Source organism: Pinus tabuliformis, chromosome X (genome assembly GCF_031772625.1).
Source record: "Pinus tabuliformis cultivar Carrire ecotype Pingquan chromosome X, CPIR1, whole genome shotgun sequence".
In the NCBI taxonomy this organism is placed as follows: Eukaryota; Viridiplantae; Streptophyta; class Pinopsida; order Pinales; family Pinaceae; genus Pinus; species Pinus tabuliformis.
In genome coordinates this window covers 37,993,105-38,281,462 of record NC_142308.1, presented here as the reverse complement: position 1 = coordinate 38,281,462, position 288,358 = coordinate 37,993,105, and the positions used below count along the sequence as shown (strand labels likewise).

Below are 288,358 nucleotides of genomic sequence, written 5' to 3'. Positions count from 1 at the left end.
ATTAAGGAAGCATTTAAGTGGCAAACCTCTTAGCTAAAGTAGAAATATCATTAGATTGTCCAAAGATCTTTAATATGGATGGTGTATCATTAGATTGTCCAAAGATCTTTAATATGGGTGGTGCAAAAATACAAACAAGACTTAAGATTAATGTTGTAACATTGATTATAATCCATGACCTTTTCATATACACCCCATCACATGTCTCTACCTCATGTTGAAGCATTGTCTACAAAGTGTTTCCAATGCACTACCCATGCCAAATTGCACTTATGGCAATTAAATTCAATATCTAAAAAAAATCACTATGGCAACAAAACTATTTATAAAAATGTTTTTGGTAGGTTTTATGTTCACTAAACATGGCTTTAAAGGCTAGCCTTGCTATCATTGAGTTATAAATAACCACAGTTGCTAGCTCTATGGTGCCCACATGCCAATCCAAGGTTTGGGTTATGGTTCCCAATGAATATTGACATATATCGGTGAAAATAACAAGACTTCCAATATGCCACAGTTTCTTGGATTTCATCCAACTCTCTCTATCTTAAAATGATCCCATTTCATTCACATGCAAAATAACTTAGAATAACAATGAACATGAATCTCAAAAGCAAATTTTAAATTAGATGATGGCTTGCAATGAATATTGTCATATACTAGTAGTGAAAATGACAAAAGCTCCAATACACTGCAACTTCTTGGATTTGATCAAACTCTCTCTAGATCACAACAATCCCATTACATTCACATGTAAAATAGTTAGGAATAAAAATAAACATAGAATTTATGAATCTCAAAAGCAAATATGAAATTGGGAGATGGTTCCTAGTAAATATTGACATATAACAATGAAAATGGTAGGACCTCTAATACACCATAACTTCTTGGACTCGATCCAACTCTCTCTAATTAATGCTTCGGGATTTGAATGTGGAAGTTAACCTCCCACATGACCAAAGATTGCAAAGGAAAATGGTTAAGCAAATATCACTCAAAGCAACACTGCAAAGAAGTGATTGTAATGAATCTACATGTCACAAACTCCATAAGGTAAAAGATGTTCAAACCATTTCCTTAGAAAACTTGCACCTCCCACCTTGACTTTATGTAATCTTGTTAGTAGTTGGGCTTCTTTAATGCAATCCTAACATCAACTTTCAATGAGTGTATGCCATGCATAAGCAACATACCTCAACCTACCTCCACCCTATTGCTCTAGAATTCAATGTTGAAATCAAACCTCAACAACAATCAAAACGAGAACAATTCTATTTTTCACATAAAAACAAACAATATAAAAATCAACACCTAAACCAAACCATGAGCTTGGGCAAAAATTAAATCTATTATATAGTGACTTTTTTTTTTGTTGGTTGAACCACGTGGGTTTGAGCTTGAAATTTTATAGAACATCACACTTCATTATCAAGATGATCGTGAATTAAGCTACTCCCATGGGCTATTATATAGTGACATTAATAGACATAAGAAAAATTAATATATAAAATAAATGTTAAACATCTACTAATATATACCTATCAAATTAATTAGACCATCTTATTTATATAGAAAAAAAATGATGTAAATCATATTTAAAATAATTGTTATTTTCACACTGGTTATATTCTCCAAGCTTATATGTTGAATTTGAATTTTTAACTAGTATATATACTAATTTTACTTTAATATTAAATAAAAACTTATTTTAACACATTGGACCATATCAACAATTTTTTTTATTGTCACTAACATTAAGAATATATCTAACTTTGCAAAATAAATACACCAATAACTTATGATTTAGTAAGAGTCAAGATTGTGGTATATGTGGGGTGTCTATTTGATCAAATTTTCTCACTTCTGCTATAATTTAACTATGCACAACTTAAATATACCAACTTATAGTTTTAGAAATAGTCCAGAAGATTATGTGTGTGAGATGCCTACTCTTTAAACCTTATCACAAAAAGACATTCTTAATATCCCTTGTTATGGAAAGTAAAGAAAGTGAAAACAAATTTTGCAACTAACACCATCCTCATCCTCATGGGATGACCAAGTGGTTGGTATGATTTGAGAGTGAAAACAAATTTTGCAACTAACACCATCCTCATCCTCATGGGATGACCAAGTGGTTGGTATGATTGGATTTTTTTAGTGGTTGGTTACAAGTCCCAACGGATTACAAATAACACAATACCAATACAACATTTTTGAGTCGCGTTTCCAACCAGGAAGCGGTTAACCCAAAACCACATCAAAGAAATGAGTTGTATTTAGTGTGAGTTTTTGGACTTTACGGTGCCTAAATTTGGTGGAAAACTTTGAGGTTAAATCTTGATGTGTTATATTTAAACTAGTTTTTTTGACTGTATATATGGATTCAGCACCCTGGAAAACCTCCAGGGCACTTTGATTGCACACGATTACCCATCAAGCTTGTGATTTCAATAAATCCTGCGGGATTTTATAGAAATTTGACCGGGAAAACCCACCATAAAAACTTCCAAAAAATCGCACTAAAGACAACTCGCCAACTCGCCAAAGAAACTCATTTTTAATAAAACTAAAGAGCTCTGCGATGGTTTCAACAAAAGGGTCAACCCATATGGTATAAACGAAGTATGATGCGGTCGACTGGTTCCTGCATCGCGGTACTATGAAGAAGTTGAATGCCTACAAACTGTGGAAGAGGATAAAATATGAGAAAAACCCATTTCGGGCGCTCCAAATATTCAATGGTGCTTCTTCAGCCGACAAGCCATTCCGCCATAATCACCTCACTTACGATATCATCACCCACAAGCTTGGAAGCGCAAAGATGTTCGCAGAAATGGAGACGATCTTAGACCAATTGAAAGCAGAGAAAGGTTTTAAATGCAAGGAAGGGCTGCTGGGCAATGTCATCAAATTGTATGGGCGGGCTAGGAAGGCAGAAGCAGCCATGAAAACCTTCCAGAGGATGCCACTATTTGGGTACGAGAAACCCTCCACCAGGTCTTTCAATACTCTTCTCAATGCATTGCTCAGTGCTAAACGTTTTGATATACTTCAATCTTTGTATGATACATTACCCGTTTCGCCGGACTCTTGCACTTATAATATCCTCATCAAGGCGGCTTGCATTGATAATCGTTTAGAGGATGCATGGGATATGTTTGATGGAATGAGAGACCCTACTGTTGTAACCTATGGCACTCTCATATCAGCGCTATGTTCGAATATGAATATCAATCAGGCATTTAGGCTTATGAAAGAAATGACCCAAAGGCGATTACATCCCAATGAATTCATATATACTTCATTGATAGGAGGGCTATGCAATGTAGGGCTTGTGGACGAGGCCCTAAAGATAAAGATGGACATGTTGGGTAAGGGGTTAAATCCTGATACCGTCACTTACTCTACTCTTATTAATGGCCTCTGCAAAGTGGGTCGTTCAGCGGAGGTGTGGAAGTTGTTGCACGAGATGAGTGGCAACAGCTGTCCGTTGGATACTGCAACCTACAATGTTCTTATAACAGATCTTTGCAAACGGGCTGATTTTCAAGGTGCCCATGATTTGTTGGAGGCAATGAGGGGAAGCTCTTGCAAGCCAGATGTCATTAGCTACAATATATTGATAAGTGGCCTCTGCAGAGAAGGCCGGCTGGAGGAGGCTACCGATCTTTTCGAGGATATGCCGAGAAGAAGTTGCTTGCCAGATGTGGTCACTTTTAGGATTCTGTTTGATGGGCTCTGTGAGGTCGGGAGGTTTGTGGAGGCTACGATGATTATTGATGAAATGGTGTTCAAAGGGTTCGGACCTCATAGCTCAAGTGCGACCAAACTGATTTCTGGTCTTTGTGAGGAAGGTAAATTGGATTTGGTTTTCAAGGTCTTAAAGAACATGGAAAAGAAGTGCCTTATTGAGCTTTCAACTTGGGATGTATTGATCCCTCATGTTTGTCATAAAAGTGAGCAGGAAAAGGCCTCTGAACTCATATATCAAATTATTCAGCTACCCTGGAAAGAAATATCAGCAACTGCAGGCACACGAGTTTCTGTCTACCAGTGACATTTGCCGAAGGCACTATTGCTTATATTGTGTGAGAGTGATACAACTGAACGAGGTTTGATATTATGACAGCTGATTGGAGAATGACACTCATAACCCACCGGGCCAGATTTTTCATTTTGAATTGGCGAAGCTAAGGGCTTAATTGTAACTCCATGCTTATTAGGCACACGTCCTCACTAGGGCTTGGGAAGTCTGCACCGGTTGTGACCAAGCCTACTTCAGTTGAAGGTAATTACGCAAAGCTGACTCTGTTATTATTTTGCCTACAAAAAGCAGGACATCTTGACTGTAACGGACATTTGGAAAACAAGGTTCCTACGTGCGGAAAGCATGAGGTTGAAGTGCAAATGTTCTCCGTAACCAACACTATGATGCCAGGGCAATGCATAGTGGCTTGAGAATTCTGGCTAAACATTATTGACAAAATGCTTTTCAAGGAGAAAAGGTTGGGAAGAAAAGATGCACATGATTGAAAAGTGAGTGCTGTGTTGCAATAAAAACTATTATTCTATGCTCAAAGGGGACATCTGCATCTTGGCACACAGTTTTCCCGAAGACATCCAATGGACCTTTGCATTCATTCTTAGTATGGGGACTATTTTAATTTAGCCATCAATATTGGAGATGTTATGGGATTTGCCAAATAGTAAAAGTGAGGAGAAGGATGTAAGCTAGGTTTGCACCATGCAGATGACGATAAGTCCTTTCCATGGATTATGGTTAATACTGGAAGCAAAGCCAGAAGGTGGATTCTGTGGACAAGGAATGTTTTATGATGAAAAACGTGTTTATCCCATAAACGAGAACTTTCAATGGTCAAGCAGCGGTGGAAATACTAAACAACTACGAGGCAATAAACTAAGGAATATATGCTTCGTCAAAAATGGACTAGTGCTTTTGGCATATTGTTAGGAGATGTTTTCTGTAGTACATTAATGGAGTTTAAGAGTGACAACTGTGTCAGTCATAAACTTGGAGAGCATTCCCATGCCAGTGTATGGATCTGAAACCAACTAAGCCAGCAGATCTTGACCATATAGAGAAAACTTATACAAGAGTGACACAAGTTGACCATAAGGCATAGACTCTAGCATCTTGGGTTACATTGTTGCTTTATCATTTGCGGTTGCATCTCAGCTTCTTTTTGCATAGGATATAAACCTATCTCAAATAATAAGAGTAGTGGAATCGAACTTGAAACTGTATCATGCAGAAGTTGGTTCTACCCATTGGATTCATTCTTAATTGGAACGGATTTGCTGAACTGGGATTTTGATAATTTAGTGCAAATTATCATTATGTAAACTTTGGACTCTGTTTGCTCTCTAGAGTCTATTCTATTAATGTGACAAAGAACTTGGAAAAGCCTACCATGGTCAATGAGGCTCCCCTCTATTACACTGCAGTACTAAGTGGATATTACTATTGAGTTTTAATGATCCTGTATTCTGTTCCATCATACAATCTCATTATTTTATGTTATTCTGAGGCATTTATGATTGCTTTATGGCAGCCACTGCTGCTGTTTCACAAAGTTGATCTTCTCAGTGCAAAAAAGGTGGTCTACATGCCTATTGATGGAATTGAGCATTGTATGTTGGGGAAATTGAGAAGAACAAGCAATGGATAAATATCTGCAAATGCTAATTCCTTGTTGCTGTCTTTTGATGCTTAACCTGAAGATATCAGGGTTGCAACTTCATGTTCCCAAAGAAGAGATATTGCAAGCAGAGAGGGTAAAATTTGATTGAAATATCAGAAAACGCAATGGAAAAATGAGTTTTCTATATGTTATTTTAGCCAGTCAAAGTGGTGATGATATTTCGAGCTTTCATCCCTTAATTAGGTATTTCCGACAATACTTTTGGGTTATCCAAAGTTAATTTAACCTGCTTTAATGTTAAATTTTCCAATTTATGGAAATGAAGGCTGTTTGAAATCTTTACATGTTTTTCTCTTTCAATAACTTGTCCTGGATAATACTCGAAAGCAGTTTGCATATTGTGTGATTTCTGTGTCTTTCGTGAGTATTAATCAGATTGCTAGCTCTTTCTGCAAAACATTGTGATAACTCTTCTTTCCAAATAAATTGTTTCAAGGTTCAGTAACAGAGAAATTCATGGACCCTGGACATTTAGAATCATGTGAAGCGTGATATAAAGTAGTACATTGTCAGAATATAGTGTTATAATAATTTGTCACGGTCACGGTCACTGCGAAATCTAGCAGCCTAATGTAAAACCTCACTAGGTACTTTATGTTTAATCTAGCAGCCTAGTGTAAAGTCTCACTAGGTACTCTATGTTTAGGGCAACAATAAGATCAGCCACCACTGACACCTTAGTGGTTGTTCTCCTGTTGTTTTGTGGAAGGATGTTATCCCCACAAGGGAGACTTCCCCCATAGGCCTCAAAGATTAAGTAATCCATAGGCCTCAAAGATTAAGTAATCCAAAAAAATTCGTGCAAATACCCTCCTAGGAACCTATTTAATTTATACCCTAGAGTGATGTTCAATAAAGAAGGGTTCATAGTGGAAAAGAGGTACAAGTTCAAAGAACCTATGGCTAAGCCTAAAGGGCTAAGATAAGTCTTGAAGATGCTCAAATAGATTCCAAACACATGCCACCATTTAATTGGTTGTTAAATTAGGATTTTAGATGAAGACAATTTCACATCATGAAAATTTATGACAACAATGTGAAAACAACCCATTAAATATGACATTCAATAAACTTTCATAGGCTATTTTAAAGAGTAAACAAGGGATGAGGTTTTAACAACTTTCAATGGCTGAAAATGCACAAAACAATTAGCAAAACCTAAACGTCAACCCTAAACTTGTGGCTAAAAAATGCACACAAATGATATTTTTTCCTTTGCCATATGTAAACCCTAACCCTAGGACAACTCTTCCATGGTAAGGAAGAGTTGGAACAGTTTTTCCTTCATCTTAACAATCAATCTAGTTCCAGAAAGTTCACCATGGAATTTGAAAGTTATGGTAGTCTTCCCTTCCTTGACGTCCTCCTCTCAAGGAATGATGATGACTCTTTTTCTCATCAGGGATTTCGTAAGAAAACTCATACGGAACAATATCTTCATGCTAATTCTCTTGGTGTTCTCAACACCTTAGCGACTAGAGCTTTAAGAGTTTCTGATGACAACCATCTCAATGAAGAGAAAGCACATCTCCTAAGTGTTTTTTTTAATAATGGGTATAGTAAACACCAATGTACTAAGGCTTTCCTTAGAGCTCAGAAAGATAGGGCTAAGAAAGATACCAAGGATCGATTTTTTGGTGTTCATCTTCCTTTTATCCAAGGGACCACTGACAAGATTCTGAAGATCCTAAGGAAGTATAAGGTGGCTTCAACTTCTAGGCCTTTAAATACCATCTGGAGCTCCCTTAGATCTGTAAAAGACCCAGTGGACCCCAAGAATATGAAGGGTGTTTACGTTATCTCATGCTCTTGTGGGACTCCCTGCATTGGTGAGATTGGTCGCTCGATTAATCAAAGGATTCGTGAACATGTCGCTGACATCAAGCATGGCAGTGCCCTCTTCTCTGCTTTGGCAGAGCATGCAAATAAATCTAAGCATCACATCTGCAATGAGGAGGTCCAAGTCGTTGGTAAGGTTAGTCATTTCCATCATCGTAAATTAAGGGAGGCCCTAGAAATCAAAAAAAGGCTCAATAATTTGAATGATCGCTGGATTATTAGTAGAAGTTGGGTCCCTGTATTGTCCTCCTAGTTTTTTAGGTCTCTTTCTTTTTGGGTTTATTTTGTTTGTTTATTTATCTGTGTAGGTATTGGTGTCCTTTTTATAGTATTTGTTGTTGGTTTATTCTTCATTAGAGTTTATATTCTTGATCCTTCGTGTTTTCTTAAGTATTTTATTCGTTCTTAACTCCTTTTAGTATTTTCGTTATTTGTTTAATGGGCCTTAACCTTGTATTTTATTGTTGAATTTTTTTATATATAGATGTCTATATATATTTATTTATTTACTATATATATTTATTTACTTGTGTATATTTTTGTTTTATTTTATTTATTTTCCATTAATTATTTTTATTTGTTATATGATCTTATCTCGATTAGGGTCTTGACTCTTTTTTATAATTTTTGACTTCTCTCCTTGTTTGGAGTTTGACTTGATTTTTTTCTTGTTAGTTAGTTATACTTTTTTATTATTTCCCACTAATAGAATTTTTTAATAATATTTGATTTTAATAAATTAATTTAAACATTATTTTTCAAAAACTAGTCGGTTAGTATAACGTTACTTAATAATATTTGTTTTTAATAAATTAATATCATAATTTAAATATTATTGACTTTGATTGATTGATTTATTTATTCTTGTTATATTTTTCGATTATTTCCCATTAATAAAAAAAATTAATAATATTTGATTTTAATAAATTAATTTAAATATTATTTTAAAAAACTAGTCATTTAATATAGCCATTACTTAATAATATTTGTTAATATCATAATTTAAATATTATTTTTCAAAAAAAGCCGTTGTTTGAAATTTTGGTCTCTACATTGCTCTCTATTTAAGCCGTTGTCATTGTTGTAGCTCTGATACCAATTGTTGTAGCTCTGATACCAATGTTGTAGATCTAACCCAGAAATATTATAGATCTGATATAAAAGTATAAGACAATACAAAGAAACCCAGAAATAATATGAAATGATTCACTTTATTGATATCAAGACCCTTGAGGTAAGGCAACACCATACATTCACTCCTTAAGGAAGGAGAACACTCCACAAGCCATATGCATGTTCATACAATAATACTTCACTTCATCTTCATATGTGGAGTCTCTAGCCTTTATATAGGCCTCATACATACAATACCATGCATTATTACCATGGTTTCCTCATACCATCAACTAATACCATGGGCCCATTACATTATTATTAACTACTTGTGGTCCCTTACATGACATGGGTTAACCACCTTATTTATTACTATGGCCCATCCCATTATTACATTATTACCTTGGGTACCTCCCTTGGTACCCCATATTATCCCCCCTAGGTACATAACAGCCATGGTTTGCCTCTTCATCTGGTCCTAATGATAAACCACATTGGTTGGTTCGAAATGCATCAGCCAAAAAAATTCGTTATGTGATTTCTATCGAAAGAATTTTCGTAATTCATTATGGATCACTGATCCCTGAATTTGGAAAATAAAATTAGCTATTAAGTGTCGATTTTGCTAAACCCTAACCCTAATTTGACATGCAAAAGAGAGAAAGATAAAATTTTAAGGGATTGACACACAAAGGCTAATGCCTTATGCACCTTGGGTATATTGAGTCTAGAAGGGCGAGGTCAATAGTGAAGGAACTTGGTTGGAGTGACATAGAGAGAGTATACTATCAATCATTTCAATGAGATTTAAGATCAAGGAATGCAACTCTAGTTTTCTTGATGGATGCAATGTGATAAATTTTACAAAAGAGATTTTAGAGCCACAAAATAATCAACGTAATGTGAAAACTTCATAAAAACCCTAATTCTACAACTCTACAAAATGGAAAAAGATATTCACAATAAAACCACACAATTCATCATAACATCACTTCATCAATCAAAGAAAATCATTCCAAGCCAATTTTATTCTCTCCAAGACAAGTCACTATCATTTAGTGTCCATTGCATCCAAGAAGACAAGACTGCTAGTGTGCACTTGTAGCACACCCAACCCCCTAATATCCCATTAGGGTTGTGGGGCATAAATACACCCAACTTTCAAGGTTTATTTTAAAGATGGGGTTATCAAAATTTTCTCTTCCTTCGTCATGCCAAAACATGTTTTTGGATACCGCCATCGTCTTTTGCTCATCAAGAACCTTTCAACTATATAGATTTAATCTCATTCTAAGCTCTAGGCACAAAGCTATGCCCATTTGAAAAATTCACCCTTTGAGGCCACATCAACACCATACAAGCCACGCGTTGACCGTTGGCCACACTTCCCCATACACGCTCTCTGATAGCTTGTCATACTGGCGCCTCGCCATGTTGACGTTTTGCATAAAAAGTGGCTTGTCCAAATCCCCGAAGGTTTTGCTATATTGATACGTCGATATAACCTTGGTTGAAATCCTTCGCTGTGTCGATATGGTTAAAGCATTCGATAGGTTGTTATAGTATTAAATCCTTCGATATTGATGAATTCTCTATACCTACAAATCTTTGTAATTTACCGATAGGCTGGTGGTCAACTCAACATGCCACCTCATATATCTGTCATCCAATCACAACCTAACATGTGGTGAAAGTTGACATGTCCCCTACCATGTGGCATTGCTAACATGTGTAACGTGTCACTCATTTTTGCCTAGATAGCAAACCAAAAACACCAAATATGGGTGACATGTGTCCTCCCCTACCGTTGCCACATCATCAACTTTGATGTCATCATGACATTATTCTTCGCAAATTCTCAATACTCCAATACTCTGGTGTTGTTGGTGTTGTTTGTTAACGTGTCTGGAAACAATGTTATTGCCGTAAAGTGTCGACCCATCAACTGGAGTTGTGTGATATCAAGGGTTTCCATATAATGTGTATTTTCTAACTCTTTGGTAGCCCAATATTCAATAAGCCCTCTTTTGACTCGCTCTTGGTCATGGTGCCCTTCGGCCATGTGACTTGTGGCTAAGGTCCAGAGTCCAAAGTTCAAATTTCTAAGGAAACTCAGGAATTCTACCTAGTTTCACTTCCGATAATGCAGAGGTATTCAACAACTTTTGAATAAAACAATCCATTTCCTTTAACTAGGTAGCTTCAAGCCTCCTTATCTCTAGCGCTTATACCACAGAGAGGCCCAGTCATTGGGTTATCCCCAGAAACATACAGAACCTTAGGCTCCTACAAACATACTAGCTTCACTTCACCATTATGGTATACAATAATTCATCATGACCGCATTCATAATGGTAAGTAAACGCAACCATTACAACCAAGGTTAATTTCCCCATTCATGAACATACAACACACAATGATCTCAAGTAAAAGGCTTCCATTTCATACAACATTCATATATTTTATAAAAGGAATGCACTTCAACATTCAAACAACACATGTTAGTTATTCAACTCACTAATCATACTCATTCTACAAAGCAATACAACACCTTTCAACCTAACATTGCATACATACACAATAAATCCAGAATAGTATTTAAATACATTTACATTTCATTTACAGTGAAGGAATGTTGAGAAACCAAGTGCTATGTAGTTTAATGCTTGATTCCTTTTTCTCGATAATTGCTTGTGAATATCAGTTATCTTCTTATTACTTTTATGTTCTCTTCATCAAGCAATTATACAAATGTTCAAAGCATAAAAATCAAAGAAAAAAATAACACTAGAAATTAGGCTCCAAGCCAGGGCAAAACCCCACAAGGGGAAAACCCACCGATCCTTCTCTTATAGAAGTAGATCAAATGAGATATCCAAGATCAAACTGCCACAAATATTCCAAGTCAACCCTCCTCCAAGTCTCCTCCAACAAGTCAAAGTCAATGAAAGTCAATGTTGGTCAAACTTCCTTAAATATGGGCCAAAAAAAATAAATTTGAGTCTGCAGTAGAGGTTGAATTTCGGCCCTATAATTAATTTAGAAATGTCATAGAAATCTCACACGTGTGAGCAGAAATAAGGCAGAAAACTCGATCTTTCTCTCTCCTTTGACTTTGGTTCTCTTTCTTCTTGACTAGGGGCATAAATATATGGATGATGATGTGATGAATGGATGGTTCTCCAAGAGGTCAAGTTAAGTCTTATATATAGTTGTCCAGGAGGGTCGAATAGGTGCCAAATAGGTTGACTTGTCCATGGAAGGCCGACTTGGTCTTTGTATTGACTTTTGACTAAAAAAAATCAAATTATTTCTTACAAAAGTACAAATGGGACTTGACTCAAATACATTTTCTTTTGACTCATAATAAATTATTTTTCCCTTTTGACTCTATAAGCATGAAGAACATGCTTTGACCAATAATAAAATATAATAATGGATAAAATAATAAGTACATCAATGATATGTTTTCATTACATTATGAAGACCAATACTAGTTACAATTTCAACACTCCCTCTTAACTAGGAACGCATCATAATGACTCAACCGGATAGTCTCAATTTGAAATATTCATATAAGAAAGGATTCAGATTGATAAGCATCAATGATGATAGCATCATCATAACCAACATTGTCAAACTACCAAGGCCTTGACAAGTTTGCTCTATCACTCCACTAGATCAGAACACAACACTAGGAGGCATTCAATAGGACATCATACCACCTCTCTGAGGCACATACCCCACCTGGGTGTTCACCAAGTTATGTCTTCATTGTTGGACATTGGGTTCAACGCTCCCCGTGTGTTTTGTGACATAGAGTAAGTTATTATTCGCCTCTTGTGGATCCTAACTCTGGCGATTGTAGCAGAGACTAATACCTGCGGGTTTTGGTCCAACAACAATCATGATTCCAACAAGCAGTATCAGAGTGACAAGTCTCGAGTTCAAAACTCACCCAACTTGCACTAGGGAGAGATTGTTGGACATTGGGTTCAACGCTCCCCGTGCGTTTCACGACATGGATTAACCGCCTCTCATGGATCCTAACTCTGGCGATTGTAGCAGAGACTAATGCCTATGGGTTTTGGTCTAACGACAATCGTGATTCCAACACTCACAAGACCATTTCCTAATCCATTATCACAATACTTGACACAAGGAAATGTCAGCCCTCGAGACCATTCTTCTCTTAGATCAATGTACTTGACTTACGATTGTTAGTCCTGACCATAGTACATATCTCAAGAATGTCGGTCCCTGATGCCTATCCAATCCACCAATCTCTCTACCAGTGTTCATGCATTAGGCTTACGGTTGTTATGTTGGAAAATGTAACTAGTTTTGGTCTTAATAATTGTCATTGTACTCATGGCATTATGTATATCTTATGTAACAAGCAAAAGAAGAAAGAAAAATATTATTTTTATAGCATGGGTTTCATGCTCCTAGAATTTTCCATATCATAAGAATATTTGTCATGAGTCAAGAGTCTTTATCATTTGTATCAGACCCTATTGGTCAAGTTGTAACATAAAAAATAATTCATTTTTGTGTCAAAATTATGTAACTTGACCTCCAAGGCCAAGTCGGTCCTGCTTGTCAAAGTCGGCCTAGAGAGGCCTAATTCGACCTCATGAGAAGCATATATATATGAAGACTTTGTCTCACTTGAAAACACACATTCTCAAAAGTTCGATTTGCAATAGAACAAGATGGAAAACAAGATAGAAGACAAGAAAAAAACCCTAGCAAAAGAAAGAGGCTCAAATCTTAACTTTTCTGCTCACACATGTAAGGATTAGGGTTTTTGTTCTATTGCAGGGGGCTGAGAGTTGCATGTCGAAGTTTTTGAAGTCACTACAGGTTCGAAGTTCGGAAATTGGGGACTGAAATCCGAGTTTAGAGCAAGTTTGAACAAGGTTTGACTCTTGTTAACTAGAGTTGACTTTGACTTCATGGAAGGGCTTTGAAGGAGGGCTGACTTGGTACTTGGAGGGGGTCTTGGTCAAAGTGTTTGGGTCTTGGAATTCTCATTTGAACTGATTCTATAAGAAGAGAAGAGATTATTTCTAAGTTTTCCCCTTGGAGGGCCTTTGCCTTGGCTTGGAGCCTACTTCTTGTGTCTATTGTCTTTATTGTTTCTGCTCTTGATAATTGTTTGATGAAAAGATCTAATAAGTAACAATAAGAAGACAACTAAGTTCACAAGCAATTATTAATATAAGAAGAATTGGTTCAAATAGTTGCCCTACTAGATGTTAGGCCTCTGTTTTGTCTTGCTTTATATCACCTTTTACTCGAAATTCCTCATGCTTTTGTTTAGTTTGAATGGTTATTGTCGCAAGTATTTACTATTTCCCTTGTTTTAACGAATTTAAACATCATTAATAATAGTTTGTGTGTTTGCAGGTTTAAAATTGAGTTGATCATGTTTTTATACATATGCCAACATGCCTTGGTCCTGCATTCACCTTCCTGTACCATGCAACAGATTCCTGTATTGGGATTCCTGCACCATTTTACGATGACTTCCTGCACTTTGAATAATTTTGCACCACGCATTACACATCACGTATGATTTGAGCATAATCCACCTGAGAGATTGTAGTCTGCACAGATAGATCCATATCTAGCAGAAAAAGATATTTTTATTACGGAAACTGGATACTAGAATATGGTTGTGAAAAGCTACTTACGCAGGCTTGGTTGGAAGAGACAGAAGTTTTGAAACGTGATGGACATGAGGGCCAGCCTTGGCGAGTATGCTACAACACTGTTGGATCAACATCTCAACTGTTGGGTAGTGAATGTAGTTCCTGACAGTGAACCAAACATGTTGCATGTGATTTATTACCGTGGACTCCTTGCGGTTCTTCATGATTGATGATAAAGCGGAGTATGCAACACATCACAGTCCTGCACTACGCATCAAGTTCTTACACCATACTTACGTTCCTGCACTAGAGTCAAGGAGTGCGTAGACTACTCAAATATGGAGGACATTACTTGGCTGACAGTTTGAATCACAGGGAAGCAATTGATTGGTCAATATCGCACTTGGTCCACCAACAACCTCATACCAAGAAAAGAGGAACGATTTACCAAAACAATCCCTTATGTACCAGATTCAGCTCCTTTATTTGACATTCAATTGCAAATCCGATTTTATCCATGGAAAACTGTTATGATTTGTAATTTGTCCCTTCTATATTTTGATTGGCTTGTTAATAGCCCAATTTGTAATTCCAATATCTATATAAACTTTGAGATCGCCTGGAGAAAACATACATGCACGGAAGGAATGCGTAGAAGGAAGAGGGGAGGAGATGGTCCCAATGTAGCATTACACAAGCATCGTTAGTCTGTGGGTCGCTCCCTCCATTTGTTGAAGTCTAATCTTTGCCTGCACGATGTAAAGACTGCGATTTCAAAGATTAATCAAGGCATTTCAAGCTATGTTTTGTTTAATCATTTTATGTGTTTTATGATTTTAATCTATGTGTGAACTAGGTCGTTGATAGAGGGTGCGATATGGCTGGGTTGGTCGCCAGACCAACTCGACACCGCTCTAAATCTTTCAGGATTAGGTTGGATTGCATTTAAATTGTCATTTGTTGTGTGGGAAATGTGTGGAAGATCATATTATAATATTTAATTCTTTTCAGTCTCTTTCCTTCTTTAAAATTGATGTCATTTGATTTGCTGCGTGAATACGATATTGGAAGAATTGTTCTTGCAATTTAGAAAGGTTTTTTTGATATCGAATACTAGATCAGATTGCGTGTCATGATATGTCCCTCCAGTTGTTCTATATTCACAAGGTCAGCTTATGCGTTGATACCCTGCCTCTATGAGTTTTTAATGCACAATTTGAATTCTTTAAATTGGTCCAGATCCAACAGGTTCATGCTCCAGAATATGAGATCGATTTCCCCCTTTTTGAGTAATTATGGTTTTGGAGGTATCAAAGTATTTATTAAATCTTAAATGACTATGCTTACAGAGGCCGCATATTACTCAGAAGCAGAGACCACATATACATTTCTGTCATTCGAAATTGTGATTCCTGTATACTGCAGAGTCGACATTGATGAAAGGAAACTACATTATGTTTGAAATCGACAATGTTTCTTCCCCATTGTAGTTGCCTTTAGACTTCTGGTCAGCTTCCCAAGATTTATTTTTAGGGACAAAGAAGGCGAGAGAATTTATATTAAATCAATTTCTTTCATAGATTTGTTTACACAGTAAATTTACTTGCCAAGCTTTAATTTCTTGAAAAGGATTTCGTTACGCAGAGATAGATGAGGCAAAATTAGTACAGACTCGTTATGAGGTTTGCTTTGAATTGATCTTGAATTTATTCTAGCATTTACAATCTTTTCGATGTTGTTCAGGCATTGCTTGGTTTCTAGTTAGGATTTACCTTCTGTTTGCCCATAATTAGGATTTCCTTTCACAATTGCTAATAGTGCAGGATTGCCTTTTATTTTTCGCATGATTTCAATTGTCAGGATTGGTGTTTTCTCAAATTTCCTTTGAAGTGCAAGATTCCATTTAATTTGTTGAGATTAATGTGCAAGTTAGACTAGAATTTTCTTTGCAGGTTGTGAGGGGCTCTCTCTGGCATTTCCAGTGTTGCACCTCGAAGTTCACGAACTCCCGGATTGACAATTAAATGTTGGTCCATTAATATGCCCTATATTACACGCAACATTTTGGCACTGTTGTTGGGGAGGCGCTTACTTAACTTACCTTGGTGACCTGTTGCATTTGGCTTTTTCCTTCACCTAGTTTCTCTTGCAATTTTATGTTCTTTGAATTTATTTCTTTCCTGCATATCTTTGTTTCTTTAAGGTTTTTCATTTTTCTCTAGTGTTGTAAGAACCCCCCCTACATATATATATACACTATTCATGTGCTAACAAATGTACCAGTTGGCTTGTTAAAAACAAGAAAATGGTATTTTGAGGAATCATTCAATGAGGAGTTTTGATGCTGCTACAAAGACATACAACTCATCCAATGAAGAATTAACAAGTGTAGAATTTAATATTTTTCTTGAACATAAAAATAATATTATTAAATCTTTGATTTCAAAATTGGATGATTTGCAGGAAGAACAGAAGAAGGATGACGAACCACTGCTTATCTTTTGCACCAACTGTAGAAAGAAACACTTCCTTGGAAAGTGTCCACTTAGTAGCCTGAAAGTTTGCAAAATTTGTGAAGAGGATCATTCAACAAAACAGTTGCCCATCACTACCAGGATTACTAAAGGTACTCAGGAAATCAAGTAAGGAATCGAATAAACTACCAGGTATAACTCAAAACCCATCACCATTTGATACTTGGAATAATGTTTATTATCCTGAGCAAGTTCCTCAACATGTCTATAATCCTACAATTTCATGGAAAAATTTTAATCCTCCTCCAAATGAATATCTTACTTCATGGCCACAGTGGCCCTCTCCTTGGACCTCATCCTCGAGCCAGATATCCCCATGGCCTCAAGAATGGTTTGGATCCTTCTCTCTAGGGCAGTCTCTCATGCAAATTCAATTACATGAGCATCAACAACAACCACAATTTCTTTCCAATGCACTACCAAGTCATCCTCCTCCATGGTCCCAGCTGCATGTGCAACCTTACCCTGATCCATACCCTAGACCTAACCCTAGTCCATACCCTAATCCAAACCCTAATCCATACCCTAGACCTAACCCTAGCCCATACCCTAATCCAAAACCTAGACCTAACCCTAGTCCAAAGCCTAATCCTAATCCAAATCCAAATCTTAGTCCAAGCCTTAACCAAAACCCTAGCCCAAACCATATCCTAAACCCTAATCTAAACCATCAGGTTGCACAACAATTTGAAACACCTATTCTTCCCGTTGATTCCCCTATTGAACAAAATGTTACACCTTCCATGTTGGGAAAGGGAATGAATTTGGAAACTTCCCCCATTACCACAGAACATTCACCCTAGGAAGATATAATTCAAAGACCACCAGAGGAGCAATCTTTCATTGGAACCTGTTCTAAAAATGTTGTTGAAGCTCAAAACCCTAGAATCTCTCTCAACCATTCTTATCAATCTGAAAAGAAGATATTTGAGCCCGAGCTTGAGGGATTTATCTTTTGTCTTTCACCAGATCCCTTGTGCCTCCAGGAGAGTGACTATCAAACTGTGGAAGACTTGCATAAGTTGGAGAATCATAAATATGTGGATTTCATTGAATCCTGGTTTCAAGCAGTCATCAACACATCTTATTCCTTCATCATTCAGCAGCTCTTGGTACCATATCAATTAAAGCAACTGGTTTCTCATACTTTGGTACGTCTTGAAGTTTATTCTTTAAAACTAAGTGTGAGTAGATTCAGCATTTTGTTACGCACATGGCTACATTGGAAGTACGCCTACACTTAAAGGTGATATTTCTCTCTTTAAAAATAGGGTAGGGTAATACAAGAGTAATGAATAAAGATGTATAACAACACTCTTGAAACTGTGATTCCCTAAAAGCACAGCTTTTGAAATTTCTATTATTATGCACTCTCGTGGTGAGACTTGTCAGAAGAACTTCACACTTAATGCCTCATATTTTATAAAGTGACTTTGATTATTGATCAATATGTCAGTGAAGGGTATTGTTATAAGTTACATGTAATACTTTTCTCCTATTCTAACAAACTATCATCCAGGAAACCTTTTCAAGTCCCTCTTCGAAGGGATTGATGAGAAACCTCCTATGGTGGACCACGCCTACAAAACTCTAACAAGCTTTCATAAGAACCCCAGGCATGACCAACTTGAGGAATCTTTTTAGTCATTATCTGAGATTTTTTTAAAATAAGTCTTTAGGGTAGCACGACCAACCAGTAAAGAGTAGTAATTAAAAACTTTTCACGCCATCCTGCGCTCTTAAGGAGTAGATTTGCTTCCCCACCTATTAAGTAACCTATCTGAGGTTAATCATAATTAGAGTTTTTTTTTCTAAAAACATAAACAGATTAATTGAGGGATAGGAGGTCTCATTACGAGCCGACCTACTATGATCATGGGTCCTAAGGAGAATGACATTACCGCTACTGGTCACCAAGCCAGGGTAATGGCTTTCAGTTGAAAAAGCTGGAAGACAAGAGGTCTCATCACGAGCCGACTTGTTCATTCTTGTTAGCTCTTGTGAATGACACTTTTGTTAGTCGGTTACCAAGCCAGGACAACGACCTTCAATTAATTTCTAAAAAAAAAAGAGAGAAAAAAGTAAATGCTCTTAAATGACTCTGAATCTATATCTAATAGGTGGGACACAAGCATTTCATGGGGTTAAAAGGCATCCATGTCGAGGCTATAGATGCCTGCTAGCAGCAGGGCCATGCCTGTGGTATTAAAGTTAATTTTACACTATGATTTACTTGGTTGTTTTTGTCTTTCCCTGAATTCATTATCATATCTCTTTGAGAATGGCTTTAAAATCCTTCTGGTGTTATGCCTTGGAGTTCTACCTTTTTGGAATGATTTTTTATGGACGTGGGACCCTTAGTGCAGGTAATTCACTATGCCCAGACAAGAGGAGCTTCAACTATACATGGATAATGGTAAAATGGTCACTGTGGGAAGGTATTATTATGTCTACTTTTAACACCATGGCTTTCAAATCATGTCACTCATATTTACAATGAGGATATTAAAGTGAAACTTCTGATCAAGGATGCCTTCGAGATATTTTTGGAAATTTTTAAAAGTTGGCTATTTTATTCAAGTAATAACACCATCCTTGCAATTTAGTATTCCTATGGCATCCCTTGTGTTAGATCTTCTTGAAATCAGTCTAAACAAATAAAGAGTCCAGCAGACACTCTGTTTTTAGAACAAGCTCTATCTAGCGCAGGAAATGTTGATCACACAGAATTGCAGGAACATCATTACGAATGCCTATAAATGTTTTTAATTTTGTTTTTTTCAAGGGAGCGACAATACAACAATTGATTTCCTTGCATGAGGACATGCAAGATGGTCAACATGGGGGGATGTTAGGCCTCTGTTTTGTCTTGCTTTATATCACCTTTTACTTGAAATTCCTCATGATTTTGTTTAGTTTGAATGGTTATTGTCACAAGTATTTACTATTTCCCTTGTTTTAACGGAATTTAAACATCATTAATAATAGTTTGTGTGTTTGCAGGTTTAAAACTGAGTTGATCATGTTTTTATACATATGCCAACAGGCCTTGGTCCTGCATTCACCTTCCTGTACCATGCAACAGATTCCTGTATTGGGATTCCTGCACCATTTTACGATGGCTTCCTGCACTCTGAAGAATTCTTGCACCACGCACTGCACATCAAGTATGATCTGAGCATACTCCACCTGAGAGATTGGAGTTTGCACAGATAGATGCATATCTAGCAAAAAAAAGATATTTTTATTGCAGAAACTAGATACTGGAATATGGTTGTGAAAAGCTACTTACGCAGGCTTGGCTGGAAGAGACAGAAGTTTCGAAATGTGATGGACATGAGGGCCGGCCTTGGCAAGTATGCTACAACACTGTTGGATCAACATATCGACTGTTGGGTAATGAATGTAGTTCCTGTCAGTGAACCAAACATGTTGCCTGTGATTTATGATCGTGGACTCATTGGGGTTCTTCATGATTGGTGATAAAGCAGAGTATGCAATGCATCACAGTCCTGCACTACGCATCAAGTTCTTACACCATACTTACGTTCCTGCACTGGAGTCAAGGAGTGCGTAGACTACTCAAATCTGGAGGACATTACTTGGCTGACAGTTTGAATCACAAGGAAGAAATTGATTGGTCAATATCGCACTTGGTCCACCAACAACCTCATACCAAGAAAAGAGGAACGATTTACCAAAACAGTCCCTTATGTACCAGATTCAACTCCTTTATTCGACATTCAGTTGCAAATCCGATTTTATCCATGGAAAATTGTTATGATTTGTAATTTGTCCCTTCTGTATTTTGATTGGCTTGTTAATAGCCCAATTTTTAATTCCAATATCTATATAAACTCAGAGATCTCCTGGAGCAAACATACATGCACGGAAGGAATGCATAGAAGGAAGAGGGGAGGAGACGGTCCCAATGTAGCATTACGCAGGCATCGTTAGTCTGTGGGTCGCTCCCTCCATTTGTTGGAGTCTAATCTTTGCCTGCATGATGTAAAGACTGCGATTTCAAAGATTAATCAAGGCATTTCAAGCTATGTTATGTTTAATCATTTTATGTGTTTTATGATTTTAATCTCTGTGTGAACCAGGTCGTTGATAGAGGGTGCGAGCTAGCTGGGTTGGCCGCCAGACCAGCTCGACACCGCTCTGAATCTTTCAGGATTAGGTTGGATTGCGTTTAAATTGTCATTTGTTGTGTGGGAAATGTGTGGAAGATCATATTATAATATTTAATTATTTTCAGTGTCTTTCCTTGTTTAAAATTGATGGCATTTGATTTGTTGCGTGAATACGATATTGGAAGAATTGTTCTTGCAATTTAGAATTTTTTTTTTTTTTAATCGAATATTAGATCAAATTGTGCGTCATGATATGTCCCTCCTGTTGTTATGTATTCACAAGATCGGCTTATGCCTTGATACCATGCCTCTATGAGTTTTTAATGCGCAATTCGAATTCTTTAAATTGGTCCAGATGTAACAGGTTCATGCTCTATAATATGAGATCGATTTCCCCCTTTCTGAGTAATTATGGTTTTGGAGGTATCGAAGTATTTATTAAATCTTAAATGACTATGCTTACAGAGGCCGCATATTACTCAGAAGCAAAGACCGCATATACATTTTTGTCATTCGAAATTGTGATTGTTGTATGCTGCAGAGTCGACATTGATGAAAGGAAACTACATTATGTTTGAAATCGAAAATGTTTCTTCCTCGTTGTTGCCTTTAGACTTCTAGTCAGCGTCTCAAGATTTATTTTTAGGGACAAAGAAGGTGAGAGAATTTATATTAAATCAATTTCTTTCATAGATTTGTTTACACAGTAAATTTACTTGCCAAGCTTTAATTTCTTGAAAAGGATTTCATTATGCAGAGATAGATGAGGCATAATTAGTATAGACTCGTTATGAGGTTTACTTTGAATTGATCTTGAATTTATTCTAGCATTTACAGTCTTTTCGATGTTGTTCACGCATTGCTTGGTTCCTAGTTAGGATTTACCTTCTATTTGCCCATAATTAGGATTTCCTTTCGCAATTGCTAATAGTGTAGAATTGCCTTTTATTTTCCGCATGATTTCAATTGCCAGGATTGGTGTTTTCTCAAATTTCCTTTGAACTGCAGGATTCCATTTAATTTGTTGAGATTGATGCGCAAGTTAGACTAGAATTTGCTTTGCAGGTTATCAGGGGCCCTCTCTGGGATTTCCACTGTTGTGCCTCGAAGTTCACAAACTCCCAGATTGACAATTAAATGTTGGTCCATTAATATGCCCTATGTTGCATCCAACACTAGATTCTTCAACATGTTAGTCCTAGCTATAGTACGTGACACATGGAGAAAACGATGTCCATCCTCACTCGCTCTTAACCAGGGAGGAGATCCTCACTCCTTCTTAACCAGGGAGGAGATATCCACAAGCCTAAGCTTGTCTAAAAAATACTCATCCTTTTCCATGAAAAGGAACTTCATCAATGCATTGACTACTAGTTCGTCTTGTGGAGATCCATGGTAACTTCTCGGCGCCTATCTGCATCACATCATAATGAGCTTTGACCTTCTTAGTTTTCTAAAAATCTTCATATAACCTTGATCAATATCATAATCATATCCAACATGTCATCAAGTAGTCCATCAAACATCTCATGGAGTCAGGCTACTTCACAGTTGATTGTATCAACTTCCAAGTTTTTCTTCCTTCACTTGCTTCATACTCTATCAAGAAACCATACCCACTTCCAAGCATAATTGACCATCATTAGTATCTATGTTCATCATCAACATTGCCAACTCAATTAATGTGTCCTTAAATCGAATAAATAATCCAATTAGCTCAAGTAATGATGTATCCATCCAAGATCTTGCAAGTCCCTCTTTCCAACTGAGGTAAGTGAACTTCTTCCCTTTTATTAAGTCTAATTGACTTTTTTAATGCAATCTTCAAATTGTTCTCTCATTCTTTATTTACATCTTCTAGGAAAGTCTTCGTGCTTTGCTACATTATTTCATCAATTGTCAAAGCTTAGGCAATTATGCTTGCAGGTTTTATTAGAAGACTATGAAAGAACAAAAGCAAAGTGCATAGACAAAATAACATTAGTATTCAAAGAAAGGAGATGTAGAGTACTTATCTTTTCGAAGAAGGTCAACTCCCTCTTAAACTTGGACCTTTTCATCAACCTTGTCCTCACATTAGCATGATGTCATTTATGTCATCATCAAGAGCTAAATCTTCTTCTTTCAGTGGAAACAATTAGTTAGGGTCTAGGGTTTTCTAATTCAAACCTTAAGTGGGGTTCACAAACCCTAAATGCTTCAAGTTCCAAAGTCTTCAAGCCCTGCCATTCTTTTAAAAGTTGTGATTTCTACAAGTACACAACTTTGTTAGTTGCAAACCCTAGAAATATCATTGACAAGCCTTTTATATATGAGATGGAGTTCATTTCATTACTTTATCACAAAAGCCTAGTCTTTATATGTAGGGATAGACTTTGAATGCTAACATATCAATGATCTCTAATATAACTACACAAACCCTTTTTATAATATTTCACTATCTTTCAAGAGCGCATATGATCGTTTAGCTTATTGTACTTTTTAATCATGACCTATAAAACTTAGCATTATATGAAATATGATTGACATAGGTCACAAATGAGCAAAAAACTATGCGTACCTCTTTCAACCTTACCTATCTATCCTTGTAGAAATATGGTCTTGTTTCTTCAATTGACATGTATCAACTTCCTTTAATGGAGGTACCTTAGACCTTCAATCATCGAACTAGGATGTGAACCATAGAGAATTCTTTAGGTTGCTTATAAGGTTCTTTGTACATACATTGTCTATAGAGGATGGCTTCAATTTCTATTTAGTCCCTTTAGATATCTAATAGATGATCACATAGTTTCGGTCCCTTCCACTAAAAAACAAACTTCGATCCCTTCCACTATACCACAAACTTTTTTTCCAACAAAATGATATTCCAGAGAGAAAAAAGTCTCATAGGTCTATCTACTACTATAACAAGAACAACTTCAGAGATAAACATATACCCTTAGATAATTGTAACGAAGTCACCCTATATCCTTAAGTTTTCAAACTTTTGTCCTTTGCATATGTCAAGAAGTAACGTTCCTTAACTATAAACCAATGTTTGCATATAATCTCAGAATACATCATCATAGAATTCACATAATACTTTTCATAGGCTACCACAAAAATGAGCTAGGTATAGCTTATATCTCCAAAGACTTTGCATACCTTTGGTCCAGGATTACAATCCTTCTCACAATGAGGTATAACATTATTTTGTATAGGTTTTCAAGTTTGGAATTGATAATCCAACTCTTCTTTCACAGAGAAATATCTCATAGATAAACTTCGGTAATTCCACCATTTTACCATAGAGTCTCGATCCTTATTTAGAGATCATTTTTCAGCCTATTGATTCCATAGAGATTTAGTTCTTTTTACATAGGTATATATTTCCAAGGGATATGTCATAGATAACTTGTTCCATATAATGTTTCGCACTATTTTGTCATGTCTCAAAGCTATGCTTTGTATTTGTTGCAAGCTTTGGAGATATTCACTTCAAAGTAGCCTTGTCAACTATGTGTGGATGGACTCCATATAATTTTCTTTATAAGCAAATTAATGCTTCTTCTCATGGTTCAAAAAAAAAGAATAAAGATTGCTTCTACATTCTTTTTGTCTAGAAATTCAAATGCCTACTTTTTGATTTGTCATAGAGATATTCAGACTTGTTACCTTTCATGCTCAAACTAGTTCCTTTTTCTTTAAATTTGAATGACATTTAGAGATAAGGGTCTATATGATTTGTATTTCTACAAACTTCAGATCATAGTTCTTCTTTCAAGAGTATATGATACAGTATAGTCCACAGTGCCTAGGAGACTTCGCATATAGTGCCACGAGAGATTCAATTTAACTTCAGAGAATATCAAGTGCAAACTTTGGTCTTCTTATCCTCTTGAGCGAGGGCTAGTAGAGATCAATTATAACTTCTATTTTCATTCTTCAATAGTCCTTCTTCTTTGTTATTATTCTTCGTGTTGGATATAATATGGAGTGCTTCAGATATGTAAACTACGTTATGAACCTTAGAGAAGTGTCATAGAACTCGGATGTCATAGAGGTGCAATACCACAAAAAAATTGGATCCATTAGAGGTATGATTACAGAAGTATAATCCTTAACATGTTACAGAGAGAAGATGCCACTGAAATTCGCAGAACTCGCATGTCATATTTCAGAGGTATAGTGTCTTAGATTGCATGGTTCCACAGAGTTCCAATGTCTTCTTCTTCTTGTGTGTCCAAACAACTCTTTGTAGTTCTTCGATCTGGCTTATATAGGACTTGTCACAAAGATATCCACAGGTAGGATCTTTGAATCACAAATATATCTTTATATACAGGAAACTTTGGAAGTCACTTCTCTGCAATTCTTTCTAGCTCTGAAACCATGTTGGGAACCAAGTGCTATGTAGTTTAATGCTTGATTCCTCTTTCTTGATAATTACTTGTGAATATTAACTGTCTTCTTATTACTTTTATGTTCTCTTCATCAAGCAATTATACAAATGTTCAAAGCATAAAGATCACAAAGAGACAAAGAACACTAGAAATTAGGCTCCAAGCTAGGGCAAAACCCTACAAGAGGGAAAATACATTGATCCTTCTATTATAAAATTAGATCAAATGAGATATCCAAGACCAAAAATCAAGACCAAACGGCCATAAAGATTCCAAGTCAACCCTCCCCCAGGTTTCCTCCAACAAGTCAAAGTCAACAAAAGTCAATGTTGGTCAAACTTCCTGAAATCTAATAAAAAAACATAAAATTTCGGTCTTGTAATTACTTCATAAATGTCACAAAAATATCACACGTGTGAGCGGAAATAAGGTAGAAAAACTCTATATTTCTCTCTCCTTTGACTTTGGATCTCTTTCTTCTTGACTAGGCACACAAATAGATAGATGATGATGTGATGAATGGATGGTTCTCCAAGAGGTCGAGTTAACTCTTATATATAGTTTTCCAGGAGGGTCGAATATGTGACACATAGGTTGACTTGTCCGAGGAGGGTTGGCTTGATCTTTGTGTTGACTTTTTGACTCAAAAAAATGAAATTATTTTCTTACAAAAGTCCAAATGAGACTTGGCTCAAATACACTTTCTTTTGACTCATAATGAATTCTTTTTTACTCTTTGACTCTATAAGCATGAAGAACATGGTTTGACCAAAATAAAATATAATAATGAATAATATAATAAGTACATCAATGATATATTTTCATTACATTATGAAGACCGACACTAGTTACAATTTCAACAAGGAATACATATATCTACTCCACTTGAATTTGCTGGAAACTAAAGAAGGGATAACTACTCTCCACCCAACCATAGGCACAACTACATTGTAAGTTTCTTGTGGTTGGCCACCCTTGAGCCAGATCCAATCTCTGAAGGATGCTTCACTTAGGGGATTTTAACAAGGACTCAATTCAAGGTATAGAGTATGGAGGTCTTTCTCCTTCACTCGCAGGAAACAAGGATTCTATCTCCTCAGCAGTGGATTGGGCTATTCACATAACAAAATATGGCCACTGAAGACCTGCACAACCCAAACGGAAACCCCTTAACTACTTCTTACGGTCCCTAGATGATTCTCCTTCTTTTCGGTGCTTCATGTGCACAAAAATAACCAAATAATCGGGTTCCTCTCATTCTATCCAACTTAGTCTAAGAGCCCCCTCATTAGTTTCCTCAGCTAACACAATTCAACCACTTTGCGGTCCAACTTCCAAACACATGTTTACAAGTCACTTACACATTATGGTTTAGGGTTCACACTCAGTCTCCATTTTATAGCAGTATGTGACAACACTTCCTTTTCTCTAATGGCTACAATGGAATTCTCCTTCATCACGAGTGTTACCTCACATATGAGAGGTCTAAGGTCCCTTCTTGGGTTGTGGAGTCAATCAGGACCCTACCTTATGGTATGTAGCCCTTGCTTGGGCAATCTCCTATCTCCTCCCCCTTTTCTCTCGTAATTGCTTAGTAGTCGTAGATCAACTAGAACATCAAAGGTCATAAACATTAATTTCAGGAAAGATAGGAAACTTCCCAATCCCCCTTACAAGCTTCCTTAAGCAAACTATCATTTCATACCTTAGGTTCCATACAGTCTTATCCTCTTCTTTAACTTTAGAAATTTGTAATTAAATTTAATAATATACTTGCGTCAAATAGTTTTGGCATGATGTCCAAGTTGGCCCTCCAACATTATCATCCTTTAATTATATTTACAAAACTTGGGGATTAGAAAAGGGATACTACAACACTCTTTCACAAAAGGGAAGAAGAGTGTGTGTGATAATGATCCTCTCCAAATCGATTCCCCTCTATTTATATGGGGTAACCAAGTCGATTTGAGGCAAAATACACTAAAAACCTAAAATTATACTTTTAAGTGTTTACAAGTTAAGTAGGTCACAAGCCAACCTAAAAGATACCTCTCATAGTAAAACATAAGAAATAACCTCTTTTTACCCCACTTGTGTGAGTAAAAGGCTCTCCAAGCATGACATCATGCTCCAAAGGTGAAGATCTCCCTCAAACAAGGTGCTAGAAATGGTCAAAGAGTGCTCCTCACTCCAAGCCATCTCCTCAACATCAAAGATGCATCCTCAAGCCATATCTCTCCTCAACCACACATCATCATCAATAAGTCCCATGTCATCACTCTAAGCCATGCAAGGGTGACGTCACAAGCCTAGGGCATAACATCATCATCAAGAATAAGTGTATCATCCCTCCACAGAGATCACAAGTCAACATCATCATATCATCAAGGTTTAAGAACAAGGCAACATCCATTAAGAAGGTGCAAGGTTGGCTTGGGGGCATCATGGGGCCATTGGGGTATATCATCATTCCTAGTAACATCCTAGCTTGATTGTGCAATGTATCAACTTATGGAGAGGGATAAGGTGACAAACAACAGTGTTGGATCCATCCCAAAGTCAACGCTCATCTCAAGGTAGTCAACGTTGTGCCTTCAAGGTCTTGAAGTGTCATCACATTGGGCTAGATGTCCTCATCAAAGTATTGCAGAAGTATCAAGGCATTCCTAAAGGGAAGAAACATATGAAACATACCCTCAAATTCAAGTGAAATTATGATCATAAGGACAATGACCATAAAGATATCATAATGGACCATATCTAATGCAAAAGGCACAAGAGTACTTCACACAAGCATTGTCTTCAAATGTCTTTCTAACTAATGATTTGTAAACAAGTTACTATATGATATGGGAGGGTTATCCAAAGGCCCTGTTAGCTACTTCTAACCCAACTGGGAGGAATAGTTCCTAAGCCGACCTAATAATCAATAAGTGCATGTCAGAAGTGGACATGGAAGGGGTTAACTTCATGGAAGATTCCACGGTCTTGGTACCAAATTTTGGAGTTTCAACATCTTTATTGGAATGATGTGAAGAGGGAGCAATCATGGGACCTAATTTACCCCTTTCCTCAGCCTATTTTTACCACCCATATTGTGCTCCTTTTTCTTCAATGATTTTCTTTTTCTTTGCTTGGATTACAAGCTCATTTGATGCATTCAAATACCCTTCAAAGATGCAGTGGTTTATTGCTCTTTGGGGTTGGGACATTCAAAGTTCCTTTTATTTAGATAAATCATGATACACCATGAACTAGGTGAGGGCTAATGAGGGGGGTAGAGCTTAGGTTAGGCTTTTGTTTATGCACTATAAATTTATCCTAATTATCGTTTGCATTTTAACAATTTCATCCTTGTTAGGCCATATATGCTTTTAACTTTCTTTCAGGTGCATCAACCTCTTAAGGGAAAAAAATTTGGGCCCTTGTTTAAAGATGAGGATAAAACAAAGCCAATACTAGTTATAGATGTCAATCAATATGAAGAATGGAGGTGGATATAGGGGATATGTGGAAAGTGGTAATTATGGATTATCATGGCATGCTATATCAATCAGTGCCTCCTATTTGTGCCCCTCTAGAAATATTGGATAGAAAGGCCTCAAGGAAGGCCACACGACAAGGGGCAAGGGATAACCATCAAGGTGAAGTGTGGGAACAAGGATACAACCAAGCACAATCACTCATCCAACTCAATCTATGGTCCATACCATAATACAGTTAACATTAAATGAAAGCGCATGATTATAGAAAAGGTTGGTATACTTGATAATAGATGACACACCTTCAATGAAGAAGTAAGTTAGATGATGAAAAACATTGATTGGAGCATGGTCGTAGGGCTTTGAGGCATAGCTATTTGTGTATCATCATAGGGTTGTTGGATGGAAAGCTAAAAAAATAGGAGAAAAGTTTTCTCCTAAGGGTTATCACTTGGGTGGGTAACATGCACCATCTAATATAGTCATCCATAGCTATGAAAGTATAACAATGCTCAATACTATGACACAAGTACATTGGTTGAAATATAGAGCATAATTTCTAGAATTATTAAAATTGGGGAAATATATGGCATAATAATATCAATAGCACAAAATAGTCCATTTGGATAGTCTAAAGTGGGAATCCGCAATCAAGTCTATTATGGTAGAGATCCTTTGCATCTAACCTTCAGGTCAATTTCTACATAGTGATAGTGGCCTTTTATAATCTTATGATCTTATCTTATTTGCATTCCTTCATGATGCCTTGCATGGTTGTGCCATGTGCCTATAAACTCTTTAAAATTAGTTAAATATATGCCATAATAAGTTCAATAGATCAAAATCATCCATTTAGATAGTTTGAAGTGGAGATCCATAATCAAGTTCGTTATCCTAGAGATCACTTGCATTAGATCTTCAAGTCAATTTCAAAGTAGTATTGCAGTGTGATCTTATCTTATCGACATTTCTTCCTCTTGCTTTGCATAGTTGTGCCATATCTTTAGATTGCATCACAGTATGAGTAGTATGTTTGATTGCTTTTTGAAGAGTTTGGCTATGTCTAGGCTCCACATATTATCTTCTTTGCTTTAAATCTTTCTATTATAAGGAGTCAACACTTAGTGCATTTCGTCTTCTTGCTTGCTCCCTTAATAAGGGACATAGATGTCAACTAGTAGGCTTTTCTGTTTTCTTTCATAGAGGTGACAATTTAGAACATACATGTAGTTATATTCAAAACATGTCTTCTTACACAAACTATACAAGCCTCCCAATTCAATGAAATAACATTGTGAATTTAAAAAGTACAGAGTTACATAATTCATTGTCTTGGCCTTATTGCTTAAACATGTTCTCCATGGGCCTCCTCTAAGAAAATCCATGACTTTCACCATGGTGTTGTGTGGGTGTGTGTGTAAAACAAAGTTGGATATTCCTATCTCATGGGATCTTAGAAAAGCTTATGTGATCATTAAAATCTCCTCTCCATTTGTGTGTTATCCCACATTAGTTTTGAGCATTGGCTTGTGGCAACATATAAATCCCAACATGCCATAGTAGGATAATCCTTACACCAATGGGGCCAAGGAGTGGTGTCTCCAATTGACATAATGGTAGATTGGTTGTTGGGTGAGCATATTATTTCTCAACCTTTCCATTCTCCTCTCTGGGATTTGTTGTGGGGATGTGTATGTCTGAAACAACAATGAAGTACACCTATATTGCGATGTCTTGTGGAATAGATTTTACGACTATAAAATATTCTCTTCACTTGTGCATTATCTAACATTTTGTGAGGGTTGGTACACGACAACGTAGAAGTCCCAACATACCATGATATTTATGTCATTGGTGGCAACCATAAAAGAGTGGTTGTGTGGTGAGTATATTTGTTGCTCAACCTTCCCCTCCTCCTTCATGAGAAGTGTTATGTGGGTGTGAAACAATAGTTGTATATGCCTATCTTGTGGCATCTTGGAATAGCTTCTACAACTATAAAATGTCTTCTCCACTTGTGTATTATCCCACATTGATTGTGAGGGTTTGTTTGCAGCAGCGTATAAGTCCCAGCATATCGTGATCTTTATGCCAATTTGAGCAACCATAAGGGAATGGTGTCTTAGGCTAACCTGATGGTTGATTAGTTGTAGGGTGAGTATGATTGTTGCTTGTTGCCTGACCTCTCCTTATTTTCGGGATTTGTTTTGTGGGTGTGTGTGTGTGTAACCATAATCGGATAATGACTATCTTTTGGCAATCTTGGGTTGCTTCTCCTTCACTTGTGTGGTATCCCACATTGGTTATGGGGGTTGGTCTTTAACCACTAATGAAACTAGTAATTAGCCTCCTTCAATCATTGATTTTGTGATCATGATCCTCACAATTCAATCATTTCCTTGATATTCTTAGCCAATATTGACTCATTTACCATTCCAATACACTATGCATCTATGGTTGGATTGCTATACTAAATAAGATGGTTTTTACTAAGAAAAATATGAGAATGCGTGATGTGTGTATTTGGAATTGAAAACTTGTTTGAATGTAGGACTCAAAAAAAGTTGTTTTGTTTTTAATATCTGATCATTGCGGCATAATTTCTCATCAACATTAAGTACCATTACGAATTTATCAAATACTAAATAATTTCTCAACGACATAAGAACAAATTGTGGAAAGCGAGTATCATTGTAAAGTTTCTCGTCAACGACAATTTTGTTCTAAATAAGTATATATTGTTTTTACCATTATGTCAAAATTGCTAACTAGTCTGCCCCATAATGAATGCCATTCATAAAAATTCTCATAAACACATACACTTAGCCCAATTGGCTCAAGTGTAAAATGTGGCTTGTGTAATTAATGTAACCAGTTAAGACAATTGTTGAGGCCATGAGTTATCCTTTTTGAAGTGATTATCTTGTATTTCTCATCTATTTGAGGATAGATAATTAAATTAGTTTTCAATTAATTATTTTTTTGAATTTAAGTAATTGCTCAATTGTGGTGGTTATTTATATATAAAAGATAAAAATAATAACTCAAGGGGTTTTGTTAGTTATTACATCCTTAGTGGATATAAAATCTTGGTGGTGAAAGTTTTGGTTATCATTATTCATGATTTATTGAATGTTTACAAGTGGATCATCTAACAAACTCTAAAGCAAAGACTAGTATACAACTTTGGTGATCATATTTCACGAGTCTACAATTTTGGTGATCATATTTCTTTCTTTCAATTCAATGTTGTTTTTTCTCTTAAGAAAATGTATCTATTAACTTTGTTATTCTTTTCATATTTTGCAATTTAATTTAATAATCATCTTCATTTCCTCCAATTAATGAATCTCATGTATTTAGTTTAATTTAGGACATATTTAATCTTCCAGTTATTTGTTTTCTTGTCATGAAGCAACTAGGATTGGCTGAATTAGTTTTGAATACAGGGGATTGTAGGATGCAACAAGTTGAATCACTTCAATTAGTTGTTGTAATTATTTCCTTTAGCAAAAGTAAAATGGTGTATTTAATCAATGTAATTATTTCCTATAGCATAATTAGTTTAGTTGCTTAAATTTAATGTGTTATATAAATCTTCTACAACTAAGTTAAATTAGTTAATGCATATATTTTATGTAACAACCCATTCAGTTAATAATGTAAGTTTTCAAAATTAATGTAATTAACTTGATAATGTTATTTTCAAAATGTATAATAGTTTAGGAAGGATAAGAATCTTGTAAAATTCCCCCAAAAAAGAAATTGGTAGTTAGAAATAAACCAACTAAGTAAATTAAAAATCAAAATGTATATATATTGCACAACATTTTTGAAAGGTTTATGCTTCTAGATTGATAAAGTTGGCTCTTATGTTTATTGAAGTGTTAATTATATGTATAGTCTAAGCTTGTCACTCTTTGGTGTCATTTTTGGAGAAACACCAAATTTTAGAAAATTCTCTTTGAGAAATAATTCATTGAAGGTTGCATAGTTGAAATTTGATTTTTAATCATGTTCTTTTAGTGTACCTTTTGACTTCTTTTAATAAGTATGAATAAGGAGAAAGAGAAATAAGTTGGGAATGTTAATTCCTAAATCTCTTTCCATGTCTTGTTCTTTAGATTTACAAAAGCAAGAAGATTTTGTTTCAACCTCTCAACTCATAAAAGAAGGACCTACCATTAAAGTTGAACAAGAATTACTTAACTTTAATCTTTGAGGATTTTGAGATCATGAAAGAAAATCTAAATCTTTTGGTTGGGGGCTTGATATTTTATTCATCATGGGAGATAGGCAAGAAAGACATGAGGAACAATGTGAGGAGGTAAGACATGAAAAGCGTCAAGGCAAGGAAGGGGGATCTCCATTTCCTATTAGGCAGCCTAATGATGACGCTAAAATGAAGAATACCAATCCTTCAATTCTTCTAGTATTTTATGGATTACCTACAAAATAGTTAGACACATTTTGTTTGAATTTGAAATCTTATGTAGAACATATGACTATAAAACCAACTCCCAAAATTTAAGGCTATTTCCTTCAAATTTGAAAGACGTTGCATTAAGATGGTTTATGAAACAAGAAAGAGAAAGTATAGGTACTTGGGCAAAAATGAAGAATTGTTGCCTAACAAAGTATAACAATTATTGTAAAGCAAGGGAAATAAGAGATAAAATATTTTGTATGACTCAAAGCCCTAATAAAACATTAGAATATTGTGTTGAGTGATTTTAGTTTAATCATAAATGATCTACTAATTGCAAACTTGATGATGAATCTGTTGATATTGCTCAGGGGTGTAAGAGAAGACTTGATGGAATCTTTAAATTTAATTGTTGTTGGAGATATTTACTAGTTTCCTTATAATGACATAAGAGATCTATTTAAAATTACTAAAAAGTTAATGCGAGAAAATGAAGGGGATCAAGGAGTATGACACCTTCAACATCAAAGAACAACACTAGGAATATTAACACTATAATTGGAAATTTAATTGAGAACATGAAGGCATATTTTAAATTCATTATCCATACAATTAGATGTTGTGTTGTCAAAAAGGAAGCATGAGGAGAGTGATAAGGCTATAGGGATATTTTTTCAAAAATGCAGTAAGAAGCATCCTTGAAATGAATATTCATTTGTTGTTGTAAAAATTAGTTGTTGAACATAATGTTGAAGAAGCATTCTATATCAATTGACAAAGATTTGGACAACCTCAACCACAATTTCTAGCGAAGAACCAAAATCCTCAATATTTTATTCTATCTTGGCCAAATCAGTACCTAAATAAAAATTAGTATTCATCTCAATTTAATACTAGCCAACAATCATAATTTATGACTATCAACAGCCTTAGCAAGAACTTTTCCAACACCATGTTTTTTTATCAAAGGCATTATGGTTAGGAGTCATGCCCAACTCAAGTAACTCAAAAAACATATCCAACTCAAGGAACTCAATGCCCAAATCAACAACAATCTTACAAACCCTATCAGAATTAGCCATTGTAGCAACAACAATAGTTGTTACCACCATCCTATACAAGGTTCTAAGCAAGCCATAGTAAGGCCATCCCAATTACCTATCCAACCAAATCCAAATTCTAATATCAAAGTGGGGCAATACAATAAACCACTTTACACCAATGAAATGGGTGATTCTCAAACTTACACAATTGTTACATTAAATTGTCAAGCAAATTATCCCATGTTTGGTAAAATTTTAGAGGATATAAAACTCCCTGAGATTAAGGACATAAGTGATGAAAGAAAACATTTTGAAAAAGAAGCAGAGAAGTGATAGTCAAATTTCTCTAATTTCAGCCCGAAGTTCAACATTTAATAGAATATCAAGATAAGGTTCCACCTTTTCTAGAGAGACTTTAAAAGATTAAAACTTCATCACAACTAATATTTGTTATTTTTTAGGAATTGAAAATTTTGCATCAAAATTCCTTTGATTCAAGCTATTAACGATGTTCCATATACAGTAAAGTCATTAGATATTTGTGCATTAAAAAACTAGGAAGAAAAAAATAAGATCTTCCAACTATCCACATGATAAGGCAATGATCAAATTTTATGCTTGGACAAAATATTAACACAAAACATGAAGATCCATGTAATCTAGTTGTACAAGTTTGTATTGGAAAAACATCAATTCCAAATATTTTAATTGATATAGTTGCAACCATTAACATAATGAAAAAATAAGTCATTGAAATTTTGAACCTCCAAAATCTCATGAAACAAACAGTAATTGCTTTACAAAAGGCTAATAGGTCAACAATTAAACCTAAAGGTATTCTGAAAGATATCATCACTACAATAAACTCTTGGGAAGAACCCTACAAACTTTGTAATTTTTCATATCAAAACTAGTTTGGGAGGATTTCCTGTTAATTTTGGGATGACCATGGATAGCAATTGCATATGCTTATATTGAATGTCAGTGTGAGAACATGACAATTTCTCAAAGAGAATTAGTAAAAAAAAGCTTACATTGTATCCACTAGCTAATTTTGTTTCAATTTTAAAGGACTCAATATGGATTCCTCCAGATGATGGTAATGATTTATGTTGAATTATCTAAGCCCATTGTCATAGTAGAACAAGCTTTGATCTTAAAAGATCCAGATGACAGGATTATTTCAAATTTTATGTAGAACATTTATCCTTCAATAGTTCAAACTAAAGAATCTTGTTGTGAAATTAAGAAAGAAGAAGCAAGTTATAAAATAAAATCAAAGCCACTTAAGTTTTATAATCATTTCTACGATTTCACATTGACAAAATCCAATACCAATATTTAGATGAATACTTGGTTGCAAAAATCGTCAATTGTAAAATTAACACGTAGAATTTTTTCCAAAAAAATATTGAATACCAGCAATCAACTACAATAATTTTAGTAGTGATAACTGTCAGAGTTGCTGGAGAAAAAAACTTCAACACTTGCTTGGAATTATAAGGACGTGCTGAGAATAGATCCATTAATTCATATGCATCATATTTATATCCAAGATGGAGAAATTCCTATCGGCAACTACAACAACAAATAAACCTAGTATTTAAAGATATTGTAAAGGAAAAGCTTTGAAAACTAGAGTTTTCTACCATATTTCAGTTATTATGTGGGTTTCACTACTTGCAATGGTTCCAAAGAAGCAAGGTAAATAACACATTTATGCAGACTATAGGGAATTTGATAAAGCGACTAGAAATTATCACTTTTGGTTACCATTTATTAAGTTTGTATTCATTAGAAGGAAAATAATATTTTTCTATTTTGGATGGTTTTAGTGGTTACAATCAAATCCAAATTGCTTCGAAAGATTAAGACAAAACTACATGCGCATGCCCTTGGAAAACATTTGCTTATAGAGTTTTGCCTTTTGGATTGTGTAATGAACCAACAACATTTCAAAAAGTAACTTGAAGGTTGAGATGAAACTTTTGAAATTTACATTAATTGCATAATTCTTTAGTGTGCTTCTTCTTATAAACTAACTTTGTAAATGTTATTTATTCGTATTCAAAGGGAGTTTTTATGCAAAAAGGAAAATCTATTGTGCAAAGTGTTTGTTTGATTGATAATCACAATAGTCACCACAAGAACATGGCAAATATTAAACACCATGCACTAAGCCATTGATTGGCTTAATGCTTTTACATATTAGATATCACTTTATTCTCATTCAATGATCAAGATATAAAGGTAGTGAGCCAGTCATTGGCTTACATAACCCTTAAAATATTAGAAACAAGAACTGTCCCCTATAATAATTTCTTGTTCCGCAGTGACATTCACAATGGATACAACGTATTCTGGGGTGTGTTAATAAATCTGAGTGCAATGATAACCTTCTCATTGTACTGGTCGAAAATTTCTTCATTCTACTCATACACATCATGCATCACATGGTTGTGTTATCTACATGCGTTGTCATGCGTTGTCTCATTTCTCTACCTTCAAAATCGTCTTGAGCTCCTTCATTTGAGGTCGTTACTTATCACCTACCATGAACCTTTAAGGGTGCACTTTAATAACAAATGACCTAAGTTTGTCTTCAATAACATATTGTGCAAAAGAAAGAAGAGTTGGATGTGTCAAAATAACAAATGGTTTAGTAAATGGGGTATTCACTTGATAATGTGCCCTACAAATAGTAAAGAGATAAAGACTTTTGTTATAGATAAGTTCCACAAGCATACTTGGTATAATGAGCTAGGGAGAAAGAGAAAGTATCATATTAAAGAGTTTAATATCACTCGTAATCATCATCAAACAATGTACAAAGGAGGCAATATCTCATTGAGAACCATAAATCTCATTGCTCAGTCAACTCCGTTGTGAAACAGGGCGTTGGAAAAGACTAAAAGAAGTTTGGGGAGAAAGAGTGTATTTTTTGCACTGCCAGAAAAGTGGAAACAAGAAAACATTTCATTATAGAATGTGAGGTCTTCAAAGATAGCAAGGACGTTAAAATTTCTTCTTCTTCATCTTTATGGTTGAGGAATACATGTACCTTTCTTGATCACAATCTTGTTGCATCAAGCTCCCTTTCACTGGCTCTATCTTTCACCATTTTTCTCATCTCTGCAGCATAATCCACCTGTCTAGTGTGTTGCATCAAAGTTTAACACTAAAACATATGCACATCCATTCAGTGGCTTCAACCCAATAACACCATGTTGTTTTGCAAATTATATTGCAAGATCCATGTTTAGATAGGCCCTACAAGCACTCAACATCAGAGCCCTCACATTTATGTTGTGGGTTACATAAGCATTTAGTTGATGAATACCTGTGTTTCATCTAGTTTCCCAACACAACCAAGAATGTCAACGATGATTGAAAATTCCTCTATTATTGGTGCAATACCATGATCTCTACTAGGGACTCAGAGTAATGTCGACCTTCATCTACTTAGTCGGCATGGTTGCAAGCAGTTAAAATACTAGTGAAGGTGATACGGTTTGGCTTTATGATTGCCTGCTACATCTTTTGTAGGAAGTTGTGATGCTTCCTTAATAAGACCATGCTTTCCATATCTTGTAATCATCACATCCCATGAGACAACAGTTGATTTTTGGGTAGCATAGGATGTGCTCTAGCTCTGAAATTTTGTGGAGGGGCTAGAATACATAAGATCTCCAATACCCAGAAATCGTTTGGAGAAATTCCACCTGAATTGTGAGTTATTAAAATAGTTAATATTTTTAATGGGGTTCCTAAGTCTAAACTTAGGAAAATAAAAATATTAATGGGTATTAATACAAATATGGGTGAGAAGCTTCTAAGAGGTGAGGATCAAGTCAGTTTTAATCTTAGTCGTTGATTAGGGACTTAATCTTGGTCGTTGATTCATCACCAAGAAAATTATAAGAGGAGGCTTGAGGGTCAGTTGGAGATACACAAAGTGATGAGTCAGTTCGATTTTTTTGGGGCGAGGTTTGTTGAGAATGTCGAATGGGTGATTTGAGTTGCAGTAGAGGGGCAGGGATAGTTGGGGTGGAGGATCTTCTTCGAAACCCTGAATACTCAGCAAAGAGAGGTAGAGATACACCAAAGGAGGCATCACAGACCAAGGAGAACTGGCGTTGGGCCAGGAGGTCCCACACAGTGCTTGATGTAGTGCCAACGCGGAGGATCATTGACCTCCTGCAGAAGTCTAAACTCTGGCGAGGAGCAATAGGATCAGCTGAGAAGAATGATGTCAGAGCTCCAAGAGGCAGTGAGGCTCGCGCAAAACTGACATAGAGTCTCAAAGCACTCCACGCAGGCCCACGCAGCTACTGCGAAGGGGAAACATAGTTGTAGTCGGGGATAGTCAGTTCAGTTGCCGGATCAGAGGGATTTTTCCAGGTGAAGTGCTGTAATCTCACTTAGGTTTCTGCCAGTATATTTTATCTCTGTAACTGGATTGCCGAGAGGGCATCCACAATTGTATTCAGAACTACTGCTTAATAATAGAAAACCCTCAAAATTGTTGCACCAGTTTTCCCACATTGGGTTTTTTTGGGGATGTGTTGTCCAAAAATAATAGTGTCCCTTGTGTGCTTGTCTCATATTTGTTTCAGTTTATGATTTGTATGTTAGTGTAGTGATCCAGGTGGATCTATAGACACCATGGCATGAACGCTCAAAAATCAAAGAGATAATAATGATGTCGAACCAGGACCAGATCGAAGAACTCATCTTCCTGATCATGGAGGTGTGAACGGTTCGTCAATCCGATTCCGGATGACAAAGTTATCGCGAAAAGAAGGTCAACTTGATCCTTAAGAAAATGAGGTTTTTCCATAAAAATTGGACTTTAAGCCTTAAGAGGCAAATCGCAATCGGCATAGCCCAAAGGGCGGACTTAAGGTGGGTCTTTAGGACCCCGATCAGTGATCTCTAATATCGGAGTCAGGGGGCAGGCAATCAGCGATGTCGGAGAGTTGTCTATGCGATCGACGCTCGGCGTTGGCAAAACCCAAAGGTCGAGGATCGGGACCCCCGCGATTAGCGATCGACGATCGACGTCGACACATGCCAATATATCAACGAAGGACCCCGGGCCGATGCGACAGTGATATGCGATTTAATCTCATCCGTTAAATCAGGAAGTCGAACAACGGCCACAATTAAATCGGCGTCAGTGATCAGCGATCCCGACTTGCGATTAGGCGCGGACCCGACGGAATAATAGATCCGATTTTATAAAATTTGAGATCCGGGAATTCAGACTTTTTAGTGTATTCCCAGTTTCGGCCAAATCAGTTATGCGATGCGATAAGCGATTAAAGCAGACCTGATAAGGTTTGTAGGGCCGATTTAAACTGTTTTGAAGTCCGGCTTTAAAGGGATTTGTTGGATTTGTCAGTTTTCAGTGTATTTCTGTTTTAAAACAGAAAGAAGGCTATTTTCAAAGTTTTGTTGCAACGGTCGATGCTTCTAAGCAAATGGCTTCTATTCTGAACAGAAATAACCTCGATTTGTATGCGACCTTATCCCAAACATGTATAAAACACGATGGGTGATACAGAGCTGCAGAGAGCGCAGAAGGCTGCGTAGCAATGGTATGACAGAAAGCTCGAGGGCGGCGTGCCAAAGGAAGAGAGTCTGTACTAGAGATCCTGAGAGCCTATGTTGGGGAATGCTAGAGAGCCTAAGTGCCAGAGACCTCAATGAGGAGGTTGCGTCGATGGAGAGCTGTAGAACGAGAGGGCCAGGAATTGCACAGAGATAGCCAGAGCGCCGCAGAGAGCTATAGCGAAGCATGATCGCCGAGAGTGCTTGAAATTATGGCAGATTCCTAGAGAGGGATACAAACCCGACCGCTATATGGCCAGATAGCCATAGAGCTACAGAGCGAGAAGACCCGAATGATTCTTCTCTTTATGATCAGTTATATTTCTTTGAGATCGATTCTTTTTCTTCAATCGCTTATTCTTCTTGCATATTGACGTTGTGAGATCAGTTTTTCAGCGCAACGCTTCTTCACATGGCCATTCATAGTGATGTCGTGACAGATTGGTAGCAGACTGTGCCTGCGCATTGATAATGTGAACAAATGTTCACCATGGATTGATTTATCCACTTCTTCATTCATATCTTTAGATGGGTCGTGGTTGGTGTGAGGTATATGATTTATTCATATATTTCTTCTTTTACATTATGCTGCAGATCCTAGATTGATATTGATGCAGGATCTTCTTTATTTTCATGTTGTCATGATTCCTTGCTTCATGTTATGAGGAATCTTCATATGATGTACTTTATGCTTTGAGATCCCTTATTGTATGTTTCTGGGATACTCTTGTTGTCGTTGTGCATGTGTTTTGCTTTGACATCCCTTTTGTGCCTTGTTGGCGGGATGCGCACCATGCATGTTTTGTGTCATACTGATAGGAGTTTTGATTGAGAGTTCTAGTTGTGGAATATCTCTTAGAGCCACTCCTGCGTGAGGGCCTTCTTCCTTGTATGATCGAGACAGCAAACTCTTGTGTACATCACTTTTATTGACAACACCTAATGCAGCGGCCTACACCACCTTGATTGGGGCCCGGAGACGTAGTCCCTCCTGGACGAACTCCATTAACAACGGCTTATGTTTCCATGTGCTGATGATTATATTGTTCCTCTTCTTTTCCGCATGCACTTGTATTCCTTAATGTTCTTTTAAAAGGGAAATTTTAACACATCACGAAAGTAAAAGGTCTTGGTAAGGTCCTTCTTCACACCCGGACCTGGATCATGTAGTCTGCAATAGTGTTTTTCATAAATGTATATAAATTAAATAACTTGTTGAATGTAATAACAAGTAGGAGATGATAAACCAGTGATTGTAGTAGGATTTCTGATGTGTAGATTCCGAAATTTTCGCAACAACATCTTTGTTAGACAATCCATCAAACAACTGATGTGCATCTTCTATGCTAACTCATTTTGTATAAACATTAGTAAGGCAAGTCAATACCATGGTTGGTGACCCTAAATTGTTTGTTATTTCCTAGCTATGAACTTGTCGGCCCTATCCCATGGTTGCTAGATAAGCACAAGGCCTTTAAATTCCTTTAATTACAACTTCATCGATTTTAACCCAACTTCTGAAGCTTGCATCTCATAAGTATGTTGTGCATGTCTTGTAATTATAGAAGTCCTTGAAAGCACAATCATTTTTGTCATTTCAATGACACTTTATTTGCATCACTCTTCTGCATTTGTGTTGGAAATAATAAATTACTCCTTCGTGCACTGAAACCTATATTAAGAGTGTGAGTTAATTTGTGTTAGTGTGAGTTAGTTCTAGTTTAGTTCATATTTAGAAAAGTCTAATTTATTGTGAGTTTGCATGGAGAAGTTAGCCGAAGTTTAGACAAGTTAGTTAGAAATATCATGATTCCATAATTAGTAAGTTAGGGTTATATATATTTGTGGTTGGGTTATTGTGTGAATGTATGAGGCCAGAAAAGCCAAGAGCCGCAGCTCGGTAAATGTGTATGTGAGAAAATTTTTATTAATAGAAGTATTATTTTGTGTGCATATTTGTTTCCTTCTCTCTGCCTTTCCATCAAATTGGTATCAGAGTTGAGATTGAGTTGAAAAATATGAGGTTATGCTAAGTTTAACAAATACAATTTCCCTGAGAAGATAATTTTTTATTTTATTTTAGAGGCCCTGCAACAACGCACTCCAAAACTATTAAAATCGTGATATAATACTGGAGAGGCTCTGAATGGGTCGCGTTATATGTCTCAAACTTACACCCGCTACTAGAATGCAAGCGGTCTTCCAATGGACCGCGTTAGCAATAACGCATGATCTCCTTGCTTCAAGCGGCGTTAGTAACACAACCACTAGATATCATATGGCGCGTGAGTGTGGGTAAGTGGCCGTCGAAAGTTTCTTTTGACAAATTATTCAACGATTGTATTCAAAAGTCATTCAAAGTGTGATAGGTTTAAAGGAGTGTTTTTAAAAAGGAAACTTGAAATGTTTAAAGTCTTTAAAAAAATATTCGAAAGGTTCATTTGGAAGGGTTTATGAGATTTGCTTTTGTTAAAAAAGGTTTTTTTATTATTAAAAAGTGCATGGTATATAAAGGTTTTAAAGGGGTGTTTTAAAAATAAAAGTTAAACAAAAAAAGGTTTACAAAGATTATGAATGTTTAGATGGGAGATTTTTATAAAGTGATTGTTGATTTTTTGATAAATAAAAAAATAGAATGGTTTCAGTGGAACATGAATTTAGGGTTTTGTAAAGGTTTGTTGATCTACAAATGTTTCTTATTTTTCAAACATTACAGTGTTTTGGGTTTGGTAAAAAAAAATTGTGTATGTGAATTCAGTGAATATTATGCCTTAATGGGGCGTATATTGAAAATCATATTTATTTTCGAGGGTGATATGGAAGGAAGCCACATGCAATAAGGAAAGCAACCATAAGACAAAAGAAAGATAGCAATCATGGGTTGCAAAGCGAGACTAAAATGGATCAAAAGAAGAGGCTGAGGTTGTTGCCATGTTTAGAGAGGTTCAAGCCGCAGCCAAGGAACTAAGAATTATAGCAAAATACAAAAGAGAAATCGAGGTTGATTGGTGTAACATGGATCTGCAACTACATCCTATGTTTACTGGTAAAAAAAATTATTTTTGGGTTGTCAAAATGCAAACTTTTCTTCGAGGTAAAGAGTTAATTGAGTACCAGTCTAATGGCCCGTATGATGAAGTATGCAATGCTTTAGTATTGGATTCTATAAAACATGAAACAGATGAGGAGTTTTTGTGCAAGGTAGAAAAAGTTGCATCTTCCTAAGAAGCATGGAGGATCCTAGAAGCAGAATTTGGTATAAAGGAAAGTGTCATGTAGCAACAAGTTGTGTCACAATCTATTGAAGAATCAATAGAGAAGTCAACCACAAATATGAGAGTAGATGAACAAGACACTAGGAGGACAATAGAGCTTGGAGAAACCCACTCAAAAGTGGATGATGGTCATGAAGACTATAAAATTGAAAGCCATTATGCAGACATGCATATGGATGAAGATGACACAACAAAGATTGCAAAGAGAGAAGTTGAAGCCTCTTTGTGTGAAGTAGAGAAAGAGCATATTCACATGCATAGTGAAGATGATGGTGAATCCCCTTGTGACGAGACACATGTGGTTGATGACTACAAAGTGAGATGTGATTTGGTGAATCCAGCCGCATCTGAAGAATTTGGTGAAGTTGAAATTGTTAATGAGAACATCCATGCTCGGATATCCTGCCATAGGGTAGATGAACATTATGTTAATGACACTTGTGGCATATTTTTTAAAATAAGGACTAATCGTGGAAATATGGTAAGTGTCGATTTTGACGAAGAATTGAAGGTTGAAGTTGCCACTGTAGCAACAAGTTATGAAACAGTTGGAATTGTTGATGAAGCAATGTGTGATCTAGCAACAACTGATGATAAAAAAGAGCATAAAGTAATTCCAGAGTTTTTTATCAGAATATCCACTGACAACATAACAGTGGAAGATAACCTCCATGTAGCAGAAGAGAAGGCATAAAAAGAAGAGGAAGAGAAGGAAGCTATCATTGTAGAGCATAATGAAGATGTTTTTAACATTTTTTTTATGCATGTGTTCAAAATAGCATGGAAGTTGAAGTTGAAAACAAAGTTATTGATAAGTTTGACGCAGATTTGAAGCTCATTGAAGAATGGATTGAGAAGCCAATTAAACAATTTGATGATAGTATTAAAGCAACATTTGGAATAAAAGAATTAAATGAAATGGTGAACGAGAAAAAGGAGAATGATTATGATTTTGCATGTAATCATAACGATGGTCTTGAGTGTGTAGATTACAAACAAAAAACAATAGTACCTAATGATGAAAGTGAAGAGAAAGATATGGAAGTTTTTAAAGACAAAAAAGAAAGCATTGAAACAAATTTTTAGCAATGGAGTCAATAAGAAATCAAATTATGCTATCAAGAAGTATGGCAGAAAGAAGATAAGTAATATGAAGCGCAAGAAGTAGAGAAAAGAAGACAATTTGAAGATGAAGAGTTATGGAAACAGTCCATCAGTGAAAGAATTATTGAAGAGGAAGTTGTACAAGACATATTCATAACAAATACAAGTGAATTCAAAGAAAATTACAGTAGCAACAAGTGAAGAAATATTAAGCCTATAGCAAGAAAGCGCAACAGAGAATTGAGCAATTTTAAGGGTATAGAATTTGGAAGAAACGAAAAAGAAAATCCAAAATTGTAAAAGTTTTGAGTCATTGTAAGCCTAGCTGAGACTTAGACTAGCAGGCATGTTTTAAGTCATGTTTGAGTTATGTTGAGTCATATAGTCGTAATTAAGGGGGAATGTTAGAAATAGTAAATTACTCATGCATGCAATGCAGTCTATATTAAGAGTGTGAGTTAATTTGAGTTAGTGTGAGTTAGTTCTAGTTCAGTCCATATTTGGAAAAGTTTAATTTAGTGTGAGTTTGCATGGAGCAGTTCGCCAGAGTTGAGCCAAGTCAATTAGAAATAGCATGATTCCATATTTAGTAAGTTAGAGCTCTATATACCTATGGTTGGGTCATTGTGTGAATGTATGAGGCCAAAAGAGCCAAGAGGCGCAACTCAGTGATTGTGTGTGTGAGAAAAGTTTTATTGATAAAAGCATTGTTTTGTGTGCATATTTGTTTCCTTCTCTCTTCCTTTCCATCAATTTGGCCCATCTCACAATCATCCTTATAAAACATCTCTCTAAAATTTTTGTCAAATATAATGTATGTTGTTTTATCTCAATTCCATTGTAGATTTTAAAAATATTATGAAATCTTATGAATAATAAAAAATGTTAGTTATTTCACTTCAATTGTTAATCAAATTCCAAACTATTCTCAAAATATACAATCAAAATAAAGATTTAAAATCAAGGAATGCTATCAACAACAACTTGCTAGTCAATGGCAACAGGGCATTGATTTTATTGCACCAAGGTTTAAGTTTCTCCAATGATAGTATACATTGGTTAGTGTTTATGCTTGAATTAAATGCAAATAAACGTCGCAATCACAACCCTTAGGTTATGGAATGTTATGTATCCTATGAGACCTTTTACCACAATGTGTAATGGAATCATTCAAACTTAAAAAATACTTGTGATCCCAACCACTTGTCATGTTGTGGGTATGGACTTGTTAACCTTGTTGAGTCAAGAGGACCATTCTACAATCTAGTATGAGGGCAATGTGTAATTATGTATGTGTTCAATGTGGAGTTGGCACATATCCCTCTTAAACTAAAAAAAATGTATTCTCTAAATAAAAAAGCAATGTCGGCTAATATATATATATATATATAGAGAGAGAGAGAGAGAGAGAGAGTTAGTTGTCCATATGACATAATATAATTTTAGGTAAAGTAATTGGAAGTAAAAAAAAATGTGAGTAAGATTTTTAAACCTTATACTTTTCAAAAATATTTCACACCAGATTTAAATAAACGATTTGAAGATCTATGTTACTTAATTTATGTCAATATCAACTAAAAGAAATTATTTTAATTTTGTGTATAATAAAATATTCAATGTGAGTTATCAATAAAATATTTTATGACGAATTAATATTGATGTATACTTAAAAATATATTAATAACAATAAAACCATTTTAATGTGGGTTGATAAAATGTTTGGATGCACACGTTATGTAAAATATTTTAATGTCAATTATGTATATATTATTTATTGTTAAAAAAAAACATGTATATACCATATAAAGTTATTAAAAAAAAAAGAGTTTTATGGTTAAAACCCTTGAAGTGGTCTCAATACTTTAGAACTTTGGTCAATTTTTAGGTATATGTTTTTTTATTGAAATCCAACAAAAATCTTTTGGACTTACAAGTTTAAGTTATGTACTCTATATATCATTCAAAAATACAATTTAAACAATGAAAAATTACCCATCGTATGTTGCACTCTAAAAAAAGTTTGCACATGAAGAAATTTGATCCCTCTTAACTCACGTTAGATATGTGCTTAAGATAAATATATATATTGGTGGTAGAGCCTATGTGCAACCTACTTGTCATGATGTAGCCTTGGACTTGTTAAACTTGTTGTAGACACTGTGTGCTTGTGCACACTTGGAGAATGCTTATAAGCATAAGCAAATGAACTCTTAAACTTGTCTGTTGAGTCTCTCTAAAAATCTCTTTTGCCTTCTGTTAGTGTCAGTCTTTCCAACCTTCCTCCAGTGATCAAATATGCTCTTACAAAGTGATTTTGAAGTGTCAAGGTCAAATTTTGTCATTTCAGTGAATCTTCAAGCAAAATTTGGTCACTAGGCATTAGGTCTAGGGTTTTGCCTTAACTCCTTCTAAAGTTGTCAAAATGTTGGTCCATGTCACCATTCAGCTAAGTATATCATCATTCATAGGGTTTTCATTGTCATGTTAGTGTCTAAGGAGTCATTTTACATCTTGTTCATGCTTCAGTTGTGCCTTGGCAAGGTCATTTCCCTCTCCTAGGGTTTTGAAGGTCATTTCTCTTGGATGGTCAAATCATCGGCAAAACTTGTTTCCTGATGTTCATACACCTTCCCCTATCCTTAAAGTACCTTATCAAACACTTCCCATCCCTTAGATCCTCCAAATTCCTCATTTTTGCACAAACCCTAGTTTCTAGCTACAACCTGGCAATTTTCTAGGCTTGGCCTGTGTTTTGCCCTTTTGGACCCCTTCCCCTCACTCAATCTCTGAGATTCCACTTTCCCCTACTTCCTAACATCCCTCCCTACTCCCAAAAATTTCCCCAAGAATTTAGAAGCCCCCTATCCCCTTCATTTCGCTCCATTTCGACAAAATTCCTTGTTTCACACATCGGGACAAGTCGCACTCAAATGATGTTCTAGAGCAATAAAAGATGAATTTTGGAAAACTAAGAGAGGTTTTTGTCCACAACATGCCAAAGAAGAAAAACCTCCTTCACTTTTTGCACAGGCTACAGGGATTCCAAATGTTGGGGAGATATGAGAAAGTCCTTGATGAGCTATGGAGAATTCGTAGCGACCGAGTCTTGAACCGTAGAAGACCCGGTGATCCATTGCCTGCTGACCGAGAGTCAATGCTCATTCAGGAGAATGCCCACTTGAAGAGGCTGTTGGCTAAAGCCAACCAAGAGAAGAAGCTGCTGAGAAACATGAAGAATCACTATTGGGCAAGGATGCGTGTATGCAAGGCCAAAATGAAAATGTTCCAAAGGAGGTTGTCCGAGGCTCTTAAGCAGAGGAAGAAGACCAATCCACTCCGTATCTTGGCTGAGGTATCCCTCAAAGATCATGGCACTCACTAGCATCAACTACAGCACAAATCCCAAAATTTTTTGAGAATTTTGGGTAATTTTGGAATTTTTTGGAAATTTACAGGTTTTGGCTTCTCAACGGGTATCACCCCCGGTGAGACCCTTTGTCATCGTAGCTCCGTTTTGCAAAAACTCAACATTTCTAGATTTTTCATGCAAAGTTACACATGCCTATGGATGGACTTGAGTTTTTATGGGGATTTGGGAAGGTCAAAATACAGGCAAAATTTGACTTTCTGCCCCTTTTTTGAGTTGCAGAAGCAGTCTTGGGAGAATTGACTTTTGACTAGGAAAATGACCTCCAAATCCAAAAATTCCAGTTGGGTTGGAAAGTAGACTCAGAGACCTTTCCAACGAGCTATCCTGCACCTAATTCTAACACCGGTAAGGCCTCCAAACAGAGCTCCAAAGTGCGCAACCCGTTGAGGAAATGTGCGCGACCCGTTGAGTAGATTTTCCCAGATTGCATTGTACAGCCCAGAAAACGCAGATTTGACTCAGTTTGACTTTTTGGGGTTGAAGATGATTATCTTTGATGTAATTTTTGTAACTCTAAGACACTTTTACTCTTGTTTAACACTTCTAGAAGATTCATTCATGTCAAGGGTAAATATTTAATGAATGGATTGGTTTCCTAGCTTATAGAGGCAAGTTGTTTTGACTGCCTAGATTTTAGTGCTCAGTTTAGAATTAGTTGAAACAGCTCCTAGAAGGATGAGCTCGACCCCTAGAGGCAAGGGAAGAGGTTGGCTTGCCTATATTATGTATTTTTTTAATCATTTTCAGGGGTTGGAAGGTTGGACTTTTGAGGGAGAAGCTATCATTGTATTATTTCACTGTATCTCTGCAATTTTTGGCTAAGGAAGACCAGGGTTTTGCAGTCCTCTTTGGGATTCTTGTGGACTCATGTGTTGATGGTGTATTTCTTAATTTTCTTGTAAGTGTGTTTATGTGACTCATCTCCTTTCTTTCCTTCTGCATATTAAACAAATGAAGTGTTAAAGTAAGAATTCATGCTTGCCATGCTCTGCTTTTAAATTTGTTTAATTTCAATGTTTTCTACTGTCTAAAGGGAATTCAAAGTCATTGTTTGCTCTCTTTAGCTCCTCATATTTCTTTCCTGATCATCCATCTCAATTTAAGGCATCAATACTGTCTCCTACCTCGCCCCAAAAAACTCCCTGCAGAAATTGTGTCAAATCCCCGCACCCAAAATTGCAACTCCTCAATTTGCCACCAAAAACCCCAAAAACCCCCAAAATCAACCTTTATAACCAGTTTACTAGCCTAATATCAGTGTTACATTGTTGGTCATCTCATCCTATTGAAAATTTACCGAGATTGACCGGAGAGAGCCTTCTCCTGCCCCGTAGGGCTAGCTACGAGGCTGAATGGTTTGATGTAGCCTTGAGGTTTGCCTTTCTCAGCCTGAGGTGAAATTTCAAGCGCTAACACCTTCCTTCGACCCTTGATTTTTGTATATGGTACATGTGACCTCGTTTTGTTGAAAATTTTCATTAAACATTGGTGTCCATCCTCCAAACTTAGGCATTTTAAGTAGACAGTGATGAATTTTTGTTTACAATAACATCAGGCTGGAATCATGTTTCTTTCATGTGAACTTGGGCTCCCAGTGCCATGGATTTGGTTTTGATGCAAAATGATCCGAATGGAAATTGGCATCCACCCATGGTATTCATTGACCCATGGTATTTATCCACTCATGGAATATACTCATGGTATTGTAAGTGGCATCCACCCATGGTATTTGTTGTAGCTTATATTGTGTTTAAGCTTATTTATCACTTTTATCACAATGTGTGGTCTAAAAATCATTGCAGGGGTTCAACCTTAATGAAGCTCTCTTATTTTATTTACATCCGTAGAGTCTAAGGGAAATGAAGTATTTTGTTTATTATACATTGATATCGCAAACCGCAGTGGCAGTTATATGAAATCACCCCTAGCCGGACCCAAAAGGTTTATACATCATGGTTTAAAGTCTCGTCGAGTCTGCCATACCGCAGAACTATGGAAGTTGGGTTCCGCCGATTGCGACTTGCGATGGCGGACCCGAAATATATATATATTTTTGTAAAGTCTTGGAGGGTCCACTATATCGGAAAGCCCTTCATATACCTTATGGTTACGCATTTTTATATGTATTTCTATTTTAAAGGATTACAATAGAAATAAGCACTGAACAGGCCGGACCCGAAGGTATATATATTATGTTTTATAAGCCCCAGTGGGTCCGCGATCATCGCATAACACTTTATATATGTGTATATGGCTATGTCAATTGCGATTTGCGATTGCGGGCCAACCCGAAAGCATATTTATCGTGTTTTATAAAGTTCGGCGGGTCTGTAAAGCGCCTTATGTATATGTGTTGGCTCATTCCACCGATTACGATTTGCGATTGGGATTCTGGACCCGATATTATATATGCCATGTTTTATAGCTCCAGCGCGTCCGTCATATCGCGGTTTGTTAAGGATTGGGTCAATACAAAGATTTAAAGCGTCGATTTTGATTTGCGATATGAAGCGGATCCGATGGATTTATGAAGCAAAACTAATTATTTTTGAGTTCCATAATAATCAAAGGTTGCATTGATTTCGCTGTTTAAGGGAAAGAATCAGTGTTAAAGCCGAATCCGAAGAAAAGGCAATTGGTCGGGTTTCTTGGTGTTTTGGCCAATTAAAATGTATCTAATACATGCGTAAGCCCAGGTTTATACAAGTCAAACACAGTTCATTATGATTAAAGTGGATTAAGGCATATACAGAGGAACTCGGCAGCGGATTAACAAATCCGAAAATTCAGTAGTCTTAGTCATCTTCTATGTTCAATTATTTTCAGTTATTTTATGTTCTTTGATATGTCTTTACCCTCTCTGTAATATTTTGTAATAATTCTTACTTCAGATATTTAGAGAAACAGTTCTAGTAGTTTGACAGTTTCAGATATCAGCAACTGTTTCACAATGTATAAAAAGAGGAAAATTTACAGAGAAGTGGTTGGTGGTTCGAATTTTGGAGAACCCGGAGACTAGGCCACTGTATTCCTGATATAATTGTTGATTAATGAAAGAATTAGAAGTTTCCATGAATTGTTGGGTATAATTTTGTAACCCTCTCTGTTATGTGTCATCTTATGTTTTCTTCTTTCAAGTATAGTAATGAAGCTACAGGTATTTATTTGCTTACGTAGATAAAGTTAAAATTCCTTTAAAGAGCACTCCTATACTTGAAGTTTTCACCTTCCTTTCTAAGTTGTAGATAATAGTTTCTGTGAAAAACCGGCATATTATCTTTAACTTCTCCAAGAGTCACAGATAGTAGTTTCTGTGTTAAACAACATATTGTCTATGATTCAGTTCTCAGTTTCATAATTCTTCTAAGTTACAGATAGTAGTTTCTGTGAAAGATCAGCATATTATCTTTAACTTCTCCTTCAAGCATTCTTCATTCATCATTTATATCTAGCAACAAATGGCATTCTGAGATGTTCTGGTCATACAAGTATTAAGGGTTAAAGACCAAGTTCTCCAAGTCCTTCATTTGAGGACACAACAAACAATAAAGTGACAAAGAAGTGACAGTAAATAATATTTATTAATGTCTTAAGCAAAATTTCTCTACAGCCAGGAAATTTGTTTCTTAAGGTACAACATTAATTGGCGCCATTGCCTAGGAGAGAAGACAAGAACAATTTTCCCTGGGTTTTTAATATTTTCCTCTGGTTGTTCAGTGAGGAGGAAATACTTGGTTGTTTTGAATAAAAGTAATAAAAGGCGACTCCATTGTAACAAAGACCACAGACTGCAAAGCAATAGAATAAGAACACTTTTTCTTGAATTCATTAAGTTTGAAGCTAATTCTTGAGAGTGACAAGTTTCAGCAGTTGGTTGTACATTCACACCTGTGATTTTCACTTACAATATTGATTAGCGACTCCAATGCACTGTGAAGTTTTATTTTCTAGGTTTTAATGGCTCTCCCTGCATTCTTAGTCCATAAATTTGATCCATTTGATTTTACTGGGATCACTGGCTATCCTCGTGATATGCCTACATTTTATGAGCGGGATGAGTATCTTCCAAAATTTAGTAGAATTGAATATGAAGATACAAGTCAGCATCTCCAAGAGTTTCATGAATGCATGGAGCAACACGGCATCATTCATGAAGATGTGAAGATGAAGTTGTTTTTGTTTTCTTTGGACCGAGAAGCTAGGGTTTGGTTCAGGTCTCTGCCTCGTTCAAGCATTTCATCTTTGAAAGATTTCCATTCAATATTCAATTCTTCTTGTAGAATTTATTATCCACACAAGTTTCTTTCTGAAATTTGTTGTGAATATTATGATTATAAAGAAACTTTAAAAGCTCATGATAATCCTGTTGAAGAAAATGATGATCTTGTTGATAATATATCAAGCATTCAGAAATATTATAGCTAGATTAACTATGAACAAGTCTCTGAAAGCGAGGAACTATCATTTTCTCAAAATGATGCAGAGAAGTTTATAAAGCATTCCTCTTCAATAATCTCCCAAGTAGAGAATTAGTTGACTATGTTCCAAGCAGATCGAGCATAATTTTCTCAAAATGATGTGGAGAAGTTTATAAAACATTTCTCTCCAATAATCTCCCAAGCAGAGAATTGGTTGACTCTGTTCCAACCAAATCAAGAGAGTATTCAGATGGAGGAAAGTTCAAACATGCATCAAGAATCTATGCTCAGCAGTCGAGAAGAGGAAGAAATGATTAAGTTGCAAATAAATCCCTAGAGTTCCTATTTTGTTAAATTTGATGATCCTCCTATTTATAATGAAAATGGTTTAAATGGGGAACAGGACGAAGCTCTTCAAGTTCATTAGTTGGGTGTTGAACATATAGGAAGAAGTCAGCAAGTGGGATATGTTGGACAACAATATATTAAGCCATCTATCATAGCAAAAGAGGCTATCTTATGTAAAAAGAAAGCTGATAAAGAGATTGTATATCATTGCATTGAAGAACATAATGATGCTCATGGATCAGAGGTAAACAATCTATTTGAAGTTGATCATATGTCGTATAGTAATGAGAAAAAAATTCTTTTTCTTCCTGAGGTTAGAATTACAAATTATTTTCAATCAAGAGATGAAAAGTGGAGACATGAAAGTGACATAGATCATTTTCTTAAAGATATTGCTGATTATTCTGCTGAACATATTATCCCAACAAAAGGTTCAATTGAGTAGGAACCTTCATACATAGAGAATTTCTTTTTTGGAGCTGATCAAGAACAAATTTTTTCTTATACTTTTGAAGATCCTGTGGCAGATTACATGGAAGAATTTATCAGCAGTCTACACATATTATTTTGTGGATATACTCCTAATCTTTGTTGTGAGCTGCTTTTATGCATAATTTATTTTTTGTTCAAGATGAATTGTTTTTTAAAGATTCACTAGCAGAATGGTTCTAGATTAAGCACTCAAATGCTAACCTAGTACCATTGGAAGATTGACTTCACCTGATGGAGATCAATCATGTACATATGTAGGAACTTGTACATAAATAAGCTCATGTGTTGAGCATTTGGTTTCCAGTTGCAGTTCTTCAGTTTAATCATTAGTTGATGAATAAGGGTGACTTTCCCAGTTGGAAACTGGTTTGCAGAGGTGTCATACTTCAAGATTGATAGGTTTCAGTTGTCAAATTTCAGGGTTTTCACAGTTTTGGACTCCATGCCCAACTAAGGCTACTGATCTACAATTCTCAATATTTTGCTATCAAGGTACAAGCATCCTGTCACTGCAGAGATCAGTGTGGGTTCACTGTACAAAATTTTCACACAGCTAAGTTTGGCGAAGCAATATATGACTCCATGCCCAATGGATAAGGCACTAATCTACGGTTCTTAGTGCTTCTGTGGCAAAAGCACTATCCCCAGTCGGAGCCAGATGTTGTAGCTTATATTGTGTTTAAGCTTATTTATCACTTTTATCACAATGTGTGGTCTAAAAATCATTGCAGGGGTTCAACCTTAATGAAGCTCTCTTATTTTCTTTACATCCGCAGAGTCTAAGGGAAATGAAGTATTTTGTTTATTATACATTGAAATCGCAAACAGCAGCGGCAGTTATATGAAATCACCCCCGGCTGGACCTAAAAGGTATATACATCATGGTTTAAAGTCCCGTCGGGTCCGCCGCACCATAGAGCTATGTGTAGAAATTTTGAATAATTTAACACATATTCAATGGAGATTATCCTGATCATGTACTAATGCGGAAAACATACACAATACATAAGCTCCTCTACGTTGATCAAGAATATAGCAGCATCAATAACAATAAAACATCAAGAGCATTCACACATTAACACAGTATGTATCACGGGGAAAGCATCTCGCTAAAAACCCCACACTATCTGTATATTAATGATTGAGTCATGTAACATTACACAGCATAATACTTCTCACAAGTATCTCCACCTCTGTTACACACAATACAGCTCAGATCTGATCTCCAAATCTCTTCCACTGCTTGCCTGCCTCCACTGCTCAATACCTGCTCAAGAACTGATGAGAATTGCTTCCCAAACTCGATTTTCACCTGCAAAATAGTCACTCACTCTTTGTGGACGTGAGCAAAGGCTAAAATGCGGGCCAAATACGTGAGCAAACTCATTGGCATACTCAATCCTTTGATTGTGCAAGATCTGGTGCACAACTATAGTCACAACTGATAGCAATCTGATTCTCTACCACCTGTCCCTGTTGAACTGAACATGCACTGACATGCAACTGAGTTAACTGATGTATTCTTTAGTTGTATTATGAGTTAATAATTAGTTTAACAACTCATCATTAGTCTATCTGTAGTTAGACTAACTACAACCAGTTTAACTAAGTTAAACTGAACACAACTCCATCAACTGTACCTCCAGTCCACTAAACTCAACTCACTTGAGTTCTAACTGAAGTCATGCATGCAACAACTCAACTGACTCATAAGAAAAACGAATTTCCTTCTGACAGCTGCATGTGCCACTTCCGTAGCTCAAACTGAAGTGCTCCAAGAGAATAAGATTAAGTTTATAGTCCAAATATTATTGTGAGATAATAATATTTGACTTTTCTATTTTTGACAGCCAGTCTAAAAATAGACTTGATCACTCACACTGTGATCACTCACACTTTCATCAAAAATAGAAGTCCATCTATTTTCCCAACTTGATCAATCATCCATAAACATAGACATGATCCATATGTCTAAAAATAGACTTGCGCCAAAAATAGCCTGCGGGCCCACTTAGTGAAGGCGACTCTTTTCACTAAGCTCCATCATCTTGTTGCAATCTCAACACTATGGAAGTTAGGGTTCCGCCGATTGCGACTTGCGATGGCAGACCCGAAAGATATATATATATATTGTTGTAAAGTCCTGGCGGGTCCGCTATATCGGAAAGCCCTTCATATACCTTATGGTTATGCATTTTTATATGTATTTCTATTATAAAGGATTATAATAGAAATAAGCGTTGAACAGGCCGGACCCGAAGCGTATATATATTATGTTTTATAAGCCCTGGCGGGTCCGCGATCATCGCATAACACTTTATATATGTGTATATGGCTATGCCGATTGCGATTTGCAATTGTGGGCCGGACCCAAAAACATATTTATCGTGTTTTATAAAGTTCGGCAGGTCCGTAAAGCGCCTTATGTATATGTGTTGGCTCATTCCGCCAATTGCGATTTGCGATTGGGATTCCGGACCCGATATTATATATGCCATGTTTTATAGCTCCGACGCGTCCGTCATATCGCGGTTTGTTAAGGATTGGGTCAATACAAAGATTTAAAGCGCCGATTGCGATTTGCGATATGAAGCAGATCCGATGGATTTATGAAGCAGAACTAATTATTTTTTAGTTCCATAATAATCAAAGGTTGCGTTGATTTCGCTGTTTAAGGGAAAGAATCAGTGTTAAAGCCGAATCCGAAGAAAAGGCAATTGGTCGGGTTTCTTGGTGTTTTGGCCAATTAAAATGTATCTGATACATGCGTAAGCCCAAGTTTATACAAGTCAAACATAGTTCATTATGATTAAAGTGGATTAAGGCATATACAAAGGAACTCAGCAGCGGATTAACAGAGCCGAAAAGTCAGCAGTCATAGTCATCTTCTATGTTCAGTTATTTCCTATTATTTTATGTTCTTTGAGATGTCTTTACCCTCTTTGTAATATTTTGTAATAATTCTTACTTCAGATAGTTAGAAAAACAGTTTTAGTAGTTTCACAGTTTCAGAGATAAGCAACTGTTTCACAATGTATAAAAAGAGGAAAATTTACAGAGAAGTGGTTGGTGGTTCGAATTTTGGAGAACCCGGAGACTAGGCCACTGTATTCCTGATATAATTGTTGATTAATGAAAGAATCAGAAGTTTTCATGAATTGTTGGGTATAATTTTGTAACCCTCTCTGTTATGTGTCATCTTATGTTTTCTTCTTTCAAGTATAGTAATGAAGTTGCAGGTCTTTATTTGCTTATGTAGATAAAGTTAAAATTCCTTAAAAGAGCGCTCCTATACTTGAAGTTTTCACCTTCCTTTCTAAGTTATAGATAATAATTTCTGTGAAAGACCAACATATTATCTTTAACTTCTCCAAGAGTCACAGATAGTATTTTCTGTGTTAAACAGCATATTGTCTATAATTCAGTTCTCAGTTTCATAATTCTTCTAAGTTACAGATAGTAGTTTCTGTGAAAGATCAGCATATTATCTTTAACTTCTCCTTCAAGCATTCTTCATTCATCATTTGTATCTAGCAACAAATGGCATTCTGAGATGTTCTGGTCATACAAGTATTAAGGGTTAAAGAACAAGTTCTCCAGGTCCTTCATTTGAGGACACAACAAATAATAAAGTGACAAAGAAGTGACAGTAAATAATATTTATTAATGTCTTAAGCACAATTTCTCTATAGCCAGGAAATTGGTTTCTTAAGGTACAACAGTATTCATCCACCCAAGGTATTTATCCACCCATGGAATTTACCCATGGCATCCACCCATGGTATTCATCCATCCAAGGTATTTATCCTCCCATGGAATTTACCCATGGTATTTAATAAATAGAGAATAATTGTAAAAGCTACATTGTGGTGGACAATATGTCCTTTTACAAAATGTGACTTGTTACTTATAGTATTTTTTTAAGTTATAATGCCACAAGTAAATTCCATGGGTGGGTAGATACCATGGGTGGATCTCACTTACAATACCATGGGGAAATAAATACCATGGGTGGATGTCACTTACAATACCATGGGTAAATTCCATGGGTGGATGAATACCATGGGTGGATAAATACCTTGGGTGGATGAATACCATGGGTATATTCCATGATGGATAAATACCATGGGTGATGTCAATTTCCATTCGGATCATTGACATCTACCCATGGTATTCATCGACACATGGTATTTATCCACTCATGGAATATACCCATGGTATTGTAAGTGTCATCCACCCATCGTATTCATCCACCCAAGGTAATTATCCACCCATGAAATTTACCCATGGTATTGTAAGTGGCATCCACTCATGGTATTCATTCACCCATGGTATGTCAGTGAGATCCACCCATGGTATCTACCCACCCATGGAATTTACCTGTGGTATTATAACTAAAAAAAACTATAAGTAACAAGTCACATTTTGTAAAATGACATATTACCCACCACAATGTAGCTTTTACTGTTATTCTCTATTTTAATTAAAAAAAATTGGTGGTTTTGTTTAATGTGTGTTCTCCTATTTTCTTCTAGCATTTCAATTTTTTAGATCTTGGGGCATTTCAATTTTTTAGATCTTGGGGGCCTCCCCCCAAGAGCCATTTCAATTTTTTAGACCTTGGGGGCCTCCCCCCAACATCTGGATCAGTTGGTATCAGATTTAGGTTGTGACTCCATAGGAATGAGGGTTTGATGCATATTTTAGTTTCGAAGTTTTGCAGTGATCTTCAACAACTTCATGCACATGCTAAGACCTCCATAGAGCACTTACTTGGGCAAAGTGGGAAGAATTTTATTTTTTTCATTTTTTTTGCAAGAATTTTTTGAGCGGTGAGTTTGCAAATCAGGTCTAAAAATTTTGCTGCCAAAATTACAAAAACAAATAACATATCTGGATTCCTTGCGAAAAAATACCCAAATTCAAAAAAAAAAAAAAAAATCGACCGAATTAGATTCCAGATGAGGGAGATATCTCTAATTTAAAATCATGTATTGTAGAATTTTTTCTGACGACAATTTGTGGATGACAACTCTCCTATCATTTTTTTTGCAGTTTTTGTGTAGAATTTCAAAAAAAATGATTGCGGATCTGAGCTCCTCTTGAAAATTCACACAATTTAAAAAAAAATGGTCGAATCGGAGTTCGGATGAGGGAGATATAGTTGATTTAAAATTAGTGATTTTTCAAAACTTTTGTGACGGCGAGACAGTTGCAGCCTGAATCTCAGTTTCCAGAGTGTCCAGATAGGGATTTCAAACACATGGGAAGATGCACAATGGTAATTATATTTTCAAAAATACGTTATAATAAGTATTCTGAGCTATATTGACAGAGTTATGCCCATTTTAAATTAGTTTTTATATGTGGAGCAATATTAGGAGCGGGTTCCCTTTGGAGTTGTGCTCTCCCACCCTGCTTTAGTAGGCATCTATTTCACATTCATCAATTTCAACATAACAACATTCGGCTTGGGTTCTTTGGAAACATGCCCTCCCACCCCAAGATATGTAGGCACCTGCTACTTAATCAACAGTCAGCATCACGGTTATGGGTCCACCACACAAAATCCTTAGCATCGAAGTTGATTTGCTAGGCCGCACATTGTTAGTATCACAGTTGGTCACAAGAATTACAAGATATCTCTATCCTCAGATCTTCGTTTTTCATGGTTATGGGTCATCCACAAACCCACACTTCATCGAGGTCCATTTGCTAGGCCGCACACTGTCAGTATCACAGTTGGTCACAAGCATTACAAGGTATCTTTATCCTCAGATTTTCGTTCATCGCAGTTATGGGTTAACCACACAAAACTCTTCTCTTCAATGAATCTTCATATTCAACAAAGGCTTCTTAGGAGGGAACTTCACGCAATGCAGACCATTGCTTATTAAGGAGGGAGGAATCATCCAAATAGAAATTGGTATCCACCCATGGTATTCATCGACCCATAGTATTTATTCATTCATGGAATATAACCATGGTATTATAAGTGGCATCCACCCATGGTATTCATCCACCCAAGGTATTTATCCACCTATGGAATTTACCCATGGTATTGTAAGTGGCATCCACCCATGGTATTCATTCACCCATGGCATTGTAAGTAAGATCCACCCATGGTATTCAATCACCCACGGTATCTTCCCACCCATGGAATTTACCTGTGGTATTATAACTAAAAAAAATAATATAAGTAACAAGTCACATTTTGTAAAAGGACATATTGTCCACCACAATGTAGTTTTTACAATTATTCTCCATTTTAATAAAAAAAAGGTTTATTTGTGGTTTTATTTATTGTGTTTTTATTTTTATTTTTTTGGCATTTCAATTTTTCAAATCTTAGGGGCCTCCCCCCAAGATCCAAATCACAAAATGTAGTGGAGAGATATAGGTATGTGAATCGACAAAGTTCCAATGACTCCAATCACCGTTCTTTTGCGAGCGATGTAACATTTATTATGAGTGTGTGTATAACAAAATCCAGTCAAGCTTGACGAGCCAACTGTATCTAAAAAGAACCAAAGATTGTTTGGGAATAAATTATTTATGTATATGCTTCGAAATTAAACAGGAACGCAACAACTTACATATATAATCATAAACATAGAGATGCAGCAGAAAAATACTTCATTTCATTAATAGAAAAATATTGAACTATGCTTACAAATAGAATGGAAATAAGATAGCTCGGGTGATGGTAGCTTATCTCTGAGAAGAGATGTGGCGGCTACATGCCTCTAAACTGATTTACAATGAGGTTCAAGGACCTTTTTAATATTGAACAATAAGAGAAAACCCTAAACAACCAAAACCCTAACCCGAGGAGATGTAACACCAAGAGTTTATGGGCCCCGTTGGGGTTAGTTGGGCAGCCAACTTCCTAGAATCATAACTTGGTCATATTACCTTCGTTTGATGTGTATGATACCTCGTTAGAAATATCTCTCTGAGGACTACAGTAGCCAATGCGATTGCCATAGTAATCGCTGAAAAACTACCAAAAATAGTAAATTGTGCTACAATTAAGGAAACTGAAAAACTGAAAGAAGAAATGTTGAGGGTCCAAGTAGAATAGGAGGGTGGCCACCAATATCCACCTGGATCAATCCTCCCCCCTTAGGAAGCAATAATCCCCATTGCGTTGAGTTCCTCCATGAGATGAGGAAACTTCTACTGAACTTGGTCCCTGGTGAGCCATTTGCCTTAGTGAAGGAGTTGGCATGCTTTGACAACTCGATATAGTTGTATCCTCTATTGCTGAGTGTTCTTGATTTGTGTGTCCATGATCTGATCAGTTGTGGCATGTTCCATGCAATTCGGGTTGAGCTCTGTTGGTGTGAGTTGTTTTGCAATGCCAGATGTGTCCAACAATGGTGGACAATATGGTCGAAGGTGATCTACATTGAACACTGGGTGCAGACCAAGGAACGGTGGGATGTTGAACTCGAAGGCATTGTTATTGATGGCCTCAGTGATGGTGTATGGCCCATATGGGAGTGGGTGAAGCTTGCAGTGGGGTCTAGCAAGGCGCTCCTTCTGCAAATGTAGCCAAACTTTATCGCCCACCTGGAACTTGTGCGACACTCGATGTTGATCATGGTGTTGCTTTTACTTAGCATTAGCTCTGTCTAATATATCATGGACCTATTGGAGGATGTGTTGAATTCACTCAATGAATTTGTTAGCCCTTTCAGCTTCGGACTGCACGTGAATCAAATCTACCTAAGTGGTTGCAAATGATATGGCCACATCAATGGGGCATAATGGTTGAAATCCCAACCCTACCTGAAAGGGGCTTTGGCCTGTTGGGCTGTGGAGAGCTATCTTGTAGCTGTGTTGGACATAGGGGATACTTTCATCCCATGTGTGTGGATGCTTCAAGTTGTACATGCGCAGAATGTGTACAATCATCCTGTTGACAACCTCTGTTTGGCCATCAGTTTGGGGATGGAAAGTCGTGGACTTAGTAAGTTTTGTATCCAACATCGACCAGAGACTTGACCAAAATGCACTTAGGAATCCGTTCTCTCGATCTGAGATAATGGACTATGGGATCCCAAAGTGTACCCACACTCGCTCAAAGAACAGCTTAGCAGTGGCCTCTACTATGATACTCTTCTTGCAGGCCGCCATGATGGCCATCTCATAGACTCCGTCAACAACCACGAAAACGTAATCGTTGTCATGCTTAGTAGAAGGAAGGCCCGACATATAATCCATGGATACAAATTCCCAAGGCTGACTAGGAGTAGGTAGAGGAGTATACAGGCCTTGCTTCTTGATGGTTGGTTTGGCAATGGCGTAGGCGGTGCAGGATCTAATGTACTTCCCAATATCCTGATGAAGTTTTGGCCAATAAAAATACATCTACAATACGTCCACTATTTTCTCTACTCCGAAATGTCCAGCGACCCGACTATAATGTGCCTCCCAAATCATCTTGGCACGCTTACTTGAAGGAACACAGATGTTTCCCAAGTGGTATAATAGTGCATCCTGAAGGTGAAAATTTGGAACTTTCTTCCCTTCTAGGAGTGTCTGGTATATGCTATCAAATTCTGGATCGCTCTTGTAAAGATGCGGCCACCCCGATGTCTCGTGCCCACAGGAGTCGAGCACAGTGATTAGCGCCATGACCAGTGGTCGGCTGAGGCAATCAGCGACATTATTGGTGTTACCCTTCTTATACTTAATGTTCAAATGGAACTATTGCAGATAGGTGGGCCATTTCTGATGGCGATCGTTCTACAACTTCCCGTGTGTCTATATAAATTGTAGAGGTTGGTGGTCTGTGTGGATGGCCGTTTCCTTCCCCATAATGTAATGCTTCATTTGATGGCAAGTTTGCACAATGGAATACATTTCTTTGTCGTAAGTGGGGTACTTTCGTACTGTGTCCGAAAGTGTATCACTGTGGTAAGCCATTGGATGCCCATGCTGAGTAAGAACCGCACCAATAGCATAGCGGAGGCATTTGTCTCAATCTCAAATGGTTGTTACAGGTCTAGTAACGTGAGCACTGGTGCAGAATAAAGGTGATTCTTCAACTCAGAGAACACTCATTGTTGGGTTTCCAACCAAAAGAAATTTGCTTTCGCTCCGCCCTTGGTGACTTGCTTTAAAGGCCAAGTGATATGAGAGAACCCCAACACGAACCTATAGTAGAAATTGGTAAGACCCAAAAAGTTTTGGAGCTATGTTAGAGTGGTTATGGTTGGCCAATCCCGAATGACTTGTATCTTGTATGGGTCCACATGCGCACCCTGCTCATCAATTATGTACTCAAGATATTGAACCTGGGTCAGGCCAAAGGTGCATTTCTCCAAGTTAGCACACAACTTGTGTTGTCGAAGGGTTTGAAGGACCTGTCGAATATGGTGGAGGTGTTCTTCCCAACTCTGACTGAAGATCAAGATGTCATCTAAATACACCACCATGAATGCATTGGTGAAGGGTCGCAAGATGTCGTCCATTAGTCTCATGAAGGTTGCAAGGGCATTCATCAATCCAAACGGCATGACCAACCATTTGAAAATTCCCTCCTTGGATTTGAAGGCAGTCTTCCACAAATCAGAGGGTTCGACAGGCACCTGGTGATAACCTGACTACAAGTCAATCTTGTTGAAATATTTCCCCCCCTTGAGCTAGTCTAGAAGGTAACCAATTCACAGGATTGGGTACCTATTCCGGACAGTGATCTTCTTCAGCGCCCGATAGTCAATACAAATCCTCTAGTTCCCATCCTTCTTATGTACCAATACAATTGGGCTCCCACAGGGTGATGAGCTTGGCCTAATGTGCCCTTTCTGTAGTAGTTCCTGAATCTGCCTCTTGATCTCATCATTTTCCAGAACATAGTGTTGATAGATCAGTCCATTGGGTAGCGGCACGCCCGAGGTCAGCTTGATCGAGTGCTTGACCTGACAGTGCAGAGGTACCCTTGTGGGTGAGGCAAAAATATCCCTATACTCCTCCACGACCTTGTCCATCTGCTGCTGTTGTTCAGAGGAGCCCTGCCTGGAAGCCGTGGAAACAACATTTTTCTTGCCTTGGGGGTGAATCATAAGAAAAACAAATTTCCTAGTTTGGGAAATGATCTTACTGCATTGCTTTACAGTGATCAAAGAGATGGCGATATGCGAGGATACCTCTGGTATCCTGTACAACTTATTAGCCAAAGTAATAATCATAGAACGAGGTCTAGATGCATATACAACATGTCGCTTCCACAAGTATGGTTGTCCTAATAATACATCAGAAACTTCAAGAGGAGCAATGTCACACAATACCTCATCTGTGAAGGGCTTGATGTTGTAGGGAAGGCGGCACTGCTGGCTGAAGCGAAGATCTCGTCCTTGGTGAAGCCACCCAATGGTGTACGACTATGGATGTGTTGTAGTCTTTAGGCCCAACCGCTTCATGACCTCTGCTAAAATGAGGTTATTTTGGCTCCCATTGTCAACAATGAACTACAATGGAGAACCCTTCACCCACATCTGTGAGTGGAAGATCTGTTCCCCCTCCTCTGAATCTTCAAGTTCAATTTTCTGGATCTTTGTGGTGGCCACGGTGGCACTGGGCTCTGCATCAATGATCTGCTTCCCTTTGTCAGTTCCCTTATCGGGTTCTGACTCAGAGTCGAAACTTGCATTTGATTCATAAGCCTTCATCTCGGCCACCAGTGACTGCGTGGCCCGACACTCACTTGTTTTGTGAGTGGAGCTCTTATGGAACTCACGCCATTTTCCCATGTCCTTCTTCGTCTTCGTGGTGTTGTTCTTTTCTTGCGGCTTCGACGGGTTATCCTGGGTAGCCCCTCCTCGGCTTGGTCCTTTGTTCTGTGGTTTGGGGGCGCCTTTCCCTTACTTTGGATTCGCAGATCCAAAGTCCCTCTTCTTTTGTTTAAACTTTTGCTCAATCTTTATACTGCACCGATACACCGTGTCAAGCGAGGAGATGTCCAGGAACTCCATCTCGTCCTGGATGTACTTGTGTAGACAACCGCAGTACTTGAGCACCAAATGCCGCTCAGTATCCTTGATACCCAGCTTCGTGCAAAGGGTATGGAAAGTATTTTTGAACTCTAGCACATCTTGGTCCCTTCCCTGTCGTAGCATGGTCCACTTTATGTATTTATCTTCATAGTTCCTGATAGGTTAATATTGTTCCTTGATGGCATATCAAAAATAATTACAAGTGGGTGCGGTTGAAAACAATGAAGGTTCACTCTCGTCCTTTTGTTCACAATAGGTCTCCCACCAGTCCTTGACGTGTGGGGTGGCTTTGGGAAGTGCAAAAGTAATCTTTTCCCGATTGGAAAAGTCATGAATTGAAAAATATCCTTCCAACATATTTAACCATTTATCTATGGCATCTGCATCTATCAAGCCTTCAAATATGAGAATATCAAAGTTAACTTGTACCTTAAAAGGAGTGGCGTCTCCAAAGTGGCTGTTGGATGAACATGCATCGCTTGTGGGTAGCCGTCGAAGGATTTGGGCAAAGTTATCCATCATCGCGTCCCTCTGTCGCTCGAGGGCTTCCTCGAGCAACATTTTGAAAGGATCTCCTACCCCCTCGTCTTTATTTTCTTCCACCATGGGATGTTGTCGGGTTTTTTGAGGTTGGTACTGCAATGGTTCAACCAGATTGAGCCCTAACTCCTTATACCCTAACCTCGTTGGGGACATGCAAACAAAAACAGAGAAAGAGCAAACCACTCTGATACCATTGATTTGAACTTAAACAAGAACGCAACAAATTACAGATATAATCATAAACACAGAGATGCAGCAGAAAAACACTTCATTTCATTAATAAAAAAATATTGTACTATGTTTACAAACATAATGGAAATAAGATAGCTCAAGTGATGGTAGCTTATCTCTTAGAAGAGATGTGGGGGCTAAATGCCTCTGAATTGAGTTACAATGAGGCTCAAGGGCCTTTTTATTATTGAACAATAAGAGAAAACCCTAAACAACCAAAACCGTAACCCGAGGAGATGTAACACCAAGAGTTTATGGGCCTCGTTGGGGTTAGTTGGGCAACCAAATTCCCAAGGTCATAACTTGGTCATATTATCTCTGTTTGATGCGTATGATACCTCGTTGGAAAGATCTCTCTAAGGACTACATCGGCTGGTGTGATTGATATAGCAACTTCTAAGCAATTTTTCCAAAAACAAAACGTCATTTAGGGCCTCAAAACGGCTCCGAAAATTCAGGACCCGAAAAACAACCAAAAATAGTAAATTGTGCTACAAATAAGGAAACTGAAAAACTGAAAGAAACCATGGTGAGGGTCCAAGTGGAATAGCGGAGGGGCCACCAATATCCACTTGGATCAGTATATTGCAGTACGAGGAGACTTTGTAGGTTTATACTTGCTTAAGCTTATATTTGGTTAAGCATTCGTAAGGAAACAATGACCAATATTTATCAAGGTAGGAATGAAGGCCTTCATTGCTATACAAATGTACATGTTTTCCGAGAAGATAAATCATCATAAGATAAGAAAGAAAGAAATTATTTTAACATCCACAAGACTAAAAATAGGCTATGGGACGAGTTTCCTCACTAACAACTTTCTGCATTTCAACCCTTATTTTGTTCAACGTAATGATGATCACCCCAACTTCTCAACCATCCCCTCACTGAATAAATTATCCCAAGAGATTGTTGTCAAGGTATTTGTGTATATGTCCCTACTATCCTTGAAGGCTTCACATTCTAAAATAAAATGTTTTTCAGTTTCCACTTTTCTAGAAGTGCAAAAAGTGCACACTCTTTCTTCCCAATCTTCTTTGGGTATTTTCCAACGTCCAGTTTCACAATAGAGTTGATGAGAGTTAGTTCTTAACTGGGCAATGAGAATTTTGGCTCTCCATGATATATTGGCCTCTATGTATGTTTTTTTATGATGATTGTAAGTGGGATTAAACTCTTCAATATAATGTTTTTTCTTTCTCCTTATCTCTTTATCCCTAATACACTTGTGGAACTTATTAATAACAAAAGATTTTATCTCTTTACCATTCGTGGGACACATGTTCAAGTAAATATCCCATTTGTTGAACCATTTGATATTTTGTCGCATCCAAGTCTTCTTTCTTTTACACAAAATGTCATTGAAGACAATCTTAGGTCATCTATCCTCTACCATTTTCTCTACTCTTTTTAAATATCTTATGAGTCGCACCATAACAAGTGCTTCAAATGGGACAACCCCCATTTCACTCATCATGATATCGTAAGGGACTTATCTTTTAATTTTAAACTTTTTTGTCATCAAACATTTTTGGATATTTTCAATTTTCTTCCACTATAATTCAAAGGTACTACTGGCCCACAATTCACACCCAATAGAACAACCACAATCACTAAAAGCCCAAAAGGAGTTCATCAATATATAGACCAAAGAGTGCAAGTGATAAAGGACACACTTGCTTGATGCCAATGTCTCTCCTGCAACTTTTAAATATGCCAGCTTAAGTTATGATTTTGACTTTAACCTCTTCATACAACCTATGAACAACTACTTTGAGATGTAAATGAACCCCAAGTTCCTCCACTTTGTGCCAAAGTTTATCCCTAGGGACCATGTCAAAAGCTTTCTTAAAACCAACAAAGAAACAAAAGGCTTCCCCTTTTTTCTCCCACACTTTTTCAATGATGTGTCTTAATGTTATGCCATGATCAACTGTGAAATGCTTGGATCTAAAGCCTACTTGGGTCTAATTCCAAGCGATATGATTCTTTATTTATAACATTATTTATCACTTAACATTAAGAAATACATTAAATGACACATTCCTTTGTTACCATGATTTTCTGATTGATCATTCAATTGTTATACTTATTGAAGGCATGTTATATTGTTTTTTATTTTGGTCAAAAAAAACATTTGACTTTCAATTAGTTTTGAAAATTTTAAACAGATTTTATGAAGTTTATTAAAGTTTTGAAAAGATAAATACTAAACTAAATATTTTGAAAAAAAAATAAAAAAATTAAAAGGAAAATTTTATTTTATTTATTTATTTATTTTTAATTGGTTATTTTTATGTGGTTTTAAATTGAATTATGAGATATAAAAATTATATTAAAAATAAAAAATCTAAAAAAAGTTACTATTTTCCAAGTGCCATAACTTTACACAATAGAATGCCATGTGGATATTTGCCCACCATTTTTTATGCAAGAATACCATGTGGATAATTGTCCATTGTAATTAAAGGAAGTATTTGCATTAAAAATGGTGGACAATTATCCACATGGCATTATATTGTAAAGGAATTCCTAATAACATTTATTTTCACCATATGTCTACTAGTTGCAAAGGAATTTCAAAATATGTTAAATTCTCACATAGTAAAATGTTAATAACTATAAACTTTCTATATTTCTATAATTTTAATAAAATCCATTCATTGCTCTATTAATTTGGAGTCAATAAATTAAAAAAAAAAATAGCAAAAATGAGTAGAGGACTTTATTAAACCTGTGTAGGGATGCAAAGAAACCTCAAAAAATTCCTTACATTTGCACCATCTTCAAAGAATCTTCTATTGAGAAATTGACTAAGATTCTAGGAGACAAATTCCAATATTTTTCAAGGTTTCTACAACTAAGAATTTCCTCGTGATTAAGAGAACAAATTCTCACAAATTGCAAACATAATAATGTGCAGAAACAGTTCATTGACTTATTTGGGAGACTTTTGCAGTAAGGAGTCTACATGAAGTTGGGAACCGGAAGCTAAATTAACATCTAATTCATGTTCCTGTTTTTCCTTATGGGATTTTCGGTCGTTTGTGAGAGGTTGTTCTACTACATTCGAGGAGAGGGATTTTCCAACATTGCCTCTTGTACTTGACTTAGCGTGAGCTATTTTGATTGCCATAGCTTGTTTGTAAAATGTTGTATTAGATCTATTCATCTTTGCAAGCTTAGAATCTTACATTGTTAATACTTTTGCCGCAAAGCGTGATTCTACATTTGAAGAGACAACCATCGAAGGATATTTCTCTTCATTCTGCCCCAACACGGCTAAGTTTCCTTGGGGTTTCATCCAGAGGAGTATTTTCATCTTATTATGGATCTTGAAGAGCCTCAAAATAATTTTTCTAAGTGAAGGATCTAGAACTTCTTCGACGGATTTCTTTGGAGTTGCTTATTTTGTTGATTCTTCCTTCGCTTTTGAACTGGTTGAAAATTTCCCACATTGTATATGGGGGTATGGGTTTGCCCTTCTTAGATATGAGGGCTTGGGCTTGCTCACCATTTTTTGTTGAGGGTAATTTTTGGCAAAGTGCCCATGAGAATGACAAATGATGCATTTGAAGGGAGATTTCTCATAGTCCAATTCGTGAATATGGTTCCATTCCCCTAAATTTATTTGTAGGGCCTCCAGTAAACCTTCAGAGAGATTTACATCGACACAAATGCGAGCACAAGAAAATTGGCCTCCTTTTGGTTTTTCTTTGTCTAGGTAGCGGCTCAACTAATTTCTAAACTCTTTTAGTCCATCAGGTCCCCAAAGATGGAGAGGGAGGTGAGGAAGTTGAATCCACACCAACACAAAAGTAATTTTAGAATTTAGATTGAAATCCAGAGTCCATGGGGTGATAAAGAGGCCTCTGGTCCTCATAAAATATGGCGTTGATCTGAAAATTAATTCTCTTTCTAGTTTATTGACAAATAGAAAAAAAACATAAAAACCATTGCTTACTGCAAAGAAAGTTACCTGACCTTGAAGCTTGGGGGTCCATTGTTCTGTGATCTAAGATTCAACAAATTTTGGATTTGGCCATAAGCCCATAAAATTTCCAACCAATGCTTTTTTTGAGAGGGCTAAGACTCTCTTGCATGGAACTGATGGAGAGACTTCCACATCGGGAATCTCAACTAATTTCTTCACATTTTTTTGGGGGGGAGAAGAAGTCCCCCATGGTTTCTACACCTGCAACAGGGCTTTGAATGCAGCCACCTCATCCATAATGAGCAGAGGAAAATCGATTTGCAAGTTCAAATATGTGATGCCTCCTACGACATGTCTGCCAAATGCAAGCTTGAACCTTACTAGAGTCGCAGCTATAATTGCCATGGTCTCTTTCCGCAAAACCTAATCTTTGGTAGCCAATTTAATAAATGGAGTCTAATATTGGAGCATTACAGTCTTATGCATAGAAAATCTGAGTTAGCATATGTCGCGTTCAGGGAAACCCTAGCTGTCAAGAGCTAGGAGCCACATACCTCACGATCCTACGAAAAATTTTGAACTACTACATCAAGTTAATAAAATTATATATATATATATATATATATATATCTTATGTCATCAATAAATTTGGTTGTCAATTACATATTGCATAAGAAGCAGGTACTAAATAGCAATATTGCATAAAATGAAATCACGATGTGGAAACCCTGAGTAGCATGAAAAGCTATCAAGTGTGTCGAGTATAAATGGCTTTAATTTTTCAGACACGTCTGAACTTCAATATGTGAGCAAATGTATAATTTAAAGTATAAACTCCTTGAAATGGACACACCTTGAGAACTTCAATATTTGTATAATCAATGTATAAATTCCTTAAAATGGACAAGAAAAATGATTTCTTCTTAAGCTTATTTGAATAAATAAAACCAATAAAATCTTATAATAATAATAAATAAATAACACACTCTATTTTATATAAATGATCGTTAAAAAATAGTTTTTAAAAACTATTCAAATTTGATATAATCCGTATAATAATTATCTAACAAAGTTATGTGGTAATAAATATCTATCCAGATAGAATTAATAAGGATATGATCCCATGTTCCTGTGGGAAACCATATATCGATGAGACTGGTCGTTCTATCAAGCGTAGGATTCAGGAGCATGCTACGAACATCAATTATAATCACTCTAGATCTTCAACTCTTGTTAAGCATTCTTCCAATACTAAGCATCACATTTGTATAGAGAATGGTCATGTCCTAGCCAAGATTTCTCATTATCATCACAGAAAGTTCAGGGAAGCTATAGAGATTGAGAAGCGTGCAGTTAACAAACTTAACAACGATGACGATTGGAGAATTAGTAAGAATTGGATCACTGCTCTTTACTCTACTTTTTCTTCTTAAATCTTTGCCTCCCTGATTCTTGGGTTTTTCTTTGTTTTGTTGTTTCCTTTCTTCTTCTTCATCTTCATCTTCTTCTTTTTCGCCCCTTACCTTTTATTTTTATTTTATTTATTATTATTATCTGCCTCTCTTTAATTTTTTCTCTCTATTTATTTTATTGAAATTTTTAATAATAATTTATTATCATTTATTTATGATTACAATTTATTTTATTCTCCTCCTTAATATATGATCCCTTATATATATATATAATTGCCATTTATTTATTTATTTATAGATATTGTTTTTTTTCTTCTATAGAATGGGTAGTACTTTTCATTAATAAAGCTAGAAACAGGCCAGGTCCCTTACAGTCATGGAGAGCTTACTCTCAGAATTGTTCAGTAGATTAACAAGCAAAGAGACCCTATTGCTACCTATGTTATTCACATATATACTCTTTACATATTTTATACTATAAATCTTCCAAAAAACTCCACATTACACTACTGTTCGACAAAACATATATTTAAAAAGAAAAAAACAGCTGCTACCTGCAACTTCCAGGGTCGAATTCTCCTAGAGCCTCTTCAAGAGGCATACTCGGTTCCTTGTTTCCGCTTGCCCCAGGATCCAAGCCATAGATTGCAGCGCCAGCAAAACCCTCTGCTGGAGGAGCAGAGCCATCACCGAAATCGAAAACTTCTTTTAACACACCCACGGTGGTTGTCTCCACCTGCATTTCAATATTCTCCACCTTATGACTTAGGTTCATAACACCTGTAGTCAAGAATTCCATGGATTTTTGGAGCAATTCCATATCCTTTTCGAGACCAAACAGTTGAGCATACACGACAACCATATTTTCATTAATTTCCTTCACAATTTCCTTGACAACTTGCTTACAGGAACTATCAACTATATCCCCTATACTCCCATTGCGCCCAGACTCTGCCGCGTCGCTACCACTTTCATTGCTTGTTGAGGCCATTTTCTTGGCTATTCTCCCCTGCACCAGAGATATCTGATGGTTAATTTGCCTCAACCAGCAGCTATAAATAAGTGCTTGGTCCTTCCCGACATTCCTTCCAATCTTTTCAACCATAAATGAATATCGTCTCTGCAGCATTGCGAAGCCACTTTCCTCCCTCTCCATCACCGCCAAATCCTGCTTGGTTCGAAATGTGATGGTACCATACCTGCCCTCGATTGAAGTCATATTTATTAACCAGGAAAATAACCAAGGCCATAATGCCCACTTGTCGTGGTTCATGGCCACCTTTCTACCGTGTTCCCACCTGTGCATTAACTTCCAACCTACCTTCCCCTCTCCCGATGCTCTCCAACAAATCCTCGGAATGTTGTCCATCTTAATTGCCTGCATATTCTTATGAGGTCCCGTACTCCAGTTGTACTCCAAAGGACTGTGTTATAAAACAACTTTATGGGATATGACATATATCACTAATGTTGTTAATTCTTATGGATCCTTGCTCTAACTCCACTCCAATGTTGGCTTGAGCATCCGCCAATTGATTGTTGGCTCTTTTAACATGGAAAATTTTGAATTTTTCAATTTTTCTAAGGAGATACATTATCCTTATAAGTATTGGAGAGGTTTCAGACTCAATGAGGTTCTCATGCTTGGCAAGACTCAAACATTTTTGGATAACCACCATTGAATCACCAACAATGATCAAATTCCTGATGCCCTTGGAGACGCTGATTTTCAAGCCTTACCAGAGAGAGAGCGCTTTGACTTGATTGTTCATGGCTTTGCCGAGTCCCCATGCGAACTTTAATTCAATATTTTCTTTGAGGTTTAAAAGCACCCCTCCCGCTCCAGCCTCCCCGTATTAATTTATAAATATTGTTATTAGTTATTCTTTATCTTGATAACCTATTTCCTTTAAATTGGATATTTATATTTTCCTCTGATATATATATATATATATATATGATATTAAGATTATATTTATTTTATACCTTATTTTGGTATTATTTAATTATTTTAAATATTATTTTATTATTATTATTTTATCTTATTCTCTTAGATATATATACTCTTATTATTATTATTATTATAACATCTAGTTTTATTTATTTATTATTACCTTTGTAATGACTCATTATATATATGATATTAAGATTATATTTATTTTATACCTTATTTTGGTATTATTTAATTATTTTAAATATTATTTTATTATTATTATTTTATCTTATTCTCTTTTATATATATAGACTCTTATTATTATTATTATTATAACATCTAATTTTATTTATTTATTATTACCTTTGTAATGACTCATTATTTTTTTCTTTGTCTTGCGTTCTATCTAGCTCTTTTTATATCCCTATTAGATTAGAATCTCTTCATCTTTTTCGTCCTGATGATGAACCACATTAGTTGGTTCGAAACACGTCGACATTTTTTTCAATTATGTGATGGTTTCGAAAGAGAATCATCTTAATTATTATGTGGTTTGAAATGTGTGAACTACTTGAAAGTTTAAATTGGTTCGATTAATTTATATTTGAATACATTGTTTATGGAAATTTTGGAAAAAAAAAAGCAATTGGATATAATTTGTTATAATCAAACTAGATCCATCTTAACTTTGAATCTATCAAGCATTGAGAGGGACCAATATATTTTTAGATCGAAACATTTCCTCAAGTTTTGCACTCAAAAAGGAGATTTGCACCTTGAGAAGTTTGATCCTCTATGCACTTGATAAATATGGAGTTAAGATGGATCTAAAATGGCTATAACAAATTATATGCATTTATTTTTTTTCCACAATTTCTATAAACATTGTATTCAAATATAATTCAACCAAGCCAATTTAAACTTTCAACACATATACAATTTTCAAACCACAAAATAATTATGTCCTTGTTAATGTTACTTGTATAGATATTTGCTACCACATAACTTTGTTAGATAATTATCATACTGATTATGTTATCTAGGTCAATTTTGAATCATTTTTAGGAATAAATTTTTAATGATCATTTAAATTTCTAAATAATATAAAATAGGCTTTTTTTATAATTCTAAAAATATTTCAAAATTTTGTTAGTTTTATTTATGGATATAAGGTTTAGTAGAAATATTTTTTCTTGTAAATATTATTTAGGTTAAAACCATCATTTCATTATGGAATAAGACATACAAGTATGTTTAATTAGTTAATTGTTTTTTATTCATGAAGAACCTATATTCTTACATATCCAAAAACAAATATAAAAATATGATAAATATCCAAAAGTAATTAACTGAAGTCAGAATCTAGCCCTCGTTGATCGCCAACCAATAATTAAATTTTTTGTAAATGAAAATAATAAACCAACCTGCATTTTACATACAAAACAAAGCTGTAAAAAATGAAAACAAAAGTTCAAGTCTTACAATCAATGTTGGCACTCGGAATGGAACATCAAGAATTTCAATTTTATTAATGTTTTAAAACATCGATGACCTAACTCGAACATTAGTTGACAGTCATTGAAACCCTTGGTTGCTAGTGCTTAGTGAGAGACTTGCATGGTCTGCAATCTTGTGTCAAGATCCCACGCATGCAAATTGAACTCACAACATCTGCTAGGCCAAAATTTGATGTTTTAAAGAGGGCGAAAGGGCAAGCGAGCTTTGGGCCAAAGCATTCTAACTTCGACCATTGCATTACACTTAAACACTTGATAGAGAACATTTGGGATAAACATGGAGGGGAGGTATTTTGTTGCTTTCTTGACTTCAAGAAACCTTTTGATACGACACTTAGAAGCAAATTGTGGAGTAGAGAAGAACTCGAAATTCCAAAGCAATACAGGGTAGTCATCCATAGGTTGTATGACCAAGTTTGGGCCAAAATTCGAACCAAGTAGGTATTTTCATAATGTTTTGGAAGTGATATTGGTGTCAGGCAGGGATGGCCATTATCCCCTACTTTATTTGGGATATACATTGACAAATTAGAGGAGTGGATATATAAGTTTGGTGTTGGGGGGCTTTACTTGACTAATTATATTATAAAGTTGTTTTTTTTCTGTTGATGATCTTATTTTACTGTAAAAAACAACACAATATTTGAAGGAACACTTACAAGCTCTATAACTATTTTTCCATGAAGTGGGGAAGCAGGTGAAAACTAGCATGTTATAATTTTCCGAACCCAACACCATGTAATTGATTCCCAACAATTATTATTAAACGAATACACGACTAAGTTCCTAACCAAAATAATTTGGCGAAAGCAAAAAATAATACTTGATTTGAATCGCATACACACATAAGCATATTTGTATCCAATCAACAATTATTCATTGATAAATTAATCACATAACTTACTTGGGCTCCCATACCAAGGATAATGGCCTAGATAATAAAATACAATACTAATCACCAGCCTCACTGCACCCTCTTGGACCCAACACACGCTCATTGAGAAGCCTCTCTCAATCGTGTGTTGTTGTTGTGTCTTAGAACCTCACTTTAGGCTCAATTCATAATTTTCCTAATCTAACATTGGCAGCTAAAATTAGCTCGTCAAGTTATCTGAAGATAAGTCACATTATTTTAGTTAATTATCCTATCTTTAGCTTTCTCTACTTTAACTAAGTATAAGTCATAAATTTATCTTTCCTTACATGCACATCTCATGCATGTCACATACAACACATCAACATGTGTGCAACTCACTTGCACACTCTGTGTGTCACATGCAAGCTCCTAACGAGGTGAATCAAGGTCCTTCTAGTCAAGACACAAGACTAGAAGTACCTTCTAAGCTACAAAGCTCAACACTCCCTCTTAGTGAGGGAAGTACTTCTGGAAGAACCTCCTCCACCTGAATTTGTCTCCAAGCCCATCTCAGTATCAGTAGTTACTCCCTCTGACATTGAAGCCTGTCATGTTACGTGATCTGAAACCTTAGCTGAGAACCTATCATATCCAACCATGCTCCTAGGATCTTGCTCTTGAGAATCCATCAATGTCATATCATACTAGCTGAGGCTCCTGGTAGTACCTAAGGAATCACACTTACTTGCCACCTACTCCCTCTTGGTAATTGACACTAATCATGTATCCAAGATCCCCTCGAATATACCCACAGGTTGTCCCAACAACTTGTATGACTACCCCTATTTGATGCTAAGCACTACATCTGCATCCAAGGTCACTCCCTCTAAATATAGAACCACTTGTCCATCTCATAACAAAACTCTATATCCATCATCCTCCAAGGACAATACTGATAGCATATGTACCATCAACCCTAGAATAAACAACATCTTGTCACCTTCATAAATCCTCTAACTCTCGCTAGAATCTGACACATCCAACCCCCTTCATTGCATGCATGGTGCTAGCTCCACAACTTACATGGCAGTTTGAGTTTGTCTCTGAAACATTGTGGAACACTAACCTCATCCTTGTCATGTGACTGGACACTCTATTGTCCACTAGCCATAACCCACTATCCTCATACACAATAATACTCTTATTAGAAACACATGCAACTAGAGAAAGTTCCTTCTCAAATTTCTCTATAAAGTCATCAATCTCAGTTGATGTTGATGCAACCACTTGATCCTCCTCCTCCTTCTTCTTATTGTATGGAAACTAGCTCGCATAATGACCAGTCTTATGACACAGAAAGAACTTCACTTTTCCCATGTCCTTCATGAAGCAAATCCCCCACTTCCCTTTACTTTACCTCTACCCTTTACAACAAGAGAGAAATTCTCCCAACTCATCATCCTTACCATCATGTTGGCCTACAGTTTTGGAACGTCTCCTTGTCTCTTCCTATACGAAATCATCCCACAATCTATCCCAACTAGGCAGATTTTCCTGTGCGACAATCCCATCAACAAATACATCCCATTTCAGAGGAAAGACACTCAAGGTTGATCTGACCAACTCTTCACTGTCAATAGCTTCCCCCACTACTGCCAAGTCATCTCTAATATGAGTGATCCTGGTTAGGTATGATGCAACTGTGTCCGTTTCAAAAATTTTGGCACTTCTCAGTTTCTCCTTGAACACCATATTTCTATTTTGGTTTGTACTCTAGTATATCTTGGTTAAGGATGCCCACATTTCAAAGGCATACTTCTTCCCCATCACATGAGGTATAATATGGTATTTAATGGAGTCTAGGATTAATCTCTTGGACTTCATGTTCTTCTTATTAAAATCATTCAATTGAGTATAGTATGTGGGAATTTGAATGACCTTCTCCACGATGTCCCACAACTCATGCTCCTCAAATAATAGAAAAATTTGCTCCTTCCATGGGTTGAAATTTCCTGCCCCATCCACCCTATCCTTGTAACGTAACCCATTAGTTATCTCAAACCCCACTGACCAATAGTAATTTTGACCCGGATTTAAATAGGAACACAAAAAATTACAGATATAACCATAAATACAGAGATACAACAGAAATAACACTTCATTTCATTAATATCAAATACTGAAGTATGCTTACAAATAGAATGGAAAGAAGACTAGCTCGAGCGATGATAACTTATCTCTAAGAAGAGATGTGGCGGCTACATGCCTCTGAACTCAGTTACAATGAGCCTCAAGGGCATTTTTATTATTGAACCATCAGAGAAAACCCTAAACAACCAAAACCCTAACCTGAGGAGATGTAACACCAAGAGTTTATGGGCCCCGTTGGGGTTAGTCGGGCAGCCAACTTCCCAAGGTCGTAACTTGTTCATATTATCTATGTTTGACGCATATGATACCTCGTTAGAAAGATCTCTACGAGGACTACACGGTCAAAGTGATTTCTATAGCAATCATAGAGAAAATTTGCCAAAAAAAAAACATCGTTTAGGGCCTCAAAGCGGCTCCAGAAGTTCAGGACCGAAAAACTGCCAAAAATAGTAAATTGTGCTACAATTAAGGAAATTTAAAAACTGAAAGAAACAATGGTGAGGGTCCAAGTGGAATAGGCATGTGGCCACCAATATCCACCTAGATCAGTCCTCCCCCCTTAGGAATCAGTGGTCCCGATTGCAATGAGTTTCTCCATGAGATGAGGAAACTTCTGTTGAACTTGGTCCCTAGTGAGCCATTTGCCTTGGTGAAGGAGTTGGCCTGTTTTGACAACTCAATATAGTTGTATCCTCTGTTTCCAAGTGTTCTTAATATGTGTGTCCATGATCTGATCAGTTGTGGCCTGTTCCATGCAGTCCGGGTTGAGCTTTGTTGGTGTGAGTTGTTCTGCAATGTCAGATGTGTCCAACAATGGTGGGCAATATGGTCGAAGGCGTTCTACATTGAACACTGGGCGCAAGCCAAGGAATGGGGGAATGTTGTGATCCAAAGAATTATTTCCCACATCCTTGGTAATGGTGTAAGGACCATATCGGAGTTGTCTGAGCTTCTGATGGGCTCTTGTAAGGCGTTCTTTCTGTAAATGAAACTAGAATTTGTCGCCCACCTGAAACTTGTGTGGAACCTGATGTTGATCATGTCACTTCTTGTACTTGGAATTTTCCACAATGAAGCAGAAATATATCAGCCCGTTGGGTAGAGGTGCTCTGGGAGTCAAATCGAACGAATGTTTGACCTGACAGTGCAACGGTACCCCTGTGGTTGAGGAGAAGATGTCCCTGTATTCTTTCATGACCATATCCACCTACTTCTACTGCGTGGAGGAACCTTTCCGGGGGCCATGGATGTGGCTACGATCTTCCCCTTACTTTGAGAGAAAACCATAAAGAAAATAAATTTCCTAGTCTGGGAGATGATCTTACTGCATTTCTTAGCAGAGATCAAAGAGGTGGCGTTAGTTGGGGCTACCTCAGAGCAAGGTATAGACTCATATACATCATTTCGCTTCCACAAGTATGGTTGTCCTAATAATACATCACACACGTTGAGAGGAGAAACATCACATAATACCTCATCTGTGAAGGGATTGATGTTGTAGGGAAGGCGACATTGCTGGTTGACTTAGAGATCTCGACCTTGGTGAAGCCACCCGATGTTGTATGGCTGCGGGTGTGGTATGGTTAGTAGGCCCAGCCGCTTCACGACCTCTACTGAAATGATGTTCTTTTGGCTGCCATTGTTGACAATGAATTGCAGCAGCGAACCCTTCACCCACATTTGTGAGTGGAAAAGACGCTCCCCCTCCTCTGGATCTTCGAGCTCATTCTTCTGAATCTTAGCGGTGGAAACAGTGGCGCTCGGCTCCGCATCAATAATCTACTTCCCTTTGTCATTCCCCTTGTCGGGTTCTAACTCATGGTTTGAACATGCATCTGATTATGAAACCTTCAACTCGGCCACCAGCGACAACTTGGTCCGACACTCACTTGTGTTGTGAGTGGGGCTCTTATGGAACTCACGCCACTTTCCTGTGTCCTTCTTTGACTTTGCATTGGTGTTCTTTTCTTGCAGCTTCTACGGGTTGTCTTAGGTCATCCCGCCTTAGCTTTGTCCTTTATTCTTCGGATTCTTAGATCCAAAGTCTCGCTTCTTTTGTTTAAACTTCTGCTCGATATTGACAACGTATCATTACAACTTGCCAAACGAGGAGATGTCCAGGAACTCCATCTTGTCCTAGATGTACCTGTGTAGGCATCCACGGTATTTGAGTACCAAATGCCGCTCAAAATCCTTGATACCCAACTTTGTGCGAAGGGTATGAAAAATATTGGTAAACTCTGGCACGTCTTGGTTCCTTCCCTGCCGCGGTGTGGTCCACTTTATGTATTTATCCTCATAGCTTCTGACATGGTAGTGCTTCTCCTTGATGGCATCCCGGAATTAATTACAAGTGCGTGCGGCTAAAAACAGTGAGGTCATACTATCATACTTCTTCTTGCAGTAGGTTTCCCACCAGTCCTTGACATGGGGGGCGGCTTTGAGAAGTGCAAATGTGATCTTTTCCTGAATGGAAAAATCATGAACAAAAAATATTCTTCTAATAGATTTAACCATTTATCTACACCATCAGCATCTATCTGACCCTCAAATATGGGAATGTCAAAATTAACTTGTACCTTAAAATGTGTGGCGCTTCCGGACTAACTGCTGGAAGTAGATGCGTCGCCCCTGGGTCGTCGCAGAAGGATCAGGTTAAAGTTGTCCATCATCACGTTCCTTTGTCGCTTGAGGGCTTCTTCGAGCAAGATTTTGATAAGATCTCCTACCCCCTCATCTTTCTTTTCATCTGCCACGGGAGGTCATTGGGATTTGCGAGGCTGGTCTTGCAAAGGTTCGACCAATTCAAGCCCTAATTCCTTATATCCCGACCTCGTTGGGGACATGCAAAGAAAAATAGAGAAAGAGCAGACCGCTCTGATACCACTGATCCAGATTTAAACAGGAACACAACAAATTATAGATATAACCATAAATACAAAGATGCAGCAAAAATAACACTTCGTTGCATTAATATCAAATAATGAAGTATGCTTACAAACAGAATGGAAAGAAGACTAGCTCGGGCAATGATAACTTATCTCTGAGAATAGATGTGGCGGGTACATGCCTATAAACTAAGTTACAATGAGGCTCAAGGGCCTTTTTATTATTGAACCATAAGAGAAAACTCTAAACAACTGAAACCCTAACCCGAGGAGATGTAACACCAAGAGTTTATGGGCCCCGTTGGGGTTAGTTGGGCAGCCAACTTCCCAGGGTCGTAACTTGGTCATATTATCTCCTTTTGACGCGTATGATTCCTCGACAAAAACATCTCTTTGAAGACTACAACGGCCAATGCGATTGCCATAGCAATTGCTAGGAAAATTTTCCAAAAAACGCCGTTTAGGGCCTCAAAACGGCTCCAGAAGTTCAGGACCTGAAAAACTGCCAAAAATAGTAAATTGTGCTACAATTAAGGAAACTGAAAAACTGAAAGAAACAATAGTGAGGGTCTAAGTGGAATAGGCCGGTGGCGACCAATATCCACCTGGATCAAATTTTCACCCCTCTGAATGCTTCCCAGGCTTGATGCCTAAGCTTGCTACTTGCTACCCGAGACTTCCTGCATGTTTCTTAAGGTTACCCAAAGCCTTCTTACTCCCTGTTTGGAAATCATAGGTGTTGTCTAGACACTTCAATAGTCTAGCAACAATTTCTTTTAATTAATTTTAATGATTGTACCTCTGCATGTCCCTGGCGCAGGTTGTGTTAGTTGCCACTGACAAATCCCTTCACCTGTGTAGCAATGATCTGACTCCTGATCGAATCTCCTTTATTGTTGTCGCTTTGGTCTTTGCACTATTGTCTTTGGCTAGACATGAGTTTCCTTATGATGCTCCAATGACTTTCTCAAATCGCTATTGGCAATGGTTCGTTCACCCCGTTCTTTCTTGTCTACCTATGCTTAGCTAACAAAATCTTGTGTTGTAGTCGTTCTTAGTTGACCAATCCACGATGGTGGCTATCTCGATCCGATGAATCTTTTCCCATGTTGACTCGCGATTGGCCTATCGACCTTGAGCTTCTATGCTTCTTCCTACGTTCTGTTGCATGCCTCGACTATTCTTGTTGGCCTTTCCTCGAACTTTCTGTGTGGTCTAGTTCTTGGTGGCTTACTGTCGACCTGTTGTGTTCTACCCCTTGCCTCCTAATCCTTTACATAGTGGTTCATCTACTGTCTTGGCCCAACCCTCTCCAAATTGTTGTGCGGAAATGTTGTAGTCGCGACTGTGTTGGCGGCCACTCAAACCCCCTATTATTATTATTATATATTTTAAATGGTCCGTTCTTTTACATACTTTTTTTCTTTGCACAAAAAAAAAAAAAAAACAAACAAACAAACAAACAAACAAAACAAAAACAAAAAAACAAAAACAAAAAAGAAAACAAAAAAAAAAAAAAAAAAAACAAAACAAAACAAAAAACAAAACAAAAAACAAAAAAAACAAAACAAAAAAAACAAAAACAAAAAAACAAAAAAACAAAAACAAAAACAAAAAACAAAAAAACAAAAACAAAAACAAAAAGCAAAAAAAAAAAAAAAAACAAAACAAAACAAAACAAAACAAAAAAACAAACTTTTGGGCCCCTTTAAAAAAAAATCTCACCACCTTAAAAAAAATGTTCGTATGATCCCAAGCAGCCCGGCGCGAACGGTCCCATAAAAACGTTTAACTATAATTCTGAGATCTATTCAGAGTTTCAACTCTAATTTTGTGTTATAATTTCTTGAACTCAACATCCGGTAATCGGTTCCCAACAATTATTAATTGAACGAATACACTAGTAAGGTCCTAACCAAAAATATTTAGTGAAATATAATACTTGATCTGAATCACATACACACATAAACAAATTATGCTCAGTCAACAATTCTTCATTAATAAATTAATCACAGAACTAACTTGGGCTCTCATACTAGGGATAATGGCCCAACTGAGAAAATACAATATTGATCACCAACCTCACTGCACTATCTCGAACCCAACACACACTCACTGAGAAGCCTCTCTCAATCTTGTACTGCTATTGTGTCTTAACACCTCACTTTTAGGTTAAATTTATAACTTTCCTATGCTAAGATTGACGACCCAAATTAGTTCGTCAAGTTAATTGAATATAAGTGACATCACTTTAGTTAACTATCCTATCTTTAGCTTTCTCTACTTTAGCTCAAGTACAAGTCATAAATTATAGTTGCCTTACATGCACATCTCATGCATGTCACACACAACACATCAACATGTGTGCAACTCACTTGCTCAACATAACAAAACTAAGGTCATGATTTTTAGCTTGAAGATAAAGAAGGTTCATATGGAATATGTTTTTGAAGGCAACCCGTTCTAGGTGGTCAATCAATATAAGCACATTGGCCTTGATTTCCACAACAAAATCAGTTGGGAAACATGTAGAGAAAAAATGATACAAGGGGGATGGAGAGCTCTATAATAATTCCAAAATAGATACAAAAGAGTTGAGCTATGGGACTAGAAGACTTTTTTTGGGCTTTTAGTGGTTTTAGTGGTACTATACAGATGTGAAGTATGAGGTATTGTGTTTCAAAAAGAAAGTGGATACAAATAGAGAGATTACAAAAACATTTAATCACAAATAGCCTCAAGATTAAATTAATTATTCCATATGAGATTGTCTTGGCAAAAGATAGGGATTTCCTTGTTGAAGCATCGAGTATGTTCATGTTAAGTTATATAAGAAGCTTAGATAACATGGAGACTCATTATAGGCAAAAAAATGGGAGTTGAAGAGAAATTAGATAGAAGGAAGAGCACATGGACGAAACAAAACATCAAATGGATGAATAAGCGGGATATTTACATAAGTGAATGTCCAAATAACAAAGGCAAAATAAAAAAATGTGTAAGGAAAATCCAAAGAAAGCATCTGAAAAGGGTTGCTTGGGAGGAAACATAAATATCGTATCAAACATTTCAATCCTACATATAACCATACACAAAAGACATGCAAAGAAATGGAAATCAAAATGGAAATCAAAATTGTTAATTGCTCATATAAGAACTAGTTCACATCAACTTAGGTGTGAAACTAGAAGATGGATGATACCTAAAGAGGAGTGGGTAGACAGAAGGTGTAGTTATTGCACTCAAGAAGTGGTAGAGACATAGTGAAATTACATCATGGAATGTCCAGCTTACAGGGATATTTGAATTAATTATACTGAGACACTAAAAGTGAACAACTTGAGTAACTTGTTTGAAGAAGAGAAGATAATAAGAGTTACAAATTTTCTCGTTGAGATAAACAATAGAAGATCCAAGATGCAAAAGGAAAAGGAGATTTAGACGTGGTGTTTTGGGTTGTGTAAGATTTTCTTTGTTGGCTACCCATGGGTCTCATATGTTGCATGGGCTCGTGTACGTGATTAAGACACATGAATCAATCAATTAAGTATCGATGATGCAATTCAAACATTGGCTGAGACTTAGTGAAACCCCTGGCTGCCAACGCTTGATCAAAGACATGGGTAGCCCACAAGCCTGTAAGTTTTAACCCCGTACAAAAATTACCTGCATACGAATTCTAAAACATAGAAAATAAACAATGCGAGAGCATAACACATAAAACACATATACACAGAGATTTTCTCCTGGATCCCAAAATCGGGACTACTAGCTTGATTTTTCATTATGTTCCTTTCAATGTTACAATACATATTTATACATGTCGAAGCATCCAATACCATGGACCAAAAACCATCACATCCAAAACCATGGACCAAAAACCATCACGTCCAAAACCATGCACAAAACCATAGGTAGGTCCGCCCAACCTAATATAGGGTCCAAAAAAAAATTTCCTCAGGGCTGCCGCCCCCTCCTGTGACCCCTTCGCTATGCAATCGGCGCAACGAAGGGGGGGCTCCGCCACCCCTGCCCCCAACCCCCCGGTTAACTACGTGGGCTAGTCATGGAAAGAATATAACACAACCCAACAAAGCCCTTGTCAAAATGCCACGCATGTGGTTTGAACTCACAATGTCCTCTTGGCCAAAACTTAAAAAAACCCTAGTAAAACTTAAATGGGTTCACCCAAACTCTACAACATTTGTACACTAGATTTCTTGACATTTAGTCAACAACTTCGAGCGCCTCTTGCAAGAAAATCCAGTCTCATCTCTACTCTACTCCGCAACTGCAACAATCACATGAATTCCTCTTAAACACATGGAAGATCAAATCATATGATTTTCATGCATGGTGGGCTATGGAGAAGATGATAATTTAGTGAAGTTAAAGTTAAATATATAAAATATTTAATAAAATAAAATCAGAGTAAAATTTTAACAAATAGAATACCATTAACAAATTCATGGGTTGTTGGAGCCTAAAAACCACCAACTGTAAATTAACTATTTTCCTCAATTTTATTTTAATTATTAATTTACTTTAATTATTAATTTTTTTATTTTATTTAAAATTTTATGTAACTTGACAAAGTCAAAATATATGACATTACAACATCTCTTCCATGTTGAGCTTGAGAGTGCATGTGAGCACAACAAACTCTTGAAAATAAAGCTATCACATTTTTTAAAAGGTTTTTATCCATTTTATTTAAATTTCAATGATAAAATGATAATTTTAATTTGTAGAATTTACACAAGTTAAATATAAGTCTTTTTTTTATAATTATTTTTCTTTTCATTAAGTTGATCCTAGATCACATAATATTAAAATCAAATTGGAAACCATATCAACTATTTTTGTCTCAAATATTTATATATTAACCTTATATGTACAACCCTGAGGGTTAGCTCAATTAGTTGAGTCTCCCACTGCTAATGTTTCTTTGCTATTGAGAGGTCACAAGTTCAATTCTCTAGGTTAGGCTCCATGGTTAAGCTGGAAAGAAGTGATCCCTTTAGGTGGATCTTCTGTGGTTGTTGCAGCCACTGATCTGAGGTCCCTAAATAACATTAAAAAAATAAAGAAAAAAACACACCTCATATATAAAATTTCTTATTATTATGTAAGACATTATGCCACTATACTAGTAAAATACAAGTGAAGTAGAGAAACCATAAGTTAACTTAAGCCATTAAGAGGACGTGGAAATATTGATGATGCCTGAAATGATTGGATTGACTAGAGGGTCAGGATTTGGTTTGTTGTAGAGCTCTTCTTCAATACAAACCAATTCTTCATATTCTTCTACCCCTAATAATTTACAAATTAAATATAAATATTTTAAAATATTAAATTATTATTATTTTATATTAAAAAATATAATTTAAAAAATCAAATAATAACCATTTTTTTTAATTGTGCTGTTGGAACAGCGATGAGTCAAGACCTGTAAGGCTGCGATGATTGACTTTCCAGTAGCGTTTATCTACTTGTGGCGAACGCATTAGCTGTAAATAATAACCATTTTAATAAGAATAATATTATTACATTAAAAAAAACTAAAACATCACCTCATTATATTATGCCATATTTAAATTCACATCTTAAAAAGATACTAAAAGTCATTATGCCATATTTAAGTTAGCATGAGAAATAGAGGACACAAGCACTTAAAAAAGGAAAATATATATTTAAAAGTAAAAAATTATTATCCTTGTGGTTAGTTATTATATGCCAAAGCACTTAAAAAAGGGAAATATATATTGAAAAGCAAAAATTTATCATCCTTGTGGTTAATTATTAAATGTTATTATCTTGTTGCTCGCAGTATAACATCTTGGATATATCGTTGACCTCAATTAGTTTTAGTTTGCCAAAAAATTAAACAACTTTTTCTAAAGTTAATATTAGAAATTAATTAAATTTATTTTTAAAATATTTTAATTATTTCTTCTTCTTTCTTTCTTTCTTTTTTCTGTATTTTAATTAGTTAAACAAGTTTAGGTCTTATTGTGTAATGATATTGGTGTATCAGCCACTGTCACTTCATAAATGTTGTTAAAGTTACTTATCATTTAAATCTAACCAAAATGGTCGTATACTATACATATCTTACATGGCTTTAAATGTGTTTACAATGCTCCTTTGTTGGGTTTTTATATTTAGCTACCTTAACTGGTTTCTATATATGTTAGGTACGCAGAGGCGATATTCCTCTCCCATAAATTGTTTGCAACGCGAGGAGATGAAATAAGATGTGGGAAGAGACAATCTAAATATGCCCTGTCTTTTCTTATTATTTTGTATGGACATGGACATGTTTGATTGATTGCTGAGATTATTTGTATATGCCATCGCATACTTACTTTTAAAAGCGTTTTGAGTGCTTATAATCTCTGAGATTTTGATTCTTACTAATCTCTGAGATTTTGATTTTTAAATCAAATTGCTAAGGGGAGGCAAGATGGTGTGCCCCAAGAGGAGTAAGAAGACACTAGGATGGTAATACATAAAAAAAAAAAAAAAAACGGACCTAAGTTTTGAGGTTGATATACATTTATCTCAGCGCTTTCATTGTTTCTTTTTTAACAATACCTAATCTAAGGAAGACCCAGGATCAATTCTCATAGCTACCACTGTAACACCAAGAGTACATCCAACTTTTAACAATACCTAATCTAAGGAAGACCCAGGATCAATTCTCGTAGCTACCACTGTAACACCAAGAGTACATCCAACAACCTCCAAGCACCAAGAGTACATCCAACAACCTCCAAGCAGATATACTAATTTCTTATGATTTTGGCAAGAGCCGAGACTCCATTTAGTGGGGAGTTTACTCCTTGACCGCACACCATAGCGGGAAAATATACTCAATGTGATTTGAACCTTGACCTCATGGGTTTCACCCAACGAACCCAACCGCCTCACCCTACATCACTGTCACATTTGACACTTGTTAAGGTCATTGACTAATGATGTATACATTGACTATTGAGTTTACATTGAAATAACAAATATCTTTAACGTATACATTAATACATTCATCTCCTTTAGAGAAAGGATTAGTATCCTCATTGCTAGTACATTCATGTACATAATTTACATAATGCATAAGTTTTCGGATATTGTTTTTGGTACTAGTTTTTTTTTTTTTTTTTTTGCTTTTTTGTTTTGTTTTTTCTCCTCCTCCTCTGAGAATACTTTAAAGTATAAGTTTGATCCTTAGTTTTTTATGATGGTTGTAATTAAAATTCTATGTATGCTGATGGGATTTCTCACTATTTACTTGTTTTAAGTGTTTCATACTTTGGAAGGTTACAAAGTACATAATGTAATAACTATAAAGGGAGGATATTTTATTCCCATAGTTTAAGCTAATATTTAATATTTGCATGTTAAGAAATAAATAATAAAATAAAAGGACGCAAAATTTTAAGTGCATTTCTTTGTCATTCATTAAATGGAAATCGTAAGTGGAAGGGGTTATATTTTAGAAGGACCTAAAAATAGTATATATTTTATTCTCAAATTTTACATTCTATAAAGCAAGTAAACTAGAAAAGCACATTCAAAGCTGGCCAAAGACATGGTAATGCCATATCTGGTGAAAGGAAAAAATGGTTGTGAATGTGAACAACACTATTGGATTAAGGAAAAAATGGATGTGAATGTGAACAACACTATTGGATTGCTTGCTCTTGCTCTCTGATCATCAGATAAGTGTGAGATTAAACTATTTTCCTTGCTTTTTGGAAACCTCTCTTTTCAAAAATATTATGTAATGCCATTTAATAAAATTATAAAACAAGCTATTCATTTCTTTATGATTTTTCTTAAAGTCTATACACAAGTAAATAGTAATAATCATAATGGTTCTCATCATCAATATTCATATAATTAGTATAATCTTGAAATAGGTAAAGGGAAGATTGAAGTGAATTGAGGATGCACATGTAAGTTGAGATGAGAAATAGTTTTTGTTATTTTCACTTGTATAGGATTGCAAATTAATGACTAAATATCTCATTTGTAGTTATTGGACCAATTGACTAGTTATCATTGAAGATCTCATCCTTAGTTGCCTTTAATGAGCTAGGACTTGAATTTGCTAGAGCAAAATGCAACCCCCTTCTTTGCTATCAACATCTACTTAAATAAACATTAACATGACACATTGTTGCCTTTGCTCCTAGAAAAGAAGTGATGAAGAGGAAATTTTATAGTCAATACTAACATACATTACACCATGGTGAGTGAGGGTGACAAGGGGCCATGTGGTCTCACTCATTCTTAATTTGATCAAAATATATGCATTTTCCACTTGTGACATGTTCAAAAGGTAGTGAAATAAAACATGACTTACTAACAAATATCATCTACCATGATTCTTCAACACATATACAACAAGTAACATGTTTTTAGAGGGGAAATGTGGCATCTATTATTCCCTAAGTCAAATGACTCAATGCTTGCAACCCACTAACTCAACATTGCATTACATGATATCTTATTTCAATTCTCTTTTTGTTTTGGACAACACTTTACTATAAATATACGAGGAACTTATAATTGAGAGAAAATTCAATATTGAAATATCTCAATATTATTCAAATACTTCCTCATTCAAATAAAAAATAATGCTATTTAAAAATAATTTATTTTACTCTAATCAAAATTTTAGTCTTTTACATTTTAAATTTACATATGAATAAAAATAATTAAATAACAATCACAATTAACTAATAATAAACCATTTAATCAATTAATATATTAAATTAAAGTAAAATAATAGACCATTTTTTATTTTATAAATATATAAGTGAAATTAATCAATCCCAATTAAAATAAATAAAATGCAAAACAATTCCATATTTTAATTATTCTAGTTTAATTGTCCACGAGGTCTTTGGATAGAGGAGAATTGAATGTCTTGTTAAAACATTCATGTTAAGCCCCTAGTTCAATTTCCCACCCTATTTGAATATTATTCTTGAATATAATAATTATATAACCTCACTATGGTTAAATATATATATATATATTTAAACTAAACTCTCATATATATAAACTAAGCTAAATTTAAACTGAGCCTCAAGAAACACTAACTATGCGTTTTCAGAGTGTACCATTACATTCATGTACTATTACTTAGACCTACTTGTATTCTGTAAAATATACACCCCTCAGCCCTGGTTTACTGAATTATTAGTGTGGTCAGGTGAATAAAAAATTTACATGAATTATTAATATGGTTAGGTGAATAAAGAAATTACACTTCAAATATTCAGTGGCATTAAAAACCTAAAACCATGAGTGCCCATTATATTCAAAACTTCACATGTGAAACATAGTAATGAAGATGGGTAAAGGGTGATATTTAGTATTCATTTAAATTGATTAAATATTTCACATTAATATATATAATGAATTAATATTAATATAGAATATATTAATCATTAAATAAAATTGTGATGATGTTTTAATATGGATTTTGTATATTATACATGAAGCTTGAGGGTAGATGTAGACTTTTAGCTGAGTATAAAATAGCAAATGGGTATCAAATACTTTTATCTATATTTTATTTTATCATTGAAATGAGTTGTAATATTTTTTAATTAAAATTTGTATAATAAAAATTTAAGAAAATAAAATTTATATATGATAATATAAAAAAATTATAATCGTTAATTTATATAAATTTTAATATTTATTATTTCTATAAAAATTGATAAAATTTGATATATGACTTTATATAAAATCTAAAATGATACATTTGAAAAATAAATTATAATTTTCAATTTTTTATTTAAGACAAAGTAAATATAAAATTCCAAATACAATATCTATAATTTTTTAAATTTGATTTTTTAATGTGATATCTATAATAAAGATTGTATATTTACATATTTATTAACTAAACTTTAAAATAAAGTTTTGAAATAATATAATTAAGATATTATTATTTAAATTTATTTTAATGTAATATGTATATTATGATTGAGTTTGGGCATTAATGTATCTTTTGCTTGATTTTATTTACAATACCATTCAACACCAGTAGCCTATTGTGATTGTTCTAAAAGTTCCTCTCCATCCATGCATAATCTTCCATTCACATGTATGGATGAGGTTTGTCTAAAAAATTATAGATTTTCCATACAAATAATAAATTTAAATAAACAAATATGGTATTAAAGTTTATTCCAAAAAACCATTCACAAATAGAGTTATTATTATCTCCTCTCCGCCCATGCGTAATTTTCCATTCACATGTATAGATGAGGTTTGTCTAAAAAATTATAGATTTGCATATAAATCTTTACAAATAATAAATTAAGATAAACAAACATGGTATTAAAGTTTATTAAAAAAATCATCCACAAATAGAGTTATTATTATCTTTGTGTGCCCAAGATAATGCAATCATCAATTATCTTGTTATTTTAATTGCAATTTTTATTAATATAAAGTTGTATGTTTTTGTTGCTTTTTACTCTAATTTAACTATATTTAAACTAGCAAGAGTACTACATTGTAGCCCTTGTTCAAATGTGGGACCTCGTTCATACACAGATAATGCAATCATTAATTATCTTGTTATTTTAATTGTAATTTTTATTAATATAAAGTTGTATGTTTTTGTTGCTTTTTACTTTAAATTAACTATATTTAAACTAAGCGAGAGTACTACATTGTAGCCCTTGTTCAAATGTGGGACATCTTTCGTACTTTCAAAGTTCACGAATTAAACTAAGCTACATGAATGCTAGCTATGAGACCTTGTTAATTTTGGAAATTATATTAATAAGTAAATAAATTTTATTTTATTTTTATTATTATTACAATATATTAATAATATATGAGAATAAACAATTTATTATAGAATATATGTAGAGGCATTAGATGTTAGTTTTTCCTGAAGGTTACTATTGTTTCTTAGGAAAGTTAGTATGATTTTTTATTTTGTTTTATTAACTATATATAAATAAATTAATTAATTTTTAATAGAGTAATTCTATAAAATTATTATAAAGTAACTTTATAAGTTTATAAAGTAATTTTAATAACTTTTATAAAGAAATTTTATTATTAAAATTCTTCATTCTTTTTATTTTTATATTTATGACTAATAGTCACCATAAAGATTCTTAATTATAGAGTAATTTTATAAAATTATTATAAAGTAACTTTATAAGTTTATAAAGTAATTTTAATAACTTTTATAAAAAAAAATTATTATTAAAATTCTTTCTTCTTTTTATATTTATGACTAACAGTCACCATAAAGATTCTTAATTATATTTATGACTAATAGTCACCATCAAGATTCATAAGGTTGTGTCTCTAGTGCACACGAGTGTACAATTCACGCGGTTGGGGAAGTCGGCTTTCTCGCACCCTGCCCGTGATCGAATCTCATATGTGGCGCTACGCGGCAGCTTATATGTATCATTGAGCATGTATAATGTGATTGATGTGATGTTGTACGCATCATATATTGATTATTGTGGGTTGCGGTCAGCATTACGCAACGATTGTAAAAATTATCTGTACAATATGTAATATAAAAGCTTCTTCTGCCCACCCCCCCCCCCTTCCTTTTTATTGTCTCAATATAATACAATCATGCTTTTTCTCTCTGAAAAAAAGGTTGTGTCTCTAGTGACAGTTGCGTTTCAACGTATGAATGTTAGTCAAACAAGATATTGGATTAGGGGACCTCTTCTAGACCATCGAGAAGGCCTTGGAGGGTCATTCTTTGAGAAGGTGGTTACATAAGGCTCTATGGTACAATGAATGGAGAAATTTTAGCGGTCTATTATAGAGTATTTAATGGTCTTTCACATTTTGGTCAGAAGTTGCCTCTGTTTCAAATTTGTTCTGAAGAAGACCGTGAAAACTCATGGAATTGGGGATCCTCAAGCCAAAGGCTTATGCTTGCAACCTTGGGACTAGATGTTTATTGTCCCTAGGTCTTTAACATGATCAAGGATGCAATATCCGATTTTTTGAAGACGTTTGAACATTTCTACTAACCATTCCATGCTTTAAACACTTAAAATTTAAATAACACAAGTCTTGCTTGATTGCCCACCTTCCTAAACAAACATAACCCAATTATTGTAAAATTCCAGTGCCTTCCAATACTTAGATGCATTCCTTATATTCTCCTTGGATTAATGATCTAACCAATGATGGTTCTTGGCTTAATATATTTTCGTTCAATGATTTATTCCAAATGCCACCCCCATTTCTAACCCTTCATAAGTTCTTTGTTGCTAAAGAGATATAGATTAGTTGAACACGTTTCAAGCCCCAAGCTCCTTCCTCCTTGGGTGTTGTTATATTTGACCACTTAACCAAAGATATTTTCTTGTCCTCTTTATGCACTAAAGAAATTTGAAATATACCTTTGGAATTATATTTATAACCCCTTTATGTATGTGTCTCAATGATTTTCAAAATATGAGTGTGGCTTCTAGAACATTTTTCCTTGAAATTAATCTCCCTCCAATAGATAACCATTAATTGCACCAGTGGTTTATACAAGCCTAAATCCATCTTAGCTTCGAAAAACCAAGCGCCGAGAGGGATCAAATCTCTTTTCACTCTAAAAGAGGTTTGCATCTCAAGAGATTTGATCCCTCTCGGCGTTCGGTAGATCCGAAGTTAAGATGGATCTAAGTTGGTTTTATGCTAACAATATCGTTCCTCTAGCCAGAGACCACGATAATCTTGACAAGTAGCTTAAGATCCTTCATGATTACTGCTCCAAGCTGGGTATGTCTAGTAATATTGACAAGACTAAAGTCATGATAATTAAATCCAAAAATATCAACTATGATAATTTCATCCATGACAACAATTACGTGGAGTAGATTTCTTCATACAAATGTTTAGGTATTGACATTTATCATAAGCTCAACTGGAATTATAGCATTGAGAAAATGATTATTCGATGCTCGAAAGCTTATTATGAGTTCGAAAACAATTGTAAGTCATTTGATATTTGGGGATGAATATCCATGGTTAAAAATCTTGTTAGATTGTAAGTTTATTGTAAATATTAAATTTAAATTAAAAAATGTTATAAATTAAATTAAATTAAAATATTATAGAATATTTTGATTTTGAAATGAGTTATAATTTTCCGACATGTAATATCCATGGTAAAATGAGAATAACTATTCATAATTAAGAATCTTATTATATTTTAAATATTAAAATTTATATACTTATTAATTAAATTTAAATACAATTATGTTTAATTTTAACGCCTATACATCTATCTTATACTAAGTTGTAGAGTGCCTCTCCTCTAAGCAACATTAGTAAAAATTAAATAAAAAGTAATCCAAATTCGACTTCACTCATTTGAAATGAAATGATATTTTAAGGTCCAAGAGACTAAAAATAGTCTATGAGACCATTAGTTCCTTGTTTTTCGCCTTTTGCAATTCAATCTTTTTCTCATTGAAATTGATGATGAACCGGCACCACCTTCCAACAATCCCCTTGTTGAAAAGACAATTCCAAGACACTGATGCTAACATATTCCCATAACTTTCTATGATGTCTTTGAATGCATCACATTTCAAAATGAAATGTTTTTCCGATTCCACTGCCCTAGACATGCAAAATGTACACACCCGTTCTTCCCAAGCTTCTTTAGGCCTTTTCCACCATCCTGTTTCACACCAAAGTTGATGCGAGTTGGTCCTTAATTGAGCAATAAGAACCTTTTCCCTCCACGGAATGCTAGCTCCAATGAACTCTTTTTGTTGTAGATCACACGTAGGGTTGAATTCCTTAATGTAGTATTTTTTTTTTTCTACCCAACTCTTTTCCCCATACCCTTTTACGAAACTTCTCCATAACAAAATTCTTTAGCTCCTTGCTATTTGTGGGACATGCATTGAGGTAGATATTCCATTTTTGCATCCATGTGTAGTTTTGTTTCATCCATGTTTTCTTTCTTTCACTCATGCCTTCATTGAAGATAACATTAGGCCATCTACCTACTCCCATTTGTTCAATTCTTTTTAGATATCTTATGAGCCGCACCATAACAATTGCTTCGATGAGAGTTGCTCATGTTTCACTCAACATTATCTCATAAGGTACCAAACTTTTTATTTTGAACTTGCTCATGATCAAGCGTTTTTGGATTTTTTCAATTTGTTTCCATTTTGAGATGGGGGTGTTGCTAGCCCACAATTCACACCCATACTGGACAAACTAGAAGTCCAAAAAACACTTTAATCATTTTCCAATCCCATAACTATTCCTCTCTACATCTATTTTGAAGAGCATATAATGCTTTCCACCCTTCTAAAATTCTCTTCTTTCTGTAGTCCTCCCAGTTAAGTTTGTAGTTGAAATCAATCCTGAGGTACTTGTACTCATTTACTTCTTCAAGAATGTTGTATTCAAAGAAGAAAGTATCATGGCTTTGCTTCCTTTTATTAAAGAAAATCATTATTTTGGTCTTGCTAGTATTGAATTGCATCCCCACTGCTCTACAAAAATGCTCAAGGGCATATAGGTGCATTTGCAATCCATGGGCCGATTTAGAAATCAATACAATATCATCAACATATAAAAGAAGCTTTATCACAAACTCCCCCAGCCGAACACCATCTCCACCTTGTAGTTTTAGCCACTCTTCTAGTTTATCAATATATAAACCGAAAATAGTAGGGGATAAATGAATACAAGTACCTCAGGATTGATTTCAACAACAAGCTTAATTCAGAATATTGCAAAAAGAAGAGAATTTTAGGAGGGTGGAAAGCACTATATGCTCTTCAAAACATATGTAGAGAGGCAAAGTTATGGGATTGGAAAACAATTAAAGTGATTTTTGGGCTCCTAGTTTGTCCAATGATATTATATGGGTGTGAAGTGTGGGCTAGCAGCGTCTCTGTCTCAAAATGGAAGCAAGTTGAGAAAATCCAAAAACGCTTGATCATGAGCAAATTTAACATAAAAAGTGATGCAGGAGCATTCAGCCCAAGGGAAATCATTGTAAATAATAGACATAGGGGGTCAAGCATTTTTAGAATTATTTTCCTAAGTTACAAGTCAGTTTAATATTTAGGCTTTTAAGTGTGATTAATTAGATATTCTCAAAATAAATAAATGAGAACATAGGGAGAGCTTTTAGGCATAAAAGGAATGGATGTGGACCGTTAAGGGATAAGGAGGCTTTTCTGTTTTAAAACAGAGAAAAGATAGAATAAAGCCTCAAGAGGCTTTTGTCATGGATGTATGCATGTAGAAGTTTTAGGCTTTTGATATCAATGGTTATTATATATATGAATGTAAGCCCACGAGCAAGAAGGAGGCCACTAGAGTTGATAATCGGGCATGTGAGAAGAAGCCACAAGTGTTGAGAATCTGGCTTGTGAGAGAGAAGGCCATTGGTGAGGAAAATCTGGCCTGTGTGTGCGTATTTATGAGACCGAAGTCTCTCAATGTAAATTCATGCCTTTATATTAATATATGCAGAGTTTCCTGACTATGTCAGAACATAGGAAGTGCGTGTTCTGTGATTAGAGCGAGAGGAGGACCAAGCGGAAGCATTATTCTTGAATACTTTTCCCTCTGTGTATCGGAATTAATGGTGTTCTGTTAATATGTCTATGCATGTATTAGACAGCTTATTTTACTGTGTATTGAAAGTGTTGGAGCCGCTTTATTTTCCTGCATGATATGTGATTGAAGCTTTGGGAATCATTTCCTTTTTATCACGGCGTATGCAGACTCTTTAAGTCATTTTACAAGTTCTATGAATATCTCTGTTTACACAGAGAATTCCTAATATTTTCCCTTGGCGGAACATTGGGCGGAATTGAAAACTTATTAAATTGGCCAGTTATGATATCGGATCCGACCCTATTATCGCATCGGAGGAGAGGCTTTGAGACTGCCGAAGTGTAAGCTCCGATAGTCCGGAGCCAAAAATATTATAAAGCCGAGTGTAAGGGCCTGTCGGGTCCGCAGAACCCATTATATTGCATCGGAGGTCGGGATAACGAACCGAATCATTATAACCCGAAATCATCTGGACCCAAAATCGTATTAAGGAGCAGCTTAAAGGGCGTCGGGTCCGTAAGGCTTCAGAACTGTACGTTCCAACAGTGGGATCCGAAATATTATAGAGAGCAGTCTAAAGGAGTGTCGGGTCCACAGACCCTTTACATTTCAAACCCGCCGATATGACGGATCTGAAATCAGTATAGGAAGGAGCATAAGGGGGGTGTCGGGTCCGCATCGCGTCGGAGGTTGGAGTCTATTGTTTATTGCGAGCGCCGATAGCTGGATCCGCCGATCATTATGAAGGCGGGCTTATAATCTTTGAAATCCGGGCTTATGAATCGGAGCGGGGATTTATGTTGTTTCCCGTGTATTTTTATATATGTGGCCGCGGGGGTTTTAAGGCTTAATGCCTATGTTGTAAGGTTTGCGAAGGGTGGTTAAGGCATGATTTGAAATTAATGTAAGTCCATCGTTATACAAGACTCAGCGGGGTTTTTAATACTTATATATGGCAATGTTTAAGATAGATGTATATGCGGATGGGTGGTGGCTTCCGATAGTATTAAAAGCGCCGATAAAGGGATGGCTGGAATAATAATGTAAGTCCATGGTTATAAAAGGCTTATAGCTTAAGGAAAGCTTCCGACAGGGCCTAGTGAGGTATAACCCACAGGTTCAAGGGTGGGGATTTATTTAAGAAAGGAGATTTTGGCCTTATACCAAGATCTCTTTTCATTAAAAAGCTCAGTTTCTTATGATGTAATGCTGAGTGAAACAGAAGCAACTTCCATCGAAGCAATTGCTATGGTGCGTCTCATAAGGTATCTACAAAGAATTGAGCGAATGAGAGAAGGTAGATGACCTAAAGTTATCTTCAATGAAGGAATGAGCGAAAGAAAGAAATCATGGATGAGACAAAACAACAAATGGAAGCAAAACTGGAATATTTACCTCAATGCATGTCCCACAAATAGCGAGGATTTAAAGAGTTTTGTTATGGATAAGTTTCGTAAGCGTATATGGGGAAAAGAGTTGGGTAGAAAGAAGAGGTACTATGTTCAAGAATTCAACCCCACTTGTGATCTCCAACAAAAATAGTACATTGGAGCTAGCATTCCATGGAGAGCAAAGATTCTTATTGCTCAATTAAGAACTAACTCACATCAACTAAGGTGTGAAACATGTCTGTGGAAAAGACCTAAAGAAGTTTGGGAAGAACATGTGTGTACTTTTTGCACTTTTGGAATAGTGGAATTGGAAAAACATTTCATTTTGGAATGTGATGCTTTCAGAGACATCAGAAACAGTTACAACAATATGTTAACATCAGTTCCTTGGCATTGTCTTTTCAGTGAGGGGATTGTTAGAAGGTTGGGTCAACTCATCATGAATTTGAATAATAAGAGGATTGAATTGCAAAAGACAAAAAACACGGAAGCTAGTGGTCCCATAGACTATATCTAGTCTCGTGGACGTTAAAATTTCATTTCAATTTAAAGAGCAATCTTGCTTGACTCCAATATCACTTCTAAAACATGCTTGACTCGAATATCACTTCTAAAACATGCTTGACTCGAATATCACTTCTAAATCTGTCTGAAATAAGTTCTTGAGGTTTTAATTTTGACTTTCACCTCTTCATAAAAATCATGTACAACCGTAAAACTCATACACCCTAAAATATTGGTATGCTAAGCCAAAATCCAACGAACTAAAAAGAACTCTCGATCAAGGAGATTGTGCTATATGGATACATGATGTTGACACGTCAATGTCATGAATTTTACTACGTTTCCTGTCGAGCGTATTTGATTAAGACGTCCGAAATGGTGGCAAATTTGTTTTGGGCATTATGAACCAAGGAGAGCCAGCGCAAAGCTTACTGTGTTGCTCCCCTGTTTGTGGAGATGCGGCCCCATTTCTGCAGATTAGCCGATACTATCTGCAATAAACTCGCGAAGAACAACGCAGCTGCTGTTAGAGGGTTCAATCAGCGTCATTATCATAGAATATGGAGGCCGAGGGCCACAAATCTGCCTTCAGGTTGCTCGCAGGTAAGTAATGAAGGTACCCTTCCCGCTTTGTTCACAAAATCTGAAACTAAAATCCTGCTCCGTGGGTGGTTATGTATAATATATCAAACTGGAGTCATCACTCACGGCCGCTTTTAGTCATTGGATTCATGTCATTATCAGGTTAGCATTATTTTTTGGTGTTTTTTTGGGGTTTGTTTTAGAGTGGAGGCGAGGGGTAAAGTTAAAATTATGCACCATACATAAGTCTACCCGAAACCACGAAGTGACAGGTAATGCCATGGTTGTGCCTTACCCTCAACAGTCATCTCATGATTCCGAGCAGATTTCTATTGGGCGCATAAGCACACCCATTTGTTTGGAGAGTTTCAATTTGTTTTGATATATTTTCATTTTCCATTAGCATGTCTCATTATGGTGAATTTTATATATTCACACTTCATACTTAGCCCCAATTAAGGCTCTTCGTTAAAGAAGTGACCGGCTCTACTTTCAAATTAGATGCTACAATAGAGGGTATCTATTCAATATCATCTAGGACCTGTATCTGCCCTTGTCCATTAGGGTACACTGCATCCGTGTGCTAGCAAGCTTGTTGTCACTTCTTCTTGTCTCTGATGTACAGAAATCACATGAAAAAATAGGCAAACCTGTTGCCATGTTAATGTGGTGGTTAAATTCAGGTTCTGATAACCCTCAATCATTGTCCATTTGTTCTATTTTATCATTAACAAGATGAAGAGTCTTGCCACACCAGTCTTAACCACTTCTCTATATCTACACACAAAGCCTCATCTATGTGTGACCTTACTATTTTGGAGACGGGTTGATTGAGTTTATTGCATCAGTTTTGTAAACGAATCCTTAATTGACAAGGGAGATTGTGATGCAAGTACTATGGGTTGCTATGATATCTTGTTTGATCAACCCTATCAGCATGACCCTCGTGCTATATATAATGTCTATCACAGCATCTACAAGTGTTTTTTTTTTTGGTTTATTTTGAAAACCAGAATTCGGAGATATTATATTAAAAGGGCCATAGCATAGCTATAGTAAAGAAGTGCAATAGGAGTTGCTGTGACGATTCCGGCAAAACTTGCAACTTTCAGATACTAGATATGAGAGTTTGCAGATACCTTTAACTGCTACAGTCTAACTATTAACGCTGGCACACGGCTTATAAAAGTTGCCGAATACAGACTACTTTATAGAACATACAGACTAATTGAAAACTTGCAGGTTGGATGTTTCCTCTTGTCCTCTCATGGAGTGCTGGGGGGGGATCTGCTGGTCTACTTCCATAGCTTCTTTGGACTGGTGTACAGTCTCTTCTTCATTGGGGTCACCATTGGCTGAGTTGATGGAAACATTGTGGTTTGGCAGTAGACAGGGAGTTCGTATGCAGGTTAAGAACCATATTCCTCATCTCACTACACTCTAAGGTTATTCATTCTGTGCAGTTATGGATTAGAAAAATAACAAAGGAAACTGCATTGCTTAATTGCGGAAGTCAACGTTTCAATCCCAAAACTGGGATCATCCCCAGGACTTTGCTAAGCTAAAAAAGTAATATATCATCTTTGATAATAAATGGTAATCGTATTTCTGCTAAAGGTCAAACTTCCCAGCCAACGTTTTTAGATTAACTAGTTGGATTATTATTATCAATCTCACAACTGTGAAGGACAGGCTTCCAAGCTTTGCTTAAACCATTATCTATGTTCAGATTTCCCTGATTTAGCTCAATTTCCAGGGCCTCCCATATCTTCCTTTTTCCACAATGTTTTAGTTTAACGATGATTTTGGTATCCTTGATGCATGTGGTGTCCTGTGCCTTGAGAGTGTTTGGATAAAGCTAATCTTTCAATTCAATTATGTCTGATGTTGATATAGTGCTTGTTCTGCCTTACTTGAATCGATCTTCTAGTTTCCCCAATGTATTGCTTACCACAAGAGCAGGGGACAATTTGTTAAATATTGTAGCTCAGACATGTGTTCTAGTCTTGAGAGGTGTCATTGAGGCCAGAAACATGGAGGATTTAATTATCTCCAAGCCCATGTAATTTTTCCTAAGCTTCACCCATATCTTAATAATGTCAATTAGCGATTTTTTAAATATTTCCTAAGTCTAAACTTAGGGAAAGTGGATAATTAATTGACATTAGTTGGGATAAGATTGATTTTCCTCTAGAAGCTTGTAGAAAGTTTCTAAGTTGATCTTAGCCATCAATTGGATCAAGTGAACTTCTAATCGTGGCCATTCATTTGTGAATGAGAGATTATAAAGGGAGATTGATGGACAACATTGGAGACACATTGAGTGGGTGAATTTTCAGAGAGACACCTAGAGGGTTTCAACAACAGTGATTGAGAAGAAATTTTCTAAGGTTATTCTTCACAGAGATTTCCAGTTTCTGAGTGATAAAAGGAGGCCGAATTATGTCTGCAAAGGAGGCCAAATTCGCCAGTTTACTAGTGTGAATTGCTAGATTGAATTCCCAGAGGCAATACGAGTTGCCACAAAGGGAAAATTTAGTTTCCAGTGGCAGTGCGAATTGTGAGGAAGGATAGTGTGAATTTCCAAAGGCTGCCAGAATGCTAGTAGGAATTACTGGAGGTTGCCAGTGCGAGTTCCATAGAGTGGTGCGAATTGCCAGAAAGGGTCGAGTTGATCTGCAGAGGGAGACAATGAAGTTTCCTAGTTTGATTTGTTTAGAAGTGAAGATAAGAATATTTCCGGAGCTTTGCCTATGTCAGCAAGCAGTTGTAATTTTTCATTAACGGATTTGTTGAAGATTATAATATAAACCCTCAGATCTGAAAACTGGATTTCCCCACATTGAGGTTTTTCCAAGGACGTTTGTCCAAAAATACTTGTGTTCATTGTGTGATTGGTTTCTCATTATTTTGTGAATAGTGTTGTTCATATGATTATTCATTACTTCCAACAGGAGAATTAATTTTCCATGAACAAGTACTAGGAAATAATTAACTTGGTTAATAACACCCTCTGGGTAACCAAAAATTTCACATGGTATCAGAATGACTACAATGATGAGGTTATTTTTATTTGAGCACTAGGGTTTCAAAGGAGAAATCAAAGGTTTTCACATAGGGAAATCTCTTCAAATTTATTGGAGTTTATTGTTCAAGGGTTTCAGAAATGGCTTTAATTGGTTTCAGGGATCAGGGCAGACTTGATGGTGCATCGAACTTTGGTGTTTGGAAATCCAAAATTTTATTATTGCTGGAGGAGCATGGACTGAAGGAGTATGCTACAACAATTTTTGTCGTACTGACAAATCCAACACAGTTAGCGACCTACCACAAGGAGGATGCCAAGGCTAGGCGTATAATCCAAGACAAGGTTAACGATAACATTGTTCCCCATATTGAATAATTGGATTTAGCTAAGATGTGGGATGCCATCTTGAAGTTGTTTCAAATGCTACTATAAACAAGAAGCTGATCCTTAGAGAGAAGCTAAGAAACACCAGAATGAACAAAGGAGAAGGCGTAGTCAGTTATCTCACCAAGATCAAACTTGTCAAGGATGAGTTAGCAATTGTCGGAGAAAACATAGATGATGACGAGTCCGTGAGAACTGCTCTAAATGGGTTCTCAAAGCAGTGGGACGTGTTCGTCCAAGTGATCAAGGGACAACAAGACTTACTTGACTGGGATTGTTTGTGGAGTGATTTCACTCAGTAAGATCTTAGATTGAGCCTTGTCAATGACAACAGTAGTAAAAGCCAGAAGCGTGAGGATGATGAGAATGTTGCTCTTGCGAGAAAGGGCAAAGTCAAGAAGGGCTCAAGCAAAGGGCCTAACTCCAAGGGAGAGAAGAAAAAAGACTCGAGTAAAATCAAGTGTTTTGGATGCGGCCAACATGGACACTATGTCAGTCAATGTTTGAATAGGAAGAAGGGTGATAAGAAGAAGAACCAATAGACAATAAATTCAGCTGATACTGATGAACTAACTTCAAGATTAGAAGACGAGTTCGCTCTTATAACTTACCTATCTATAGCTCAACCACCACAGGAGTCTGGTGTATTAACAATGGGGCGTCATATTTCTCCAGTTACAAAGCAGAGGAGATAGACTTCCAATTTCAATTGGAAACAAGTCCAAGTGTACTCCAGTGGGGAGAGGGACTGTTACATTTAAGAGGGGGTCGGGCATTGCCAGGTTTGGGAATGAACCTGATTTTAGTTTATGCTCTTCAGGAGAAGGGATATGACGTATATTTTTGAGGACAAAATGAGTACATAAAACACCAAGATTGGAAGTCAGGATAGGAGATTGGGGTGAGAAGCAATAAGTTGTACCGGTTGCAGTTGCATGCTCCAAAGGCACTAGTTAGCAGTAGCAGTAACAAAGATATGGGAGAGCTATGGCATAAGAGGATGGGTCATATCCATCATGGAGCACTTAAAGTTGCTCACAGAGACCGTGACATGTGTTTAAGAAGTACGCATGGAACATGATGACGTGTGCAGAGGGTGCGTACTTGGGAAGTCTGCAAATGTAGCATTTCCAAGGAGTGACGATAGAGCCAAGGGTGTCCTAGACTTGATATGTTCTGATATTTGTGGTCTAATGTCCACTAAGTCTCTCAGAGGTTATGAGTACTTCGTGACCTTTATTAATGACTTCTCCAGGAAGACCTAGATTTACTTCTTGAAGACATGGGACGAAGTCTTCAATCACTTCCAAGAGTTTAAGGCTCTTGTGGAGAATTCGACAAGCAAGAAGATTAAGGTTCTTCGGACAGATAATGGGGGTGAGTACATCGAGAAAGCCTTCAAGGATTTCTACACAAAGGAGGAATCAAGAGAGAACGAGAAACTTTGTACAACCCGCAATCGAATGGGGTCGCAGAAAGAAAGAATAGAATGATAGTTGGAGCAACGAGTGTCATGCTATATGATCAGGATATGCCTAAGTATCTTTGGGCAGAGGCATGTAGCACAACAATTTACATTCAGAATAGGGTCTTGCACAAGGTGTTGGGGAAGATGACACTTGAGGAGGGCATTTATAAGGAAAAAACCAGAAGTCAGACATTTCAGGATTTTTGACAATATCGCATATTGACACGTTCCAGATGAAAAGCGCACCAAGCTAGATGCAACTATTGAGAAGGGATATTTTGTTGGGTACAATGAAATGTCCAAGGCATACATGATCTATATTCCAGGGAGTAGGAGGATCATTGTGAGATGGGATGTAAAGTTATAGGAGGAGAAAGCCTTCAAGAGATCTTGAGTTACCAGCAGTTAATCAGAGTAAGCTAGTAGGAGCTCCAAGGGTGGAACAAGAATCTCAGGTCTAGGGTGTTAATATGAGTACAGTGACTAGTACGGGAACAAGGATAGGTACAAAGGAGAGTTCGCAACATGTGGAGCAATAGTAAGTGTGAATTTTTATCTATTGCAAGAACTAGAAATTATTCTTCTAACTGAAAATTTAATTATGCAGTTTATTTGCTACGACAAACAATAAATAAAATCACAACCACAATTTTCACCATAAAAATACTGCAGAAAATAAAATACTGAAAAGTAAGAAATTCTAGCACACACCAGAATTTTAACACAGTTATTTTTGGACAATTGTCCCCAGAAAAACCTAATGCGGGAAAACCAGTGCAACAGATGAGGGTTTTATTATTATTCTTCAGCAATAATTCTGAGTACAATAATTTAGATGCCCAATTGGCAATCTAATCTAAGGAAAACATTGGAAAAATTATTGTGAGAATTTTCTCTCACCCCACAACTAATTTTTGCCTTCAAAATTACCTCCCTTGCCTCTACATTGAGCCTCTTGCGTCACCCTCTGCGCAAAGCTTATGCTGACCCTATGAGAATTTCGACCTTCCTTCCTTTGCCTCTTCCGGGGACTGGAAACCTTCCTCCCGGAACGCTGCTACCCTCCTCTTCCACCTGCTACTCACCCTTTGGCTCTATCTTCTCTGCTGAGCTACTGCTACTAAGAAAATCGAACTGCATGGGCAACTGAGTATATGCATTGGTGTATTCTCCATCACCACATCGACCTCCTCTTATAATCCACTGTTGGAGCACCAGTGGCCAAAATTAAAACTTAATTAATGGCTAGGATCATCTTTGGATCGATCTATGTGAGTTTCTAGATGATTCTCACCTTATCTCAATTAATACTGATTAATTAACCATATTCCCTAAGTTTAGACTTAGGGAATATTAAAAAAACGGTTAATAATCTAATTGAGACACTTCTGGGCGAAATTTCCAGAAATGATTTCTGTTTTTTGGAGATCTCATGTATTCTAGCCTCTCCACCAAATTTCGTGGCTAGAACAAATTCGATGCTACAAAAACTAGCACTCCCTTTTAGCAAAGATTGTGTTCTAGCGCTACACATCCTGCACAACACCCTGTCTCTGCATCATCTCCTGTCACACTGTTGATGTCTGGCTGTTGCTGCCCATCAACCACTATGCAACTCTGATATACGCTGCATCTGTGCTGTTGCTGATCTTGCTGTACTGCTGCCAATAGTGCATCTGCACTACAACTCCTCCTCAATTGTTGCTGTTGCAACTGAGAATCATCCAAGGTAATCTGCCTTTGCTACTGAAACCTGCACTTCTGTGGGAACATACTGTAGTTGGACTGCTCCATGCCTTTGCTACTGAAACCTGCACTTCTGTGGGAACATACTGTAGTTGGACTGCTCCATGCCTTTGCTACTGAAACCTGCACTTCTGTGGGAACATACTGTAGTTGGACTGCTCCATGCCTTTGCTACTGAAACCTGCACTTCTGTGGGAACATACTGTAGTTGGACTGCTCCACGTTGTACATAATCTCTGATGAAATGACATCGAATATCTATGTGTTTCGACTTGTCATGAAACACTGGATTCTCAGAGAGCTTTATGCAACTCTGATTATCACAGTAGACACTGGTCGCCTCCATCCTCTGTCTGAACAAGCTCACTAGCAGCTTCCGAAGCCATATAGCTTCGCACGTAGCTGTGCTTGCTGCCATATACTCTGCTTTTGTAGAGCTCAGTGCTACTGATAATCTCTGATGAAATGACATCAAATATCTATGTGTTTCGACTTGTCATGAAACACTGGATTCTTAGAGAGCTTTATGCAACTCTGATTATCATAGTAGACACTGGTCACCTCCATCCTCTGCTTGAACAAGCTCACTAGCAACTTCCGAAGCCATATAGCTTTGCACGTCGCTGTGCTCGCTGCCATATACGCTGCTTCTGCAGAGCTTAGTGCTACTGACTTCTGCTTCTTGTTGCACCAAGTAACCATTCCTGATCCAACACTGAAGTAGTACCTAGAGGTACTTTTCCTATCCACTGAACTGCCTTCCCAATCTGCATCTGTGAATCCACATAATCTGACATCATCTCCTCGGGTATATCTCAACCCATACTCAACTATGCCACGCACATACCTCAGAATGTGCCCAATGTACCCTCTTCGGCTCTACCATGAACTGACTAAGGGTATTGATTGCGAAGGAAATATCTGGCCTCGTATTGACTAGATACATGAGAGATCCAATAAGTTGTCTATACAAGGTGGTGTCGACATCTTTGTCATCCGATGTATTTATCTTCTTCCAGTTTGTGATCATGGGTGTAGACATGGGTCTGCAATCCTGCATTCTAAACCTCTTCAGAATATCTATAGCGTATCTTCCTTGTCCAAGGAATATCTTCCCATCCTTCTGCCATACTTCCAATCCTAGGAAATAGTGCATCAACCCCAAATCCTTCATGTCGAACTCTGCTTCCAGGTTCCTCTTGCAGTCTTCTATGAGCCCTGATGATCTTGTCAAAAAGAGATCATCCACATACAAAACTAGAATGAGTGGCTCACTCTCTACCATCAAATAGTAAAGGTTGGGATTTGCGTCACTCTTGACGAATCCCATCTGCTACAAGTAGCTGTCAATCCTACCATACCATGCCCTGGGAGCCTGCTTGAGTCCGTATAAATCTTTCTTTAGTCTGCACACATGAGTGCGCCTCTCATGAGTCTCGAAGCCCTCTGGTTGTTCTATGTACACTTCTTCCTCTATCACCTTGTTCAAGAAGGTTGTCTTGATGTCCATCTGATGAATCTGCCATCCCATCTGAGCTGCTAGGGATATAACTGACCGGATAGAAGTGTATCTGGCAACTAGGGCGAAGGTCTCCTCATAATCTATCCCTTCTTTCTGTGCATACCCCTTTGCCACGAACCTAGCCTTGTATTTCTCCACACTGCCATCTGCAGCATATTTGATCTTGTAGATCCATCTAGAACCTACAACTGATCTGTCTTTCGGCCTTGGCACTACCTCCCAAACATCATTCGTCATGATAGAGCTATACTCTTCTACCATGGCATCTACCCATACTTGATGCTGTGTGGCCTCCTGAAAGATGGAAGGTTCTGTAACCTGAGCTACAAATGCTTGGTACCTCTCAAGCTGTCTTCGTTGTCTTTTGTTCGTTGTAGGAGTTCCAATAAACTTCTCTGCATCTCTCAATGTCTGATGAACTTCTCTGCTGGTTCTACCACTAGTCGTGGGAGGTTCAGCCAACTCCTCCTCATCTTGCCTTTGTTGCTCCATCTGCTGAGAACTCCCCGGATTTCCTACACCTGAGGAAATACTGGTACTGGTCATAGTACTCGATCCTTGTGATTGTCCTCCTACCTGTCCCACTGGCTGCCCCTGCTGCTGGACCAAAGGAGCTTCTGCTGACTGATTTTGATCACTTGCAAGCATCTCACGAGATCTCCTGAAAGCTCGGTCCTCCATGAACTTCACGTCTCGCCTTACTACAATCTTCCTATTGCTAGGAATGTAGATTCTGTATGCCTTTGAGGTTTCGCTGTACCCAACGAAGAACCCCTTCTCTGTAGTCTGATCCAGTTTGGTATGTTTATCATTTGGCACGTGGCAATAAGCAACACTACCAAAAATTCTGAAGTGGCTTACTTCTGGCTTTTTCCCTGTGAAGACTCCTTTTGGCGTTTTCTTCCCCAATGCTCTATGAGGAGTCCTGTTCTGAATATATACTGTCGTGTTACATGCCTCTGCCCATAAAAATTTGGGTAGATCCTGGTCATATAACATAGCCTTTGCAACTCCAACAATGGTTCTGTTTTTCCGCTCCGCTACACCATTCTGCTGTGGATTATATGGAGCTGTCCATTCTCTCTTAATACCTTCCTTCGCACAAAAATCTGTGAAGTCTTTATCAATATATTCTCCACCATTATTTGAGCGAAGCACCTTGATCTTCTTCCTTGTCACATTCTCCACGAGAGCTTTAAACTCTCTGAAATGATCGAAGACCTCATCTTTGGTCTTCAAGAAGTAGATCCAGGTTTTCTTGGAATGGTCATCAATAAAGGTGACGAAATATTCGGCACTGCTGAGAGCTCTAGTGGACATCGGGCCGCAAATATCTGAATGTATGAGTCCTAACACGCCATCAACTCTGCTGTCACTTCTTGGAAATGTTGCCTTAGCATACTTCCCAAGTACGCATCCTCTGCACACATCATCGTGTTCCGTGCCAAGTTTTGGAACCCCTGTTACTGTTTCTCTGAGCATCTTGAGTGCTCCATGGTGTAGATGTCCCATTCTCCTATGCCATAACTCATTCAGCTCCTTCCCACTGCTACTATCACTGCCTATTAGTGCCATTGGAGAATCAATCTGTAACCGGTACAATCTGTTACTTCGAACTCCAATCTGTCTTACCTTTTTCCAGCTTGGGTGTTTGACATACACTTTCTTCCCTACGAAGTGAATATCATACCCCTTATCCTGTAATTGGGATACTGAAATCAGGTTCATACCCAATCCTGGCACATGCAATACATCTGTAGCGCTGGTGCTTGCTTCTAACCCCCTTGAAAATCTATGGTACCTCTCCCTACTGGAGTACATTTCGTTTTGTTTCCCATAGTAATCTGGAAGTCCATCTGCTCCTCCTTGTAGCTAGAGAAATATTCTCTAACCCTTGTCATGTGAGCTGATGCTCCACTGTTTATATACCGGACATGCAGTGCAGCAGATCCTGATAAACAAGCAAATTCGTCCTCCAATCTGGAAGACAAATCTGAAGTCTCCTGAATGTTACTTCTGTCCATGGTTATGTTGAAGAATTATAATGTGCTATTGCTCTTTTCCACCTCGACGTTGGCTATGCTCTAGCGAACTGCTGCAAAAACCCTTTGTGTCCAGCTAGAGATCTGCCCAACGATTAAAAAAAACTTTCGAGCTACTCCCTCTGCCCCTGGAATCACTCGATCTAGAAAGATCGATTTTTTCTGCCCCTCTCTCAGAATTTTTTCTGCCCCTCCCAGAAAAATCTATCTTCCTTAAGAAATTCTGCCTCCTGGCAAGAGACTGCGCTGCCCTTGGGAATTTCGGCCTATTGCCCACACTCAGCAACGAAATTCCTTCTTTTCACCTCTGAGCTCCCCAGTTGATCAACTTTGCTCCGATACCATGTGAAATTTTTATCTATTGCAACAAGTGGAAATTATTCTTCTAACTGAAAATTTATTTATGCAGTTTATTTGCTACGACAAATAGCGAATAAAATCACAACTGCAATTTTCACCATAAAAATATTGCGGAAAATAAATTATTGAAAACTAAGAAATTCTAGCACACACAAAAATTTTGACATAGTTATTTTTGGACAATTGTCCTCGGAAAAACCCAATGCGGGAAAACTGGTGCAACAGATGAGGGTTTTATTGTTATTCTTCAGCAACAATTCTAAGTACAATAATTTAGATGCCCAATTGGCAACCTAATTTGAGGAAAATACTGTCAAAATTATTGTGAGAATTTTCTCTCACCCCACAACTAATTTCTACCTCCAAAATTACCTCCCTAGCCTTTGCGTTGAGCCTCCTGCGTCACCCTCTGCGCAGAGCTTATGCTGACCCTATGAGAATTTCGGCCTTCCTTCCTTTGCCTCTTTCGGGGATTGGAAACCTTCCTCCCGAAATGCTGCTACCCTCCTCTTCCACCTGCTATTCACCCTTTGGCTCTATCTTCTTTGCTGAGCTATTGCTACTGAGAAAATCGAATTGCCTAGGCAATTGAGTATCTGCACTGGTGTATTTTCCATCACCACATCGACCTCTTCTTATAATCCACTGTTGGAGCACTGACGACCAATCCACTGTTGGAGCATTGACGACCAAGATTAAAACTTAATCAATGGCTAGGATCATCTTTGGATCGATCCCTGTGAGTTTCTAGATGATTCTCAGATTATCTCAATTAATACTGATTAATTAACCATATTCCCTAAGTTTAGAGTTAGGAAATATTTAAAAACGGTTAATAATCTAATTGAGTGATCCAAAATGGATCTAAGATAGACTTCTAAGTCTAAAGTGTTCCTCACAGAGGAAAATGAAAGTCCAAGGATGCTCTTGGAAATAGTCCCATTGCATAGATCTTCTCATTCTGAATCTACTGCAACTTGAATGGGCTAAAATGGGCTTTGGATGATGAAGTTATCGCAGAAAGAAGATTGCCTTTGTCCTTTGAAAAATGAGGCAAATTCCTATGAAAATGGCCTAAAAGGCTCATTGAAGAAATTGCATCGGAAAAAGTCAAGGGGAGGACTTAAAGCGAAGCCGGAAGGACCCCCGATTGCGACCTCCGTTTTATTGCATCGGAGGTAGGCCTTTGCCTGATATCGGGACCCCAGGCATAGCGACATGCGATTGCGATCGGCGGATCGGCGGTCGACATAACCAAAGGGAAGACCCTCGGGCCGTTGCGACAACGATATTGCGACATGCGATAAAGCGATGGGCCGATGTGCGATTGCGCATGGACCGTTGGATCGGGTGCGCAGATCAACGGTCAGGATTCGATCGGGGTGATCGGCGATCGGGCGATCGACAGATCCCCGATACAAAGGGCCGTTACATGCACCATGCGACTTGCGATAGCGATATGCCGATAAGGGCCAGACCCGATGGGTTTATAGACCCGATTTCATAAGTTTTGAAATCTGGGAATGCGGGATTTCTTTGTATTTCTTGTGTATTGGGTTTTTTTGACCATTTCGCTATGCGATTGCGATAAGCGATATTTGGACGGACCCGATAGGTTTTTAGGGGCAATTCAATAATATTTGAAGTCCGATTAAACGCTCCATGAGGCGTTTTCCTGTGTATTTCCATTATTTGGCTGTCACGGCCAGAGAAAGGCAAAACGATCGGGTTTCCCCACGCCGACGATTCCTTTCCATTGTAAACAGATTCTTGTGGTGAACAGTCGGGTTTTCCATGATGGAGGACTATAACTGACGTGTTACAAATGCACAGAGCACACAATTGCAGAAGATTGGAGAGAGCGTAGAGAGTTTTGGAGTCACTTGGAGGTCGAGTGAACTAGAGAGCTCAATTAACAGCAGTGAAAAGTTGCCAAGGTCACTGGAAGGTTGCCGAGAGTCGCTTGGAGGTCGAGCGAACTACAGAGGCACGCAGAGGCCGAGAGAAGCTCAGAGAGAGCCAGAGCCAGAGCGAGAGCGAGAGCCAAGAGCCAGAGCCAGAGCCAGAGCCAGAGCGAGAGCGAGAGCCAAGAGCCAGAGCCAGAGCCAGAGCCAGAGAGCTCACAACAGACTTCTAAAAGCCATGGAGCTGTAATGAAGCTGCAGAACAGCAAAGAGATCAAGTGATCCAGTTGTTGCTGGTGTCCAAAGTGTGTTGAAGACAGAAGAAGGAGTTCCAGAGACAATACAGAATTCTGAGGGAGTTAGAGAAGTCAAAAGCTCAAGAAGCTCAGAGCACTGACTGAAGGAGTCAAGTCCAGAGAAGCCTAGATCTGTCTATAGAGTGAGGACAACCAGCGAGATAAGATAGTATTCTAAACCCATAGGTTTAGTTGTAAACCAATGGAGTTGAGCAGGGAGCTTGTAAAAGAATTTATGCCATAATCCCAGAGAGCCTAGTTGAGTTGACTAGAGCTCACGGAGACGTAGCCCAAGAGTTTTGGGTGAACTCCTAATTATATTGTTGTCTTATGTGTTTGCTGATTTGCCACTTTATTTACTGTTATGTATGTTTTACATCAGCATAAGCAAATGTACATAAGCACTTGAACAGTCAAAAAACAAATACAAGCATACACCTATTTGCAAGCACTTTTTTTAATTCCGCAATTGGTTAATCATAAGGTCTTGGAAATATTTAAGCTTTGGAAGTGGGAGAGGTTCTTGTAAGCTGACAAGAAGCCTTTTAGTGCCCCATTTTTAGATCATTGAGACACTTCTAGATTTTGGAGATCTCATGTATTCTAGCCTCTCCACCAAATTTCGTGGCTAGAACACATCCGATGCTACAAAAACTAACAGTAAGATGAAGAGCTTGAAGCTCCACGCACCACTAGTGGGAGAAGGAATCAATAGGTGCTTTAGATTTTGAGAGATGTGTAGGATTTTGTGGGAGCTTCTAGATCGAGCACCAGGGACATGAGATCACTAGAGAGATATTCAGGTTATAAGGTGTTGATGAGTGATCTCGTTGACAGTGAGCCTTCTAGTTATCAAGAGGCTACACATCATCAGGTGTGATAGGATGGTATGGTGGAGGAGTACAACTACATAATGGTGGGCGATGTTTCGGAGGTGGTGCCTAGACCATTGGATAAGGCAGTGGTTGGTTCCCGCTCGGTCTGTAAGATCAAGCACATTGTAGATGGCAGTGTAGAAAAGTTCAAGGCAAGGTTCGTGGCCAAGGGGTTCTCTTAGAAAGAGGGGATATATTATGAGGAGATGTTTGCTCTAGTGGCCAGGTATACTTCCATTAGGGTCATGATCTCACTTGCAACACAGGTGGGATGGCCGATCCATCAAATGGATCTCAAGACAACATTCTTGAACGGAGTTATAAAAGAGGAGGTGTACATTGAATGACCAGGGAGTTTTTAGGCGCATGGGAGGGAAACCCATGTAGGCAGGTTGAAGAGATTGCTGTACGTACTCAAGCAAGCTCACAGAGCATGGTATGTTCATATTGACAGCTACTTGCAGCAGATGGGATTTGTGAAGAGTGAGACAGATTCAAACCTCTTATGGTTGGAAGTGAGCCACTCATGTTGCTGTTATATGTGGATGATCTATTATTGATTGGGTCACCAGGGCTCATAGAGGACTGCAAGAGGAACTTAGTAGCAAAGTTTGAGATGAAGGATTTGAGGTTGATGCATTATTTTCTAGGACTCGAGGTGTGGCAGACAGATGGGGAGATCTTCCTTGGTCAAGGGAGATATACTATGGAGATATTGAAGAAATTCAGGATGTTGGACTGTAGACCCATGTCTACACCTATGATAACCAATTAGAGGAAGATTGATGCATCGAAGCAAGAAGCAGTGGACCCCACCTTGTATAGACAACTTATTGGCTCTCTCATGTATTTGGTCAACACAAGGCCATACATTTTTCTTTGCAATCAACACTCTTAGTTAGTTCATGGTAGAACCAAAGAGAGTGCATTGGACATCAACGAAGCATGTGTTGCGATATCTACGAGGTACAATTGAGTATGGGTTGAGATATACTCAAGGTGATGGTGTCAGTATAATGTTGCAAATTTGGCAGGTAATGCAATGGACAAGAGAAACACTCCGGGGTGTTGCTTCAGCGTGGGATCAAAAGTTGTCTCTTGGTATAGTAGGAAGCAAAAGTCAATTGCATTAAGTTCTGTAGAGGCAAAATACATGGCAGCGAGCATGGCTACATGTGAGGCCATATGGCTTCGGAAGCTACTAGTGGCATGTTTGGTTAGAGGATGGAGTCGACCAATATCTACTGTCATAATCAGAGTTTCATCAAGCTATTTGATAATCTAGTGTTTTATGATAGTTCGAAGCACATTGACATCATATACCATTTCATTGGGGACTGTGTACAACATGGATTAGTTCAACTACAGTATGTGCCCATAAATTAGCAGGTGGCAGACATTCTGACGAAGGCCTTGAGTCAAGGAAAATTTGTTTTCTTTAGGGATAAGTTGGGCGTTGTGGAGAACACCTTCCTTGCTAAGAGGGAGTGTTAAGTATTGTAGATTGGACAAGTGTTCTAGTCTTGAGAAGTGTCATTGAGGTTAGAAACATGGAGGATTTAATTGTGCCGAGAGGTGCTCTACAACCCAGTATGGGGTAGATGTGTGGCCATTTGATGTTAGATGTGTAGGAGTTAAATATGTGAATATTTTTTAAATGTGTAAATATGTTATGTTATGTTCCACAAACATTTTGACTTGGTCAAATTACATAAAAAATAAAATCTAAAAAAAATAAAACAAATAAATAATAATTAAAATAAAATTGAGATAAAATAGTAAATTTACTAGAGGTTTTTGGGCTCTAGGTTTTCATAACCCGTGGTCTTGGTCTTGATTAAGATCCTCACGCTATGGGCACGCTATAGGCAGGCGTGGTCTTGGTCTTGGTATTAATCAATTGACGTCTCTATAAGAAGAATACTTTGTTCGGGTTTTCCTCTCAAGTGGGAGAGGTTTTGGCCCTGGCTAATAGCCTACATTATGTGTCTTTTGTCTCTTTATGGTTTATGCATTGGTAACTGTTTGATGAAGAAGAACACTAATAATCTTAAGTAAAAGAAGATCCTAATCTAAGAAGTAAAAAGCTCTCACAAGCAGTTACTAATAGAGGAGAAATCACTTAATTGCTATGCCCTAGATTTCTCAACAAAAAAGAATCATGAGGTTAAATGGAATGCACAGGATAGATATTCGTTTTCCCAAATCAAAAAGGCACTTTCAGAAGCACCAGTGCTAGCCAGTCTAGATTATTCAAAGCCTTTCAGTATTTTCTCTTTTGCATCAGACAGTACAATAGCAACAATTTTATTACAGAAAAATGAAGATCATCATGAGTAGCCAATTGCTTTCTTTAGCAAAGTTATGAGGGATGTAGAACTAAAGTATGATATAATTGAAAATTAGGCTTATGCTTTAGTTCAAGCTTTGAAAGCTTTCAGAATTTATGTACTGCATTCTCCAATAACAACTTATGTACCCAATAATGCAGTAAAAACAGTGTTGACTCAACCTGATACAGATGGGAAAAGGGGAAGATGGATAGCCAAAATTTTGGAGTTTGATTTGGATATCAAACCAACAAAGCTAGTTAAAGGACAAGGATTGGCTAAGTTACTGGCATAATCAAATTGTAAAGTGTTGGGAATAAATTCAATCATGCAGATTTTAGGTACACAAGAGGAGAAGAATCCACAAGAACCTTCTTCTATTCCTGAGGAGAAGAATCCACAAGAACCTTCTTCTAGTTCGATACCTGCACAACTTCCTTTACATATTGATGAGAAGTTTTTGTTGTCAGACTGGTATAAGGATATTGTACATTTTTTGGAAGATTTTAAATATCCTCTTGAGTTCACAAAGAATCAATGAAGGTCCCTTAAGCTCAAAGCAATGAAATATTGTATAGTTAATGCAAATTTGTATTGGAAGGATCCATTGAATATTCTTTTACTATGTTTGACTGAAAGTGAAACAAAGGGAGTAATCAAACAGTTTCATGAAGGAATATGTGGAGGCCACTATGCTTGGAGGGAAACTATATTGAGAGCAGGATTCTATTGGCCCACATTGTTTGCCCAAGTTGTTTTGTTAAGTTATGGTATGTTCTATGCTTATAACACTTTACTTCTTTTCCTTATTATATTCCACAGATTAGCAATCACATGTACATAAAGTAAAGTGCAGATAGAACATTAAACGATCGACAGAAAACAAGCCAAGACAAGAGACACAAGATGTGGCGGCTAGCCAGGGACAAACCCCACAATGTGTGGGGAAACCCTTGGATCAAATCTTCTTTTATCTTCAATAATTCAGCTGAGAGAAATAGTACAATAAGTTTGATTCATATCAGCAGTAGCAAACCCTAGATCAGCGGCGTCAGCATTAGCGGCTTCATCATCAAACTAGGGCAGACGATATCTCACAAACCGACCGTCGAATCGGCTTGATTGCACCACCAAAAGTTGCGGCTTCCAGAGGAGGTTCAGATGACCCTACAACGCAGTTCAGATGAGGAGATCTTCTAGTCCATGCAGGTCAAACTTTACTTCTGTAGTTGTAGCTTCAGTTTCAGCAGCTTCCGGCTTCAAACTAGGGCAGCCGATATCTTGCAAACCGTCCGTCGGATTGACTTGATTCTACCACCAAAAGTTGCGGCTTTCAGAGGATGTTCAGATGAACCTACAACGCAGTTTAGATGAGGAGATCTTCTAGTCCACACAGGTCAATCTTTACTTCTGCAGTTGTAGCTTTACTTTCAGCAGCTTCCGTCTTCACATGTGTGAGGGAGAGACCCTTTTCTGCGCAGTAGAGAAGAGACTCTTTTCTGCGCAGTAGAGAGAGAGATGTGATGAGATGAGTCCAAATGAGGAAAAGTCCTCCTGTATTTATACACAATGTTGGTGTTTGAATAGATGCGACTGTTGGGCTTCTGAGCCTACATGAGTTGTAGGTCGGCTTGATAATAATTCCATAATCAAAATAAATTCATATCTCCATGAATACTTATCGGAATTGGATGATCTTTATATCAATCCTACACCTCTCGACGAGAGGAATTTAATAAAAATATTATCAACCATGAATAAGATGACCCACATGAAGTTTTGCCCTGGTTGCCAATTTTAACACTCCCTCTCAACTAGGGAGAACTTCATCTGCAATCTGTCTATCGGTCGTTACTATTCATCCATCAAATGCACTGCCCTGTACAACCTGACCCTTGCCCTGCTCTACTCTATTCTGTCTGTTCTGCTTTGTCTTGTTCAGCCCTGTATTGATCTGTACGGCTCTGCTCTGTTATGCGCTGCTCTGCTTTGTTCTGTTCTGCTCTGCTTTTGTTCGAATTATGAAGAAGAAGAAATGATCGAGGATGTATCATACTGACTCAAAGTCAGTCTCAGAGTATGTACCACTGGTCCCAGACCAGTCTCAACCAACCCGAAGTCAGCGTCATAGTGAGTACAACTCCACTGGTCCCAGACTAGTATCATCCTCCACTGACTCAAAGTCAGTCTCAGAGTGCGTACCACTGGTCCCAGACCAGTCTCAACCGACCCGAAGTCAGCGTCATAGTAAGTACCACTCCTACCACTGGTCCCAGACCAGTATCGCAGTCTCAGAGAGTGTACCACTGGTCCCAGACCAGTCTCAACCGACCCGAAGTCAGCGTCATAGTATGTACCACTCTCATTGGTCCCAGACCAGTACTGCACTGACACGAAGTCAGTCTCAGAGTATGTACCACTGGTCCCAGACCAGTCTCAACCGACTCGAAGTTAGTGTCATAGTATGGTACAACTCCTACCACTGGTCCCAGACCAGTATCATTGATCCCAGATCAATGGAGGTCATCCTTGTGTAGGGAGTACATTAGATACAACGATACGTCCATCGATACTACTATGGTCCCTAACTTCATTTCCCTGCTCATTGATCAGATGAGAGGTACTTCCAATGAGTCCCAGATTGCATGGGTAGGATGCCTCGACAGGAGAACTAATCAATCCTGTCCTCACAGGAGAACACATCAATCCTACTACAATCGCCATGGAGAACACATCAATCCAGGCCTCACAGGAGAACACATCAATCCTGCTACAATTGCCATGGAGAACACATCAATCCAGGCCTCACAGGAGAACACATCATCCTGCTACACAGGAGAGCGAATCATCCTGTTCCACAAGAGAGCGAATCATCTTGTCCCACAAGAGAGCGAATCATCTTGTTCCAGTGCACACCACCAGGGGAGGGTGAGTCACCCTGTGGTCGTATGTTGCTCCAGTAAGAACCGCAAGCCCTCAGAGCTCCCAGAGCTCAATGTATGCAACATGCAGGACCCTTGTACAAGGGTTTCTTGACGACTCCAAGTCGTTTGGGAAAATCACAGATTAGATCTTTCCTCGGGACTTTGACAAGGTGTATCGACCTGTACATCATCTTAATGCGATGGAGCCTCCTTGCTCATCGACTTACCATATCCCAGATGATGTCTATTTGCTGGAGCAATCGACGAATACGAGATTCCTCAATAATCGAATCCCACCTCTGGTTGTTACATAGAATCACAGTGGTATCCAATGTAAATCCAAACAGCTCACTGAAGAGCTTTCGCAACCAGACTGCCTCATAGGAGGCCATGCTAGCAACAATATATTTTGCTTCGGCGGTGCTCAAAGCCACTGACTTCTGCTTCCTACTCATCCAGGATATCGAAGCAGATCCCAAGGTGAAATAGCACCCGGAAGTGCTCTTACGGTCCACCACATTGCCTGCCCAATCAGCATCAGTATATCCAAGTAGTCTCACATCTCTGGCAGTGTATCTTAACCCATTAGTAATTGTGCCACGAAGATATTTTAGAAGATTCTTGGCATCAATCCAGTGAGGCTCAACTAAATATGAGCTCACAATGCTAACTGCAAAACATATGTTCGGACGGAGGTTCACCAAGAACATCAATGCGAATGAGTTTATGAAACTCAGAGGCATTTCCCAAATCTAGTCTGACATCACTACCATATAACTTCTAAAAGTTAAGATCCTCGAGGTAGTCACAGGCTTGCAGTCCATCATACCAAATCTTTCCAATATCTTTACCACATATTTTCCTTGAGATAGGAAAATTTCCCCTGGCTTCTGCCACACTTCAAGTCCTAGGAAATAGTGCATCAGTCCTAGGTCCTTCATTTCAAATTCAGAAGCCAACTCCCTCTTACATTTGAGAATGAGAGGGTCTGCACCTGTTAGAAAGAGGTCATCCACATACAACACCAGTATGAGAGGTTTATCATCTTCAACCTTAAAGTAAAGGTTAGGATCGGCTTCACTCCTAGTGAATCCCAGCTTCATCAAGTAGCTATCGATCCTCTCATACCATGCTTGGGGTGCTTGCTTCAGCCCATATAGAGCCTTCTTCAACCTGCATACATGAGATTTTTGATCATAAATCTCAAATCCTTCGGGTTGCTCCATGTAGACCTCTTCTTTGATCGAACCATGCAAGAACGCGGTCTTGACATCCATCTGATGTAGGTTCCATCCTTGTGAAGCCGCAAGGGCTATGATCGAGTGGATGGTCATATATCTGGCAACAGGTGCAAATATCACATCATAGTCTATACCTTCCTTCTGGGAGAAACCACGAGCAACAAAACGAGCCTTATACTTTTCCGTACTTTCATCTGCTGCATGCTTTATCTTGTAAAGCCATTTAGAAGTGACAATTGTCTTGTCCTGGGGTCTGGGAAGTATTCTCCATAATAGACTCATATTCTTTGGTCATAGCATCCTTCCATACTTGATGCTTGACAACATCTGAGAATGATGGAGGGTCATTTTGTATGATCGTGCTCATGATGGTCAGGTATCCCTGATACCTGTTAGGTTTCTTACTTTCACGGAAGGTTCCTCGAGGTGCAGCATGTCCTTCAGCATCATCAAGTATCCCCCTAAGCCATGAAGACCTCTTCCTAGAAGAGGGAGGCTCAGGTGGATAAATAAGATCCATGGGTTCCTCCACATCAGGCATTGTTACATCATCTACCCATAGAGACAGCTTCCACAATCGTACGGTTCTTCCTTTCTGCCACACCATTCTGCTCAGGAGTATGTGGTGTAGTAGTCTCCCTCTTAATGCCAGCCTCAGGTATGCCTGAGTGAACCAACTGTAATATATCGGAGGTCTTGCTTTGGCTTGAGGGGAATGGTCCCCTTTTGAGCTTTCCTTCGGCACATCCTGGACATACACCTTCTTTCTCTACTCGGAATTCGGGCATCCCTGTCACCATTTGTCTTACACCGGGTAGAGCTTTATAATGAAGGTGGGCAAATCTCCGATGCCAAAGTTCAGACTGAAGAGATGTGTCATAAGACATGACACTTAGCGGACTTCCATTGACCTGATATAATGAATCAACACGAAACCCAAGAGTAAAGGCATCTTTAACATTATTTTTCCATATACGTACGTTGCCATTGCTGAAGGTTACCTTGTAGCCTTTGTCTTCCATTATCGAGATGGACACCAGGTTCTTTTTGAGGTCAGGTGCATTTAATACATCCTAGAATTTCTAACCTTCTTGAATGGTTGTCCTTTTCCTTGATTTCCAACATTCCTTTTACCTTTGCTATTGAATTTGTCATTCCTTTGATTGCCATCAGAGGGATTTTGATCATCATCCCGGTGTGAGTCTTTTCTATCAGGGCACTCCCTTGCATAGTGACCTGCTTTATCGCAGATGTAACATCATCCTTTTCTTCCATCCTTAGGTCCAACCTTTCCTTTTGATTTAGACCCAGAATTATTTCTTTTCTTAGCATGAGAAGAAAAAGCAGCAGGAGGACCTTTAGGCAAGGGCATTTCTTGCTCTTCTACCCTTGTTTCTTCTTGAATGCATCTAGCCATTAATTCCTTGAAACCATGAATTACATTATTATTCAGAAGAGTAGTTCTGAACACGTACCATTCGGATGGTAATCCTCCAAGAGTTGTGATTGCCATTTCTCTGTCAGTAATAGTCTCCCCAATAGATAGGAGATCATTCTTGATCTCGGTGATTCTTAAGCAGTATGCTTGCATACTTTCATCTTTACCCTTCTTGATTTCCCTCAACTTATTTCTAAGAAACAAAACTTGATTTGCATCATTAACTTTAAATAAACTCACCAGTCTATCGTAGATTTCCTTGGAGGTGTCTAGTTCAGAGATGTAGGCCACCAAGCGCTTGTTGATAGAGTCCTGGATGATCTTCTTCGCTTTAATTTCTCCGTTCTTCCATTTGTTCCTGGCAGCAAGAGGTGCATTTGATGGAGGCTCAACAATATTGCCTCTCACATGATCCAACACTCCTTGATCCTCAAGGGTTAGATCGATAGACATCTTCCATCCGTGATAGTCAGCTTTCTCATGGAGCTTGTCTTCGGCAGGAAAGAGTGTTGAGGACCCCATCGTTCTTTTAGGATAGCCTTGCCAATCTTCTCTTCGGTGATTGCTCTTGCTCTTGCTCGGGCTTTGTCTTCACCTCAGCTTCGATACCATGTTAAGTTATGGTATGTTCTATGCTTATAACAATTTACTTCTTTTCCTTATTATATTCCACAGATTAGCAATCACATGTACATAAAGTAAAGTGCAGATAGAACATTAAACGATTGACAGAAAACAAGCCAAGACAAGAGACACAAGATGTGGCGGCTAGCCAGGGACAAACCCCACAATGTGTGGGGAAACCCTTTGATCTAATCTTCTTTTATCTTCAATAATTCAGCAGAGAGAAATAGTACAATAAATCTGATTCATATCAGCAATAGCAAACCCTAGATCAGCAACATCAGCGTTAGCGGCTTCATCATCAAACTAGGGCAGACGATATCTCACAAACCGACCGTCGGATCGGCTTGATTCCACCACTAAAAGTTGCGGCTTCTAGAGGAGGTTCAGATGAACCTACAGCGCAGTTGAGATGAGGAGATCTTCTAGTCCACGCAGGTCAAACTTTACTTTTGTAGTTGCAACTTCCGGCTTCACATGTGTGAGGGAGAGACCCTTTTCTGCGTAGTAGAGAAGAGACTCTTTTCTGCGCAGTAGAGAGAGAGAGATGTGATGAGATGAGTCCAAATGAGGAAAAGTCCTCCTGTATTTATACACAATGTTGGTGTTTGAATAGATGCGACTGTTGGGCTTCTGAGCCTACATGAGTTGTAGGTCGGCGTGATAATAATTCCATTTTCAAAATAAATTCATATCTCCATGAATACTTATCGGAATCGGATATTCTTTATATCAATCCTACACCTCTCGACGAGAGGAATCTAATAAAAATATTATCAACCATGAATAAGATGACCCACATGAAGTTTTGCCCTAGTTGCCAATTTTAACATGTTTTGAAAGTAAGGAGTTGCATTCCTTCCAAATTTTTGTAGGTAAACAAAAGCTAATTGCTCTACCTCTCATTCCAGTATTGGTTGAAGCTCCTTTCCTACAACGGGGTGTAGATTTTATTTGTGAAATAATTCCATCGTCCAATAATCAACATAGGTGGATCCTAACAACAACAAATTATTTCACAAAATAGGTAGAAGTTATCCCTGTGAGAAATGCAATTGATTCTGTTGTCATGAAGTTTATTGAAGAAATATTTTATATAGGTTTGGTTGTCCAAGAAAAATAATTACAGATAATGCTCAAGCTTTTAGTTCCATTAAAATGATTGAGTTTTGTCAAAAATACCAAATTTCTTTACATCACTCTACATCGTACTATCCACAAGGGAATGGACTAGGAAAGTCATCAAACAAAAGCTTGATTAAAGTTATCAAGAAGGTGTTAGCAGATCATAAAAGAAATTGGGACAATCACTTGAAGTATGCAATCTAGGCAAATAGAGTTTCACCCAAAAGATCTACTGGTAAATCTCCATTTCAACTAGTCTATGGTACTGAAGCTATTTTTCCTACTCAATTGGCATTTCCAGTGATGAAATTTTTGCAGGATTCTTATGAGGAAACTAATGATTTCTCAAAAAGAATCAATTAGATCATTGAACTCAATCAAGATAGGGAAGAAGTTCAACACAAACTCCTCCAGTATCAAGATAAAATGAAGAGTTTATTTGATAGAAGAGCTAGAGAAAGAGACTTCAGACAGGGAGATTTAGTCCTAAGATGGGATGCAAGGAGAGAAGAAAAGGGAAAACATGGAAAGTTTGACAACCTCTGGTTAGGACCTTCTAGAATTGCAGAAATTAAAGGAAACAATACATTCATTCTTCAGAATTTGGAGGGAGAATATTACTCACTGCCAGTCAATGGGCAATATTTGAAACATTACATTCAGTACTAAGAAAGCTTGCTTTAATCATCATTATAAATAATTAGTGTGCTTTACATTTCCAGAGCAAGTGTGATTTTCTACAGCAATGACTCCATAGCTTGAGGAGAAGGCACATGTATTTGCACGTTCTCTGCATCCTGTAGGGGGAAGCAGTGCCCAGATGGAGCCGATGTTGTAACTTTTCTTTAGCTATGCAATTTTCTTCTAAAATTGTATAATTTAAAAAAAATTTACGTTCTTTCCTTTTGTAATAAATAAGTTGGCATATTTTATAAATGTCGGTTTAGCTTTGGGCAAATATATATATATTTGTTATATTTGTTTTGGTTGCCGCCAGCGCGCAATAACCTCTATGCATTTTCCAATTGCTTGGATCTTGCCCATCGCATTCAAGAGCTCTCAATGCATTGCGGGACCTCTACGCACCCTCGACGTTTAACGAAGAGGGGGGGGTGTCTGCAATCCTTGGTTTCAATATACCACCGAAAGTTACCTAGCAAGCGCACCCCCCCTCTCCCCCAAAACCACATACCACCAACATCCCCCCCTGCAAACTACTTTCCTGCCTAACCGTACTCCCTCCAAGTTTATCCCTCCACCATTCCTCTGTTATCCATCTGCGAAAATTGTTATCGCCATTTCCCTCGCTATCCGCCAACGCATAATTGCCAAATCGTTTAATTAATTCGCGCCAACGTTTAAAAACCATTAAATGTTCCGATCATTAAATTGTCAACGGATATATCATTTCTTTAAAACACCAAATTTAGCTTGAATTTGTTTGGTCAATTTTCTCAAGGTTGCAGTGTTGCAGGGCGTGCAAAAAGGTTCCAAATTCACGTAGTTGCTTTGTTCATTGTCTGCACTATTCCTGGGTATCTAAATCTTCTTGTTTTGTGTTTAATTTCAAAATGAGTTCTTCCAAAGGGAAAAGTAAGTTGCAGATTGAAAACCCTATGATTCACCCAATCTCGAATTTGGATGAACTACCACTAGTAGACCTGGAATTTAAGATCACATAGACCAAATGTAAGTTTGATTTGTATGAATTGCACAATTGGGCTTTCCAGAAGTTTGAAGACGCCAAAAATGAATTTAGTTTTTGGGAATCCATGTTACCTCGGTTCGTCTTTCCTTAAATCCACCATTTTATCGAGTTTGTCTCTTGGTGCAAAAGCCGATATTTACCGAGTCATAGAGCAATAGTAGCAAAAAATGGTGAAACTCTATTTTGTATAACACCAGAGTCCATTCTTCAAGCTTTGCAGATTAGTCCTTCGAGCTCCCTACATTCTTTTTCAATTGACTCATTAATGGAAATTTACCAGAAACTTACTTTTCAACAAGGAGCCAATTTTTTTGAGTTGTTTTTGCCAGAAGGTTCTGAATTGCCATGCCATAATTCGCCTTCTTCATCAGCTACATTTCCCGAAATGTCTAGACATATAATCTGCATGGTTTGTTGTCTTCTAGGATATCAAAGTGATGAATGGGTTCATGAAGTCATCCTAAGGTTCTTTTCTGTCTTATCATTTGGGAAAAAACCTTCTGTCCTCTTCAATTTTAGCCACAATTTATCTTAGATACTATTCATGAAAAGACAAAAAGGAACCCTAGGATGACTTCATCAACCCATTCATCACTTTGATATCCTAGAAGACAAAAAACCATGGAGATTATCTGCTTAGACATTTTGGGAAATTTAGCTAAGGAATAATGCGGATTATGGCGTGGCAATTCAGAACCTTCTGGCAAAAAAGACTCAAATTGGCTCTTTGTTGAAAAGTAAGTTTCTGGTAAATTTCCATTAATGAGTCAACTAAAAAAGAATGTAGGGAGCTTGAAGGACTAATCTGCAAAGCTTGAAGAATGGACTCTGGTGTTATACATAACAAAGTTTCACCATTTCTGGCTACTATTGCTCCCTGACTAGGTAACTATCGGCTTTCGCACAAGGAGACAAACTCGAGAAAATGGTGGGTTTGAGGAAAGGCGAACTGAGGTAACATGGATTCCCAAAAACTAAACTCATCGCTGGCGTCTTCAAACTTCTGGAAAGCCCAATTATACAATTCATACAAATCAAACTCACATTTGGTCTCTGTGATCTTAAAATCTAGGTCTACTAGTGGTAATTCATCCAAATTTGGGACTGGGGGAAGCATAGGGTTTTCAATCTGCAACTTACTTTTCCCTTTGGAAGAACTCATTTTGAAATTAAATAGAAAACAAGAAGATTTGGATACCCTGGAATAGTGCAGACGATGAATAAAGCAGCTACATGAATTTGGAACCTTTCTGCACTCCCTGCAACACTACAACCTTGAACAAATTGACCAAAGAAGTTCAAGACAAATTTGGTTTTTTAAAGAAATGATATATCCATTGACAATTTAATGATTGGAACGTTTAATGGTTTTTTAAATGTTAGCGCAGATTAATTAAATGATTTGGCGGTTATGTGCTGGCGGATAGCGGGGGAAATGGGGATAACAAATTTGGTGGATGGATAATGGAGGAATGGTGGAGGGATAAACTTGGTGGGAGTAATGGTTAGGCGGGAAAGAGGTTTGCAGGGGGGGGGAGGAGGGACGAGGGTGTCGACGGTATGTGGTTTTGGGAGAGGGGGGTTGCGCAATGCACGCGTGCTTACCACGTAATGTTCGGTGGTTCACTGAAACCAAGGATTGTGGACCCCCACTCCTTTGTTAAATGTCGAGATTACGGGGGTCCCACAATGCATTGAGAGCTCTTGATTGCGATGGGCAAGATCCAAGTCGTTGGAAAATTCACGGAGTTTATTGCGCGTTAGCGACAACCAAAACAAATAAAAAATATTTTATTTGCCCAAAGCTAAAGCGACATTTATAAAATATGTCAACTTATCTATTACAAAGTGCAAGAAACGTACTTTTTTTTTAAAATTATACAATTTTAGAAGAAAATTGAATAGGTAAAGAAAAGTTACAACACACATGATGCCTCATCTATTAAAAGGAACTCTTATATTGGCCCAACCCTGATGAGCGATAAACTGACTCGTCTTCAAGGGGTATGAAATGCAAAATCCCAAAAGGCAAGCTTGTTTTCCAAGCTATGGACCCAAATCAAAGCAGATCATAAAGATGTAAAAGTTGCACCAGAGGGGTGGAAAAAGCAGGTCGGGGAAAGCCGTAATTCATGCCTCCATGATTGCTCCCTCCTTACATCTGTGTACTTAGAATGCTTGACCTCCATTAGTTGTTCACTTGGCTATGGCATCTTGCCTTGATGTCTTTCCCACTTCGTAGCCACCATTTTCACACACACCTATAGATTGATTCACTAACTGGGGATATGTCACTTCCCCTTCGGGGTTGGAAACACCTAATAGGGTTATCCATCTAACCATCCCTAACGTAAGGAGGTAACTTGCTTACGAAACTTGATCTAGTTAGACATTTGAAGGTGAGCTTTGTGTGACATTGTGAAGTATTATTGTGCCCCCAACGTTAGGTATGGTTCATTATGATGCATTTATGGTTATTGTCCCTAATGATTGTTGATTCTCACTTGAATCTGAGAGGGTTTTTTCAGGTGGTATTATCATAGCAGTAGAGCCTTTGGGGACATGATTATCAGTCCATCCAACAACATACAAGAGGCCATTTTACATGTTCCAAAGAGCAAATATGACCACCTTGATGCAGTGTTTCCCACCTAGAGCAGAGTATTGGGCTAATTGATGATTCCAGATGGTGCTTGACACTCCGAGGTACCCCCAAATGTTGAAACGCTAAGCCTTGGAAGCTTGGTGTTGGAGATATTGATGATGTGCCTAGTGGACCCAGGACGCCCCTAGGTTGGTCTTGACATTGTTTGATGGGCGCTACTTGTTCAAGAGCACAAATGATGATGGTTATCCTTGAGTTGATAGGGGAGGGCTTGGATATCACTTTTTAGTCCCAATGCTTGAGTAGGAAAGTGCCACGTCATCCCTCTTGCCCTTTCAAGGGTGATGTTGGGTACCATGGTGATGACATCTTGGTTTGGAGGCATTCCCATGGACATGGAGCTAGTCCTTAGAGTATAAAGCCCTCGTTAGCCCCTTGACACTTGTGGCATTTAGAATTGATTTGGAGGATGATGTCATCTGGACGAGGCATTTTCTCCCACAAGTGTGCCTTTTTAACATCTTTTGTTATGTTTTTGAGCTATGAGGTTGGCTTGTAACCTATCTCTCATGGAACACTCAAAGTAAGCTTGTAATCAAGGGTTTTTACTTCTATTGTTGTAGAGATGTGGGAGATAAGTCTCATATAAATAGAGACTTTCTGTATTCAAGCTTTTCATCATCACACATTCTATTCTCTTCTCTCCAAAGAGAGTGCAAATTACTCTGTTTTGCTACAATGGGCAAGATGTGATCTTTGATGGTGTGATTTTCTTGTGGAGTTGATCTTTTGCATGGAGATCTTATTCTGGGATTGAAAGAAGTGCTTCTTTGTAGGATTTTGTAAGTTTAATGCTTTATCATTGATATTTTGCATATTGGATGTATGAAGTAGGGTTTCTATTTATGCCATGACTAAATGTTTAATTGTTGTTGAAATATTGCTGCATTATTCCATGCAAAATTGTTTTGCTTAAAGTTGATAAGGAGACTCTAAATGTGCATTCCCTATATTTAATTTCTCCCCTCACAAAAATAATAGTTATGGTTTTAAAAGTGGATGTCCAAGCCATCCCCCCGCACTCCATCAAAGTATTTCTCTTGAAATTTAGCCCTAAAAGACTGCATTAAAACCTAGTAGGATAAGGCACTAATCATTAGTGTGTTGATCATCCATAATTTCTATCAAATTTCATCTTCTTTCTCCCATTCCTAGACGTCTAGGGTTAGCCACTAGGATTTCTAGGCAAGGTTGCGGGGGAGCCCCCCCCCCCCGAAATCCCGCTCCCAATCTGTGCTTCGGTCAGGAGCGACTCCGGAGTGGGTCGGGAGCACGCTCCCTAACAAAAAAACCACTCCCTGTTTTTTGCCAATTCGATTTAGGGAGCGTCGCTCCCGTAGCGATTTTTCCAACCCGGGAGCCGTCGGGGAGCGATCGCTCCCGACCGCTCTCGAGTTGGAAAAATCGCTCCCGTCCGACGGTGAGCGACGCCTGCGCGGCGTGGGAGAGGCGACGACGGTGTGGAGAAAGGAAGGGGAGGGGAGGGAAAAAAGGGAGGGAGAGGAGGGGAGGGGGGGAAATAAATAAACCCTCTCCCTCTCATTATTCATTTCATTTCTAAGAGCAAGAGAGTGGGAGAGAGCAAGAGAGTGAGAGAGAGCAAGAGAGAATTTGGAGCAAGGAGAGGAGTTGGAAGAGCTTGCAAGGGGAGATTGGAGGCCAAAGAGGTAGGATCTACACTCTAATCTAGCAATTATTTTTTTATGTTCATTGCTAAATAAATAAATAAATTTTTGTTCTCTATTTCCCATTCCCATTCCCATTCCATTTTTTTGCAAATTCAAATCTTCAAATTTCAAACATCATGGTTATATTTCTTGGCATTTTCTTCTTCTTGGTTCCTTTCCTGGTTATTATGGTGTTGGGGAGTAGAAAAAGGAGGGATGAACATGAAGAAGAAGGGGATGAAGAAGTGGGTTATAGTGGATTTGATGAAAACCTCAGAGAGGAGTACCTTGGTGAGGAGGAGCTGGAGGAGAGTGAACATGATTCAGCTCAAAAAACTAAACAAGACCTAACCCCATTGTGGAAATATGTTACTAGGCCTGAAGCAGGGAAAGGGGGTGGAACCACTAAATTTCACTACCCCCATTGCAACAATAATTACATAGGTTCATACATCCGTGCCAAAAAGCATCTCTGTGGGAAAAGGCCATGGGATGGAAATAAACAAATAGGAATCAAAACTTGTACAGGTGTGTCAGTAGCAGAGAGAGCCAAATACATAAGGGAAGAGGAGGAAGCCCAATACAAATCTAAAAGATCAAAGGGTTTCTTTGAACCAAGCTCACAATCACATGCACAAAGAACTCCTTCAACATCCTCCTATGGCAGTGGATATGGAGGCACAGGGTCACCAAACATCTCTTTAAGGCGTAGAACCATATCAGATTTCCTTGATGAAGGGTGTAGGAATGATGTGGATTCAAAAGTTTACCAGTTTCTCTATGCATGTGGGATACCATTCAATGTTCTTCGATCACCTTATTGGCATGAAATGGTTTCTGCCATAAATGATGCCCCTAAAGGATACAAGAGCCCTGGGTATGACAAGGCTAGAACCGTTGGACTTGATCATGAAAAAGAAAAAATATCACATTCTTTGAGTAGAATGACAAATTCATGGACTGAGCATGGGGTGTCCATTGTATTTGATGGATGGACAAATGTAAAAGGCAAGCCATTGATAAGTGTTCTTGCTGTGTTTGTTAGTGGTGCCATCTTTCTTTCAACATATGATTACTCAGACAAGTTCAAGATTGGCATCAACATTGCAGAACCACTACTTGAAACAATTGACTATATTGGGCCATACAATGTCATCCAAGTCATCACTGATAATGTTGCTAATTGTAAGGCAGTGGGAGCAATTATTGAGGATAAATACCCCAACATATTTTGGTCTGGGTGTTTGGTTCACACAATGAACCTTTTGATGCATGATATTATTAAGAACAAAAACCAAGAATACAAATGGATTGGTGATTTGTACAAGAGAGGCAAAAAATGATAAAATTTATTACAAATCATAGCAATTCCCATGGGCTTTTCCGCAGTCACTCAAGATTGGAGCTGTTGAAGATTGCGAAGACTATATTTGCTAGCTATTACCTCACCTTCAGGCGCCTTTTGAAGGTAAGAGAGTCATTGGCTAGCATGGTATCAAGTCCACACTAGCAGATATTAAAAGAAAGGGCTACAAATGTAGTTGATAGGCAAGGTTTTGAACAGGTGGAGGAGACCGCTCTTGATGGTTAGTTTTGGGCACGTGTGAGGCAAGTATTGGAATTCACCAAGCCCATTTATCACATGATTCGTTTTGCAGATACAGATAAACCAGTGATTGGGGAGGTGTATGAGCAGATGGATACCATGTTGGGGCAAATAAAAGATGTTGTTCAGAAAGATGATCCCAACTTGTATACACTGATTCACAATTGTGTGTGTACACAGTGGAATAAACTTAATGTTCCACTACATGCCTTGGCGTATATCCTTACGCCAAAATACTACTCTCCAACTTGGTTGGGCCAACCTGCACCTGGGGGTGGGGTTAGGGTCAAACCCCATATGGATCCAAAGGTAGCTACAGGATATATGGAAGCATTAGACAAGTTGGTACCTAATAGGGAGGAATGTGCTAATCTGCGTCTTGAATTAGGCAGATACTTCAGTTGCACTGGTTTGTTTGGTTCTTTGCATGCAATGGAAGATAGAGACAAATTTGATGCTCTCACATGGTGGGAAGCATATGGCGGCATGGGACTTTTACCAAAATTGGCAAAAAAAGTTCTCTCACAGGTTGTAAATACTTCTTCTGCAGAGAGGTGTTGGAGCACCTACAACTAAATACATAATGTGAGAAGAAACAGACTCAATGAAAACCGAGTAGAAAGCTTGGTTTATGTGCACTACAACTTGAGGTTGTTGAGTCATTACTGTGGTCGGGCTTATGAGGATCCAACATATAAAATTTGGGACAACCACCCAAAGGACGATAATTTGGAGGATGGCACTATACATCTTGAGGAACTGGAAGCAGAACTTATGAGAGAGGAAGATGAAGCAACAACCATGCCACCCCCACCATCCAGTAGCAGTGCTCGAGTTCCAAGTCTTGCTCCTTTGCTGTCGCTGCCTCCATGTACATCCTCACGTGGAGGGCATGCGGCTTCTGGTTCTAGTCGTGGGACTGTGTAGGAGGAGACTCCTAGAAGACCACCACGACCTGCTCAGAAATTAGACGTTATTCGTGGTGGCAAGAGGAAGATGTAGATGATAGATTTACTTGTCTTTTCTAGTTTCTAGTAGTTTTTATAACTGTTGACTCTTTCATATTTATTATGATATTTTTTGTAAACAATATATGTTATTTAAGTTTGAACTTTGAAGTTTGAAGTTGGCAATTATAACTCATTGGTAATGAATTATGAATATGATGCTTTGTGAAAGTTGAAACTTTTTTCATTTCATTTCATGTTAGATATTACTTGTTGTAATGGTTACACTTAGGTTACAAGTACCACTGTGGTGATCAATGATGATAAATGTTATATATAGAATTTTGAAAGCTTGAAACTTTAAGATTGATGAATCATAATTCATGAGACTCAATATGTTTTATGTTACTAACTTGTGGACGTGGTTGATGAAGATTATAACTTCTAGATGATTGTTGTTATATGATTCAATCTATGTTTTTTATGTCTAATTCATCATTCTACATGTTTTTGTTGACATATATGCATCAAAATATAATATATATATATATATATATAAAAAACGCTCTGGGATTCGCTGCTCCCAAACCGGGAGCTTCTGAAAGTGTCGCTCCCGCTCCCGTTTCGCTCCCGCTCCCTGTTTTCGCTCCCGCTCCCAAGTAACCTTGTTTCTAGGGCAAATTTATGTATAAAAGTGAATTTTGGGGATGTTTGCAGCTCATAAATTAGGACTTGCATCTATAAATCAAATAAAGGCAGAATCTAGCATAGTGCATGGTTAGCCATCCTCATTTAGGGCTGACATCATCTTTCCTTTGCTGTGTATGCATACCTAACAGCCATAGAAAATAAATTTCTAACCTAATGCTAGTCTCTATTGGAAGGCCTTTGTTCCCTTGTTGTTGATTATCATTAGAAGGCCTTTTCCTTGGCTGCTATATGACATTGTGCACCTTATTATTGCATATCAATCAAACCCTAACTTATAGCAACCTTATCTTTGGTCTAGGCATAGAGTATTTGAATCCTAGTATAGAACATCTAGTCCTTTCCAGGCCTTGCCAGTTTTCTATCCCGACATTAAAGGCCTCTTATTCATCACCTGGAACCATAGTATTAGAATATCCTTTAGGTGATCCATGGAAGCCCCCCTTTGTGGTTGAATACCGCTAAAGAGCAGGATAAAGGTTGCTAGGTGACAGTGGCAACCCTTTTTCTGGTTGCCATAAGGTCTGGCCCCACCCAGTAGGGCTTTGCACCAGGCCTACTAGATTTTGCAGAAACAGTACACACACAAGCGGAGGGGAGCATTCCTATCAGCTAGTATTAACAGTTTGTCATCTTTTGACTTTCAGTAATTTATTTTCACATTCTTGTCTTTCAAGTAATCTGTATTTATTTGCAAGATTAGATCATTGTTTCTTAGAGCTTTTGGCTAAAGGCAGCACTCAAAAAGATTTTGTTGTGCAGGTCTCAGCTCAGGAGAACATCCTGAATATTCAAACCCGAGCACTTTCGTCTGTTAGCCAAGGTGGTATGTATTTGATGCTTGGTGATTTTCTTGTGCATCCAAGTATTAGTTTTTATCATGTCTTATTTTTTTGAAATGAGAACTTATATTACTTCAAAAGTGCACTGGAGTTGCAACAAATAAACAGAAGAGTTACATGAAGATCCTCTTCGTATTGAAAGTAGGAAGGATAACATACGGGTCTGTGCCACAAAGGGCAAATTATCTGGTATATTTATCACCTACTTATGCTGAACTTGTATGCTTGATGAACTGGTTTAAACTCCCTTAGGTCGAATACACAACTTGTCACTGTATATGGTTGTACTTTGCCACTTTGGAATTCACATCTTGAGTTTTCTTTGTGTTTTTACTCGGATGTTTTCCAGGCATCTGTAATTTGTAATTTTTGAGGACTGAGGCACTTAATCTGGCATTTTGTTTGATATTTTTTGAAGTGGAATGAAATGAAACACTGTATATCTGTCAACCACTTTTAAGACCAATTGGTCGAGATTGATAGTCAATATTTTGACTTCTAGTTTATTCTTTATATCCTGTAATAAGGAGAGCGGCATCTAATGAGCAGCCACAGAATCGAAGAGAACAATATGTGTCGTCGTGATTTTCTAAAACATTAGAAGAATATTATAATCTCCATAAGACAATGTTTAAAATACTTTACTATGTTCTTTATTTATCTTTTTATTTATGATATAGTATAAAGTGTATGGCATGAAAATAGTAGATATGTATCAAACCAAAGTAATGTCTACCTTTCTCGGAGAAGAGGGCCAGGTCGAGAACACTGTAACCGTCCTGTTATGGCCTCAAATTCCTCCCTCCCATTTCAAAGGCCATAACTGAGTCATCTCAGAGTTTCAAAGGAGTTGGTAAAACTTTGAATGTGTCTTTCATTTTAAAGTTTTAACGTTCCTGCAATGATGCAATTGTCCTTGTCAGATGGTGATTACTCAATGTTGGAATGGTGGAAAGTGTCGGGGGGAAGAACAATGTGCACAATCCACTGGGTGCAAATGATGGAGAAAATTGCAATAAGGAACTTGTATTGTCCCGTCTCGAATGATCAACAGAGGGATGACTCACTAGCTCATTCATGACTTCTGGGGGCTAGAGTCATAGAAGAATCATTAATAAAGAGGGGCGGGGGTGGTCAACTAGTAATAAAGTAGTCATGGGTTAATTGACCAAAAAAACCAAAAATAAATAAAGTGATGGAAAACTTTGGAAAAAACAAATAAATTAAAAGAAGAGGGAAAACAAATTCAAAATGGGAGAAAGGCTGGAAATGGAGAAAACATAGATTAAAGGAGGAAAAATGGATTATTCCTCTCATGATTGTGAATTTTTCTTGTGGAGATTGATTGGGGCACTTGGAGTATCTCATCTCTTCATCGGATGTCAACCCTTGGAAGAAATTCTTGCTTCGGTGGCCACCCTAGCCTGATTAGGGGAGGGATCGCACGGATCTCTCATCAGATTTAGTCACTGGAGGAGTTCAGTAACCTAAGTTTAGTGGATCGAGTGCCTGACCCAGTGCTCTCTGTCAGAGTTGTAGGCCCATCAGACTACAATATTCAACAAGGGGATGAGAGTGGGCCTCGGGTAAGATTTCGGAGGGGAAGGAGGGATGAATGGGGCCACAACAACGAATTTGATTGGGTCTTTAATCTGATGTGGGAGCCAATCCCCTAGCTGGGCAAGAGACAGTCATCGGGCTCAGCTGTACAAGCTGCAGGAGGGCAGATCCACCTCCTGCAAGTTCGTTGCCTTGTGGGGAAGGGTCGAAGGAATGCTTAATATTGTTTAACGACTGTCGATTAACATTGCGTGGTTAGTGCGCTGTGGATGAAGGGGATGCTGTAGGAGGGACCACGATTTATCACAACGAACTGATTTGAAAATCACGTGATGACCTGAGCATTGTAGGGAACAATTCTCATTCAAGCCAGGCGGCACTGGTGGGCAAACGTGGTGTGGGCACTTGCAAGAGATGTCTGAAGCAAGCACAACTGTGGATAGCTTGATATGAGCTTGTAAGCAAGGGGCCAAGGGCTCAGGTTATCTTTCACGCAGAGGAGTATGCAGTCAGTTTGCAGAGGTGTCACGGATTTGTGTGGACAGACATTGGCTTGGATTATAACCTACAACCACCAGTTCATGGGGAATAAATATGCAGGGTTGAGACTGTATCAAATCAACCCAATATTCCATTAACAACTCCTGGAACAACATTCTAGTAACTAATTCATGCCACCTGTGGGAATTGAGCCTGAGGAGGATAAAGACAGTAATTTACTGTGTAGTATTGGAGGACGGATAAGGGAGATAGTCCAGTTTCAGCCTTCAGCCTGTAAGGGGTGTATCAGTGGAAAATTGGCAGGTGCATGCTCTGTGACCGAATCATTTCCAAACAACAATCAATAACACACCAGATCTAAGCCATGCACATGGAGTATCGGGCGTGAGAGATGGAAGGATGATCCAGACCTGCTGGCAGCTTCAATCCCAACATTTGTTCACTCCAGAATTTATCCAGGCATGTATGAGTCCATGTGTGTGTTCCCTAAAGTAATAATCTTTTTTTCAGTGCTGTGTCCATCTCATATTCTTAACACTTGTTCTTTGTCCTTCGAATTCAAGTGTTGCCTGTGTGTAAACTTGTGAAAATAAACTTTGAACCACCTAAGACTACAAAAAAAAGAAAAAAAATATTGCAAGCAGTCACATAAACAGATCAGCAGAGTGACATACCAGACAAATTTGCTAGTCAGTTCGCCAGGGGCCTTTACAGTGGTATCAGAGCTAGTTATTCTACCGGCTTGTGGAGTAAGAGGGTTGAATGGTTTCAGAGTTGTTGCATATATCACCTACAGGAGACAAAGAAGAAGGGGAGGCGATCCTTTCCCTACCAAGATAGGTTTAGAAGAAGGGGATAACATTGGGGACATGCCTGAGTAGCCAGGGTAGAACACTTTGCATATATGGAATGATCTCACTCGGGGGAAACAACAGTTTGTCAAGCTGATCTGTTATGTAAAAATTTAATAAGTTTGTAGTTATAGGTTAATTAGGCAAAAGGGCACGATCAGAAGACCATGCCCTTTCGCCAAGAGGCACCCGAGGCAATATATAAGCCACGGGCCCTTATATGTAAAAATCATCATTCATTCATGAATAAAAATATATGTATTTATGTCTATTACTGAGCTTGTATTCTCCATCTGGTATCAGAACAATTGATCCCTGGCCTGCAATAGCACTGTTTTGCTATTGTTCATTGTCATCCGCTGCAAGAATTAGCATCCAAGTCTCGTCCTTCGTCGTTTTCCCGTCATTGTCTGTCTCATTGTTTCGCTCCATTGTCTCGTTCACATTCGCACCCAGATCCGATTCTGTCACCGTTGTTCCTCTGCTACTTTTTTGCCACCTTCCTACATTCTTTTTGCCTTCTGTGTGACTGTATCTTCCGTTAAAATTCTCCATCGGGTAACCTGTGCGTTGTCGCCACCGCGTCATCCTTCTTTCCGACAGTCCGACCATTCATCGTTCTTCCCACCGTTGCCGCCTGTCCAACGTTGCCCTGATGCCAAACGACCCCCACCACGTTACTTACATTTGCCGGTAGTAAACCCTTCCTAGTCGTTGACTTCTGCCGACACACCTCCGCCGCTGTTTTCTGATTCCCGACTGTCGCATCCCTCAACAGTCACCCTTGTTTCCTTGTTCCATATCGTTTCATTATAAGTTATATATTATATAGTTAAAACATTATATAGTTTATAATTGTATAATTATATTATATAATTCATAATTATATAATTAAAAAAAATACATATATATAGTAAAAATAGGGGCAAGTTAAGGAAAAAAGGGGGGGGTTAAGCTGAATAAATATACACCACCACATACCTGATCAATGTCTTCATCAATGTCGATGGTTGATTTTAATAAAAAATTGATAGATCTCGAGACTAAGGTCCACAAAGATGCCGAAAAAATCGAGGAGCTCCAAGACACAACAAAGAGAATAGAGAGTTAGCTCGAGCAGAATCATAACGAATTTAAAAAGGATCATGCAATCCTTTCAGATAAGGTGGATCGAAATCATAATGCAACATCAATAACTCATAATCAAGCAATGACAATGTTGAACTGTATTTGTGAAAAGTTGAAAATTACTCTTGATCAAATACCCAAGAATAACGAAGCTACTCAACATCCAAATTCTTTGGATACGTCAAACTCATCAGACTCACTTTAGAACCCTGAGTCTCCAAAAGCATCGTCCATGGCCAATCAACAAAATAGTAACATGAATTTTCAAAATATGCAGCTCTGGAATCAATACTCAAATATGCAATTCTCGAATCAATACCCTTTCTTCACTCCACCAGTTGCTACATATCAATGAAGAGCAAAACTTGAGCTCTCCAAATTTGACGGTAACGAGAAATGCAGTGTTGCATGGTTCAATAAAGCAGAAGAATATTTTGAGATTTATGGTATTGACAATGATGATGAAAAGATCAGGCATGCATCCATGCAAATGGAAGGCGAAGCATATAATTGGTATATGTGGTGGAAAAAGACGACACTTGCTATCAGTTGGAAGAAATTCAAAAATGCATTCTTTAAGAGGTTCCAAGGTGTCAAGGAAGAAGAGTTCTTCTCAACACTCACCAGACGACAGCAAAAAGGAGATTTGGACGAATACACTAGAGAATGGGAAACTTTAGCTTCACGAGTACCTGGATTATTAGAAACTCATCTCATTCAATCATACATCATGGGACTTAAGCCCCATCTCTAGGCTGAGCTTGAGCTTCATGACATCATTTCTATAGAAGAAGTAAGACAAAGCAAAAGTTGCTAAAAAGAAGCACGAAAGTTGAAAGAGTATATTCGAGATGAAGATTTCCCCAAACTGCGAACACGGATAATACAAAATATGTTCCACCACATCTTCGTGAAGGAGAAAAAACTAATTTGGAAATGCAAAGAATGAAAGAAGGTAAGTGCAAACATTGTGGCAAAAAATGGGACCCTAAACATAGATGTGCTAAGGGAAAAGAAACCAAGAACCTGTATACATGTGAAGCAACCAATGATTCAGAGACAGTGAAGAATCAGACGTAGAAGAATTGAAGATTCTCCACAATTTTCTCCAGAACCAAATAACGAAAATATTTTGCAAGTGTCATTATCGACCATGACAGGTATATTGTAGCCGCAGCCATTAAAGTTAAAAGGACATATCAAAAAGAACAACGTAATGGTTCTAATCGACACCAGTAGCACCCACAACTTTTTGGACTCAACTATGGCGAAAATGCTCAACATTTTCGCATTTCCGATGCCCAACATGAAAGTTATGGTAGTTGATGGTAAGAAAATTGAAAAAGTAGGGAAATGTCATAAAGTCAAATTACAAATTCAAGACTATAATCTAGAATCTCTATTCTACATTGTACCATTAGGAGGAGTGGATGTGGTCCTAGGTATCCAATGGTTACAAACCCTAAGTACTTACTCTGCCAACAATCAAAAGCAATTTATAAAATTTAAATGGGAAGGGCAGAAATACTAGTTATATGGGTTCCATCCCCCTGAGAATCAAATTTTATCATCATCCTAGATGATGAAAATGATTCAGAAGGGAGCACCAACATATGTAGTTCAATGTCATTAGTTGGAGATGTCGGTTTCAAGATTGGTTAGCGAAGAAGCACCCGCAGTTCAAGAACTACCAGCTGAAGTTCAAAAGCTGATCCAAAAACACAAAAATGTGTTCCAAGGTCTTCCTATGAAGATGCTGCCTGAAAGAGAAATTGAGCACATAAGTCAAATCAGGGTCAAACCCTGTCAACATCAAGCCGTATAGGTATCCACACCACCAAAAAACTGAAATCGAATGATTAGTCCAAGATCTTTTAAGGTGTGGAATCATCACAAAGAGTAGAAGGCCATACACTGCTCCATTGGTTATTGTCTGAAAGAAGGATGGATCCTTTAGACTGTGTGTGGATTATCAAGGGCTGAACAAGGTAATGATCAAGAATAAGTTTCCAATCCCCTTTATGGATGAAATGCTAGATGAACTTCATGGAGCCCAATACTTTTCAAAATTAAACTTGAGATTGGGATACTACCATATCAGAATAAGGCTAGAGGACATAGCGAAGACTACTTTTCGAACACATGAAGGTCATGATGAATTTAAGGTAATGCCCTTCAGATTAACTAATGCTCCGACAACCTTCCAAGCCACGATGAATGAGGTATTTCGCCCGTATCTAAGGAAGTTTGTGTTAGTGTTCTTTGACGATATTCTTCTCTATAGTAAAACGTGGAAAGAGCATCTGCTACATCTGCAGCAAGTCCTCACCATATTAGAAGAACATCAGTTCTATGCAAAGATGTCCAAATGTACCTTCGGAAAAGAACAAGTAGAGTACCTCGGACACATAAAGTAAAAATAGATCCTAATAAGATCAAGGCTATAAAAGAATGGCCTAAACTAGTTAACATCTCCAAGTTAAAAGGATTCTTAGGGTTGACTGGTACTATCGAAGGTTTATTAAAAACTATGCCCATGTAACCGCACCCCTAAAGAACCTTTTAAAGGAGGACTCATTTTGATGGGATGATGAAGCAGAAAAGTGTTTGAAGGTTTGAAGAAAATTATGTCTAATGCACCTGTATTGTCAACTCTAGACATTTCAAAACCGTTTGTAATTGAATGTGACGCTTCAGGTTTTGGCATTGGAGTAGTATTAATGAAGGATGGTCACCCAATCGTGTTTGAAAGCAGGAAGCTCAACAAGAAAGAATGTCTCAAGTCCACATATAACAAAGAAATGCTCGCCATTATGCACGCATTAGCAAAGTGGAGACAATATCTCTTGGGAAGTAAGTTCTTAATACGAACAAACCATAATAGTCTTTAGCACCTCCTCCAGCAGAAAACACTATCTACAGAACAACAAAAGTGGATCGAAAAAATTGCCGCCTTTGACATGGATATATTACATAAGAAAGGGAAGGACAACGTAGTAGCTGATGCTCTGTCTAGGAAAGACGAAGAATCATCATTACTTGCAATTTCAATTACTATCCCAGAATGGCTTAATGAAATTCGGAGTATGCAAATGTCATGTCCCCATTTTTATTCTTCTTCATAGTACAACCAGGGTGGATTTCCGAGGCAGGAGATGGCCAGGTCAGTGGAGCAGGTTTATGTCATCAGGGGTTCCGATGGAGTTTTGAGGAGTTTTTATGGGATTTGATGGCATTCGCTTGGCATATTCCATCATCCGCACAGTTTGCCTTTCGTTCCGTCACATTCTGACAACTTTCAAAAATCAATGCTATTATTGGGCATAACTTAATTAATTATGCTCGAGGTGGCATTCTGGGGAGATTAATTGATGGAACATGTAATGTCCCAAATCAAAAATCTTTAGAACAAGTACTTCGTATAAAACTATCATGCATTTACCAGAAGATTGCCTTGTAAAACCCAAACCATAAATCTATAAATTGCACAAAATCTCATTAAAAGATCACAACATGAGGAACAATGAGAAATGCAACAATAAAATCCATCTTTATTATAGAAATATATGCTAATAAAATAGTTGGGAATGACCCTCCAAGATATATAATAATACTGAAACCGACCTCCAAACTGAACATGAAATCAATCACTACACTTGTGGATTTTGAATGAATCAACCAAGGGGAGACGGGTGCTCACCCAATCTCTCTATATCACCTGAGGGTTTTCGTCCTAGGGCTACCAATGGAGTAGAGAACCGGGTTCTCAACCTCTCATACAAGAAACAATATCAAAACCAAGATGTCCCCAAATGATCTCCTCCTCCCCTTTTATAGATCTGATGGATAGATCTCCAAGCCTCTAGAAGCATCTTATTTTATTATTATTCTAGAAGCTCTTGTATTGACTTTATCTTAAGTGACTTTTAATTTTATTTTATTTCACTTAAGTCTCTTTTTTCCCTTTTTCTCCAATTAATTAATTTTCCTTAATTAAATGACTAATTAAAGTCATTTTTAACCAAGGAAAATGGCAAATCGCCCACCATACTCTCTTCGGCCACTAGAAGTCTCTTCTCAGCATCCCATCCTGTAGATCTTCTCGTTCCGGTTCCAACGAGCTATTACACTGAGGTGTTCCATCAATTAATCTCCTCGGAATGCCACCTCGAGCATAATTAATTAAGTTATGCCCAATAATAATGTTGATTTCTGAAAGTTGTCGGAATGCGACGGAAAGAAAGGCAAATTGTGTGGATGATGGAATATGCCAAGTGAATGCCATCAAATCCCATAAAGTTTCCTCGAAACTCCATCGAGACTGTTGATGACATAAACCTTGCTCCACTGACCTGGTCATCTACTGCGTTGGAAATCCACTTTGGCAGTACTATGAAGAAGAATAAAAATGGGGACATGACAGTCCTCCCGCCCCAAGATTGCTTGCCCTCAAGCAATCCAATTATGTGGACCAATCTAGAGGCCATATGCAACTGAGACTCAATGCCAGGATCCCATACGAACCACTGGGTGATGCTCTGCTCCTGTGTCAACCCACCATGAACGGACTCCTCAATGCTCGGATCCCAGACCAATCTCCGAGGGAACCTATCATCAACAAATCCTCCTGGATCCCAATACCACCAAGGAGCATCAATGCTCCACGACTCCTGCTATGAACACTGCTCCATCCACTGCGTACCAACTCATCACCTCTCTCCAATCCAACCCTTGGCATAGACCAAGGTCAATCTCATCATGCTGATGCCGTGTTGAAATACTGATGAGTGGCCAGCCTACATCCTGCTACCAACTGAAGCATGAGATATCCCTCACCTCTGAGGGCTCCTGCAATACAACGCTCCTGACTAAGAATGATACTCCATCAAAAGGATACCAGCCCATGATCTCTTGCCAATCCAATGCATGGACACCTGTGCAAGGGATACGTATGTGAAACTGGTCCATGCTCAACTCCTGATGCTCTACCTGGATAATCAAAACATATCCAAGAAATCTTGCCTCTCTCCCTCTAATGGGAAAAAGTGTGCAAACTGTGCTGCAAGCCCCATCTATGTTTTACCATGGAAGGAGTAGTCTTTTTATAGAATATGACTACTGAGGATCACCAGATGGCTATGTTTTTACTGTCATCATCACAATCCGAATTCACCACTTTGATTACCCATGATTATGGTATGAATCTTATTGCCCCCCAGATGATTCCTCGATCTGAATTAAAACCTCCTTCAGAATGGGTTACTAAATGGGAATCCATCAGAAAACCTACTCGACCATCTCCTGTAAATTCCTCCACAATCTTTACCACCAGAGATGGTAATGTCCATACCATCTTTCCAGAGTCACGAACCGAGCGTGGTGGACCTTCTGTTAACATTTCTACATCTGTAAATACTACTCCCACATTCTCAGTTGATCCTACATTTCTAAACACTGTAAAAAAGTTAGTTCTGAGTGAAATTGCTTCCTCCGGTAACTCCCTAGCTGCTGTCTGTGACCATCCTCACTGCTCTAAAACCTTCTGTCAATTCTCTTCACAACCACCAAATCCACATGGCAATATTGAAGAAGACAGAAGGAGGATAAATATGATTACTTTTATACCAGATAAAAGTAAATCTGAAGAAGAATATACTAAGACAAATTTCTTCAACATTCATGAAGAAATAATTATTCAGTCAACACAGAAAAACAACCATCAGGGTTTAGGATTCACGGATGGATCAGAAATTCCATCATACAGAAAAAATCCCAAAAATAAAATTCCAAGGCATGTGGAAATTCCTTCAGACAATGAAATTACTGCGTTTCTAAAAATCTACAAAGGAATTAGTCCATATGATCCTGACAATCAATGGAAGAAGAAAATGTTTAACTGGGACATTTTCACTCATAAATCTGAAAATAGATATGTTGAAGAACTCAGACTGCTGCCTAAAGAAGAAAGGAAAAATTTCAACAGTCAGAAAAATGAGGAATGGAAAAAATGGATGAAATCCAACAATCAATGGATTTCCTTTTATGAGTGGTATTATCCTTCCTCTAATTAGATAGAGGAATCCTTGAGAAAAAATTTCTTAAACCAGGCTAGACAAAAGAGGATTCTAAATGTTGATAATTTTGTAGCAGAAAAGATGGAATCCAATCTTGGTACTATTCCATCTCCTCTTGTGACTCCAGAATTTTCTCCAAAAATACAAAGCATGTTAACCAAACCTAACCTGCCCAGAGATTTGCAGGCCATAAGGACAAAAGGAGAAAAACTAATAAGAGATATCTGCAGCTGCCTGCAGGTAAACATGATTAGATCTGGTTCCCCTGCAAAACATAAATGGGAACTTTTTGACTGACAGATCTATCAGATTGACAATGATTTTCCACCATGGAAAAATTTTGTTATCAGAAAAAATGATGGGAAAATCTTCAAACTTTTCCCAATCCAAACAGAGGACTCGGTAAAAGACTCTGTCCTTGCCACAAACTGGACTAATCTTGCTCTTTCCAGTTTGGAAAAATATCTGAGAAACCAGCATAAATCCATAGAAGAGATGAATAACGTTCTGAAAGACTTAATGAATAGAATGTTGCAAAAGCAGGATTATGCTTTGGTTTGTTTGAATGATAATGTCAAGACCTTAGCAGAAAATGATAAACATATAGCTGAAAGCCTGGATAAGCTCAGAATATCTACAGAAAGAAAGATAGTTGATGCAGCTATACTTCATGGAAAATAAATTGTTAAAGTGAATTCCAGTCTTGATGTTATCAAGAAACAAGTTTTGAATGTTTCCAATTCCATTGACTTATTGAAAAAGAAGCCTTCATCAGACTCTTACAAATCCACTACTTTGTTTAGTGAGCCTTCTTCACAGATGCCATACACTATCTCTGGTTCAGTATCAAGTCTTATAAAGCAGCCTGTAGAAATCGAGTTTCCCAAACCAGGAACCTCTTATCCTTATAGTCTTTTTGCTGCCCCAAGTTATTTTGGACATCTAAAATCAAATCCCATAACTTCCTCACATCCTAGTACATCAACTAGCTCTTCCCTTACAGAATGGATTAAGATGAAGAAAGCAGAAGAGGAAAGTGTAAAAGAAGAAGAAACAGCAAAAAAACAGTGGTACGATGAAGAAGAGAAAGAAGATACAGGTTTGCATAAGATAGAGATAGATGATGAAGAACCTTCCTTAGAAAAACTTGAGGATTATGTACAAAATTTTTCTCCTCAAGACAAAGTTCAGTTTAACATCCTTGAAGACAATACGGTCCATGCAACCACAGTCAGATATATACTTATATTGTATTTATTTCATTGCACTATCTTGAGTTTTAATAAAAGCATTTATTCCAGCTGTTGATTTCTGTGTTCTGTGTATACATATACATATCTATAGATGCTTTTGGCAATCACTAGAACAATTAAAAAAAGAGAGTAAGAAATACTGATTCACCCCCCCTCTCAGTATTTCCAACAATTGGTATCAGAGCAGGCTTCTTCATACTAGCCTAACAGCTTGAAGAAGGATCCACAACCATGATGAGAAATCACGAAGCATCAGGAAGACCTCCTTTGTTCGATGGCACTAACTTTGGTTTCTGGAAGAAAAGAATGACCTACTACTTAATGTCCCTTGGACCTGAAGTCTGGCATTTTGTTCAAAATGAATACCAAACGACTTCCACTCTTCCAACAGACCCAGACGAGAGGAAAGCCTACATTGCAAATGCAAAGGCCATGAACTCCATCACTAGTGGAATCACTGATTCCAAGTTTACAAAAATCATGCACTGTGCCTCTGCCAAAGAAATGTGGGAGAAGCTAGTTGGCTTGTACGATGGAGACTCAAAAGTAAAAAAGGCAAAGCTTCAAACTCACAGAAGACAATTTGAAAGTTTGAGGATGGAAGATGAAGAAGATATTGCAGCATACCTCCTCCAAGTAGCTGAAGTGGTAAATTCCCTGAAAGGATTGGACGAAAAAGTTGAAGAAAGTACCATTGTTCAAAAGGTATTAAGGTCTCTTCCAGACAGATTTGACTCCAAAATAAGCGCTATAGAAGAAGCAAAGGATCTAGATACCCTCAAAATGGATGAACTCCATGGAATTCTCACTGCCTATGAAATGAGGAAAGGTGGCCCAAGCTCCAAAGATGCAGCATTCAAGGCCTCAAAGTCAAAGAAGGGGAAAGAAAGGAATGACTGTAGTGATGAGTCAGATGTGGAATCCGAATTGGCTCAATCTGTATGAAAGCTGAAGAGAGGATCTAAGCTTAAAGGCAAGTATCCTCTTATCTGTTTTAAATGTGGTAAAATAGGTCATTATGCAACAAGATGTCCTCATAAACATGACAGTGATGATGAAGGAAATTCTAAAAGAATGGCACACAAAAAGAAAGGGTTCAATAAGAAAAACTTCTTCTCCAAGCAAGATGAGTCTGATGAGGATGAGTTTATGGTCATCATAAAGAAATCAGATGAGAAAAGTGATCATGATAAAAGCCAAGAAACATTATTCATGGCACTCACAGATGATGATGACTTAGGGCTGGAAGGAAATGTAGATGAACTGTTAATAAGCGCCATTGAAGAAAATGAGAAACTACGGAACAAAATCATTTCTCTCAAAGTGGAAAACGAGGAAATAAGGAGAGAAGATCTCTTGGAAGCAAAGCTTAAAGAAAAAGAAGAGACTTGTGAAGAACGTGAGGCCGAAATAGTGTCTCTGAGAAAGGAGTTGGAGCAAATTAAAAAGGGCTGTAAAAGCTCTCAAATACTTGAGACTATTCTGAAAAATAAAAAACCTCAACATGACAAGTCTGGAATAGGTTTCAAAGGAGAATCCTCAAGCACTAAGAATAGTGCGAAAAGCTATGTCGATGCACTTTCCTGCAATCCAAAAGATGAAAAAGTATGTTATCAAAAGTGCATCCCAGATCCCAAGAATGAAGAGAGAATTACTCCAAAGAAGAATGTGGAGTCGAATCATGGACACTACAGCGAATACAAACCTGTACTCCAAGGGCCCATCGCAAATCCAAAGAACAAGGGAGGAGTAATTCCCAGGAAGGAAATCAACTCAAACCGTGGTTGCTTCAACAAGTACAAAACCATCTTTCTTGGACACTGCTTTCACTGTAAAAACTTCGGTCATCAAGCCAGACATTGTATGGCTCGCAGAAGTGAAAAGACAAAGCTAAAGGACCGAATAATCAACTCATATGCCCCCAAAAGGCAGGGACAAATCAAAACCTTCAATTCATTTGATCCCTTGACCGAATTTGACCAGATTTGCTCTTTTTGCTACAATAATGGACACTATGAAGAAGACTGCCCACTCAAAGGAAGAAAGACGAGTACCAAGAACTCCAGCATGGACAAATGCGGCCTGGCTCTATATGCTCAAAATAATGGAAACCAGTGGTTTGTAGATAGTGGGTGCTCCAGACACATGACAGGAGACAGAAGGAAGTTTGTCTCACTGAGCAAAAAGGAAGGGAATGTGTCCTTTGGAAGCGGATCTGGCAGAATTGCAGGAAAAGGAACAGTTACTCTGATCAATGGAAAAGGAAAAGCTCAAGATGCTTTGCTGGTTGACGGACTCAAACACAACCTCTTGAGTGTCAGCCAAATCTGTGATCAAGGACATAAGGTTGTTTTTAGCACCAAAGACTGTGAAATAAGGAACTCTGCCTCAGGGAAACTTGTGGCAAAAGGGGTGAGAACACTAGACAACATTTACATTCTGAACAAGATTCAAGAAAATAAATGCTACTTGAGTTAGACAGATGAGAGTTGGCTGTGGCACAAGCGACTTGGACATACAAGCTTCGAAAATCTGATCAATATCAGCAAGATCAAAGCTGTACGAGACATCCCAAGGCTGTTCAAACCAAATCAAGTAGTATGTGGTCCATGTCAACATGGAAAGCAGACCAGAATCAGCCACAAGACAAAGGAGCTCTCTACATCGAAGCCCTTGGAGATCATCCATGCTGATGTGTGTGGGCCAACTAGAAATCAAGCACTCCAAGGAGAAAGGTACTTTGTGTTATTTGTTGATGATTATACTAGAATGATGTGGATATATTTCATAAAGTATAAATCTGAAACTTTTGAGTGTTTTAAGAATCTAAAAGCCCTTGTAGAAAATGAAAAAGATTCAAAAATTAAGTGCCTCAGAACAGACAGAGGAGGAGAATTCACATCAAATGAGTTTAGTGAGTTCTGTAATATTCATGGAATTAAAAGGGAATTCTCGGCTGCCAGAACACCTCAACAAAATGGGGTAGTTGAAAGAAGAAACCGAACAGTCCAAGAAATGGCAAGAACTATGCTATTAGCAGCAGACTTACAACCTAAATTTTGGAGAGAAGCAGTAGGGACAACTGTCTATACACTGAATCGAACTCAATTAAGACCAAATTGTGAAAAAACTCCTTATGAGCTATGGAAAGGAAGACCTGCTTCGGTGACGTACTTCAAGATCTTTGGAAGCAAGTGCTTCATAAAAATAAATGATGGCTCACTCGGAAAGTTTGATTCTCGGGTTGATGAAGGGATATTTCTTGGATACTCTACACGGAGCCAGGCTTACAAGTGCTACAATTATCGACTGAAGAAAATAGTGGAAAGCATTGATGTAAAGGTTGATGAAGATCTTCTAGAAAAGGAAATTGAAGAACATGAAGATGACTCTCTCATTGAAGAAGAAGAACCTAAAGAAGAAGAAATAGATGAGGAAGAAGAAGAAGAAGAAGAGGAAAGAGAACCACCTAATACCCCTTCAAAGATGAAGTATGTCCAAAGACATCATCCAGAAGAGCAGATCATTGGAGATAAAGATGAAGGTGTGCAGACCCGAAGAAGGATAACAATCACACCCAAGAGAAAAGTCATTGCCCTCCTATCTATGATAGAACCAAAAACATTTGCAGAAGCAAGTAAGGATCCTCATTGGGTAAAAGCCATGGAAGAAGAAATGTCCCAAATTGAGAAGAACAAGACATGGGAGCTGGTACCTCGTCCAAAGGACAAAAACATAATAGGAACCAAATGGGTGTTCAAAAATAAAATGAATGAGGAAGGACAGGTTATCAGAAACAAGGCAAGACTTGTCTGCAAAGGCTATTCACAAATTGAAGGAGTTGACTTTGAAGAGACATTTGCACTAGTGGCCCGTATGGAAGCTATCAGGATGTTCTTGGCATTTGCTTGCTCAAAAGGATTCAAAATCTATCAAATGGACGTGAAATCAACATTTCTAAATGGGGAACTCAAGGAGGAAGTCTACATGGAGCAGCTAGAAGGTTTTGATCTAATAGCAGGAAAGGACTTAGTTTATAAGTTGAAAAAGGCTTTATATGGGTTGAAACAAGCTCCTAGAGCTTGGTATGCAAGACTGGATCACTATCTACAACAACAAGGCTTCAAAAAGGGAGTGGCTGGAAGTAATCTATACATAAAGACAGATGAAGGTAAGTTACTAGTTGCTCTTGTTTATGTCGATGATCTGATTTTTGCTAGTAATAATGATGAAATGAGCCATGAATTTTCTCAAAGCATGTCAAAATAGTTTGAGATGTCAATGATAGGAGAGTTGTCCCACTTCCTTGGACTTCAAGTATCTCAAACCAGAGCAGGATTGTGTATATCTCAAACCAAATATCTAAAAGACATGCTCAAAAAATATGGAATGGAGGACTGTGCACCCGTGAGCACACCTATGACCACAAACTGCAAATTGAGCAAAGATGATGACTCCCCTCTAGTAGATGCAACTCATTACAGGTCAATGATTGGAGCCCTTCTATACTTAACAGCTACACGACCAGACATAATGCAAGCAATAGGAATGGTGGGAAGATTTCAATCTGCTCCCAAACAATCCCATTTATTAGCTGTAAAAAGAATTCTCAGATATCTGAAGGGAACTTCTGATTTCGGTCTTTGGTACCCAAAGGACTCAACACTGACTGTAACTGCATACACCGATGCTGATTGGGCTGGAAGTATAGATGATCGGAAAAGTACTAGTGGAAATGCATTCTTCCTAGGAGACTGTTTGGTATCCTGGCTCAGCAAAAAATAGTCATCCATATCATTATCCACAGCCGAAGCCGAGTATATTGCTGCAGCAGACTATTGTACTCAGATACTATGGATGAAGGAAGCTCTAAAAGATCTCGACATATGTACAGATCAACCAATTACCGTCTATTGTGACAACACAAGTGCTATCAGTCTTAGCAAAAATCCAGTGATGCACTCAAGAACCAAACACATACCAATCAAGTATCATTTCCTCCGTGAGCAAGTAGCTGAACAAAACATTGTCCTGGAATATATCAGTACTAAGGAGCAGATAGCTGATATTTTCACAAAACCTCTTCCTCGAGAAGCATTCGAACATCTGCGTCAAAAGATGGGGGTTATTTCTTTATCATCACTCAAGTTCATTCATAAAGATGTAGCAGGACAGGGGGAGCAGTTTGACAGGGGGAGTCCGTATGCATTCCTTTGCCATTGATGTCAAAGGGGGAGAGAGCAGAAGAATATTGCCATCAATAACAAAGGGGGAGATTGTTGGACACAGATTGTCATTGATGTCAATATGGCAATATTCGAGGAGTAGACGGAGCCAAGAGGAGCAGACGGAGCCAAGAGGAGCAGACGGAACGGAGCCAAGAGGAGCAGACGAAGCCAAGAGGAGCCAAGAGGAGCAGACAAAGCAACCAAAGGAACTAACAACAAACAGAGCCATCAGAGCCACAGAGGAAGCAGACAGAGTTATCGGGAGTCATCGGGAGCCATCGGTGGGCGATATGCCTCAAACTCATGTATTTACCCATCGGCGGTAAAAACCATATATACATGCACTTAACACTATCAGAGGCGCAAACGGAGGCCAAAGCATACATATTACAAATACACTATCGGAGGCGGAGCAGTATATTATATCGGCGGGTTCTATTAAGTGTCACACCCGAAACCTCCGATTGCGATTGCAAGAGTGGACCCGAAACTGCGACTGCCGATATGCTGCGACTGCGACTACCGATATGTTGCGATCGCCGATAGCGATTATCGCATCGGGAATTCGGAGCGAAGTCATATAGTGGTAAGCGGCCCCTTTGCGATCGCCGATAGCGATGAACGTTGCGGACCCGATGCGACATCACAACTTGGCTTAATATAATATCGCGTCCAGTGGTGAATCGGCCATCGGCCGTTGCCAATATCATGGGCTCGACTTATAGGAGAACCTCTGAAAGTGGCGATTGCGATAATGTATGCAGACCCGATGGTCCTAGTATATAGCACCCTATTGTTATATCGCGTCCATAGGAGGATCGACCCATCGGCGATCGGTGATATCATGAGGTTGATGTATAAAGGACCCCTGGAAGCCTTGAGTGCCGATTGCGACATACGCTGCGGATTCGATATAGGAATAGTTGCGGGTGAATTAATATTGAAGTCCGCCCTTTAGCCATTTTGCCTGTGTTTCCTGTGTAAATGAATTTTTTGGCTTACGCGGTGGCGTTTAGAGGCAGAAATACACTACGGAATGCTCCCTATAGTTTAGAAGGCTGAACGTTAGGTAAATGGGGTGATTCATGGCGAAATCGATTGCGATCAGGACGTGGCAGGTCTGTTCAATAATGCCATCCTTGTGTATGCCTGCTATCATGAGAAAACAGGAGCGCTGTTACAGTTTTCTGAATATGTGTCCTCTGCTTATGACTTGGTCCTCGCCATTGAATCAACGTGTCTTGAGAGCACGAATAGACAGAGGAAACCGAAAGCTGAGAAGCTGAAGAAGGAAGCGAGCATAGAGGAAATGACAACGAGTGTTGAGGAAGTCTAAGAGGCGGTGTAAGCGGAAACGAATGGACGAAGGCATAGGAATGTATAAAACAGTAAAAACAAAGAACTATTGGTGCTGTTAGTGTGGTGAAGGACCAGAGTGTGAGGTAGTAGAAGTAGCAGAGGCAAAAGAGGCTGCAGAAGCAGCGGAGGCTATAGAGGCAGCAGAAGAAGCAGAGGCAGGAGAGTAGGAGTGAGAGAACCTCAGCTGAACAGAGTGTAGCAGCATACCAGTTTATACCAAGGTTGGGTTGGAGCCCAAGAGGTTGGAGCCTCAGAACTGAATAGGATTAAAGTCATTAGGGGTAGGTGCTCCTAAGTGCAGAACCACTGCAAAACAGAGTTGGTGCTCTGGAGGTTGGAGCCTCACTGAAGTCCAAGTTGGAGCTTGGCAACCATTCACAGTCAGATATATACTTATATTGTATTTATTTCATTGCACTGTCTTGAGTTTTAATAAAAGCATTTATTCTAGCTGTTGATTTCTGTGTTCTGTGTATACATATACATATCTATAGATGCTTTTGGCAATCACTAGAACAATTAAAAAAAAAAAAGTAAGAAATACTGATTCACCCCCCCTGGAATTCTACCTAGACTCCTGCCCCAGACAGAAGAGACTTGATGAAATCTGAATATCATAAAGATTGGTCTGCATCCTCCACATATTCGTGGAATATAGATAATTGCACTGAGGCAGAAGTTTTGTCAGTCATGCATTCTATGCTTGTTTGTTATAGAACATATTTGGCTGATGATATTGGACCCATTAATTCTACCAGAAGAATCATTGGTGGGTTTGAAGGATCTTTAGACTCGTGGTTAAAAGCTGAAACATTGAAAGATCCTGCTCTGCTAAATACATGGGAAAATTCACAAGTTCTGAATGCAGATGGAAGTGTGTACATGGACCCTACAACATCACTCCTTGTAAACAATATGATTGGTTGTTTACTTTATGGCATTACTGTAAATTTCATTGGGTTTCCACAGATTAACAATGATTTAACTGCTATCACTTTGGTTGCTATGAAACTCCATAATATGCTGCATTTTGATGAATATTTTAATGAGTTCCTACATAGGTTGCACACTTTATCTCCTGAACTCATTCTTGAACCAAAATGGAAAGAAATATTCATTTCTTCTTTACCATTATGGGTTTCACAAGCAATAGTCACCAAATTTCCTGGAAAAATCGGTGACTACAAATTTGGAGTAATAAGGCAAGCAGTTAAGGCAATAATTGTTGAACTCTGCTCACAAATGAAGATTGCTAGAGCAGCCACAAATCCGAGAAAGCCGCATGGCTATCAACAATTATGCAAACAATGGCATCTTTCTGCCCCTAAAAATTCAGAGGGGAGGGAACAAAGTGCTTACAAGAAAAAGAAGCACTCTTCAAAGAATTTTTCTGGCAAAAGAATTATCCATCAGAAAAAACCAAAGGACTACAAGAAGACACAACTATACTCCAGAAAGAAAGAAGTCAAATGCTACCATTGTAACAAGAAAGGACATATTTCTCCAAACTGTCCAGACTTACAAAAAGACAGAAAGAAAGATAAACCAGAGAAAGGTAAGAAGAAAATTTTCTACAGAAATAAATCTGGAAAAGTAAATTATTTGAATTTGCCTGATAGCTGTGAAGAAATCACTAGTGAAGAAGAATCAGATTATGTAAATAGATTTAACTTTGATTCTAACACTTCTGGTTCTGAGGATGAATATTGCAATGATCCCCATTGTGTGGAATGTTTCAAAGATAATTGTGATTGCAGTGATCCAGATGTCTGCCAATGTCATTCCCTAAATATGATGAAACAACCAGAGACAGAAGAACAAACAAGAAATTTGTTTGCACAAATGATGGCAGCCACAGATCCCCAGTTGAAAGAAATGTATAAAGAATTGCTGGTGAATCAGTTAAATTCAAAAACAGCAAAGCAGAATAATCCTAACCGAGGATATGTGCCACCAACTTCTCTTTTTTCAGTAGAAGCTTTGACAAGACAATTCAGGCAAGAAGATTTTGGTGAAGATCTACTGCAAACCTTGCCTAGCATCCATAGAGCAATAAAGGAACTGAGAAAGACAGTGAAGGAGAACCAAAGGCTCTGTATTGAAAGTCATCAAGACTGTCAACTCAGAAGAATGAAAGCTGAAAATGAACAAGGATCCAGTTCAATGCAACCTGTTTTCTCAGCCCAGACACAGAATTATATTTATCATCAGAAACCTTTCAAAGGAGTGGAAATTCATGAGCATAATTCTGATGAAGAAACAGAAGAAGATCGAAGTGGTTTAGGATGTAATCAAATTACTGGTGATGTGATGTATTGCATTAAGCTCAAAGTCAGAATTGGTACCAGATTTGAATACTGGAAAGTTCTCATGGATACCGGTTCCAGGCTCAATATTGTAAGTAATTCAGTTGTAGAATCTCATCTCCTAAGACCTACAAGTTGTCCAAAAGTCACAACAGCCAGCGGAGATATCAAAACCACTTCAGAAGTATCAGTTGATATCTTTCTTACAAAATCCATTGGAATCAAAGTTGTTTGTCCAATTGTCACAGGTATGGATTGCGCAATGTACTTAGGAACACCTTTCTTTCAGAACTTCCAAAAACATGGAGCAAAGTTTGATCAACAAACAAGGAGATTCGGTTATTTCCTGGAATTAGAAGGTAGAGAATTGTTTTTTCCCTTCATAAATTCAAGCTCTCCTAACAAGATAAAACAGATTGAAAGGTTAGAAAATTTGCTAGCAAAGATGGAAAAGAAGAAAGAAATCCTCAGAATAGATGAAAATATTGAACAAGGAAAATTTGATAAAGAAATAATAAATCTCAGGAACAAGTTTTTGGAATGTTGCTCAGAGGATCCTAATGCCTTCTGGCATATACATAAGCATGAAGTTGAGCTACCATTGAAAAAGGATTTTAACGGGAAGCTCAGAAGATCAAAAGCCATTCCGATGAATCAGGAGCAGTTAACTCTCTGCAAAAAAGAGATCAAAGATCTCTTACAGAAAGGTTTGATCAGGAAAAGTAAGAGTCCAATAGCTTGTTTTGCATTCTATGTTAACAAGCATGCTGAAGTAGCCAGAGGAAAACCCAGGCTAGTAGTAAATTATAAACCTCTGAATAATTTACTTGACTATGATGCCTATCCTCTTCCAAAACCATCTACCATCTTGGCACAGATCTCTAGATCAAAGATTTTTTCTAAATTTGACTTAAAGTCAAGATTTTGGCAGGTAGGGATCAAGGAATCAGACAAATGGAAGACTGCTTTTTCAGTACCAGAAGGCCATTTTGAATGGAACATAATGCCTTTTGGATTGATAAACGCCCCTTCGGCCTTTCAGCGCATCATGGATGAAACTTTTGAAGGTATGGAAGATTTTCTTAAAAAATACATTGATGATATTTTAATTCATTCAGAAGACATTCCTACTCATATCAAGCATTTGAAGATGTTCCTCCAGAGAGTAAAAGAAAAAGGAATAGTTCTTTCTGAATCAAAGATGAAGTTATTCAAAACAATGATAGACTTTCTGGGATACAATATATAGTTTGGCTCTTACCAGGTAATCCAGAGGAGTCTAGATTTTATTGATAATTTTCCTGATGAAATTTTAGACAAAACACAGTTGCAGAGGTTTCTAGGAAGCCTTAATTATGTATCCAAGTTTCTTCAGCATTGTGCCCAAGAAAGGAAACTTTTGAATCAAAGGTTACAAAAAGAACCTATCCCATGGAATGAAGAATGCACTAAAGCTGTTCAAAGGATCAAAGAAAGAATCCGCAGAATTCAGCCTTTAAGTCCAATACAAGAAAACTGGAAAAAGGTAATCATGACAGACGCCAGTAATATTGGATGGGGGGCTGTTCTTTGCCAAGAAAATCCAGAGAAAAAGAAAGAACCACTAGAAATCTGCCAATATGCCTCTGGATTATGGTCTACAACTCAGACAAACTGGGCAAGCCTCAAAAAAGAACTCAGAGCGGTCTGTTTGGGAATTGAAAAGTTCAAAGACTTTGTGATCTATACAAAGTTTTTAGTAAAAACTGACTGTCAGGCATTAAAGTTTGCCATCCAGAAATGTGATTTTGAAGATGCTGCAATGGTAAGATGGATGATGACACTCAGTCAATACAATTTTGAAATTGAATTCATCCCTGGTCATAAGAATTCTTTTGCTGACATGCTATCTAGGGAATTCTTGGAAAAGAATTCTATTCATTCTTTATCCTGCAATTTCATAAGAAGAGTCGAAGATTATGTTGAAATAGAAACCACTCATGGATGGGTCAGATATAACAATATTAGTAATACCAGTCTATCTGATCATGATGATGATTGGTACCCAGTAAAAGAAATAAGGTGGAGAGAAGGTATTCCCAATCTCTGGACTTGGGATGATCAAGAAGTTGAAAATGATCTGGCCATTCAAGAACTTGATTATTTGGTTCATATTGGAAACATTTCTTATGAAATTTATTATGAAGATGATAACAGAATTGGAAATTGTAGACTCACAATTAGACAGTTCAACAATCCTTTTAGAAGAACTGATTTTGATCCAGAAAGACAAAAGTCTGCCTTCTTCCAAATGATGAATTTAGAAAATATCTCATCCAACTTCTTCTATCATCTACAATTTGACTTCAGCTATGAAGATTGGCCAACAGAAAGAATGAATCAAGAAGATCCTTTTCCTAATTGGTTTGAAGATTGGTGGAAAATCTACGGTCTCAGTGCTATCCTTACAATGCCCTATCAATTCACCCGATTAAAGATTGATGGATTCTCTGCACCCGGCACACTCCATACTAGAGTTTTGTATAAAAGTCTTAAAGATCTCATTGAAATAGAAGATATTGCTTTTCTAAATGCAATGAGAAGATGCGGTCATACTCATTGGTTTGTAGCCCAAAGGATTTGTGCAAGACAACTTGTCTCAAGTACTGATGGAACCAGAATGGAATACAATGACTTTCACCAACAATCAGATCTGGACAATAATCCTTTTGAAGAAGTTAACTTTCTCCTACCACCAGAAGATCATGAAAATAAGATTTGGGAATCTGAAAAGGAAGTGACAGTTCAATTCTTTTCCACACATCTCATAGATCATTTCCGACATAGTTATTATACTCATCCACAAGTGTCATTTTTTGTACTGTAAAGTCTTTCTAACCGACAATGGTGTTAGACGTTTCTTTCATGGGTTCTTCGTAAAAGAATCTCCATTTTGTACACACCTGCACTTAGTACTAGGTATGTCTATGAATCTCTGCACGGATGTCATTCCGATGTTACTCGAAAGCAATGATAAGAGGGCTGCTGCCTGAAAATGGTGCAGCTCGTCTGGCTGCCACTACATCTGTTTGCACCTCATCAGTGGGTAGTCCCAAAGATGGGTGCACTGCCATCTCCCTCGTCTGATAGGAAACTCCACACTCCTCCATTCCACCAATCTCCTGCCAAACTGTCCTATCATACTCCAGCATCTCCTGAGGACAAGTGTTAGCGAATACTGTCACCTTGTCAACTGTCTGTACATCTATCTGTTCCTCGTCAACGACTGACCCCAAGGGTGGCTGCTCATCCTACACCATCACGGGTTCAATATGAACCTCCAACTGGCCCTCCCTAGAAGGCTCACCATGCATACTGCGCACATCACCCTCCTCAGTTGACTCATGATCCACCATATGCTGCTCATGTTGAATCACCATTGGTGACTCATCATCCTGAATGTCTCTCCTAGGCCCCACTGTTTGCTCATCATACTCCTCTACCACACATGGATGCACATCTGGGCCACTGACATCAGCTCCACATGACTGCTTGTGCTCCTTAGAGGTATCATCATATGAATCCATGGATTCCGCCAAAGAAGAGTCCTCACCCTGAAAGTCAGAAGGAATCTCCTCCTGCTCTACCTCTATCATCTCCCCAGCATCACTCAAGCATGAGTGGTTAGGTCCCCAAGGTCCCTTGTAGACAAAGCAAAGTCCCTTCCTCCTCAGCTCATTCTTGCTGCATGATCCCCCCAATCTTGAGCTGCTTCTCCCTGGTCAACTGCCTCCTGAACAACCCAATGCTCTGCTCAACCAACCTCTCGGCTAGCTTATTAGCAGCAATTGAGACCAACTGATCTCTCCTCCAAATAGACAACAATTGAGACTGCAACTCCTGACAGATGGCATCACAGCCTCTCATACATGAGGACAAGATGGACTGCATGTGTGCTGTGACTGTGAGGATGATGTTTCCTAATGCTGAAGAAGCATTAGAACATCTGTAGGATCAAGTTGTCACACTCCAGATCGAACAAGATCTCATAAGTCCTAGTCATGGCCATGCCTCCTAGAAGATCAAGCTTCTTCCCAAAGGTAGAGGCTGCATTGTTGTACAAGTCCTGGAAAGTTTCTACTATCAGCTTGAAAACTCCCCTCATAACTTCATCATGGAAAGGAGGTATAGGTGTAGTCAGTCTCATGATGTGACTGAGAACTTGGGTTTTATGAGAGCAGGCATATCTGGTCTTAGAGGCCAAATTAATTTCTTCCCTTCTAACTAGCTCACTTTGGAAAGGAGGGCATCTAGTTCATCAAGTTTGAAAAGAATTTTCCATGTGACCCTCATGTGCTTCAAATCTGTCCGAAGAGAAAAAATCTTGTGCCCTATTTCTTGCCCCTCCTGCACATTCTTTGGTTGTTCCTTCTGAAGAATGGAATAGACCTCTCTTGAGAAAGGTTTGCTGTTCTGCTTGGGTTTTTTGTCCATAGAAACATTGTTGTTTAAGGCATCCACTGTTGTACTGCTATGTTGGTTTGTGAGATGTCTGAAAAACTCCATTGTTCGACAACATATAGTAGTGGTTCAACTACAGTTAGTCAGCAATAACATGACAATAGAAGGCTACTACATAAACATGTGAAAAAAAACAGATATACTCTAGCAGCCAATTCTCCCGACCTCTCAAGACATTCATTGACCATTACAACAATAGTGTTTGGCTTAATACACAACATATAAGTAGAGGGTAAATACTCACAGGAAGATAGACACTCTCAGCTTACGACACTTTATGGACTCCCTACCACAGTGAGCAAAATAGTTTTGACACCAACCCCTCTCAGCAATGTCTTAACACAATGCCATAACAATAATACAATGCATGAGTAAATTCAGCTGTCTCCAAGCACATAGTGAGAATAGAGGAACTTGGTGTGATTTGAGTGCACAAACTTCGATATCAACATGTAATAGTATAGTTTGATCCTATGCAACAACACTCTGGTATAGATGCATGAAAAATGCATTGCTGCAGGACTGTTGAAGAATCTAGGGCAATTAGGTTTAGTATGATTCTTCTTGCGTTGATAACAATTTGTGGAGTCTTTTCACTTTTCTTGTTAGCTTAATCTTCTTCTTCTTATTAATGCATGTGTGTGTACTTCATCAAACTGCTATAAAAAACATAAGAACAAGAACACAAGATGTTGGCTCTCTGCCAGGGCCAAAACCTCTCTTCTCTTGAGAGGAAAACCCTTCGGTAAGTTTTCTCTTATTGAAGCTTCTTTCTTGATCAATGCTAAACCCTAAACCCTTGACTAGAATATCCTCCAAGCACAAGTCAAATCCTTCCTTCTTCCAGCATGTCGTTCCCTGACACTTCATCCTCTTTTTTCCGGCACTTCGCGTTCCGCAACACTTTGTCCTCCTTCTTCTTTCAGCAACAAGTGATGGATCTTGTTTATGTGAGCTCTAGAAGAGACTTTAATCTTTGGTTATTGGTGAGATCCTTCGTCAATGAGGATACCTTCCTTCCCTTGATCCAAATTAGCTTCTTCTTGAGGTGTAGTTGCAAACTTGATATGGCTGCACTGCAGCCCTAATTTCTCGCATGTGTGAGAGGTTTCTCCTATGCTTTGGTTCCTTTCTTCTTCGCTTGAGAGACTCTCTTCTTCGCTTTGAGTAGGAGGCCTTATAGGCCTAGGTTACTAGCCCAAACAATGTGATATTCATGACTGTTATCTTGCTGTTGTAATGACCGTAAGGATACTTTTGTTTCTCGCACGTGTGACTGTTTTCTACCCTAGAAAACAATCCTCTTAACTTTGGCCTAGACTTCACCTTGTATGCTGCACTAGAGGCTCCCTTTCTTGTCACTTTTTCACCCTTTACATGTTCCTTTTCTTCACTGATTTCAGAGGCACTTGCTTGACGTTATGAGGGAGTGGACAACCTCTATATATAGAGGACTGTCCCTCCTTTAGGCCAACTAGAAGACTGCACGCTGACTTGACATATTTAGCTCGAATTGCTTCTTTGGTGGTGTCACATGCTTGGAGGAGACTTTGAATTTTCTTGGAGGTATTCTCTTGACTCTAATACATAATCATACATGGTGTAACATTCCCTTAAGGCCTTCAACATTTTCTTTTGACTATTTGACTCACCTATAGCACTTAACATGTGCTAGACCTATTTCAATGAGCAAGAAACTCATTGATATATATTATAAAATTAATATTTCTTTTCTTGAATAAGTACAAATATCAAAAGTACATTTATGAAGGCCGAACCTAGTTACATTTCCTTCAATACTCCCTCTTCACTAGGGAGGTATTCATACAACATTACAAGGTGTTTGGCTATTATCAATCTTGAAGAATTCACATAAGAGAAACCGGATTTGTAATCCATTTGTTATAACATCATATCAATCAACATTGTCATAGTGCAAGGCCTTGACTAACAACTCCATCTCTTCATGAGATCATGAGCTACAATGCTGGCGAGACTAATGATTTATAGACACCTTCATCATTGTCTCTCAAGGTACATACCCACTCGGGTGTTCTCTGAGTATGACCTTCTAGGACTATTCTTATCTTGGGTTCCCAACCCTCAAAGAATATCGGTCCTCTTGCCTACTCTTGTCTTGGATGCCTTACACATCCTCAAAGAGTAACAGATGCCAGATGATTACCTAATCCTCCCATTCTTTCTTCCAAGTAAAGACAAGAATGTTGTGTCTATCTTGTGTCTACATTTCCATTCATGGCCTTCATTAAAAGATCACAACATGAGGAATGATGAGAAATGCAGCAACAAAATCCAGCGTTATTATAGAAATATATGCTAATACAATAGCTGGGAATGGTCCTCCAAGATACACAATAATACTGAAACTGGCATCCAAACTGAACATGAAATAAATCACTACACCTGTGGATTCTGAATGAATCCACCAAGGGGAGACGAGTGCTCGTGCAATCTCTCTATATCACCCGAGGGTTTTCGTCATGGGGCTACCAATGTAGTAGAGAACCAGGTTCTCAACCTCTCATACAAGAAACAATATCAAAACTAAGATGTTCCCAAATGATCTCGTCCTCCCCTTTTATAGATCTGATGTATAGATCTCCAATCCTCTAGAAGCATCTTATTTTATTATTATTCTAGAAGCTCCTCCATTGACTTTATCTTAAGTGACTTTTAATTTTATTTTATTTCACTAAAGTCTCTTTTGGTCTTTTTTCTCCAATTAATTATTTTTCCTTAATTAAATGACTAATTAAAGTCATTTTTAACAAAGGAAAATGGCAAATCGCCCACCATACTCTCTTTGGCCACTAGAAGTCTCTTCTCATGATCCCATCTTGTAGATCTTCTCGTTCCAGTTCGGGTTTATTGTTGTATGTATTTTTCATGAGTGGGCCATCATCCCAAGAAGGGAACCCTTGTGGGTTATGAATTTATTTGAATGAAGAATTGATTTGAAGGGTAGAAATTTTGTGTGCATGTGATTGAGATTGATGTGATTTGATTTGCTTTTGTTGTTTTGGTTAAAATCCCACTTGTGATCTTTATTTAGTAGATCTACATAATAATAATACTTTTACAACAAGGAATCTATTAGGTATTAATTGGCCAGGTTGCTGAGGTTAGAAAATTTAACAAAGTATTAGAGCTTGCCTTTGAGTGATCGATCTGAAAAGTTGCACACTTGATTGCATGTCTCAAAGAGACGTAGGGAGCAAATTCGTGGACTTGGATGGTGCATAGATCAATTGTACGACAACCGTTGTACATGTATAGATCAATTGTATTAGTCCTCATCTGAAGTGGCAGAGTGCAAGTGTGGTAGACAGAGTCGTATGGTAGCCATGTACAACAAAGTTGTAGGGAAGTCAATGATGCAAAAGTTTTGAAGCCTAGGCAGATAATGTCAAAACCAAAAATAAAAAAAATATAAATTAAAAAAGAAAATCACATGGTGGCCTACTCAAAAAGTACAATTGGGTAAAACTCTTGTTCCCTGACTTCTACAGTTGCCTTATGTACAACTTCTACACTAAGATTGTATGGCATGTCATCTAAATCACATGACACGAGGACATGAGACACGAAGGACACGTAAATACGAGTATTCGACATGAGATGCAGCGACCCTGGAAACAGGACACGAGGGACACGTTTTATATATATATATATATATATATATATATATATATTAAAAAATACTGAAATATAGTGCTTGATCCATATATATATGAATCATGGTGATATCTATTTAGTATTTAGTATACACTATTTACTATTTAGTAATTTACTAGTTAGTTTATTAATATACTACATCAATGATGTTCACAGTTCAATGTTCATTGTTCATGTTATAATTTTTGTTATTAACTTCAAACAAGTTTGATCATGTTCAAACTTCACATAAGGTAGTTTATGAACTATAAATTTATATGTGTTCAAACTTCATTGTTGACCAGAGCGTTAATCGAGCTTTCCCTCCCTTTAGACCTCGAAGGTGTAGTGAGCAATGAGCACATGATGTGGAGCTGGGATTTTTATTTCAACACATGATCTATACATGGTCACTCGTGTATAATTAAGTTAAGTTCCGTAGGCTATAACACAACTTACAAGAAATTTAAGTGCTCCAAACTCTCAGCAAAGCATGCGAACGCTCGTCTCTTACATCTCCAGGTCCAGGTCGATTTGAAGTTGTGAGCATTGTGCTCGAATCTGATGGAATTCCTCACACTGCACAACAAATTGGATTCCAACGACAAGCAAACTCAACTTCGGTGGCGAACAATGACAAAAAAACCCCAAAAATAAACCATGTTGCAGGTTTTAAATGTCACTTTTCATGGGACACATGTCCTAAGAACCAAAAACGTTAGGGCATGTTTTCGACACGTCCAAAACACGTGTCTCGATTGGAGGACACGAAGAAAAACGTTTTCGACACGTTTTAGGGCGGTTTTCGTGTCCGACACGTGAAATATGGGACACGAGACCCTGAGGGACGTGTCCAGTGACTTAGCCTGTCATTGTGTTGATCTCCTCATGCGTATGACCCTGTACGACTTTATAGAAATCGTATAGCTGCTTTGTGGATCTTGGTTGAGTACGAATCCCTTGAGATTTACAGCACTGTTTTCCTTTTCTTCCTTGGCTTACACACTGAGTGAACTTTTCTGATTTACTGCACTGTTTTCCTTTTCTTTCTTGGCTTACACACTCAGTGAACTTTTCTATCGCTTTGTGCAACTGATTTATTGTCTTTCTCCCTTCTAAGTTTCTCTTCCTTTATAATATTGAGTTAATGACTGAATCTTTGTAACGCTAATCTCACTTTCAGATCAATGGTTGAGATTAAATCTCAATCTCACTTGATCAATGGTTGTGATTCATCTAAATCACTAGTGTAATTAATTTATTTTGATTTGGGGTAGCATTGGATGTGCTCTAGCCACGAAAATTGGTGGAGAGGCTAAGGCACATGAGATCTCCAATACCTAGAAAGGGTTTGGGCAGATTCTAAATAGTTTGGAGATATTAAAATAATTAATATTTTTAATGAAATCCCTAAGTCTAAACTTAGGGAAAAGAAAATATTAATGTGAATTAATATAAAACAGTGTTCCACGGGGACGCGTCCCCCAGGGTCGGGTGCGCGCACCCCTCGCACCCCACGCACCCGGGACGGGGAGTCTCTTGGGGGTGCGTTTCCCCACGCACCCTTTTTGGGGAGTCTTGGGGAGACGCAAGGGGGTGCGTTTCCCCAGTGTGGGAGTCTAGACTCCCCAAGACTCCCCAAAAAGGGTGCTTCTGGGCGTCCCCCTTCAGTATGGGAGTCTAGACTCCCCAAAAAGGGTGCGCCTGGGCGTCCCCCTTTAAATTTGTCTAATAAGACTTAAAAATTCAAAATTCAAAATCAAAAATTCAAAACTCAAAACCATTAAATTTTATTTTTTTTAAACTAAATAACTAAAACTTAAAAGTCTAAAAATAAAATTAATATTAAAACTAAATAACTAAAACTTAAAAGCCTAAACCTTAAAGTTAAAAGCTCATTTCATTTCAACCCAAAGTCATTTCCATTTCACTCTTAACTATTTTTGAGTTTGAACTTTGAAACTTTGAGTTATATAGATTTAGTGTTCAAACTTTGAAAATATACAAGTATGTTTTGCTTTCAATTTAGATTCTAGAATGATGGATGATGAATTTAGTTTTTAAATCAATGTAGATTGTAGAATGATGAACCATTGAATGATGAATGATATCGATCAATGTATTTGAATATTTTATTATTGATTTTATTTTTTATTTTTTTTTTCGAATCTCATGGTATGTATGAATAATAATTAATTCAATAATGAGACTTGTCATTTGAGTATGTAATATGAATGATGTATGTATCAAAATGAATGATGAGGATGGATCAATGATTCAGATTTCAATTGTCTATTTAATATTTTTATGCTTTCATTATTGAACAGTGAACAATGAATATGAACTTGAATTTTATATATATATATATAGATATATATATATATATATATATATATATATATATATATATACATATACACCTCGACGACTCCCCGCACCCCCGAAATTTCCCTAAAATTTGAGGGTACTCCCACACGTCCCCCCTGTGCGTCTCCCCGCACCCGCGTCTCCCCGCACCAGAGTCTTGGTGGAACATTGATATAAAACTGTGTTAGAATGGTCCAAAAGTCATGGATCAAGCTAGACTAATCTTAGCTGTTGATTAGGGACTTAATCTTGGTCGTTGATTTGTCAACGAGAAAAGTATAAGAGGAGGCTTGAGGGTCACTTGGAGAACACACCGAGTTGATCAAGATTTCGACTTTCTGGGGCAGGGTTTACTGAGGAAGACGAGAGAGTGATCAGAGTTGCAGCTGAGGGGCAGTGAATACCGAAGCAGAGAGGCAGAGATAGTGCCGTGAGGATCAATGCAACAGCCGAAAAAACTGTCGCAGAGGGCAAAAGTCGGAATTGCTGAGAACAGCTGGAACTGTCGAAACAGCCGGGAAAGCTGACGTAGAGGGCAGAGGCCGGAACTGCCGGGAACAGCTGGAACTGCTGGGAACTGCCAGAACTGCCGGGAAAGCTGACACAGAGGGCAAAAGCCGGAACTGCCGGGAAAGATGACGCAGAGGGCAGAAGCCGGAACTGCCGAGAACAACCGGAACAGTCAGGAAAGTTGACGCAGAGGGTAGAAGCCGGAACTGCCGGAACTATCGGGAAAGTTGATGCAGAGGGCAGAAGAGGCTGACACAGTCCCTAGAGGCTGACGCTAGGGTTTTTCATGGGGCATATTGGAGCTGAGGAGCTTCCAGAGTGTTTATTCGGGGTTTCAGCCAGAGCATCTGTCTCCGAAGGAGAGGTACTATTGCCGAGATTATTCTCTGTTGGGTGAGCCGGTTTTGGCACCCAGATTGTATTCAGAAACTGCATAATAATAAAACCCTCAAATCGCTGCACCGGTTTTCCCACATTGGGTTTTTCCGGGGACATTGGTCCAAAAACAACGGTGTCACTTGTGTGCTTGTTTTGTTTCCTTCAGTTGATGATCTGTAATGTGTTGAGCATGTACTTGTATTTATTTCCAGTATTTACATGGTAAATAACTTGTTAATTAACAGAACAAGTAGGTAGGAATAAATCAGAAAATACATGAAGGGTTTCTAACGGGTTAGACTTAGAACTTCCAACAATTAATACTTTATTAGACTTCTCATGACTTAAAATTGAAAGGCTGTACACTTAAATAAATCATTTTAATAAAGTGAATTACAAAATATTAAGATCTTTGGATGACTTCATGCATGTTTGACACAAAACTTGTGCAGAAGTTTCTGTTGGAGCTACAATCATCAACATAAATGAGTCACAATATTTGATTGATTGATAATAGATTGCTGATTATAATTGAAAGGAAGAACCCTTTTAATACACCTTTCAATGAACTATTCTCGATTAGCTTAGTGGTGGGTCATTATTGTGTGATAGAGCTATCAACTAACTTAGTGATAGGTTCTTATTATGAGGAACTAATAATTTTAAACCATGATATTAATGAGTCATTAATATCTCAGACCTTAGATTAATGAGTTTACAAGCAAAATAACTAATTTGGAAAATATTTTGTGCGTCACTCAGCAAACCCTAGCCCATAAAGTCAAAATCAATAGCAAACTAAAAATTGATTTGTCTTGATCACATACTTGGGTTCTTTATGAACTCAAGATTTTAGTGAGGCTTCTTTGGGTGACCTACATGTCGCTTATTGTTTTTAGCATATTTTGTTGGGAGACTTGCATGTTGGAAATAATGGTATATTTAGAATCCTTGCGACATTGAGAGTCCAATGAGCTACTTACAGGCGACATGCAAGATGCTTTCTATTTTTAGAAGTACTTGCATGTTGATTTTGATCACAAATTTGGATTCCTTACTGAAAGTCTATTGTAATGAATATGGTTTCATGAGATTCTAAGCATTTTCTATTTTTATTAGTGGTTGCATGTCAGGTCTGATTACATATTTTGATCGCTCACTTAGTTCTGAGTTCGATGATGGTGGCTTCATCAAAATCTGAGATATTTCTACTTTTAGCTGTCTTTGCATGGCAATACTGATAGGATATTTGGGTTCCCCATCAGGTTATGAATCTAATGAGTATAATATTGTGAACAAACACATGGTTTTCTATATTTATTAGTGCCTATTTTTAGGCATACTATATATGGCAAGGCCCCCCTGTCTAATCCAGGCATTTTCTAATTTTTCCTATTTTTGAGGGGGACTGCTATTTTTTGGCATGCCTATTTATACTAGGGTGATGTGGCAGCATGGGGTTGACATGTGGTAACATTTGTGAATGGACAAGTGGTAAGAGTTCAGATGAATCATCGATGAGGTGGTAGAGTACATGGTTGTGACATGGTAATAAAGACAATTTTATTATCCTTATAATATTCTTTCTCCTTCTTATAGTCCTCTTTTATCTCCTATTTCTACTCCTATTTACCCTCCTACTACTCTTCCTCGTCTCCCTAATTCCTCTCCACTTTTCTCTCCCCTATTCATATTTTTCCTTCTTATTTTACTCCCTTTTTTCCTCATTAAAAAAATATACAAAATTCAAAAGGCGAATTGTTAAAGGTTGGTTTGAGGAAGGGAAATTTTACCAAGTTGAACCTAGCCAAAGTTGCCTTGGGATATTTTTATCAATGAAAAATTTGCCAGTAGTACTTTTTACTCAAGTCGAATTAGCTATATTTGTGCTCGAATATATTTTTATCCCATGACAACTTGGAGATTTTCTTTATCAACTCAAGCAAGGATCACTTTACTCTATTTTCTTCTACAGGCAGAGCTCGGTTGGACTGACCATGCACATTAATGATCCTTAATGGAGAATTTCACCTCCTCCTCTTAGTACGAATTGAAGGAAAAAATTATTATAAATAGAGGGGAAGGCCAACCTTGCAATTTAAATTGTCTTAAGCATACTAGTGGCCTTACTCTCTTTTCTCTATCATTATTCTTTTCTCTCTTCTAGCTCTTATTATTTTGTCTCTGAATATCATTGTGTTCAAGTCTTTAATAGTTATCTTGGTGCAGCCAGCCTCTTGGTTCTTGTGGAACAAAGTTCAGTTTTGATCCACCATATCTCTTTGGGTTCGTTTTATGTTCCAATGATATTTTGTGCAATCTAGTAAGAGTTATTTCAGCTATTTATTTTGGTAATTAACCACTTAAATATGTTTTCTATTTACTCTATTTTTCACACGAAAGGCTGATTTGCAAAGGACCCTTCCACTCATCAAGTTTAAGAATATTTACACTCTTGTTTGGCCACTAACTTGCTGGTCAAACAGCCATTATCTTGCTGTTTTTTCTATGATATATTGCATAATTACAGGTTAGAACAGCGGGGACTACAATTAAGGACACCCCCCTGAGGTTGGCAAGTACCAACCCAAATGGAGAGGGGGATTTTCCATTGACACTTAGGGCAGATTTTCCTATTTGTTCGCTGATTTCTACTGGTGATTTTTCGAGGAGAATCTTATTCACAACTGGTGTATAAAGTAGTGCTAACAATACTGTAGACTGGTCCATGGCTCTACTTGTGCATACTATCTTTTTGTATCAAATATTATCACTTTAGCTTTCTGTTGAGTAGAACAACTAACTTGCAGTCTTGTTAATCTTAACTGCAAGATTCTGTACTATATGTAACTTCAAAATGCTTCTTGTCCTTTTTGGGCTGCTTATATTCTTCTACTATGGTTACTTTTCAGTTTCGGATTGCAAGAGGAATGATATGATTGATAGTTACATTTTATTTATGGCTATGGTTGATGAACTATCTTGCGAAATAGCTTAAAATTGAATGAACAAAAGGACCTTTATTTTCTGGATGGTGATAAAATAGATGACATGGGAATAACATAATAGCAACAAATACACAAGAAACAAGCAATCTGATACTTGTTTGTTTCTTCTTAGATGACATTGAGGAAGATGTTGATACAAAGGCAGCCTGGTTGATGAAAGCATTTCTTTTTGGCACGGCAGTATATGCTGGATGCTATTTTGTACCATTAATGGGTACGCATGTAATTTTTCTTGAATTTTTGTTGGTTAAATGTTCAGTTTCTTGGTGTTAGTCTTGAGGTATTATATTTGTCCAAATGTCTTTTTATTGCATCACCTTTTCTTTTGTAAATAATCCAGGTGATAGCATGATTCAACAGTCGGTGGCACTTCTAAGAGTCAAAGATCCTTTATTTAAGCGAATGGGGGCATCAAGGCTATCTCGTATTGCCACCAATGGTATTACTTCTAAATTGCTTATGAGTTTCCTTCAATATCTTCAAATTTAAATGATAATGTCTAATTCTAAATTCTTTCATCTTTTTAGTGTATAAAAAAGTTGAGGTTGGTAAGAAAATCTTGACATTGTTGGTTTAATTTATTAGTCATTCTTGAGTTTGGATTGTCCTATGGACTTTTCGTTCTCATCTTTCTGTTATTTTAGTTGCTCTCTTGCACATGCTTCTGTGAGGCAAAATATAATCAGATCAGTTACAGTTGGCTTGTATGATAATCTTACAGTTCGCAGAGGACCAATTATGGTAAGGCTTCAAGACTTAAACATGTGTATCTTAGCGCATCGATTTGGAAGACTTAGGATAATCTTTGCATTTCAGTGACCCTCCAGTATGTCGGCTCAATTAGGGCAACCAATACATATGGATATGCTTTCAGATAACAGTAGACATGCTCTTGAGAATCCCACAGGTCTTGAGTCCGAACCTTCAAAGGTAATAGACCTTCATTTTCTTTAGTCTGCTGATAATTGAATCACAGAACCGCAGAGAGGAGGCTATTTGACGCCACAAAGATAGAAAGGGCCGAATAGGACAACTATCAACTTCGGGTGGCTGGAGTAGGTTCGAGACTTATGAAAAATATTAGTTATCTTGTGCTCAGAAAATAGTACCTTCAAGCCCAAAGTATCCTGCTCATCAGAAGATCTGAAATGGTTCCAAAATATGTTCTTAAGGGCTGCGGCTAGGTCTTGCATAGAACTGAAACAAGGGCCAAGACTTATACCACACAACCGTATACCTTGAAGAATCTGCAAACAGAAGTAAACACCATAACCAACTTCCAAGATGAATTCTGCCTTGGCACTTTCAAATGGGAATAACAGTCCTGTTCATTCGTCGAGAAGTGCCTCAAAAGAGGGCCGAAGTTCTGTCTTCCAAGACCACAGAGACTAGGGCCGAATATTTTAACTATAATATTGTGCCACACAAAATTTTCTCAGCCCTAGGTCTTTTCAAAATAGGTTCTCGCTGGTCTTCAAATCATAGTGAGATTCTCCTTTGCTGGTTCTTCAAAAATGCAGAGAATTTGATACTCTCTATACCACAGAAGTATTGCACTAACAAGGGCAGAGTCAAGGAAGTATCTCCCTGACTGTACAAAACACCGAATCCCTGAGCCAAAACAATACAAAACCTTACCCTCTTTTGATATGCAATGTCTCCACATGGGCCGAAAGGATCAGAGATCAATCACCAAAATGATAAGCTTGATTTCATATCTCTTGGAGGTAAGATGAGACTCCCTTTTATAGATTTGGAAGGGGGTCTTATGAGGCATTCTAATCCTCCTATATTGGAGGGAAATTTCAATTTTAAATTTAAATATTGGAGGGAAAAACCCTTTTGTGGGTTTTTATAATTTGGCTTTCAATCTCTTTATGAGACTAAACCCTCACATGCCCTTAAATTTTAAAACAAATATTCACAAATAATCTTTTGCCATTATCTTAATGATTGAAGAAGGGCCAAACAATTTGACCATTTGACTTGACCAAGGAGGGCTTTCATATCATTATCCTTTTGGGGCTTTTACCCACAAATTGGTCCTTCAACTTCAATCAAGCGTAACTTACAAACTGTGAAGGCTCTCGTGACGTGCCACATACCAGCGGAAACAGCTCAACGAGGAGAATCCATCAAGGATGATCTTGACACGAAAAACCATGAATTACCATGTCATAGTAGTCGACAAAAGCCACGGCATCTCCTGGTGCTGCTTGGGTTGACATCAATGACAACCACATATCAACAATGCTAATGCTAAGCTCTTTCTTGATTTGCTATTTTATCTCTTGCTTTAGCCGGGCATTTCTTTGTGCAATTTTTTCCCTTTTCTCCTCAGAGTTTTTATCCATTTTTTCATCTAGTATTGTCTGATCTTGGTTGTACCATCACTATAGGTTCTCAAACCTAAAACAAATATCTGCCATTTTCCTAGTTATTGGAGGGGTATTTTTGTGATCAATTTTAACTGTCTTAGGTTGTTTCAACTTTCTATAAGCTTTGAAAAATTTCTTGGAATTTTTAGAATTGAATGAATGACTGATGGCTATGGTATGAAATTATATGGAATATACAGGTTGAGCTCTGATATTATTGTAGAATAAATGCTTAAGAATATCTGATTTCCAAGATTGGATAAAAATTAATGATGTATAAATGTGTAACATATGAATGATAGATGATTACAGTGATGTGTAGTGTTGGCATTTTACAGCCCTCAAGGTGACCTTTAGGTTTATATTGTTGAGAAATCTAGGGCATTCAATGTTAACAATTTCTCTGCTTGATAATTGTTTGTGATATGCTTGTTCTTCAGTTACTTATGATCTTTCACTTTGTTAGTTTATTAGTGTGTTTTTTTTCATCAAGACAATTACCAAAATAAAGACAAGTGACACAGAATATAGGCTTCTCCAGCTCGGGCCAAAACCTTTCACCTCTAGAGAGGAAAACCTGATAAAATTCTTCTTCTAGATCTTCAATTGATAAGTACCAAGACCATGACACTGACCCTTGACTCTAGTATCCTCTTTCAAGAACCTTGTCACCAACCTAGTCTTCCTTGTCCTTCCTTCTCTTGCTCCTTCTAGAGAAACTCAGTCTCTACTTCTTATGCTGCACCTTCACAATTGCCCTAGAGAATCTCAGTCTCTAGGTCTTCTAGAGAAACTCGGTCTCTACTTTTCTATTCCAGAGGATTCCTTCCTTCGCTATCCCAGAAGAAACCTATTCACTGCCTCCCAGAAGATTCCTTCTTTGCTGCCCCAGAAGAATCTACTTCGCTGTCCCAGAAGAATCTGCTGCCCCAGAAGAATCTACTTCGCTGCTCCAGAAGATTCTGCTTCGATTTACCCAGAAGATTCTTCCTTCGATACCCTAGAAGAGTGTCATTTTTCCTTAGAGAAAACCCTTTCTTACTGCCTCCTTTTCGCACTTCTTTCTGCACTTCTTCGCTAGAATTGAGTTCGAACTTGATGCTTAGAATGGAGGCTGAGTTCCCCTACTTATACCCTTCTTCTCTGGGTCTTTAGGCCGACTTGACAGCTAGATGTAGGCCGACTTGTTCTGGCAGCTCCTTTGATGTTTGTAGGCCGACTTGAAGAGGTTTGGTGACAAGTTCTTTGGAGGATACTTGACATTGACAAGATGACCTTTTTACAAAGTGTAACGTGACTTCATTTACATGACAATGACTCTTATATTTTATGACTAGATGACAAATAAATCCTGAAGACTCTCAATGGGAGTCTTGACTCAAAAACAAAATCCTTGTTCATGAAACCTAAGTTACCAGGATTCGGATACAGATTCGGATCTGGATCTGCCAGTTTTTTGAAAAGCCAGGATCCGGATACGGCAAGTACAAACAATATAAAATATTTTATAGTTTTTAAAAATTAAATTTATATAAAAATAAAATAAAAACATATATTAATTTTTAAATATATAATTTTTATATAGAGTACCTATAAAAATATATATTAGATATATTAGATAAATAGTATCAGAATTAATATATTATTTATAAATATTAATTAAATTTGTATAAAATAAAAAAATTATAATTTCTGTTTAAAATTTTAAATATAAAACTTCTATATAATATTTTTAAAATAATTATTAATTTCAGATGGAAAAAATAATTATTAATTTAATATATTAAAATTAATGTATCATAATATTGAAACATTAATTACTAGTTATTATATTTAAATTAAATAAACTTACTTTATGAAACTTTTAAAATAAACATATAATTTAATAGTTATTATATTTAAATTAAATGAAGTTACTTTATAGAACTTACTTCATCAAACTTTTAAAATAAACATATAATTTAATTAGAATATCCCAACATCCGTATCTTATAATCTTGAAATAAAGTTTATACAATGGTTAACCGCAGGTTTATAATCTTGAAATTAATGAACTCCCTTGTTAATTATTCCCACGGCTGATTTTTCCAATATAGCGTTATTCATCAGCTGACATTTTCTTTCTGGAATTCTGCGCTGAGATATAATTTGAAAATATGTGCTGACGTCAAACCATATTACACACAGATTAATGAACTCCCGCACGGCTGATTTTTCCAATATCGGGTTATTCATCCACTGACATTTTCTTTCTAGATTCTGCGCTGAGATATAATATGGAAATATGTGCTGACGTCAAACCATATTATAGACAGACAAATGTTGGGCAGGGCGGATGTTCGTGGATCCAGATCCGAATCCGTCTCTCATCCGGGGATCCGCGGATCCAGCCGCTGGGCCTGACGGATCCGGTAACATAGCATGAAACCCATGAAGCAAGTCAATATAATAATTTTCATTTTTCTTATTTACATCTCTTTACATAAAATCATAATTACATGTCATTATGAAGACCGAACCTAGTTACATCTTTCAACATATATTATGATTTATGTTTATTTTTATGTACATAATAGCAAACATGAGAGAACATCTCATTTTCCCTTGTCTTATATACTATGAAATTACAGGGAGACATTACTACCTCTATCCTCTATCAAGACTTGTGTAGCTCCCTCCACTTTCTTTCACTACCTCTACCAAAGGTGCCTCACTCTTCTCATGTCAAAGGTTTTCCATCGTAGATTGTAGTCTTTGCATGCCTCAAGTCTGTTGAGAACCTGTTACTGATCCAATTAGCACGGCTGCTAAGGTCTTAGCAACTTTGCTGGATGGGCACACATAGAGTAGGGACCCATTATCACTTTGTCCCGAGTCCCCTCTCTTTGGACCTAATTACCTCCTACATGGTCAAGGGAGGATTCCCAAAAGTAACTCCAACTAACTCCAAGTAAGACTAGTGCTTTAAATGGGGTCAAGAAGGAATGGAGTTGTTATATGAGGCTCTTCAGTTGTTTCTGAGTATGATTTAGTAGAAACAAACTAAAGAGTAATGAAAGTAACACCAAATGACAGAAAATATATCATGTAATCTATCAAAATTGATATACAGAAAATAATCAAACCATCTATGTACTTATTTTTTAGGACTATTGGTTAGAGACTTATGAATCAAAACAACTTGTTGTCCTGTAAAATCAGACTGTAAAGTTTGTCTAAAATGTCAGGGACAACAACTTGTTGAGCCCAAATCAGCCGCCCTATGAGTGCCTAAGAATTCTTAGATGTTATGTCTAGGGGGTGGGAAGATTGGAGGATAAAACTTGAGGCTTATGAGACCTTTCCTAAAACTCTAACAGTGGAAAAGACAATTTCCAAAAAGCTTCAAACTGCCCAGAAAATTCCAGATCTGGAGATAAGCTTTAAACATGGCTCGAAATTAGATAAATTCATTCTAAATAGTAAAATAGACAATATTAAACACAATAGAGTTACTAGAGATAGTTCTTGAGTATAACTTGTAAAGCGATGAAAATCTTTGATTTTGATGCAGATATTGTATGCTATAGCCAATAGAATCCTAAATCTGTAATACAATTTGACTAGGGACAAATGTAAGATGTGCTAAATAAATCATTGTATATATCCTTGGTTAGATCTAGCAATCAAATCAAATTCCCCAAGGTAAAACTTACTAAATATGATGAAATCACTAAAAAATTAGCAAGCACAAATCCTAATCTAATGCAGAAAATAAAAAGCTATAAAATTTTGTAAATAAGAAGTGGTTGTTGGATTAAACCTTGTACCAATATTACCTCACCTTATTGGGATGTGACCTCCTGAAGTCAATCTTACATATGATCAAGTAACTGATTTTGGTCTCTTGGAAGAGAACTCGTCCCCACTATTGATTTAGCACCCTCTTTAACTTTTGAACTCAGCTAGGAGCAACTCCTTCCCATGTCTTTCTCTAGTCTTCAAGTTGAGTGAGCAATGAATATGGCCTTTCTCTAGATTGAAGCTCCCCTTCAGAATGGTTCAATTGTTTGAAGTGATCCACCTACAAATCAAGTGAATAAAGTGGGGTTGCCCCTTAGTTTGCCCTCTCGATGTGACTTGTAGCCCCTCAGTGGCTCAACCTGTGAATTTTGTGTAGTTTTACTTATTAAAAATGAATGCTCGATTATATTTACTATAATACAATTAATCAAGAGAAGAAATTTAAGTAAATGTTATCCCACACAATGAGCAATAAAGATGAACAAGGGTTTGCAAAATGAAGCTCTTTATTATTTAATGACACCAATGTCATTTGACAACAACTATCACAAGATGGAAAGCTAGCCTTTTATTAGACATTTTTAATAGCCAGACAACTGCGAGCTTACAATTAGTTGGACTCAAATAATTATTTTTACTAGTCATCCTTAAGTTGGGGACTTAGTAAACTTTTCGTAAAATATTACATTACGAGGTGCAATTTAAACACTAGGGTGTCGATTTCGCTCAAAATGCCCAATTTGGTCCACAATTTACTTGCTAATGGTCCAGAATGGTCAATGATGAAGAATAGTAAACAATAGTAGCCCAACTTCCCACTAATTTGTCCTTGGAAAAATTTGACTTGGTCCTTGGAAGGTTCGACTTGGTAAGAGGAACTTGACTTGGTCCTTGGGGAGAATAACTCACTTTTTAACGACTACTTTCTTGGTCCATAGCATAACTTCTTGGTTCATGAAGTCTCCAATGACTAGTTAGACCAGCCATTGGGTAGTTGACTTCAACAACGACTAGCTTGACTTGATTTTTACCCTTTGCTAACTCGACTTGGCCACTTGCTCACTAGATCTCCAACACTCTTGAATTTTTGACAATTCCGTCTATTGGGTATGGCTAAATTGGCCACAATCTGAACTGGATCTCTTTCAGAATCCTCAAATCTTTCCTAGCGTTGCCACATCATCTTGCTCTTGCCATGTTATCTGCCCCCTGAGCTAGTTCTATATCGCCTTGCGGAACCTTGGAAACTTGACACTTGGGTATTGTTCCTCTTGTTTTGCTAATCATTTTTGACGTAATGCATGCATCATTCTACCTAATGCTAACCCACTTGGAAACCATTTTGACCTGTCAACCATGTTTGACCAAGCTGTAACTAGCCATTGCTTCCTCTGATTGGTGAAATTCAATGTGGCATGGACTTCTCTCCAAGTTGAAATTTTGATCACTGTGAGCAAGTTGCATTAGGAACCGTGAACTACCTTGGGAAATGTGAAAATTGTCATCATGAGACTGCCATGAATGAGAATTATATGAGTGATACTGCACCAAGCCCCGTTACGAACAAAGTTCGTATAGTCAGAGGAATGCTCTGATACCAATGTAACGAACAAAGTTCATATACTTAGAGGAATGCTCTGATACCAATGTTAAGAACAAAGTTCGTATAGTCAGAGGAATGCTCTGATACCAATGTAACGAACAAGGTTCACTTACGCTTTGATACCACTGTAGTTTAAAATGTAAAATACACATTGTATTGTAAGTACTATTTTTTATTAATAAGATGAATGTAATATTTTGGATTCAACACGTACTTTAGAAGTTGAGCATAATGTCAAAGGGGATAATATCTCTGGCTTGCAAGATTATAAGGTGAAACAGTAAAAATTTGAACCTATAGAAAAAGGGGATGAAGAACAAAATGATGATAAAGAAGTCGATGCAACAACCTCCCTTGTTGATTCAAGCAAAACATGCAAAAGAAAGGAAGCAATGCCTATGGATATACCCACATCGACCAGAACTCTCATGGATTTGAGGGGCAAACAAGATAAAAAGACAAACCAACAACAAGAACTTCAGCTAAGGACATAGGGTTAATGGAAATTGGCATGAAAAAAATAATATTAAAGAATTGAAAATTACCCTGTCTCCTAATTCTAGCCTTGTTCAATGTGCTTTAGAAAGGTAAGCGGGTGCAATCCAACTTGACATAAAAAGGGCCAAAATTCATAGTAACTGGACGTGAAAAACGCCTTTGTCAACCATCCTTGCAAACATCTTCATGATCGAGGATTGCACTTCTTTTTGGATAGGAACGAATGGGAAGAGGGCGACGAAATTTCTTCCTAATTAGAACATGAAATCGCTGGTGCTTCTGTCCATGTTGCAAATTTTTCTCCAACATATGAGTAATGTGGATGGTGGTCGGAGGAACCTGTCCACACGAAGAATTCAAGGGCCATCATTCTTTCAGTGTTCTACAAGGTTGAGCCTTGTGTGGTCTGCCAGATGGACAAAGACGGGGCCTACGCAGAAACCTTACAACATCTTGAACAGGGAAAAACAAGTGTCTTTGAAACTGGACAAGAGTATGATTGCAAAATGTTGGCATATTCAGAACACTTCCAACAGAGCAAAATGCAAGTGCCTATGTTGCCTCCTATGGATTGAAGGGATAAACATTTTTTCGTTGAACAACTCACAAGAATAATTACACTTATTTCAATGAGATCCTATTTGGGACAGTTCCTCAAATCAATGCCCTAATTATTTGAGATCGTGATATTCACAAAGAGTCCCACAAAAAGAACTGGCACTATATCGAGTAAATTGCCAAATAATAACCTGATTCAGAACAACCTGTACAAAGTTTCGTACACCATAATAAAAGGCAACGACATGAATTCATTGAATTGTGAATAACATTGGGATTATGTTAATATTAATATTCAACCTCCCAGAAGCTTAAACTTTAATCTAATGTCTGAGAGGCTCCCATTGTATGTTGATATTGAACTACGACTGTAACATGAGGTGACGATTTTTTTTTTTGGAGATATCTTATCCCTAAGTACACTTCGAATAAATGCGTTTATCGTAGATTCGTTTTCATGCTTCTTGAAGGAATCAATAGTAGTATCAGTGAATGCAATCTGTGCTACGTCACAGTGGAGCGCAGTAAGGTATGCATATTGAAGGTAAAATTGGATGGGGAAAAGACAAGACTTGTGGAAAAGAATGGCCACTCCCAAGAAAGTAGCACAACCAAAGTCTTTAAGTGGCCTCAACCAAATATCACAAGGCATGAATCTCGTCTTGCTGCAAATAGACAAAATGACGTTCATTTTCTCCAAGTCCATGGATATCAATGCCATCAACCAGGGCACAAAGGGCACACTCCACATATATCGTGTTGTGTTCGTTGGAATGAGAAGCTAACAAAAATCGTGGAACATTACAGGAAATGTCACTCTTATCTCCATACAAATCCTTATTCAATGTAGAAAAAATGGAACGACAATCAGTGAATGCATGTACGGTCGTGACCGTACAGGTAACTAGTGGCTAAAAAAAAAAACAAGTTTAACAAATAAAAGTCACTTTATAAAGTTATTATAAAGTCACTTTAAAAAATATATAAAGATAAAAACATAATAAATTAATTAAATGAATATATATAGTAAATAAATAAAAATAAAAATAATAATAACAAAAAATATTTATTAAAAAAAGAATAATCAAAATCAAAAGGGACATGGATAAATGTCGATTCCAAGATAGTACTACCGACGACTTACACATGCCGAAATGACGTGGGCAAGTGAAGAAATTGTCAGCGATTAAGCTTTGAGGACAAATCTTTTTGAAGAGAAGGGCAATGTTACGAATATAATTTATATAAAAATAAAGATAAATATAAATGAATAAGTAATAATCATTATTATAGTTAATTAATGATTAATTAATGAAGAGGCATGTCTCTAGGGACATGACCATTCATGAAGGGGTACTTGCCCAGGTATATAAGCAGACCCTCATTGTAACATTCATTCATCCTTGTACATTCATCTTATTAATAAATGATATTACTTACAATACATTGTGTATTTTACATTTTAAAGTACAACAAGCTCCAATTTGTTGCTACAGTGGTATCAGAGCATAAGCGAACCTTGTTCATTACAAGGCCAAGGCCACCTATAGGCTCTGTAAACTCTAACCATGTGGTGTGACATAGGTGCACCTTGACGCAGGCTGGACTAGCCCATACATTGATGATCACCCATACAAGAGAAGGCTCCCACAACACCTTGAGTCCTTAAGTATGTTAGGATATTCCGACACATAGGAAATAGTTAAGTACACCTTGGTCTAGTATAGAGTTAGGTAAAGTGTGTTTCTTTACCGTTGTACATTTTGTAACTTACAATCCGACGGTCACGATATGTAGTGATCCGACGGTTCATTCTCTCCTCGGTATTACCGACACTTGATCCGTGGCTTGACACCCGATTGGTCCATGATTTCTATTTAAAGCGCATGGAGGGTCATTTGTAGGGTAATCCGTGCATGAGAGAAGCATATGTAAATCTTCATTCTTTTATTAATAAATTGCCTGAAGTGGCCGCGTTGGCTCAGGCCGTGGACTGTTTCCCTCTTTGGGGGTTTTAACCACGTCAAAAATACTGGTATATTGATCTGCGATCTGGTTGTGAGCGGTGTCCTTTGGTGTTCTGTCTGAGGAACTTACCTTGTAAATTCCTACATGGTATCAAAGCTATTTGAGTGCCGCGTCCGTTGGTGATCCAAATCTGAAGCCGGTAGAACTGCATCCAACTGTCGTTTCCTAGTTCTACTGTTTCTGACTGCTTTCGGGCCGAGAGCACTGCTCTGTTGTGTTGGGAGCATTTGTTCCAGTGAGGAACCCCTTTCGTTTCACGCGAAAAGGTTTCCGGTAGCCCTAGTTGCGTCATTTTTAAGATCTGGAGGTATACAGTGTTTATTTGCAGTTTACAGTTATTTTCTCTCTGTTTATTTCGGTTTCGGTTTATTTAGCTTTTTTTTATTATCGAATCTATACCTTTCATTTCTGCGTATGCTCTTTGCCCTGCGACTCTATGTGATCTGGGCAAATTGGAAACAGAAAGGAAGGATTTTTCTCATGCGTATGCTCTTTTCCCTGCGCCTTAGTGAGATCTCGGAAAATCAGAAACATTGAGAAAAATATTTAGTTTCCGGCTAAAGCTAACGTTGAGCCGCAAGGTTCATTTTTGAAAATATTTAGTTTTTCGGCTAAAGCTAACTTCGAGCCGTAAGGTTCATTTTCTTTGCATGTCCGTGTTGGGTTTTGTGTTTTTTGTTTTGTAGGGAAAAAGAGCTTTCTCAAAGCAAGCACGCAACCCAAAGCACCCCCCCCCCTCTCTCTCTCTCTCAAATTTTTTGTATAGCTCAATTGGTTCAAAGCTATTTTAAGAGAGTAGAGGTCTTGGGTCCAAGTCTCCATTTTGTGGGGGCGGACTTTTTCATTCCCGCACATTCCCGCACTTCGTCGGCAACTTCATCAACTTTTTTTCAAAAAGCCATAACTTCTTCATCCGGAAGCCGTTTTCAGAGCCGTTTTTTTTAAACCAGCCTAATTTTTCGAGATCTATCCATTGGAACACTTATTTTCAGCATCTTTAGCTTCAGTTTCCGTTGAAATGGAAAGTCAATACCAAGTTACCCTTGACAGCACCAACTACTTCCAATGGTTGTCCTACATTGAGGATTTACTTAGAAGTAAAGGTCTCTACAGAATAGCCTCAGGCCAAGAAAAGAAACCGAAGGATGAAGATAAAGCTGCTAAATGGGAAAATAGGCAAGATCAAGCATGTGGATTGATAGGGATGTCTATTTCTCCAGATCTTAGATTCCATATTGCAGAACTTGATACTTCTGATGAAGCAATGAAACAAATCAATAAAGTTTTTGGGATTAAAAATGAACTTAGAGCCCATCAACTTGAAAATGAGTTGCTTACATTGGACCCTAATAATTTTTCTTGCATTGAAGATTTCTTGTCCAAGTTCAAGACCCTTAGATATCTCTTGGAAGATGTTAAAGTTAAGAAAGAAGATAGTAACCTTATCTATTCCATTCTTACAAAGTTGGGACCAGCCTACTCTGTGTTTGTTTCCACCTTCCATTCTACAAGAGAAGCCTTCATTTCTCAAGGAACAGACTACAAGTCCCCTTCCTTTGACTCTTTTTGTGATTCTTTAATAAGAGAACAAGAAAAACTCTTACACCTTGGTCTTCTTAATCTTGGAAACTCTTCCAAGAAAGCGTTAGCCGCCCAGCAGCAACCAAATTCAAAGAATCCTAAGAAGTCATATCCTAAAAAGAATGGTCCTAAACCAAACAAGGGTCCTAAGCAATCTCAGCCTCAAACTGAAAAATCATTTCAACAAAATGATAAGACAAATAAAAACAAATGGAAGAAGACTGATAGACATTGCAACTTTTGTAATCGAGATGGCCACTTAGAATCCAAATGCTTTAAGAAGATGGAAGCCTTGGAAGCAGCGATGAAGAAACATAACATCCATGTGGAGCATTCTTCAACTTCAACTTCATCTTCAGGAATGGCACTTTCTGCATGTGGTTGTCAATCATCTCGGTCTGGTTATGCATTAAATGTATCTTCTTCTTCTCATTCTCATGAGTGGCTCATTGATTCTGGAGCTTCTTATCACATGGCCAAAAACAAAGCCATGTTTTCTTCTTTAAATGATTGTAACACCAAAAATATATATGTTGGTGATGATAGATCTCTTAGTGTTGTAGGGACTGGAACTGTTCATCTAGACATTGGTCAGTTTAATGATGTATTATGTGTTCCAACCTTATCCTGCAACCTTCTATCTGTATATCAGATAACTCATTCAGGTGAAGGTAAATTCGTTGAATTTTCACCTCATGATGTTGTAATCAAGGACCTAAGAGATCCTAAAAAGATTTTAGCTACTGGCATTGCTGATGATTCTACAAGGTTGTATAAGTTTCACAACTTTGGGTCATCAAATCTTCCCTCAGTATTTGTTGCTCATAACGATGAAGTGAGCAAACTTTGGCATGCGCGATTTGGTCACTTAAACTATCGCTCCCTTCAGCATCTATGTAAAGAAAATATGGTGACAGGTCTTCCTATGGTATCTTGTAGAGATGGTGTTTGTTCCGGATGTGTACTCGGAAAACATCATCGGGACAGTTTTGAAAAACGTGCCTCTTGGCACGCCTCAGCCCCTTTACAGCTTGTGCATGGTGATTTATGTGGTCCACTTCCAGTTGTGTCATTCTCTGGCTGCAAGTATTTCTTAACTTTCATTGATGATTTCTCCAGATGCACTTGGGTATACTTCTTAAAACTCAAGAGTGAAGTATTTAACACATTTTTGGCCTTCAAGGCCTTTGTTGAAAAACAATCTGGACATCAAATTCTTAAGCTAAGATCTGATAATGGCGGAGAATATGTTAAAAACACATTCATCAACTATTGCACTGAGAATGGAATTCAAATGCAACATACTGTTCCATATACTCCACAACAAAATGGTGTAGCTGAAAGGAAGAATCACACCTTAAAGGAAATGGCTAATTGTATGCTACAATCTAAAGGACTTGGTCTTAGTTTTTGGGCAGAAGCAATTAACTGTGCAAATTACATAATAAATCGCACTCCTACTAAGGCTTTAAAGAATATCACTCCAGAAGAAGCATGGAGCTCAATCAAACCAGATGTAAGTCACTTTCGTGTTTTTGGAAGTGAAGCGTGGGCCCATATTCCAGATGAAAAGCATAAAGCTTTAGAACCTAAGAGTGAAAAATGTACTTTTGTTGGATATTCTGAAGATGTCAAAGGCTATAGACTTATTCCATTTAAGTCCAAAAATGTTATCATTAGAAGAGATGTAAAATTTGATGAAAATATATCGGCCTACGAGCCTAGTCCGGCGGATGTGCCACCTCTTCCTATCTCTTCTACTTTTGAAAACATTTCTTCTTCAGATGATGAAAGTGAGGATGACAATCCTCCCCCACCATCTCAGGATCCTCCTTCAGCTCCTCAGCTTCCAAAATGGGTTCGTGCTACTCGAGATGCAGCAGGTGATCTTGCCGGTGAGCCTACAGATCAGCGACGCACACGTTCTCAGTTTGACAGAGCCTCTTCTTTACTGGCTCAAGCTCCAGTAAATTATGATCCTGACACCTTTGCAGAAGCTTCAGGCCATCCAGATTGGGAAGCAGCTATGAATGAAGAATATCATTCATTATTGGCAAATGATACATGGGATCTTGTTCCTCTACCAAAGGGACGAAAACTTGTTAGATGCAAATGGGTTTACAGAACCAAGTATGGACCAGATGGGAAAGTTGATAAACATAAAGCTCGTCTTGTTGCTAAAGGTTTTTCACAGGTTGAAGGCATTGACTACATTGAAACCTTCTCCCCTGTTGCCAAAATGAACTCTATCCGTCTTGTTCTTTCCCTTGCTGCCTCGTTCAAATGGGAAGTCCATCAGATGGATGTTAAATCTGCCTTCTTGCATGGGGACTTGCATGAAGAAATCTACATGGAACAACCCATTGGCTTCATAAAAACAGACTCCAGCCTTGTATGTCGGCTTAAGAAATCCCTTTATGGTCTCAAGCAAGCTCCTCGAGCTTGGTATGCCAAAATGGATAGCTTTCTTTTAGAATCTGGCTTTTCTAGGTGTCATTCTAACAATACTGTCTACACCAAGCAAGTGGGCAAGTCTCTTATCATTCTTGTTCTTTATGTTGATGATCTTATCCTTACCGGTAGTCATCCCAACCTTATAAACCATGTGAAGTCTAGCCTTAAAAGGAAGTTTGAAATGACAGACTTAGGACACTTACATTATTTTCTCGGTCTTCAAGTCTTGCAATCCAAGGAAGGTATTTCCCTTTCTCAGTCCAGGTATGCCTGTGATATTCTCCGCCACTTTCACATGGAAGACTGTAAGCCAGCCCCTTCTCCCTTTTAGTCTGGAGTCAAACTTTCAGTCACTTGTACTTCTCCTGAAGTTGATGCTACCTTATACCGTCAACTTGTAGGAAAATTTTTGTATCTAACCCATACTCGTCCTGACCTTTCCTTTGCTGTTGGCCTTGTTGCTCGGTTTATGCAAAACCCACGTGAAAGTCATTGGAAAGCAGCTAAAAGAATGCTTCGTTATGTTCGAGGTACAGTTCAGTTTTGGATTCATTACAGTGGCGAAGCAGCTCCTCTATTGGTTGGTTTCACTGATTCTGATTGGGCTGGTGACCCTGATGATCGGAAGTCTACTGCCGGTTATGTGTTCACTCTTGGTTCAGGACCTATTACATGGGCTTGTAAGAAACAAGCTGCCATTTCTCTTTCATCAGCAGAAGCAGAGTATCGTGGTGCCGTAGAAGCTAGTAAGGAAGCCTTGTGGCTTCGTCAGATCCTGTCAGAGTTTAGCTTTCAGCAGCAACATCCGACTACACTTTGGTGTGATAATCAAAGTGCCATTCAGCTATGCAAAGATCCAGTCCAACATCAGCGCAGCAAACACATTGAACTGCACATGCACTTCATCAGAAAGCTCATTCATGACCATGTTCTTGAAGTGCAATATTGTTCAACAGATGATCAAGTTGCAGACATCTTTACAAAGGCTCTCACAGAGGCGAAGTTCACTAAACTTCGATTTATGGTTGGAGTTCAGGAAGTTGTCACTAATGGGGGATAGGCTCTAGTGCCTCCTTCCTTCTCCTATTGTGTCATATTTGTAAATCCTTCAATCCTATCCCAAGTTGTTCTTAAGGGGGGATGTTAGGATATTCCCACACATAGGAAATAGTTAAGTACACCTTGGTCTAGTATAGAGTTAGGTAAAGTGTGTTTCTTTACCGTTGTACATTTTGTAACTTACAATCCGACGGTCACGATATGTAGTGATCCGACGGTTCATTCTCTCCTCGGTATTACCGACACTTGATCCGTGGCTTGACACCCGATTGGTCCATGATTTCTATTTAAAGCGCATGGAGGGTCATTTGTAGGGTAATCCGTGCATGAGAGAAGCATATGTAAATCTTCATTCTTTTATTAACAAATTGCTTGAAGTGGCCGCGTTGGCTCAGGCTGTGGACTGTTTCCCTCTTTGAGGGTTTTAACCACGTCAAAAATACTGGTGTATTGATCTGCGATCTGGTTGTGAGCGGTGTCCTTTGGTGTTCTGTCTGAGGAACTTACCCTGTAAATTCCTACAAAGTATGCTCATCTAAGGCGCTCTAATCATAGAGATGACGAAAGGAATCCAATATTAACTACAAGGGACTAGTGATGGTTCGACCAAGACAACAAGATATAAACAATAAGAACAAAACATAGGCTTGGGACACCTAATAGTTGTTACAACACTTTTGACTTGTGACCTTGGGCTTACAACGGTGGTGATATATGTTGCAAAAGATTTTATATGTACCCTCGCTGACATGAGGGGTAATAGGTGCTTTAGGAGGGTCACCTCTTTCTTCTTGGTTGTCTCATCAAATCATGACAACAAATGGTAGGTGGTTATCCATGCCACTTTGGATTGCAGATCAATGATAGCTTGGGCTCCCTAGACCCCCACTCCTTCGTTGATTAGTGCAAAAGACCCATGAAGAGTTGCCACTCTTAGCCCTAGGACAAACACCAGTAGTCCAAACAAATAAGCTCGGAGAGATTTGAAAGCCGCCCCCGGAAATAAAACAAAATACTACACTCCATGTTTAGCTGAGCAACAAGTCATCCATACAAAGTTTCTTCATAATGGCCTTGAATGTTAGCAGGGTTGAATCTCCTCACTTGCAAGCTCCCTCCAAATTCATGTAGTAAGCCACTCATGGCCTTAGTTACTCCACAAAGAAGATTATTTTATAGTGGATAGAGTCCTTCACAATGGTTGATGATTTCAATCGGGAGCTTGCTTCTTGATCCCTTCACTCGGCCTCAACAATTAGCTCTAGCATGGCTTGGCATACTCTAACAAAGCTTGAGGTTTTTAGCATTTATCTTGTACTTGTACCTTTTTTGAAGCTTCCTATAGTTAATTACTTTGATCTCTATCTTTCTTTTATTTTGGTATTATCATTTTAGGAATTGCTTTCACACTCAGTCTATGTACATCAATCCCATTGACCTACTTATTCTGAAAATTTGGAAGTCCCAAATTTCTACTGCAGCAACTCATTAATTTTTTCTATTTGTTAAATTACTAAACAAATTATTTACTGCATCCTACAACAAATACCGAAACTAATACACTGCAACCTTCAACAATTAAATTAAATGTGGAAACAAGAAACTGAGCAAGAAAGAAATACACAACACATGACACCGTTATTTTTGGATAGATGTCGTCGAAAAAACCCAATACTAGATAACCGGTGCAACATATGAGGGTTTGTATTATTAAGCAGTAGTTTTTTGAATACAATGTTTGGACGCCTTGTTGGCTATCCAATACAAAGAATCTGATTGGCAGAAGATTAGTGAAAAATACATCACACTATCACTGGCGATCTGATTGATCCAGGCCTTGGTTTAGTGGCCCCACTCTGGCTCTGCGTAGCTACTGCAGCCTCTCTAGGGATCCGCGTCACCTCTGTTGGATCTCTTGCTGTCTGGAGATTCGAACTTCAGGCCTTCCGATCTCACACCTCGGCTTTTTGCACTGAAACTCGTCTCTTTTGGCTGGAATTCGAACTCCCTCTGAAGCTATGCGCTGCCTCTGCTTGGCCTTATGCTGCCCAGCGTGGCCTCTGCACTGCCTCTTCTGGATCTCTCTCTGTCTCCTCTGCGATGTATTCCTAGATCAAGAAATGTCCCTCTGGAACTATCCTTTCCCTTCACTGCAAGAAATGCCCTCAATCGATTCTCTAGCAACTGCTGCGTTGCCCTCTTTGAGAAATTCGATCTCTTGATCTCTCTTCGATGTGCTTTTTGAATGCCCATCAAGCCTCCTCTTATAATCTTCTCAGTGAGAACCAACGACGCAGATTAGCTTCTAATGGCTTGATCCTCGTCTTCTTCTAGAAGTTTCACCCTTAGTTTGATTAATACCCTTTAATTATTTTAATTTCCTAAGTTTAGACTTAGGCATCCATTAAAAATAATTAATTATTTTAATAAAACTGTCTCTGGGTAGAATTTCCCAAAACAATTTCTGGGTATTGTGGAATACACGTGCCCTAGCCTCCCTGCGAATTTTGAGGCTTAAAGCACATCCGATGCTACCAGAAATCACACTCCCTCTTAGCGAGGAATATGCTCTAATAATGCAACCAGCTGAAGCATCACCCTTCTTTGTAACATCTATCTCTGCGCTGATGATGTCTGACATCATTGCCCACCAAATACTGTGCAAAAGCTGCATCTGTATTGCTGCTGGTACTGCCACTGCCAACGCTGCATCTATGCTGCTGCTGGTACTGCCACTGCCAACACTGCATCTGCACTGCAACCTTCTCCAATTGCTGCTGCTACTGCATCAGCAACGGAAAATCATCCAAAATTACGGAACAGGTGTTCAGCATGATGCATTTGTTGCTGGAGTTCTGACTGCTGCTAGTCTTTGCGTTGACCCTTTGAAGCGTTTGCGCTGCTGCTGACTCCGCACTGTGCCAACTGCATTGTTGCCCACTCTGCTCTGTGCTGCTCATTCTCTGGCGCTCCTAGCCACTGCAACTGTCACTCCGACACTCCTCCGCACCAATTGACAATGGTCCACCCTGCTACTTCTGATTTGGGCTCTGCTAGCAAGGTTTTGATCCAAGAGGTGGACTCCTCAAGGATCTTGCCCATCTGCAGTTGTTTTGAACTACAATACTAGATCACCCCACCTCTCCCCTGGAGGTATCTGGGCAATCATGGCAAACTCCTCCTCCTCGATCTTTGCGGATGCAGCCTTCGGATCATGCTTCTCGTCCTTGTCCTTCTTCTTGAGAGGACACTGTGTAGCGTAGTGACCAAATTCACCACATCGAAAGCACTTGATCTTCGAGACATCTTTCTTCTTCTTCCACTGCTCTTGCTGCCCCTTTGATGCAAGGGCTGCATTCTCTTCCTCCTCCTTGGGCTTCGTCCCACTACTACTGCTGCTATCAAGTTTGCACTTGACTAAGTCTCTCCTCATCTCTTCTTGCTGAAGAGCGGCCCACATTCCTTCCCAATCCGACAATCTTTCTCTGCCCAGGATACTCTGGACAAATACTTGCCATTCTTCTAAGACTGAATTCAGAGCCAGCCTCACCACTTTGGTAGGCTAAGGTGTTGACTCCACAACTGCCAACGAGTCTCAGATTTCTTGAAGCTTCGTTAGGAACGAATCAATGCGTTCCCCCTTCTGCATCTGCGTGGATCTCATCTTCTGCTCCAAGTACATCTTCCGCTGCTCGGAAGATCCTTCGTATAGCATAGCCAATGCTTCCCACATCTGTCGGGCAATATCCTTGCCGACAATGTGACACACTACGTGATCTCTCACTCTGTCGAGGATCAATCGCTTGGCCTTTTCCATCTCAGCCTTGTACTTCTTGAGCGGATCTGGATCTGCGGGTACAACTACCACACTGTCGACATAGGTTTTGAGATCGTGCTCATCCAGAAGGCATGAGATCCTTTCCTTCTAGATCACATAGTTAGATGCACCCTCCAATCGATCTTGATCTCGCAACCCATTAGCTGCCATCTCTTCCAACGAAATGTCGAACTGCCTCATCTTTCCTCTGCGCAACACTAGGCTAGCCTACACACTCCCTGCTGGAGTTAGTAGATATGCTTGTCTTTGTTGTTGATCAACAATAAAGAAATTGAATTCCTTGGCTAGGAATTCTCCGAGGAAGAAATTCCCTCATCTGTGTCTCCTTCCTCCTTCTGACGATTTTCTGCCCCAGCAATTGCTGCAGAAAATTGCGTCTCACCAGAGAAATACTCTGCGCTGCTCCCTCTGACACTGGCAAACTTCGATATGGGAGTCTTTCTCTCTGTTGACTCACTCAGAGAGATTTTCCCACGAAAATTTTGCCCTCCTGGCCTGGACTGTGCAATCCCTCTGGCAATTCGATTTGTTGCCTAAGCAACACTTTGACTTCCCTCCTCTTCAACGCTGGGCTTTTCTGGCTCTGTTCTCATGCTTCACCTACGGCTCTAATACCATGTGAAAATTTGGAAGACCCAAATTTCTACTGCAACAACTGATTAAGTTTCTTCTATTTGTTAAATTACTGAACAAATTATTTACTGCATCCTACAACAAATACCGAAACTAATACACTGCAACCTTCACCAATTAAATTAAATGCAGAAACAAGACCCTGAGTAAGAAAGAAATACACAACACATGACACTGGTATTTTTGGACAAATGTCCCCGAAAAAACCTAATGCGGGAAAACTGGTGCAACAGTTGAGGGTTTGTATTATTAAGCAGTAGTTTTTTGAATACAATCTTTGGATGCCTTGCTGGCTATCCAATACAGAGAATCTGACTGGCAGAAGATTAGTGAGAAATACCTCACACTATCACTAGCGATTAGACTGATCCAGGCCCTGGATTGTTGGCCCCATGCTGGCTCTGTGCAACTACTGTGTTAGCCTACACAGTTCTGCGTTAGTGTCTCTAGGGATCTGTGTCGCCTCTCCTGGATCTCCTGCTATCTGGAGATTCGAACTCCAAGCCTTCCGGTCTCACACCTTGACTTCCTGCACTGAAACTCGTGTCTTCTGGCTGGAATTTGAACTCCCTCTGAAGCTCTGTGCTGCCTCTACTTGGCCTTACGCTGCCTAGCATGGCCTCTGCATTGCCTCTTCTGGATCTCTCCCTGCCTCCTCTGCGATGTATTCCCGAATCAGGAAATCTCCCTCCGGAACTATCCTCGCCCCTCACTGCAAGAAATTTCCTCAATCAATTCTCTAGCAATTGCTGCGCTGCCCTCTCTGAGAAATTCGATCTCTTGATCTCTCTTCGATGTGATTTCCAAATGCCCATCAAGCCTCCTCTTATAATCTTCTCTTTGAGAACCAATGACCCAGATTAGATTCTAATCAATGGCTTAGATCATTATGGTTTGATCCTTGTCTTCTTCTAGAAGTTTCACCCCCAGTTTGATTAATACCCTTTAATTATTTTAATTTCCAAGTTTAGACTTAGGCATCCATTAAAAATAATTAATTATTTTAATAAAACTGCCTCTGGGTGGAATTTTCTAAAACGATTTATGGGTATTGTGGAATACATGTGTCCTAGCCTCCCTGCAAATTTTGAGGCTTAAGCACATCCTATTCTACGAGAAATCAACGCTTATATTGGTTAGTTATTGGACAGTAATAAAATTGTCTTATCTTTCTGATTTTTGTATCACGGATACTTGTCATATCATGTGTTCTAGGTTGTTCATGTGATATTTTATGAACACCCAATTTTCATAATGGCACTTCTATTCTAGCTTCAATGGTGCATCTAGTAATTTACATGTCAGAACTTAAATTGGACTTTGATATGAATTATTGCATAAGCTTCTCTTTCTTCTGCCGAGAAGCATATGTGGAAAAAGAGAGAAACAACCCACAAGGGTCCAATAAAGGGAAGTCATTAACACCCTTTAACTTAATAAGGAAAGACCATTGCATTGCTTATCAACTGTGACAATGCAAGCAAGAAAAATAGACAAAATTTGTCTCATGTAGCTGGGATTTAATGGCGTAGATGGGGATAACCAATCTTTAATTGATCAGTCATTGTAATCCCTATGTTGAAAATATCTATATAGGTAAGACACCTAAGGTTATAATTTTAAGCAGGAATTCAACCACTAAAGTTGTTATTAAATAGAAACTTAGATAAGTAGAGAGTTTAATTTGCCAACCCCCTCCCAACGATCGCTTAATTTCTTTTGTCAAGTTATTCCCTCTTCTGATGCCATCATTTTCCTGTTTATCTTCATGTGAAGTAGATGATGATTCTCTTCGTTAATGACTTGTTGATCTAATTGTAATGATTGCAATTTCCTTGCTTTCATCTTGGAGAAAGCCTTGTTGACTTTGTCAATTTGCAAGTCCTTAAAACTATATTGCTAACCATGATTCATCTTTTTGACAAATATGCACAAAAGGCTCGTAACCAAATATTATGAGAATTTAGGTCTACATATCACATTAGGGAGTTGATTCATTCCAAAGGGGTCTATGGCTAGGGACCATTATTAGTGCTTATTTTATGCACCCAATTTTTATTACAATTCTAATTCTAAAGGAAATAGATATTATCACAATTTTCAACATTTATGTATTCCGATAGAAGGATTGCATGATCATTCTTTTTTCAAGGTCATGTGATTAAGCACTTGATTGATCACACTAACTGGCAATATTATGTCAAATGGATATCTTGTTCTTATAATCCTTATAACATTATTGATTATGTTATATTTCAGTAGGCAATGACTATGCCAAGACATTTATAGGAATAAGGAGGTATCAACAAGTTTACATGCTTTGTAGATGATAGGAGGAGGACAATAGTGGAGATGGGTGGCGTCCATGGACTTGTAAACATGCTAAACACTGCTCCAGATGATCTCACACGCCGAGAAGCCATGAAAGCCTTGGCATCTCTTTCACAAAGTGGTACTTATTCTTACTCATTATTATTTTTCTTATATTTAATCTATGTATATGGAAAATCTGTGAGGCATGAATAGATTAAATAAACATACAAGTTATCTTAAGCTTGTATTTCTGAGTCAGTTTTTACTTATTTTTGATAATTTATCATTATGCATACTATATGCTTCATTTGGTTTGAATGCATTCTAAGAGTACAAACATATGCTATTAGAGTTATTTCTCTGATGTATGGTGAAATGAGCTTTCTTGTTGATTTTTGTTTGCTGCAGAAAATTCATTTAATTTTGGGTTTATAATTTTTGTAGCAACAAAAGCGTTTGATCTCTTTTGAGTGTTACTTTTATTAACTAAATAATTTCTTGCCTTTGTCCTATGATACACATCAGCAAAGTCACTGGTACCTAGATGTTCTTTTTCAATCTACACTGATAGTTAACAATATTGTGAGATCTTTTTTTTTAGGCATTACAAGTCATAATCATGTTTGCTCCTGATCTTCATTGGAGATGATTTGATATGTTTTGAATTTTAATAACTAAGTAATTGCTTGCCTTTGTCCTATGAAACACAGCAGCGAAGTCACTGGCACATAGGTAGCAAAAATGGCATTATATATGATTCTAATATATATATTTTTTAATTCTAAATTTCAGTTTGCATTAATGGTGGCTATTGAAAGCTAGATTGTTCATTTTTTAATCTGCACTGATAGTTAGCAATATTGTGAGATCTTTTTCTCTTTTGGGTATTGCAAGTCCTAACCGTGTTTGCTCTTGCTCTTCATAGGAGATGATTTGATCATTTTCAATGCCACCTTATGATGTTCAATCTAATCTTTTCTTGATCTTCATTGGAGATGATTTGATCTCTTTTGAGTGTTACTTTCATTAAGTAAATAATTTCTTGTCTTCTGATAGACATCAGCGAAGTCACTGGCACATAGGTAGCAAAATGGTATTATATATGATTATAACACTGGCTTTTTAATTCTAAGCCTCAGTTTCCTTATTCACACGGTGGTGGGTCATATATGTTATATATAATACAAAATATGCCACTTACATACATATTATGTTATGGTTTTTAATAATTATCATTTTTTTAAATAATGAGTGGTAAATAGACATAGACATAGATAAAATTTATACTTTAATTTTGGTTCCATAACATGTATATTTACAAAGGCTCTTGAATCCATAGAATTCTATCAAAGACAGACAGATTTATTCCTTCAGTTTCTGTTGACGTTATATGATATTATAATAATCGATTGCTACAATTCTAAGATTATGGTAAGATTTTATGATGATTTTGTGTGATTATATTATTTCATATATTATGTTATGCACTTTTATTAATTATGTTATTGATTATATTATATTATTCATTTTGCATTTTGTATTTTGTATTTTGTAAGAAATTATTGTTAAACTTGAATTTGAATTTGAAAATATATATATATATATATATATATAGGACCCATGCATTTTGATAAGTATTATTACGCATCAGGATAGATCACCATGCATTAGGACAAGGAGGTAGCGATACCACCCTCCTTGACCTCGATATCAGTAAGACCTTCCTGCAGGTAATAATAGCAGAAAAACTATACCCGTATGTGAGCTTGAATTTACAAAATTATATTTATTAAATCTAAATTATACCTCAGATTTTCATAATCTTATTATGTGTCTAGGAAAAGCTGCGATGGTAAAGACATATCAACAATGACGACGCCATCGGGTAGCATCGTCATTGCTATTTCCACCACCGTCGTCATCGCCATCGCCACCACCGATACCATCATCAACACCAACCGCTTCAGCACCTGAGCTAACCGTTATAATGCGTTCATTGGAAGCCAACTTGGAAACAATAAAAGGGCCGCCGATGGCCCATACCAAGGAAGAGCAAGCTCACCTTGAGGAAAGAAACCCAAAGGAGTCCAAAGGTTTTGATTATAGACAACCAAAGAAAGATATTTCTAGGGAACTCCAAAAGATTAAACTCCTAGAATTTTCAGGAGGGGAGCTGGAGAACATGCTGAATCATTATTGAAAGGAATGACAAGGTGTTTCGCACTAAGAGAATATTCGTCTATCTGTAAGACAAAAATCACTATATTTCAGCTTTTAGGGAAAGTCCTTTGATTTGGTGGGGAAACCTAGAAAAACAATTACATCTCACTTCGGACAATGTTCCCTGGGAGTTGTTCGTGGAAAGATTCCCTGCCAAAATACTTGCCACCTTACTTTCAAGAGCAGAGTAGCAAGCCGAAGCTTTCCACATGTTAGTCCAAGGTAACAAAACATTGGAGGAATATGAGATAAGGTTTATGGAACTCGTAAAATACGTTCCTTATTTAGATATCGGTAAACGTCAAGTTGAGCGTTTTGTGTATGGGCTAAATCATCCTCGAATCAGTGCCATGGTTAGAATGTGGAAACCATTTTGAGTTGCAGAGGCAGTTGAATGTGCCCATTATGCAGAGGAACATCTAGGGATCAAAAGAGATGTCAGACCGATAGGAGCCCCACAACCAGGATTTCTAGGGAAGACTCCCCGAAACTTCTTTAGGGGAAGTAGCTCGAGACCACCTCCTTATGGTAATAGATTTACCCCAAGAGGAGTAGGAGCAAGAGCTCCCATGACAGTTAATACTATAATTGTTGAATCATCAAACACAATTCAGTGGAAATCTCGAGGAACTACTAATAGAGGAAGAAGTACGAGAGGAAGTAGCACAAGAGGATGAACCTCCTTTTCTAGAAACTCACAATCTGACACAAGGGGACCACCCCAGGTTAACTGTTGGGGATGTGGAGGACCACATTTTCAACGTGATTTTCCGAAAGTCTCATCAAGTGTAATGCATAGAGTAGGAAAACAACCGTCATCAAATACCCAAGGTAATCATAAAATCCACGCAGTAGTTAACAACAACCAGGCAGAACATCAATCCACTTTAGTGGAATCCTCAGGTACTATTAACGGCGTAAAACTCAAATATTATTTCATAGTAGTGCTACTGATAGTTTCATTTCGTCATATGCATTAAATAAATGTGGGTTGGTTGCTCGCAAGCAAAACAATTTCAAACAGGTGGAAATGGTTTCAGGAAAACTTTAATCCGTATATTTAAGTGTTGAGGAATGCAAAGTTGATCTAGGGATTTGTTCGACTAAGTTAAAATTTTATGTCACAACTCTAGGGACTTGTTGTAGCGGCTACAACCACCCTCCAAAATTTTGCCTTAGCTTCATTTTGGAGCCTACCCACCTACCATCCTCAACAATGTGTCTTGCACTGTCAAGCACATCAGCTTCAGCTGTTTCATAGAGTCCTGTTAGCTTGTGCATTCGAGTTTGTTCCACCCCCTTCACAGGCTGCTTTTTGGACTTAGTGTCAGTTGTTGGTTGAGCAGCTCCCTCTGGGAATTGCGCAATTCTGGAGGCGAACAAACCTACCCTCCAGAAATTGCGCAAACTCAGCTGGGCTCCAAAATTGCGCAATTCTTCCTGACAGTCTTCCTCTAAAAAATTGCACAATTCATCCCAGGACAATTGCTCAGCCCAAAAATTGCGCAACCCTGGGAGACAATCACATGTTCCTCCCAAAAATTGCGCAATCCCTCTGGGACAGCCATCTCTGCTCAACCCAGAAACTGCGCAGATTTTCATCCCAGGCTCGCAGACTGATGCATGTGCCTTCAGGTTGACCGGTTCCCTCCGAGACCGAGCAAAACTGATTTGCATGCATGGACTGCTTCTCCCAAGGCAGCATGCAAAGGCATCCCTTGATTCAGGGATCTATTTTTAGCAGTTGGAGGTTACATGCAAGGATCATTTCAAAAACCTCCCGCCAAGTGTCACTTTTCCTAGATTTGTGGCATGTGCGTCACAACCTCGATTTTATCAAAACTCATCAACCGGACGCTGCAGAGCTCATTCCTCACATCAACCTTGCAGCTCTGACATCCCACATTGCATCTAGGAGTCGTCGGCACATTCAGCTCAGCTGTTTCGGGGTAAGCCCGCTTTTCATGTTTCGCGCTACGTTTCTGTCGCTTTTTGTGTGTTTTGCTTCGTGTGAGTGCTGTCTTCTTGATTTCAGTGAGCGCTTGCTGTTGTTTTGATGTATGTTAGCTTGTAGAAGCACTGTTTCAGTTTTCGTTCGCATCTCATTGCTGTCGCATGCATGACACTGTTTTTGCACGAACGGTCGTCATTGCGGCGACTCGCTTCACACACATGCATGCTTTCCCGTTTCCTGAATCCTGCACTTGCTATTTGCATGTATGATCATTCACTCTTGTTTGCACTCATCTCATCATGCATTCAGACTTCTCATGTTTTTAGTCACCCGTTGGTCGGTCTGGGATGCCTTGGCTCGGACCATGCCTTGCTTGGCTAGCACTGTGCATTTCTGGAAGCGAAGGCTTTGCCTCCGCTCCAGAAACTGTGCAAGTCTGGCCCAACACTAACCTCCAGGCTTGCATTGCACAATTCTTGGAGGCAGTGTCCTGCTAGCCCTAGAAACTACGCAATGCAGTTTGCTGGTTGCATGTCACTGCTGACTGAAATTGCGCATTGTGCAGTTTCAGTCCTGAGCAGGCCAGGCTGAACTATGCATTGCGCAATTCCAACAATCAGTCAGCGTCCCCACAACCCGAATTGTGCCTTGCGCAATTTTGGTAGTCAGTCTCCCGACCTCGCGACGGAAATTGCGCAATGTTCACGATCAATCACACGGGATGTTGCAAGTCTGTCCTCAAGTTTGTTTTGGTTTTCGACTAACAGATTGCTTGCCATGTGTGTTGCTATGTCTCTAGGCATCACAGGTGTTCATCAGCCTCCCAGCAGCATAGGTACAACGGCTTCCAGGAGAGATGAGTCAAAGATACGTTAAGAGTGCAACTGGGGATGCAGTCGATCAAGTGTCTATGAACTTGCCTATCCACAAAGACATCAAATTGTTCATGGACAAGGATATCAAGATGAATGGAAACGACACCACAGCAAGAAGCACCATCAACAGTAGCAGAAGGCAGTATGCATGCATGCGACGAATGCAAGAGGAAGGTTGTTGACAACATAAAGGCAGAGCCAAACTGCAAGTTCAAAGTAGATCCACTCACGACAAAAGCAGCTTTGGAGATTGAGGCTATGAGGTGACATCACGGCACGAAGATCGTGCGAAGGCAGAGAAAGGAACAAAGAAGGAGTTGCATGTGCTGAAGCAACAACTCAAGGAAGAACATGAGTTGCACAGAGGAGAGAATGAGTTGCAGCAGGAACAGGTACAACAGGGGGCGCAACATGCACAAACGAATGAAACTGCGCCTATACAAGTTATAGATGCATCCCAACAACTTGCACGGAGCAGACAATGTGAGCAGTGTTGTTGATTGCACGCAAGGGAATGCAACAACATGCATGTCAATGTGCGCACGCATGCGATCCCACTCATTTGGCACACTCACCGAGGCGAAGATAAGAAGTAAGTCTGACTGGAGCTGTATGTGTATTATGACAAGTTGATGCGCACTACCCCCAGCACATGCTTGGAGATCAGCATAGACACTATGCATTAACATGTTGCTGGTCCTGTCGCACCGAGGACGACCATGCACATGATATCAGACGAGTTGGATGGAGGAGCCATATTAGTGCACCCGGATGCAACGAAGGCAAGAGTTCGCTTCAACAAGATGTCACCATTGAGTGCACGAACACCATCACGGATGACCAAGCTTGGCATCAGCTCACCACCTTCGACCATCACAAGGATGTCAAAGAGTTTGTCTCACCACAACGGTCCGAGTGTCAGTGATGTCTTGCATGGCTTGCTCAAGCCATTTTGTCTCACATGGGCACATGTGCATTGTAATGTAACGTCTTGTCAAGTGGAAGTTCAAGTGTCGATAGTTGAATGTAACAATCATAGAGTAGTTGAAGAGTCATGAGGGTAGATGAACGGTCACAAAGGGGAATGTCAAGAGTCATCCCACCCTTTGTTATAAATAGTCCCTCATAATTCATTGTAAAGGCTTTTGGTCAGCCAACTTTCAATATGAGTATCTTAGAGAAAGCTTGGACAGTATTGGAACGAGCCTTTGCTTCTCCACTGCGCAAAGCTAGTATATCTCTTTGGAGGAGCAGACGACAATGACTGTAACTTTCTGCTGTCGGAACTAGTGGTTGGACATGGATGTATTGTGTGACTGGAACTTACACTTCTTAATATAACTGAGCCAACACGTTTCATGCATATGTCGTATTGTATTTCAACTTGTTGTCGCACAGAATGTTTAGGCACCGCGACAACGACTCAGATCGGGGGCTGTCACCCTGATCCCCAATCTCTCTGTTTAAGTTGTCTCCCTACAACAGGCTAAGGGGGGTAGACCCTATGGAAAAGTGGAATGAAGAAAAACTAGTTGGGAACCAACCAGTTTGGGAGACACAGTGAAGCAATCAAGTACTTGAATAAGATTTAGCAAGACTTATAGGATTTGATTAGATTTTAAACGATTGATACCAGTGCCTTATGGAGTCAACGATATTGCTAGGGAAATTAAGACCAAGTAATCGATTAGCAACTGCTGCTTAGATGAATGACTATTTTATATGAAATGTAGATCCTAAAACTAATATGAGATGCAAGAATCTTGGTTAATTTTAGTTAAATGCCTATTTAAATGTGAACCCTTCAATCCTTTCTGTGTTGAGCTTGATTTCGTAGTAATTGGCAGAGAGAAGATCAGGAGAAGCACACTAAGGTGTGATTAACGATACCTCTCCTGAAATTCTAACATACCCGGTGCCTCCGGCGCTGCAGAGAACTGTGGCTCTGACGACTGCAAGGTCACCGTTTTAAGTACTATTAAAACAGGCTTCTCAAGAAAAGATGGATGGAGATCTATCTGTCTATCGACCAAGCTTATGCTTGGAAGTAAATTTTATCTATGCAAAGTTAACTTATATGCAAATGCACTGGAAGATGAGATGAAGTTAGACTCAAGAATGGGAAAACACTTATGCCGCAAAGGCCCTCAATTACCCAAATGAAATGCTCGTTGTTTTTTAGATGAAGACTTAGAAAATAAACTCTTGAAGATACTATAGTTAAAACACCAACTTATTTCAAATCTTCTTGATACAATTTAGCTCAAAGAGAACAAAAACAACTTTGCGATTCGATATCATTGTCAACAGATTCTAAAAAAAAATACTTAGTTTATGAAACAAAGGATATGCATTTTATCACAATTCCATGACAGAGTACTTAATTTTTAGAAATTAATTTTTAGGACAGCAGTAAGAAAAACTTTATGACAATAGCAATATGACAATGAAAACAGTAAGCTATCAATGATATCTTTATGCCAAAAATTTACTGAAATTTTTCCAAACTTGCCCACATTAATTATAAAAAAAATTCAGCCTGTTATGATGTGATTTCGGAATTATATCAGATCTGATATACTTATTACAGCCAACAATTAAAACATGAAATAAGCCTAATGATGAATGCCCAAGTCAAGAAATTAATTCCTTAATGTATTAGACAACTTAGGAACTGATTTTAGGCTAACCCACATGAAATTTTTCCACTGTTATATTTTAGACTTCAGAAACAGAATTATTCAGAGATAACAGTGACCCAAAATGTAGATCTAGGCCAAATCCTTGATACACATCAAACATAAATGACTTATTAATGTATTTAGCAATTTTTTAGTTAATTTCAAACCACTTAGATGTGTTTTTCACCACTATTAGAAAGGTATGTGACTGCTGTAGCAAACAATGAGGAAAAAGATGGTTTAGAGATCAAACCCTTAGGCCCTAGGCCTTGAAGATCACTTGCCCAAGTTGCCAAAAAAAAATTCAATATCTGAAACACAATTTTTTACCAAATTTTTTGCAAAAAACCCACCAATGATTAGCTTCAGAAAATCAAATATTGAAATCAGAAATGGAGCAAAGGAATCTAGGGCCAATGAGAGCTAGCACGAGGCCCAATAGAACTAGCGTTGGGCTAGGAAAAGGCAGATCTGGGCTTAGGAGCCCCAAAACTTGAAACCCTTGTTCTGAAAAAAATTATTTTGCTTCAGATCTTTAGATTTATTGCAAAATCTTTAATGGCTGGCCTTGTAAAAAGATTTGGGATAAGATATTGCCTTCCAGGGCCTAGATTTGTCTCAAAACCCCCAGATCTGCTTGAAAAATCTCAGATCTGAAGATTTACTTGGTTGATTTTTGAGATCTAATCCTGCAAACAATCTTTGAGCCCAGATTTTGCCCTCCAGGGTTTAGATCTAGCTCAGATCTGAAGATTTACTTGGCTGATTTCTCAGATCTATTCCTGCAAACAATCTTTGAGCTCAGATCTTGCCCTCTAGGGTCTAGATCTAGTTCAGATCTGAAGATTTTCTTGGTTGATTTCTCAGATTTATTCCTGCACAAGTGAAAAGAGAAAAACCCAATACCCAATATATACAAAAATAGAGAAAAACAAAGAAACCCAAGTGTTAAAATTCAAAATTATGTTACAAAATTTCAGATCTACACAAGTAAATAACAAATCTACACAAATAATTTACAGATCTATACAAATAATTTACAGATCTATCAGATCTGAGGAGTATGAGTCCAACTCCGCTCCTAGATTTGATAATCTAAGACTCTTAATAGCCAGATCTATCAAAATTTCCACAAAATATTTAAAAGATTTTGAAATTTTAGAGAGGTACTAGCTCAAAAACACCCTACAGAAAAAATATTATCGTTAGATAAATCCTGAGGCTTATATGAAGTAGGGTCCTCAGAAAATATGTGTTGAGAGTTGGCTGGTCCAACCGAGAACTATCCCCAAACACTTAATGAGAACCTGAGAGATCTTCTGCAAACATTAGATCAACCATCGAATCAAGTAAAAAAATAGAACAACAATAAAATTATGAGGAAATAGAGATACCTGCTACTTCAATCAAAATTAAAAATGTTACCCTAGATCCAACAAACTGAATAAGATACCTGTATTCAAATTATTCTAAGAGAGCTATTGATTGATAGTTTTCACATAATATTAAGCAGAAATTAAAACAATGTTACTATAAGTTCATGAAAAGGAACACTACAACACATTGAAACCCCAAAGACTTTTGCATTAATTCAAAAAAATATACAAGAGAGCTTGAGAGCTTAGTACACGATCCAGATATCGGATGTATTCACTGAAAAATGACTTCTTATTTAAAGATAAATCCTCCAACGGCTAGTTCGATTGATCCTTGTCAAAGCAATCTCGACCGTTGATGAGGATCAAAATTTCTTTTAATCTCATCCGTCGAAATTTTAAATTTTTGAGGAAATTCGAATTTTTCAATTAAATGCATTTTAATTAATTCAAAAATAAAATTTTTGAGTTAATTTCCTCAAAAATTTGACTTTGACTTAAACCCCATGGACCAAAGGCTTAAAATTTAGCAAAATAATTAATTTACCTCAGTCCTGGGACCTTTTAAAATTTGAATTTTAAGGACCCACGAATTTTGCCTTTGGAAAATTTAAATTTACCTAGGACCTATAATTAATTAAATTTCTGGCTTAGGATTTTAATTAATTTTTGGCCAAAAAATTTAATTAATTAACCTATGAGGGGATAAATTATTTTTCCAACCCTCAAGACACTTTACATCATCATTTTCATATCTTTTACATCACAAGGGGGAAAACCCATCTGAAATAGACCCCTTATAGACTACCCATTTCTGTGACACAAATATAATCGAGCAGATTAAGCAATTTGTAATAAAATATCTAACCAAATAGTCAGGATTATTCCCAAATCACTTTTACATAGACTTGATCTATAAAACTAGGACTCGCCTAAGATCCTGGTGAGAAAATTCATTCCGGCTTTGGGGTAAGGCTGAAGGAAAACTCTGCCGTCCATCCAAGAATGGATTGGTGAGACAAAAACCTCCCAGAATGTAGATCGTCACGAGAAAAATAGGTTTACCTAGGCAATAACATACATGACACAGATATGTGGAGATTATTTACATCATATACATGTAGAATGGGTTTACATTATAACATGACAATCAGGTTGATGATGAAAGCTAGACGACATAGACACATTGATCAGGCGCTATCCCTCTTGTGAAAAAAGGGGGTGTACTGCTATGGGTCGTTGACACGTAGTGGTCAACACAACTATCTTGTTTACTCTAAATGATATATGTATCTGTTTGCTTACGCATGCATGTATAGCTATTTTCTGTATATGTATGTATGAATCTTACTAAAATGTGTTGTTGGTTTAACCACCACTTTGGATTGCTAGCTTACTTGCCTTCCATGTTGTGATGCGTCTTTGCTTGTGTGTTCCCTTCTTAACTACGTGCTTTCACAGGTTTCCAAGGGATGCACTCACCTCACCCTCCGTGTGTTAAAACCTCTCATGCACCTTCCTTGACTTATTGCATATGTCACACCCTTGTTACCAACAGGAGCATCTTACTTGCCTCTGTGCGAAACCACGGTCAAGGCGATACCGTACGACTCACTACTGGCACTCTTACACCAAACGGCCTGAGGTCTAATTGGGACTTCTTACCCGGGAGATCCCCTGACATGTTGGCGGGTCCAACACCGTTAACATTTGGCGCTAGAAGGAGGGCCAGATGACAAGTTGAGTCCTCACATCTGTTTTGAATCTTTATATATCTATCATGGCCAACTACAGAGTTTCTCTTTTGGAGTGTATGTCTTATGGAAATGACTTTGAAATCTCGGAAGAGCTCTCGGATAACTTGTTACACAAAACATATGATGGTGGAGGCTATGTAGCCTTGGTTAGGCATGCGGTCGGCGTTGTAGGCTCATGCAAAAAAAATGGAATCTTTGAAGAATACATGACCTGCGCTTTGTTCGGCTACACGCTTCGAGGGCACCCATTGCATTGGTGTGCCACGCTGCCTGAAAAATCTATTCATTCTCTTGCTCATCTGGTCGTAGAGTTTGATTGCGCTTTCAATCACTTTAACCGTAAAGCACTCGATAAAGAATTTCTAAAATCACGAAAAGCACCCGATGAATTCGTTGAACAGTTTCACACACACTTTTGTAATCTTGCGTACCGATTTCCTGAAGATGAGATTGATTGGGAATTTCTCAATGGAAGATTTGAGTATCTTCTTTACATATCTGAAAATCCATAATTCTTGAAATCATTCGGATTCCACTTAGCACACTTCGGTGATGGAGCTGCGCAATCATAGGCAGACACAGTTGCGGTCACAAGTGACTATCTGCCTTCACCTCATCAAACAGCTCCACCACCGCAAAGTGATGTGGGAGATTATGCACACACATTTGTTGAATTGTCACATCCTCCCACCTCACCTGCTCTTGATATCTACGCAGATTTGGCTTGCAAGCCTGTTGGTTGTCATGTCGATTCATTCCCTCAACCTCCGTCCCCGCGTTTCGTTGATCCTCCGGACTGTACTGTCTTGTGCTCTTCCGTTCCGGACTCCTCACCTGCTGTGAACAAGGATCAAGCTGTTGACAGAGTTGGTGTTATTCAGCGAACCTGCGCCATCATTCGTGATGAGTGTGTGCAGGAATCTAAAGAAGAACCCGTGATGAAGGATGACTCCCTTCCATCTGCACCTCACCCACTCTATCCCGACATCCCTTGTGATTCTGCCACTGTTTATTTCCCTGAGAAAACTCATTTCCGGATGTTTCTACTTTCGATTGTTCATAGGACATGTCGAATGTCAGTCTGTCATTACATTGCGGAGAAAAATCCGTCCAATTTGTCATCTGTCATTTCTGAAAACACAGAGGGTGAACATCCTTGCTTCTCATCTACCCGTTTCCCTGATTCATCAAATCATGAGGATGCCAACAAACATCTTGAATTTTCTGATCTTGGTTGTTGTGATCTCTTTACTTCTTCGTTTGATCACGATGTTGATTCAATCATTGTTAATTTGTCTAAGACACTAGTCTATGATGATCTATCTGTCGACGAAGTCGAAACCCCGCAGACTATCGAGGCACTTCAGCCCGAGTTGATGGTTATGTCAGGTCCTCGTTGTCCTGAGGTTGGTTTCTCTTCTGATCAAGAAATTGTTGAAACATGCAAGGCTCCTCATCACTCTCTGCTTTGCATTCAAGAACAATCTAACACTCAGATTTTGCTTCCTCCACTCGAGCTACACGATCCCATCGCTCATGTACTGGAGGAATCTTACACAGCAAGCACACTTGCACAACGTAAGTGGTCTACCTTTCTCATGTTTGCTTGCATGTCATAGTCAAGAGAATGCATACACTCAACATCTGCACGTAGTGTATCATAACACCATGGCAAGTCCACAGAGTGCATGTTATGCGCTTTCACTTACTTCTTTTCTATGGACGCACTTAAGCTCAAAGTGTGTTCGTCTTCATCGTTATATCTTTCATGCTTGCTGGTTTGCGCAATTGCGAGGTTCGTGAACCATGCCTTCACCAATAGGGGTCGACCAATGCGCCGATGGCTGCATTGGAAATATCACTTCACGTGATCAGGTCCATGCACTATTAGCTTAGGAGTAGGAGTAGTGTTTGCTTTTGAGTTGTTTGCTTGCATGCATGTTTGCTTCTTTCTTTGTGTGTTTGTTTGCTTACTCGCTTTGCATACACATTTTCTTCTGCTTCTTGCTTTGCTTTTTGGTTTGTTTGCTTGTTTATGTCCGTAGGTTAGTTTCACATGGACCGTGTGCAACTCTTGAAACAAGTTGGGTGAAGTACAAGAGGACTTGTACAACTATTAACATTTGGTTATTTGTTGTCCACTCTCTCATGAAGAACTTGTTACTTTCAGTCCATGATACATCAATGGAAAATACGTACTGTTCGAAGTGAAGCTTGGTGAAAACACAACGCTTGCGCGCGAACTAGTATCACCTACTCTAGTCGGTTGTTTTTGGGTTAATCCTTGTCAGCTCAGTCAAGTAGAGTAAGGTGAGGGGGAAAACCTTAACAAGCACGTCAGAGGCATATACAAACTATTTCTCTGAAGGAACAACCTCTTCTGCTCTCAATAAGTTGGGATCCCTCTTCCGCCTCTGAAATGAATAAGTGCTATGCACAGTTATGAAAAAATGAAAAAAAAATGAAAATATGAAAATGAAAAAGGAAAATGAATAAGGCGAAAGAAGAGAAAGGCTTCCTGCATAGAGAGGTGATGCAAGTAACTCCGCCGGGGTACTGACCAGGCTTGCTGGTAGCGGAGTGATGCTTGTGTTCTTGTGTGACTCCGCCGGGGTACTGTCCAGGCCTGCTGGCAACGAAGCAACACCAGAGATGAAACTAAAACTCTGACGACTATATTGCTTGTGCACCAATATACCCCTCATCCCCAATCGAAACAACTGTGTTGGCTTGGCTTGGAATGTGTGTCAACCGACCAAGGGCTTGGCAGATGCTACATCTTACAATCAAGCAAGTGTGGAAACCAAGACGACCAGAGAACTGAACAATACTTCCGGAGGTGTTAGACTTGCTTTTCACGAACAAGGTCCATTCAGAGAGCTGGAGTTCTACCAGTGTGTCGCCAAGTGTTGTAGTGGCTACAACCACCCTCTAAAATTTTGCCTTAGCTTCATTTTGGAGCCTACCTACCGACCATCCTCAACATCATGTCTTGCACTGTCAAGCACATCAACTTCAACTGTTTCATAGAGTCCTGTCAGCCTGCGGATGCGAGTTTGTTCCACCCCCTTCACACGCTGCTTTCCGGACTTAGTGTCAGTTGTTGGTTGACCAGCGCCCTCTGGGAATTGCACAATTCTGGAGGGAAACCAACGTTCCCTCCAGAAATTCCGCAAACCCAACTAGGCTCCAAAATTGCGTAATTCTTCCTGACAGTCTTCCTCTCAAAAATTGCGTAATTGATCCCAGGACACTTGCTCAGTCCAGAAATTGCGCAATCCTGGGAGACAGTCACCTGTTCCTACCAGAAATTACGCAATCCCTCTGGGGCAACCATCTCTACTCAGCCCAAAAACTGCGCAGATTTTCATCCCAGGCTTGCAAACCGATGCATGTGCCTTCAGGTTGACCGGTTCCCTCCGGGACTGAGCAAAACTGATTTGCATGCATGGACTGCTTCTCCCAAGGCAGCATGCAAAGGCATCCCTTGATTTAGGGATCTATTTTTAGCAGTTGGAGGTTACATGCAAGGATCATTTCAGAAACCTCCCGCCAAGTGTCGCTTTTCCTAGATTTGTGGCATGCACGTCACAACCTCGATTTTATCAAAACTCATCAACTAGACACTGCAAAGCTCATTCCTCACATCAACCTTGCATCTCTAACATCCCACATTGCATCTAGGAGTCGTCGGCACATTCAACTCAGCTGTTTCGAGGTAAGCCCGCTTTTCATGTCTCGCGTTGCGTTTCTGTTGCTTTTTGTGTTTCGCTTCGTGTGAGTGTTGTCTTCTTGATTTCAGTGAGCACTTGCTTTCGTTTTGATGTATGTTAGCTTGTAGAAGCACTGTTTCAGTTTTCGTTCGCATCTCACTGCTGTCGCATGCATGACACTATTTTTGCACGAACGGTCGCTGTTGTGGCGACTCGCTTCACACACATGCATGCTTTCCCGTTTCCTGAATCGTGCACTTGTTGTTTGCATGTATGATCATTCACTCTTGTTTGCATTCATCTCATCATGCATTCAAACTTCTCATGTTTTCCGCCACCTGTCGGCCGGTCTGCGCTGCCTTGGCCTGGACCGTGCCTTGCTCGGCTAGCATTGCGCATTCCGGAAGCGAAGGCTCTGCCTTTCCTCTAGAAACTGCGCAAGTCTGGCCCAACACTGACCTTCAGGCTTGCATTGCGCAATTCTTGGAGGCAGTGTCCTGTTGGCCCCAGAAATTGTGCAATGCAGTTTGCTGGTTGCATGTCACTGCTGATTGAAATTGCGCATTGCGTAGTTTCAATCCTCAGCAGGCCAAGATGGACTATGCATTGCGCTGTTCCAACAGTCAATCAGCTTCCCCAAAGCCCGAACTGTGCCTTGCGCAGTTTTGGCAGTTAGTTTCCTGACCTCCCGACAGAAATTACGCAACCTTCACGATCAATCACACAGGTATGTTGCAAGTCAGTCCTCAAGTTTGTTTTGGTTTTCAACTGACAGATTGCTTGCCATGAGTGTTGCTATGTCTCCAGGCATCACAGGTGTTCATCAACCTCCCAGCAGCACAAGTACAACGACTTCCAGGAGGAGCAGAGTCAAAGACACCGTTAAGAGTGCAACTGGGGATGCAGTCGATCAAGTGTCTATGAACTTGCCTATCCACGAAGACATCAAATTGTTCATGGACAAGGATATCAAGATGAATGGAAACAACACCACAACAAGCAGCACCATCAACAGCAGTAGAAGGCAGCACGCATGCACACGACGAATGCAAGAGGAAGGTTGTTGACAGCATAGAGGCAGAGCCAAGCTGCAAGTTCAAAGCAGATCCACTCATGACGAAAGCAGCTTTGGAGATTGAGGTTATGAGGTGACGGCGCGACACGAAGATCGCGCAAAGGCAGAGAAAGGAACAAAGAAGGAGTTGCATGTGCTGAAGCAACAACTCAAGGAAGAACAGGAGCTGCACAGACGAGAGAATGAGTTGCAACAGGAACAGGTACAACAGGGGGCGCAACATGCACAGACAGATGAAACTGCGCCTGTACAAGTTATAGATCCATCCCAGCAGCTGGCACGAAGCAGACAAGGTGAGCAGTGTTGTTGATCACATGCAAGGGAATGCAGCAGCTGGCACGGAGCAGACAAGGTGAGCAGTGTTGTTGATCGCATGCAAGGGAATGCAGCAACATGCATGTCATTGTGCGCACGCATGCGATCCCACCCATTCGACACACTCACTAAGGCGAAGACAAGAAGCAAATCTGACTGGAGCTGTACATGTATTTTGACAAGTTGATGCGCACGACCACCAGCACATGCTTGGAGATCAGCATAGACACTATGCATCAACATGTTGCTGGTCCGGTCGCACCTAGGACGACCATGCACATGCTATCAGACGAGTTGGACGAAGGAGCCATATCAGTGCACCCGGATGCAACGAAGGCAAGAGTTCGCTTCAGCAAGATGTCACCATTGAGCGCACGGACACCATCACAGACGACCAAGCTTGGCATCAGCTCACCACCTTCGACCATCACAAGGATGTCAAAGAGTTTGTCTCACCACAACGGTCCGAGTGTTAGTGATGTCTTGCATGGCTTGCTCAAGCCATTTTGTCTCACATGGGCACATGTGCATTGTAATGTAACGTCTTGTCAAGTGGAAGTTCAAGTGTCGATAGTTGAATGTAACAGTCATAGAGTAGTTGAAGAGTCATGAGGGTAGATGAATGGTCACAAAGGGGAATGTCAAGGGTCACCCCACCCTTTGTTATAAATAGTCCCTCATAACTCATTGTAAAGGCTTTTGGTCAGCCAAGCTTCCAATAGGAGTATCTTAGAGAAAGCTTAGACAATATTGTAACGAGCCTTGGTTTCTTCACTGCGCAGAGCTAGTATATCTCTTTGGAGGAGTAGGCGACAGTGACTGTAACGTTCCGCTGTCGGAACTAGTGGTTGGACATGGATGTATTGTGTGACTGGAACTTACACTTCTTAATATAATAGAGCCAACACGTTTCATGTATATGTCGTATTGTATTTCAGCTATGTTGTTTACTCTGAATGATATATGTTTCTGTTTTCTTACGCATGCATGTGTAGGTATTTTCTGTATATGTATGTATGAATCTTACTGAAATGTGTTGTTGGTTTAACCATCACTTTGGATTGCTAGCTTACTTGCCTTCCATGTTGTAATGCATCTTTGCTCGTGTGTTCCCTTCTTAACTACATGCTTTCACAGGTTTCCAAGGGGCGCACTCACCTCACCCTCCGTGTGTTAAAACCTCTCATGCACCTTGCTTGACTTACTGCATGTGTCACACACTTGATACCAACAGGGGCATCTTACTTGCCTCTGTGCGAAACCGCGGTCAAGGCGATACTGTACGACCCATTGCTGGGACTCCTACACCAGACGGTCTGAGGTCTAATTGGGACTTCTTACCTGCGAGATCCCCTGACATGTTGGTGGGTCTAGCACCGTCAACAGGTCTTATGACCTCGTCATAGGGATGGATTGGTTAGAAGCTAATCAAGCTTGGGTAGACTGTTACAGGAAAATATTTCTCTGCATAAATAATGAAGGAGAGACGATCCAAATCCAGGTAATTATGAGGAAGGTATCTTTACCCTTCATCTCAGCAAATCAAATGAAGTGTTGCTTAAGGAAAGGATGTCGGGTATACGTGGTTTAGGAAGTAAGCAAGGAGAAAGGACCATCCTTAGAGTAATATTCGTTGTTATCTGAATTTACATGTGTTTTCCCAAAGGAACTACTAGAATTACCTCCTGAAAGGGAGCTTGATCTTACAATAGAATTGAAACCTAGTACAGAACCAATATCTAAAATGCCCTACGGAATGACGGCTCTTGAACTTCAAGAGTTACAAATCCAGCTGAAGGAACTACTGGATATAGGACACATCCGACCTAGTATTTCGCCTTGGGGTGCACCTATAATTTTTGTCAAGAAGAAGGATGGTTCCTTGCGACTATGCATAGATTATTGAGACTTAAATCGAGCTACAATAAAGAATCAATATTCTATGCCTCGAATTGATGACCTCTTCGACCAAATGAAAGGAGCTTGTGTCTTTTCAAAAATCGATCTACGATCAGGTTATCATCAACTAAGAATTAAGGAAAGTGATATCTCTAAGACTGCATTCTGAACACGCTTCAGGCATTATGAGTTCACAGTGGTACCATTTGGGTTGACCAATGCACCCGCAATTTTCATGAACCTTATGAATAGTGTTTTCCACAAATATCTCAACCAATTTGTACAAGTCTTCTTAGATGATATTCTCATCTACTCCAAGAATGAGAAAGAGCTTGAAGAACATTTGCGGATAGTATTATCTTGCCTCAGGGAACACTAATTATATGGAAAGCTATCCAAGTGTTCCTTCTTTGAGATGAAGATTCATTACCTAGGTCGTATTATATTTGGTGAAGGGATCTTAGTAGACCCTGAGAAAATAAAACCAATCATGGAATGACCAGTACCGAAGAATGCACATGAAGTGTGAAGTTTTATGGGTTTAGCTGGATACTATCGAAGGTTTTTAGAAGGGTCCTAAAAAATTGCAAAACCTATCACAACCGTCCAGCGTAAAGGAGTTAGGTATGAATGGATCGAGGAATGTCATAGAGCATTCTCTGAACTTAAAAGATTGCTGACCAGTGCACCAATCTTGCAAGTACCTGATATGGACAAAGATTTTACTGTTTGTACCGATGCATCCAAGCGAGGATTAGGTGCAATATTAATGCAGGATATGTTAATTTTTGGAACTGTAGTAAAATTCCACCTTGGACAGCTCAAATGACTGAGATAATGATTGCATTAGATTACTCTTTTCGAGAGGACCAAAATTGACCTAAAGATCGCCCTATTTGGTTAAGCGAAAGTTGAGTTATGGATTATTTTATTCATACATATATTATGGAATGGGTCAGCCCTAACCACATGAGTAACTGCTTGGGTCAGCCTTAACCCCAAGTGAACCCTAAGGAAAACCTATAAATAGAAGAGACCTCAAGATCATTTGGACACATCTTCTCTTCTCTTTTGTCTTGGTTCGCACAGGTTCGACGAAAGGAGTTCGCTCAAGGGTTCGAAATCACAGGTGAAATGTTTGCTTTGGGTTAGGGTCTTCTGGATCTCGGTCGCTGGCACAAAATAGGGCATTTTGGATCCTGGACGTTGGCACATAAGCCTATGAGAGAGACTATAGACCCTTGAATGCTGGCACTGAGGCTTATGGGAGTGACTATGGCTTCAGAGGTAGATTTGGAGGTATCGGTCCCCGATCGCTCGAACAGAGTGGTCTTGAGAGCGACCAGGCTGTCCAGGTCAGATGCATAGTAACTTCAAGGGAGCGACCAAGTGTTTCAGGTGTGTTTCACCCTAGTTGCACACATAGCGTCTTCCTAAGAGCGACCTAGTAGTCATAGTGGCCCTCTCCCAGTATCCGAGAGAGCGACCAGGAAGTTTCGGTTGCACATAGACAATGTTGATGAGAGTGACTGAAGTTCAGATGTAGGGTTTGACATCTTGGCTTCAGTTGACTTCGGTGATCTGGTAGATCTAGGTTTCTCTTTGTTGTTATACATATCTGTAGATTTGTAGATTTGATTTGTTAGTTTCCGTTGCAATCATATGTATTGGGCTCATTGACAGTGACAACAGTGCTCAACAGTGTTCGGCACAATGACAGTAGTATACAAGAGTTGACATCAGTTTGTGACAACACATTACAACCATATGTATGAGGGTTTTGATTCCTAGCATGGTTAGATCTGTTTCATGGATGTCATTATTGTTTTGCTGCATAGATAAAGTTATGGATCATTGTACTCTCTTTTGCTGCATCATTTGATGACGATCTAAGAAGAAGAAGATTCACAAGGGTTTTCCCCATAGTGGGTTTTTCCCTGGTCTTGGACCAATCTTGGTGTTTCTATGCATGTGCATGCTTTTCTTATATTATTCCTTTTATGTTCTGTTGCATTGATGATGACGATGATGTTGTTTCTTTCTGTATAATTGCATATGTTGATGTATAATGGTGTAGATCTGAATAATGTAATGATGATATCGGGTGAACTTAATGTGTTAATGGTGAAATGTAATTATCAAAGTAAAGAACAATGTTGCCTTAAGAAAATTTAACAGGATAGAGCCGTAATAGTGTATGCCTCCAGGAAGTTAAAGCCTCATGAAGAACTCTACGCCACGCACAATTTAAAATTAGTCGCTTTAGTGCTAGCTTTAAAGATATGGAGACACTATCTAGTAGGGAGAAGCTTTATGCTCAAAAGCGACCACCAAAGTTTACAATATTTGTTTACCCAAAGAGACTTGAATGCTAGGCAAAAACGATGGACGAAATTCTTAAGTGAATATGACTTTGGAATTTCATACATTAAAGGAAAAGAGAATGTAGTGGAAGATGCTTTAAGTAGAAGACCACATATATTTTCCCTCATACCTATCAAGGTAGACTTGAGGAAGTGAGTACTAGAACATCTCTTGAGAGATGGTATTTAAAAGTAAGATTTGGGCTTGATAGTAAAATCCAAAAGAACCTAAGTTTTAAAGATATGAACTAGAAGATGATGGAATTTTGCGATTCCATGGAAAGATGTACATTCCTAATAGTGGGGATCTCCGAAACACCATTTTTAAGGAAGTCTATAGAGCATTGTATTGTGCACATCCAGGTGTAAAGAAAATGTATGCTAATACAAAGAAACTTTTCTTTTAGGCAGGCATGAAACATGATATTGTCCAATTCGTTGCAAAATGTCTCGAATGTCAGCAAGTGAAGGCTGACCATTGTCATCCAGCAGTTCTCCTACAACCTCACGATATTCCTACGACTAAATGAGATAATTTGTATGGATTTTATCGTTGGGCTACCTCTTACTCCACAAAGGCATAATCCCATTCTGGTTGTGGTGGATAAATTAACGAAGAACACCCATTTTATTCCCGTAAGAGATACTTACGAAGTCGCTGACGTAGCTCAAATATTTATAAATGAAATTATTAGATTTCATGGAGTACCTAAGAAGATCATATTAGATAGAGATTCACGATTTAATTCAAGATTCTGGACTTGTATGCAATCAACCTTAGGAACTCAATTAACTTCAAGTACGGCTTATCATCCTGAGACTAATGGACAAACAAAAAGGGTGAACCAAGTACTAGAAGATATGTTAAGAATGTACGTTATGGACCAGCTAACACACCAGAAAAGTACTTGCCCATTGTTGAATTTGCATACAATAACAGTTACCACAGTTCAATCGGGATGCCTCCATTTGAAGCATTGTATCACAGACCTTGCAGAACACTGTAATAGTTGGGACATGTTAGAAGATCGGGTGATAGTGGGGCTAGAATTAATTCAAGAGATGGAGGAACAGGTAAAACAAATTATGCAATGATCAAAGGAGGCACAGGATAGGCAAAAATGTTACGTTGATGCTCACAGGATAGATAATAATTATGAAGTAGGGGATCAGGTTTTCATTCACACCAGACCAAACAAAAGCACCATCTCGTTTGGAAAAGAAACAAAGTTGTCACCCTGATTTATTGGGCCATTCAAAGTTCTGGAAAAAGTTGGACCTGTTGCCTATCGTTTTTCACTGCCACCCTACTTGCATAAAGTTCATAATGTTTTTCATGTATCCATATTAAGAGATTATATAGCTAACAAATCTCATAACCTTCAATAGAAGGAACTGCAAGTATCGGACGAGGAAATCATTTCGGTCGAACCATTACGTATACTGGAATGTAGGGTTCGATAACTCAAGAATTGCCTGGTAGACCAAGTTAAGGTCCACTGGGATTAGTATAGTCTTGGATCGGCTACTTAGGAAGATACATAGACCATATGTTGGAGGTACCCCAATTTATGTTGATTTTGAAGAACTTAAAACCTTATTTGTATATGTTTACTTAATTCTGTAATAATTAGGCGGATTCTAGAAACATTATCATCGAATATTATGGATTAGGCTAGCAAAAAATAAAAAAGTGTAGTTTTGATTTTTCCAAATTAGTTACTAACATAATGGGTCTTATCCATTTCTTATGGATCTTGATCCTATTTTAGATTTAGAATGATTTTTATAAATTAGTATGTGGAGAACTAGAGAAGGATTAGAAGTATGAGTGTAAGAGGAGGAGAAAATTAATTCTTTCCATTATGAATCCTCTCTTGATTCATTGAAGGAAAAAACTATCTTGATGTAATATATTTTCTCAAGATATGATATTATTTTGGTTTTGGTGGAGTATTGCAAATGAATGTACAAACAACACATTTACTCTTTGAATTGATGCATATTCCAAGCAACCATTTGCTGCTCTTTCATTACTTTGTAAAAATTGTGTGTGAGTGATAATATTGTTGCAGTCAGGATGCATGCATAGAAGAAATTCAATAATTTTTAGTGTGGTTAATTTATGATTGTTAATTCAATATTACATCATGGAAAATTAAACAATGGAAGAATAATTTGGCAGAACCTTGGCATCAATTGGTATTAGAGCAATGACAATAGTTATGGCAGATAGAAGAGGAGCAGTTTGGGGAGCACGAGTGGGTAGGCCTGCAACAAATGTGGCTTTGCTGGTAGAATTACAAAGACTTCATGAGAGGTTGGCAGCAATAGAAGCTGCACAAAAAAAAGGAACTAACATGGGAGATGTCAATGATGTTGAAGAAGAGGTTTTTACTTTTTAGTGAGGAAGAAGCAGAGGAAACAACATAGGAGAAAATGTTGAAGATGTTCGCTAAGATGTATGCCAAGCCAATAATGGAAGTACCATTATATGAAGTGACTAGACTTAAAGGACATGCAACCCTATGGTGGGACGAGGTACAAGTTGAACGAAGGAGGAAAGGAAAAGCCAAAATTAAAGATTGGGACAGGATGGTGGCAAAACTTAAAGGTAAATTTTTACCTAAGGATTATCATATTAATATTTTTAAGCAATTACAGAACCTTAAACAAAGGAACATGATTGTTAAAGAATACATTGAGGAATTTTACAAATTAAACATTAGGGCTAGAGATGTAGAAGAGAATGATGAAAAAGTTGCAAGGTACATTATTGGTTTAAGGTTTGAGATTCAAGATGAAATTAGCTTTTTTTCTTTGAAAATTGTGGAAGATATTTGACAGCAGAAGAGAAGATTGTCCAAAAACAAAAACCAAGGAGCAGAGGAAGAAGTCGTGTAAAGGATAAAGGACAAACCAACAGGCAAGGAGTTCAATCTCCAAAGGAAGGAGAAGAAAGTTCTAGTAGTCAAACACCAAGAGAGTGATTTTAGAGGAAGGAGATCATTTTCTAGAGGCAAAGGTCGCAGAACAGATTATCAACCCAGATGCTTCAATTATGGACAATTAAGGCACATGTCTTGGGAATGCCCTGAGCATAAATCGACAAGCCAACAATGTGATCATGTGACAAAGGCAAAGGATAAGGATAGAGATCTAGTTGCAGTTGTGAATGCTCCTAAGGAAGGTGAATCTTTGCTATTAAAAAGAGTGTTGATCCAAGAAGAAAACGAGTCCAAAGAACCAACTCAAAGGAGGAGTTTGATCAGAACTATGCTTAAGTCCAAAGGTAAGTGCTGCAAACTTGTGATTGATAGTGGTAGCACGGATAATCTAGTCTCTGTTGAAATGTGAAGCATAAAAACTGATAGCTTGTAGGCTTGAGTGTAAAAATACGCAAAGGTATTTGAAATAATAATTTATTATATATAAAAAATTGTACAAGTGATGATTGTTACAATGAGGACCCACATATATATACCTAAGCAGGCATCCTTTCGTGACTGGGCATGTCTTTTAGACATGCTTTTTCACTTAACTTAATGACTATTTAACATAATCAATATTTGATTATTTAATATTTACATTAATTATATTTATTTTATTTGTTATGAATTATATTCATAACATAGCCCCTTCCTTCGGAAGCTTTGTCCTCAAAGCTTTAATGTTGTCGATTTTTTTCACTTAGTGTATGTCATCTCGATGTATATAATCTGGCCATCATCTCGTCATGTAGCTCATCAGTAATATTCCCTTGGATTCTTGTTGTTGTTGTTTCTTATAAACATAATAATAATAATAATATTTTTTTAATAATTTAATTAATTAAATTACAATTACATAATATATATGATATATAATTATGAGTTATATTATATATAACTATAAAATATATATTATATGATTTTAATTAAATTAACGTAATGCTAAGTTATATAATTTTAATTAATTTAAATGTAATTACCAAGTTCAAATGACGACTCCTCTAACCCGTCACGACTGTTGACCGTTGATAACAGGCCATGGTTGCTGACGGGGCTCTGATCTTAGATGCCGCTTAAGCCTGTTCCACGAGAAACGATGACGGGCTTCTGCAGGACGCACAGTGGCTTGGTCTTCCACGCCGCGGAGTAGACGTGATGTATTGACTGTGCGCTGTGTTGCCCACAGTGGGTGCAGTGGAAAAAAAATGTGATGTACGCAGTGGGGATGCGGGGTGTGGGATGCCAGGGGACAAGGTATGAAACCGACAGGGAGCAGCGAAAAAAATTTGGGCAGCGGAATAGAAAAAGGTGGAGTCGAACACAGGTGGACAGAGTTAGGCAGTGGATGGCGGCAGCACAAGACGGCGATAGCAACAGAACGTCGACTACTAAGGAGCCACGGAGATGTCGACTGTTCGCGGAAGACTATTCTCCACGGTGGTCGATGGTGTGCTGTCCACAGCGCAATGCTCCGGGGAGTAAATGACTCTGCAGCCGTCGTGGTTCTCCCGTACCTTTTGTAACCCCAAATATCGTACGTACAGAATGCGACTGCAGTGTGGACTGGTCAATGGATGCAATGGATATGTGGAGAGATTGAGGGTGGAAGAACTGGTAGATGGGAGGTCGCCGACTGGACTTCATTGCTCATATCTTGCTCTTCTTGAATGTTGAGATAGTCAAGAACAATTAAGCATTGCACATGAACATGGCGTCTAAAGTTAGGATCCTTTAACTCCAAACTCATCAGATTGTTGCTAGTCAGATATTTCACACTAGAAAATGCAGCCTCTAGCATCAGATCATCTTCATTAAGAGCACTAGAAGTTGTTGGATGATCTTGAACTTCTTCACCAATATCATCTCCATTTGCACTTGTAACATGATCACCAAGTGGTTGGTTTTCAACAAAATCTAGCACAATTGCTAAACTTGCAGTGAAGTTTTGCCACTTAGGAAGACCGTGAATCATTGGAGCAGGGTTGCAAAAGTATTCCTGTAAACTCCAGAATGTCTGATAAAAATTGGACTCAACAGAATAAATCCCATCAGGGTTTTCATATTTTGTGTCATTGGATGTGTTGAAAACTCCCTTAATGTTAACTGCTGAACGCTCTGAGAGAGAAAAAATGTGCCAGAAACATAAGAATTCGACCACAAAAAACCACATCACTTGCGTTGGATAGACGACGAAGGAGCTAATTGCATGTCCTGAGCATGACAAGCTTCCCTCTCCCAAGAAGTTCTGCCTTTCCAAGAACTTCCTACTTGCTTTCAATGTACCCAAAAACCTCTTTGCAGTCTCTGATTGTTGACATCTTAGTCAAATCTTCAAGTAACTGGAATATGAGGCCTCCTTCTACATGACCCATTTGGAAAAGATAAAGCACAATATCAAGAAGCTTGGGGATAAGCCCACAATTGTTTTCGTCTTCCTCATCCTCATCTAGACCAAAGTCTTCAGGATGAAGTGATTCTGCTTTTTATCTTTGCAGTCTTAGTACCTCAAGCTCTTCAACTGTCGGTAACTCATCATCACTAGATTGGATCTCATAGTCAATATTATCAGCACTATAATATCGGTTTTTTCCTTTGACCCATGCTGCTTTCCTATCTTCCTCTTGTTCATCAGCTTCTTCTTCCATTAGCTGTGCAACCTCATTTAATTCTTCATCATCAAAATCATCTATATAAGGAATTGGAACGGGCCTTTCATTGGGAGCGCCCTTATTGCCTTTTTTCTTCTCCTTGACTGAGTTTTCTTCAAGGGGATATTTTGCATTGTCGTGCTCTAGTAAGGAAACCAACTCGTTTTGGATCACTTTATTGACCTGCTCAATGAAATTTGTTGGTGCAAAAGAATCATTATCATGACCACTTATAAAAATTTCACATTGTTTTTGTTCCTTCCCATCCTTTAGGGGAAAAGGCATGTCATTAATTTCATTATTTTTCAGCTTCTTCAACAGACTTCTCGCTAGCAGGCTCATCCTTATTTTTAAGAACACCTATATTTTCATCATAATCTGTAATTGTCATAACTTGATTTTTTGCAGAATTTAGTGCTTCTTCATGAATAATTTTTGGAAATTCATTTTTTTCTTCCTTGCTTTCACTTACAGTTGTCACGTATCCACTTTGATTTTCGGTTTCATTCATGTTATTGTCCATTGCCGTTGCTGCCTCTGCGGACAGAGGTTTTGTTCTTTCTTTAGATATAATAACAACAACCTCATCATCATCATCTTGATTGATATCCTTTTCATTTTCTTCATTATCTATCACATCTTCTTTCTCATTATCATCATTCTGATCAAAATCTTCTTCTTCTGCTTCCCCTTGTTCCGTTTCTCCATGGTCGCTATCATCTTCCCTATTATCGATTTCCTTTCGACATGCTTTAACTTCTGCATATGATTTTTCTAAATGCTGAAATGCTTCTTGAATTTTACTACACTGTTCAATGCATTCAGGACGTGAATGTAATGGCACATTGTGCGGCGAACAACGTTCAAAGACCCGCATGATTATATTGTGCACCATGGCTCTGATACCACTAAAGCATAAACACTGATAGCTTGTAGGCTTGAGTGTAAAAATACACAAAGGTATTTGAAATAATAATTTATTATATATAAAAAATTGTACAAGTGATGATTGTTACAATGAGGACCCACATATATATACCTAAGGAGGTGTCCTTTCGTGACTAGGCATGTCTTTTAGACGTGCCTTTTCACTTAACTTAATGACTATTTAACATAATCAATATTTTATTATTTAATATTTACATTTATTTTATTTGTTATGAATTATATTCATAACAAAATGGTAGAGAAGTTAAACTTAAAGAAGACACCACATCCTACACCTTATAAGGTCTCCTGGTTACAAAAGGGTCATCAAGTTTTGGTTATTGAGCAATGTAAGGTAGAATTTCAAATTGGAAGTTTTAAAGATGAAATTGTGTGTGATGTTTTGCCAATGGATGTCTGCCATATTCTGTTAGGAAGACCTTGGAAATACGACAGGGACATAACACATAATGGAAACCAAAACACTTACAATTTTGAGAAAGATGGAAAATTATATACACTTCTACCATTACAGGATGCAAGCAGTAATTAGGTGTTAATGTTGGATAACAAAGAATTTTTGAAGGATGAAGCATAATACAAGAAATGTGAACCGATAATTGAGGTAAATCACTTGTTTTCAGAAAAGCAAGATCTGTTCAATGAATGTGAGAATATGATAATCAATGAAATTTTTAATGGTAGAAAATAGAGATCAACCAAGAGTATCCATTGCAGAAATGGTTATGAATGAAGATATTTTAATAAATGAACAACAGAAGAATGTTAAGGAGAATGTTGCTTTGGAAACCACTGAGAAGTTAATGTGTGAAAAACTCCAAATTCCAGATGAAGACAATCATAATGCAAAATCTTTTGGACAAGAAATGGAAGCGGTCAACAGAGCAAGTACCTTGGGAACCATAAAGAATTTTTTTCAAATTAATTCTGAGATGCTTGTTCCATGCACAAGAAATATGGTTTCAATTGTACAAGTTCAGGTCCTTCCCAAGAAGTTCTTGAAGGAATTAGCCAACATAATTGAGAGAGCTAAGTTTCCAAGAGCATACCAAAATAGACTTCATTTGTTTAATGGAGAACCTTGGGATGCTGGAGGAAATTTAAGTCATGAAAAATTTCAGCCAAAGACAAGTTACAACAAAGGGTTAAAGATCTCTTGGACAAGAGTCTAGGAATATTTTGTTCTTCGGGAGTCTGATGCAAGAGCATCGACAAACTTTTATAAACATTATTAGATATATATTTTTTTTGAGGAAGTTGGATTCCTCATGCAATGATTTTAATTTTGTAATAATTATTTGAACTCTAGAAACATTATCATCGAATATTATGGATTAGGCTAGCAAAAAATAAAAAGTAGTTGTAGTTTTGATTTTTCCAAATTAGTTACTAAAATAATGGGTCTTATCCACTTCTTATGGATCTTGATCCTATTTTAGATTTAGAATGATTTTTATAAATTAGTAAGTATGTGAAGAAGTAGAGAAGGATTAGAAGTACGAGTGTAAGAGGAGGAGAAAGGTAATTCTTTCAATTATGAATCCTTTCTTAATTCATTGAAGGAAAAAGCTATCTTGATGTAATATATAATATCAAGATATGATATTATTTTGGTTTTGGTGGAGTATTGCAAATGAATGTATAGGCAGCTCATTTGCTCTTTGAATTGATGCAAATGAATGTACAGGCAACGCATTTACTCTTTGAATTGATGCATATTCCAAGTAACCATTTGCTGCTCTTTCATTACTCTGTAAAATTTGTGTGTGAGTGATAATATTGTCGTAGTCAAGATGCATGCGTAGACTTAACTCAATAATTTCTGGTGTTGTTAATTTATGATTGTTAATTCAGTATTACATCATGGAAGATTAAACATTGGAAGAATAATTTGGCAGAACCTTGGCATCATCTAGGAAGGGTCACATCTGTCAGTCCAAGCTGCTCTCTGAAAACCAAGAACTTCCCTTTCGACAAATGCTTGGTAAGTATGTTAGCTATCTGATCATCAATCACAATATGATGGAGCCTCACTACTCCTCTCTGCACCATATACCGAATATAGTGATATTTGATCTCAATATGCTTGGACTTGTCATGGAACACGAGATTTTCTGGAAGTCGAATCCCACTCTTATTGGCACAATAAATCACTATTGTGTCCAAAACATGCTCAAACACTTCTCCAAAGAGCCTCCTCAGCCATACTACCTCACAACTAGCCATGCTAGCAACGATGTACTTAGCTTCAACCATGCTGAGAGCTACAAACTTTTGCTTCCTTCTCATCTAAGATATCATGGCAGATCCTAAGTTGAAGCAACACCCAGATGTGTTTTTTTGTTAGTAGAGTTACCAGCCCAATCAACATCAGAGTACCCAAGTAGTCTTACATCTCCGGCAATATATTTCAATCCAAGATTGATGGTCCCATGCAGGTATCTTAGCACATGCTTTGCAACAATCCAGTGTGCATGAGATGGTTTAATCATATATTGGCTCAGAGTATTGACTGCAAAACATATGTTCGGTCTAGTGTTCACTAAGAACATCAATGCCCCAATCAATTGTCGATACTCAGAAGGATTTGCCAAATCAGGACCTGCAGCTTCACCACACAACTTCTTGAAGTTCATCTCCATTGGAGTATTCATGGATTTACATTCTGTCATACCAAATCTTTCTAGCAACTTGACAACATATTTTCCTTGAGAAAGGAAAATCTCACCAAGTTTCTGCCATACTTCAAGACCCAAAAGTAGTGCATCAAATGAAGATCTTTCATTTCAAATTTAGAAGCTAACTCCCTCTTACTCTAAAGGATAAGAGGTTCACTGTTAGTCAAAAATAAATCATCAACATATAATACGAAAATTAAAGGCATACCTTGCACTGTCCTGAAGTAAAGATTTGGATCAATATTACTTCTAGTAAAACCAAGCTTCATCAAGAAGCTATCAGTGTGGGCATGCCAAGCCCTTGGAGATTACTTCAAAACATGGAGGTTTCTTCAATCTACACACATGAGTTTTCCAGTTATGTACTCCAAATCCTTGTGGTTGGTCCACAAATACTTTTTCCTGGAGGAAGCCATGTAGAAAAGCAATCTTCACATCCATTTGGTGAAGGAACCATCCTTGGCTAGCAACTAGAGCCACACTAGATCGAATGGTTTTATAACGGGCAATAGGTGCAAAGATTTCATCATAGTCTATTCCCTCTTTCTGAGAGAACCCTCTAGCCACAAATCTAGCTTTATATTTTTTCAACACTGCCATCAACATCATGTTTAATTTTATAGAGCCATTTAGAAGACACAACATATTTAACTTGGGGTCTTGGAACCACTTCCCATACAACATTATGAATGATGGACTCATATTCCTCAACGATTGCATCTTTCCACACTTGAACTTGTTGAGAAATCTAGGGGTAGCAACATAGGATGATTTCTCTTGCTTTGATCACTGTTTGTGGTGTATTTTTACTAAACTTAATTAGCTTCTTCTTTCACTTGTTATTATTAGTGTTCTTTTCATCAAACAACTACCAATCCATAAAGAACAATAAGACAAAGGACACAAGATATAAGCAATCAACCAGGGCCAAAACCTCTCTGATCTGAGAGGAAAACCCACACGAATTCTTCTTATAGAATCTTCAATTGACGAATTCCAAGACCTAGACCCTTAACCAAAAACCCCTCCAAGACCAAGTCAAAGCTTCTTCTTGATGAACTTCTCTTCCTTCATGTCAACATTGGTCAAACTTGTTCCACTGCTGCAGATTTCAGCCCTAGCTCAAAATTGCGGCTTGTTGTTGCAAACCTGCGATTTCAGCGTCTTCTGCAAAAACCCTAGGTCACACGTGTGGCTTGAAAATGGACAAATTTTCCTCCTTTCAACTTTGCTTGATTTGGTTTCCTTTCTTTGACAATTTGGCTTGCTAGAGAGACCTTCCTTGACCCAAATTTTGGTCGTTGATGATGACTGCAACTTACTGCAGAAAGAGGCCCTGATTCACTTCGCACGTGTGAGAAGAATACGCAAGAAAACAATCCCAAAGCTCGATTTTTTCTTCTTTCCTTTTGTCCTTCTCTTCCTCGCATTTCTCCTCTTCCTTGATCGAACTTTTGTGTGTGATAAGTGAGAGTCCTTGAATGAGGTCAAGTCCTCCTTTATATAGCCTTCATATCCCTCGTTGTAGGCCCACTTGTAACAACCTTTAAGCCGAATTCACCTTCTAGATAGGCCGATGATCCGGATTTAAATAGGAACGCAACAAATTACAGATATAACCATATATATAGAGATGCAACAGAAATAATACTTCATTTCATTAATGTAAAATATTGAAATATGCTTACAAATAGAAATGGAAATAAACTAGCTAGGGCGATGGTAGCTTATCTCTGAGAAGAGATGTGGTGATTACATGCCTCTGAACTATGTTACAATGAGGCTCGAAGGCCTATTTATCGTTGAGAAACAATGGAAAACCATAAACATCCAAAAACCTAACCCTAGAAGATGAAACACCAAACTATGGGCCCCGTTTGGGTAACTTGGTACATCAACTTCCCGGGGTCGTAACTTTGGCATACGATCTTCCTTTGATGCGCACAATATCTCGTTAGAAACATCTATCCGAGAACTACAACTTTGGCAAGAGCGACATCGGTCCATGGACCCATGTTGTTCCCATTTTTCCCAAAAAACGTCGTTTAGGGCCTCAAAATGGCTCCGGAAGTTCAGGACCCGAAAAACTGCTAAAAATAGTAAACTATGCTACAATTAAGGAAACTGAAAAGCTAAAAGAAACAATGGTGGTGGTTCAAGTGGACTTGGCGGGTGGCCACCAATATCCACCTGGATCATTCCTCCCCCCTTAGGAAGCAATGGTCCCCATTGCGTTGAGTTCCTCCATGAGATGAGGAAACTTCTGCTGAACTTGGTCCCTGGTGAGCCACTTGCCTTGGTGAAGGAGTTGGCCTGCTTTGACAACTCGATATAGTTGGATATTTTGTTGGCAAGTGTGCTTGATTTGTGTGTCCATGATCCAATCAGTGGCAGCTTGTTCCATGCAATCTGGATTTAACGTTGTGGGTGTGAGCTGTTCTGCAATGTCGGATGTGTCTAGTAATGGTGGAAAGTATGGCTGAAGGCGGTCCACATTGAACACTGGGTGCAGGCCAAGGAATGGGGGAATGTTGAGCTCAAATGCATTGTCTCCCACAGCCTTGGTAATGGTGTAAGGACCATATCAGAGTGGTCTGAGTTTCCAATAGGCTTCGGTAAGGCGTTCTTTTTGCAAATGCAACTAGACTTTGTCGCCCACCTGAAACTTGTGTGGCATCCAATGTTGATCATGTCGCTGCTTGTACTTGGCATTTGATTTCTCTAGAATGTCGTGGACCTGCTGGCGAATATGTTAGATGTGCTCAATGAAGCTGTTTGCCATATCTGTTTCGGACTGGACATGAGCCGAATTTGCGTGAGTAGCTGCAATTGGCATGGCCACATCAATGGGACATAGTGGCTGGAATCCCAAGCCCACCTGAAAAGGGCTGTGGCCAGTCGAGCTGTGGAGAGCACGGTTGTCGCTGTGCTGAACATAGGGGAGGCTCTCATCCCATGTGCATAGATGCTTTGAGTTGTACATGCGCAGAATGTGTACGATCATCCTGTTGGCAACCTCTGTCTGGCCATTAGTTTGAGGATGGAAGGCTGTGGACTTAGTGAGTTTGGTGTCCAACATCGACCAGAGACTGGAACAAAATGTACTGAGGAACCTACTGTCCCAATCTGAAATGATAGACTGTGGGATCCCAAAGTGTACCCACACTCGTTCAAAGAAGAGTTTAGCAGTGGCTTCTGTTGTGATATTCTTCTTGCAGTTTGCCATAATGGCCATCTTCGAGAACCCGTCAACGACCACAAAAACACAGTCGTTTCCATGCTTAGTAGAAGGAAGTCCCGACATGTAATCCATGGAGATGGATTCCCAATGTCGACTAGGGGTAGGCAATGGGGTATAGAGGCCTTGCTTCTTGATGGTCGGTTTGGCAATGGCGTAGGCAGTGCATGATCTGATGTACTTCCCGACATCCTGTCGAAGATTCGGCCAATAGAAATACTTTGCAATACTGTCACTGTTTTGTCGACTCCGAAATGCCCAGCAACCTGATTGTAGTGTGCTTCCCAAATCATCTTGGCACACTCGCTTGAAGGAACACAAAGGTGACCCAGGTGACATAACAAGGCATCCTGGAGGTGAAAATCTGGAACATGCTGACCCTCCAAGAGTGTTTGGTATGTGTGGCCGAATTCTGGGTCGCTTTTGTAGAGAAGTGGCCAATCTGAAGTTTCATGCCCACAAGAATTGAGCACGGTGGTTAACGCCATGATCGGTGGTCGACTGAGGCAATCTACAACATTATTGGTGCTGCCCTTCTTATACTTGATATCAAATGGAACTGTTGCAGGTATGTGGACCACTTCTGATGGCGATCATTCTGCAATTTCCCTTGGGTCTGTATGAACTGCAGGGGTCGGTGGTCTGTGTTGATGACCATTTCCTTCTCCAAAATGTAATGCTTCCATTGTCGGCAGGCCTGCACAATGGAATACATCTCTTTGTCGTAAGTGGGATACTTCCGGATTGTGTCTGAAAGTGTCTCACTGTGATATGCCACTGGATGCCTGTGTTGAGTAAGCACTACCCCAATAGCATATTCAGAGGCATCTTTCTCGACCTCAAATGGTTGTTGCAAGTCTGGTAATGCGAGCACTGGTGCTGAGCAGAGGCAATCTTTCAACTCGGTGAATGCCTTCTGTTGCGATTTAGACCAAAAGAATTTTGCTTTCGCTCCTCCCTTGGTGACTTGAGTCAAGGGCCAAGTGATATGAGAAAATCCCAACACGAACCTGTGGTAGAAGTTGGCAAGACCTAGAAAGCTACAGAGCTTTGTCAGAGTGGTTGGAGATGGCCAATCTCGAATGACTTGGATCTTGGCTGGATCCACGTGTACCCCCGTTCATCAATAATGTATCTCAGATACTGAACCTGGGTCATGCCAAAAGTGCATTTCTCCAAATTGGCACATAACTTGTGTTGTCGCAGTGTTTGGAGAAGCTGTTGGATGTGGTGGAGGTGCTCTTACCAACTCTGGCTGAAGATCAGGATGTCATCCATGTATACCACTACAAATGAGTTGGTGAATGGCCGCGAGATGTCATCCATTAGCCTCATGAAGGTTGCAGGAGCATTCGTCAATCCGAAAGGCGTAACCAACCATTTGAAAAGGCCCTCCTTGGCTTTGAAGGCAGTCTTCCACACATCAGAGGGTTCGATTGGTACCTGGTGATATCTTGACTTCAAATCGATCTTGTTGAAATATTTGGCCCCCTTCAGTTGGTCTAGGAGGTCATCAATCCGTGGGATCGGGTACCTATTACGGACAGTGGTCTTGTTCAGCGCCCGATAGTCAATATAGAGTCTCCAAGTCCCATCCTTCTTTTGTACCAACACGATCAGGCTTCCACAGGGCGATGAACTCGGACGAATGTGACCTTTCTGCAGCAGCTCCTGAACTGCCTCTTGATTTCATCGTTCTCCAGAACAGAGCGCCGATAGATTGGTCCATTGGGCAGCGGCGCAACTGGTGTAGATCGATGGAGTGGTTGACCTAACAGTGCAGAGGAACCCCTGCAGGGGAGGTGAAGATGTCCTCGTACTCCTCCACGACCTTTTCCATCTGTAGTTGTCGTGCGGAGGGGCCCTGTCTGGAGGTCGTGGCCACTGTCTTCTTCTTTCCTCGAGGGCGTATCATCAGGAAAACAATTTTCTCGGTTTTGGAAATGAGCTTACTGCATTGTTTTGCAGTAACCAAAGAGATGGCGGTAGGCGGTGCTACCTCAGGTATCCTGTACAACTTATTTTCCAAAATAACAATAACAGCACGGGGCCTTGATTCATACACAACATGTCGCTTCCACAAGTATGGTTGTCCTAATAATACACCACAAACATCAAGGGGAGCAACATCACACAATACCTTGTCCGTGAAGGGCTTGATGTTGTATGGAAGGCGACACTGCTGGCTCACGCGAAGATCCCGTCCTTGGTGAAGCCACCCGATGGTGTACGGTTGTGGATGTGCTGTGGTCGGTAAGCCTAGCCGCTTCACGACCTCTGCCAAAATGAGGTTCTTTTGGCTCCCGCTGTCGATAATGAACTGTAGCGGGGAGCCCTTTACCCACATCTGGGAGTGGAAGAGACGCTCCTCCTCCTCTGGATCTTCGTGGTGGCAACGGTGGCGTTGGGCTCCGCATCGATAATCTGCTTCCCTTTGTCATTCCCCTTGTCGGGTTCTGACTCAGAGTCGGAACATGCATCTGATTCTGAAACCTTTAGTTCGGCCACCAGTGACTGCTTGGCCCGACACTCACTTGTGTTGTGAGTGGAGCTCTTATGGAACTCACACCACTTTCTCGTGTCCTTTTTCGGTTTCGCGGCGCTGTTCTTTGCTTGCAACTTTGGCGGGTTGTCTTGGGCCGCCTCGCCTTGGCTTTGTCCTTTGTTTTGCGGTTTGGGGGCACCTTTCCTTTGCTTCAAATTCGCAGATCCAAAGTCTCGCTTCTTCTATTTAAACTTTTGCTCGATCTTGACGGCATATCGGTATGTCGTGCCGAGCGAGGAGATGTTCAGGAATTCTATTTCTTCCTGGATGTACCTGTGCAGGCAACCGCGATATTTGAGTACCAAATGCTGCTCCGAATCCTTGATACCCAACTTTGTGCGAAGGGTATGGAAAATATTGGTAAACTTTGGCACGTCTTGGTCCCTTCCCTGCCGCAGCGTGGTCCACTTTATGTATTGATCCTCATAGCTTCCGACAGGGTAGTACTGCTCCTTAATGGCAGTCCAGAATAAATTCCAAGTGGGTGCGACTGAAAACAGTGAGACCAGTAGGTTTCCCACCAGTCCTTGACGTGGGGGGCGGCTTTGAGAAGAGCGAAAGTAATATTTTCCCGACCGGAAAAATCATGAATAGAAAAATACCCTTTTAGCAAATTTAACCATTTATCTACGGTGTCTGCATCTATCTGACCCTCAAATATGGGAATGTCAAAGTTAACTTGTACCTTAAAGGGTGTGGCTCTCCCAGAGTAGCTGCTGGAAGTAGATGTGTCGTCCCTGGGTAGCCGCTGAAGGATCTGGGCAAAGTTGTCCATCATCGCATTCCTTTGTCGCTCAAGGGCCTCTTCGAGCAAGATTTTGATAAGATCTCCTGCGCCCTCTTTCTTTTCATCTGCCATGGGAGGCCGTCGGGATCTGCGAGGCTGGTCTTGCAAAGGTTCAACCAGTTCAAGCCCTAACTCCTTATATCTCGACCTCGTTGGGGACATGCAAAGAAAGACAGAGAAAGAACAGACTGCTCTAATACCACTGATCCGGATTTAAACAGGAATGCAACAAATTACAGATATAACCATACATATAGAGATGCAACAGAAATAATACTTCATTTCATTACTGTAAAATACTAAAATATGCTTACAAACAGAAATGGAAATAAACTAGCTAGGGCGATGGTAGCTTATCTCTGAAAAGATATGTGGCGGCTACATGCCTCTGAACTGTGTTACAATGAGGCTCAAAGGCCTATTTATTGTTGAGAAACAATGGAAAACCCTAAACATCCAAAAACATAACCCTAGAAGATGAAATGCCAAACTGTGGGCCCCATTTGGGTAAATTGGTACATCAACTTCCCGGGGTCATAACTTTGGCATACGATCTCCGTTTGACGCGCACAATATCTCATTAGAAAGATCTATCCGAGAACTACAACTTTGGGAAGAGCAACATTGGTTCATAGACCCATGTTGCTCCCAGTTTTCCCAAAAAACGTCGTTTAGGGCCTCAAAACGGCTTCGAAAGTTCAGGACCCGAAAAACTGCTAAAAATAGTAAACTGTGCTACAATTAAGGAAACTGAAACGCTGAAAGAAACAATGGTGGTGGTTCAAGTGGACTTGCGGGTGGCCACCAATATCCACTTGGATCAACCGACTTGTTTGTTAGCATTTGATGAGGTCTTGGAGGGTCATTTGACTTTATTTTGAACAAGTACCAAACCACAACTATTAAACACATGCAACACCTTAATTACTATATGCAAAATTGCTATTATATCTTGGGTTCCTTGAATTTTTGGAAAAATAGTAGCAGTGAAATTTCAGTGGAAAATGAGTAGCAAGTAGAAGGAACGAGTGATATTTTAATAGAAAATGCGCTGCAAATAGAGTGGACAACATTTGATATTTCAACAGAAAATTGGCTATAAATAGAGTGGACAACAAGAGATTTTTTTAGCAGAAAATGGGCTGGAACAACACTTGTCTTCTTGAGCTTGTCTTCACCAAAGCTCTAATACCATGTTGACATTATGATGTTCTATGCGGTAAGAATCACTTATTACATAACTTCTTTATGCTGCAATATTATATAAACAATTGTAAATAGAACATAAATCAAATGCACAATAGAAAACAACGAAGAACAAAATGAGACACAGAAAATTTAGGTCCAATGACTAGGGTAAAACCCACAACGGAAAAACCCAACCAGATTCTTCTTCTATAGAAATCAATTGTTCAAAAAAGATACATAATACAATGAAAGATCAAGAGACTGAGTAAGTTCACCCAAATCTGAACAAGTTGTAACATGAAGGTCACTGGTAGCAGCGACATATGCACACACTGAATCAACACTGAAGCACCGAAGCAATGAATCAACCTTCGTTTACCATGTTCTGCTCTTACTCTCCAAGTCTCTCTCTCTCACAATCTTCTTTAACTCTCACCAATTCGCTCTCAAGATCACTGGTAGTAGCAACATATGCACACACTGAATCAACACTGAAGCACTGAAGCAATGGATCAACCTTCACTTACCAAGTTTTGCTCTTACTCTCCAAGTCTCTCTCTCACAATCTTCTTTAACTCTCACCAATTCTCTCTCAAGTTCGAATTCTTCTTTCACAGTGCACAAGTAGTGAGGGGAGAAAGAATGAGGAACATATATATATATAGGAGGAGCAACAAATCCATGCCATAAAGGAGGAGTAACTCGCATGCGAAGAGGGAGAGTAACATATGCCCATTTAAGAAATGTAACTCATGCTGTTAAGAAGGTATGCATGCCTTTGTAACTTATGCCATTAAGAAGGTGAGTGTAACATATGCATTAAAGAGTGCATAAGAGGAATATTTCATGACATGCTTTAATGAGAGTGTAAGAGTAATCTTTATGATGAGCTTTTATTGAGTGTAAGAGCATTAATGAGAGTTTAAAAAGAATATGCCATGCCAATAATGAGTGTAAGAGAACATTATTGAGAGCCATGATTGAGTGACTTAAATTTCTTTTTAATAATAATATAAAAGTATCATAAGAATAATAATAATTTTGATGATTAATTCGAAATTGAACTATTAGGATTGATTGATGATCAAAAGGGATTTTCCATCAGCAATACTTGATTACTAATTGATGCCAAGTGATTTGTTATTTTTGGAAAGTCATACTTGAGACTTTCTATTTTTAGAAATTCTATTTTTAGGCTTTCTATTTTTAGAAATTCATCCCCGAGCTGCAAAATTTTCAACATATGATAGGGGAAGACTTGTACTCATTTTTGGAGCCCCAATGATGGAGAGAGATGTTAAAGTTTTAAAGGAAAGATAGTTCTTTGTTGTAGATAGTTGCATTTTAAAACTTTTCAACATTTTTCACATTACATTCACCCCATATTATCATAAGCAATTATATAGAGAGAACATTGACAATGCAGTGGAACAGTAAGGAACATTAGAAGAAAAGTGTAAACAATAGTTACACCAGGATTTAGGTCACTCAAGTGGCAGATCTCTGTCCAGGCTCTCAAAATCATAGAAAATGAGATACCCGCAGGTGATCCTAAGAGAAGCTGCGGACCCGCAGGTACGCTGACCGAGAAGTGCGGACATACCTGTAGGTTCTCCGTTCAGAAGGTGCGGACCCCAGTTCACTCACTCCAATGCAGAGAAGCGTGCACACGTGGGAATTCTTATGTTTGGCCCTTGGTATTTAGCCTGTCGTTCGTGATCCTATGGTTTTGGTCCGTGGTATAGGATCTAAATTATTGAACCCTGGTTTGGATCCCTTGTATTAGTTTTCGATGGTTTTGTCCCATGGTTTGAATAAGAGCTTGCCTATAAAAAGGAAAGGAGATCACTTGGCTAGTCACTTGTGAAATTTGAATATCTTAAGATCTGAAATTTTGGGTAATTGGTTTAAAAAGTTAAATCTAAATCAAGGTGAAATCTGTAAAGTGTAAGGCGGATCTGTTGATAGGTCGTGATCTCTTGGGCGCGTGATCAGATCTGTGGATCTGACAGTCTGTGGTACATTGGAGGACTATTAATTTGGCTCTATTTGGAGGTCCGCAGGCGATCCACAGCTCAGCAGAAGGTACGCAGCGCAGCAGAAGGTGCAGGTGCGGAGGTACGCAGCGCAGCAGAAGGCGCAGGTGCGGAGGTACGCAGCGCGACAGAAGGTGCAGCTGCGGGGGTACGCAGAGAAACAGAAGGATCAGGTGTGGAGGTGCGCTGTCGGGCAGACAGTGCAGGTGCGGATCTGGGCAGAGGTACGCAGTTCAGCAGAAGGGCTAGGTGCGGAGGTACGCAGAGCACAGAAGGATCAGGTGCGGATCTGCGCAGTCCAGACACAGAAGAACTGCGGATATTCGCAGGCTTCTATTGGTGAAGTTGCGGACCCCTTTTGAAATAATTATTGACTGCCTTTTATCTATTGCTGCAGAGTTTTGGGTTTAGATTACTGGTATTGCTTTTCTGTTTACAGCATTCTGAGAAGCTGGGTGATCCATTGGTTGATTGTATAAGGAGATTGGTTGATTCACATGTACTTGATGATTATTTGATGTTCTTGGATCCAATCTGAAAATTAATGAAACGTGGTCCTTAAAGAAGTAGAAGAGCTAAGGGGGTTGTAGCTCCCTTCCAGGAGAGACTGGAAAACGAGAGAGGGTTGTAGCTCTCTGCAGGTTGCAGCCTGCGTATTGGTAAAGGACTGCACCAGTACAAAATCATTGTAAAAGAAGTTTCTAATTGAAAGAAGATAGAGACATATTGCAGCAGGTGGTTTTCACCCACATTGGGTTTCCACCTTATATCTGGTGTTCTTTGGTGTGACTCTGTTTTTCCTTGCTCTTGTTCATTATTATATGGTACTGACATACAAGTTAATGATCAATATCTGAAGAATAAATTAAAGTATAAATTTGGAAGGTATATTGAAAAGAATTTGATAATACTAATTCACTCCCCCCTCTCAGTGTTATTTCCAACAATTGGTATCAGAGGAAGTCCTTCTGAAGAAGCTTGATCGCTTGAAGGAAGATCTATCATCATGAGCAACTACGAGAGGGAAGCATCAATCAGGCCATCGATTTTTGATGGGACAAACTTTGTATATTGGAAGGTAAGAGTTACTGCCTATCTTCAATATTTGGGTACAGAAGTCTGGGATATCATAGATACAGGGTATACTTTTCCATCAGCAACTCCTACAGATCCGGCTGAGAAGAAGAAATATGAAACAAATGCAAAGGCGGTCAATACTCTATTAGGATGTCTATTTCAATCAGAGCTTGTCAAAATTATGCAGTATAAATCCGCAAAAGAAATATGGGACAAGATTGTTCTGAGCTATGAAGGAGATGATCAGGTAAAACGAGCAAAACTTCAAACCCTCAGAATTCAGTATGAAAATTTCAGAATGTACAATGATGAAAGTGTGGCTAACTATTTCCTTCGTGTAGATGAGATTGTTAATTGTATGAAAAATTGGGTGAAGAAATAAAAGAGGCTGTTGTGGTTGAAAAGGTTCTAAGATCTTTGACCCCTAGGTTTGAATCTAAAGTTTCTGCAATAGAAGAAAAGGAGAATCTACGAAACCTTACCATGTCACAGCTGCACGGAATTCTGACTGCTTATGAAATGAGGAAAGGAGGACCATCAGACAGGAGAGAAGTTGCCTTCAAGGCTTCCGGCAAAGGAGATTACTATGAGTCAGGACACGTGTCAGAAGAAGAAGAAGAATCAAATTTTGTTAAAAACCTTCAACGGGGTGCTGGACGATTCCGAGGTAAGTTACCTTTCAAATGCTTTGCTTGTGGAAGAGTCGGTCACTATGCTGCCAAATGTCCTCATAAGGATAAGATTGACAAGGGGAAGGAACCTGTTAGATGGAACAAGAAACAGAATGCAAATAAGAAAAGCTATTACACTCATGAAGATAGTGATGGACTTTCAAATAGTGACGAAGATGAACGAGGTAATAATTATAAACTTTTAATGGCTTTTGAAGATGATGATTACATAGATGCTATAGATGAAGAAGGTCTTTATGAAGAGATTTCTAATCTCAAAATTTGCTTAGAAGAGAAAAATGTGATTATTGATTCTCTGCAATGTCAACTGGTTGAAAGGGAAAAACATCTTGAAAAATTGGAATGTGAAATTGTTGGTCTTAGAAAAGAGATTGAGAAAACAAAAGCTCTTAACCTTAAATTTGTTAAAGGATCTGAAACTCTGGATGAGATTATCAATGTGCAGCGTTCTCCACTAATCAAAACAGGTCTGGGATATAATGGAGAAGCATTTCAAGCATCCACCTCCAAAAGTTATCTTGATGCAGCAAGGAGGAGCGAGCAAAGGCCTAATAGAAATCATCAAGAACAGTTTACCTCAAGAACGAACAAAGACTATCAAGAAAATCAGGGGCAAGCTACCTTAAGGACAAACAGAAGCTACTACCAGCCACAGGTAAAATCTTCCCAATTTGCCTCAAGAATGGATGTCAATAGAAACTACAATCGGTTGGATGATAGATTTGATAATCACAGGAGTTTCTTCAATGGCCAATGTTTCTCTTGCCATAACTTTGGTCACAAAGCAGCTCAATGTGTTGCCTATAAGACAATCATGACTAGAGAAGCTCAAAAACAAAGAAGTATGTCTGGAATCACGAAGAGGACCTATAACAACTTTTCCGCCCTTGAAAGTGAAATTGAATGTTCTATTTGTAATAACTTCGGTCATGAAGAGTCTGAATGCAGGAGCAGGTTTCGGAAGACAACTCAGAAGGAACAAATCTCAAATACCAGAACATGGAGAATGAAGGAACCGCAACCAGAAATATGTGGGATAGCTTTATATGCAGAAGGACAGGAAAATCAATGGTACATCGACAGCAGATGTTCGAAGCATATGACAGGTGATAAAGAAAAACTTGAATCATATAGCGCTCTAGAAAAGGGAAAGAAAGTTTCTTTTGGAAATGATACCCCTGCAGTCATAAAAGGAAGAGGCACTGCTCAGTTGAAAGAAAAGGTCAAAGCTGGAAATGTTTTGTATGTTGATGGCTTGAAGCATAATCTACTGAGTGTCAGTCAGATGTGCGATCAAGGAACCGAGGTAATATTTCGATCAAATGGATGTAGTGTTCGTGATCTTGATACAGGAAAAACAGTGATCAAAGGCAGAAGAACTCCAAATAATTTATACATATTTGAAGAAGGACAACAACAATGCTATTTGAGCAAGGATGATGAACACTGGTTATGGCACCGGAGGTTGGGGCATCTAAGCTTTTCACAAATAAGGAAAGCATGCAAATACCAGGCAGTTCGTGGTCTTCCAAATATCAAAATTCCAGACAACACCATATGCAAATCATGTCAGTTTGGTAAGCAAACCAGAACTAACTTCCCTGAGAAGGAAGGATCAGCTAGCAGGCCTCTTGAACTAGTCCATACAGATGTATGTGGTCCATTTAGGACAAGGTCACCTCGAGGAGAAGAATACTTTATATTATTCATTGACGACTTCTCCAGGATGGTTTGGTTAGGACTTATGAAACACAAAGACGAAGCATTTGAAAAATTCAAATCTTTCAAAGCCTTGGCTGAAAACGAATCAGATTACAAAATTAAGTGCCTCAGGTCTGACAGAGGAGGGGAGTTTACTTCAAATGAATTTTTTGATTTCTGTGAAGAACATGGAATAAGAAGGGAATTCTCTACAGCTAGGACTCCTCAGCAAAATGGAGTGGTGGAAAGGATGAACAGAACGGTTCAACAAATGGCTCGTGCTATGCTTGATGAGTCTGGAACTCCCGCAACCTTCTGGGGTGAAGCTGCATTTGCTGCGGTTGTTATTCTCAACAAAACAAATGTCCGAGTGAACAACACTCAAACTCCTCATGAGCTCTGGTATGGTGAGACTCCTTCGGTAAAGCATTTCAAAATTTTTGGAAGCAAATGCTATATTAAGAATAATGATGAACAGCTTGGCAAACTTGAACCTAGAGCAGATGAAGGCATTCTCCTTGGTTATTCTCCCCACAGCAAAGCATATAAGTGTTACAATAAAAGACTTGGAAGAATTGTTGACAGCATTGATGTGGTGGTTGATGAAAAAGGAAACATTCCTAGGCAAGTAAATTATGAAAATATCGAAGAGGATGAAGACTACCCTCCAAATCAGACTGAAGATGAAGAAGAACCTCAAGAGGCACCAGAGGAACAGACAAGGATAGAAGAGAAGACTCCATCCAGGTATGTTCAAAAGAATCATCCAGAATCTCAAATCTTGGGGCAAAAGGAGGCAGGCGTACAAACAAGAAGAACAATTGCAGAAGCTTCAAGCTATTTGGCATTACTCTCCTCCACTAAACCACAAAATGTAAGAGAGGCATGCAAAGATGAATGTTGGGTCAAGGCAATGGATGAAAAACTTGAGCAGATCGAAAAGAACAACACTTGGGAATTGGTTCCTAGACCAAAAGATAAGAATGTCATAGGGACAAAATGGGTCTTCAAAAATAAGTTGAATGAAAATGGGGAAGTAATTAGAAACAAGGCCGGACTTGTTTGTAAAGGGTATGCTCAACAAGAAGGAATAGACTTTGAAGAAACTTTTGCTCCTGTTGCAAGACTTGAGGCCATCCGAATATTCCTTGCTCTCTCAAGCTTTCAGAAGTTCAAAGTTTTTCAAATGGACGTGAAATCAGCCTTTCTGAATGGAGACTTAGAAGAAGTATACATTGAGCAGCCAGATGGTTTCATTCTTGGGAATGATCCAAATCTTGTATGCAGACTGAAAAAGGCTCTCTATGGTCTTAAACAGGCTCCAAGGGCTTGGTACTACCGTTTGGACAAATATCTTCATCAACAAGGTTTTTCAAAAGGATCAGCAAATAGCAATCTTTATATAAAAATTGAAAATGACAAATTGCTAATACTTGTTGTGTATGTAGATGATATTATCTTTGGCAGCAATGAAGAAGCTATGAGTCAAAGCTTTGCCTTGGTGATGCAGAAAGAATTCGAAATGTCTTTGCTTGGAGAACTGACATATTTTCTTGGATTGCAAATCCAACAAAATGAAGACGGTATCTTTTTGTCTCAAACCAAGTATCTCAAGCAGATCTTGAAGAAATATGGCATGGAAGATGCAAAACCAGTATGTACCCCCATGGTTACAGGATGCAGCCTTAGTGCAAATGATGAATCAGCAGCAGTGCATCAGCCAACCTATAGATCTATGATTGGAAGTCTACTTTATTTGACAGGTACCCGACCAGACATTATGCATGCAGTGGGAATAGTTGGAAGATTTCAGGCAAATCCAAAGGAAACTCATCTTCAGGCAGTGAAGAGAATTTTTAAGTATCTTCAAGGAACTCAAAACTATGGCTTGTGGTATCCTAGAAATACATATCTCACCCTTCATGCCTATACAGATGCAGATTGGGCCGGAAGCGTGGATGACAGGAAGAGCACAAGTGGTGGTGCATTCTTTATGGGTTCCAGATTAGTATCTTGGTTCAGCAAGAAACAGAGTTAGATTGCTTTATCTACAGCTGAAGCAGAATATGTGGCTGCTGCATCCAACTCCTTTGGATGATGCAGACCTTGCAGGATTTTCAAATCACTTGTACACCACCTATCTCCATCTTATGTGATAATACAAGTGCAATCAGCATTTCGAAGAACCCAGTCATGCATTCAAAAACCAAGCATATACCTATCAAATATCATTTTCTTCGGGAACAAGTGCTTGAACAAAAGGTCAAGTTAGAGTATGTTCCTTCTAAGGAACAAGTTGCTGCTTTGCCTAGGGAGACCTTCGAATACCTCAGGCAAAAGCTGGGGGTTGTTGATGCATCATCTTGTTGTTGAATCTCATCTGTTTCAGAGATTGTTGGTTGTACGCGAGTTTCATATGGGGTAGAAGCGTACATTCGCTGGTTTATGGATTGGTCGAAGATCGAATGGCACAGGTTCAGGGGGAGCATATATTCTTCTAATAATGCATTGTTGGCATTATGGTAGAAGATCTTGGAGGAAGTACAGAAGGAGAACATGGATGCTGATCTGAATATTGCTGCTAATATGTCTCTATCTCTTTTGTCAAGGTTCTTTATGGTGTATGGTGGATTATGGTTCTTCTTGAAGAAAGTTTCTTTTGCAGATCTGGTTTATAGTCAGGGGGAACGTGATCAACAGAGCAGAGACTTCAGCATGTTCTCAGGGGAAGCATAACCCTTTGCCCTTGATGTCAAAGGGGGAGAATGACTTTGAGGATCTTGGGGTTGCCATCAAGTCCAAAGGGGGAGATTGTCAGCATTATGATTCAGGTTTGGCGCTATGGCACAGGTGTTGTACTTGATGGAAACTCACTCAAGTGGCAGATCTCTGTCCAGGCTCTCAAAATCATAGAAAATGAGATACCCGCAGGTGATCCTAAGAGAAGCTGCGGACCCGCAGGTACGCCGACCAAGAAGTGCGGACATACCCACAGGTTCTCCGTTCAGAAGGTGCGGACCCCAGTTCACTCACTCCAATGCAGAGAAGCGCGCACACGTGGGAATTCTTATGTTTGGCCCTTGGTATTTAGCCCGTCGTTCATGATCCTATGGTTTTGGTCCGTGGTATAGGATCTAAATTATTGAACCCCAGTTTGGATCCCTTGTATTAGTTTTCGATGGTTTTGTCCCATGGTTTGAATAAGGGCTTGCCTATAAAAAGGAAAGGAGATCACTTGGCTAGTCACTTGTGAAATTTGAATATCTTAAGATCTGAAATTTTGGGTAATCGGTTTAAAAAGCTAAATCTAAATCAAGGTGAAATCTGTAAAGTGTAAGGCGGATCTGTTGATAGGTCGTGATCTCTTGGGCGCGTGATCAGATCTGTGGATCTGACAGTCTGTGGTACATTGGAGGACTGTTAATTTGGCTCTATTTGGAGGTCCGCAGGCGATCCATAGCTCAGGTGCGGAGGTACGCAGCGCAACAGAAGGTGCAGGTGCGGAGGTACGCAGTGCAGCAGAAGGCGCAGGTGTGGAGGTACGCAGCGCGACAAAAGGTGCATCTGCGGGGGTACGCAGAGAAACAGAAGGATCAGGTGCGGAGGTGCGCTGTCGGGCAGACAGTGCAGGGGCGGATTTGGGCAGAGGTACGCAGTTCAGCAGAAGGGCTAGGTGCAGAGGTACGCAGAGCACGGAAGTGGATCAGGTGCAAATCTGCGTAGTCCAGACACATAAGAACTGCGGATATTCGCAGGCTTCTATTGGTGAAGTTGCGGACCCCTTTTGAAATAATTATTGACTGCCTTTTATCTATTGCTGCAGAGTTCTGGGTTTAGATTACTGGTATTGCTTTTCTGTTTACAGCATTTGAGAAGCTGGGTGATCCATTGGTTGATTGTATAAGGAGATTGGTTGATTCACATGTACTTGATGATTATTTGATGTTCTTGGATCCAGTCTGAAAATTAATGAAACGTGGTCCTTAAAGAAGTAGAAGAGCTAAGGGGGTTGTAGCTCCCTTCCAGGAGAGACTGGAAAACGAGAGAGGGTTGTAGCTCTCTGTAGGTTGCAGCCTGCATACTGGTAAAGGACTGCACCAGTACAAAATCATTGTAAAAGAAGTTTCTAATTGAAAGAAGATAGAGACATATTGCAGCAGGTGGTTTTCACCCACATTGGGTTTCCACCTTATATCTGGTGTTCTTTGGTGTGACTATCTGTTTTTCCTTGTTCTTGTTCATTATTATATGGTACTGACATACAAGTTAATGATCAATATCTGAAGAATAAATTAAAGTATAAATTTAAAAGGTATATTGAAAAGAATTTGATAATACTGATTCACCCCCCCTCTCAGTATTATTTCCAACACACAAGTCTTTCAATGTCAAACACATTAGGCCTCCACCTTGGATTATACAAGATCCTCATGAGATTGCAATAGACAAGTCTATCCAAGAGGCGTTCACAAGCCCTCCACAAGACCTCAGATATATTTCCTAGTGATCATAAGGGATGCCTCCATATCACTATCACAAGTAGTATATACCTCTATTTCGAGTAGCATACATGTTACTACCATAGGGGCACGTGTCACTGTTATGTATTATAATCATTTCAGTGAAGATTAGGGCACATAAACGCTTGTCACAGAGCTGCTCAAATAGGGCTCTTTCAAGTAGCTTCTAACAACCCTTCACATATGTACATAAGCTGCTTCTATGTTAGTCCAAACTAGTTCTCATCACTTAACAATGCACTAGCATGAAAACACAACACACCATACCTTTAGGATGTCCACCCAATTGCCCTACAACCCACGACATCTGTGCATCTCTAGATTACAGACCTTTGCATCTAGATTACAGACTTCTGTTCTACTTCACATCATTGTTAGAGACACAACTTGGCTTCAACTCTGAGATATGTTGCCCTAATTACATTGATAAGACAAAGTTCTTGTCACACCTATTAGGGTCTCAACCTCCTTTAATCATGCATAGAATCAACACGATTGTCACAGTGTTTTAGGGTAGAACTTATGTGATGTCCATACATAGAAGCAACCCTCAACTAGGGCATGTTAACTTATGTCCTAAATCCTTATGATAGACCTCCACACTTAGCAAATACACCAAACACAAGAGCACAAGCTTACCTCTCTGGAAATTCGACACAACTCCCAAAGCTCCATGGATCTGGTCACATGGTAGACTGAAATCTCGGCCTAAACATAGTTCTCAATAGTTCGGAACCCTGCCCTCACTTTAAATACAAAACATAACCTCGATCATGTGATTACATCCTTCTTGATGACTAAAATCAACTTGCTAGTGCTTGAAGAACCTCAACCCACTCAGCCGAACATTCCAGCGTTGTCTAGGGTCTCGACCCTCTCTTTTCCAGTTGTAACATTGCGGCCTATTGTTAAAATTGGCAACTAGGGCCAAATTCCACCTTGGGATAACTCTCTTGATGGAGATAATGATTGCATTAGATTCCTCTTTTCGAGACGACCAAGATTGATATAAAGATCATCTCATTTGGACAAGAAAAAGTATGATTTTGAATTTATGCGCACTCATTTACAATTTGTTTAGGTCAACCACATCATCATGTAGGCTCATGAAGCCTAATAGACATGACTCTTCACCCTCATCGACTTGTATAAATACAAGTGTCCTCCCACCTCATTTGGCATCTTCATCTCTCACACATTCTCTCTCCTTCCCTCATTGGTTCGTACATCATTGGGCATTCTCTCTCTCCCACGTGTGGCACAAGGAGGATGAAATTACAGGACATAATTGTAGGGCCGAAAATCACAAAAAATTTGTAGTTTGACCAACGTTGACCGTGACCTTCCAAGCATCATTTGACTTTGATTTTTTGGGGTTATTTCTATCTTAGCAGGCCACATTTTTTGGCACAGAAATCGAGGCATTCTGATCACTTTGACTGCAAAGCAAAATTGCACGTTGACTGTAGATTTCACAGAGCAGTTGGACCGTTGACTTTGTCACTATTTTGGATTGAATTTGACCTCCTAATCAAGTTGAGTTTGACTGGGGAAGACCAAGCCGTTTTGAGGACATTGTATTGTTGCTTTGACCAACATCGACTTTCCTGGTTAGCGCTGACGTTTGACTACATAAATTTATTGGGTTGTTTTGACTTTGAATTGGGCAAGTCAATTTGACTTTTTTACTCTCTCTCTGTGCTAAACATTTGATATAATAATAAGAAGATTCGACAAAGGGTTTTTCCCTAGCATTTGCGGAATCTGGTGTCCTCTTGTCTAGGCTTGTCTTCTGCATTTTGTTTCATGTTCTATCTAGTTTTACTGTTAATGTGATTATCATGATTGCTGTTGGAAATTGGAAATTGTTATTGCGCTGCTAAGGCACATTGAAGTAAATTGTGCTAATCATAGAACATACCATTGTTAACTAAACTTAACATGGTGAAGACAAAGCCCAAGCAAGAGAGAGAAAAGCAATCACTAAGGAAAGTTGTTAGACAAGAATCTTGGTCTAGCTTCAATGGCTTCTACATCCTACTTCAAATTTGAGGATAAGCTCAAGGAAAAATCTAACTATCATGCAGGGCACATAAATCCTTGCCATTGAGCTGCTCAAATAGGGCTCTTTCAAGTAGCTTCTAACAACCCTTCACATATGTACATAAGTTGCTTCTATCTTAGTCCAAACTAGATCTCATCACTTAACAATGCACCAACATGAAAAGATAACACACCATACCTTTAGGACGTCCACCCAGTTGCCCTACAACCCATGACATTTGTGCATCTCTAGATTACAAACCTTTGCATCTAGATTACAGACTTCTGTTCTACTTCACATCATTGTTAGAGACACAACTTGGCTTCACATGATTCCAATGTTTTAAAACTCCGACTCCGACTCCGATTCGGCCAAGGGTCGACTCCGACTTCGACTCCAACTCGGTCGACTCGGCGATTTGATTTCAATGACTCAGTCGTTGTAAAAAATACATTAAATATTTTTTTATTTATTTATAAAAAAGCATAATTTTAAAGATTTTCATTCATGTTTCCAAACACAAAGCTTTAGAATATAGATAGAAAACAACATATGATAAAAGTAGGCTCATGAATATATCCATTATATCAAAATGGCACCCAGTGCACTGTCCAATACATACATGATGATGATATAGAGATCAAAACAAAAACACATAACCAAGGAGGCTAGAAATGGCCTCTACAACAAAAGTAAACTGTGAAACATCACTAGTCACCACTGACCAGTACTACTGGCTATTGCTAGAGGAGCCAACATCATCTTGCTCAACCTCTGAATCAGAGTCAAACAGGGAAGCCCATGGCTCCTCCTCATCATCATCTCCAACTGCAACTGTAGAAGTGGTAGCACTAGCAGGCTGTGCAGCTGGTGGCTGCTGAGATAGACGAGATATGCGCTTCTGTCGTGGCTGAGCAGAGGAAGCGCCTGCAACTGGAGGACTTGGGGCTGGCCCTGAGGCTGGTACAAGTGGATCTGCATTCAACTGAACATTATGTTTGAGTGATGCCACCATCTGTAAATCCAAATCAAGTTCCTCATCAGAATCAAACTCTGCTGGATGACTCTCCACTACCCAATCTGATGTTGGATCAATATCTTCCAACACATTGGGATCTGAATCATGTCTTTTGTTCAGCAATTGGTTGCGTTTGAGCCGGAGGTTGTATTGGACATAGACTAGATCATTTAATCGTTTTTCATCCAAACAATTTCTCTTCTTTGTGTGAATCCTCTCAAAGACATACCAATTGCGCTCACACCCAGTAGCACTGCAAGTTTGACTCAAAATACGAATTGCAAACTTCTGCAATTGAGGACAATGGCTACCAAAAGCCTCCCACCATTGTGCTGCAAAAAACATAGTAGTGTAATGAGTTAGCTCAACAAAATTACAAATTATATCCAACTTTCAAATTATAAACGATTTAACAAAATAAGTATTAAGAATTTGAAAATTGAAATTTTTGTTTACCTGGCTCATCTGCTTCCCTTGCAATCTTTGCTAGGTTCTTCCCAAAGGTACTTGTGGCTTTGCTGAAGGTTGTGACCTGTCGATGTATCTCCAGCTGATCACACTCCAATGGGATCATGCAATCAATGTAGTCAATCAATCCATCTCTAACCTCCCCACTCAAAGCTCCTGCCGCCAGAGCTTTATAATGATACCGTGGGTTCAAAAAATACCCAGCTGCATGTATAGGGCGATGGAGTTGATTGTTCCATCTTTCATCAATGATTGCCCAAATGGGCCCATACTTAGCCACTTTATCCTTGTATGTCTTTATTTGCTCCTTTGCTTGATCCATAGCCTCATAAATGAAGCCCATAGCCAATCTTTCCCCATCCACCAACCACAACACCTTAACCAGTGGCTCAGCAATCTTCATGCTGCCTTTCTCCAAAATATTTCTTCATTAACTTTATTTTCAATTCTTTGCCTTCTTATTTGAGAGACCACTGGCTTTGATTCCATTCATCACTGGAAAATATCTTTTGCAAGTTTCTATGTTGTGAAAGCATAGATTGCAATGTCAAAAAATGAGTAGCAAATCTAGTGATGGCAGGCCTAATAATATCCCTGCCCCCTGTGTGTCTCCTCATAAGGCTCAAAATCCATGAATGATTGTAGATAAATTTTGTTATGCTTTTGGCATGATCTACAGTGTTTTTGACCCAATCTAATTTGCCAATATCCTCAAGCATGAGCCTATGCAATGTGCAACACATGGGGTCCAAAATATGGTTTTGTGTTTTTCCTCTAACAGTTTACCAACAAGAACATAGTTAGAGGCATTATCTGTGATGACTTGAACAACATTAGCCACCCCCACCTCCTCAACAACCTCATCCAATAGCTGAAACAACAATTGTCCATCTTTCACCCTATCAGATGCATCAACTGATTTTAGAAACATGGTTCCTTGTGGGCAGAAGATAAGAAAGTTTATGATGGTACAGTTCCTTTGATCAGTCCATCCATCTGACATGATGGTACATCCTGTTTTTGCCCATGAGTCTTTGAAATCTTTCAAATACTCATTAATGGAGGGAATTTCTTTCTGCAAACAATAACCCCTTATCTCATGCATAGTAGGGCCTTTGAAGCCTTTTCTAGCAACAAATATGGCATCAAACATAGGTTCATAATATGGTGAACAGGAAGCATTGAAGGGGATATTAGCATCATACCACCATCTACATATGTAATCACAAGCAATCTCCCTCAATTCTTTCTTCCAATGGTCATCTAAAGTGAGCTGCAAAGATCTACTAGCTTCAGGACCATGTGCATCTGATGGAGAGGCCGGTGTGGCAGTGAAATAAATTTTGATATTCATATCACCCTTCTTTTTCATTTTACCCTTACCCTTTTCTTGAATAGACTCCAAAGAGGGAGGAACATATCGGAAGGGGTTGGATGCATCAGTACAAGGGATAGAAGAAGAACCCTCAAAATCAAAATGGGGGTTGGTAGCCATCATTTTTTGTATACTCTTCCTCTCAATTTCAACCTCTATTTCTTTTTGCCTAGCCTTTTCTTCTTTAAACTTCTCAAAGCTATTTAACAACTCCTTCCTAATCTCCCTAATTTATGGTGATTCACATGGATTCATTTGGCCTCTAATCCCTGCCAAGTGTTGTTTCAGCCTATTAATGCCCCCAGGACCATCCTTAATTTTTCTATGGAAAAATTTGCAATGCATTTGACTATCAACCATTTCAACATATGCCCAAGCAACATCTTTCACTCTAGGTGCCATTTTTTGACTTGGAAATGAAAGGAAAAAATCTGAAAATGAAAACAAAAAAATAGCATTGTTTCAATGCTCATTTATTTCACAAAAAACACTCTTTTCAATTTCCAGATTTGCACAAAAAAATAAATAAGCAAAAATGGATTTTTAGAAGTGAAGAAAAATACCTCTAGGCACAAACTGCCGCCTCAAAGTTGCTCCAACAAACCAACTCTCAATGCTGCTCCAATGGCTGTCCATGAAGCTCCTCACTCCTGCTACAATGCTTGCCCAAGACTCTTCACTGCTGCTCCAAAAAGAAACTACACAACTTCACAAACTCCTCACAAATTCTCACTCAAATGCAATGAGATGGTTGTGAGGAAATGAGAGGGGTTGGGTAGGTTTTATAGGGTTTAGGAGAGGGAAATGGACTCCAAGGAACCCAAATGCACATTAGAATGGGCTTTGGGTCTCCAAAAACCCAAGTTAAATAAAAAGGACGCATTATGGTCGCTCCCACCGAGTCGGCCGAGTTCGGCCAAGTTGTTACTGAGCCGGTCGAGTCGGTATCCAACTCGGCTGACCGAACTGAGTTGCCCACTATTTCGACCCGGTCACCCTTCAACTTGGACTGACTCGGCTGTTTCAGAGTCGATTCGGTTGGGTTTTAAAACAGTGCATGATTCCTGTATCAACTCTGAGATATGTTGCCCTAATTACATTGACAAGACAAAGTTCTTGTCACACCTATTAGGGTCTCAGCCTCCTTTAATCATGCATAGAATCAAGAAGGATTTGGTCACATGGTAGACTAAAATCTCGGCCTAAACATAGTCCTCAATAGTTCGGAACCCTGTGCTCACTTCAAATACAAAACATAACCTCGATCATGTGATTACATCCTTCTTGATGACTAAAATCAACTCGCTAATGTCTGAAGAACCTCAACCCACTCAGCCGAACCTTCCAGCCTTATCTAGGGTCTCGACCCTCTCTTTTCCGGTTGTAACACTGCGGCCTATTGTTAAAATTGGCAACTAGGGTCAAATTCCACCTTGGGATAACTCTCTTGACGCATATGATAATTGCATTAGATTCCTCTTTTCGAGACGACCAAGATTGATATAAAGATCATCTCATTTGGACAAGCAAAAGTATGATTTTGAATTTATGCACACTCATTTACAATTTGTTTAGGTCAACCACATCATCATGTAGGCTCATGAAGCCCAATAGACATGGCTCTTCACCCTCATCGACTTGTATAAAACAAGTGTCCTCCCACCTCATTTGGCATCGTCATCTCTCACACATTCTCTCTCCTTGCATCATTGGTTCGTACATCATTGTGCATTCTCTCTCTTCGACGTGTGGCACAAGGAGGACAAAATTACAGGACATAATTGCAGGGCCGAAAATCACAGAAATTTTGTAGTTTGACCAGTGTTGACCGTGACCTTTCAGGCATCATTTGACTTTGATATTTTGGGGTTATTTCTGTCTCAGCAGACCACATTTTTTAGCACAGAAATCAAGGCATCTGAGAACTTTGACCGCAAAGCAAAATTGCAGGTTGACTGTAGATTTCAGGGATCAGTTTGACCAAGTTTGACTGTTGACTTTGTCACTGTTTTGGGCTGAATTTGACCTCCTGATCAGGCCGAGCTTGACTTGGGAAGACCAAGATGTTTTGAGGACATTCTATTGTTGCTTTGACCAACATGGACTTTACTGGTTAGGGCTGACGTTTGACTGCATAAATTTATTGGGTTGTTTTGACTTTGAATTGGGCAAGTCAGTTTGATTTTTGTACTCTCTCTCTTTGTCGAACATTTGATATAATAATAAGAAGATTCGACAAAGGGTTTTCCGCACATTGGGGTTTTTCCCTGGCATCTTCCTAATCTGGTGTCCTCTTGTCTTGGCTTGTCTTTTGCATTTTGTTTGATGTTCTATCTACTTTTACTGTTAATGTGATTATTATGATTGCTATTGGAAATTGGAAATTGTTATTGGGCTGCTAAGGAACATTGAAGTAAATTGTGCTAATCATAGAACATACCATTGTTAACTAAACTCAACATGGTGAAGACAAAGCCCAAGCAAGAGACAGAAAAGCAATCACTAAGGAAAGTTGTTAGACAAGAATCTTGGTCTAACTCTAATGGCTTCTACATCCTACTTCAAATTTGAGGATATGGTCAAGGAAAAATCTAACTATCATGTATGGAAGATGAATTTGGACTTGACTTTGGAAGAGCATGATGCAATGGAATATGTAAAGGGAAGAGTGGTGGAGCCTCCTTCAAATGCACCTGTTGCTGCAAAAACAAAGTACAAGAAAGGTGAGGTCAAAGCTAAGAGAATTATCATAGACTCCATTCAAAAGCATTTGGTTGCCTATATTTCTGATTTGGAAACATCTAAGGAGATGTATGACAAGCTGGTTGGGATGTTCAAAATGAACAATGCAAATCAAATCCTCTTTCTCAAGAACAAGTTGAAGGACATCAAAATGGACAAAGGGGAGTCTATCCAATCCTACTTCATGAGGATCACACAAATCAAGAATGACATTCTATCTATTGGAGAAGTTGTTGTTGACAGGGAGCTCACTCTCATTGTACTTGGAGGTCTTACAAGAGCATGGGATGTGTTTAACACTACCTTCCTCAACAATGACAAGATTCCTGGTTTCGATGAATTATTGGCTAGATGCACTCAAGAAGAAATGAAGATGATGGAGAGAGATAAGCCTTCGAATGGAAATGATCCTACTGCTTTCTCCACTCATGCCAAGAGGAAGGACAATGTTGGTCCAAGGAAACAAAGTCAAATATTTAATCAAGTATTCAAAGAAGGAAGAAAAGGAAGGTGCTACAATTGCAACAGGTTTGGCTACTATACTAGAGTGTCCTCACAAGAAGGATACTCCAAGGGATGATGACAATAACAATCACAACAATTACAAAGGCAATTGCAATCAAAGGAACACCAAGTTCAACAATAAAGGAATGAGGAATGTTCCAACTGCTCAATATGGAAATGGTCGACCTCCCAAAAGATCAAGAAATTCCAGGAATGAGGAAAGTAATGTTGTAGAAAAGCAAAATGAATTTTATCTTATTTTCGCTTTATCTACTGCCTCACCTCCGGATATGTTGGATCATTGGTTGATTGATAGTGGAGCCTCAAGGCACTTCACTAGGTACAAAGAGTCCCCCTCAAATTTGGTTGAAAAGAAGACTAATTTGGAGATCATACTTGGAGATAATGCCACCTATCCCGTAAAAGGCATAGGTATTGTCACTCTTCACTTGAATCAAGGTCAAACCATTCATCTACAAGAAGTATTGTATGTGCCCGATTTGAAGAAGAACCTGGTATCTATTTCTGTGATGGAAGATAAAAACTTCAAGGTAGCATTCATTGATGGAAAGGTATGTATTTGGCAAAGAAACCCTAAAGATGCATTTACACTTGGATTTAGGGTTGATGGTCTTTATCAAGTTGGAGGAAGTCCTTTGGGAGCCATGTCTTGCGATACTTCTCTTCAATCTGAATTATGGCATCGGGGATTTGCCCACCTTCATTACAATGCCTTACCCGGGGTAAGGAAGATGGTCACATGTATGCCTGAATTCAACATGAATCATGAAGGAGTTTGTCAGGGTTATGCAGCTGGGAAACTTACAAGGGGACCATTCCCTTCAAGTGAAAGTCAAACTTATGATATTCTTCAACTAGTCCATTCTGACCTATTTGGTATGTTGCCTGTAACATCATTGGGAGGATACTTATGTTATGCTATCTTTGTGGATGACTTCTCTCGCAAAACAGGATCTATTTCTTGAAGAAGAAGGATGAAGTGTTCAAATGGTTATGTTATTTCAAATCTTTGGTGGAGAATCAAATAGGAAAGAAGACCAAAATATTGAGGATCGACAATGAAACCGAATATGAAACAAATAAATTCAATGACTTTTGTAGAGAGGCTGGCATTAAGAGGGAGACAATTGTTGCATACACTCTTAAGCAAAATGGAGTTGCTGAAAGGAAGAATCGAACGATCATGGAAGCCACCCATGACATGCTCCATGATCTAGGTCTACCAAAGTTCTTATGGGGAGAAGTTGCCAATATTGCCATGTATGTTCAAAATAGGTGTCCACATCAAGTATTGGATTTGAAGATACCCGGAGAAATTTTCAATGGTAAGAAACCTGATGTTTCTCATTTTAGAATATTTGGTTGTCTTGTGTATTTTCATGTGCCTAAAGAGAAGAGAAACAAGTTGGGAGCATGCAGGAAGAAAGGAGCATTTGTGGGCTACAGTGAAAATTCAAAGGCATATAAAATCTATGTGCCTAGTCAACGAGATGTGGAAGTAAGCCATGATGTTACATTCAATGAAGACACTGCCCTTGAGAAAGCCAGAGATCTCCCCATTCCAGGCAAGGAGATTGATAATGCTACAGATAAACAAGTTGAATCTCTGACAGATGAATCTATGCCTGATGTTGAAGGCCTGATGGCTCCCATTGATCCACCGCCTGGTGATCCCTCTAACTCAAGAAAAAGACCTTTGTGGCTCAAGGATACTCTCGAAGATGTTGAAGGACATGTTGCTCCAAGAGGGACATTTCGTGAAAATAAGAAGCCAAACAGGTATCAAGGGTACCTTGTTGCTATAAGTACTATTGTTCAATCTGAGCCATGTACATTCGAAGAAGCCATAAAGCACCAAGTTTGGAAGGATGCAAGGAATCAATCATGAAGAATGATGTTTGGGACGTGGTTCCTAGGCCCAAGGACAAGTCTGTGGTTACATCTAAATTGCTTTACAAAATCAAACATGGAGTTGACGGGAGTGCTGAAAAATATAAAGCCAGGTTTGTTGCTGGAGGCTTCTCTCAAAACGAAGGAGTGGACTATGACGAGATATTTGCACTAGTTGCTCGATATACCACTATCTGATCAATTATTGATCTTGTTGCCTCTCAAGGATGGAGCCTACACCAAATGGATGTTAAGACTGCTTTCTTGCATGGCTCGCTTAAGGAGGAAGTCTACTTGGAACAACCTCCGGGGTTCGAAGTACAAGATCGAAGGACACACGTGTGCAGGTTGAAGAAAGCCCTTTATGGGTTGAAGCAAGCCCCCAGGGCTTGGTATGAGAGGATTGATAGCTATCTTATGAAGTTGGGATTTACAAGGAGCGAAGCTGATCCTAACCTATATTTCAAAGTTGAAAAGGACATGCCTCTCATTTTGGTCCTTTATGTAGATGATCTCTTTCTAACAGGTGCAAACCCTCTCATTTATCAATGCAAGAGGGAGTTGAATTCCGAATTCGAGATGAAGGACCTAGGATTAATGCACTACTTCCTAGGCTTGGAGGTTGGCAAAAGCCAGGTAAGATTTTCCTTTCTCAAGGAAAATACATTGTGAAGCTACTTGAGAGATATGGGATGGTGGATTGCAAGTTTGTGTCTACTCCAATGGAGCTCAACTTGTGGAAGTGCTGCTGGGCTCGAATTAGCAAATGCTTCCGAATATAGACAACTTGTGGGGGCCTTGATGTTCTTGGTAAACACCGGTCCTGACATATGCTTCGCTGTGAATACGTTGAGTCAATTTATGGTCGAGCCTCATCACATACATTTGATCGCTGCTAAGAATCTCTTGAGATATCTTCGGGGCACAATCAACTATGGATTGAGATACACTGTTGGGAATTTGAGGTTGCATGGATATATAGATGCTGACTGGGCTCACAGTGTGGTGGATCGTAAGAGCACGTATGGATATTGCTTCTCATTAGGGTCTGCTTCAATTTCTTGGATGAGCAGGAAGTAGGAATCAGTTGCTCTAAGCACCACCGAGGGCGAATACATTGCAACTAGTATGGCCTGTTGTGAAGCTGTTTGGTTGAGGAACCTCTTCAGTGAGCTATTTGAGCACGTGTTGGATACCACCATGATCTTCTACGACAACCAGAGTGGGATTTGCCTTTCAGAGAATCTCGTGTTCCATGACCGCTCCAAGCACATTGATATCAGGTACCACTTTATTCAAGATATGGTACAACGGGGACCAATAAGGCTCCAACACATCAAGACTAATGAACAGGTCGCAGATATCCTCATGAAGCCCTTGGGGAAGGTCAAATTCTTAACCTTCTCAGAGAGACTTGGAGTCGTCAACATACCCTCCCACGAGGGTCCCGCTTGAGTTGGACATTGAGCTTTGGGAACCCCTGGGGGCTTGGGGTACTTCTTGGAGCTTTGAGCGACCATAGGGTGAGTGGTTCACCTTCCCCTATTGGTGCGCTGTATACAGGGTGAGTGGTTCACCTTCCCCTGTGATAACCCATGATGGTTGACATGTGTGTAAGTTGAGTGGTTCACCTTCCCCTACAATTGACATATGCATAGGATGAGTGGTTCACCTTCTCCTATGGCATATGAGCAGGATGGGTGGTTCACCTTGTTGAGAAATCTAGGGCATCAATAGTTAGCTGATTTCTCTTTAATTCGTAACTACTTGTGAATGCTTTTTACAATTTTAGATTAGGATCTTCTTCTCTTAGATATTAATGTTCTTCTTCATCAAACAACTACCAATGCATGAACATAAATAGACAAGAGACACAGAATGTAGGCTATGAGCTAGGGCCAAAACCTCTCACTCTTTGAGAGGAAAACCTGCACAAATTATTCTTATAGAGATTCCAATTGATGAATACCAAGACCAAGGCCCTTTACCTATTAGCCACTCCATGACCAAGACACTAGTTCTCTTCATTGTCTTCTGCTCCTTTCTTCTTCTTGACTCCTCTTCTGCTTTTGACCTTCGTAGCTCCGAGACATAACATTAACACGAATTGAGATCATCTCCTATCTAAGCATAGTAATGAACTGTAAACACACTTGAGATGGCACCAAAACATATCACTGTAATGTCACCGAATCACAGTGATATAGCATCGAATTTGCGGTCTCCATTACTGAACTATGGCTTCTTCATAGCATCGAGACTCTCTCACAGAAATCCGAACTTCTTGACTGTAATGATATCTGAACTTAACTGTAATGATATTCGAACTCCTTGACTATGACTATCCATCTGAATTCAGGGAGATCCAAACTTCTATCTCTGTGTTTTGTCACCTTCATTTTAGAGATTAGAACTTGATGACTGTGACCAACCCTAAACAAATATTCGTTGTCCCTTCATCACTTCTCCGAGTTCCATTCGAACTTGTCTTCTTATTGTGATACAAATTTGTCTCCTTTTGTGATCCAAACTTCAGAGAGTTTCGAGCTTGTTTTTCTGTTTTAATGTGAAGACCCTTCACTCCTATATATAGTTGTTTGTCCCATATATATAAGCTGACCTATAAATCCGAATAGGTGTGTCTCCATTAGGTGAGCTGACATATGTTGTTCTCTATGTCTTGAGGCTGACTTGAAGAGGAGTAACTAGTGCTTGTCTTGGAGGGCTATTTGACAATTCTATAGACTCATTTACATTTGTAATATGCCCAAGAAGGGTTCTTCATACATGACATTGACTCTGACTTTTATGACTAGATGAAAAATCCTAAAGGCTCACAATGGGATCCATCTAAAAATAAAATCCTTGCTCATGAAACCCATCAGTTAAGCATACAATCATTTTATTTTTCTTCTTTACATCAATTACATGAAAAATCATAATTACACATGTCATTATGAAGACCAAACCTACTTACACTTTTCAACACTCCCTCTTAACTAGGGAGGTATTCATAATGGTACTTAGTCATTCTCAATCTGAAGAATTTCTCATAAGTAGAATCGGATTGGTAACCCATTTGTATAGAATCATATCAACCAACATTGTTACATAGCAAGGCCTTGGCTAACAACTCTATCTCTCCACAAGCTCTGAGCTCAATGCTGGTAAGACCAATGGTTTATAGACACTCTCATCATTGTCTCTCCCGGAACATAACCCACCTGGATTCTCAAGGTGTGTTCCATCTGGACTATTTTTATCTTGGATGCCCAGTCCTCAAAGAATATCGGTCCTCTACGACTACTCTTATCTTGGATGCACTATCTCATACTCAAAGAGCATCAGATGCCAAATGATTACCCAATCCTCCATTCTTTCTTCCCAGGTGAAGACCAGAATGATGTGTCTATCTCTCCCTCTTAATTAGGGAGGACATATCTATTCCAATAAAGGAATGTACCTAAGCTCCCTCTTGGCTTAGGAATTTCCAAGTTTCTTCGAAGTAAGAAACTTGTTTCTGTGCCCCTTCTTAATTAGGGACCTACAACAGCTCTTCAGGTGGAGATGATGGGACAATTAGCTACTTGAAGAGCTCCTTCCTTCGATGTCATGAATTTTTTCTATGTCACAGAGTCTTCATCTTTTGGGACTTCTTCATAGGGTACAGACCATCCATCACTTTCTTCCATGAGTCAGTCATGTCATCATTCCTTTCATAAGAAAGTGATCCATCAGTCTTCATCTATCCTTGCTTCATGTCACTGTGCCTTCTTCATATTAACCTTTTCGGAAGGATCTTACAACCTTCTTCATGGTTCTCGGGAAGACATCCATAGTTCTTTCTTTGGTAGTCTTGCATAAGCCCATCCAGATACTTTTTCAAAAATAAGAAATGAACACTTAAATCACAATTACCTTTGTGATGGTCTTTCATCATGACATTCTTCTTGTAGGTATTAGCATACTGTATACATGTTGACACATCTCCTAAAGATATGCATTGTCAAGGGTCTCCATCTTTTCCAGACTTCCATCAAAGTCTTTATATCTTTCTAGGAGATATCATAGTTAAATCTTCTTGGTCTTTCGAATGTTGACTGCCTTTACCATTCTTGCATATTCCATGATTTCTTCCTTCCTTTCGTCACACATTTCATTCCCAGGAACTTCCAATCAGAGTTACTCTAATTACTGTCAACCACCTCATTTTTATATGAGGACATATTATGTTGATTTCATCTAGTGTGACCTATGCCTATGCCTTTCTGCATTTTTTCAGAGGAGGAGATCCTTTTCTTTGATCGTGCTTCTCAAGATAGAGCAGTGATCCATATTACCTGCAACCATACAACATGACTTGATAGTATTGAATACAAGCAAACATACCTCATTTTTCATTAGGTCATCTAGGCTTTTCCAACAACTTCATTGATTGAAAAGAGCTTCAACCCCTTGATTTGCTTCATTTTCTTATGTCACCATACCATCATCCCATGAATTCCACAAGTTGGAGTTCTTGATGAAACACTTGCTTCCTCTCTAGATCAGTGATCCTTCCGATGAGGATTCCATCGGAGAATCTTAAGGATGTTGCACATCCCTATCCAACAGATGTTTCCTTTTGACTGATGTATGATGAGACTTGTCCTGGATGACTTATTTTTCTTAAGTTTCCAATGAGGTCCCTAAGAGCTATATCCTTCATATTTCACTGCCATAGATTTTGTTCCAGTTGTTCGTCATGTTTCCCTATGGTGATGTCACGAGCTCTTGCTTCTAATGCTTTTCCTCTTTCAGCTTCCTCCACTTCTTCGGTGAAATGGACTTCTTCTCTATCTTCCTTGTTATTGCCCTGCTTGAGCTTAGGACAATCTTTCTTGAAATGCTCATAGCATTGAATCTTAGCTATGTTCTTCTTTCCTTAAGACAAATCTCTGAATACTTTTTGCCCTCAACCTGTCTTCTAATATCTTGCATAGAAACCACAAGTTGCTGAATGGGATAGCCTTCTTATTCTCATAGACATTTGTTACCTTGTTCATTAGTTAGTGCATTTAGCACAATGAGGATGATTTCCTTCTCCGATATCATCTCTCCTAGATCTTTCAATTGTGATCTTATGAAGATATCGCTTCATCCTTTGATACCTTCAATTTGTGTAGATCATATCTAAGTGATATGACCTTTCTTTATCACATCTTCAAAGAATAGTTCTACCAATTTATCATATATCTCTTTTGATGTCTCCAACCCTGCTATATAGAGAATGAGGGGACCTTTGACTGGATTCATAAGAATCACTTGAGCCCTTTGATCCCTTTCCATGTATTCAGATAATGCTTGACCTTCAGATGGTTTGGAGACTTTTCCATGACTTCACTTTCTTCAAGGACTATGTCTATCCTCCTTTTCTATGCAAGGAAGTTTGATGACCCAACCAACTTATAGATCTCCTCGCAAAACGAAGTCATTTTATTAGATTAGATTATAAAATAAAAAATACTTACTTGACAAGTGAAGATGAAATCTTCAACTTGATCCCTTTGATGGTGGTTGATGAAGATGTATTAGTGCCCTTTTTGGATGATCTTATTACATATGAAATCCCTTCTTCAATAAAAGGAGATTGCCCCTTTTATGATGACAATGCCTTTGATCTAGCTTCCTTTGATGATGGTGATTGATGATGATGTCTTGATGCTTCCTCGGATGATCTTCTTTAAGGATAAGGGAGGTTGCTTGCTTTAATGAGAGGGAACTCGCCTTATAGCCTTTTGAAGATGATGACAATGCCTTTAGCCTTCGTTGCCTTCAAGACGCTTCGACTTCTTTGTGGTGAATGAGTGCAGATCAGAAATACTTCTAGGGTTTCAACTTTCTCCAAGATGATGTGATCTTAGTCCTAGAGATGCTTCTCTTGGATGTGTATACTTAGTCCTAGAGATGCTTCTCTTGGATGTGTATACTTAGTCCTAGAGATGCTTCTCTTGGTTGTGTATACTTTGGGCTGCCTTGCATTGTAGATCTCTTCAACTTGATGAGGGTCATGTGGTCTTTTGATGATGACTAGAGGATCCCAAGATGTTGGTGTAGACTTCTTCTTCGATCTAGGGTTTGATGCTTTGATGTAGATCACGAATTTTTATATTCATCAACTTGATTTCATGCCTTTCTTGAAACTCGATCCTTGAGTGTCTCTTTAATTAGATGCCCTTCCTTTGACTTAGTCACCTTAGCTCTGATACCATGTTGAGAAATCTAGGGCATCAATAGTTAGGTGATTTCTCTTTAATTATTAACTGCTTATGAATGCTTTTTACAGTTTTAGCTTAGGAACTTCTTCACTTAGATATTAATGTTCTTCTTCATCAAACAACTACCAATGCATGAACATAAATAGACAAGAGACACAGAATGTAGGCTATGAGCTAGGGCCAAAACCTTTCACTCTTTGAGAGGAAAACCCACACAAATTCTTCTTATAGAGATTCCAATTGATGAATACCAAGACCAAGACCCTTGACCAAGACCAAGACACTAGTTCTCTTGATTGTCTTCTGCGCCTTTCTTCTTCTTGACTCCTCTTCCGCTTTCGACCTTCTTAGCTCCGAGACATATCATTAACACGAACTGAGATCATCTCCTCTCTGAGCATAGTAACGATCTGTAGACACACTTGAGATGGCACCAAAAACGTATCACTGTAATGTCATTGAATCACTGTGATATAGCACCGAATCTGTGGTCTCCATTACCGAACTGTGGCTTCTTCATAGCACTAAGACTCTCTCACAGAAATCCGAACTTCTTGACTGTAATGATATCTGAACTTGACTGTAATGATATTCAAACTCCTTGATTGTAACTGTCCATTTGAATTCGGGGAGATCCGAACTTCTGTCTCTGTGTTTTGTCACCCTAACTTAAGAGATCCAAACTTGATGACTGTGATCAACCCTAAACAAATCTTCGTTGTCCCTTCATCACTTCTCCGAGTTCCATCCGAACTTGTCTCCTTTCTGTGATTTGAACTTCAGAGAGATCCAAGCTTGTTTTTTTTTTTTAATGCGAAGACCCTTCACTCCTATATATAGTTGTTTGTCCCATATAAATAAGATGACCTATAAATCTGAATAGGTGTCTCCATTAGGTGACCCGACATGTGTTCTTCTCTCTGTCTTGAGGCCGACTTGAAGAGGAGTAACTAGTGCTTGTCTTGGAGGGATATTTGACAATTCTATAGACTCATTTACATTTGTAATGCGGCCAAGAAGGATTCTTCATACATGACATTGACTCTTTGACTTTTATGACTAGATGACAAATCCTAAAGGCTCACAATGGGAGCCATCTAAAAATAAAATCCTTGCTCATGAAACCCATGAGTAATGCATACAATCATTTTTTTTTTCTTTACATCAATTACATAAAAAGTCACAATTACACATGTCATTATGAAGACCAAACCTAGTTACACTTTTCAACACGCCTCCTATTGATGCCCCAACATACATCCTACCCATGTAGTCTGGGACTCATGGGAAGTACCTCTCATCTGGCCAATGACTTGGAAAAAGTGGATAGGGACCATAATGCTACTGATGGATGCATCGTGTACTGCTGTACTCCCTATGTCTAGGCTACATGGTGTTTAACCACTTGATCCGGGATCAAGTCTGATTGAGGTTCTACCTTTGCACTGACTTTTGTTAGTGGAGAGTGGTAAGATCTTGTGACTTACTCTCGATCGATTCTTCTTCATTATTCATATCAGTGTTCAACAGAGCAGAGATGAGATACAAAGATGGTTCATGACAACAGGATGGCATGATGATGGATGATGAGGGATGGATTGACAGATGGAATTCTTTTTACTTGAGAGGGAGTGTTAAAATTTGCAACTAGGGCCAAATTCCACCTTGGGATAGCTCTCTTGATGGAGATGATGATTGCATTAGATTCCTCTTTTTGAGAGGACCAACATTGATATAAAGATAATCTCATTTGGACAAGCAAAAGTATGATTTTGAATTTATGCCCACTCATGTACAATTTGTTCAGGTCGTCCACATCATCATGTAGGCTCATGAAGCCCAATAGACATGACTCTTCAGCCTCATCGACTTGTATAAATACAAGTGTCCTCCCACCTCATTTGGCATCTTCATCTCTCTCACATCCTTTCCTTCCCTCATTGGTTCATACATCATTTGGCATTCTCTCTCTCCCATGTGTGGCACAAGGAGGATGAAATTACAAGACAATTGCAGGGCCGAAAATCACAAAAGAATTGTAGTTTCACCAGCATTGACCGTGACCTTTCAGGCATCATTTGACTTTGATTTATTGGGGTTATTTTTGTCTCAACAGGCTACATATTTTGGCACATAAATAGAGGCATTTTGAGTAGTTTAACCGCAGACCAAAATTGCAGGTTGACTGCAGATTTCAGACAATAGTTTGACCAAGTTTGATTGTTGACTTTGTCACTGTTTTTTGGGAAGACTGAGTTGTTTTGAGGGCATTCTATTGCTGCTTTGACTTGCATTGACTTTTCTGGTTAGGGCCGAAGTTTGACGACAGTTGACTGCAAAAATTTATAGGGTTGTTTTGACTTTGAATTCGGCAAGTCAATTTGACTTTTATATTCTCTTTTTGTTGAACATTTGATATAATAATTAAAATATTTGATCAAAGGGTTTTCCCCACATTGGGGTTTTTCCTTGGAATCTGCCAAATCTGGTGTCCTCTTGTCTTGGCTTGTCTTATGCATTTTGTTTCATGTTCTATCTATTTTTACTGCCAATGTGATTATTGTGATTGCTATTGGAAATTGGAAATTGTTATTGAGATGCTAAGGAACATTGAAGTAAATTGTGCTAAGCATAGTGTTGAGAAATCTAGGGCATAAGCAGTTAAAAGATTTCTTTGCTTGATAATTGCTTGTGATATACTTTTTCCTTCTTAGCTTATATTCTTTTATTCGTTATATTATTATTGTGTTCTTTTCATCAAGACAATTACCAATATGCACAATAGAAGACAAGTGACGCAGTATGTAGGCTTGTCAGCCAGGGCCAAAACCTCTCACCTCTTGAGATGAAAACCCGATCAAAGTTCTCCTTATAGACCTTCACTTGATGAATACCAAGACCATGACAAAGACCCTTGACTCTAGTATCCGCCCAAGAACCTTGTCATTAACCTTGATGTCTTGCCTCTTCCCTTTCTCGACTTTCTTCTTGATCTCAAACTGCTCTCCTTGGCTTCCTTTAAAGAAACTCGGTCTCTATCCTTCACACTGCTTCTTCTCGGCTTCCTCTAGAGAAACTTTGTCTCTAGGCTTTTACTGGTCTTCTCTAGAGAATCTTGGTCTCTATTTCGGTCACCTAGAGAATCTCGGTCTCTTAGGTTTACCCTAGAACAAAAACCCTAGTCTCCTTGATGTAGCAATAGGTTCTTCCTTCGATCTTTTTGTGATGCCTTCGTTTCTTCTTTCTTCTCACGAGAGAGAGTATATAAGCCAAGACAAACCCTAGAAGAATCCTTCCTTCACTGATCCCAGAAGAATCCTTTCCTTGTTATCCCAAAAGAAATTTTCCTTTGCTATTCCCAGAAGAGTCCTTCCTTCGTTATATCTTCTTTGCACTTCTGCTGCTGGGCTCTACTTCGCACTTCTTGATCGAATGCTTGTCGAGTTGCTTCCCTCTAAGTGAGGCAGAGTGTGGCTACTTATACACCTCATCTCATGTCCCTTAGGCCGACATGATCTCAAGTAGGTAGGCTGACTTCTTCTAGCAAGTTCTTCCATCGTTGTAGGCCGACTTGAAGAGGATAAGTGACAAGGTCTTGGAGGATACTTTACATAGACAAGTTTGACATTTTACAAAGTGTAACATGACTTTATTACATGACAATGACTCTATCATTTTATGACTAGATAACAAATACTTCTTAAAGACTCTCAATGGGAGTCTTGACTCAAAAATAAAATCTCTTGCTCATGAAACCCATGAAGCAAGCAATACAATAATTTTATTTTTCTTCTTTACATCTCATTACATAAAATCATAATTACATGTCATTATGAAGACCGAACCTAGTTACACTTTTCAACACATAGAACATACCATTTTTAACTAAACTTAACACCTATACACAGAAGTAACCACATATATGCATGAACATAACTCGGCCCAGATTACTCCACGGGCAACCCTTCATAACTCAGCGAAATCAGATTACAAGAAAGGATCCAACCATGTCCTCTCCTCCACCTCAGATTTTCTCCCATAGGACTGCAGCTACCTCAGATGCCTGAAATCTTCCACCTAGTCCAAGTTGAATACCAAATGTTGGAGAATAGGTGCCAATTTATAGTTGATTCTTTATGCAAAGGGTCGCGTCCTTTGGGGCAGGCCAACTTGAAATATTATGAGGCCAACTTGTAAATTTGGAGGGAAAACATAAATTCAAATTTGCTAATAAATGCCTTGATATTGAAGTCGTCATATTTACTTCCCCAATTAAATTATGTCACATAAATAATAGTGAGACGAGTGCTAAGACGAATAGTAAATTCCATTTTATCAAATTTAAATTCTCTTTGGAGAAAGATGGTTTCTTCTTGGGGTAGTTGGGCTTCTCCTTGGGGTAATTGGATTTCTCTAGGGGAAATTCATCCTGAAGGTGTCCAAATTTTAACAAGAAATAGTGCCACATCACCTATCTAGCCCTTGAGAGGGTGATGTAGGGCACCCAGAGCATGGTTTTTGGACATAGAGGCACTTCTTGAGTCTTCCCTTCAAGTTTTGGAGTTGATTATGATGATGGGGCATCTCCTTTGCCCATCCCATACCTTTTGTTGCATTTAGTGCTTGGAAAGGAGATGACATCATACTTTTGGAGGATGTCAACCCACACATGTGGACATTTATGACATTATTTTGTTGTTATGAGCTATGGGGTTGATTTGTAACCCCTTGTCTTATCAAACACTCAAAGTGAAATCTGTTTAGGGCTTATAAGCTTAATTTTTGTAAAAGTGGAGATAGGCCTCATATAAATAGAGGATCCCTCCACTTGATTTGAAGATCATCACACATGTGAATTCGGCCTCCTTAGAGAGTGCGAATTGCCTTTGTCTACTCCTATACTCGGTAAAAATGTCATTTTTGTGGGGCATCTTACACTTGGAGATTGGTTTTTTGCATTGGAGACATCTTTTTGGAATTGAAAGAGGGTTTGTCTTAGAAGAATTTGTAAGTTTATTGCTGGTTTTTCTATATTTCACATGTAAATGAATTTATGTTAGGGTTTTTCCTACAGGGCTTTGGATTGATGGTGAATGGGTGCACTGTTAAGGCACTCCTTGCGATAGGTCACTGGTTCAAATCCCCCGTGGGTGCTTACCTACCAAAAAAAAAGAATTTATGTTAGGGTTTCTAAATGTTCCATGACTAAAAGCACATTGTTTATTGGAGATCTTGGTAGGTTTTTGCATGTTAAAGTTATTCTTCGTTGAAAGCTATGTAAGAGCTCTTAAGGTGCATCTTCTATATTTAATTTCTCTCGTCACAAAAAAGATAGTTAGGGTTTGAGAAGTGGAAATTATATTTATTTTAAGAATTTTCGTTAAAACTCCATTTGCTCAAGTTAGATGAGGCATTGGCCAAGGTGGTGTTGATAACAAATCATCAAAAGTAAATTTCTTTCTTTCCTCTTATATCTCTTGGGCTTTTTAAGGCAAGCCGCTAGGGATTTTCTAGGGACGATTTGCTTACAGGGTTATTTTGGGTGGATGTTTGTGGATAAAATTTCAAGTATTTCCTCTATAAACCTTTTAAACACGAAATATAGCCTTGATTGTAGTGAAACTTCCCTAAGTATGGCTGATGTCATCCTTCCCAAACTATTTTGTGCCTTAGAAACCCTAGTCCTTAGCCAAGCTTCAACTTAAAGCCTATTTGAGGGCTTGCCTTATTGCTTTGTTGATATAATCTTTAAGGAAACCTTTTCTTTAACTTCTACATGTCTAGGTACTCCTTTATTATTGCATATCAATAAACCCTAGCTTGTAGTAATCCTTGTCTTGTCTAGGGTTAGAATGTTAGAATACTTGCTCCTTTGCAAGAAAGATTCGAGCCTTTTCCATCTCTAAGGTATCTTTCCCTAGTCTATATATATCGCCTTGAGCCCTGTAAATAAGAATATACGTATCCCTGAATACAGGGAAATGTCCCTTCTGGTGAAATTCCACTAAACAGTAGAAGGAAGATTGCTTAGTTGATATTGGCAATCCTCCCTCGTTGTAAGTAGATCTTCAAAGGGATGAGAGATCATGTAGGACTAAGCAGCAAGAAGTCAGCCATGATTCAATTGAGATGGAAGACCATGAGGTCCCTTGGGAATGTTATGTTTTAGCAAAAGAAATAAGAGAATGTTCTACAGTATATATTTTTACCGTTAATAGAGCAATATTTTTGTTCTAATAATTTTCAACGGATTTGTCAATATAGAGATATGCAAACGAGTTCCTTGTCTCCTTAGCAATATGCAAAGCATAGAGAGTGGATTATGTAGTTTACTATTCCTTGTTATGGAGATCTTATTTCCATTTTCATTGAGCTGGAGATTCTTAATTATTCATTTTTCTTTTGCCTTATTGCAGTGTCTCTTTGTAGATTTCGACTAAGAACTTTTGTTTCTACCATTGCTTCGTCTTTTGGTACAGTTTACTGATGGTTGGGTATAGCATGTCTAAGCTTGTTGTATATATTTGGCTTTGTGCATTTAATTAACGCTTTTCCTATTTGAAATTAGAAAAACTTGAGCAAATTTCTTGGCTTATGACCTTTTTGTTTCTAATATTGCTTCTGAATATGGTTCATTGTCTCTGCCACAGTCAAAGTTATAGGTTTCACACACTTATGTTTTGGGGTTTGTAAGCATTGCCAATTCTAGAATTTGGCTATATCTAATGTGTGCTTACATCTATGTATGCAGATATAGCAGTTAAAGCATTACATCATGCAGGTGCTCAATCTGTAATCAACTCCATTACAGATTCTACTACAGATGATGACATGTTAAAATATAAGTCAAAATTATTAAGGCGGTTACATGAACTAAAGTTTTTGAAAGAGTGATTTAGACAAGGCAGTACAGACATGAATAAGGAGATTAAAGTACACTGTAATATCTTGAATAAAGGTTTTTTAGTTTGTCGTTGAATAAGTAATGAAATGTATATTTGAAGGCTTTTGCAATGCCCATTGATCATAAAGTTAATCACATCCTCATTTTGGTCTGTGAACCCATGTCTAATATGTCGCCCTAATAAGTTGCTAAATTTTGAGGTTTCTCTAACAGTATTATTTTGGTTATTTCAAACTGCAATTTCATTGTTTTTTTATCATCATTGACTTACAAATGAATCTCGGTTGGGATTTGAAACGTTGACAGAAAATGGTTCTTACTGTGGATTCTCCGGTAACTAAGTCGAAAGACTTGACTTGGCCAAAGCAGAGTAAGAATTGACTTGGCCAAAGCAGAGTAAGAATTTGATTGAGACTTGGGAAGAACTTGGTATATAAGAAAATAAAAACAATACGCTCAACTTTGAAGGAGAAAGACTATATTCTCATTGATATGAAATCTTACCATGTAAATATACTGCCAAATTTTCAATAATTCTAATTTCAAAGTACATAGATGATAATATATGCTACAAAATGCCATGGATTATCAACGGTTCACAAGTATAAAACCAGGTTTGAAAAACCAGCAAATGGATGTGGTGTCTTTTGTAGATATATGAGAGTCTCACTTGCTAGAGATGGTCGTATTTAGAAGTTGAGTGATATGCTTTCCTAAATTGTATTTTTTCTAATATATTTCCAATTCTTAAAATACCTGATTAAAGTATGTACAATCCAACTTATTGTTATATTTTACCAGTTCACCAACACTAAGAGTTTGAAATTGAATATATGTTCCTTAAAATTTTCTAAAATATTGTTCGTGTAACATCTGCATTTTAGCATAAAGTATATTATACAATCTCTTTTAGCATAGTTATTTTGTTTTGGAAATAAGTAAAATAGGGCATTTAAAAACTAACCTCTATTGAGAATTTGAAATATCAAATCATGAACACAAATTAAGAAAAGTGCTACACACAAACAAGCATGATTAGATCTATGTATCAGTCCGTTTCTTTTACGAGTTCGTGCAAGAAACCAAAGAAATAAAGTAAAATATGGCATTTTAAAACTGGTTCTCATTGAGAGTCCAAAAAATTAAATCATGCCGTTGAAGTAGGAAAGGTGCATGTATGTGTACATGCACTAACAAACATGTCTATATGCATGTATAAAGACATTTCTTATGCATTTTTGGGAAATTTCTCAAGGGTTGATTCTCTTTCCTACATAGTTATTCTCCAAAAATACTATCTATGAAAAATAATTAATTTAATAATTATTGCCATACAAGATATTCTTAATTAGATTTTCTACTATGTACTTTTATAGCACTAGTTGAATTGACATATGTATATGCTTATTAAAAATGACCATTAAATGTGGAAGGAAAATCATTCTTGGTAAACATGTAATAGTTATTTCGTAATGGCACACATAAGAAATGATTAGAGAACCAACAATAATTAATGATGTTGAAGTTTTAAGTAGTGACCTTATTGAAGATAGTTAAAATACCTCCATCTTTAGCTTACTCAAGGATATGAGGAGGGAGGCCTAATACCTCCATATTCAGCTTACTCAAGGATATGAGGAGGGAGGCCTAATACCTCCATATTCAGCTTAAGGATATGAGGAGGGAGGCCTAATATGTTGTTGTTTGTTTGTTTTTTTTTCTCTCTGAAAAAAATGAATATATTGAGAACATATTATAGAGGATGTCTTGTTGAAAATATCAATGTCATTGATGTTAAAGATAGAGAGACACTACAAATGTTCAAGAAGATTGAAAGATGGAGACTGTTAGAAATATTGTTTTTGGGCTTTTGATACTTAAATTGGATATCTTATCTTTGAAGGCTTTTTTTATTCTAAAGACCTAGCTCAAATGGGAACATAGGATATATGATTGAAAACTTATTTTGAAACCTTTCCAATACTATATGGTTCTTCTTCTAACTCTATATGATTGAGGAGATATGAACGATTCTGTCAAGTCGGCTGTTAATTTTGGATTAACATGTCTTTGCATAGAATAGTTACTTCATGTTAGCTTGATTTTCATTTCCTTAAGCAATCTCTTAAAACATTATGATATGATAGTAATTGAGGAAAGAACATGAATGATAAATGCTGAAGACAAGTCAAGACGAGAGAACTCAGGATTTGGCTCAAGCCAGGAAAAAACTACAAGATGGGGAAAACCCTTGATCAAATCTTCTTATTATTGGTATCAAATATTCAACAGAGAGAGAGATATAAATGACAATGACGCGGCCCAGGGAAAGCTACAATGGCTGACAAACTCAACCCTAACCAGAGATCAATAGTAGACCAAGCAGCTGCAAAGAATGTTTGGAAAGGACCTCGTTCCTAGTCCAGATAGTGCGACCTTCGTCTCTGAGTATAATGAACCCCAATATAGTGATATACTGAGTAGTCAAACACAATGATGAAACAATTGTGGATTTGGAACCTGATTAGGGCTTGATCGTAGACAACATTAGTCCATTCAGTGCCTTCAATTGCTACGCCTAGCATCCTTCTTCTTGTAGCCAGCCCTGGCTATCTGTAGCTTGACTTCTGCTATGAGAATAGGGCCTAACGTTCCTTCCAGCTAGCCCATAATAGGTCTGTGGTGCTCCAATAACCTCAGGGCTTGCGGCTTATCTAAACAGGGAGAACACAACACGAATCATCTATAGATTTATCCGATATGCCTCGGCTTGCCTTTGCTGTACTTTAGACCCACAAACGTAACTTCGACCTCCTCCAAAACCACAGCTGCCTTAGACACATTCTCCAGCAAGTTGATGTATCTAATGAGAATGGAGGACATCTATATATATAACAACTTGTCCTTATGGAGGTGAAGCCGACCTTAACATTTTGGAGACATTTGAATTTCAAATTTTTATTTTTCCCACCTTAATAAGGTCATGACTTGTAGAATTTCTTTTAAGTAAATAACTATTTTCCTTATCCAAATTTAGTGATCTTTAAGTCGATTTGGTCCTCTTGGAAAGAGGAAATCATTGACACAACTACTTCAAAAGAGTTGTCCAAAGTGGAATTTGGTCGTACTTGTCAACTTTAACACTCCCTCTCAACTAGAGAGAATTCCACTTGCCAATCCATCCATCATCATGCCATCTTCATATCATCTCTGCATCTCGACTTTGCTCTGCTTTGTTGAGCATTGATGTAATAATGAAGAAGAATTGATCGAGAGTGAGTCACAAGACCTTACCACTCTCCATTGACAAAAGTCAGTCCAGAGGTAAAACCTCAATCAAACTTGATCCCAAATCAAGTTGAAGAACACCATGCATCCTAGTCATAGGGAGTACGGTAGTACACGATGTGTCCATCGGTAGTGCTATGGTCCCTAACCACTTTTCCCAACTCATTGGCCAGATGAGAGGTACTTCCCATGTGTCCCAGACTACATGGGTAGGATGATGCAGAAACATCAACAGGGAAAGAATATCTCACATCCTGCTCACAACCACACGTAGGGAAAGGAGAAACCACATCCTACAAACACATCATAACCACACATAGGGAAAGGATGAACCACATCCTACAAACACATGTCATAGGGAAAGGATGATCCACATCCTACAATCATATGTCACAACCCTCGTAGGGAAAGGAGAAACCACATCCTACGTGCATGCAAACCACCAAGAGTAGGGAAAGGATGAACCACGTCCTACATGCATGCCAATCATCAATGGTAGGAAGGATCCTACACGTGGCGAAATGATGAGCCACACCCCACCGACATGTCAACCATCAACCGTAGGGAATGAGCATCCTACATGTGGGGAAAGGATGAACCACGTCCCACCGACATGTCCACATGTGACAACCAACAAATGTCTATTAGCATCTCTGACTGGGGTGTCCACGGGAGAAGGTGAACCACTCATCTTGCTCACATGCCATAGGAGAAGGTGAACCACTCATCCTATGCATATATCATTAGCTATAGGGGAAGGTGAACCACTCACCCTATGCTCTCATATATCATCATGGAGTATCACAGGGGAAGGTGAACCACTCACCCTGTATACAATGCACCTATAGGGGAAGGTGAACCACTCACCCTATGGTCGCTCATAGCTCAAGAAGTACCCCAAGCTCCCAGGAGCTCCCAGAGCTCAATGATCAACAGAGACCCTCATAGTAGGGTCTATCCACGACTCCCAGCCTCTCCTTGAAGAATTTACCAAGAGGCTCTGTATGGATGACAGTAATATGCTCATCCAACCAATAATGATGGAGCTTGGTAGCTCTCCAATGTATCATATCAAAATAAAGCGGTACCCAGTACTTAGAGTTGTCGTGGAACATGGATTCTCTGAAAAATTAATCCCACTAAAAAATATCGCAATATACAATGATGGTTACCAGCACGTGCTCAAATGGCTCACTGAAGAGCTTCAACAACCAACTGGCTTCATAATAAGCCATGCATTCAGCTTCAATAGTGCTCCCAAAGCAACAGAATCAGGAAATATAACACTAGATGTACTCCTTTTACTCATCACACTGCCAACTGAGCCAGTATCAAAATATCCATGAAATCTTGTATTCTGGCAGTGAATTTCTGACCATAAATAGTAGCATCACACTGATATCTCAACGAGCAACACATCCATAGTTTGACTTAGAGGCATGTGATAGGTGTTTATCAAGAAAACCAGGGATCAACAACTTCTCCATCTCATCAGACTTTTAAGTGCAGGAAATACTTTATCAAGGATTTCCATCTTGGCTTTGAAAATCTTATATTGATATCAACAGACATCATTTTCAATCATTACTCCCTCTAAATATTGGGAAAGTGACCTTACCCAAATCATTAAGGAGTTAACTTCGTTCATATCATCATCAAGAAGCTTACATCAAGGAGTCCGTAACATCAAAGAGTTCATCATCAATGAATCCACATCATCATCATCCACGAGTTCATATCAACATTAAGAGATTATGTTAGCATCAGGAGATCCACATCATTTATATAATCAAGAAATCCAAGGAATAGAGTATATAGATCAACTATATCATCTACTTCATCATTGTCCAGATTATCATCATCAAAGAGTAAGTATCAAGTACCATCAAAGAGTCCAATCACATTATTCATGACATCAAAAGAGTACTTATCAACAAGGAGTACGTATCATTTATCATTCTATGGGTTCATATCATCACCATCATTATTAAGGACTTCACATCATTATTAGTGATGGTAAAAGACAATAAAAGAGATGTATAATACTTATCTTTTGAAATCTGGACAACTTCCTCTTAGTCCTAGCTCTTCTATGACTAGCCTTTTCTTTCAACACAGGAGTATCATGTCTGCCATGCCAACCGAATAGTAAGTTTGTCATATAATAGTAAGTCTACCATTATGAAATATGAGATCATATGAACATTCTGTCTGCCATACGATTAATATAATATGTCATATGAGGATTTTGTTTGTCGTTAATATAATGAGCCATATTCATATGAGAATCCTGTCTACCATATAATATAATGTGCCATATCCATATGAGGATCTTGTCTGCCATGTAATATGTCATATCCATATGAGGATCATGTCTTCCATGTGATATGTCATATCCATATGAGGATCTTGTCTACCATGTGATATGTCATATCCATATGAGGATCCTGTCTGCCATTAATATAATGTGCCATATCCATATGAGGATGAGGATCTGTCTGCCATGTAATATGTCATTGTTAATGGCATACATACTATAAGGGTGTACACAAATTCTCATCAATAGTTATATAAATCAACCATACAATAGCAACTTCACATACATACTCCAGCATACTTCACATCATATATTGTCGTACCTTAGGAGATGGCTTGGATTAAATGCATACCACTTGCATCACATACATGTTATGTTGTACATGCTATATACTCTATGCAATTTGAGCACATCATATAACAAAACTTTGACACTGGATCATATAAACTGTGTAACGCGTGGATCAAGCAATTGTAGCATTTGTCACCTTAGAACAACTTGGATCTCACAGCAGCATACTCACTGTAACATCTGGCAACATGAAGTATACCTTTTAATAGTATCTTAGAACCTATGAACTTTGTTCTTGGACCATAGGAGTCTTCGAGTCTTCTTGCAAGATTGAACTTATTCTACATCGGATGTATACATAGACAACTAGCCTTTCGAACAATGAAATCTTCTTGTATGAAACTTAAGTGAGTTACACCAATGACACTTTGTTCTTTAGGCCCTAGTAAATATTTACAGTACTTCTCTTCAATAGTCTACCAAGGTATTCTCTACCACAAGGTCTAAATGGCTATAATCATTATGCTTCAGTACTTCTCTTCAATAGTCTACCAAGGAATTCTCTACCACAAGGTCTAAATGGCTATAATCATTATGCTTCAAACAAGATTTGTAATGAGTATCAAAACTTGAGTAACAAGATACATTGATACCATAATTGAGTTATCTCTTGGATCTCAGGTTAGGGCACATAACAAGGTGTTCAAATAACCAAATTAGGGTTTGTCAAGTAATTAGGTTGAAAAACTATACATACCTTGTTCAGAGAGTAGAGGAGAGGCCACAAATTTCCAACAACTGCGTATGAAAAACTTACCAAACTGTAATCTGGATCAGAACTTCAAATCAGTGTGAAGAGAATTCAGGCTTCATGAATCTTGGACTGTGTATAATCCGCAAGACAGGTCGATCTGTTCTAGGGCAGAAAGGTGATTGAATAAGTCCTCAAACTCAGACAAAAGAGTTTCTATAACCAAATCTGCAATCTTCCAAAATGATTTGCAATCTTTGAAACTCGGATCACTCTTGAAACTCATGAAGTCTCCTCATCATATAGTCGTGCCTTATGTAGATGTCAAATAAGAAGTGCCTGAAGACAGAGCCCTTAGAGGTTTTAATACACTTGTATGTATCCAACAAATCCTATGCCATAATAGGACTATTACTCCTCCATATTCCCACTTGAAATGATAGGCGTTCAAACTAAAGAATCCAAAAACTTTTGTTCTTAAGGAGGTCTGAATGACTACTTTTAGCATTTCATTCTTACAGAGGTGCTACAACAATTTCAACAATAAGAACCAAGTCAATACTAGGCCTCTTGTTCGATTAGGCCAGTCTTTGATGAACTCAAATCCTCTTAAATTTCGAGTTGCCTCTTGTTCTGACATATAAATCACTGTTAGACTCTCATATCTTATGCAAAATCATGTTAGTATGAAACTTGAAGGGTTATTGAAAAATTCTAGAGTCAATGCAAGGATCTCAGAATAAAAACATTTCCTGTTCTATCTCTTACTCCAGCTACATACCTGATGAGTCATTCCTTCAAAGTAGAATATCACGCCTCTCAGTTGAATTGTAGTCTCTCTTACTTGGGCTTGTCTAACTTGGCCCTGATACCATGTTAATTTTGGATTAACATGTTCTCTGCATAGAATAGTTACTTCATGTTAGTTTGATTTTAATTTCCTTAATAAATCCCTTAAAACATTATCATATGATAGTAATCGAGGAAAGAACATGAATGATAAATGCTAAAGACAAGTCAAGATGAGAGAACTCAGGATTTGGCTCAAGCCAGGGAAAAACCCCAAGATGGGGAAAACCCTTGATCAAATCTTCTTATTATTGGTATCAAATATTCAGCAGAGAGAGATAAATACAAATGACAAAGATGCAGCGCAGGCAAAGCTACAATAGCTGACAAATTCTATCCTAACCAGAGATCAATAGTAGACAAAGCAGCTACAAAGAATGTTTGAAAAGGACCTTGGTCTTAGTCCAGATAGTGCGACCTTCTTCTCTGAGTATAATGAACCCCAATATAGTGATATACTAAGCAATCAAACACAATGATGAAACAACTGTGGATTTGGAACCTAATTAGGGCTTGATCGTAGACAACATCAGTCCATTCAGTGCCTTCAATTGTTGCGGCTAGCATCCTTCTTCTTGTAGCCATCCCTGGCTACCTGTAGCTTGACTTCTGTTATGAGAATAAGGCCTAATGTTCCTTCTAGCTAGCCCAGAACAGGTCTGCGGTGCTCCTCCAATAATCTCAGGGCTTGCGACTTATCTAAACAGGGAGAACACAACCCAAATCATCTACAGATTTATCCAATATGTCTATGCCTACCTCTGCTGTACTTTAGACCCACAAACAGAACTTCGACCTCCTCCAAAACCACGGTTGCCTTAGACATATTCTTCAACAAGTTGATGTATCTAATGAGAATGGAGGACATATATATATCTATAAATTTGTCCTTATGAAGGTGAAGTTGACCTTAACATTTTGGAGGCAATTTTGAATTTTGAATTTTCATTTTTCCCGCCTTAATAAGGTCATGACTTGTAGAATTTCTTTTAAGTAAATAAATATTTTCCTTATTCAAATTTAGTGACCTTTAGGTCGATTTTGGTCCTCTCGGAAAGAGGAAATCATTGCCACAACTATCTTCTTCAAAAGAGTTTTCCAAAGTGGAATTTGGTCCTAGTTGCCAATTTTAACATCGACCCAACCAAAAAGTACATGTTTACAAGTCAGCGCCATAAATGAACACGAAAACACTATGAATAATGGATATATGAGAGAATTTGAAGTCTATCCAAGCAAGAAGATCAAGTACTGATGCAAAAAGAAGAGTTGTGTAAGAGTAGTTGAGGAGTCTTCTCAGGGTTTAAAGGTGAACAAGAGAAGTCGAAAGAGTTTTCTTAGAGTGTTAAGGGCGTGTTATGAAGGACTAAGGCATATGATGTTGTGAAATGTGTAGTTTTGGGGTTGTGATGATATGAAGTGCATTAATTTGAGATTATATCATGGAGAATTATACTATGAGGTTCTCTAGGGCATGAAGGCTAAATCTTACTAGGGTTTGAAGCTATGTATGGGGTATGAAGCAATGAGAGACATTGAATGATAAAAGTTAAGGGTATGATGATGTTGTGAAATGTAAGAAGTATGAATCATGCAAGTAAAAGTCATAAGTACTTTGTGTATGAAGACCTTAGGTTGGTGCCTATATAGGCCCCGTGGTAATTTGGTTCTTAGTTAAGGAGATTGGTGTCCCTAGTGGGTTGGTATCTGTACTATATCTTCCTAAGTTGGTGCTCAACTAAGGAGATTGTTGTCGATAGACATTCATAAAGATATGTTTTTGTGGTTTTCTCCTCCAAGGGTTTTCACATTAAACTCTGTGTTGATTTGAGTTTACATGAATTTAATTTTGGAATTCACAATTATACTGAGACCAGGGTGGGGTGAATCAGTATAATGACAATTTTTACTTATTTAATGCTATCATAATACACCAATTTCATAAATTGAACAAGTAACCCAAAATATACATGGAAACCCTCAATTTTATTACTATATGAAAGATATTGTAGACATCAACCTATTATCTCATACAGGACCTTTTAACAAGCAAATGAACACAGCAAGATTGCGGAAATTTTGAACTGGAATTTTATTATATGGATGCAGATATTACATATGAGACATCTCCTTACAGAGATCGACTGTCTACGCTTTTACCGGACTTTATACCGTTCGCAAGGAACAAGTATTACCGGAGGCTACCTGGCAATAGACAGACTCTGCCTAAGAGATTACAGACAAATTCTCAGACTTTCCTAATGGTTCAGCCACTTTAGGTTCTCACCAGTGCCGAACACACTGATGCGCAGGCTTCCAAACCAAACTCTAGGACTTGAATAAACCTTTCGTGATGCAAGCAGATCAGACACAATTGTCCGCAGATGCAGAGCAGGAAAAGTTTATGACTCTAATTCTCAGACTCTATCCCAACCCGAATGAATCTTACTTCACAGCTAGCTCTTATTTATAAGCTGGAAGGGAACAAGCATTCGTGAATGGACTTTGTACAGACTGATGACTCAAAAGCAAAAGTACTTAGACAAATCTGGGCGGATCGCCGAAAGCAAGATTCGGGCATAGGACAATATCGTCCTATGTTATCTCGTCCCTACTCTTTATCAGAGAGCCTGAGGCATGTGGGGACCGAATCTTAGTACAAACGAAAATTTACACAGAGGAAATTCATAAGTGAACCCTCGAAAGACTGAAATGACATAAAGGATGAGATTTGCAAATCTCAAGATTGTACAAAGTGGAGATTCCAGAGCGAGGGAATCCACGAAAGCTCGTCCAGCACCATAGTCGGCTGAAAAGACATCAATCAAAGGTGTAGTAATCAATCTGTGGGTAAGTATAGTACTGGTAATTCCATCTTTCAATCAAGTAATTAGAATAATATTGTACCCATACTTCTTTTTCAGTTTCCCAAGTTGAATTATCATGAGGATCTGGAAGATCTAATTCATTAAGATTCAGGAAAGGGTTTAGTTCCGGATCAGCTTGTTGATGAAAATCTTCATAACTGGTACTTGGGATTATTTTTCTGCACTTGTAGTGATTCATTACAAACCATCTCACATGGCCACATCTTCTGACTCCATTCAGAAAATCTGTACTGCTGATATTCACCAAATCTCTTATTGTTTTATCCAGTACCAAAACCATCATCGTGCTATTAGGGCTGAAATTTGGTATTTTCATCATGCCCATGGAGTATGGTTTCATGATTAGTGGGGATAAGCCATATTTCTCCCACCAATCCATGAACCATTCTGGTACAGGGTCATCTTCTTCCATATCTTCTACTGGAGTGTCTTCAAACAGAAAAGAGAACTGCAAAGAATAAAACATATTAGTGGAAAAATTCTGCATATTCATTGCTGTGTAGAAAGCTTCTTGCTGCCTGTCTGAATCATAATTTTCTCTGTGAAGATGATTGTCAAATCTTCTGAATGTTATATGACAACTGGTGATTCGGTTATCATCTTCATGATCTCTTTCAATCACATAAGCAATGCTCCCGATTTGCCTTAAATAATCCAGGGCTTCAAGGGCCTCATTATTTGCTTCATCTTGATGAGGATCTGTCCAAAGAAAATCAATCCCTGTTCTGTACCTGACTTCTTTTATTGGCCGCCAATCTTCATCATGATCTAAAAGGAGTGTATTTAGATTATATGAAATCCATCCAGATGAGGTCTCAATTTCCACAGTATTTTCATGTCTTCTGATGAAATTACATTGCAGACTCATTATTGAATGTTCAGATAAAAATTCTCTGCTTAACATATCTGCAAAACTGTTCTTATCTCCTTTGACGAATTCAATATCAAAATTATATTGGCTGAGGTGCATGATCCATCTTACTATAGCAGCATCTTCAAAATCACATTTATGAATAGCATATTTTAATGCTTGACAATCTGTTTTAATGGTGAATTTGGTGTAGATAACAAAATCTCTGAATTTTTCTATTCCCAAACAGACTGCTCTAAGTTCTTTCTTTAAGCTTGACCAATTTAATTGATTCTTGGCCCATAATCCTGATGCATACTGGCATATTTCAATCTCATTTTTGCTGCTGGGATTCTTTTGGCATAGTACTGCTCCCCATCCTTCATAACTAGCATCTGTCATAATTATCTTCTCCCATTCTTCTCTGATAGGGGAGAGAGGCTGAATTTTCCTGACTTTTTCTTTTATTGTTCTGACTGCCTGGGTGCAGTCATTATTCCATGGTATTGGATCCTTCTGAAGCCTTTTATTCAGCAATTTCCTTTCTTGTGCACAGTGTTTTAGAAACTTGGAAATGTAGTTCAGACTTCCCAAAAATCTCTGCAATTGTGTTTTATCCTTAATTTCATCAGGGAAATGATCAATGAAATTCAAACTTCTTTGAATTACAGTATAGGATCCATACTGTATATTATAACCCAAAAAGTCTATTATTGGCCGAAATAATTTCATCTTGGATTCTAATAATACTATACCCATTTCTTTGACCCTGCGAAGAAAGATTTTCAGATGTTTAATGTGGTCAGCAATATTATCAGAATGAATCAATAAATCATCAATATACTTTTTCAGGAATTCTTCCATTCCTTCGAAAGTTTCATCCATTATTCTCTGGAATGCTGAAGGAGCATTGATTAAACCAAATGGCATGATATTCCATTCATAGTGCCCTTCAGGTACAGAGAATGTCGTCTTCCATTTGTCTTCTTCTTTGATTCCTACTTGCCAAAAACCAGATTTGAGATCAAATTTGGAAAATATTTTAGACTTAGATATCTGGGCAAGTATGGAGGATGGCTTTGGCAGAGGATATGCATCATAGTCCAAAATATTATTCAAAGGTTTATAATTCACAACCAACCTAGGTTTTCCTCTGGCAATTTCAGCATGCTTATTGACATAAAATGCAAAACAAGCTATGGGGCTCTTACTTTTCCTGATAAGCCCTTTATTTCTTCCCTACAGAGCTTCATCTGTTCTTCATTCATTGCCACTGCTTTTGATCTCCTTAATTTTCCACTGAAGTCTTTTTTGATAGGAAGCTCTACCTCCTGTTTTTTAATATGCCAAAAGGCATTTGGATCATCTGAACAACATTTTTTGAATTGAGCAGTAAGATTTGCTATTTCAGAAGCATACTTTCCATTATCCATATGTTCTTCTGTTTTTAATACTTCTCTTTTTACTTCCATTTTTGCCAGCAGGTTTTCCATTCTCTCTATTCTCTTGATTCTAATTGGAGAATTAGAATTGATGAATGGAAAAAAGACTTCTTTATTATCAAAATTGACAAAGTATCCATACCTCTGGGTCTTTATATCAAATTTTGCTCCATGCATGTTAAAATTATGAAAAAATGGTGTTCCGAGGTACATTGCACAATCCAATCCCGGAACAACAGGACAAACCAAATGAACTCCGATTTTTTCTTTCATTTTGACACAATACATGACATCTCTATTCATGCTATTGCATACGAAATCTGTTCTTGCTTTCTCTTCTTCTTCTTTGCTATACTGTTGTTGAACTGGTCCTGAATGATAAGTCCAATTTTCTGTTTTTCCTGAAACAGGACCTTGTGATGAAGAGGCAGAAGGTGCTTGTGCATTTAATATCTTTAGACTTAGCTCATTGTGTCTTTCAACACACAGTCTTCTATTTTCTTTGATTGTTTTTCTCAACTCTTTTATTGCCTGATGTACTGCAGGCAAAGTCTGTGGCAGGTCCTCTCCAAAATCTTCATTTCTAAATTGTCTGGTTAAAGCTTCTACTGAGAAAAGAGTAGCAGGAGGCACATACCCTTTATTTGGAGAGTTCTTTGGACTAGAGGGTGATTTCTTCAAATGTTCTGTCAGCAAGGATCTGTACATTTATTTCATTTGGGCAAAAATATTTTTACTGATTTCGTCATAATCAGTATTCATCATCCTGACTGCATTACATGTACAAATATCAGGGTCATCACAATCACAGTATTTACATTCTGTACAATGGGGATCATTACAGAATTCTTCATCAGATGATTCTTCTGAATCAACAAAGTTAAAGTCATTTTCAGATCCTGAATCAGAAGATACCAACTCATCACAGCTGCTAGGAAGATCAAAAGAATTTATCTTTCCTTTCTTATTTCTATACTGGACTTTCTTCTTAGAAGAGTCTTTCTTTTTATTTGGACAATTTGGAGCTGTGTGACCTTTTTTGTTACAGTTGTAACAAATTATTTCTTTGTCCTTAGAAAACATCTTTGTATGTTTGTAAGGTTTAGCTTTGTAATGTTTTCTTTTTGGTTTTTCTTGGGAAATCTGGGAATTCTTTTTGAAATGTCTTTTCCTCCTCTTATGCCCCTCAGAATTTCCAGCTTTACCAAGGTGCCATTGCTTGCAGAGCTGTTGATATCCATGTGGCTTTTTAGGATTAGTGGCTGCTCTTGCAATCTTCATTTGTGAGCATAATTCTACAATAATTGCTTTTACAGCTTGTCTGATTATGCCAAATTTATAGTCACCAACCTTCCCTGGTAGTTTATTGACAATAGCTGAAGAAACCCATTGGGGAAGGGATGCAACAAAAATTTCCTTCCATTTTGGCTCAAGAATTAGATCTGGAGTCAATGTGTGCAGTCTGTGAAGGAATTCATTAAAGTATTCATCAAAATGTTGCATATTATGCAATTTCATGGCCAGCAGAGTAATGGTAGTAATATCATTGGTTATCTGGGGAAAACCAATGAAGTTGACAGTAATAGCATAGAGTAATTTTCCTATCATGTTGCTGACAGGCAAATGGGTAACAGGATCTATGTGAGTAGATCCATCTTCATTTAAGACAACAACTTGTTCCCATCCTGCAAGGAGACTAGGATCTTTTAATGTCTCAGCTTTTAACCAAGAATCTAGTGTTCCTTCAAATCCTCCTATTATTCTTCTTGTAGCATTAATAGGACCTATATCATCTGCAAGATAAGTCCTATAACATACAAGCATGGAATGTAAAACAGACATAATTTCAGCCTCTGTGCAATTATCAATATTCCATGAGTAAGTAGAATTTGCAGACCAATCCTTATGGTATTCAGACTTCATAAGATCTCTTCTATCAGGAGCAGGGTTCCAAGTAGTCTCCCATCTTGACCTGGATGATGTAGCATTGACTTGATCTTGATCATTATCAGATTGGTCTTGGTCTGTCATGGAAAAGTTATTGATACAGTTCTCAAGATCTTCAATTTGTGGTTCTGCTTCTATTTTGTGAAGAGTCATGTCAGATAATGATGTTTCTATCTTGTGAAAACTTGTATCATAACTTTCTTCTTCATCTTCAGCTGTGAGATTAGAAGATTCTGGTTTGCTTGATTCTTCAGTTTCTTTAGATTGCTTTATGGCAGGATGTGGGCTAAAGAAACTGGGATTCGCAAACAGAGAATATGGATGAGAGGAGGTAGGCGGTGGAAAGGTTATAGAGCTGGGTGTTCTGATAAGGCTTTCCACAGAAGGAGTAATAGAATATGGGACAGAAGTCTTGGGTTCTGAAAATATAGTTGCAGATTTATAGGCCTCGACCCTAGGCTTCTTTTTCAAGGATTCTATCCCTTGAGATACTTCCCAGACTTGTTTTTTTACAATATCTAGGGAATTACTGATCTTTACAATTTCTTTTCCATGAGCCGAGGTAGCTTCATGGGTCTTTTTATCTATCTGTCCTGTCTGTAAAGATAACCTGTCAAGACTCTTGGCGAGAGCCTTATCATTTTCTGCCAAAGTAGTGACACTGCTATTCAAACATACTGTATTGTAATCTTGTTTTCTCAGAATACTTTCAAGCATGGTCTTCATCTCAGAGTTAGCAGTTTCAATATTTTCAAACTTAGAGCTGACAAATTTCTCAAGACTAGACAAAGCTAAATTTGTCCAATTAGTAGCAGCCACAGCATCTCTTGCTACTAGATTAGGATCATCAACATGAGATGGAAGTAATTTGTACAACTTTCCATCTTGGCTTCTTATCACAAAATTTTTCCAAGGGGGAAACTCTGTGTCTGTTTCTAAAAGGCTTCCATCAAGGAGTTCCCACTTGTGTTTATTTGGGGTCCCAGTCCTCATCATGTTTACTTGGAACTGAGAACAAATTTTTCTTAGTAGTTTTTCTCCTTCAATTTGAACAACAATCAGAGATCTGGGAATGTTTGGCTTATTTAACATGCTCTGAATTTTTGGCTGAAAGACATGTGCTTTCAAAGGAGGAGGAATTACTACTGGATTTTCCTTCAACTTTTCTTCTACAAATTTTTCTGGATCCTTGATTCTTTTCTGCTTAGCCTGGTTCCTGAATTGTTTCATCAAGGATTGTTCTATTATATTTGCAGAAGGATAATACCATTCATAGAATGATATCCACTGATTTTCTGCCTTCATCCATTCTTTCCATTTTTCAACATTCTGTCTGTTGAAGGCAGGACGATCATCTCTTGGAAGAAGCATTACTTCTTCAAAATATAAATGTTCCTTTTCATGTGTAAACATATCCCAATTGAACATTTTCTTTTTCCATTGATCATCAGGATCATATGGACTGATTCCTTTAAAAATCTTTAAAAAGGCAACTATCTCTGAATCAGAAGGAATTTCTACATGCCTTGGAATTTTATCAATAGGATTTCTTCTGTATTCAGGAATAGGTGAAGAATCAACATAACCTAAACCATAAGTAGAAGAACTGGATACAGTATGTACAAGTAGTTCTTCTTGTGGATTGAAAAATACAACCTTTTTGTATCTTTCTTCAGACGAATCAGACGGAGGAGTAAATCTGATCATGTTTATCCTATGACGGTCTGATGACTCCCCATGTGGAGTTGGTGGTTCTGAAGAAAATTGACAAAAAGTCTTGGAGCAGTGTGGATGATCACAGACTGAGCTGAAAGGCTGAGATGGGCTTGGCTGTGAAAACAATCTTCTGATAGAATCATACACTGCTTGGTCAATTACAAATTGTGGAGGTGCAGAAGTCTGACCAGGATGTAACTGACTAATTGTAGTAGGGACTGCAGAGACAGAAGTAGAGGGTCCACCATGCTGAACTGTGTTAACTCTGGGAAATCTTGTGGTAACCTTTCCATCTATCTCTGTTATTATTGACTGTGCAGTAGCAACAGGTTTCTTTGTGGGTTTTCCCCAATTGGTTACCCAGTCATCAGGAGGACATAAATCATTTCGGGAAACATAGACTGGTGCTACCGGATTACAAGATGAATCATACTGGATAAGAGTGACTCGGCCTTCATCTTTATCAGGGGTATGTAATACAGCAGGGATTGTTGTATTATAGAATCGGACACAAGTAATATAGAAAATGGCCAAATTTTTTGATTTTGTTTTGAAATTTTCATACCCAGCGGTCTGGATACCTAAGGTTAGGCATTGCAAGACATTTGGGTCATCAAGTGCAACAGAGAAATCTGGAAAAACGTCATACTGTACAGGGCCTTCAGCAAGGCTTGTTTCAATGCCACCTATCATAGCTTGTGTAAAAGTGGTCCATCGATTATCAAATAGGGCTGAGAATACATAGGCTTTTTGTCCTTTTCTATGTAGTGCATTCAGTCCTATCCTCACCATCCCCAGATGGACATACTGATAACCTGCTTTAATGGCTGCTTTGATATGTTTGCTTTCTAGGAGAGATAAGGTTAACATAGCATTCAAAGTTAAATCTGCTTTGATGGATTTCTCTTTGATTTTGATTTGACTAAGGGCACGGAAATTAAAAGAGGATAAATTTCTATATACATCATGCGGTGAAACTGGTGGAAGTTTCCAATTAACAGAGGGATCTGTTTCTTCTTGTTCTATGATAGCTGAATTACCAGAAGTAGATTCAGATCTACATAACCCTTCCAATCCAGATTTTAATTTTTCTTCATCCTTCATAGTTCTAAAGTGCTTAGATCCAAAAATAGATTCAGAAGATTCAGCTGAAGAATTTCTAGAAGCATCCATTTTAGAGTAGATAAATACCCGTTCAAAAGTCTTGCAGAAAATGATGAGAAGAATTGCGGTCTTCTTCTGAAGGAGAAATTGCGGCAAATTCTCGTCCAACGTCTTCAACGCTCTCCAACGCCAACACCGGCAACAACGAGCTCAAACGCTATTCAGGACTCAAGCGAATTTTTTCACTCAAACAATATCTCACAACAAAATATCAACTCAAACAATACTTGGCTCTGATACCATCTCATACAGGACCTTTTAACAAGTAAATGAACACAGCAAGATTGCGGAAATTTTGAACTGGAATTTTATTATATGGATGCAGATATTACATATGAGACCTTTATTACATCAACTTGTAAGCACCAACTTATAGGAGACATCAATCCTCTATGTTGATTTTTAGGCACCAACCTAAAAGTGACATCAATCTCCTTTGTTCCTTTTTAGGCACCAACCTACAAGAGACATCAATCTCCTTTGTTCCTTTGTAGGCAATAACCTATAGGAGACACTAATCCCCTTTGTTGCTTTGTAGGCTCTAACCTACATGAGACACCAATCCTCTCTGTTGTTTTATAGGTACCAACCTCTATGTTTCTTTGTAGGCACCAACCTACAAGAGACATCAATCTCCTTTGTTCCTTTGTAGGAACCAACCTATAGGAGACATCAATCCCCTTTGTTGCTTTATAGGCACTAACCTACATGAGACATCAATCCTCTCTGTTGTTTTATAGGCACCAACCCATAGGAGACAACAATCCCATCTTCTACAAGATTTGTAGGCACCAACCTACAGGAGACACTAATACCTATTGCTGCAAATATTTATAGGCACCAACCTACTTGCTTGCTTCTTTACAATGCCAAGTAGTTGCTTCTACTTTCACCAAGTCTGCTTGTTGCTTCTATCATCACCAACTCTATTAGTTTTTTTTTCCTTAATCAAGTCTAACTATTGCTTCTTGCTTCACCAAGTCCACTTCTCTCAAAACTCATTTCTTTTGGCTTCTTCCTAAGAAATAAATTGCACAACATGCCACGTATCCAATTTTGCAAATCTAGTTCTGAATATGTAATTATTTCCATACAACATATTCGTAATTAGATTTTCAAAGTGGCATTGCCTCATTTGTTGGAGAATGTAACTAGGGTCGGCCTTCATAATTGTACTCGAGTCATAATGAAATATATTTATCAAAAGAAAGAAAATAAATTGACTTATTAAAGCATGGGTTTCATGCTTGGGTCAATTGTTTTTAGGTCAAGGTATCCATTAAAGACCTCTAGGGTTTATCTGAAGTGTCCTTGTCCATGTCATAGTGTAGAGAACCCTTCTTGGGATTTATTTGTCAAAGAAGAAATTTATTTTATTGTAAAATATGTCATTTAGGCCTCCACCAAGTCGGCCTCAAACTGGACAAGTTGGCCTAAACTGGGTAGAATAATCACTATATAAAGGCAGCAACTCGACCTCATTTGTCACTCACTCACAACAAGTTCGATTTGCAACTTTTGGGGCCAAAAAAAGTGTGAATTTCAAGGAAGAAGAGGAAGAAAGATAGCGAAGGAGAAGTCTCTCACAAGCATAAGAAGTCAAAAATATCTCTCTTTTTCCCACACGTGTGAAGCTGTCAGAGGGGAAGAAATTCTCTAGTTGTTGGGGAAGCCGAAATTTTGAAGTTCTTGGTGAAGCTGACCCGAAATTTCTGGGTTGAAGTTGCTAGACAAGAAGAGACTATTGAAGGTTGATGTATCTCATTGAAAGGATGACTTGGTGGAGGAGGAAGGTCTATTGGTTAAGGTCTTGGTTGTCTTACCTTCATATGAATCTACTGAAGGAAGAGTTATTGACTGGGTTTTCCCCTATATAGGGGTTTTTCCTTGGTTGTGCGCCTACATTCGGTGTCCTTGATCTTCATGTTTTGGTTTTGGTAATTTCTTTATGAACTAAGATAAAAGAAGAACATAAGGAAGATAATCATAACTCAAAGGAATCACAAGTAATTATCAACAAGAGAAAATCTTTCTGCCTTTCTAATTTTCCGACATGGTATCTGTTATGAAACCAGCTCAAAAAAAGATAGAATGGATAGATCAACGACTTAGAATTCAGCCTCTTCGAGGGGACAACCTCCTTTACATTACATAAATGAACAATTCTTGGACGATTCAAATGACAAAACCTCCTTTCTATATATAGGAGTCTAAGGAGTCACAATATAACCCAACCGACCTAACAATAATAATATAAAGCCACAAAAATAACAATAGAGGGATTCTATGGGGCACAGTAATAACAATATGGGGACAATAGGGGCACAACAATATTAATAAGGGATACAACTACAATAGTAATGGGGTAATCACTAGTATTATAAGGACCTAACATGCCCCTCTCATTCAAAAAAGTGTTGTCCTCAACGCTTGAGTAGTTCTGGATGCTTCTATATAAAATTATCATCCTCTCATGTGGAATCTTCAGCGGATAATTTCTTTCACTTGATAAGATACTCCGAAATTGATCGATTTCGTAGATGTCGAGTTCTTGTTTCTGTGACTACTTCCGGTTCCAATATAATTTTTCCTTCCTCGTCAAGTTCTGGCAATATTGTTTGAACTGGGAGCTTGTCGCCTATAACCTTCTTTAAACATGAAACATGGAAAACTGGGTGCAATCGAGAAGTTGCAGGAAGCTCCAATTTGTAAGCCATAGTACCAATCTTTTGCAACACCTTGTATGGACCATAATGCTTTGGTGATAATTTATTATCCTTCTTAGCTTGCTTGAGGGACATTTGCTTATATGGTTGTAGCCGTATGAATACCCAATCACCTACATCAAAACTTCTTTCGCTGCGATGTTGATCTGCCTGTTGTTTCATTCTATTTTGTGCCAACACGAGGTTTTCCTTTAAGAGTTGGAGGACTTGTTGTTGATGTTCAATGTGATCATCCACTGCTTGAACCTTAGAATTTTCTCTTAAATATGATGTGATGGATGGTGGTTGATATCCATAAAGTGCCATAAATGGGGTCATTTTTGTTGCTGTATGGAAGGAAGTGTTATACCACCATTCAGCGAGAGGCAACCATTTGACCCATTGTATCTGTTTATCAGATACAAAGCAACGAAGATATCCTTCCAAACATTTGTTTACTATCTCAGTTTGCCCATCAGATTGAGGATGATAAGATGAGCTATGAGCTAACTGAGTACCAAGACAATAAAATAATTATGTCCAAAAATTTCCAGTGAAAATGGGATCTCTGTCACTTACAATAATCTTTGGGTTTCCATGTAGCTTTTGAATTGTTTCCATAAATGCAGTAGAAGTTGTACTGGCTTTAAATGGATGTGATAATGCACAAAAGTGTGCATACTTGGTAAGTTTGTCAACTACCACCATGATGACACTCTTTCCCTAGACTTGGGGAAACCTGTGATAAAATCCATTGAAACCTCTTCCCAATGTTGGCTTGGAATGGATAAAGGTTGTAATAGACCCGATGTCTTAATTGTTTCAACTTTATTTTGTTGGCAAACCAAACATTCCGCCACAAAATTTTGAATATTCGATTTAAGGCCATCCCAAAAAAATTCCTTCTTAACCTTGTGGTAAGTTTTTAAAAATCCTGAGTGCCCTCCTAAGGGAGAAGTGTGCAATTCCATAAGAATCTTTTGTTTTAGTTGGGAATTCTTACAGAGGTATAAGCGATTTTTGTACCATAACGAATCATTTTTCCAGCTAAATGTATCAGATGTATTGGAATCTTGTTATAACTTTCGAATAAGTGCCCACACTTCTTCATCATTCTTCCATTCCTCCCTTGCTTCATTTATCCAATCTGGTTGGATAATAGAAATGGCGCACAACAATGCTTCCACATCCTCATCCTTTCTTGAGAGTGCATCTGCCACCACATTTTGCTTCCCTTTTTTGTAGATGATTTCAAAGTCATAACCCAACATCTTTGTGACCCACTTTTGTTGCTCTTCAGAGGATAATATTTGTTCTAAAAAGTGTTTAAGGCTATCATGATCCATTTTTACCTTGAAGTGTCTTCCCATTAGGTAGGGTCGCCATTTCTTAAGTGCATGGAGTATTGCCAACATTTCCTTCTCATAAATAGCTCTATGTAAAAACTTTCCCTTGATTGGACGACTTTCAAAAGCAATGGGTCTTTCATCTTGCATTAAAACAACACCAATTCCATTTCCTAAAGCATCACATTCCACAATAAAGGTTTTTGTGAAGTCCGGCGTAGCTAAGACCGGTGCTTGGCACATTGCCTCTTTAAGATGTTCGAAGGCCTTTTTTACTTCTGGAGTCCATGAAAATGCATCTTTCTTCAATAATGTTGTTAGAGGTGCTGCTATTCTCCCATAATTCTTAACAAACTTCTGATAATACCCCGTCAACCCGAGAAATCCTCGCAGATGCTTTATGGATGTGGGGATTTTCCATTCCTTAATGGCTTTAATTTTTCTAGGGTCTACCTTAACTCCTTCATGAGATACAATATGACCTAGATATTCCACCTCTTGTACTCCAAAGAAGCATTTGGATCTTTTTGCATATAATTGTTTCTCCTCCAATAGTTGTAGCACCCTGTCAACATGTTCAACATGATCCTTCCAAGGCTTGCTGTAGATTAGTATATCATCAAAAAATAATGACACAAGTTTTCTAAGGAAGGGTTTAAAAATGCAATTCATCAAACCTTGAAATGTAGAAGGTGCATTGGTAAGGCCAAAAGGCATGACCAAAAATTCATAATGACCCTCATGAGTTCTAAATGCTGTTTTCGGAATGTCTTCAGTCTTCATTTTGATTTGATGATATCCTGAATGAAGATCCAACTTGTTGAAGTAAATTGATCCTTGCAATTCATCCAGTAATTCATCAATGACAGGAATGGGAAACTTATCTTTAATAGTGAGCTTGTTGAGCTCCCTATAATCCGGACACATGTGCCATGATCCATCCTTCTTGTGCACCAACACTACTGGAGCAGAGAAAGAACTTTGACTAGGTTGAATTATACCCACCTCTAGCATTTCTGAAACCATACGTTCAATTTAACTCTTTTGGGCATAGGAATATTTGTACAGCTTGATGTTTGGAGGAACACTTCCTGGAATCAGATGAATAACATGATCATGATCACGAATAGGTGGGAGACCTTTGGGAGTCTCAAATACCTTGGAATGATTGTCCAAGACTTTTTTGAGATATGGAGAAATAGATGATTCCAATGTGGAAACATCTAGCAAACATAATTGTGAAATCATGATTAACATTTCTTTTGTTCTCATCATGAGTTTCCTTTACTACCCTTTCACCACTAGTAAGCATTTTTTGTAGAAACTTTGTCAAATCTGTCTTCAAATCTTCCATGCATGTCTTCAAATCTATCTTCAAATCATCCATATTAGCTTCCATGCCATTCATCTTAGCTTCCATGCCCTTAATCTTAGATTCCACGCCATTTATCTTAGCTTCTGTTAGCTTTTGCGAGAGTAACATTTGTTGCACTTGGTCTTGTAATTTTGATATATCATGTAGCATTTCTTCCTCTTCTTCATGAGTCATGCTAGGGATTTCAGGTTGCTTACTAGGTGTTTGCATTTTCTTTCCTCAGGGCATCAGTTACCGATAATAATGCTCTACTATTCCCTTTGAATTCTTCAAAATAATTTTTCAAACCAAGCTTAAGAAAAAATTTAAAAAAATCTACACACCTTTTTTCACTTTGTAGGAGTTTGATATTGCCTCTGATGAATCTCTGTAATTTCAAATCATCCAGTTCTAAATTTGTGACCTGCAGTAGTCCTCTGTGTCCTCTTTCCAATGCCACCAGTTTGATCCAAATTGGGTTCTCCAAGGAAGAGCTATGCCAAATCTCCCACAGTGACCTGATTATAGACTAGTTCAGTAGAGCGAACTTGTACGACGTTCCATGAGTCACTGTTTCGACCTTTTTCTCTGAAAAATATCTACAAGAAACTAAAGTCTGTCTTCTTTCTGTACCTTCTTACAAAATTTCAATCTGATGCTCAGAGAGAAAGTTATGACAATTTTCCCCAGGTCACCTGTTTGGAATGTAATTTAGGAGTTTGCAAAAAGACCAACTTCCTCAGATCATATCTCCGCAAATATAGCATGAAAAGCTCTGAAATTCGGACCAAAGGTTCAATGTGATTTCTTCTCAAATGGGTTTTGTTGTTAGCTTCTGAAACGTCACAGAAAAAAAGTTTATAGCGAAAATGCCACGATCACCTATTTGGAGCAGCGAAACCCTAGAATCCAAATCTCTGATACCAAATGTTATGAAACCAGCTCAAAAAAAGATAGAATGGATAGATCAACGCCTTAGAATTCAGCCTCTTCGAGGGGACAACCTCCTTTACATTACATAAATGAACAATTCTTGGATGATTCAAAACCTCCTTTCTATATATAGGAGTCTAAGGAGTCACAATATAACCCAGCCGACCTAACAATAATAATATAAAGCCACAAAAATAAAAATAGAGGGATTCTATGGGGAACAATAATAACAATATGGGGACAATAGGGGCACAACAATATTAATAAGGGATACAACTACAATAGTAATGGGGTAATAACTAGTATTATAGGGACCTAACAATATTAGAGCTAAGGTGAAGAAGGAAGAAAAAGGAAACTTGAAGATCTACTGAAAGGAGAATAAGGAGTCTTACGAAGTTGAATAAAGGATCATATAAGGGGATAAGCCTACTATCTACAAGAACTATGTCCAACTCAATGAAGGGAGAAAACAAACTATAAGGAGCCTCCAACTACAGGGCATGGAAAAAGAGGATAAAGCTCTTCTTCGAGAAAAATAAAGTTTTGGATCTAGTTAGAGGAAATGCCAAGAAACCTACAGATGGATCAAGTGAAGTGGAGAAAAAAAAGTTCAGAGAAACTAAAATATTGGCCATGAACCTAATAGTGGATGGAATAAAGGACAACCTCATTCCATATATATCCAACATAGATTCCGCTCAAGAAATGTATGAGGCTCTATCCAAATCATTCACAATTAAGAACATTGGTCAAATTGCAAACCTCAAGAATGAATTAAGAACTATGAAGATGATGAAAGATGATACCATGGCATCCTTATTTATAAGGATATCTAGAATCAGAGATGAACTCTAGGCAATAGACGAAATTGTACTAGAAAAGAGCTTGTGATTACTACCCCTCTAGGACTACCAATATCATGGAGTGCCTTTGCATCAGGAATCAAAAGTTGGAAGGATACTCCAACATTCAAACAAATATGGAATGCATGTAGTAAAGAAGAAACCATAATGTCGTTAGTAAGCAATAAGAAAGAGAATGAAGAGGAGAACGTCTCAAATGCCTATTCTGTTCATCACAAGAATAAGGGAACCTTCAAAAGTTCAAAGGACCAAAGAAGAAGGTTGACCTATCCAAGATCGAATGTTATAATTGACATAAGTTGGGTCATTATAAAAGCCATTTTCCTGAGAATCCAAGGAATAAGTAGAGAGATGGGGATCAAACAAATATTGTTGATGAAACACCACTTACGAAAAGAAAGACTGAACAATCGGAAGTTGAGGAATTACACTTCTAAGTCCTCTCTCTCGTATTCCTTTGTATTCTATTTAAATTTTGAATTGTTTTCCTTTATGTTTTGATTTCTATAACTTATAGGTCTAACATGCCTTGTTACAACATTTTTGAATGCTTTTGATAAAGTTATAGGTATCCCTCAAGATTGGATTAAGAGGGAACCTTTACTATTTTACCAAAGATGAGTATCTTACTCGTATTATCTTTTCATGTTTGGTTTCCTCCCTTATCAAGATGTGTTTTTATTATATGCTAATAACCTTTCTTTTTATATTTTCCTTGTTTAGGAAAAGATTGCTAAATACTCAAGGGTTATGGAAGAGACCTTAAAGAATAAACTTGAAGCATGGTAGAAGTTATGTTGCAAAGGAATCTCTTCAAGAATTGATGTTCTACAAGGTTTGTAAGGAACAACTCAAAGGTATGTCTTAGACCATAAGCCTTGTTATATAATTCTCTTCATATAAAAAATGGTATGTTCATTTTCTTTTAAAATTACTTTACATTACTAACATCGTTATGCCTAGGATTTTGAATCACAAAGATTCTTGTTAGGGTGATTAATCATTAGATTAAATCTACCCGCATTATATTATCATTCTTATGGAACCCTAAAAAGGTTCATTGTAAAACACTAACCTAAGGGTATGTCAATATTAATTATGAAACCCTAGTCCTTTAGAGTTTGTTGTGTTATGTATTGAAACCCTAGATCTTTAAGGTTTGGTAAATTAGGGCTTATAAGCAAGACACTTATATTAGCTAAGATGATGTCTTAGGAATGAAACCCTAGGTGTATATTCGTAAGTATGATCAAAGTCCTAGTCTAAATGAATTTATTGTATGTATAACTTTAATGTATTGATATTTGTGTCTTGGGTTTTCCTAGTAGATATTGTTGTGATATGCTTGTGTATGAAATCTTAGATATATATGCTAACCTAATCGTTGATGCGCTTTCTAGGGTTTGTAACAAAACCCTAGTAGAAGTTTGATAGTCTAGGATATGTTGATATTACTTTTGATATGATGATTAAATCTAGGGTTTGCAACAAACCCTAGTAGAGTCTAAATTGTATAGTAGAATTGTTATTTGATTAAATTGTTGATATCTAATGTGTCTCAAAGGTAGAATCTAGGGTTTGTAAGAATAAAGTTTGTCTCTAAATTTGAGGCCCTAGATATAATGAATCCGACATCTTGATTAAGTTACTCTAGGTCTTTATGAAGTGATCTAGGGTTGATGACCATAACCCTATTAAGAAGTAAAGTGTATGTAAAAATATGTGTCTCTTACTGATTATGAACCTAACTAGATTTAGGTGTTTGATGTCTAAAGTCTAAATGCTTCCTTTATATTAACATACTTCTGGTATAGTTAACTTCATGCTTCTATATATGTATTCGGTTGTACTTGCTATTAATGTTTTGCAGGTACACAATATTCAAGATAATGAAGATGTCCGTATAAGCATGATGAAGGAAACTATAAGGATGATCATGATCAAGATAACGTTGATACCATAAGAAGGAATGGAGCCATGAAAGACTCTTCGATGTTATAGATGATCTCCTTATGCTGAGAGGGAGCCTGGATAGAAGAAAGGGTATATCTCCCTAGTTGAGAGGAAGGGCACATTATGATCATCATGATAGATACCTTGAAGTAAAAATTGGAGAATGAATGAAAGTACTACAATGTATTAAGGATATCTTGGTGTTGTTGAAGAAATGAAAGAAGAAAAGCTTCTGACTAGCTGTATATAAATAACTTGATATGAGTAACATCTAAATGAATGAGGACCCTAAAGGTTTTTGTTTACTTGTATATGTATATAATTTATTGCTGATTGGGGTTTGTGTTTGTCTCTCCATAAACAAGTTGAACACTCTCGAAGCATGCTTGGACAAATGGATATATCTAGCTTATTAGGGAGAGTTGAAGCATCTAATGACAAATTCTTGTGAGGAAATTTGGCCTACCTATGTATGTTTGATGTCTGGATCCCGAAGTGGGAGGGCGGCGTTGGTCTTGGAGTTCTGACCTTAGATACACACCTACATCCATGGGTTGATGGTTAGTAAGCCTGATGGTACCTAGACTGGCAGAAAGCTTTAGTCCATCTTAGTCCCACTCGAATAGATTACCCTGGTCAAGAATCTAGTCCATGGCACTGAGTGTGTTAGAACTCTTTGTAGTTCATTTTGGAGATCTTCCATGTACCTCTATAGATATAGGTAATTATGACTACCTCCCTAGTTAAGAGGGAGTATTGAAGAATATAACTAGTGTCAGTCTTCATAATTGTACTTGATTCATAATGAAATATGTTTATTAAAAGAAATAAAAGAATTTTATTATTAAATAAATTGGCTTATTAAAGCATGGGTTTCATGCTTGGGTAAATTGTTTTTAGATCAAGGTATCCATTGAAGACCTCTAGGGTTTATGTCAAGTGTCATTGTCCATGTCATATTGTAAAGAACCCTTCTTGGGATTTATTTGTCAAAGAATACATTTATTTTATTGTAAAATAAGTCATTTAGGTCTCCTCCACCAAGTTGGCCTCAAACTGGAGATGTTAGCCTAAAATAGGTAGTAGAATCACTATATAAAGGCAACAACTCGATCTCATTTATCACTCACTCACAACAAGTTCGATCTGCAACTTTTGGGTCTACAAAAAGTGTGAATTTCAAGGAATAAGAGGAAACTAAATAACAAAGGAGAAGGTGTCTCATAATCATAATAAGTCAAAATTCTCTCTCTTTTTCCCACACTTGTGAAGCTATTGGAGGGGCCGAAATTCTGCAGTTATTGGGGAAGCCGAAATGCTAAAGCTGCTAGTGAAGCTTGGCCAAAATTTCTGGGTTGAAGTCGCTGGACAATAAGAGACTATTAAAGGTTGTTGTATCTCATTGAAAATCTAACTTGGTGGAGGAGGAAGGTTTGTTGGTTAAGGTCTTGGTTGTTTCATAGTCATATGAATCTATTGAAGGAAGAGTCCTTGACTAGGTTTTCCCCTGTTAGGGGTTTTCCTCTAACTATGTGCCTACATCTGGTGTCCTTGATCTTTGTGTTTTGGTTTTGGTAATTGTTTGATGAACTAAGATAAAATAAGAACATAAGAAAGATAATAATAACTCAAAGAAATCACAAGTAATTATCAACAAAGATAAAATCTTTCTGCCTTTCTGATTTTCTAACATCATCCAACTTTCAATCTGAAACATCTAAGAAAGAAAGTTATAGAAGAAATGACAAGCTAACTTGTTTGAAGCATGTTTCATGAGAATTTAGGAACACTAACTTCATTAAATCATACCTTTTAAATTGTGGAAAATCATGGTGATCTAGACTAAAATCAAAACTGACGGATGCGTGTTAAAATTAATTATTAATTGCCATAAATTGTTTCTTATGAATTAACAATCATTTATATACTCGAATGGAAAAATGAACAACAACATGAAAATAAAAGATGAAGACAAAGAGACAAGAATTTGTTTATGGAGTTCACCAACTTCGGGCTACGTCTTCGGGCCTGCTCAACTAAGAATCCATTCCATTAATATAATGTTAAGCATCCAACATACTTTATTACATCATAATGGAACCTTGATTCAACCACCAATTCTAGGAAGATTGTTTCATTAATCAAGTTCCTCTCGCTCTTGAACCACTTGAAGAGTATTTGAAACTTCCTTGGTTTCTTGTTACACATCTCCCGTGTTTCAGAATGAAACCATATTGACTTGCACACTCTATCCGCAAGTGCTTCAACAACTGGTCCTTTTCTTGCTTGATTTCACAAATGTAGGTGTAGTTGTCACGATCAAATTCACCTCAGAAAGCCAAAATTTTTGACTATAAACACCTCATAGTTTGGAAAATTCCCAATGGAACTTGCCTCTGCATATTACCAATCCTATGCCATTGCTCTCCCAAAACTTTGCTTGTGGCGAACTAGTTATATAGTGGTTATATTAAAACTTTGGTGGATATGATTATTGGTTCGAATCCCACACATTTTAGATTTTTGGAACCAACAAAATTTTGAATAACAAAATCATTTCTTCTTTCCTCCCCATACATAGCATGGAAACGTGTGCTAATTTTTATTAGGGCTATATTATTCTTTGCTTTAGATAATTGCATTTCTTCATTTGCATATTAAATTCACCCCACAACATCATATCATTATTTAGATTTACAACATTATTCAACAACATATGAAATTATTTAAAAATAACAATATCATCATCA

At 38.2% G+C, this 288,358-nt stretch overlaps 2 protein-coding genes across 5 annotated transcripts; both read left to right on the top strand.

Annotated features, from left to right (window-relative positions):
- The first annotated feature begins 2,564 nt into the window (after positions 1 to 2,564).
- Positions 2,565 to 5,140, top strand: LOC149138228 (uncharacterized). Its single transcript, XM_089449032.1, has one exon. It carries the CDS (start codon positions 2,663 to 2,665, stop codon positions 4,058 to 4,060), a length of 1,398 nt encoding a protein of 465 aa, XP_089305158.1. The 5' UTR covers positions 2,565 to 2,662; the 3' UTR covers positions 4,061 to 5,140.
- A 92,142-nt stretch (positions 5,141 to 97,282) lies between these two features.
- LOC149138227 (ARM repeat superfamily protein) lies at positions 97,283 to 259,105 on the top strand. Of its 4 annotated transcripts, none has more exons than XM_089449627.1 (7): positions 97,472 to 97,596; positions 98,818 to 98,983; positions 130,946 to 131,006; positions 165,836 to 165,937; positions 166,064 to 166,162; positions 188,463 to 188,588; positions 258,796 to 259,105. In XM_089449627.1, exons 2-7 carry the CDS (start codon positions 98,843 to 98,845, stop codon positions 258,936 to 258,938), a joined length of 672 nt encoding a protein of 223 aa, XP_089305753.1. In that variant the 5' UTR covers positions 97,472 to 97,596; positions 98,818 to 98,842; the 3' UTR covers positions 258,939 to 259,105. The 4 variants fall into 4 exon arrangements, with proteins under 4 accessions (XP_089305751.1, XP_089305750.1, XP_089305753.1 ...); XM_089449626.1 differs by having other exon boundaries at positions 97,474 to 97,596; positions 130,946 to 131,009; XM_089449625.1 differs by lacking the exon at positions 98,818 to 98,983 and having other exon boundaries at positions 97,283 to 97,596.
- Positions 259,106 to 288,358: the final 29,253 nt, after the last annotated feature.

Bases quoted from the DNA above. Each gene is read 5' to 3' on its own strand.
- LOC149138227 (XM_089449624.1), top strand. From the start codon at position 97,450: ATGCGGCCCCATTTCTGCAGATTAGCCGATACTATCTGCAATAAACTC. The intron at 97,597-130,945 runs GTAAGTAATGAA...TTTGTTGTGCAG, and splicing joins TGCCTTCAGGTTGCTCGCAG to GTCTCAGCTCAGGAGAACAT. The intron at 131,010-165,835 runs GTATGTATTTGA...GTTTCTTCTTAG, and splicing joins TTCGTCTGTTAGCCAAGGTG to ATGACATTGAGGAAGATGTT.
- LOC149138228 (XM_089449032.1), top strand. From the start codon at position 2,663: ATGAAGAAGTTGAATGCCTACAAACTGTGGAAGAGGATAAAATATGAG.